We start from the raw sequence: 272,405 nt of genomic DNA, 5'->3' as shown, positions 1-272,405 counted from the left end.
AAAAGTGTGAAGTTGTGAAGTTTGAAAACAGAGAGCAGACTTGAAGAGAAGAGATCAGAACATGTTCACAGGAATGACAGCTGTCTCAAAATAGAACTTCCTGTTTCTCCTGCAGGAAGCAGGGAGCAGGCTGTCGTGCTCATGTCTGGTGCCACAGCATGTTCTCTGCCACATGGAGGGTCAGTAACATGAGCTGCTGCTGACCCTGCTCCCTTGACCTCTGACCTCACAGAAGCCACACTTCCTGCCCGAGTGCTGTGAGCGAGGTTCAGGGCGACCTCAGCCTTGTTTGATGGCATCTTTGCCCTCCCTGAGCGCACGTTTATAATTGATTTAGCAGGTGGCTAATTCCGAGTCGAGCTCCTGGTGCCAGTCAGTTGTTAGCGACCCTGTTAACTCGGGGTGATAATCTCGGGAAAGCTGCAAAATATCACGCTCTGAGAGGGTGAGGGAGGCAACAGGGTTACATCCAGCATGCACAAGCACCTCGAATAGTTCAGCTGTAAAATGGGGGAGGCTATAGGTGTTAATACGACATCTTAAAAATAAGTTTTTGTGCTGACGTTTGTGAACCACTCACTCTCCCACACCAAACCCCATAGAGAAAATCTGCGTTTTAAGCTCACAGGGACACAGGAGCTGCTGCCCCGTGTGGTCACTTAAATACATCTGAAAGAAGGATTTGAAACACAGAGGTCACAAAATAACACATCTGAACATGATTGGAGACAACAGTGAATCAATAACCTCTGTGTGCTGTGATGTAAAATCAATGATTTTCTCTATGGGGTTTGGTGCAGGAGAGTAACTGGTTTAAAAAGTCTCTAAAACTTCAGTTTCTGTTGGGGAAAAAATGTCAGAATTGAAAAAAGTCAGAATTTAGTTTTTTCGAATTATTTTTTTCCTCAGAATTCAGAACAAGGTCAGAATTCTGAGATCAAAGTGAGAATACTGACTTTAATCTTAGAAATGTCAGGATATTGACTTTTAGAATTCTGAATTGTTTTGGTCAGAATTTCGGAAAAAGGTCCGAAATCTGAGGGAAAAGGCTAAATTGAAAAGTTGAGTAAAAAAAGGCGGACATTTTGTGCAAAAAATTGCATAATATTGAAATTAATCTCAGAATTCTGATTTTTTTTCTCTCAGAATTCAGAAATAAGTCAGAATTTTGAGGATTAGACAATCTTTAAAGAATTCTGTGTCTATGTCACTCTTATATGCGAATGACAAAATACAATTATCTGAAACTATTTGACTACTTTTAAACATTTTGAAACATAACAAATCCATATCAAGCTTCTTTAATTCTTTACAAAAACAAATCTCTATTTAAATTGGTTCCTTACGCAACACACACACACACACACACACACACACACACACACACACACACACACACACACACACACACACACACACACACACACACACACACAGGATTAATAACACTTCAAAGAGAGGAAACAGTTCTGTGGCCAACTTCCTGCTTCGGCCCATTTTGGACCATTTGCTGCTCTCTTTCTCTGTGGCCATGTGGAGGTTATTTGGAGGTTATTTGGAGGTTATTTGGTGGCACAGAGGAAATCGTCTGAGGTTCTTATTGATGTAGCAGCTCTTCATCTTATGAACAACAGTACGACGCTCGTCCAGGACTCCTGAACCTGAACCTGAACTCATACTTGATGGAGTTCATTTGTGTTAGAAACAAAAAGAACACAAGAGTGAACAATCTGTACTTGTTTTTTCTGCTAAATATCACTTTCAGTGTTTTGTCTGTGGAAATTCTAAAGTTCATCATATAATTAGGAAATGTAGGAGTTCTTTCAGGCTTTAGTTTTTTTGTTTGTTACGTTTTTGTTGGAGCTAATTGCTACGTGGATTAGATTTAATGTTTTTAAGCTGCTGGAAATGTGTTGTTGTTGTTGTTGTTGTTGTTGTTGTTGTCATGGAGAGAAGAAGGTGAAATCACAACACTGTCTTTTAGTGAGCTTTGACTCTTTCATACAGAGGAGGATTAGGGCCACAGATGATTCTTTTATTTTGGAAACAAAATTTAAGAATGAGAAAGTCTGAATTCTGAGTGGGAAAAGTCAAAATTCTGAGGGAAAAAAGCCACATTTTGGAGGGGAAAAAATATTATTTTTTTCTTTTTTTTATACACTCTCAAACCACCCTCCACCCATCACTCCCCCCACCCCGACTGGATCAAAATAACAATAGTAATAACAATGACAAGAGTAAAAAGTCTGAATTCTAAGGGGGGAAAAGTCAAAAATCGAGGGAAAAAAGTCAAAATTCTAGGGGGAAAAAGTCAGTCCTGAGAAAAAGAATTGAAAAAAGTCTGAAAGTTTAATCTCAAAATTATCAGTATGACTAATGTCTGGCCTTACATCCGTAACTGAACAGGAAGTGACCGAAACATTAAATGTGTCTCAAGGTGAAAGAGTCACATGTTTAAATCAGGAAGTGATTGAGAAAATGTTGTGATACATTGGACACTTAAATCTGGAATAAAACTCTAAAATAAAAAGTGATAGATATTGTTCTGTGTCTGTGTGTGTGTGTGTGTGTGTGTGTGTGTGTGTGTGTGTGTGTGTGTGGCCTCCCCCCTGTTTATTCTGCCCTCTGACCTTTACCCCCTCAATCCACCATGACACTCCTGCCAGTTGTGACGCCTTTTGTTTGGACTTAACATCTGGCTGAGACGCAGCATGTTGTTTTCCTTTTTTAGTGATTGGGGGAAAAAGAAACGAAAAGAAGAAAGAAAGGAAGACGCTGGTGAAGTGTGGTGTTACAACTGTTGACCTTTACAGCTACAGTACATTAAGTTGCGTTAGAGCCCTCTTAAACGACGTTAATTGAACACATTTTGTAATGATTAATGGCGTGGACCCGAAAGCAGACGGAGACGGAGGTGACTATTTCAAAACAATATAAATTTATTTACAAAAGTGTATAACAAAAAGCGACTTCCCAAACGTGGGAAGCGATAGGGGATAGATGGAGGAATAGGAGGAAAATTGTCCTTGCAGCTACTGCGGGGGTGACTCGGCAGGTCGGCGTAACTCCAGAGTGGAAACAACTCACGAACGTGGCACAGGAGATCCCAGGAGAATAGGGAGACCGGAACAGCCAAGGAATTGAAGACCAGCAGGAGACGTGACGACCTGGAGCGGAGACGAACGGGTAAGTAACTTTGTGAGGTAAGTACAGCGAGAGAGCTAGCAGCATGTCTTTACCCATGTAAGTTCGAAAACGATCTGACACCGGTGAGGAGAAATGGCTCCGCCTTTAAGCCCCGCTGATTACACATCTGGTGCAGGTGAGGAGGAGCCGCGCAGGTGCAAGTGATCACCGGTGTCTGGGAACTGGGTCAGCCACGCCCCCTGCAGAGTCAGAGGAGAGGGAAAAAGCAGCAGCCACAAAAACAACACTAATAATAAAATTGAGGAGAAGGTGCAGGTGGAATCGTAACAGTACCTCCCCCTCAAAGAGCGCCTCCTGGCGCTAGGCCAGGCTTATCCGGATGGGACCGATGGAAGTCCCTCAGCAAATCTTTGTCCAGGATGAAATGGCGTGGTACCCAAGATCTCTCCTCCGGGCCGTACCCCTTCCAGTCGACGAGGTACTGGTGACCCCGGCCCCTGCGTCGGCTGTCCAGGATACGCCTGGCTGTGTAGGCCTCCCCCCCGTCGATAAACCTGGGTGGAGGAGGAGGGTTGGAGGGTGGGACCAGGTCCGACTCCTCCACTGGTTTAAGGAGTGAGACGTGGAAGGTCGGGTGGACTCGTAGAGCTCTAGGAAGCTTCAGGCGGGCGGCGGACTTGTTGACCATCCGCTCGATGACGAACGGCCCAATGAACCGAGGCGCCAACTTCCGGGACTCGACCTGTAGGGGAAGGTCTTTAGAGGACAGCCATACCTTTTGTCCCGGGCGATAGTCTGGAGCCGGGATGCGGTGGCGATTGGCCTGCCTCTGGCTCTGGATGGAAGATCGTTGAAGGGATGACCGGACCTGTCTCCACACCGCGTGGCACCGGCGAAGGTAGGTCTGGACAGAAGGAACGGCGACCTCCTCCTCCTGGAAGTCGAAGAGGGGTGGTTGGTAGCCCAGGGTCGCCATGAATGGAGAGATGCCGGTAGATGCGGAGACCAGGGAATTGTGCGCGTATTCCACCCATGGAAGCATGGAACTCCAGGAGGCGGGGTGGCGGGCGGCGACACAACGAAGGGCACTCTCCATGCTCTGGTTGGCCCGTTCTGTTTGGCCGTTAGACTGGGGGTGATAGCCCGACGTGAGGCTGGTGGACGCCCCCAGCGCCAAGCAGAACGCCTTCCAGACCTGGGAGGTGAACTGAGGCCCTCTGTCCGAGACGATGTCCTGCGGGAACCCGTGGAGTCTGAAGACGTGTTCGACCAGTAGGTCCCCCGTCTCGATGGCAGTTGGGAGCTTGGTGAGCGGTATATAGTGGACGGACTTCGAAAACCGGTCCACCACCGTCAGGACCGTGGTGTTTAGGCGAGACGGTGGTAGACCGGTAACGAAGTCCACCGCAATGTGGGACCAGGGACGACGTGGGATGGAGAGTGGCTGCAGGAGGCCAGCTGGAGGGCGGTTCGAGGTCTTCCCTCGGGCACAGACGGGACAGGCTCGGACGAACTCGGCAGTGTCCTGAGGCATGGAGGACCACCAAAATCGCTGGCGGAGGAACCGGAGAGTGCGATTGAGGCCGGGATGACATGTGAGCTTAGAGCCATGCGCCCACTGTAACACCTCCGAACGTGCCGCGCCCGGGACGAAGAGCCGATTGGGAGGACCGTCCCCTGGGTCTGGTTCCTCTCTTTGGGCTAGACGAACCCTCTCCTCCACCGGCCAGGAAGCGGCTCCCACGATGCAAGCTGGGGGAATGATCGGCTCGGGAGACAGAGAAGGTGGATCAGGTGAGAATAGTCGTGATAGTGCGTCCGGTTTAACGTTCCTTGACCCAGGTCGGAAGGTAAGGGTAAAAACAAATCTCCCCAGGAACAGGGCCCAACGTGCCTGCCTGGAGTTGAGACGTTTAGCGTCTCGTAAATAAGATAAGTTTTTATGGTCTGTCCAAACGATAAAAGGAAAAGACGCACCTTCCAACCAGTGCCGCCACTCTTGGAGTGCCAGCACGACCGCCAACAGCTCCCTGTTCCCCACGTCATAGTTCGCCTCGGCCGGAGAAAGGCGTCGGCTGAAGAAAGCGCATGGGTGCAGCTTTTGGTCGGCAGGCGAGCGTTGTGAGAGAACGGCTCCCACTCCAGTGTCGGAGGCGTCGACCTCGACAACAAACTGTAGGGAAGAGTCAGGGTGGGAGAGGATAGGTGCAGATGTGAACAGTACCTTGAGTCTCTGGAAGGAGTTCTCGGCGTCATCGGACCAGCAGAATGGTTGCAGCGGAGAGGTGAGTCGAGTGAGGGGTCCAGCCACCTTGCTGTAGTCCCGGATGAATCGCCGGTAGAAGTTCGCGAAACCCAGGAATCGCTGCAGCTGCTTCCGGTTGGAGGGGGTCGGCCAGTCCCTCACCGCACTGATCTTGGCCGGATCTGGAGACAGCTTACCCTGGTCGATAATGAAGCCTAGGAAAGGAACTGATGAAGCGTGGAAGACGCACTTCTCTGCCTTGGCATACAGTTTGTTCTCCAGCAGTCTTTGCAGCACCATGCGGACATGCTGGACGTGTTCCTGCTCGGACTCCGAGAAGATGAGGATGTCATCCAAATACACGAACAGGAATTTGTCCAGCATGTCACGCAGAATGTCATTGACTAGGTGCTGAAAGACTGCTGGAGCGTTCGTTAATCCAAAAGGCATGACAAGGTATTCAAAATGTCCCATTGGCGTGTTGAAGGCGGTCTTCCATTCATCGCCCTCTCTGATGCGAACCAGATGGTACGCGTTGCGAAGGTCGAGTTTGGAAAATATTTTAGCCTTGCACAGAGGGCTGAAGGCAGCGTCCATAAGCGGCAGCGCGTATTTGTTGTGGACCGTGATCTCATTGAGACCACGATAGTCGATACACGGGCGCAGGGTACCATCTTTCTTCTGAACAAAGAAGAAACCGGCTCCGACAGGGGATGAAGAGGGACGAATGAGACCAGCCAAGGAATTGAAGACCAGCAGGAGACGTGACGACCTGGAGCGGAGACGAACGGGTAAGTAACTTTGTGAGGTAAGTACAGCGAGAGAGCTAGCAGCATGTCTTTACCCATGTAAGTTCGAAAACGATCTGACACCGGTGAGGAGAAATGGCTCCGCCTTTAAGCCCCGCTGATTACACATCTGGTGCAGGTGAGGAGGAGCCGCGCAGGTGCAAGTGATCACCGGTGTCTGGGAACTGGGTCAGCCACGCCCCCTGCAGAGTCAGAGGAGAGGGAAAAAGCAGCAGCCACAAAAACAACACTAATAATAAAATTGAGGAGAAGGTGCAGGTGGAATCGTAACACATTTAACACACATACATCAGACTTAGTGACGTTTACATACACAAAAAATATATTTAATACACTACAGTTTAAACGTTTGGGGTCACCTATACACATTTTTGTGTGTGTTTTCCATTAAAAGTCAGACTTTTATTCATCAAAAAAGCTTAAACTTTGCTTTGGTCAAAGAACAAGCAAAACTGTTTTCAGCTGTGCTAACATTGCACGAGGGTTTTCAAGGGTTTTCTAGTTATCCAATAGCCTTCTAATGCCATTAGCAAACACAATGTACCCTAGCCCATGTACATATTCATTTACCAAATTAACAATGTATAGAGTGCATTTCTGGCTCATTTAATGTTATATTCATTGTAAAAAAAAGTGCCCAAACTTTTGAACGGTAGCATACATCTTTAAACATCACAGGAATTTGACCATTTTGAATTTCAATGCCCATGATAACTCCTCCTACACTCTTAGAAATAAAAGCACCAAGTAGAACCATATACGGTTCTTCGACTTGTCCTCTTAGGAGAAACGTTTTTGTTTTCAGGTGGAGGATAAAGTGGTAGAAGATGAATGAATGAATGAATGGATGGATGGATGGATGGATGGATGGATGGTGGCACACCGTGACACAGGATGTTGCTGTAACTTCACAGAACATTGTCCAGTCTGCATCCAACATCACGTTCGTTCATTCATTCATTTATTCATTCATTGTCTACTGCTTTATCCTCCACATGAGGGTCGTGAAGTTGCTGGAGCCAACCCCAGCTGACACACCAAGAGCATCCACTTAACTCCTCAGGGTTAGGGTTAGGGTTGGGGTTGGGGTTAGGGTTAACTTTTTTTGGACTATGAGAGGAAACTGGAGAACCTGGAGGAAATACAGAAAGGTCCACCCAGGGAAGCTAACTGGCAACCTTCATGTCTGGCAGCCACTTGTGTCACTGGGTTACCCATCACCCATCATATGTCTCTTGGCAACAGGAAGTAAGTTTTTGTGCGACAAACATCATTTGATTACAGTAAAGTTTCAGATCCAACTCAACATATTGCTTTTTAGTGACGCCCTAAATGGTTGTTTTGATCAACATTGAAATCATCTTTGAGTGGGAGAAAAAGTTCCTTCAGCTGCTTCATTGCTGTGCAGATCTGGATGTTGGGCCTCATGTAAACCGTCCAGAACCATGTCCTTGTCCCGTCCGTTATTTCACGAGTCATGGTCGTGTCACGTCCTATCGCATACGGGGGTGCGAGAGCTCGCCTCGTGCTGCTGACAGCCCGAGTCCTATGTATTGTGGAGTCTCATGTGCTATTTCATAGGTCTGTTTGACACCTGGACTGTGGCCAGATCCCAGCAAAGTGTAAAGACCCGCGTCTAATCTACTGACAACTCTTTGGACCACTCGCAACTCCTCTGACTGTTTTTGAGAGTGTTGAAGAAGGAAATAATTCTGGTAAACGGCAAAAAAATGTGGTTAATTTTCTATTTATAAAGATCAATAGTTTTGAAAAAGTTGAGAGAAAAACAGCTCCCTCATTCCACAGAGACACATGCTCTGGGTATTCTCACTTGGCTCAGGGATTCACTGTCTCTGGCTGAACATCTTTCCTGTGGTGAAACAATACCAGACGTCGAGGGAGCTGGCATGTTGCAGTCAGACTCAGAGGTCAGTCATCCAAGAACGATCTCCACATCAACAGGCCAGGCCAACACATTCAGCACTGCTAGGAAAACAAACAGTGGAAAGTAGAGGATTAGTTTGTGTGTGAGGATCAGTGCCTTTCAGCTGGATGGCTGCAGAGGTTTTCGTGTCTTGATGGCCGCTCTGCCTCCTGCAATAATAGTCAACACTGTAAATGTTGTTAGAACAAGGCGGAGAATTAGGACTCTGGTGATACTCCACCCAAATTCAAACATTTGAGAAGTCTAAATCTTGCAGACAAAGGCTTAATCCGGGATTTTTTTGTACTTCTTTGATCCCAAACCACTCCCTCCTTCATTGTGCCTCTTTAAAGGGATTTGTTAAGGGTTTTTAAAGTCTGCTTTTATGAGGCACTGATATATAGTCAGTGCTGACTGTGCTACACTCCCTAATGCTGACATAAATCCATATGCTGATGATATGCAGTTGTTTATTTGTCGTTGTGCAAATCTTATTGTTTTGAGTTTTTAACATCTGAACAAAGCTCATGTTGATTTCAAACAAAAAGACAGTTTCTACCTTCTATTCCATTTGCACCAGGAAAATCCTGATAAGTTTTGGCTACTCCAAAATATCTCCAGTACATGGAACATTACCAAGAACCAGCTTGAGCCTGCACAATCTTTTGCACTTAAAACATGGCTGCAGAAGTTGAATTTTAGCCACTTAGCAAAAGTCTCACCTATTAAAATCCATGCCTACTTAAGTCCCCAATATCCTAAGAACATGTTAACTGCATTATATAACTTTATATATTGCTTTATTGCTGCTGGAAACTGAAGTTTTAAACTGCTTATGCTCCCACACCTAAGCCCATAGAGAAAATCTGTGTTTTTAGCTCGCTGGTACCCAGGAGCTGCAGTTCTACTGCTGCCTTATTTGTTAATTTTGTATCATTTAAATAAATCCAAATGAAGGATTTCAAACACTAAAGTCACACAATAGCACTTTGGAGTAAGTGATGGAGGCAGCAGTGGATCAACAACCGCTGTCTGCTGTAATGTAGAAATCACACATTTTCTCTATGGAGTTTGGTGTGGGAGTGAGTGTGCAGTCAGAAAAACAGAGAAATTGCAGGTAAATTATAACAGGAAAGTCTGTAAGAACATGACCCCTCTGAGATATCAGGCTTTGTTTAGGTTGTTCACTAACTGTGGGATTAAGGCTCAGTCTGCAAACCACGTCTCCATGGCGACCCTGATGCTTTGTGTCGCTCATTAGCAGCCACACAGGAGCCATACATCACCAGGCATCATAAAGACATGTGGAAACCATTTTGATTACACCTGGTGGCTGTGCTGCCGGCGTACAGTCCAGCCTGTCGAGGACGTGGAACCCTCCATAATGACACTAATTAGTGGCACACAGATGATTATGGGAGAATAAGGTTGCGTCTTTGGCAGATTGAGGTGATTTGGGCCTGGACGTGGAGCTAAGCTACGCTATGTGCTCTGTACCAGCTGCTCCACAGACTCCTTGATCGAGTCCTTTGATGTCTGTCTTATTTCCAGTAAGAACTGACTGTGCGGATTCATACTGCGCTAAAGTGTTTTCAAACTTCTGGCAACAATAACAAGGGCAGGAGAAAAGACCCACCACACACTGAACTCTCAGGTTTACTGAAAACATGAAATACAAGATAGATAGATAGATAGATAGATAGATAGATAGATAGATAGATAGATAGATAGATAGATAGATAGATAGATAGATAGATAGATAGATAGATAGATAGATAGCAGAGGTTCAAACTCTAATATTTCCAGGACAACAGGTGATCTACCATTCATTCCAAATAATCCTGGTCCTGCAAGGGTGAAGACAAAAGTCACATCACCTGTTCTGTTGCGGAGGTGTTGAGGACACCTAAGTGGCCCTGTGACAGGAACTATTGTCCCTTCAGCCACGGAAGTCTGGTCGTCCTTTGTGCGTGTCCTTCACCAGGAGACACAGGTCCATGTACAGGATTCAACCTGTAAGAACACGTGTTGGCTCACTCTTACCTTGTGTCACAGTCAGGCTTTTTTTGAAGAGCAAGGTGGTCGGATGTGGTTGTCAGCACGTGCATTGTCCCAGAACACGAGACTAAGTGGACGTTCCCTGTAGGGAGGTGAAGCGTGGCAACGTGGCGCTCGCTTTGCTCGTCTCCTGTTTGTTGTTTCTTTGGCTCCCACGGGCAGAGCTGTCACGTTGATTTAAACTTTAACAGATAATTCGGAGCAGGACTTTGCAAACTCGCATGGCTTTTTGGTATTTAAGACGGCAAGCAAGCATTTTGATCTAATACGAAACGTGTGTTGGAGTGAAATGTGGTTCATACTTTAACTAATGAGGGCTTGCGACTGTTTGGATCAGCCATGTGTTCACCAAACGATGAAGCTGCCAAACCCGGTGCCAAAGAGCCTGCTCTCCGTTTTTGATGAAGACAGTAACTGGTAGAAATCATCTGTGTAGAGATGTGAGTTAAAGGTTAACCTGGTGTTCAAATGAGCATGAAACCACAAGTCATGGATTTAGGCTGCAAATATTTCTCTTTTAAAGGGATAGTCCAGGTTGCTTGAAGTACTGCTGAAACATAGTCAGCGCCGAGTTTGCCATGCACACTGAAAACACTGGAAACATGGAAAAACTTGAGGAAATTAAAAAAAAAATTATTTGATTTTCTGATTCACCAGATTCTAATGTGTCGCTGTATGATTTACTATCAAAGACACAAATTTACCAAAAGAGGCAGCTTATTCCCGCATTCCCTCAAGCTAAAAATACAGATTTTCTCTATGGACTTCGGTGCAAAGAGCAAACAGACAAAACAAGGCAGTTTTAGAGTGAGATAAAGATTTATTTTAAGACATAGCACACACTTTGACTGCTGTGTAACTTCTGTCCCCCAAAACATTGCTAGCATTGTTAGCATATGATGGTGGTTTACAATGTAAATCAGACTTTTCCAAAATCTCAAGTGACACGTCCACGCCCATACTCTAACCGTTCCGAGCCGTCTCGCTTTACTAGCGTAGCCGTTATGTTTCTGACTTCCCTTCAGTCATGACATAACGCGACGATTTAACGGACATTAGATAGATAGATAGATAGATAGATAGATAGATAGATAGATAGATAGATAGATAGATAGATAGATAGATAGATAGATAGATAGATAGATAGAAAAAAACATGAACTATAACTTTAATTGCTGCAAGAGATTCCTTTGAAATTGCAGCAGACAAATTTGTCCAACAAATTTTTTAAAAACTTTTTTTATGATGTTAGTGCCATTGCAAAAACATGTTTGTCGAAAATGGGATTGTGTCCCGCGGGAGACAACTTTATAGTCACTACTTTAAAAAGTTGTGCCTTCACCCCTCTCCCAACAAATGTTTTGCGTTAAAAACATGTGGATGTGGAGTTTCTTCATATCTCTGGTTGCTCTCTCTCTGGATAATGTCGCTGTGAGTCTGGCAGACTGTGAACTCCAGCGTTTTCATGGCTGTCAGTCACAGAGGTGGTCTTTGTTTTTGAGCCCTCAAAGAGAAGCAGAGTCCCCCCCCCCCCCACCCCATGTGGCATCATGAGCCTTAATTGAAATCACATTGTCTACAGCTGTTGGGGGGTCTCAAACGTTGATTGGGCCCGGCTCTGCTGCCGTCCTCCACTCTTTGATCTGACCTCGGCTCTTGCAGGACGTTTTAGTGCCCACTAATCAACAGTTTGTGGACCAGTCCTAGCTTCCCTGAGGGGTGAAGGGAAGAGAGTGAGCAGGAGAAAACAGATTTACAGACAGGAGTCTGGCTCCAGACATGAATAACCTCGGGCTACACTACCATGGCTCACGTCACATGGTCATTAAATCAAGGAGCCTCCATTAAAGTGGACACAGCAGCGTTTTTGACACCAGGATTCTGACACACTGACACCCTTCATGTGACCATTACAGGGACCATTGACCACCACACAAACACACACACACACAGGGGGGGGAGGGGGAGTTTGACCAACCTTGAGGGCGGCGGCGGTGATAAATCCACAAAACTCTCACATTGACGACTCGTCACTGACGAGTTTGACGAGTGGCTTCGCCGTGTCAAAGTATGTCGATCGTGTCGTGATCGCGGGACACGACGGTGAAGGTTGGAACGTGGAAGTTTGTCCAAATATGACAAACAAGAGAGGACATGGGTGGATAGATAGATAGATAGATAGATAGATAGATAGATAGATAGATAGATAGATAGATAGATAGATAGATAGATAGATAGATAACTTGCAGTTATGCTTAAGCTAGCATTTAACAGGTAGAGAGATGATAGATTAAGTCCAACTTTCTTACATTTTAGACAGTTTTACCATGTTTTAATCAACATTAGAGTCACTGAATGTCGATTACGTAGATTTACCAGATAGTTTTGAGTATTCTACCCAATCAACGTTTGCTTACACCAATTAGCCGTTGTAATGGATTTTAAATTATTTGGTTTATTAAAACAGTAACATATTTTAAAAAAGCACCTGTGCCTAGATGTGAGCTGTAGTTTAACCAGTGTTCAAATGAGCATGAAACCACACGTCATGTATTAAAGTTAAAGTTTTCTTTTCTTTGTTGACGTGAGGTTGTCCGAGGGGATCTGACGCAAGGAAAAAAAATGATTTGAATGAATGACTTTAATAAAAGCATCACCTGATAAAATGACAGTCTATGATAGTTTAAGAATGTGTTTGACACTTTATTTGACCATATTTACCACATTTCATAGAGAAAATGTCACAAGGCGTCAAGTCTGTTAGTGTTTTCTTTGTATAAGTCAGTTCTTTGTGTAGTTTATGTTAAAAGTCACATTAAGTACATGTCACTTTTGGTGTTGGGTGTGTCCCCTTTTATTTTGGTAAATGTTCAGGGTTTTCTGTTATACTGACACTTCATCCAGCTTGACACATCTCCCCTAATTTCCTCATGAGCTCCCCCTGGTGATCCTTAGTCAATCACTCACACCTGCCCTTGATTCCCTCGTCCCTATATATTATGTCAGTGCTCATGTCTGAATTACTCCAAGTCTGTATTATTCCTAGTATAGTTAGTCCTAAAGCTAAGCTTTGTTTTTGTTCATCGCAGCATTCCGACAAGTTTTCGACAGCTCGACTCCATCCAGACAAGCGAGACGCATTCTGGAGTCGATCCGGCAGGATCAGAGCACAGTGGCTCATTACGCCATTCGCTTTCGGACAGCTGTGGCGGGATCTGACTGGAACGACGTGGCAGTGAGGGACGCCTTCCGAGAGGGGTTGTTGGAACCAATTAAGGATCTCCTCGGACCCATGGACGTTACTTCCAGCCTGGAGGCTCTCGTCGAGATGGCTACTCGGCTGGATATTTGTCTTCGCGAGCGGAACCGGGAGCGACGTAAGACGACTCCATCACGCTTCCCGTTTACCCGCTCCCCTGTCTTCCCGCGACGAGATTCCATCACGGTACCACCCACCGACTCTTGGCAGCACTAGGCTCTCTCCTACCGAATGACAACGTCGGCAGCAGGAGGGGAGATGTTTTTACTGCGGAGATCGGGGACATCAAAGAGCTTCATGCCCGGTACGCACATCGAAATTTACACACGCACCAGACATACAGTTAAGCTCTTTCCAGTACCTTCTCCTGTCACGGCTGAAGCCCAATTTATACTCCTCCGTAAAGTGCTCTGCGTAGGTTACGCAGAGTCCTCTGCGTCGACGTAGAGCCTGTCGAAGAGCCTCTGCGTCGTCTCCGACTGCACAAAATATTTTTTAAGTGTCCATCACTCCATCAAGGGACAACGGAGACAGCAAGAGCTGCGATTGGTCCTCAGGACAGGCCGAGCGAAGCTGCTCTGTGCCGGCTCACAGTGAGCACTGAGCGTCCACTGCCAAACTATAAATACGTCATATCTTAACACACACAGCACATGTTTAGACTCTAAATGGCCAATTTCTCGCCTCAAATGATCTTAGAACTGCGTTCCGTGACACAGAAAAGTGAGAAACTGCCACTCTTTCAACAACAACAGTCTTTCTCTCTCTTTCTCTCTCGGACGCCATTGCTCACTGTAGCGAGAAGCACAACAACCTTGCGCAGCGACCCCTACTGATCGGGCGGGAAATTGAAGCGCGTATCCGTCACCACGACGCAGAAGTATGAAGGCTCTAAACGGGAGCTAATTGTTTAAGATTACTCATCAGACCGAGCCAGTAACTGTTGAAATAGATGGGCAACACATTGTGTTTCATGTTTATCATTCAACCACTCATGCAGTAGTTCTAGGGCTTCCGTGGTTGATCAAGCACAACCCCACAATCGACTGGCACACAGGAAGGTTAGGAGTTGGGGAAAACATTGCACTAGTTTCACTCAATGTTATAATACGACCGTGCCCCCAACTCTTTCCAAGCTAGGTGTCGCATCTCCCCTTCCACCCCAGTCAGATTTACACCATGTACCGGCTTGTTATCACTACATCAGGGATGTGTTTAGTAAAGAGAAAGCCACAACACTGCTACCACATAGGCCATATGACTGTCCCATTGAATTGCTACCAGGCGCCGCGATTCCCAAGGGAAGGGTTTATGCCCTCTCGGCGCCACAACGCCAGGCTAGGAAGGAGTACATAGACCAGTCGCTTCATTCTGGACGCATTCGGCCATCCTCTTCTCCAGCAGGAGCAGGGTTCTTTTTTGTGGCAAAGAAGGACGTATCACTGCGTCCTTGCATTGACTATAGCCCACTTAACACAATCACGATCAAGAACCGGTACCCATTACCACTTATGTCCACAGCCTTAGAACAGCTATAGGAGGCGCAAATTTTCACAAAATTAGATCTCAGAAATGCGTATCACCTGGTGCGTATAAGAAAAGGTAACGAGTGGAAGACAGGTTTTAATACTCCAACTGGACACAATGAATACCTTGTTATGCCTTTCTGTCTTGCCAATGTTTCAACACATGGTTAATCAGGTACTTCGCGAGTTTTTGAATCAGTTTGTTTTCGTGTACCTTGACAACATTCTGATATTCTCACCAGAACTAGACACTCACATCAGACATGTCCTCAGCGCTTAGCCCAGGACAACAGACTCCACCCCTGCACCTTCATGTCCAGAAGACTAACGCCCGCCGAGTGCAACTATGACGTGGGGGACAAAGAGTTGCTGGCAGTTAAAGAGGCTCTAACTGAGTGGAGACAGTGGCTAGAGGGGGCTCCTGTTCCGTTCCTGGTGTGGACTGACCACAAAAACCTTGAGTATATCCACAAGGCCAAGAGGTTAAATTCTCACCAGGCTCGGTGGTCACTGATTTTTAACCGTTTTGACTTTGGGTTGTTACAGATCCGGGTTGTGGATGCAGGACGCTCTGTCCTGCATCCACAACCCCGAGCCTATGGCCACAGACCCAGCACCTATCCTACCACCTGACCGTGTGGTAGGAGGCGTGTCCTGGCCTATAGAACAATTGGTCAAACACGAAAGTGGTGAGTGCCCTGTACCCAGGGGTGGTCCGCCAAAAAGGCTCTTTGTTCCAGAGACCTTGTGGTCTCGGGTTGTTGACTGGGCACACACCTCGCGGTTGACTTGTCATCCTGGAGCCAAGCTAACCAGCTATGTCGTCCGTCAGAGGTTTTGGTGGCCGTCGCTGGACCGGGACGTTGAAGCGTATGTGGCAGCCTGTCCAGTCTGTGCACGCAATAAGACCTCCAACCGACCCTAGCAGGGATTCCTTCAACCCCTTCCGGTGCCCAGCCGACCATGGAGCGACATATCGCTGGATTTCGTCACCGGCCTGCCTGCTTCCAGGGGCAACACCACAGTTCTCACGCTGGTCGATCGGTTCTCTAAGATGGTCCACTTCGTTCCCTTGACCAAGCTACCATCAGCCAAGGAAACATCGAGGCTGGTACTGGAGCAGGTTGTTCGGCTGCATGGGATTCCCCGGGACGTGGTCTCCGATCGAGGACCACAGTTCACATCCAAGTTCTGGAGGGAATTCTGCAATCTGTTGGGGGCTACTGTCAGCCTCACGTAGGGTTATCACCCCCAGTCCAATGGGCAGAAGGTTTGGTTATCAACCAAGGACCTCCCCCTCCAAGTGCTCTTGAGAAAACTCGCTCCACGGTTCGTAGGTCCATTTCCTGTCACCAAGGTCATTAATCCTGTCTCTCACCGTCTCTGTCTGCCCACGTCGCTCCGGGTTCACCCCACCTTCCACATCAGCAAGGTCAAAGCCGTCCTAGAAAGTCCACTGGTCAGTAGTCCTAATTAGTTAGTCCTAAAGCTAAGCTTTGTTTTTTGTTTGCCTTCTCCAGAAGAAGTGATTTTGTTTTTGCCTTCTCTAGAAGAAGTGATTTTGCGCGTGCAAAAACGTGTGCAAACTGGATTGCACACGCAGATGCGCAGGTGCCACAGTGCGCACACATCACCAAAACCTCACAGGCAGGTTACCCTAATCCTAGCCCTTCCAGTTCCAGGCACATTTAAATGCAATAAATAATCACAAAAATCACTATTTAATGTAACTATCTGAATCAGCTATAGATATATCATCTATATCGATTGTCCCGTCGCCTCTGACGTCAGATCAAAGGCTGTTGGCACGCGTAATGGAAACTCAGCCTGACTGAATGAACACAGATGAAACCAGGGACGGACTGGGACTAAAAAGCCGTTGTGATGATCCGCTTTATTTATTTATTTACTTACTGACAGAAAAGTCACACATCCATTGAAAGTAGACCTATGTGTAATCTTGATAGAAACAGCAGAACTCGCTCCCTGGCAGCTGTCAGTGAGCTGCAGGTGAGTCAGGAGGAGAGCGCAGCACCTTCTTTTCTTTCTTTTTTTACCGCAACATCCATAGTCCATATGTTTCTTTGTTTAATACCTCAGGTAATGATGATTATAATAATAATAATAATATAAAAAGGTTCTATGAACCCGGGGAACAAGGATGTTATATATCCCTCGATCCCAGTTATCTGCTCATCGCAGAACGTCACTTTCTGTTCAGTGGCTTCAAATTTAATTTTGCGCTTCCGTTGAGTCTGCTCTTTCTCCATGTTGACAACTCTTCCCTAGCGCAAAATCCTCATATAAATAGGGCGGTCTTAACCACTTCTGCGCCTGTAGTCAATTGCTGCCGCAATCTTAGTAGTTCACCCGCAAAACGTAATCCAGTAACAGGCGCAGTCTTTCTGCTCGCGCAAGCAATTTAGCGCTCTCTATTTGGAATCTTAGTAAATCAGGCCCTTAGATTATAGTTAGTTAGTTAGAGTTAGAGTTAGTTTTGTGGTTTCCTTCTCGTTGAGAAGTGATTTTGAGTTTTTGCCTGGCCCTTCAAGAGATTTAATAAAGACTCTTGAAACATTCATCGTGCCTTCTGTCTCGTGCACTTGAATCCAAACAGTGTAACCGCATTCCTAACAGAAATCACTGATTTTACAACACAGCACACAGTTGTTGATCCACTGCTGCCTCCATTATGAAGGTTTTTTATGACTTCAGTGTTTAAAATTCTACATGTGGATTTACCAAAGTGACACTGCATAAAACTTGAGTTCACCAGCAGCTCCAGTGTCTCTGTGAGGTAAAAATGCTGATTTTCTCGATGGACTTTGGTGTGAGAGCGTGAATCACTGCACACATCAGTTTTTTTACTCAGAAATGTTGTCTGACGTCAAAATAAAGTGGCAAAATATGTCCATATTGACAGCCCGATTCTCTGCTGAGGTCAGGTCTCGGCTGGAGACTTTGGACCTTCATGCCCTCAGAGAAATGGCAAATGGAGCTTGACCTCCATCTCTGCCTTTTGACTCGGACCTCCCACTCACAGGTTGTCTTTCAAAGGTCACACGTCTGTTTTGGTCAGTGTCTTCTTTATGTCATCTTCTGTCAAAGATTTACACTAACTGACTTGCATTTCACAAAGAACCCTCTGTTTTTAATTTGAAGTGTTGTACCGTGGGCCATAAATAACTCAAATGTTTGATTCAGACACAGAAAACCTTTAAAGACGGTGTTTGCAGATATTGCTACAAGATTACAGCGTGTGATAAAAGATAAACACCGAACAACATCTTCAGATCAGTTTGTCTGTGAGTTATTTTTAACTTCTCTGTCGCTTCTTTATCAGGTGCAGGTTTCAGCGTCACCTCCCAGGACGAAGCGTTAACAACAGGGAGGCTATAAACAGGAAACAGAGAAGTCCTCTCCGGTTTCGCCTCATTATTGCTCCCAGGAAGAGAGACAGAGGTGGGTAACACAAACCAGAACACACACACATACACAGGGACACACAAACAAAGCACAAGTCCTCAGCATCTGTCACGTCTCAGGCTTTGTTTACCTTCCTCCGACACACTAATCCTCAACGTGTCAACACTGAGGGCAGATTTACCTCCAGTGTTACAGTCGGTGCGCTGACACAGCGTTATCTATCAGTCAAATCTCTGTTTATGCAGCACTTTACATACAGATAAAATATAACACATGCACATGCCTCGATAAATCAACGACTAAAACTTTAAGAAGCCCCAGAATCGACTGCACATGAAAGAAAAAGCTGACAAAACTGTAATAAATAGTCTATATCATACTTAAAACACATTGGGAGAAAATAATGAGCAGAATTAAGTTGCAATAACCAGGGTAAACAAAACCATTTGATATATAAATTCACTTTTTAAACAGTCTACTGCCTGCACCAAATCCCATAGAGAAAATTGTTGATTTTACGCAATAGTTCACAGGAGTTGTTGATCCACTGCTGCCTCCATCAGTAACTTTAAATATCTTATTATGTTAATTCGGCTTTTAAAAATCTTTGTTCAGATTTACCTCAGTGACACAAAGTGACCACACGAGGCAGCAGTAGACCAGCAGCTCCTGTATCCCTGTGAGCTAAAATCGCTGCTGTTCTCTATGGGGTTTGGTGTGGGTTTACAAACTTCACGTTTCCTGGCAGAAACATCTCTGACTTGTTCCTGGTGGTGTGTTAAAGGGTGTTTAAGATATTTTCAACATCCAAAACATTGCATGGGAAAATCCCATGGAATAAACAACAGCAGGTTCCATTTGATCGGAATTATTTGACCATGGGAAATAAACAGAGTTTGTCTCTGTTTACCGTGGCACTATCTTGTCTTCAGCTTCTAGCACTTTGTACAAACACACACACACACACACACACACACACACACACACACACACACAGATGAGCGTCGTCAGAGAAAGTGAGAGTCTGAGGCGAGATGGAAAAATCCAGGAGGGGAAAAAGAAAAGATTAGAGAGATTAGAGTATTAGTGTTGACACACTTGACTCGCAGTGTGTGTGTGTGTGTGTGTGTGTGTGTGTGTGTGTGTGTGTGTGTGTGTGTGTGTGTGCAAACATGACACGCTGCACGTGCCAGCGTTCGTGAAGTCGTATCAGTAAATGCTTGAGTTCGGGCATGTACCTGTGAGTCAGCGTGAGCGAGGATGATAACATGGACTCTGATGAAGAGCCTGTAACCGTGGGCCGACGTGAGCAAGCGTCAGTAAACTGTGGGAATGATGACTCATGACTCTTCTGAGTGAGTCTGACTCTTGATGTTATATTTTTCACACAAGGCAGCAGTAGACCAGCAGCTCCTGTGTCCCTGTGAGCTAAAATCACTGATTTTCTCTATGAGGTTTGGTGTGGATTTACAAACTTCCTGTTAAAGGAAGTTTGTAAACTTAGAACTTTAACTTCCTGGTTAAAGTTCTAATTTAGTTTGGGCTTCACGAGTCAGGAAATACTGAGTCTTTTTGGCACACGATCAGCTCCATTTTATCATTAGTGTCAAGACTGTGTGAGAAAACGATTCTCTTCCAAAGAAACACTCTCACACGGATCTTGGAGGAAATCCTCTCTTTTGTTTTGTGCAGGAGGAAATGGCTGGTACTGGACTGTTTTTACGTCTACGTGCCGTTACAAAGAGGTTTTAGAGTTTCTCAAGAAGCAATTAGAGAAGGAGTGGAACTGTAGTCAGGGTCCAAATCCCCTGATGGCATATTAAAACCTGCAGGACACTGTTTCTGTAGTATAAACTTTAGAAACTGAGAAATAATATCAAGTTTGTGTGACATTTATCAAGATTCTGAAAACAAAAATGATCAGTTTGACTGAATAACTGACATTTCTGCCTCATTTTAAAGCTCAGTTTGAGTTTCAGCGACTCGTCTTTCCCATGTTTCCATACTGAAATACATTGAGTTGCTGTCGTATGATTGGCTGATTAGATTTTGTGTTAATAGGCAGTTGGTTCCTGATGTGTGATAGAAGCTTAAAATCGTAGGAAATAACACATATATCTCTTGGTAATACTACAGTAATGGCAGTAAAATAGCTGGAAATTTTAAATTACACACAATATTGCTCATAACCCCCAACATAGCATTCTAAGATGGCTGCCACTAATGTCAATCATAAAAACACAGAATAAAATCTATGTCTGCTTAAGAGTGATATCCTAAGAATACAGCCTATTCTGACAGGAAACTGTCAAGTTTTGTCAGCCGCTAACTCTGCCACACCAAACCCCATAGAGAAAATCAGTGATTTTAGCTCACAGGGACACAGGAGCTGCTGGTCTACTGCTGCCTCGTGTGGTCATTTTGTGCCATTACAGTAAGTATAAGAGGAGGATTTTATCTATAATATATGAAACAATAAATACACTTTCACTGACTTATGACGTCAGCAGTTGATTGATTGATCGTTGATTTTATCTATGGGGTTTGGTGTGAGGGAGAGTGAGTGAGGTTTACGGAACGACACAAACTTCCGTTTATTTCCTTTTCTGACACAATCGATGCAAACAAACGTGTGTCTGTCAAAATCTCAGACGTGGACGATGACATGCTCCTTTGTCTCTCCGTCTAACCCCCCCCCCCCCACGTATGTATGATCGCTGACGTGGAGAAAACTCCACAACCACGCACTTTTATTCCCGCTCTCTTTGTAAAAAAGAAACAATTGTTATTTGTTTCTATCATTTTCCTTTGTTGTTGTTGATGATGAGACTCAGAACAAAGGCTCAGTGTGTGTGTGTGTGTGTGTGTGTGTGTGTGTGTGTGTGTGTGTGTGTGTGTGTGTGTGTGTGTGTGTGTGTGTGTGTGTGTGTGTGTGTGTGTGTGTGTGTGTGTCGTCTTCTCCTATGGGATGTGGTTGAGACAAAAGAAAGGAGTTTAAACACTAAACATCTGGATTAGTCTTTTCAAACGGTCTCTTTTTAACTTTCCTGTGTTGATTTAAACTTTTATTCACGCCTGAACTTCCCCTAATTTGCCTTAAAGCTGCAGTACGTAACATCCAGTGATCGTCGTTGACGTTTTTATTCTGCCTCTGTTTGTTCTCTGTGAGAAAAACTGATGATGCTGCAGACTCTGTGAGGCAAAACTATCAGACCTGATGTGGATGGAGCGTTTCTGTGTATACAGCAGCAGCGCAAGTATGGGCTGAAATATGTGCCACCAGAAACTGAAATTGAATCATTTATATTTGAATTTGAATTGCTAAACTTAAATTATTTCCCTAAAAAAAACTGAATTTGGATCATTTATATTTGAATTTGAATTGCTAAACTTGAATAATTGCATTAAAAAACTGGATTTGAATCACATAATTTGAATTTGTATTGTTTAATTTGAATTATTGCATTGGAAAACTGAATTTGAAATTGAATTTTTCAAATTCAACACATATCTTCAGATATATCAGATTCAGTTCTCAAAATTCAGATTCAGTTCTCAAAATTCAGATTAAAATTACTGTGACAGACATCCGGGTAGTTCAAGGATGATGGAAGAACAATCGAGCGCAGATACAGGATCTGCCGGCTTGGCGTTGATAACAGCTGCCACGAACAGCTTCCTTAACCACTGGCTGTAGCTCTATCCTACCGGTAAGTTTATGTGAGTTTGTTTACTTGACTGGGTTTGTTTATGTGCTACTGGTTAGCAGATTTTAGGCTGAAAAACTCTCATCTCATCTCTCATTGCTAAGTTAACGTTAGCCTACATTTAAGTTACCTTAGCTGAAGCAGCTGGATAGATCGGAGTTTGTCGGCCTCTCATCTGCTAACCAGTAGCACCTAAACAAATCCAGTCAAGTAAACAAAGTAACATAAAGTGAAACTTACCGGTAAGGATAGAGCTACAGCCAGTGGTTAATGAAGCCATTCGTGGCAGCTCTTGTAGGTTGAAATCAAGACGAACACATTATTAATTAATTCTTCTGTTAACCTTTTCCTGCTTTATCTCCTGATGGCACACACATGACAGGCTGTTTTTGCTGAAGAGAATTCGGCTTTATTAGCTGATTGCACAGTAACATTCAACACGCTCACTATCTGCTCCGGTCGCCGTCACTATTCATTCACTGGCACACATGTAAATAAACACCTGACTTCCGCTCACGGGCGAGCTCGCTCGTGCGCCGCGCCTTGGCTGCGCGCACGCACTCATTCACACACTCGCCGTGTCCCAAAGCTGTCTGGGTTACACATTAGTGTTAAGGCACATCCCACAACACGTCTCTTCAATTGGAACAGCAGCATAACTTCAATGTTGTACTGTTTGAATGGCGGGTGGCAGTGCTAAGCTTCATTAAAGGGTCGCGGGGGGTGCTGTGCCAATCTCAGCTGACATTCAAGTTAAAGTGGACTTAGACCGGAAGTTCCTATTAACGCTGTTTTTTTGGTGTGTATCTGCGTCATTACCTTGTTTATGAAGCCCTGAAGTTTCGAAACAAACAGTTTAGCCATTGTTGAGAACGCTGTGTTTTATTGTAATCTCGGGCTCAGCGAGATCTCTGAAAATCCTGTTATAGTTACGTAAACAGCGGTTCTCCTGAACAGCCGATGGTCCTACATCCGGTTGTGTACATTGAACCGCAGAAGAAGAATAACGTCCGTTGTGGAGGTGTTTCACGAGTGTCAGTGTCTTCTGACTCTGGGTCTGACTCCGGGTCAAAGTCATAAAAGGGACTGCGGCAGGGAGTCGTGAAGAAGCTATTTTTAAACATGTTAAAACAATGTTTTGATAATGAGGAGTAGTGCATCCACCGTGCCAGAGGGGGGAGCTGCGCTTCTGAGAGCGGATGTGCTGAATAGTAATGGCCAATCACAAGATCTGTCTTCTGGGGGTGAGAGTTCACTCTGAAACATCGCGGCTGACGAACACCGTCAGAAAAGAGGATTTCAATCGGCTCGTTTACAGCAACTAGGAGGTTTTTGACCATAAAAACAAGTTAAGATATGTAAGTAGACCTCCATAACTAAGATATATGTGCAACAGGACCACTCTATGTGACCTTTAAAATAAATAAAAAATTCATACTATACAGACTTTCAAACTGTCAGGTCAAAACGTTTAGAAAAAAAGTAACACGTCAACAACAAATCTATCGATCACACCAAATATCTAATGACGGAGCCGTCTGAGCCAGCAGATCGTTTCAACAGGGCAGGCCGAGATAACGCTGCTCTGTGCCGGGCACTGCACGCACTGAGCGTCCGCTGAGGCGGAGCTGATCACCTCCTACAAAGTCGCTGCCAAACTATAAATACATCACATCTTAATACACAAACCACATTTTTGAATTCCAAATCACTAATTGCTCGCCTCAAATGATCTTAAAACCGCGTTCTGGGACACAGAAAAATATTAATTTTGGGTTTGTTTTCTCTGCTGCTGTGTTCTGGCGACAAACCAAAGTGATTATCCTGTATCTGCGCTCGATTGTTCTTCCTTCATCCTTGAACTACCCGGATGTCTGTCACAGTAATTTGAATCTGAATTTTGAGAACTGAATTTGAATTGTGAGAACTGAATGCGAAGAGATATGGAGTGTTGAATTTAAAAAAATTAAATTTCAAATTATACTATTCAGATTTAGTTTTTCAATGCAATAGTTCAAATTAAACTATACAAATTCTAATTATGTGATTCAAATTCAGTTTTTTAATTAAATTATTCAAGTTTAGCAATTCAAATTCAAATATAAATGATTCAAATTCAGTTTCTGGTGGCACATATTTCAGCTCATACGCAGGGGTGGGCGGAGACAAGAAGCACAAGGTTGTTTTTCTTTTTTGAGTAGTAGATGTCACTTTTCGTGCACGCTTCTTTGTGTTTTACTTAACTAGCTTGTCATTATTATTGCTACGTACATACGTCTAAAAATCTATAATCTAATCTACAAAGCAAGTTGCATCTGTCTGTCTGTGACAGGCATATCTCGCTGACCGTTAGTCACCCGATGGTGCATCCTTGATTTTCAATTTTGGAGGAATTTGAATTTATCATGCTGCACCAGGCAGCTGGCAGCTGCTCATCAGGAGAAAAAAAAGGATCTTGGAATGACTTGACATTTGCCGTCAAAATTGTCGGCATCGCCCTGAACAAAGATCCATTGAAAATATTTGCAAACCTCTTAAGGAATAATTTCAATGAATTTTTGAAATTCAGGAAATTATCCATTTGCTCTGATGCACTTTGACAGTGAGCTGACTTTCTTCTCAAAAACAAAAAGTATCTCGGAATGACTTGAAATTTACCATCATAATAGCCGGCATTGCCCTGAATTAGGATCAGTCAAAAAAAATTGCAAACCTCTTAAGGAATAATTTTAATGAATTTATGAAATCAGGAAATGGTCCATTTGCCCTGATGCACTTTGACAGTGAGCTGACTTTCTTCTCAAAAACATTAGGCACATTTGCGTTGTGCCTAATGAGGTTGCACAGTGTTTGTATTATTTTAGCCTTTACGTTCCTTATCATGCATTACCATAACTGAAAAATCTTCTTCAGCTCTCACTATAGGAATACATACTTTCTACGGGCACTGCTCTAGTTTAAACTGATGGAGGCAGCAGTGGATCAACAACTGCTGTGAGCTGCGATGTAAAATCGTTGATTTTCTCTATGGACTTTGGTGCACAGAGTTTTAAGCAGAGATTTTATTAAGTTGTCTGTGTCCAAATGAGCTATCATTCAATTCAGGGGTAATTCAAGGACCCAGGTCAGTACAGAGACACCAACAGGGGGCACAGATGTGCGTATCCAGATTGTTGTTTTCCACACGGTCTTGTGTCGTGGATGACGTCTTCATTAGGAATCCATCAGTAGGCAGAGCTGGTTCACAGACCAGTGTTTGTCTCACACTCTGGCTCTCCACCAGACATTGTTAGATAGCTGTGACTGTGATTTGGGCTTCTTCTGCTGCATGTTTTGAGTCTTTTTTTTAGCCTCTTTGGAGTCAGTGTTTCTCAACTCTTTCTTATACTGAGAGATGACAAACCTGGAGTGACGTTACCCCTGAGTTGATCCTGTTCCAGTCGTAAAAACACGGACACAAACTGCTCTTGGGCTAGCCATTGTTAGCCACTGTTAGCTCCATAACAATGCAGTCGGCAGATAAAACTTGTACATCACTATGTGTGCAACTGATTTAATGTAAAACAAACAAGATAGCAGTATAATAACCAGTAAAAGTAGCCGTGGCAGCCATCTTGGAATTGCACCCTCTCCCTGCACCAAACCCCATAGAGAAAATCAACGATTTTAACATCACAGCAGGAGTTGTCGATCCACTGCTGCCTCCATTACGAAGTTCAAATGTCTTATTTTGTCTTCAGCATTAGAAATCTGCGGTTCAGATTAACGTGGGAGAGTGATGCTGGTTCCTGGTAGTGTGTTAAAGGGTCTTTAAGATATTTTGAGTCCAAAACATTGGAAAATCTCATGGAATACAGAGCAGTGGAATTATTTTACCATGGAAAATAAACAGCAAGTTCAAATGTGTGATTTTGTGACTTCTGTGTTTGAAATCCTTCACTCTGGTTGTGTTTAGGCTCTGGGCTAATGCTTAGTTTAGACTAATCCAAATTAATGGAAGTCAATGCAGTGTCCTCAGAAGAAAAGCTGTACAAACCTGTGTGTGTGTGTGGGCCACGTGCTTGTTCAAACCTCAGTGAACATGCATGCAGCAGATGAGCCATGCTCCTGCATGCATGTTTGGCCTTCACTGCCCTGGAGCAGCACACAGAATGTCAAGAGGCTGCGGAGGTTGTGTGAGGTGCATGACTCAGCGTGGACGGTGATGAGACACGACATCGGCCGCTCCTGCAACATCAAACGGAGGCTTTATTTGAATATTGCATTAGAGGGAGTGGAGTGGAGCCGTTTCACTGAACCTGGGCCCAGAGGCTTCTGTGAAGCTCAGACCTAACAACCTGATTCTGGGGCAACAATGAACCGTGAGGGAGCCTCAGTCTGACTGAAGCAGATCATTCTGAAGTTATAATGAGTAAACAACGAGTTCTTTGGTTACTTTTAAATACTTTGTCCCCATTTTTCTTCTGGATTATCAGCTTTATTTTATTTTTTTTCCTTTTTATCAGAATCTGAATTCACTGTAATCTCTGGAAATGTTCTCCCATTTCTTCTTCTGTTACATAAGCTAATGTTTCGTGATTTGCGTTTTTCATTTGTGTTTTGGGATTTGTTTGTGATTTGCGTTTGTTTTTTGATTTGTGTTTTGCGTTTGTGTTTTTCATTTGTGTTTTGTTTGTGATTTACGTTTGTGATTTGCATTTGTGATTTGTGATTTGCGTTTGTGTTTTTCATTTGAGTTTTGTGATTTGCGTTTGTGATTTGTTTGTGATTTGCGTTTATGTTCTTTGATTTGTGTTTTGTGATTTGCATTTTGTGATCTGCATTTTGTGATTTGCACCTCAGGGCCACCGTAGTTACACAAACTGTCCTCATGTCCTCCTTCACAACATCCATGAACCTCCTCTGTGGTCTTCTTATGTCCTCCTGCCTGGGCAGCTCCATCTTCCACATCCTTCTGCCACCTCCAGCTCCACCTCCTCTGAACTAAAATGCATTATTGTCATTAATATTAAGGCTGTTTATTGCGAACATGCCGTCTCCCAGAAGTAACACTCTGCATATTTCATGAGGACCTTCCATTTTTGTTGTGGGTGCAGTGAAAACGGGGGTGAAGATGGAGTTCTGTGGTGGCTTCTCTGCAGCGGTGGCTGATCTTTTTATAGACTCGGCAGTGGCTGTTCTCTCCTCTCATGTGGTTCCTCGTCAGGCTGCAGCAGCAGTGAACTCTGGCGTTGATCCGTGGCTGTGACACAGTGGTAGCGGTTGTTGAGACTTGCAAAAAAAAAACTGGAGAAAAACGGCGGACTGATTAGAGAGGGTGACTGAGCACCTCGACATATTTAGCAAAGTCAAAGTAAATGACGGTTTAAGTGAGAGTAAGAGTGGTTCATTGCCTGCACACAAACCATGATGGGTTTGTGTGCAGGCAATGAACACACTCAGGCAGAAGAATTCTCATGACTGTGGAAATTATAGCTTCTCCACTCGGTCAGTCAACATCACGTGTTTGGCAGGACAAAAAAAAAATCATATTTAAAAAAAAAGTGTAAATATAAGAAAACTAATCTAAATAATAGCTGCAAAGTCCAAAATGAGTTGGAAGTTTCTTGTGACTCAGCAATCCCAACAAATAATTGATAAAACAGGGACACTTGAAATGCTGACTCAGCATTCCCAAAAATACCAATAAAACCAGGAAAACATGAAATGCTGACTTAGCATTCCCAATACATATGGTAAATGGGAATACCAACAATGACTCAGCATTTCCTAAAGAAAAATAATTAAGAAAACTGGACCGCTTGAAATTGCTGACTCAGCAATCCAATGTCCAGCAACTCAGCAACAAATTACAGTGGAACCAGGAAAACGTGAAAAACATTCCCACCAAGAAAACTGGAACATTTAAAATGCTGAGTCAGCATTTCCCCCAAACAAAGAAAACTGGACTGCTTGAAATGTTGACTCAGCATTCACAACGAGTAACAACGAAACCAGGAACTCTTCCATTTCCAAGAAATAATAAACAAATCGCTAAAACACTGTAGTTTGAAATGCTGACTCAGCTGTTTATCACCAGCCAATCAGAAGAAACTTTAATTTTGATCATAAATCCAACCATGTCATGATCATAGTTTCTGCGAGCTGTCTGCTCATACCACCACATTAAAAAAACACTCTGAACTATCCCTTTAGAGCAAGACACAATTCTATCAGTAATCTGTCTTATCCAAACACACACGTTGAACATTACCTTGAAATTTACCTTCTTTAAACTCCGCCCACTGACACACACACACACACACACACACACACACACACACACACACACACACACAGCTGTCAGTGTTTAACCGTGTTGTGACTCAACCTGGAAACATGCTGTAGGTGCAGAGAGACAGACATACAGACAGAGAGAGAGACAGACAGACAGACAGGAGATGTCACAGCATGTTCCTTCACATGGACGCTCTGTAATTCCAACATGTATAATTTACCGGCGAAGAGAAATTTCCTCGTTCATGTATTATTAAACGGAATAACCGGTCATTTGGACTCACTTTTCCTGTACAATTATGTCCGGTTCTGACACTAAATAAAGACACGTGTGTTATAATAATAACGTCCAAACACAGCACATAGTTTATCTCGCTAATAAATATGTGAAGTCTGTCATCTCTCTGACTGTATCTTTACACTATATTCAGTATTTATATACAGTACATTTATTTTTGTATGACGCCCACTTTTATCTACATATAACACAGCTATATGTTAGCTTAAAATTAAATTAATTAAATAAAAGATTGCTAACATCTACAACCACAAGCTAGCTAAACATCTACCTACGGTCTTTCTTCTAAATGCTATCTATCTATCTATCTATCTATCTATCTATCTATCTATCTATCTATCTATCTATCTATCTATCTATCTATCTATCTATCTATCTATCTATCTATCTATCTATCTATCCATTGTATTACACATTACACTATATGATATCTTAAAATTAGCCACAAATTAGCTAAAAAAAAACAAGGTAGCGAACATCTATCTCTCTATCTGTCTGTCTGTCTGTCTGTCTGTCTGTATGTCTGTCTATTTCTCTATCGTATAACACAACTATATGCTAGCTTAAAATTGGCCACAAATTAGCTAAAAACAAGGTCACTAATATCTATCTATCTATCTATCTATCTATCTATCTATCTATCTATCTATCTATCTATCTATCTATCTATCTATCTATCTATCTATCCATTGTATTACACATTACACTATATGATATCTTAAAATTAGCCACAAATTAGCTAAAAAAAAACAAGGTAGCGAACATCTATCTCTCTATCTGTCTGTCTGTCTGTCTGTCTGTATGTCTGTCTATTTCTCTATCGTATAACACAACTATATGCTAGCTTAAAATTGGCCACAAATTAGCTAAAAACAAGGTCACTAATATCTATCTATCTATCTATCTATCTATCTATCTATCTATCTATCTATCTATCTATCTATCTATCTATCTATCTATCTATCTATCTATCTATCTATCTATCTATCTATCTATCTATCTATCTATCGTATAACACAGATATGATATCTTAAAATTAGCCACAAATGAGCTAAAAAATGAGGTTGCGAACATGTATCTGTCTCTCTGTCTGTTTAATTCTTGTTTGCAGCCTGAGGTGATTCTGGCTCCTTCTCATTTATTCCCTTCTTCTAACGTGAAGTCATAACTCTAGCAGATGTTCAACAGCAAACAAAATGTCAGGATTAACAGGGCCCTCTATAGGTGAAACTGGAATAATCTAGTGGAGGTTATATCAAAACAGCACTGACTAAAATAATCCAACAAGAAAATCACCTCTCAATGTCAGATACCTACAGTGGTATGCAAAAGTTTGGGCACCTCTGTAAATGTTCATGATTTTCCTTTATAAATCATTGGTCGTTTGGATAAGAAATATCAGTTAAATATATCATATTAGAGAAAAACACAGTGATATTTGAGAAGTGAAATAAAGTTATATGATTTACTCAAAGTGTGCAAGAATTATTTAAATAAAATTATTTGTTTATATCATATATATATGATATATTTAACTGACATTTCTCATCCAAACAACCAATGATTTATAAAGGAAAATCATGAAAATTTACAGGGGTGCCCAAACTTTTGCATACCACTGTAACTTTAACTCTGAAGGGTTCCCTATATGCTGATGATGATGTCATATTCATATAAAGGTGGACTACAGCACATGTTCACCACCTTGAGATGTTACCTCCCTCACACTCGTCTCTTCTCAGACCTGCCAGATGTGAAGGTGGGCGGAGTCACACCTTTCATGGTCATGAGGAAAGAGTTACGCTTCAGGCCCTAGAGCCAAAAAATATGTTTCTGTCTGCATCACAAATAAGACCAAACACCTGGGAAACATTGACCTGACACCAAAGAGTGACGTCTCAACTGTGTGTGTGTGTGTGTGTGTGTGTGTGTGTGTGTGTGTGTGTGTGTGTGTGTGTGTGTGTGTGTGTGTGTGTGTGTGTGTGTGTGTGTGTGTGTGTGTGTGTGTGTGTGTGTGTGTGTGTTCTTGTACTTGCAGCATACTGAGGACCAGTGAGGGCTTTTAACCAACAAAGTGAGGTCGTTTTTACGGAGTGAGGACATTTTGCCGGTCCTCACTTTGTATTCATTAAAATCACTTCCTTAGCATGTTGCTATAACATGCTATACTGAATTTGTAAAAAAAATCAAATTTCGGACGACATAGTATTGTATGACTTTTTTGTCAAATTTTTTTTTCAATTTTTTTTTCAAATTTTGGACCAAATTTTATTTTATTTTTTCCAATGTTTTTTAAATGTTTTTTTTTTTCAAAAAAAAAGTTCAAATTATTTTTAAATTTTGTTTTTAAATTTTGGAAGACATAGTATAGTATGACTTTTTTTGTCAAATTTTGGACCAAAAATTACAACAAAAAAAAAACATTGAAAAAGTTTTCCAGCCCATTTTGCTCTGGGGCTCCACCTGCAGACATCTTATGGTACTGCAACCACTAGTTCTTTGTAGATATTTGTAATTTTGTTGATTTATAATGTGGAAAAATGCTGGTCCTCACTTTGTCAGCAACACAGTCCTCAGTATGCAGCAAGTACAAGAATGTGTGTGTGTGTGTGTGTGTGTGTGTGTGTGTGTGTGTGTGTGTGTGTGTGTGTGTGTGTGTGTGTGTGTGTGTGTGTGTGTGGGTGTGTGTGGGTGTGTGTGTGGTTTCTGGCATAAACACTGACCTTGTCAGGACCAGGAGGAGTCCTCATGGAGACCAAAACCAAATGAGACAGAACCTGATTTTTGAGGTTAAGATGAGACATTAACAGTTTATGGATTGGCTTCGAGATACGTTTGAATTTTGAATTAAGTTATTCATCTAATAATATCTTTGTGAAGATGTTTTTCTGGTCCTGGAGGGTTTAAGGTTAGAACCAGGTTCAGTTTTAGTTTAAGAAATAGGTTAAAACATTAACTGGTTATGGTTGGTTTAATTTTTAATTAAACCCATCTTTGTGAGGACGTTTTGTCTGCTCCTCACAACTTTAAAGGGCTTTTTGAGGGTAAGAATTGGGTTCAGGTTAGGGTTGGACATTAACTAGCTATATTTGGGTTAGGGTTTAGAGTTAGCTTAGGTTTGGGTTTGAATTTTTAATTAAAACGATCTTTGCGAGGACGTTTTGTCTGCTCCTCACAACTTACACAGGTTTGTTTAGACAGGGTTTTAGGGTTATGGTAGCTGTACAAACGTGTGTGCGTGTGTGTGTGTGTGCGTGTGTGCGTATGCGTGTGTGCGTGTTCTTGCAGCATACTTCACTTTGTTTTTATTGAAATCACTTCCTTAGGTTGTAAACATGCTATACTCTGTTTATAAAGAGATCCTCAATTTGGTACAAAAACCTGTTTTCCAGCCCTGGTGGATGCACACACTCCACCAGCAGCAGACATTTAATAGAACTGCACGCAGTAGTTCTTTGTAGATGTCATTCATTAAGTAGATATTTTGCGTTGATTTATAAAGTGGAAATGCTGGTCGTCAGTACGCAGCAAGTACAAGAATGTGAGTGCGTGCGTGCGTGCGTGCATGAAGGAGAAAAAGTCACTTTTGCTTCTGCCCAAAACTGAAAGTAAGTGAAATGTCAGCACGAGAAGCACAGCAAGTCTAATCTGGAAGATTAAATGAAAACACCTGTACCAGGGATGTACCAGGCACATGAGGTTCACACACACACACACACTTGCACTTGCCTATTTCGTTTGAAGATGAAGTCCATGCGCCGTTCCTTCTTCACAAAGTTGTCGATGACAGAGTTATAAAAGTCTCCTGACTTGGCCTTCAGTTTACAGAGTTTACAGTTGCTCTGTCCTTTTTCTTATACCACTCCTTTTGAAAAGTACGCATCACTTTCAAATGCCAGCCTTAAAAAATGTTAAGCCTGTCTTGAAGAGGCATCATTGCACCTCCCGTCAAATTGTTGAACGTAAAACATCGAGAGGGCGTGACGGTGTGTTGACAATTCACGAAAGCAACGTGAAATGCAGCACAAACAGTACAGTTACGTTCTCTGTAATAGAACTCTATGGCAAACGGCTTGTGCAGCCGCTGCCTGACCAGAAAACAGCGCTGTTGAGTCGCTTTTATTCGACTATGAAATGTGATATGCGGACACATTCAACCCTGTAGTAAAGTTATCTGAAATAAAAAAAATTAAAAATTTCAAAAAATAATCAAACCTTACATGAACTCAACCTCAATTTTTCCCTGACAGCCTAGGGTAGGCACTGCCTATCCTGCCTACCCTGACTGCACGTCACTGTTTGGTACACACACACATATATAGCCTTCCAAAGATGGATCGTCAGAAGAGGGCATTTCAGAATTTTTCAGGTATAATAATAATAATAATGCATTATATTTAAGGCGCCTTTCAAGACACTCAAGGTCGCCGATGCAATACTTGAGCCATTAGTTGTCTCAGCCGCCATTAATTTGTTAAATTTACACCTGTGATTTTCTTACACTGGTCAAAATGGTGCATTGTGATGTAAAATCACTGATTTTCTTGATGGACTTTGGTAACCTCAGCTCTGTCTGACAGTGAACCCTTTGGCACCAAACCCCACAGAGAAAATCAGTGATTTTAAAACACAGCACACAGGAGCAGTTAATCCACTGCCCCCTCCATCACTAAGTTCTTATACTTATTTTGTGACTTCTGTGTTTGAAAACCTCCTTCAGATTCACCCCAATGTCAAAGTCTGACCACACGAGGCAGCAGCGCACGAGCAGCTCCGATGTCCGCGACCAGGTAAAAACGTTGATTTTCTCAATGGACTTCTGTATGGGGAAAGTGAGCAAGTCTACGAACGACAGGTTCCAGGTCAAATATATGTTATTTGTTGTTGAGATAAAGTGGTAAACACATTCTTAACATTTTAAGATCTTTTTGTTAAGTGGCTAAACTCAGCTTTGTCCTCGCGTCCCGCAAACAAAAATAAAGTTTTTCGGTCGATGATAATCACCAGTTTATTATTTCTGAACGAGCACAGACTTGGGTTTTTAAATGTGCTCCACCAAACTGTCAAACCATCACTGCCATTTTTAACCACATTTCCACCGAGTGTCACATATTTGGAGTCATAAAAACTGCAATATAGAGTCACAAATCGTCAACAGCTTTCCGTCAAAAATCCACCCAGAGCGACCGCACTCTGCAGTGGATTTCATTTCTGTGCATACTTGTGTGTTTTCCTTCAATGAAATTGACTGAGTTATACAAATATATGCCAAAAAAGACGTCCACGAATCACACACACATACAAATCTCTGAAGCTTTGGCTTCATCTGCTTCCACGTGTCGTCGAAAACGGAAACATCAACATCAAGGCTGTGACGGTGGAAAAAGGAAGCGTTATTGTTTCTGAGGAAACAACGGGCGCATTCAGACAGGAAGTGGGCGTCGGTCAAAAAAACAACAGGAAATACAGGAGTGTGTGAGGTGGAAACTGACGTTTATGATGATGATGAAGTTTTATTGTGTGAACAGCAGGCAGCTGTGCAGGCAGAGTTTCTAATTCTGTGGGAGAGGGAGCCACCTGCTGGCCAAAGAAGAAGAACAGGGAGAATTTTCATGCTGTTTCATTTTGTTTTTGGAGCGAAAAATAAGAGGAAATCTCATATTAGGGCCTTTTTATCAGAACAAATGTCTATTTTAACTCACAGCTAAACAAAATCAATGAAATAATTAAATGTTCTGTTTAAATAAAAATAAAATTAAAAAAATCACATGTTAGGGCCGTTACAAATGTTGTTTTACACCAGATATTCATCATTTTGAACTAAATTAAAACTTTTGAGAACAATTGAGCCACACAGCCAATTTAATCAATTTTAATTCAAATCCATCCATTATCTACCGCTTTATCCTCCACCAGAGGGTCGCGGGGGGTGCTGTGCCTATCTCAGCTGACATTGGGCGATAGGACAGTTCACCAGTCCATCACAGGGCCACATATAGAGACAAACAACCATTCACTCACACTCTCACACCTACGGTCAATTTAGAGTGATCAATTCACCTAATCCCCATATCGCATGTTTTTGGACTGTGGGAGGAAGCCAGAGAAAAACCCACGCACATAGGGGAGAACATGCAAACTCCTTGCAGAAAGGCCCTTGTTCCGGAGTTGTTCCAAACGGGGCTCGAACCCAGGAACCCGGGTCTTCTTGCTGCAAAGGCAAGAGTGCTAACCACTACACCAACCGTGGGCCCTAATTCAAATCCAAACAAAATAATTTAATGAATTTGTATGTCATCCAGAATTTCAAATACAAATATCATAAAAAACAAAGACAAAGAAAACAAAAATGTGGGGAAAGCAACAAATTAATTAAACACACCATACCATACCATCCTTAATTTGACATATTCTTCTTTTAAAAGATAATAAAATGGTTCAGGTCTGTTTCAGACGACACATGTGCTTCTGTAAGTTTTTTGGGTGAAAAAAAATCAACTTTAAATAATAATATTTGATATTCATGATGTTGCAATGTGAATATTTGTCACAGAATTACAAAATAAAAGCATTTGCATTCATATCAAACCGTGTGTATATATATATACATATATACAGTATATATGTACTGTATATAAAAAGTTTGATGACACTGTTAAAAGCTAAAAATAAGAATTTTCAACTAAATTTTAAATATTTAAGTAGCTGATGTTATTTGTCTGTTACTTTTACTCATGTTTTATGTGTTTTTATGTATTTTTTCGCTCTAATGTGAGTTTTCGCGTCTTATATTTATTATTCTGTGCAGCTCTTTGCTTTTCTAAGTGCTTTAAGTTGAATTGTTTAGGATTAATGACCTGAAGTCATTTAATTTACTTTTAAAATAAACAACAACAGAGATTGAGCAGATCTTTCAGTGCAATTGTCTTTATTATATCATACCAGAAAACAAAACAAAAACTCAACATACAACAAAAGCAAAACCGAAAAAAAGAAGAGGAAATTAATTGACTTAAAGATCAATATATGAAAACACTGAGGAATGTTGAAAAGTCACAATCAGAAAATTCAAGTCACTGAAACCGTCGCGTCGCACAATCACAATCTTTCCATCCCTGATGTTTGACGAAAACACATGCAAACAGAATGTTCTGGAATAATCTCTTCACCGTATAATCCCACGTCTGCTGAACGGGTTAATTGGTGAGGTTATCCTCGGAGAAATCCAGTTATCACTACCTTTTTAATCTCTTAATCCTCCTCACCAATCCTTAATGACAGATTAGATCAAGTTTGTGGAAGAGTCTGTGTTTATGGTTTGTGGGCTCAGCTTCATGTCGTCTTAAAGGGATAGTTGAGGGTTTTTCAGCACTAAGTGCTAATAATCTGCACCTGCCTAAATCTTTCATATCTCAAGAATACATGTTGCCAGTCTTTTCTGACTGGAAACTCAGGTTTGTAAACTTCTCCTTCCCCCTGCACCAAATCCCATAGAGAAAATCAGCGATTTAAGCTCACAGGGAGACAGGGGGCGCTGGCCCTACTTCTGCCTCTGTGGTCGGTTTGAGCCACTCTGGGAAATCCAAACAAAGGATTTTAAACACAGAAGTGACAGAATCCTCCTGTGTGATCAGCGTGTGCTGTGTTGATAAATTTGTTGATTTTCTCTATGGGATTTGGTGCGTAAAACAACGTTGAGTTCTCAATCATAACATCCTGACAGTGAAATAAAGAGTCAAACCTTTTTCTTAAGACACTCTAGACTCAGAGGGATTGTCATTAATGAGGTGAGCCTTTTGTTAAGTGGCTAAAATCTGGGTTTTATGGGTTTCAACCACTTAATGTCAAAAATAAAGGACTCAAACTTGCAGCCCGCAAGCCACATGTGGCTCTTTAAATTGATTTCATGTGGCTTTATAGGTTCATTTTGCATCATAAATATAATAATATAATATAATATATTGTGATATATATAATTTTTAGATATCGCCAATCCAGCTCATGTCATTTAAGTTTGAGACCCTTGAAATAACTGTTTTTCCAAGGCGTAATAACATATTTGATCAGTTATTCTCCTCGTGATGAGGCAGAAGGAGTTATTGTGTTATAAAGTTTTTAAATATGACCCATTTTCACAGATATGTCAATGCTAGGAGTTAAAAAAAGACATATTTGGACCAGGAAAAGAACGTTTTCCCGGGTTTATTGTAACGTCTGTCCTTGTTGTGATGGTGCAAACGTTTCTCCGCTGACCGTGAGCAGCTAGTTGGTCTTGGTCTTCAGATCGGCCAGTTTGCTGGTGACAAAGTTCCACTTGAAGGACGCCTCCTCGCTGCTGCCTCCTCCTCCCAGTGACATGTATTTGGAGAAGCTGTTGTTGCTCCTCCCTCCTCCTCCTCCTCCTTGGCTCTCCTCTCCCACGGTGACCTGCCCGACCTGGTTCTCGTGCTCCGCGGCCTCCGTCACCACCACCTCCTCACACTGACCTGCAGCCGCTGCCTCGTTTGCAGCGGCTTCCCCTTGCTTCTTGGCGGCCCAGTTGGTTGCGAAGCTGTCCCAGAATGCCGAGCGCCTGGCGGGTCGGGGAGGCTCCTCGGGCTTCACTGCGAGTGGACTGCAAATTCAGAGGAAGGAGTCGAGTGACGTCTCAGACTCACAGAATACAATTTACTGTTCTGTATCTGTTAGACAACAAACTCTCTCACACCAAACCCCATAGAGAAAATCGCTGATTTTACGTAGCAGCACACAGGAGTTGTTGATCCGCTGCTGCCTCCATCATGAAGTTGTCTTATTTTAACACTTCAAATTTTGAAATCCTTCATTTTGGTTTACTTCGGTGACCAAAAGTGACCACACGAGGCAGCAGCAGACCAGCAGCTCTTGTTTCCCTGTGAGCTAAAATCAGCGATTTTCTCTATGGGGTTTGGTACATTAGAGTTTCCAGTCAAACACCTAGTCTTAAGAGCTCGCAGATTTAAGTTTAGAGATTTCATAAGGTGACTCTGACTTTATGTCAGTGTCTATAGAAATGAAAAGTAAACTCAAACTTCACAGATTATACAATGTATGGAAATAAGATTTTTTGAGATTAAAACATAGAAAAGAGATTGAGATTTTGGGTGAATTCCAATTCCTTGCTTAACCCTCAATCTTAACCCTCAATCTCAAAAATGTGCACTCCCGCTAGTGCAAGTGCTGTCCCGATTCTCAGAAAAATTAAGTTGAGGGGCAAGTTTAAAGGTGCATTATGTAACACTGTGGCCAAAAACGGTTACTACACTCAAAATCAAAACACTGCGGCAAGTCGTACTCGCCTCCCACTCCACCCCTCCCTTCCAGAGTCAAGGTTGCCAGATCGGTTGACATGTAACTCCGTCAGCAACGAGCGAGGAACGAGCGTTTTATCATAAATGAGTTGCTCTAAGACACACAATTCTGTTCTCTCAGTAAATATCAAGATGTATAATAATGTATGGTAACATTAGCTGTTGACTAGGGATGGATATATCAGATGGAATAACTTTATGCATGATATTTGACAGAACTGTCCTTCATTTTTGCCTCCCCTTTCACAATGTTATATAGCAGGGCTGCCAACTTCTGACAAAACCTTAGAGTGAGACATCGTGGCAAATTAACACCACACAACCAATATATTTATTTATGGTAATATTTTATGCATCACAAGCTTATAAATGCAATACAATAATAAGGTAAATAACAGAATCAATCCTACAACCTTCCCGACGAAAGTCCACCTATTTAACCACTCGGCTAACACTATTATTCTCTCTTTACATGTCAGAAGAAGAATATTAGGTTAGATTAGAAAGAGACTAAAAGACGCATCTCTGTGTCATCTGCACTGCCGCTGCAGCCCGCGCCGAACAGAACCAGCCGCAGCCACTAACAGAACAGAACTGCCGGTGGTCGGTGCTGCGGGGCTTGTGTCTCCGGGCAGAACCCCACCGTACCAAAGCGGCCGGGAGCGGCTGCCATACCCTTCGGTGCGTGGCAGCCCCAAAACCGAGGGTTCATTACACAGAACTCTACAGTCGAGCTATGATGCTAACTTAGTTAGCCACGCTGAACTTACCTGTCTAGGAGAAGAGCCCATTCTGCATCCGTTTTGAAATTCCTCTCAGCTTTAAACTCTCTCCACCGTTCAAAAGCATGTCCTATATAGACCCTCGCTTTGCCGTCAACTTCATCTTGGCGTTTTTGACATTCATAACGAGGTCTTTTAGGTTTCCTTTCATTTCATTTCAATTGTAGCTACTGGCAACCCATGGCTGCTCAACCGCTGAGACTCTGCTGACTGCTATGATTGGTAGACGGCGGTAGATGGCGCGTCATGCCAAAACATAATTTCAAAAAAATTGCCTTTAGGCTGTATCGCCCTCAGTATTGAGATTTTCCGAGACCACCCTTGGGAGCAAGGGCTACCCAGAATGCATTGCATGTTTTCACATAAGAAAGATGACGTCGAAAGCAGCGATACGAGAACGCTACAAATTAAGTACTTTCTGTGTTAATAGAGATATAAAAATTATGAAAACCATTGTATTATCTTAGTTTAGGCCCATATTATGGATTAATGACGTCATTGTTGCGTAACATTTATTTTTATTTTACTATCTAATATCAAACAAGCGATCGTTTGCTATCGTTTACCCTTCAATAAGCCGTGGTGTGTGGTAACTGTCAGCTAGAGTATCATCTTATAACTAACTGACAACCTAAAAACTTGACTGACAAACGGATCGTAATAAATAATCGTGACGTAAATGTGTTCTTCTTCTTCTTTTTTGTGGTTTGACAGACTGGCTTTCACATTATTCTGCCCCCTACAGTCTGATCTGAATCTGCATTTAAGGGGTGTCCCATTTCTAAGTGACAAAATAACCCTCAACACTTGGTTTTGAGGACCAGTTAAGATTAAGGGTTGAGCTTGAGGGTTAAGATTGAGGGTTAAGATAGGAATTGGAATTGGCCCTTTCACTCACTGGTCAGGAACAGGTGGACTCTCCGTCTCCTCCAGAAGCTGGTGTTCATCATCTTTGTTGAAAAGAGTCGACAGTCTGTTCCAGCTTTTGGTCCCAGCTCCTTGCATCTGCACAAGGTCAAAGGTCAATGTCAAACTTTTTGCACAGTTCACTCCCTAGACCAAATCCCATAGAGATAATCAGAGATTTAACGCTTTGTCTCACAGAAGTTGTTGATGCAGTTCTGCCTCCATTTGTACTTCAAACGTGCCATTTTGGCAAATTCTGTGTTTCACGTCCTTTGTTAGGATTTACCAGTGTCACAAACTCACCACACGAGGCAGCAGCAGAGCAACAGCTCTTATGTTCCCGCAAGCTAAAATCACAGATTTTCTCTATGGGGTTTGGTGCAGGAGATTTATTGGTTTACAAACATCAGTTTAGAGCCAAAAAACAAGACTTCAAGACTTTTATTCCATTCTAAAGAGAAACGGGACAAAATGGCTGTTTGAAAGACTGGAAACTGGAGTTTTTATTAACCTTTTATCACCTGCACCAAACTCCATAAAGAAAATCAGTGATTTAACATCAATGCACACAGGAGTTGTTTAATCCACTGCTGCGTCAATGAGAAACTTCACGTGTCTCATTTTGTAAATTTCTGCCATTGAAATACATTTTTTCTGAGTTATTTCAGTGACACAAAGTGACCACACGAGGCAGTGTTGACATAGTTCAAATGTATGATTTTATTAAGAGATTCAAATCAGTTTTATCCCCTTGTGAAACCACTATTTGGCCCAAGTTACTGGTTGCTGGTGCGTCAGGGTCATACTTATTATACTATATACTTATACTCATACTTTCTTGGCCAGTTGGGAGACAGCGGTGGGTCCGTCGTCCTCCTGCACTGGACTGATGTCAATCTCTGGTTCGGTGACCTGCTAAAACAGAAAAAACACATGATAACAAAGAGCAATGACTTCAGTTATTTATAACGTGCCGACAAATGCAAGGTCAAGGTGTTTTTGTACTGACTTATAATCACCGTATACAATCTTCGATTATATCTCACAAATAAGTCTGCTGCTTTACTACAGCGGTGTTACTCAGCCTTTTCCCGACAGGAAGCTAGTTCTCTATGGACTTTGGAACAGGGAGTGAGCCGTTTCAAAACTGTGAATCAAAATTTGGTTCCCAGGCGGGAAATGATTGTTTCACAATGAGATAAAACAAACTTAAAATATCATCGACTTCACTAGGTGTCGATTTTATGATGTGAGCCTTTCAGGAAGCTGCTAAAATCCATGTTTTCTGACACCTGAACTCTGCCTTTTAAACACTTATTTCCACCTCAGTATACACTACCTTTAAAAAGTTCAAAAGAGGTCATTTAGAAATGTCCTTATTTTTTAAGAAAAAGCACTTTTATTTCAAAAAATATATCATTAAATGAATCAGAAATACACTCTATAGCTGCATACGTCTGGTTTTTAATGGAATATGTACATAGGTGTATAGAGGCCCATTTCCAGTGTTCTAATGGTACATTGTGTTTGCTAAACGCGTTAGAAGGCTATTGGATGATTAGAAAACCCTTTAAAACCCTTGTGCAATGATGTTAGCACAGCTGAAAACAGTTTTATTTGGAATAAAAAATGATGAATAAATGTGCGAGTTTTGATGGAAAACACAAAAAAATTGTATAGGTGACCCCAAACTTTTGAACGGTAGTGTATGTTCGATGTCAAGAAGAATCACGGAAATCCAAAAATGCTCAAATAACAGCAATGCTAACCATTGGGACATTTTATCAGCTGTCGGCTGATTCGCTTGAATACACCTCAAGACAACAGCTATCTGTCTCATCTTCCTGTCAGCAGAACACCAACTCATCTGTATGTTCATCTCCCCGTACGAGATCAAGTTTCTCGGTTCCTCTCGTTAGCGATCTGGGTCAACATAACATGGTATATGTTTCAGTGCCGGCACTAACACTGGATTACACTGGGGTATAACTGAAGCAGTGGCAGTGGCAGAAAACCAGCGGTGGCAGACGAGGAAATCCGAAAAATTCAAAATAATCAGCTTGTCGTTTTGGTTGTAGTACCACATTTTAAGCACTGGGTGTCACTGTGAGTCACGCACAATCACATGGAAGCAGGAAGTAAGATAGTTAAAGGAAGTTGGAAGCAAAGGAAGACTTCCCGATCTGTACCACAAACCCAATATGTTCTAGGCTCTTGTGAAAGTGTGGCTAAAATCACTTAGTTCACCCAATAAAATCTACATTAAACCTACGATATCATGAGAATATTTTTGCTTTTCCAACAGGAAGTTGAGCACACCAATCGAGTTCAAATCGACAATTCTGTGAATATACTCAGTCGTCCAGGTCATAGTCTTCTTCTTCTGGAAGTTAGCTGAGGGTGACTGGACTTGCTTGAGTTTGATTGAAGACATTGATCCAGAAGTCCAGTAGCCTACAGCTAACTGCAGAAGAACCTTCACAGACACCACTGCTAACTTTGACTGACTGATTGCTAGATATAGTGTACCATACTTTTAAACACTTAACCTAAACGATCCATTGAACGACCTTATTGTTTTTGCAATGATGGTTCTTTCGACCTAACACTGAATATCATCGGTCAAAGTCGTCCTTAGTTGGCCCAAAATGGAAACACACAAGTAGAGAACCTCATAATCACTCTAGTACGTAGTGTAGGATGTTGTGAGAGGAAGGTTCTAAGCAACAGAACTGCATTTATCCGCATCAGGCCCCAAAATATCTCTGCCAGATCAAACACGTGATACGTCATGAGCGTGTACCTTTCACCTACATATGATGCTGCCGCAGGTTTCCCCGTAAAAAGTAAACTCACAGGAAAAACCAACAAGACCACAATTCCCATGATCCCGCGCTGCTTGGCAACGTCATTAAATGATGACTTTAGACATTCTTGAGATCTTTTCTGTAAACACGGCATCTTCTTACACACAAACCCTGCCAAAACCACTCTCAATGCTAGTGTCGTACATATGCCAGGCCTGTATGTGGCAATGTAACGCTGCTGCCACCTCACTGTGTACTATCTTTTTGTTGCTTTACGACAGAGATGGGCCACAGTGAACACAATAGTGTGTTGGTTTTATACGTAAAAACAACCGTTGTCTATAATGGGAAGATAAAGATAAAAAGCCGATACAAAGCGAATTCTCCTGAACTTGTTCTTGAGAGCCTCAAATTGCCTGCTTTCACGACCATGTTTCAACACTTCTATACTGTATGTACTGCATGAATCACTAAGAGGACACAAAGATGGAATGTACCTCTTCAGCAGTGTCCTCCTCATACTCTGGGTTTATGGTCTTCAGCACTTTGCTCTTGTAAACCTTCCACATGGGATTCATGTTTGCAGAGATGATGCTCAGTGACCAGAAGTGCTGTGAGTGAGTGAATGAGTGAGTGAAGACCTCGCTGTGTCTCTGTGCTCCACCCTCCTCCTCCTCTGAGTCTACTCTTCCAGCTTCAGCACGTCTCAGGAGATGTTTCCATGCATCAAAGTTCTCAGCAGGTCATGGATCAGCTCTGAGGCCTGAGTCTCTCATTGCCTTCGTCCTTCTTCTTCCCCCTCCTCCTCTGTCTCGTCTTCGTCGTCGTCAACGTACTGACAGCTGCTTGAACAGGTAAAGCTGGGAAACAGTGCTGCTCATGCATGCATCCATGCAAGTGTACACACACACACACACACACACACACACACACACACACAGCGTCACTGCAGAAACAGGTGTGGATTTCCTCATTCATATTTTACAGAGGCTCTTTTCCATTGTCAGCCAGCATTGTTGGACTGGCTCCTGTAACACACACACACACACACGTTTGTGCAGCATTTGTATTGAGGACACTTATAGACGTGATGCATTCCCTAACCTAAACCCAATTTTAACCAAAAGTCCTTTTAAGGTCTATCTATAAGCTAGCTAACTATCCATCTACAGGGCTGCCAACTTTTGAGAAAACCTTGGAGTGAGACATCGTGGCATGCAGGGCTAATGTATTGCTGATAAACACCACACCCAATATATTTATTTATAGTAATATTTTATGCATCCCGAGCTTAATTAATGCTTTATACAATATGATTTATGGATTATTAATGCTTAATAGTCATAATTCTTTATACAATAATAATAATATGGTAAATAATATAGATACAATGGGAGCTGGATTCAACCTACGACCTTCCCATCAAAAGTCCAAAAACTTGAACACTAGACTACCTCCATAAGTGTGTCATTACCCAACCTGTACCGGAAACTGTTTGACCGAATTCCTAGAACATTGATGCCCAGACATCTCTCTTGCCGCTCAGTATCGTAACCGAACCGTCTTGGTATTGCGGGTGCGAGCGGTTTCAAACCTTTCAGAGGATGGATGATAGTCGCACCATATGCTTATGCTATCCAGAACCGTTTTAATTGTGATGTGTACTTCAGCGTGAGAAATCGGAGGTGTGGCGTGAGAGCGTGAGGCAGGCCAATGCGTGAGAGTTAGCTATGAGATCATCTATCTATCATCTAGCTAACTATCAGCTAGCTAACTATCCATTTATCTATCTATCTATCTATCTATCTATCTATCTATCTATCTATCTATCTATCTATCTATCTATCTATCAGCTAGCTAACTATCTATCCATCTATCAGCTAGCTAACTATAATCTATCTATCTATCTTACTATCTATCAGCTAGCTAGCTAACATCTATCGGGGCTGTATCTATGTTCCCCGGGTCCTATGTTCCCCGCTTTTTTATGTGACCGGGGAACATAGGACCCTTTCTCTAACCCTATCTATCTATCTATCTATCTATCTATCTATCTATCTATCTATCTATCTATCTATCTATCTATCTATCTATCTATCTATCTATCTATCTATCTATCTATCCATCTGTCAGCTAGCTCACTATCTATCAGCTAGCTAACTATCATCTATCTATCTCGCTTACTATCTATCTATCTATCTATCTATCTATCTATCTATCTATCTATCTATCTATCTATCTATCTATCTATCTATCTATCTATCTATCTATCTATCTATCAGCTATAGCTAACTATATCTATCAGAAAGCTAACTATCTAGCGATCATTAGCTATTTATCTGCTAATAGGTAGTAGCTAGCTAACTATATCTATCAGCAAGTTAACTATCTAGCGATCTTTAGCTATTTATCTGCTAAATAGCTAGTAGCTAGTTAGCTACTTGGCAGTACACAAAGCTTATATCTATGTTATCTATAACCAGCTAGTTAGGGAGCTAATTAGCTAGATAGCAGTTAGCAGAAAGATCTAGCGCGTAAATTATTAGTTAAGTCTGTGGTGTTTCCTCGTTGTCAGAATGTTGAGAACGAGTTCTGTTCCTTGTGTTGGTGGAGGACGCGCTTTGTACGAAAAGTGCTTTATAAATAAAGTCTATTTTGATTGATTGATAGATCAAAAATAAAATCACAGAGCAGAAAGTACTATAGTATGGGGGTAACAACATGAATCACGTATCTGATCTATATTCAATTTTATTCTATGTCTTTATAGTTTGCAGTTTAATTATGTAGACATCAGACCAGATCATTAACAACTATAAGTCGGTCACTTCCTCGCCGTCCTCCCCTCTCCTCTCATTGGTTACTTCAGCTTATCGCTCAAACACCAATCAGATTTCAGCTCCACCGAGGCCTTTTGTCACTGGTCACCTGGCAACCTGAGATTGAGGAGGTGGAGGTGGTGTAGTGTAGATAAAGAGAGAGAGATGTATAAAGCTTTGATGACTGATTGGGTTTCAGCGGCAGCTGCTCACAAACAACTCAGACGACAACGGAAACAGTCTTTCACTTTTCTACAACTGGAACCTCGTCTTTACGTCAACTCGAACAATAGAAACACGACAATTAACCGCTGCACTTGCTGGATATAGATGCAAAGCCAGTGTTTCTAAATTGAAATTCAATGGTTTGGTTCCATGTAAAACTATACAAATAATACAAAAGTCACCTTTTACTCACAAAATCAAATGATCAGACTCAGGCCCATAAAAATACAATAAAAGCAAATTAAAAGTTTAAATTTTTTTTAAAAAAATGCATTAAAAGCTGAGACACAGAGGCTCAGTATAACTCTTTAAGTCTAGGATATCGTAAGAATATGTCGCTTTATATCACAGGTGGACAGCCTTCTCTAACTCTCCCTGCACCAAACCCCATAGAGAAAATCAACTATTTTAACATCACAGCACACAGCAGTTGCTGATCCACTGCTGCCTCCATCACTAATAAGTAACAAGTGTCACTTTGTGAATTCTGTGTTTGAAAATCTTTGTTTGGATTTATCTCAGTGACACAAACTGACCACACGAGGCAGCAGTGGCCTAGTAGCTCCTGTGTCCAGTTGAGCTAAAAACGCTGATTTTCTCTATGGGGTTTGGTGCAGGGAAATTGAGTGGAATAAAAACTCTGGTTTCCAGTTGAATAGTGTTGTTTTACTGTGGGATAAAATGGCCAAAATATGGTAGATTTGAGTGGCCATAGATGTGTATTAGTTATTAATTTTCCAAAATCTGTTTGATATGTAAGTGTTTTTTAAGATATGTAGGTGATTAGAGAAGTGTGTGTCGACTGGGAGTTGATAAATGCTCGGGTGTGTCCTCCTCGGGTCTGAAACGTGAGCCTCTCAGGCTTCAGACCAAACTGGATCCTCTTCAAATAACCACTGACACCCATCACTGTGTGTGTGTCAGTGTGTGTGTGTGTGTGTGTGTGGGGGGGGGGGTGCGCGTGTACATGCGTGTTGTACATAGGACTGCATTCATAATTCACGCCGATCTTATGGATCTTCATTCCTGCTATACTCTGTGTGGTTATTATTAAAAAAGGTAGCGACAGCAGAGACGTAGATCACGTTTCTCTGGTGTGAAATAACGTCTAAACTTGATAGTTGTTGTTGTTGTTTAGTTGTAGTGCTTCATTTCGTCGCACAGAAGCAAACCACACAGTAAATGTCAAATAATGAAGAAGAAACTGCTAAAATGTGAGTTAGACAGCTTTTTCTGATTAGAGAATTAAGTTTGTAAGCTCCCACACCAAACCCCATAGAGAAAATCAGCTCACGGGGTCACAGGAGCTGCTGGTCTCCTGCGCCTTGTATGGTCAGTTTGGTCAGTTTCATGTCACTGCAGTAATTCTGAACAAAGAATTTCTAATGCGGAAGTCACAAAATAACACATTTGAACGTAAATATGGAGGCAGCAGTGGATCGACAGCTCCTGCGTGCTGTGACGTTAAAATCGTAAATTTTCTCTATGGGGTTTGGTGTGGGAGAGTGATCCTTGAATAAAACTTAAATTTCCTGTTGGTAAAGGGCTTTTAAACTCTTTGTTAGATAAAGATATTGTTCCCTTAAGCTGATGTAGATTTTACTCCGTCAGTCTCAAGTTAATATTATAAATTTTAAAAAATCTTCTTATTTTGAAGCAGCCTGTAATTGTTAGCCATGTGGAAGCATTGGTTTATACATAATTGTCAGGTTTGTCTGGTAATTCAGTTTGTTTTTATTCAAATAGACCTTGAGTTTGGCACTGAACTCTACTCACTGTGAGTGTTATTGTTTGAATTATTAGTTTGTTGACCACCAGGGGGAGACAGAGGCAGCACAAGCTCGTGTGCACTTGATTGTACTGAACACTGTGTACAAACATACAGAATCAGAGAGTCACTTCAGCAGATTCAGATTCCCACCGTGACTTCTGATCTGATCTGAAATTATAAAATTTTGCATGTCATAAAAACAGCAACTGATGATCTCTTGAAGTCACTGATATTTTGTGTGGATTTTGGTGCAATAATTCTTTTAAATGTGTGTGAAATTTGTGCCGATCTATAGCTACTCAGAGATCTGCACAAATATCACACAGTATTGCATCAATAGCTGCATCAAGTTCCATCAGTCTTTATTTAGTGTGTGTGTGTGTGTGGGGGGGGGGGGGGGGGTGCATGTGCATGTGTGTGTGTGTCTCTGTGTCTCTGTGTGCCTCTGTTTGTGTCTGTCTATATGTTTCTCTGTGTGTCTCTGTGTGTGTCTGTGTGTCTTGTACATTTAAAAAACTTTATTGTTTTTTAAAGTTTGACACTTTTGTCTTCTCAAACTCTTGACTCTGTCCTCTTCATGTCATGTTTACACACACACACACACACACAGCTCTCCGGTTATTGTCCACCTGCATCACTGGAGTCTTTGTCAGACACAGGTTTAAAGGTCACATAGAGTGGTCCTGTTGCACATAATATATGTTAGTTATGGAGGTCTACTTACAACATTAACTTGTTTTTATGGTCTAAAACCTGCTAGTTGCTGTAAACGAGCTGATATAAATACCCGCTCTCAGAAGCACAGCTCCCCCCTCTGGAGCGGTGGATGCACTGCTCCTCATTATCAAAACATTGTTTTAACAATGTTTAAAAATAGCTTCTTCACGACTCCCCACCGCAGTCCCTTTTATGACTTTGACCCAGAGTCAAACCCAGAGTCAGAAGACAGTCGCTCCTGAAACACCTCCACAACAGACGTTATTCTTCTTCTGCGGTTCAATGTACGCAACCGGATGTGCAGGACGATCGGCTGTTCAGAACCAGTGTTTATGTGTTAACTATTACGGGATTTTCAGAGATCTCGCTGAGCCCGAGATTACAATAAAACACAGCGTTCTCAGCAATGGCTAAACTGTTTGTTCCGAAACTTCAGGGCTTCTTAAACAAGGTAATGACGCAGATACACACTAAAAAACAGAGTTAATTGGAACTTCCGGTCTAGTTCCGCTTTAAAGAGAACTTTAGGTCCTGACCGCAGTGTTGTCTTTGCACACACACACACACGCACGCACACACGCACACACGCGCACACAAAAGGTTGACCTCTGAGTAAATAGTGAAGAATTCCAGCGTCAGACTCATTGCTGGAGACACCAGAGAACTCCCTGACCCTGTGGTCCTCAGTCCTCAGTGCAGGTGTGAACAGTCCAAATCTGTCCTAAAATGTGTCCTCTGGTCCACATGAACACACGCAGAGGTCTCCAAAAGTGTCCAAATTGAACATTTAAATTAGACAGGAAACTGCATTTACATAGTTTTTAACCTACATTTCCAGTCTACATGTAACTGGACCATTATAATATATTACATTATATTACATTACATTACATTATATTACATAACATTACAATACATTGCATTATATTATATTATATTAAATTATATTATAGTATATTACATTACATTACATTATAGTATATTACATTACATTATATGACATAACATTACATTACATTGCATTATATTTTGCATAATACATTGCATTATATTATATTACATTATATTATAATATTATATTATATTATATTATAGTATATTATATTATATTACATTACATTATATTATATATACATTTATATGTATAATATATACATATATAATAAATATAATGTAATATAAGATGAAAAAATTAACAGAAAAAACTTAAGAAACAGATGTGAAGGTTTATATAAAACTGTATAAAAACTTGTAATATAGTCAAATTAGAACAAAACGCACTAAGAAATAATATAATAAATGTTATTAATAAAAATTATAATAGTAATTATAGTTGTTTGATTGTTCTTTTATGGTCCAATAACCTTGTGTTTTCTGTATAATCCTGGGATTATGTAACATCTCAAAAATATCTTCATCTTCATCTCAAATGACACAATCCCAAAAACAATCCTGCTTTCTCTTTCTGCACAGACACAGTCGTGTGCATACTTGACATGCACTTGTGCATGAATTCTAGGGTCAACATGTAAGTGATGAACGTGGTTTATGTGACAGAGCTGCAGAGCTTGTTACACAACTGCTGCTGCTGTTTCTGCTGCTGAAGCCACCCTGGAGCCTCACCCTCAACCTTTGACCTCGAAAATGCTGTGTATATTTAACTGTCAGCTCTTTAACCGACTGGAGAAAGACATAGTTTATCATCTCTCTACTCACCTCCAAGGGTGTTTCTTGGGAATTTGGGTCACCAAATAAAAAATATAATCTACAAGATCTACAACTAACTGTGGGTGTGTTGTGGATTTTGTCAAGGTTGTAAAATACAAATCATTTTCTGAGCTGAAAATGTCAAGTTGATGATGAAATGTTTACCTAAAACACTTAGGCTAAAGGGTGTTGGGGAATAGAGGCCCCTTATTGGAACGTTACACAACACTTTGCCACGTCAGGAATTCACCGAGTCAACAGCCACATGTCTGCAGGGCCTCGTAAAGCATGAGAATAACATGGAAGGATGAGCTCCAGCACTGTCAAACAATGTGAACAGACCCCTGCTTTGTGAATGTAACAAAAACATTAAAGAACAGACTGATGCTAAAGTTAGCCACGTTCTCACCTGTCAGGTAAGCTAGCATGAGGATGTTATGCTTTATTATGACTAAAACACAAACACTAAAAAGCAGACTGAGTCTAAAATTAGCCAAGCTCTTACCTGTCAGGTAAGCTAGCATGAGGATTGTATGCTTTATTATGACTAAAACACAAACATTAAAGAACAGACTGAGGCTAAAGTTAGCCAAACTCTCACCAGGTAAGCTGAGGATTTTATGCTTTATTATTACTAAAACACAAACGTTAAAGAGGCTGAGGCTAAAGTTAGCCAAGCTCTCACCTGTCAGAAAAGCTAGCATGATAATGCTATGCTTTATTATTACTAAAACACAGACATTAAAGAACAGATTGAGGCTAAACTTATTCAAACTCTCACATGTCAAATAAACTAGCATGAGGATTTTATGCTTTATTATGACTAAAACACAAACACTAAAGAACAGACTGAGGCTAAAGTTAGCCAAACTCTCACCTGTCAGGTAAGCTAGCATGAGGATTTTATGCTATTACTAAAACATTAAAGAACAGGCTGAGGCTAAAGTTAGCCAAGCTCTCAGAAAAGCTAGCATGATAATACTATGTTTTATTATTACTAAAACACAGACATTAAAGAACAGGTTGAGGTTAAACTTATTCAAACTCTCATATGTCAAATAAACTAGCATGAGGATTTTATGCTTTATTATTACTAAAACACAAACATTAAAGAACAGACTGAGGCTAAAGTTAGCCAAACAATGTTAACAGACCCATGCTTTGTTGATGCAACACAAACATAGTGAAGCCAATTTTAGCCACATGTATCTTGTATGTATGTATTTTGTTAAAAAAAATGTTATAGACTGAAGCTAAAGTTAGCCATCACTTGACATGTAAGCTAGCATGAGGATGAATGGGGGTCGTACCTATGTTCCCCGGATCCTATGTTCCCCGTTTTCCCAAAAAAGGTCCTATGTTCCCCACTATGTATGTGACAGGGGAACATGGGACCCTTTTTTTGAAAAAGGGTAGGGTTAGGGTTAGGGTTAGGGTTAGAGAAAGGGTCCTATGTTCCCCGGTCACATACAAAGCAGGGAACATAGGACCCGGGGAAGATAGATACGGTCCCGGATGAATGTGAACAGACCACTGCTTTGTTAATGTTACACAAACATTAAAGAACAGACTGAAGCTAAAGTTAGCCCAACTCTCACCTGTGAGGTAAGCTAGCATGGACATTAACCAACTGCACATGTTAAACAACAAACTGTTAGCCAAACTGTCACCTGTGAGGAGCGCTAGCATGATGATTCATGCAACAGACTTGTTTATGAAACACAAGAGTTTAAGTTAAACAACAGACTGAAGCTAATGTTTAGTTATGAAACACAATGTAAAGAACATCTTGGAGCTAAACTTAGCCAAACAATATTCACAGGCCCCTGCTTTGTTGATGTATCACAAACATTAAATAATAGACTGAAGCTTAAGTTAGCCCAACTGTCAGCTGTGAGGTATGCTAGCATGAGCATCGATGTAAATGAACTGTATTTTGTTCATGAAACATATAATTTGAAGAACAGACTGGAGCTAAACTGAGCCAAACTATCACTTATCTGCTAGCTAGCAGCTAAAGTGAGCCAGCATGAGGATAAACGTTAAGCTAACCCCTTCTTTATTAAGAAAACACAAAAGTTAAAGAACAGACCACAAGTTAGTGTTAATTATGGTCTCTTCTCCCTAGCACATCAAGTAACATATATATATATATATATATATATATATATATATATATATATATATATACTGTATAGATAGATAGATAGATAGATAGATAGATAGATAGATAGATAGATAGATAGATAGATAGATAGATAGATAGATAGATTGTCGACTTCTGCGTCATGTTACCATCTATGTAAGATACTGTTTTTTTGTTGCTGTTTTTTTAAAGTAGGTCACTGAGCCTAAAGACAAACCCTTGGACTGTGTATGTTGAGACAGATGTGGGTGAGACTCAAGACAATCATTCAGGTCAGATAATCATTAATCAAGACAATAAAGGACAGTTCAGAAATAAACGTACACACTCTCTCTGCAACTGATTTGTCCAAATAATAAAGTTCTGAGTCTTTTTGACAGAAATAAAACGACAATAATGACAGGATTCAAGATTGTAGTCCCTATTTCCCACCACTCTCTGCCAAAAAATGCACCCATCAAACCCCCCATGTGTGGTGGTAATACAAACATTCCCAGTCTGTGGATTTTAATTTAACAAAAGAAACGGTCTGAGCTCAGAGCAATGAATAAATGCAGGAAGTACCCAGGCGCTCACAAAGAGTAGGATCTACTTTAGTCCAGCTCACCCTGAAATACTAATAAAGTTGTTTTAAAGTGCTCTAGGGTTGATTGACTGCATCCAGACGAGCTGACTGTGTTTGTGGGTGATGTAAATAAGAAGCTGCTGCTGTTTTCTTAGTTTCAGAAAGTTCTACTCACAAGAAACAAGTTTCTTCTTCTTGCACCAAACCCCATAGAGAAAATCTGTGATTTAACACCACAGCACACAGGAGTTGTTGGTGCTCTTCAGCCTCTGTCACTGAGTCAAAATGTGCTAATTTGTGACTTCTATGTTTTATGTTTTTTATTCGGATTCACCTCACTGACACATAGTGACCACATGAGGCAGCAGTAGACCAGCAGCTCCTATGTCCCAGTGAGCTAAAATCGCTGATTTTCTCTATGGGGTTTGGTGTGGGAGAGTGAGAAGTTTGCAAACTTCAGTTTTCAGCCAGAGAAAAAGCTTTTTAATACCAAAATAAAGCATAAAGACATTGTTAAGATATCATAGTCAGAGGTGACAACGTGTCAGTACCTCGTAGACCCTTACGTCAAAAAGAAAACAACGTATCTAGAAAACCATATCTTCGTGTCAGCGTGGTAATGAGGCTAAAAGATAGCAGAGACACTCCAGGACTTGACCTTAATTGTATGTGAACATGTCAGAAAAGTACAATTTATGACGTTCAAAAGTCTCGTTCTCAGAACACTCATAAAAGCAGGCGTCCTTGTGATTCCCTCACTGAAAAAAAACAACTTTATTAAATAGTTTTACTCATGTTCAAAAGGAAATTAGAGCTTTTCCAGGGCACTGAGGAGATAACACGACCTGACGACAGTCGTAAAGTAATAAACCAAGAAAGGAGATAAGCTGCTTTTCAGTAAATCCTAATAATAAAAAAAGACACATGGGGACAAATCAGAGTGGGATTATGATGGCAGAACATGGCATCCTCCATCAGTGACCTGGCAGGAGACACAGGCTGGAAATCTTCATAAGACCTGGAAATCTTCATAAAGCCACACTTTGTTAGCATTTTGAATATTATCTCGTTTGGGCAGGGAGGGTTTTCATGAAACTAATTACACACGAGCAACATAAGGCCCCGGGGCCAGATCCAGCCCTCAAACCAGTTTAATCCAGCCTGCGACGTCCTCATGGGTCGCCTCATGTTGACTTTTGATGACAGAACTGGAGCTAAAATGAGAAACGGCCTCAATAATGAAAGTTGCCTGGGACTGTTTTCATAAGTGTCTGACAGTGATATGCTACGGAGCCCCTAAAGGGACAAGAAAAAAAAAAAAAAAAAAAAACGTTTCAGGTGCTCACCTGATACGATCAGGTGCTCACCCGATACGATCGGGTGCTCACCCGATACTTTCAGGTGCTCACCCGATACTTTCAGGTGCTCACCCGATACTTTCAGGTGCTCACCCGATACTTTCAGGTGCTCACCCGATACGATCGGGTGCTCACCCGATACTTTCAGGTGCTCACCCGATACTTTCAGGTGCTCACCCGATACGATCGGGTGCTCACCCGATACGATCGGGTGCTCACCCGATACTTTCGGGTGCTCACCCGATACTTTAGGGTGCTCACCCGATACTTTCGGGTGCTCACCCGATACTTTCGGGTGCTCACCCGATACGATCAGGTGCTCACCTGATACTGTTAGAGGCTAAGCTAAGCTAACTATGTGTGTACGTGTGTGTGACGTCAGTGAGTGAAACAGGAAGTGTGTGTGCGCCGTGTGGTTGTTAATGTTGGAGAGCCGCAGCGAGAGACTGTCACGCTTCATAATGTTGCTTTGTTATGTTCTCCCCTTTACGAGAGAGACTCATTTTACCCAGAGAGGCTGTGCATCACCCTGCTGTAATGAAATAAAGTGCTGTGTTCAACGCAGATGGAGTCCCGCAGTTGTTGTGTTGTTGCCGAACGAGCTAACCCAAGCTAAGGAGTTAGCAATCCCTTTACTGCGGTTCAGGGAACTGCCGGATTGGCGTTGTTAACAATACTTTCTCGTGCTCATCAGAAAGTAGTTTCATGCGGGCATGATGTCCGTGAGATCATCCACTGCATTCATTTCGGTTTGTGTTTCTGTGTGAAAATGACAGTGTTTCACTCACTGACGTCACACGCACGCACACACATAGTTGGTTAGCTTAGCTTAGCCTCTAACACTATCAGGTGAGCACCTGATCGTATCGGGTGAGCACCCGATCGTATCGGGTGAGCACCCGATCGTATCGGGTGAGCACCCGAAAGTATCGGGTGAGCACCCGAAAGTATCGGGTGAGCACCCGATCGTATCGGGTGAGCACCCGATCGTATCGGGTGAGCACCTGAAAGTATCGGGTGAGCACCTGAAAGTATCGGGTGAGCACCTGAAAGTATCGGGTGAGCACCTGATCGTATCGGGTGAGCACCTGAAAGTATCAGGTGAGCACCTGAAACGTTTTTTTTTTTTTTTTTTTTTCTTGTCCCTTTAGGGGCTCCGTAATATGCAGTATCCTGTGTGTACAAAAATATACTCACAAAGTATAACAAAGTAAAACAAACAATATTTCACTGTGAAACAGGATTGTAAATACCACGGAATGTGGTCGTGATTGAGCTCACGTTTGATCACCGGCTTTCAGCAGATTTTGGAATTTTAAGTACATTTTGGAATTATAAGTATATTTTGGAACTTTAGGTAGATTTTGGAACTTTAAGTAGATTTTGGAATTATAAGGAGATTTTTGGAACTTTAAAGGGACAATATGTAGTATTTATGGGTTTATATAACCCAAAATCCACTTTTTTTATACATATTATGTTCTCCTGCATTGTCTAGTCACTGTATAATAGTTTTTGTTTCATTTTCGTAGTGTTTCAAAAAGTCATGTAAAATAACACGGTCGCGGGCCGCGGTTGCATAGCCACTGTTAGCAGCAAGACGCCATGTTTCTACCGGAGCCTGTAAGGACAAACGCGAGAGAACAAATCAAGCGTCTCTTTACTTGTAGCGGAAGTCCCGCCTCCTCTCTCTCAGCTTCGTCTGCTACGGCCGCGGTAGCTCGCCCTCTCCCTCACCTCACAAACCTCATCTGCTGAAACGGAGAAAGACGACGAGGACGACATTTGACCAGCTGAGGACACCGTAGCGCTCAGGGAAGGGAGGGGGTGAGCAGAGCAGCAGGTCTTTGTTGTAAATTTCAGCCTCTCCTCTAGATGGCACTATAAACTACTTACTTCACCTTTAAGTAGATTTTGGAATTATAAGTAGATTTTGGAAATTTAAGTATATTTTTGGAATTTTAAATAGATTTTTGGAATTTTAAGCAGATTTTGGAATTATAAGTAGAATTTTGGAATTATTAGTAGATTTTGGAACTTTAAGTAGGTTTTGGAATTTTAAGTAGATTTTGGAACTTTAAGTAGGTTTTGGAATTTTAAGTAGATTTTGGAACTTTAAATAGATTTTTAAATTATAAGTACATTTTGGAATTATAAGTAGATTTTTGAATTTTAAGTAGATTTTGGAACTTTAAGTACGTTTTGGAATTATAAGTAGATTTTGGAATTCTAAATAGATTTTTGGAATTATAAGTACATTTTGGAATTATAAGTAGATTTTGGAAATTTAAGTAGATTTTGGAACTTTAAATACGTTTTGGAATTATAAGTAGATTTTGGAATTATAAGTACATTTTGGAATTATAAATAGATTTTGGAATTGTAAGTAGCTTTTGGATCTTGAAGTAGATTTTGGAATTTTAAGTAGATTTTTGGAACTTTAAGTACATTTTGGAATTATAAGTAGAATTTGGAGTTATGAGTAGTATTTCTAAGTCTTTATCTTAACTTTCATCTACAGTTTGACATTGTCGTCTTTGACGTCACGCTCATGACTCTTCAGTGAAGTCACTCTGACCAATCGGTGACCTTCAGTCTGATGATGTCACAGTTTAGTATCGGCTCAGCTGAACCCCGACACATTCTCTAACTTCTACACATATCTGCACAAGGTTCAAATACTGATGAACAGTGTTTGTGTGTGTGTAAGTAAAACACACACACTTGTTTTGCATACTTTGTGTGGACACTCATAGACATCCCCCTTAACATAAACCTAACCCTAAAACCAGGTCTTAAATCTTCAAAACATCTGTTAAAGCTTTGATTTCGTACTTGTCTTGTCCATGTTTTCATGTTCTCCTCTTTGCGAACCAATGAGATGTTGGTTCTCAAACATCAACAAAACAAAATAAAGTGAACCGAGCCTCAACCCCGTCCAAAAACAACCCTCCTGTCATCCAGCGTTCCCCCGCCGTGACCTTATTTTCCACCACGTCGTTTCTGTGGCTCAGATTTTTAGTGACGGTCCAACGTTTGGGCCAATGGAAGCTTTTCTTCTTTTTCTGTGTCGAGACAGAACACTAAAGTGGTCTTTTCTGCCCGGTGATGTGCGACGTTGTTTGAGACATGGAGGACGGCGGGCAGAGGGGGGCGGAGCTTGAGGCGAGGGCGGGAGGGGGGGCACATGGCGCTCAACGAGGTCTGAGTGTCAGTGAGCATCACATCAGAAACTGCCTCAAACCAGTTTGTGCAGGAACAAGTCATTAGTCATACTATATTTGTGTTTGGTTAGTGGAGAATATAAATCTGTTAAAAACATAGAAACCATCGTCTAATTTTAATTATATGTCTTTACAACAACAAGAACAAAAGCACTGCAGCAGAAACACACTAACAACAGATTAAAAACAATTGAAAAATAAGAGTTTTAGGGTGTGAGGATAAAAATTGTTTCATATTCTACATTTTTTGGTTCCAAAATGTAGGATTTTACCCATGTTTTATGTCATTTAAATGTATTTTATGCGAGTTTCTGCCATCTTTTATTTATTCTACACACCACTGTGGTCGTTTTTAGTTAACCCTTAGTGCATCCTTGGTAAATCATGTATTTGGAGTAATACACAACTCCTTAAATGGACTTCTTGGTCTTTACAAAATGTGTTTTTTCGTCTTTTTGTTGTTATGATAGCTTATGTTATTTTGTTATGGTTCTTTTTATATCGCATATTTTTTTCCTTCACAAAAAATTGACAATTTTTGCTTTTTATGTTATTTTTGTTCATAAAAACGTGACATATTTAAAAAATTTATCGAATTTAATCCGATTTTTTGAATACTTTTTGCTCAGGTGTGTTTATATAGTTGGTCAAAATGTAAAAAAAAGAGAATAGTTTAATCAAATTGCCTATAGTTTGTGCTGGAAAAAAGGATATAAAACACTTTTAACGGTAAATGTTCCGTGTTCTCAGTATTGATGTTAAGATATAAAGCTTAATTTCCGTGCTCCACATTTAAATAGCTGTTGATGTAAATCTTATTTAAAAAGGTCATAAATGGTTTAAAAAAAATAAAAACAGACATCCAGAGTCTCATTCCAAAAAAAGAACCTAATTCACAGCTTTATTAAATCATTACGAAACAAAGTTATACATTCTTTCATCAATAAAAACAGGACAGATTTAAAAAAGGTCTCGCACACACATGCTTTGTTCAGTAGAGGTAAATATTTGCATTACTATGTCGTTTCCACACTGCAGGAAGAAGGAGGGGGGTAGGGGTCATAAAGGTCATAAAGGTCGTCTCACACAAACACACACACAAGACTTGATCGATTCATTTTATACAGTTTGAAACTGCAGAAGAAGAAGAAAAGAAAAACCAGGTAGTACTTCTGCGTCCCTTATTCGTCGTAATTGTGCAAATATTGACTGAACCTAACATGGAGAGAATGACAGAGTGAGTACAGCTTATCATGTGTTCACAGAAGGCTTTAAACCCCGTTTACCTCCTGCCAACACTTCACCACTAAAGGTACATCTCATCCGTCACAGTCTGCCGCTACATCTCCAGCTCATGAGCTCCAGTCACATTTTGGCCAGAAAAATTCACTTCATTTCCTGGAGCCCAGAATCAGAGTCGATGTACCTTTGTGGCAACTCGTTGGCAGCCACGGAGTTTTTGTAAAACAGTGTCCGAGTGTAACTGTGGAGGACGCCGCCGCGTCTCACCGCCGCCTTCACGTCTCATTGGCCCGTCCGTTAAACCAGAGTAGTCTCACGCTCAGGGTTCAGGGTTCAGGGCGCAGGCTGCTGTCCCTGGACCTTATCCATCATCTGCTTGGCGCTGTAGTAGGACAAGCTCAGGCCCATGATGGCCAGCATCATGGCGATCTGGTTGACGGCGCGGTCCTGAGGCTGCAGCTGCACCTCGCCGGCCACTTGTCTCTGCAGAGGGGGAGGGGCAAAAGAAGACAAAGACGTTAGAGGTCAGCCATGACAAAAGGATGTTCAGCGCTGAAAAGACAAGATCCACAGTTTTATGTCATGTGACCAGTGAGTGAACTTTTAAGAAGGAAAGAGCGCCTTTTTTCGGTCAGTCGGCATTGGAAACGTGTCATGCGCTAACGTGCATTAACATTAACGCCGTTAACCACCCAGCACTAATAAAGAGGCACTTTCATTTGTTATTTGTGCTATATGCAATTTATTTCTGTGATGCAACAGTTACAACAATTCCATCCAAGCATGGATAAATTGTAGCCCCAAAAATCGGAATTGAATCGTGAGACAGTAAAAGATTCCCACTGCTAGTAGAAAACTGTACACGAAGAACGACTCGGGCTGCAACTAATGACCATAAAGGTACTAAAAAAATTGGGCTGGGCACGTTAACCGTGGTTAATGGCGTCAGCGGTGGTTAACGGCGTCAACGTTGATGAAACGCATGATGCATTTCCATGATGACTGACCAGAAAAGATGCGCATGCCGTCATGTTTACGTGCCACGGTACCGGAATCCAGCCACCGTTTACCAGTTGTAGCTCCGTTAGCTGCATTAGCTCCTTTAGCATCGTTAGCGTGCCTACAGTGGAACTGGAGCGGTTTGTTTTATTAAAGGAAAAGAGCAGCGCTACAAATAACCAGCGTACCCGTGTACTGCGTGTGTGTGCTTCTGTTTTTAAAGGTTAGCGTTACTTTAGAGACTCATTTTAACAATCGGGAATCACGTAAACATGACATCACACGCATTTTTTTTCAGTCAGCCATCATGCAAATGCTACATGTGTTAACATTGATGCCGTTAACATGCCCAGCGCTAATGAAGAGGCACTTTTATTTTTGTTATGTCTGCAATATGCGATATTGCAACAGTTACAATTCCATCCAAGCATGGATAAATCGTAGCCCCAAAAATCGGAATCTAACCGTGAGATCGTAAAAGATTCCCACCACTGGTAGAAAACTTCTGTACACGAACAACGACTCGGGCTGCACCTAATGACCATAAAAGTTCCATAAAGACGTTAAAAAAAAACATGATTTCTTTTGTCAAATGGAGCAAAGAAAGTGTCAAACCCGCTGCGTGACATGTAACCTTCGACCTTCTCCACGCTCGGCTAAGCAGTCCAGTTTCCTTTTGTTCTCAAATTAACGTAAACGTGCGAGAACAAAAGCTTGACGGGACGGCTGAAGCATATAGACGACCGCGGCTAATGAGAGGATTATGATGACATGAGGGGAACAAAGCGGAAAGGGATAATAGCGAAGGATAATAACGATCAGCGATTACAGAACTACACCAAAAACACAACCTTTTCCAAGTCAAGTCTACTTGCGTCTTCTGCACCAAATTCCATTGAGAAAATCAGCATCTTTAAGCTCACACAAACACAGGAGCTGCCCGTCCACTGCTGCCTCGTGTGGTAACTTTGTGTTTCCTGAGGTTAAACTGAACCAAGCGTTTCATACACCAATTTAACAAAACATCACGTCTGAACTTTCTGACAGAGGCAGCGGTGGAGCAACAAATCGAGTCTTAAATCAATGATTTTCTCTATGGGGTTTGGTGCAGGAACATAAACTTTAAGGGTAGATTTTATGGCATTAGAGCAACGCTGAGTTTTAAAGTCGACAAACCTGGAGGAGACGGAAGTATCCAGGTGTGAGTCGGCCCAGTCTGATGATCATTTCTGCTGATGTGGTCGAGTTCTGCGTCGATGAGAGTCCTGCGCACACAGAGAGAACCCAGATTTCAGTTGGAAGTTCTGTAAATCTAAACATCTGGTGCTTTCAAGTACAAAGACTTAAGTTATTGCTCAGATTATTCCTCTCCGTCTTAACTTAAAATGACAGTTCAAGGGCAGGATTCCAGATAAAACCAGGAGGGAACGTCCCTCGCCTGAAGCCATGGCACAAACCTTCACGCAGCATGTGATCGAGTTACAGTACGCAGAAAACACTCGCAACAAGTGACTTCCTGTTCCTACACTGAGAACTCAACATCTGGATTTCATATAGATCTGACACTTTCTGCTCACAATTAACCTCTAAAAACACACAATGCCATGTTTGACCCAGATCTGGAGACTCGTGGTCATGCTGCGTCACAGCCTGATGCAGCACATATACACAACACATTCATTCATGAGTGGACACAAAGTGGACACTTACGATGTTTGGGCCAATTTTCTTTAACAAGAAACGACTTTGGACGTGTATATTTAGAACCTTAACAGTTAATACATTAAACACGTCATCAAAATAAACCAAGTTTGGGATCAACACATCCTTCTTCACTTTGGGAGGCAAAATGGCGGCATTTTTGTGCATTTAGCAGCATTTGTCGCATTTTACGACAACAAAATAAAGGGCTTGTATGAGCCCGAAACCTTACTATTAAATTACCAAATATTTGCCAATCATCTACACTTTTAGCTAAATTTAGAGCCAAACCCCGTGATAACCATGTAACCAAGTGTTCCGTTCAACCTCTTGTATCTTTCCCGAATAATTAAAACAAAAATGTGAATATTTTCTTGTTTCTTTGCTCCATTCAACAAAGAAATCATTCAAAACTGAATCATTCTGGTTTGTGGAGGACATTTTAATGGAACAAAACAACTCATGAAGACAATTATTTGACAGATTAGTTGCAGCCCCAGTGGAAAGATCTCACTCAAACCTTGAATTATGAATGTGAAACTTTAAATTTAATTATAAAAAAAAAACATTTAAACTCATGCAAGGACGGAAAAACTAATTTTAAGGCAAATTCTACGTCCTCGCTTCCTAAAACGAAGAGATTTAAGTGAACGTGTGAATAAGAATAGGGTTTGAAGTGAAGCATGGATGTGCCAACCCTGGTTAAATCCAAAGTTGCTCACTTTGGGTTGTGGGGGGGATTTTGTATCCTCACCTTTCCGAGAAAAAATATACGTCAAAAAGCCCGTCAGTCGAGCAGCGGCAGAAACCCCGACTTTGCGGTCGCAGCTGAAATTCCAAACAGATGCCAAAAAAAGGACGACGAGCTCCAACGACAGAGTGAGCGTCTGCCTGTTTATACAAATGCTCTGATCCAACCAGATCTGCCAGGGACACGCCCACTTTCGCACACACACCAGTGCTGTCATAATGCATTACTCTCAGTGGGCTGGGTTCTTAAGACATGCCCCCTACTTCTAAAAACAAAACCAGAAAAACCCTTTGAGAAACCGTCGAACACGACTTTCTTTCTTCGCTGAATCCACACAAAGTCAACAAGAGTTTAAACTCAAACTCAGAGAGCGTGTGTCGTGATGCTTGGTTACATAATCTCAAACTAGGGCAGGAATTAAATGCCACACATCAGATTAGAAAACATGGACCAACTGGTTTATATTAACATTTCAGTTTTAAATCGCTCCGTTGGCTGATTGCGTTACATAATGCAGTTAATCGCTAACCATTTCCACGAGCGATTGGAGTGTTTTAAATAATTAAAAACAAGTTGTTTTTTTAACTTTTCAAGCTTCTTAAATGCAACCATTTTCTGGTTTTCTTTGATTAAATGTTGAAATTTATGGACAAAAAGAATTTGAGAAGCCCACAATTCTCCAGATGAGGTCATTAGATGATAAACGCAGCAGGCCTTAACCTTAACCAACATAAATTTGTTTTAAATGCCAAATAATGGAAAACACAACAGTTGAACAGGTTATGGTCTAAAAATACTTAGACCATAACCTGTTCAACTGTTGTGTTGTTATCCTTTCAACGAATGGTCGCTTTTCATTCATGGTGCACAACGTTATCGGCAGATACCAGCTTGACAATATAGTTTTGGGTATCGGCAAACACTTAAACATGTTGCTACTTCTACTCCAGCGCCCTCTACAGCTGATTTATTGTTGTAAAATTGATAGAGAAAAAACGACACCTGCTGCAATACGAGTAGAAGAAATGTTCCCCACAAACTAGACCACAGTATATGCATGTACACGTACATAAAACAAAAATTATATATATATAATATATACACACTAACACACGCAAATACATACATACATACATGCATAAATACATATAAGCAAACAGGGTTTAATTCTCTTTATGTATAATAATATTGGAGTTAAAGGGACGCGCAGCGGCAAATATTTGTCTGCTGACTCAGCAGCAGAGCGGCGTGCAGGTGTGGTTCACGACGACATGCTTCGGCACGAGTCCAGCGTGAATCAGCTGCTAGCTATTCAGGTTTGATGTAGAGGTATCACAGAGGCGTTTCCCTTCATTTGTTTAACACAACAACAACACAAACGCCACACAGGTGCAGCGAGAGACTCCAGTGTGGGAAGAAAAGCCAACAGCGTGGCCTTGTGTAGCTTTAATGTCTGAAACTTCGTTCTTTAAAAACAAACCAACAACAAAAGAAGACGTTTTTCCACACACTTTCATCTCCTGTGATTTGAAAATTGTCACTAGCCGTATCTGGATTTTGCTAAAATACGTGATTAATCGTCCAGCCCTTGTTTACATATATTCCTTTTGATGTATATTTTATTTTCTACTTCTAAACATTGATGAGTGTTTGTCAAACCTGGAAATGATGTTTTTAATGATTTCTTTGTTTTATGGAGCAAAGAAACCAGCAAATATTCACATTTAAGAAGCCGAAACAATCAGAAATCTTGTTTTAATCATCAGGTTTTCTGCCTTCTATATTAAGTAAACACTGTGTGTTATGTTTAAAAAGCCTCTAATGTTAATGAGTGTCACTCTGAATGAACATGCGAATGTCAGGGTGTGGAAACATTTATGTTGGGAACACAGTGTTCTTTGATCGCAGCAGCCAATCAGAGGCAGCCGGCTGCTCTGTTGGCCCCGCCCACTTTCTCCTCTCCTCTGCAGCTCATGCAGCAGCAGCAGCTGTAGCAGAGTATTACATCATCCTCATCATCACCGTCTAAGCAGCGGCACAGAGATGTGCTCGTGTCTGGCCATGCTTCAGCTTCATGACTGTTGCTATGGTTACCTCTGTGTCATCAGAGCACAGGAAACACGCTCTAACTGCTAGGGATGCAACGATATTCGGTATTTTACCGAACTTTTCGGTTCAATACCAACGGCAACAACAGTATTTCGATACGTTTCAGTCTGTCAAAATGTATTCAAATACACAATGACGCGTGATTAGATCCACTCATGAGCAGAGACATGAGCGCACTCAGCTGCTCTGCTCATTTTAATCTGTGTGGTTTTATGTTTGCCGTTTCATTTGATCTGATAGTGCAGTATTGTTTAACCTCTTGCCCCCGGTACCGGGGCCAGCGTCAGACGCAGCGACAAAAGCGTCATAAAACCATATCTAACTTTAACAAACACAGACATGCTGCATACCCACAGAAAGGTGAGCAACCTTATAAACCATTCTTATGTTCACGAAACACAGTTAAAACACTGATGGATCAAACAGCAGGAGCGAAAAAAAAACGTTACAGCGCACACATTGAAAAGCGGCACCTGAGCGTCAGCGTGATTATGTAAACAAAAAAAAACACGCGTCAACTGGACAGCGGAGAATCTACAGATTGAAGTGGTACCATTTTTAATCACTCTACGACCAAGATTCATGGATCCAGCCCCAAAATAAGAGCAAAACAACAACTGACTTTCAAGAAATACAAGCAGAAATGTTGTCTTACCTTTGCTGTTTACCAAAACAAGTTATTTCCACCGGAAAACAAAACTGCTTCTCATGAAGAACCACACTTCCCAGCATGCTTTGGGAACAAATCCTGCTGTGATTGATCATTACAGAGCGACATTAGATCGTTCTGATTAAAGAAGGGCGAATGTCCACACAGATGCGTCATATGCATTTATGTCCTTTTGACTCGCGAATGAAGTGACTCACACACATTTGGAGACGGGGTCTGATTCTACCGGTTAAGAGGTTTAAAACGAGCTGTCAATCACCCTAATGGACCAAGGTAAGCCAGAGCTATGGTAACTGAAGACGCTGCAGAGTCACAGAGTTGTTATTATTACAAATGACAAAAAAAAGCTCCTGATTGACTGGCTCCCCTTATGGCGCGGGAAAATAAATCTAAGACGACGTTTGACGAGCGAAACGAGATTTTCTTAAATGTTAATGAGCGTCTCCATCAGATTAAACTGTTAATGGACAATCATCAGGATTATAATCTCCTGTAGGCGAGTCATTCATCATTAAGCCTCTTTCTCACTAAATTAACAAATCTGAGGGACTTTTAAAAAAGACAGGCGATGCCTAAATTGATGAATTTGGTCCATAAAACATCAGAAAGCGTTTTCCACACCTTTAAATTATGTCTCGTTTTGCCTGAACCTGTCATTCATACTTAAATCAATCATAGCACAAATCCCAGGAAAGTGAAGGTCACTCCCCCACACCAAACTCCATAGAGAAAACCATTGATTTAATCCCTCACAGATACAGTAACTGCAGAGCTGACGCTACGTCGTTTGACAAGCTTGTGTCACTTAAGCGAATCAGAACAAAGGATTTCAAACTTTTTTATTTAAAAAAGTCATAAAATAACCCGTTTAAACGGAGTGACGGAGGCAGCAGAGGAGCAACAGCTGCCGTTTGCTGCAAATTAAAAACGATGATTTTCTCTTTGGGGTTTGGTGCAGGGAGAGTGAGACGACATTTATCCCAGTAAATGAGCACTGTATGATTATTTAAGACCACCTAGTGTTAACACTCACTCACACATGAGTGTCAATCTAATCAAGGTGGGGGGGGGGGGTTCAACATGTGACATGCAGACAACAGCCGACTCAGCAAAACAAGGCAGGGCAGGGTCATCATTCCGAGTCCTATACATCTAAATTTACATATACATCTAAAGTTAAATCTAAATTTAACTTCACTACACCTTAAAAGGGAAAAAAGGGCGGTTGGGTGGGTGGTGGGGGGTTAGAGCGTCCCTTAGTATCTATAGAGCCAAAGGACAAAATGTATAGATGTGACAAATGTCAACTCAAGGACAGAACATAAAGTCCAGTCAACAGAAATGTGTCCAGCAACATGTCAACACGAATTTAAAGAAAGCTTCAAATTATCTTTACATTGATTTACAAAGAAGAAGAAAAATAAAACAGTGCATCTATTTAGATCCAAAACATAAAACACTTCAGTAATTTCAATTTTAAAAATGTCATTAAAATTCGAAAAAAACGTGAAGCAAAACACGGTGGCAAAGGAGAAGGAGGTCATTGAGTTCCTCTGTGTGTGTGTGTGTGTGTGTACAGGGAGCCAGGGCACAAAATGTACAGATGGACATGCCATGAACACACCCCCTACTGGCAGTACGTGGTAACTGAACGGGAACAATGCGTTCCTTATCTTCATTTTTTCACCCCCCGCACATGAATACATTATACTTTCACCTTCACGTGCAAAGTAAACAATAAAAAAACGTTTATGATCGAGAAATGTTTACGTTTCAACTTAGTTTATTTCATTTTTGTTTAAATTGTATGTTTTTTTAATTATGCAGTTCTTTATAATGTCTAAAATTTTGATAAACACCAAATAAAAAGAGGAGGGCATGTAAAGAAAAATTTTATAATAATTAACAAATTTGACTGCATTGCTGTAAATGTGCGACGCCAAATCAAAAAAAAACAAACATTAAAATAATTAAATACTAGGACCTGAAAATACATGCAATTATACAAAAACTCATAAACAAATCACAGATTTTCTCTTAAATCTCGAAATGTCAACATGCATACATCGTGTTCTCTGGACTAAACATTAAAAAGAAAAAATGGAATTGTACAATTTTATTTTGAAAAATCAACGAATTAACTCCAAATAAAGAGAAACTGGTTAAAAACGTTATATATATATATATATTTTACATCGAAACTGGGTTTCTGGAGCATTAAAATCAGCAAAACAAATGCACAGTCAGCGTTGAAAAAAACCGAAGGAAAAAAACCCTTCCAATTAATTTCATTTTTTTAATGTTTCACGGTGTAAATGTAAATAAAAACCGTCGCGTTTTCATATAACTGTTCGTTATCACATGGTCAAAGAAAATAACGTGTGATTTTACTTTTAAAAACACGGTTTAAAACAAAGTTTCCATGGTGAATTCACCAGGTTTCACCTCCCCCTCACTCATTCTCCTTCACGACACTTCTTTCTTTACGTTGATTTTTCTTTGCGTTAAAAAAAAGTGCAGAAACTGCGGTTTTTTTCTTACCTGGAGCAACAACAGCTGACCCTGGTTCTGTCCCTGGCTCTGGTTCTGGACCAGGTTTTAGGCCGTCTGTAGTGGTGTGGTGTAGAGTATTATGGTATAGACAGGCAGGGACGTGCTTGTGTCTCTTTATAAGGAGCAGGGCCGGCTGTAGTATGGTATAGGGACAGGGGGGTGGGGCCGCAGCACAAAGCATGTGCATGTGCATGTGAAGCACATAGATGGACCCCACGTCTGCGTGGAATGAGCTCGTCCACGTCCGAGCTGCTGCTGCTGGAACATTTTGTCTTTTTACTCCACACACAAACACAGGGGTTTTTGTTTCACTGTAAAACATGTCAACATATATATATATATATTTATATATATATATATATATATATATGTATATATATATGTGTGTGTATATGTATATATTATATAGGTAAAAAGGCTCCAGGCCTGCGTTTGTGCGTTTAGATTTAAATATACTTCATTTAACAACAGTTTAGTTGTCCTTTTTTAAATTATTTGAACTAAAGGAGCTCATTTCTGAATGAAAATGTAAATTTTTGAATGAACGGGTCAAAAATTTGGTGACATTTTTAATAATAGCTGTGAAAAATCTGTTTAAAGAGCTGAATTTGACGGGTGACGCGTCTTTTAAAAACATGTTAAGTAGCTGGAAAACGTCATATGGACAAAATATTTGCGATGCATTCTGAGCGCCAGAGCTGGGATTTCAAGGAGCCTTTTTCCTATAAAAAGACTTTTTTTAAAAGGCCTTTTTTATACTTAATTCTCTTTTTAGAAGTCAAACAGGCGTAAAAATCAGGAAAATAATGACTGGTTGTAAATATAAATATTTCAAATCTGAAAAAAAAGAGCCGTTCAAAAGACATGACTCGTTCGTGAACACAGCCCTTCGTCGCTGTTGCAGTTTCTAAATTAAAACGTTAACATTTGGAAATTTAGCACAGAATAATAGGTTGAACATGATGTGGAATCTTTAACAATAGCAGTGACAAATCTGTTGTTATAGAGCAGAATTTGACGGATGACACATTTTCTTTTGAAAACATGTTAAATAGATGTAATACGGACTAAATATTTGCGAAGAATTCTGATCGTCAGACCTTGGATTTATGGCTCTTTGAAGGGAGCCGGATCTCGAGGAGCTGTTTGTTGAAAAAGACTCTGCTCGTTTTTATATTTCACAATTTTTTTAGAAGCCAAACTGCCATAAATACTTGTTTTTATCAAGAAAGAAAGAAAGAGCTGTTTAAAAGACTTGACTCGTTCATGAACGTCACAGCTCTTTGTCGCTGTTGCAGTTTCTAAATGAAAATGTTAACGTTTGGAAATTTAGCGCAGAATAATAGGCCAAAAATTAGAATCTTTAACAATAGCTGTGAAAACTCTGTTGTTAAAGAGCTGAATTTGACAGATGACACATTTTATTTTGGAAACATGATATATAGCTGAAAAACGTAATACAAACGAAATATTTGCGGTAAATTCTGAGCGTCAGAGTTGGGATTTTGAGGAGTCTTTTCCTATAAAAAGACTCGGCTCGTTTTTATGTCATTAATTTTTTAGAAGCCAAACAGGCATAAAAACATCTTCTTTTTTTTCAATCAAAAAAATAATGACTGGCTGTAAATATAAGAAAGAAAGAAAGAGCCGTTCAGCAGAATAATAAGCAATTTTTTCATATAATTATGATTTCTTGGAATCGTGACTTTTATCTTGTAATTCTGACTTTTTCTCAAAATTTTGACTTTAACCTCATAATTCTTACTATTTTTCAGAGAATTCAGACTTTAATCTTAGAAATTCTGACTTTTCTTTCCTCTGAATCATGACTTAATCTTGTAATTCCGTATTTTTTCCTTCTGACTTCTTTTCCTCAAAATTCTGACTTTGATCTCAGAATTCTGTTCTGTGTGTTAGTGACATAAATGTACGTATGTGTGTTGATATTAATCCAAAATGACACCAAAAACAAACAAAATGAAATGTAATACATTTAAAACGATAGTTCAGATTAACAAAAAACAAAGGTTCTGCTCACTTTTTTCATTTAACTTTGTCTCTATTGTACAATGTGACGTTAAAACAAGTATTTATTCACTTAAATATGAATGAAATGTAACTTCCTAAACAGTTCACGCTCCCACACCAAAGTCCATAGAGAAAATCAGCGTTTTTAGCACATGGAGACACAGGTGTTGTTGGTCTACTGCTGCCTGATTGATCAAGTTTGTGTTACAGAGGTTAATCCAAACATATCATTTCAAACACAGAATCAAACTTAAATGAGCACATTTGAGGCAGCAGTGGATCAGAATCTCCTCACTCAACTGTTTGCACTCATGTAAAAATCACAGATTTTCTCTATGGACTTTGGTGTGAGAGCGTGAGCTGTTTAGAAAGGTACATTTAATTCATATATAAGTGAATAAATACATTTTTTGTCACATTGTAAAATAGAGACAATGTTAAATGAATAAAGTGAGCAGCAGATGAATCGGTCATGTCTCTTTAAACGTTTCAAAACAAACCTGGTCATATTTGACCCAGTTTCACAGGCTGCACAACCACAACCCCCATCTGAATACAAGCGAGCCATCACTGCGCAGATAGCACCCTCTGGTGGTAGTGCACTGCTATGACACCGAGGGTTTTCTTAAAGGTTTTCACACCACGGGAGAAAAAAAAGTCATAATTCTGAGGTAAAGAGCCCCCGAATTCTGAGAATAAAGTCAGGATTTCATCATGAATGTCAATTAAAACTAACTTCAATCGCTTTAATATCAGAATTCTTACTTTAATCTCATAATTGGGGACTTTTTTTCCCCCTAGGAATCCTCTTTTTTTTTCTTCAATGAGTTTAACTTTCATCTCAAACGGCGGATTTTTCTTCTCAGATTAGTGTGGTCGGATTATAAAACGAATAAAAAAATATGTAACTAAATGAAAAATATCGAGCTAGCCAGGAGTCGAACCTAGAATCTTCTGATCCGTAGTCAGACGCGTTATCCATTGCGCCACTAGCCCCGCTTGTTTGTCGATGTATCGCTGCAACAAATACAAAAATATACCGCCGCTGGTTACGGTTCGAATCCCGTGTTTCCCCGAACTTGTTCTAATCAGCAAAACCACATGTAAATAGATGGTTATGGTATTAAGTAAGCGGTTTTTGCTGTTTCAAAACATTTGAGTATTTATTTAGTTTATCACAATTCATGACTGTCGTGCTAACGCTACCGTAAGTACCATGATATACCTTCGCGGTGACGATTCGAATCCCGTGTCTCCCCGAACTTTGTTGAATTAGGCAAACTGCATGTAAGTAGATGGTTATGGTATTACAGTTTTTCTCCATTGGTTTGACTCATTTCTTGAAACAGAAATTACATTCTCAAAACATGGACAAATCTCCAGATCGGTGCAGGGGATGGTTGTGACATGCAGTGTTTCTTCCCTCATTGCAGCACAATGGAAAATATACACCCTCCATACCCAAAATATGGAGGGTACTCTTACCATAACCCCCCCCCCCAAAAAAGCCAAATGCCAATGCCAAAGGGCCAATGGATTTTGGGGGCACTGACTATTTATATGAGAAGTAAATTTAGTTTTGACACGAGTGAACTGTTTTGGGAGAGATATGAGCTTCTGCAGGTGAACCATGGTGTTGTGCTGAACTGTAAGACTGTTGTGCCAAACGATCTTAGAGTTTTGAGAATGTAATTTCTGTTTCAAGAAATAAGCCAAACCAATGGAGAAAAACTGTAATTAAGCAGTTTTTGCTGTTTGCAAACATTTCAGTATTTATTTATTTAAATTATCACAATTAATGACTGTTAACGTTATATTATAACATGTATACGTTTACCAACTATGTGTGATGTATGTTAACATTAAAATGTTTTGTTTTTCACTTGATGAAGCATCTATCGGGTGCACTTTTTAAGTGATGTTTATGAGGATTTGTGTGCAGTGTATTCCTGAAGTATGTTTTACTCTACACAATACACATATTATCAAAACGATGTTTTTTTACGATGTAGATGTAGAAAGAAAAAAACATTGATCAAATATAGTAGAACATAAATAGGCGTCACAATTTTATCGATTCGATTCATCACAGGTGAGGACATCCCATGTGCAATATAATGCTATTTTACACAAGTGAACTATAAACATATAATATCCCACGCTCAATCTCTGATGTACACTACATTCTATTTAACTTTTTTATACTCTCACTGTTAATGTCTTTTTATATGGTACTTTTTTCTGGTAATGCATACTATTTATTATCCTTATCTTTACTATCTTGCTGCTGTAAGGATGTAAATGTCTCCACTGACGGACGAATAAATGACTCTAATCTAATCTAAAGCAGTATAAACAGCAGCTCCTGTGACTTTGATGCAGATATCATTTATTATGATATTATTTACTTTTTTGTTGAATGGCCAAAATATGTTTCTACTTGTGTCCCCGTTGACAGACATGTTTTCAATGCCCGTGTATTTATTACATAAACGCGGACTTTCACTTGTGTTATGCAGTGTCACGTGGTTAACGAACCAGTTGAAACCAACAGAGACATTTGAATGCCCTCCTTACAGAGGACTTTACGGTAAAAAAAAATGTATGCGGAACCAAAGAATCAAGCTGATTTGTAAGGAAACTAGCATACACCAGTTTTCAAAATAAAAGTGCAACATTGACATTTTAATCGAACTTCAACTTTTCCCAGTCTTGTTCAGAACACATGGAAGCTTTTGTTTTTATAGCAAATTAAATTTGGGATTTTTTTTTTCGATAAAAAATGTCCATGTTATAAAAATGACTGATTTCAACTATGCTAGTAGTCATCTTGTTAAGAAAATGAGTGTTTATTGTTATTATAATTTGAGAATTATTTCAATAAAAAAGGTCAACTTTGGGCTTTTAATTTGACATTTATCCGTACAGTTAAAGTCTGTTTGTGTCTTTGTACCATAGCTCACAATCCAACATTCATTATTTTTAAAGACTGGGCTCACTGTTTTATTTTGAAAACCGGATGCTGATTTCCTTACAAATCAGCTTGGTTGGTGCTTATTTTACCGTAAACCCTTCTGTAAGGGTGCCATTCAAATCCAGCGTCAGGTCGATTCACCACACACGGAGAAACGACCGCAGTACCGAACCGAACAGTATGTCCACCCTATGTGTGCTGAAGACCCGCTGCTTCCTCCGGCACATCGTCCCCGGCCTGCCCGCCGCCATGCACAGGAGCTACAGTCTGGATGTCAACGCTTCTCTGCTCCGTACGCAGGGCTACGTAGACGGCCGCTGGGTCACCGCAGCCTCGGTGTTCCCCGTCGTGGACCCGGCTACCGGGCAGGAGATCGCCCGGGTGACGGACTGTGGAGCCGCTGAGGCCAAGCAGGCGGTGGATGCTGCGTACAAAGCGTTTTACTCCTGGAAGCAGCACTCAGCTAAGGTAGGACACTATACCGTACTCCAGTCATAAAACAGTCGAATCAATACACACATTGCGTGTGTGGTCAGAAAAGCAAAGCCACGACGTAAGTATGTGACACTTTTTAACAAACATGAGACAGACTTTCGTACGGCTGACATACATTCACAAGAAAACACGTAGTTTAAATAAACTATTAGCCCTATTGTTATTTCGACAAGCTAGTTTCACGATACAGACGAGGCTAGCTCCGTCGCTTGCTAAATCCCATTAGGAAAATGGCTAATTTATCATAAATGTTGCATATTCACGCAGAAAAAGTCCCAAAACAACGGAAAACTCATTGATTTCTTATTTGTATATAATCGAACGTATATCCGGCTGAAGCCAAATGCTAAGTATACGGTTAGATTACATTAAATTATGACTTTCTCTTTACGTCCCTAACACCTGCTGCCTCCGCCCATGTTTTGAAGACGAAGTTACATGAACGTAGATTAGTTCAGGTTGTCTCCAAATGTGAGATGTACAACACATTGTCCAAGTTTATTGAGTATTTAATCGTGTCACAAAAATGTGTGGCGGCATTAAAACGACAAAACTGTCAATGGGGATTTGCTCGAAGCGGGTGTATTTTTCCAGAATCTGGACTTTGAACTAAATACTTATTTTGGGAATGTGTAACTAGTGTTGTTGTTGAGGAGTTAACTTTAAAACACCTCCATCACTTATTTCAAATGTGTTTTTTTGTGTGTCTTTTTGCATTACATATTTAATTCAGTTAAAAGCTAAAACAAATATATATATATTCTTGTAGCATTTGCATAAACATGATCATAAACTCAACTTCTTTTTTTTGCCCTGTAGGAGAGGAGCCTCCTGCTGAGGAAGTGGTTCGACCTCATGATTCTGCACAAAGACGACCTGGCCAAACTGATCACGTTTGAGTGTGTGAGTGTCGCATAGATAAAGGGGGACACTTATTATGGTGCACAAACAGTAAACAGCTTTATCAAACGTGTCGTTTTAGTGTTGGTCTAAATCTACACCTGCTTACGTCTACGATACCTTGAGGACATACTGTAAATCACTGCTTTATCTCATCAGTAGACGGCCTTTTTACAACTGGAAACTGGTGTTTATGAATTGCTCCTACTGTCCTGCACCAAAGTCCATAGGTCACACCGGGTCGCTGGTCTACTCTCGTCCTCGTTTCTTCGGTTTGTGTCACCTGAAAAAAGCTGAATGAAGGATGTTGCACACAGAAGTTATAAAATGGCACATTTTAACTTTGTTATGGAGACGACAGTTAATCAACAACTCCTTTGTGCTACGATGTAAAATGGCCGATTATCTCTATGGACTTTGGTGTGAGGGAGCGACCGTTTTTAGGGAGGGACAAAATCTTTAGTTTGGTGTCAGTCATGTTTTCAATCATATCAATGTCTCGTAAACCCTTTATGACCTCGGACACTCTGCGTCCGTTTCTCAGGGCAAACCCATGCGTGAGTCTCTCGGGGAGATCGCATACGCCGCCTCCTTCCTGGAGTGGTTTTCCGAGGAGGCTCGCCGAGTTTACGGCGACATCGTCCCGTCACCTGCCAAGGACAGAAGGATCCTCCTCCTCAAACAGCCAGTGGGCGTCAGCTCCATCATCACACCGGTGAGCAGATATGATATTTTTACGATCTACAATCCTGTTTTACCGTCTTGTTCCAGAGCCTTTTCCAACACTTCGCTGGTCTATTTCTGCCATGTTTGATGAGTTTGTGTCACTGATGTAAACACAAACAAAGAGTTTCTAACACAGAAGTCACAAAATGACACCTTTGAACCTGTTTATGGAGACGGAAGTGGATCGACAGCTCCTGTGTGCTCTGGTGATAAATCGTTAGTTTTCTCTATGGAGAAAAATTCGATATTGGATTAAAAAAGAATAAATAATCATAATATAAATGTTTTTTTGGTTTTTTTTCTACAGTGGAACTTTCCCAGCGCCATGATCACCAGGAAGGTGGGGGCTGCTCTGGCTGCCGGCTGCACGGTGGTGGTCAAACCGGCGGAGGATACGCCGCTGTCGGCGCTTGCCCTCGCCGCGGTCAGTCAAGACCCGATCAATCGATAACCGATCATTTTCACAATCGATTAATTGACTGACTAATCAGTTTTAATCATTTATTTGTTGGATGGAGCAAAGAAACCAGAAAATATTCACATTTAAGAAGCGGAAAACTTAGTAAGTTAGTAACACAGAAAGAATTACAATTATTATCACAACTCCAATTTCCTTCTGTAGCAAGTTAATTTTACATGAAAAGAATTCTCACATATAAGAGAAAATCTCAATATTTCATACTAGTTTTCTTTCTGTGTGTGTGTGTGTAGTTAGCAGAGCAGGCCGGGATCCCAGCAGGGGTCTTTAACGTGGTTCCTTGCTCCAGAGAGAAGATGCAGTCGGTGGGTGAGGTCCTCTGCACCGACCCCCTGGTGTCAAAGATCTCCTTCACCGGCTCCACGGCCACTGGGAAGGTAAAGCCTCTGAGTCCTGGCTCTGTTTCTATTTCTGGCTTTTTGTTGGTGGTGTTTTTATGAAAGTGATGAGAGTTACGGCGTTCCTTGAAAGCTTCTCATAGCTGTTCCAGTCAGTTGAGTTTGTTTCCAGTTATCCTTTCCTGCACTTTGGCCTCTGCCAAATTAAACGTTTGTCTTTATTCTAAGTGATACAAAGTGATTTGTTTCCTCGCAGATTCTGTTAAAAATGGCCGCCGACACCGTGAAGAAGGCATCCCTGGAGCTGGGCGGCCACGCCCCTTTCATCGTGTTCGACAGCGCCGATGTCGACAAGGCGGTGGGCGGAGCCATGGCGTCCAAGTTCAGGAACTCTGGACAGGTAACGGATACAGTCCTGAAGTTCCACAGCAACTTCAAATATATATATATATTCATGGTCCTTGAACGTTTTTGAAAACCACCCTAAATAGACATGGGTTATTGTAGGTTTTTGAATTTGGAAAAAAAATATTCATGACCCTTGAAAGTTTTTGAAAACCACCCTAAATAGACATGGGTCATAGCCTAGAAATCTAGACGCCCCTAGTGGCAGCAAATGTAATTTGGCTGACGGGGCAGCCTAGCTACGCTCCATTGAGCTTAGGAGCTGAGAAATCGAGAAACGGACGGCCCAATCACATCACGGTAGGTGGGCTTAACGTTATGACGACCATAACAGCTTAGGTTAACGATGTTGCTGCCGGCAAAACTAGTTGGAAACATGTCTGTAATGAAAACCAGGCTATTGTATACTGTCACATGATATTACAATATATGTAACAATACAGCTACGGTCTCTTTTATCTGCACAACCTTCTGCTGCGGAGGCTTCCACGTCCTTTTTGTCCTCCACCCATTTCCAGTACACCGGCAAGTCACGCTCTAGTCTCGACAAAACGGTGAGACACCGCTGACAAAGTCGTTTCGACTTTGCCGGTGTGTCACCCATCGCCACTCCAACATGTTGTAATCTCTCGGCAACAGTTTATTTTTCCTTCTGTCTTTGAAAGATGTTTGTTGAATGTGCAATGACGCCCGAAATCCTCAAATTCCTTTCACAAAAACGGCAACAGTCGTTGATCTGATGATTTGATTACGGCATGTCTTCACCAAACTTCACAACAGCACATAAACACAGAGCACTCCCACACCTCATTTTTCCGTCACTCTGACTTCGTCACCTCCTTCGTTGCTCTGATTGGTTGTAGCGCTATCCTATTGCGTGGAGAGGGAATTTGAAAGACAAGCGTTTATCCCACCCCTCCGATTGCCCCCTGCCTATGGAGAGTTCCCAGACCCTACATCTTGATGTGGGTCTGGCTCGTCAGGCTACATGGGTCATTGAAAGTTTTTGAATTTAGAAAAAAAAATATTCATGACCCTTGAAAGTTTTTGAAAACCACCCTAAATAGACATGAGTCATTGAAAGTTTTTGAATTTAGAAAACAGCACATGCATGGTCCTTGAAAGTTTTTAAAAACCACCCTAAACAGATATAGGTCATTGAAAGTTTTTGAATTTGACAAAAAAGCATTCATGGTCCTAATTCACTGAATTGTATAAACCAGTATGTGTTATTTTCTGTCTCCTCTTCCTCTTTCTCGTAGACATGTGTGTGTTCAAACCGGTTTCTGGTCCAGACCGGTATCTACGACCGCTTCGTGGAGAAACTGGGTCGAGCGATGGACGCAGAGCTGCGCCTGGGTCACGGCTCTGACCCCAACACCACCCAGGGTCCGCTCATCAACACCAGAGCTGCAGAGAAGGTAGAGAAAGAAGAAGGTGGCTCCTCACTGTGACCGAAGATCTTTGTAGATGGTGAGACTCTCTTGTCCCTCAGGTAGTCCACCAGATTTCAGATGCTGTATCCCAGGGAGCGAAGGTGTTGAGGGGAGGGAAGCGTCTGGACGGGTCCTTCATGGAGCCCACTCTGCTGACCGACGTCTCCACAGACATGCTCTGCACCAAGGAGGAGACGTTCGGTCCACTGCTGCCCGTCATCAGGTCTGAACTCTTTAGAAATGTGTGCTTCCCAGGGGTGCTTGAAAACCTGGAAAGTTTGTGAATTTGGAAAAAAAAAATTCAAGGTCCTTGAACGTTTTTGAACACTGCCCTAAATAGACATGGGTGATTAACGTTTGTGAATTTAAAAGAAAAAAAATTAAAGGCCCTTGAATGTTTCTGAAAACTGCCCAAAATTGACATGGGTCATTAAAGATGATCTCTTATGAGTTAATGGAACCGATTGATTTGTTCTTAGATCTGTTTTTAAGTATATTTGAAGATGAAAACATGTTTCTGATGAACGTGTCGTTTTTGTTTTGCAGGTTTAACACCGAGGAAGAGGCCCTGTCCATCGCCAACGCGTCAAATGTCGGACTAGCAGGTGAGCGCTCCTGTTTTACAGGGTGATATGAATCACTGTGATCCTGAAGAGGAGACATGTCTCAGCATCATTTTGGAACATTTTGATATTTGTTTGAACTTGACTGAAGGTTCAAACTTGAAACCTTTGAAAGAAAAAAACAATATTCTGCTACCATGTTGGATTGCCTGAAGTCATTCCCACATGGTCCTGCAGAGGGCACTCTGAGCATAACCTGGCCTTAGATCCATTTAGAATGCCCACGTTTGTACTGACCATTATTTCCATCCAGCATGGGTCATTGAAAGCTTTTGAATTTGAAAAAAAAAAAAGTTTCAAGGCCCTTGGAAGTTTTTGAAAACTGCCTGAAATAGACACAGGCCATTGAAAGTTTTTGAATGTGAAAAAAGTTTCAAGGTCCTTGCAAGTTTTTGATTTTTTTTCCAAGGACCTTGAAAGTTTTTGAATTTGAAAGCTTTTGAAAACTGCCCTAAATTACCATGGATCATTGAAAGTTTTGAATTTGGAAAGAAAAAGTAGATTCAAGAACCTTGAAAGTTATTGAAAATCACCCTTAACCTCTTCTTCACGGTTGCCCCCGGGATCGGGGGCAGCGTCAGATGCAGCGACAAAAGCGTAATTAAACCATATCTAACTTTAACAAACACAGACATGCTGCATACCCACAGAAAGGTCAGAAACTCAACTTAGTAGTTCATATAAATCATTCTTATGTTCACGAAACACAGTTAATACACCGATTGATCAAACAGCAGGAGCGGAAAAAAACCGTCACATCGCACACATTGAAAAGCGGCACCGTGTGTCGGCTGGACAGCAGAGAATCTACAGATTCCAACGGTACCATTTTTAATCACTCTACGACCAAGATTCACAGATCCAGCCCCAAAATAAGAGCAAAACAACAACTGACTTTCAAGAAATACAAGCAGAAATGTCGTCTTACCTTTGCTGTTTATCAAAACAAGTTATTTCCACCGGAACAAAACCACTTCTAATGAAGAACTACACTTTCCAGCATGCTTTGGGAACAAATCCCGGTCTAATTGATCATTACAGAGCGACATTAGATCGTTCTGATTAGAGAAGGGCGAATGTCCGCCCAAATGTGCCATATGCATTTATGTCCTTTTGACTCGCTAATGAAGTGATTGACGTGCATTTGGAGACCGGGGTCTGATTCTACCGGTTTAGAGGTTTAAAACGAACTGTCAATCACCCTAATGGACCAACGTAATCCAGAGCGATGGTGCTGCGTAACTGAAGACGCTACAGAGTCACAGAGTTGTTATTACGCACCGCACAGGGAGCATCGATTTAAGGCGAGTTATTATAACTTTTTTTTTTTTCAAAACAAGTTCTTTTTAGATCTGTAGTGACATGTAAATAAAATAAAATTGGTTTTTAATAATTTGGTACCTAAGAAATCTCAAATGGCACAGATGGTGCCAAACTGTGCCAAAAGAGAGAACGCCTAGACATCTCTTTACTAAAACCGCTGTAATTTCACTCTGCTTTATTTCAGCAGCATCAGACTGCACAGCTCATGTCCACGTGTTGTTACGTGACCTCCATGTGTTTTTAAGCTCCTACTGCATATTTTAAAGGTGATATTTGCTTTAAAATGCAATATTTTTTTAGGCGAGAGAAAAAAATCCTTCAGTTATTCTGTGTTCCATGTACATTTACTCTGACACAGTGGCATCTACATTGAAACTTACACCTCTGGTGTAATCTCACAAGTGTTATCTTTATTTTGATACCAAGATAGTCCACATAGAGCTTGTAACTGCATAGGTTTACTCTCTTTAGTTTTGGCATGTCATTTTCGAGCAGGGACTCCAAAAAGAGGGTCAGGGAAGAAGAATTTCAATACTTTCAAGAATTTTCTGTTTCAATAATAGATGGGTTATTGAACATTTTTCTGAATTTGGAAAAAAAATAAGTTTCAGGGAAGTTTTTGAATTGTATTTTTATTTTTTCCAGGCCGTTGAAAGTTTCAGTTTCTTGAGTCCCGTCCTTGTTGTGACACGTTTCTCTTCTCCTCAGGTTACTTGTTCTCCCAGGACGTGGCTCAGATGTGGCGGGTGGCCGAGGCTCTGGAAGTGGGTCTGGTTGGCGTCAACGAGGGCCTCCTCTCCACCCCAGAGGCCACGTTCGGTGGTGTCAAACAGTCCGGCTTGGGCCGCGAGGGCTCAAAGTACGGCATCGAAGAGTACCTGGAAGTCAAGTACATGTGCTTTGGAGGTCTGACGCCCTGAGCCCCCCCCCCACCGTCCTACAGGAAGCACTCCAGAGGTTTGACTTGAAGACTATGTTGGTTATTAAAGTCCATGTAAAGGAAATACAGAGATTCTCCTCTTTACGCACAATATACAGTATGTTAGAAAATAGACTGAGAGCGTGTTCTCTGCTCTGTTTTTGGCTCGATGACACAGTGGAGCCAGAGTTCATCATAACTCCGCCTCCTCCTCAAACGCTCTAATGATTTTAAAACCCTGCAGCTGCCTGAGACGTCTTTATCCTGAAAATCTTAACCTCGATGCAAACACTCACAGAAAATGTGATTCTCTGTCGATGATCGTCAGAAAACTAATCAGGGTCTTTATTTTTTCTTTTTTGTTTACTTTTGATGACTTGATGAAAAAAGGTTTTCAAAAACGTTTGAAAAGTAGTTTGTGAATTTGAAAAAAAAAAAAATTCCAGGAGTATCAGGTAACCCTAATAGTCCATGTTAATCTGTCATAAAACACCTTTCCAGCAGACGAGACAAAAAAAGATTGAATTCATTCAAACGTTTATTTACACACAGAAACGTGTTTGAGAGCAAATATACAGTTTAGTACAATAATCCCCACATTTAAAATAAAGTAAAAATAATCTGTGACAAGAAAGGTCATAAAATGGCTAGCCAAGCATGCTAAACAGATTAGCCGTAGCATCAAAGTTGCGACGAGAAGCAAACATGAGAAATGTGAACGTGATGCTAATTTTCTTCTGTAAATCTGCCCTTTAAGAAAAAATTGAAATAATTTTTTAAATGATAAACATAAATAAATAAATTATAGTGACATGGTAAAGATGATAAAAATAAATTACACCCTGAACTAAATTTTACTATGATTCATAGCAGGTAAATCATTTAAATATTTGTGTTTATGTTGAAAAACATTGTCACAAAAGCAAATCAATTGAGAGTTTGAACATATCAGCACATAATCTTATTACTTTAACTTGGAAAAAAATGTCCTGTTGTCGTGTAGAATGATGTTAATCCTAATCCTAAGCAGGTTTTTGTTAAATGTTAAAAGCACAGGAAAGCGTGAAGTATTAAAGTGCCATATAACTCATGTTTATGTCTTTAATGGATTAAAAATTCAGGGTTTTCTTGACCTCAAAACAATGGAATTTTAAAGACCTTGCTGCTAGAATATTGTAACATGTTGTACAGCTAGACCTTGATTTTTATGTGTGTAATCAGTCTTAATTGTAAATGACTTTGTTTTTGTGGCTAAAAGTTCTTATTTTTGTTTCTCTAATGTTAATATTATACACCCTCCAAGTGACTTTTGTATTAAAATTAAAATAATCCTTATTTCCCCCAATAAAAACCATCAAACTTACTTTCTTAGCGTCAAATCTTTGCTTGAATCCACATTTTAAATGAGTATGATTTTGTTGTACGATTGTTCAACTGTTCGACTGTTTTTATTTGACTTTGTTATTTTTGGAGTTAAGATATATTTTCTTTTGACTTGGCTAACATTTTCCACCTAGCTCCCCCGTCATTGTGCTACTCTAGGCTAAAAAACAATAACACTTTGGTGTTGCTGTGTTTTAAAAAATTATTTCTTTTAGCGGAGATGCTCTTAGCTTTGTGAATTCAGGGAAACTTAAATCTCACGTTAATTTTGACAGTTCGGCTGATGATGTAACTGCCATAGAGTGGAACTTGTGTTTTTGACGGTGGATGTTGGCACTAGCATTGTAAAGGCGTGAGTAATGCTAACCTTGCTAACGGCAGCAAGGTTACTTTTTTTCCATTTTACTTTTTTTTTTTACTTCTTCACACAAGATAAATCAAACTAGTTTGAACTCTACAACTAAAATTCTCAACATTTTATTTCATTTCATTTGAACAGATGAGGAACGGGACATTTTATTTTCCTGGGCCTCTTCTGGCTGTGGAGATAATTATTTCCCAGAATGCCTTTGTTGTGGTTTGCTCTCCTGACTCCTGTTCAGACACTGCTTTATTGTTACTGTCGCTGAAACAGGAGAATTAAGTTCTTCAGTCTTTGAGAAGCCTCATCTTTTTTTTGCAAACATCTCAGAAAGATTGTCTCTGAGTCATCCGAAGGCATTTCCATTGCGACTAGCCTGAGCGCTGAGTCGGCTCTTGCTGCGGGCGGGTCGTTCCCGGCTGAAGATGGCGTCCTGGTCGCTGTCCAGCTCCGACTCTGACATCATCAGGCTGGAGTTGTGCTCTGTGCTCCGGTGTTTGATACCTGCACAACCATCAAGACTACAGTCAGACCTCCACAACATGTCATGCTTCAAAATCATGGAAATGTTGGTAAAGCAATTCATCAAAATTGTAAAAATGTCTCTAATCATGAGTCAAAAATCATAAAAAATATCGGTAAAGAAATGCGTCAAAATCCTAAAAGTGTTTGTAAAGAAAATGCGTCAAAATTGTTAAATGTCTACAGTCATTAGTTCATTTTTTTTTTTACAAATTTTCGTAAATATTTCGTGAAAAAAAAGAAGAAGAAAAAGTCAATTTTTTTTTCTCCAAAATTTGACAAAAACGTCATACTATACTGTGTCGTCCAAAATCAGAGAATTGTTTTGGAAAAAAAAATTTGGCCCAAAATTTGACAACGTCATACTGCACTAATTCATCCAAAATTTTGGAATGTTTTTGAAAAAAAAAACTGGCCCAAAATTTGACAAAAACATCAAACTTTACTATGTTGTCCAAAATTTGAGATTTAAAAAAAAATAATAATTTGGCCCAAAATTTGACAAAAACATCAAACTTTACTTTTATGTAACTTTTGCGGCCTCTTGTCCAGGACTCTCTTGAAAAAGAGGTTCTTAATCTCAATGGGACCTTCCTGGTTGAATAAAGGTTAAATAAAAAATAAAATAAAATACTATGTGGTCCAAAATTTGAGATTTAAAATAATAATAATAATTTGGTCCAAAATTTGACAACGTCATACTGTACTAATTCATCCAAAATGTTGGAATGTTTTTGAGAAAAAACATTTGGCCCAAAATTTGACAAAAACATCAAACTTTACTATGTGGTCCAAAATTTAAGAATTTTTTTGAAAAAAAATGTTGGTCCAAAATTTGACAAAAACGTCATACTATACTGTGGTCCAAAATTTGAAAAAAATAAAAATAAAAAAATAAATAAAAAATTGGTCCAAAATTTGACAAAAACGGCATACTAATGTGTATAATAATGTGTCAAAATCTTTAGAAATGTCTGTAGTCATGAGTCATTCGTATTCAAACATTTGTATATTCAATATTGTAAAAATGTTGCTCTGTTCTAAACTTTCCAAACAGCTGAAGTGAACTGTTCTGGGATATCGTACACTGTCGACCTGTTGCACTTTGACCTCTGGCCTTCCTGTTTTTAATGTTGTGACTCACTGAACTTGGGCCGGAGCTCCACCCTCTCCTGCTCGTCCATGTTGTCCAGGATGGTGTATTTGGTTTTCTTCCTCACCTTCGTCTGTTTCCTGAGTTCACGCACAGAAGCAGGGGTCAGAGGTCAAGAGGTTAAGATACAGGTACAGATGTTCCAGCAGCAAACTGAATGTTAACACGTGAAAAAAAATGAATTTCTACGTTTTTCAACACATGAAACATAAATATTTGTTCACAAAACAATAGGAAACCATATTGGAATACATAGGAAAGAGTGACATCACTTCCTGCAGCAGCAGATGAGCGTCCAGCTGACGGTCAAGATGAAGACCATGAGCAGGAAACTGGTCAGGATGACGTACAGCATCCTCCACTCTGACCACGGAAAACAAGAAAACAACCGTGAGCAAAAACACTCTGAAAACTCAAGTTTGTTTAGCGCTCACTCTCCCACACCAAACCCCATGGAGAAAATCTGTGATTTTAGCTCACAGGGAAACAGGAGCTGCTGGTCTAATGCTGCCTCGTGTGGTCACTTTGTGTCACTGAGGGATCTCCGAGCAAAGTTCTCCATGGGGTTTGGTGTGGGATGTGGTATGTTTAGTTACCGCAGTTGCTCTCTCCGTCGCCAAGGTAACGACGAACCAGATTCTCCGTCCAGAATGGGTCACAGGTGCACGTCTTTGTGATGGGATCACACTGACCACGCCCAGAGCAGCTCAGCAAACACACTGAAGGATCATGGGAAAAAAAACACAGGATTAAAGTTCAAAATCTCTGTAAATGTACATTTTAAACTTCAAATATAATTTAAAACTACTAAGCAGTTACAAATATGTATGTGTATTTTTGTGTTGTATCTGCATCGTCATGGCAACTGAGCCACAGAAATATTGATCTGTAGATGCTGTTAAAACCCCTAAAATCTTAAAATTTAATCCATTTTTATTTTTAAAAAAAGGGAAAAATTACAACTATTTCTAATTAACTATAGAATTTTGAAAACAGTGTGGAGAGAATCGGTGACGAGAGGACACAGGACTGTCATCCTGACCTTTGACCTCGGCGTTTGACTCACACACAGTGTCCACCCTCAGGACTCTGAACAGCAGGAAGTCGCTCTTCTCTCCGAGCAGCTGGTTCCTCAGCCGATGAACCACAGTGGAGCCAGAGGGCGGCGCCGGCGAGCCATGCACGGAAAACCGCAACACGGTGCTGTGCACATGCGCACACACAGACACACAGAAAACATTGCGGATAAACATGAGACATAATCTCAGATTCTTCATGATGTTCAAACTCTGAAATATCTCTCATTAAAACAATCAATAAACCTGTCCTCCAGTCACCAATCTTTTAGTTAGTAACCATTCAAAAATTCATTAAAATTGTTCCTTAAGAGGTTTGCGAATATTTTCAATAGGTCGTTGTTCAGGGTGATGCTGACTCATATTATAGAAAATGTCAAGTCATTCCAAGACAGTCAGTAATCTAGTATTTCAATTAGTGAACAGTCAGTAAACTAGTATTCAAGTTCGTTAACAGTCAGTAAACCAGTGTTTCAGTCAGTTACCTGAGGTGGGAGTGTCCCTGCAGAGCTCGGACGTGGACATCTGTGTTGAGGACATGCAGCAGAGCAGCCAGCTGTCGGACGACCGTGTCTCTCTGAGACAAACTGACCTGAGACACTGGCACCAGCATCTCTAGCTCCACTTCCTGGCCACCGCCCGGTTCTACAGAGACACAGGAGGGACATGTCCATGTCTGCATGAGGACAACACACACACACGGGGTTCTTGTCCTACCAGGCTGGACCTCCACTGTTGCCGTGGCGATGCTGGATCGTCCTTGGGCGTCAGTCACTCTCAGCTGGAACAGATAAGTTCCCTCCACCAGATTAGCGAGGAACAGAGTGGACTGAGTGTCTGAGGTGTAGAGGACGTCCTGTGAGGAGACAGCAACACCATCATCTAATCCAACATGAGCCCAAATAATCTCATCTGATATTCCAACAAATCTAATCTATTTGTAAAATTAGATTGGTTTTTGTTTTTAGATATTTTATTAGATTAGATCATATCTAATCTGATCTGATTTCACCTGTATATAAAATATAATCTGTAATCCTAATCAGAAATCTAGTACTGTAATTTATCAAATTTTAAATATTAATCTCGTGTAAATTCTAATCCTGATTAAATATAATCTGTCAGATATAACGTATTTCTTCTCCCAATCTGATCTATTTCTAACCAGTGGCGTAGGCAAAATAATATTTTGGGTGGGCCAGTGCAAAAGTGGGTGGGCCATCTTTGCCCAAAAAAGGAATTAGAACTTAAAAATGACAACTATAGACAAACTGGAAAAACAATGACTATTTTACTTTGTAATATAATGCAAAGGCAATGGTGGCAGAATACTGCCTATAACACAAGTTCTAACATTAGAGCTATATAAAGGCTTGTATACAATACAACAGTGTAAATAAAAAAATTAATTTGCGTATTGGCGCTATTGCACGACAAAATTAATCATTATATTGCACTAAGTGCCAGTAAACCCAAACAGCAGAAAAGTTGTTAACGTACAGTATAACATAGGCCTACATCAGACAGAATTCAGTTTGGCACCATCTGTGCCATTTGAGATTTCTTAGGTACCAAATTATTAAAGCCCATTTAATTTTATTTATATGTCACTACAGGTCTAAAAAGAACTTGTTTTGAAAAAAAAAGGAAAAAAGTATGATAACTCGCTGTAAATCGATGCTCCCTGTGCGGTGCGTATTAACAACTCTGCGACTCTGCAGCGTCTTCAGTTCTGAGCGCCATAGCTCTGGCTTACCTTGGTCAATTTAGGTGATTGACAGCTCGTTTTAAAACTCTAAACCAGTAGAATCAGAACCCGGTCTCCAAATGCGTGTGAATCACTTCATTAGCAAATCAAAGGGATATAAATGCATATGACGCATTTGTGTGGACATTCGCCTTTCTCTAATCAGAACGATCTAATGTCGCTCTGTAATGATCCATCAGACCGGGATTTGTTCCCGATGCTCTCCAATTGATTGTTGATTTTGGAAAGTGTAGTTCTTCATTAGAAGTGGTTTTGTTCCGGTGGAAATAACTTGTTTTGATAAACAGCAAAGGTAAGACGATATTTCTGCTTGTATTTCTTGAAAGTCAGTTGTTGTTTTGCTCTTATTTTGGGGCTGGATCCGTGAATCTTGGTCATAGAGTGATAAAAATGGTACCGTTGCAATCTGTAGATTCTCCGCTGTCCAGTCGACACATGTGTTTTTATTTGTTTACATAATCACGCTGACGCTCCGGTGCCGCTTTTCAATGTGTGCGCTGTAACGTTTTTTTCGCTCCTGCTGGTTTGATCCATCTGTGTTTTAACTGTATTTCGTGAACATAAGAATGGTTTATATGAGCTTTTAGCTGAGTTTCTGACCTTTCTGTGGGTATGCAGCATGTCTGTGTTTATTAAAATTAGATATGGTTTTATGACGTTTTTTGTCGAAGCGTCATTCTTCTGCAGGGATAAATCCGCAGGTAAACCCGGCGCATTACACTGACCGGGAGAGAGCAACCGTGCCGGGGAACAAACGTCCAGGGCCGGGCTAACCTTCTTGTGGGCTAATGACTCTGAAATGTATTTCCTTTACATGCATGTTTTAATTTTTTTTCTACAAACAAAATACCTTTTTATCATACTTGGCTGGGTGGGCCAGTGAGTAAACTGGGCGGACCAGTGCCGCCCAGGCCCATTGCTGGCTACGCGCATGTTTCTAACCCTGTCTAAACCTAATATGCTCTATTTGTAATTTTGGATCAAATCTGATTTCATCTAATATGATCCAATCTCATCTATCTATCCTGCAGTATGACTGCTCTTTTTCTAATCCTAATCTGATCTAAACAATTCAGCGAACCAGTCAGTTAACAAGGTTTAATAGAATTGAAACTAATCTAATGTAATCTGACCTAATATAATCTGTCAATCCTGCGGTATGTCAACTCTATTTCTAATCCTAATCCGATCTGATTTACTACAAATCATTCAGTAAACTACTTGAAACTAATCTAATCTAGCGCAATGTGATCTAATATAATCTATTAGCCTTTAAATATGTCCGTTCTATTTCTAATCCTAGTCCAATCAGATCTGATATAATCTGAACCCTTCAGTAATCCAGACAGTTAACCAAATTTAACAGAGTATGATCTAATCTCATGTTATCTGACCCCTGCAGCTGGACTCTGGCTGTCTCTGACCCACTGGTACTGGACTCTGGTCTGGTCGCCGTCGGTGACGGAGCCTCGCAGGACGATGGCGCTGTCGGGCAGGGTCAGCGTGTGGCTGCCGCTGGCGTGAGCAACAGGAGGACGAGTCACAGCTGCACGAGACAAACCACCAGGATTAAGGTTCTGCTCTTTGGGATTACACGCGTACGACACTTTAATCCCAGCCTTTCCTACCTTCCTGCACTTTCACAGTCAGCAAGGCGCTGTCCGACGCCCCCTCCTGGTCAGACACGGTCAGTCTGAAGGTATAGCGCCCCACCTGAAGACCCGTTGCCGTAGCTACTGCCTGGTCCACGCCGTCCATCTTTAATCCAGGAGGCCCGCTTTAAAAACATCGCAGATTAGTTTTTAATCCCTGTCAGAGAAAACTTCACTTTACTGCGCTCGTCTCACCTGACCACGTCCCAGAGGAAGCTGACTACGCCGTGGTCGTCGCTGCTTCCTCTGCCGTCGAGCAACATGCTGCTCAGTGGGAGGAGCAACTTCCTGTCGGGACCCACGACTGCACTGGGGGCGTGGTTTAAAGCCCTGCCCTCTGACACTGAAAAAAACAGGGATTAAAAGTTTAATAAAAATAAAAAGACATGAACACTCATCGTTGTTGTTGTTTAAAACTCACCAGCAGGGACAGACGGTGGGGCTGTCGCTGCTGCGTCACTGCTGAGAGACGACGAGGAGACGGGGGCGGGGTCAGAGGTCATGGTTTGGGCTGGGGGGCGTGGCTTGGTGGGTGGAGCTGTGGCTGCTGACAGAAGCGTTGTTGTCGTCACGTCTGAGGACGAAGAGTTACAGAGACTGAGATTATCTGTGTGTGTCTGTGTCTCTGTCTGTGTGTGTTTGTGTGTGTGCGTCTGTGTCTGTCTGTCTGTGCGTGTGTGTCTGTGTGTCTCTATGTGTGTGTGTGTGTCTCTGTGTGTGTGTGTGCACGCGTGTGTGTCTCTGTGTGTGTGTCTGTGTGTGTGTGTGTGTCTGTCTGTGTGTGTGTGTGTGTGTCTGTCTGTGTGTGTGTCTGTCTGTGTGTGCGTGCATGCATGTGTGTGTGTGTGTACCCGTTGTAGCTTCAGGGTAAACTGTAGCCTCCATGTTATCTGTAGGTTGTCCAGTAGAGAGTGACATCATCACTGATGGACCTGCAGGTGAAGTATTAAATATGCGATTTTTGGATCATTTAAATCAAGTGAAGAAACTCTTTTAATTTCCTGACGACAGGAAACTGAACGTTATGTCACTTTGTTAATGTTCAACTCACCTGCACCAAACCCCATAGAGAAAAAGATTAATTTTACATCAAGGCTCACAGGGGGATGTTGATCCACTGCTGTATATATAATATGTTTAAATGTAGTTTTGTGATTTCATTTGAAAATCCAGCAGCGCCTGTGTCCCTGTGAGCTAAAATCACTGCTGATTTTCTCTATGGGGTTTGGAGTGAGAGAGCATGGGGTTAAGCTTCCTGTAAGAAAAGGCTGATTTACAATGAGATAAAGTTAAAACAATGTTGATTTCTTTGTCAGAATAATAATAAATAAAACAACAAACAAACAAATGCTGTCCATTGTAATCGTCTGTGTTTGTCTCACATACAAACAAACATGGTTTGTACCTGAACGTGGGGTCAAGCTGCTGCTGCTGGGCTGAGGAGGCGTGGCCAGTGTCGGAGCCACAGTCCTTATATGGTCGTGATGGGCGGAGTCAGTGGCTGACTGTGTCAGTGACGTAGAAACAGAGCTGCTCTGTGTTTGGTTCTGAACGTGGAACAGAGAAACATACATACAGTCCTAGTGATTTATTTATTTTCTTTGTCATTCCAGGACATTGTGATTTATAATAATTTTGTTTAAGACTCTTATTTTTCACTTCAGCACGTTAACTTGAAAAATAAGTATTTATAGTTTTTAGTTAGGGAAAATGTTTTTATTAAATTACAAAATATTTTTTGGTAATAAAGTAATTTTTCTTTTTTGTAAGTATTAGTTTTACTTTTTAAAAACGTTAGTAATATTTAATTAATTGTAACATTATAATATTATTACATTAGATAAAAGACCTTTTTGTTACATCACAACATGTTATATTACTTTTAATCACGAAAATATTAGTAATATTGTATCGTTAATTACAATATTTTCGTATTTAAGTTTTTGGTTAGTTGGTTAAAGTTGGTGTCATAATATTACAATATTTTGTAACCACATTTGAACAGTTTTTATTTAATGAAAATCAATATTTGCAAAACATTAGTAACATTTTACAATATTTTGTATTTTGTTTTGTGCATAATTTTTTAAAAAGTCAGAAACAATTCTATGATTTTGTAAGTATTATTTTGGTAACATTTCAACATTTTATCACAGTTTTGGGGAATGTAAATAAGTTATTTTTTAAAAATGTTTATTGTAATATTCAATATTTTGCTTTTTATATCATAATATCTTCAGTCTTAAGGTCAGTAACATGTATTTGTAACATTTTGTGACAGATTTGTGACATGTTTTTAATTTGTTTTCATATTTTCCCACATTTTCATAAAGTTATCTTAATAATGATTAGGGCTGTCAAAATTAACGCTTTTAACGCAGGATGATTAATTTGTGGAATTAAAGCGTTCATTTTTTTTAACGCATTAACGCACTTTCATCGCACTACGGGTAGACGTGCAGTTTATGAACAGGCAAGGCGGCGGGCAACTGCTTGGGGCTCCCGACACTCAGAGCCTGAATGCATCAGTGAGCAGCTGCATCCCCGTCCCCCTTAAACAACAAGGGTTGATTTGCAATGACATCTCAGTAGGAAACCTCCCTAAAGGGGCCCCACGTCTCCTCACGTTAACCTGTGTGAAGCTGAAGAAAATGAAGAGGAGTTATCAATCAGGTAGTTAGAAGAGGAAGAAAAAAAGAGGATGAAGAAAAAAAGAAAGAAAGACACACAGTTGTAAGTGGCGCTACTGGCGCAGAAAATGATATAATCATAACATTAACAGTCACTGTCTAACTAACGGGGACACAGACAGCAGCTAACATTAGCATCAGAATGCTAGCTGACGCTAACGCTAACTAGTAGAAGCAGTGCTTCAAAGTGCTGATGAGGAATTTCCTGCTGTGGGTTTAGTAAGAAAACTATTTAACTTCTATACTTTATATTTTGTTTATAATGTGAGTTATTTACAGTGCAATGTATAGTTTTTTTAAAAGTTATTTACAGCATTTTATTTTTTCTATTTATTTCTATTGTCTTATAATGTGGGTTTTTTACAATGTAATGTTTATTTTTTACTAAGTTTGTATAGGTTTTTACAAGTTATTTACAGTATTTTATTGTTCTTTACATTTATATTTTCACATACTTTATTTATCTCTCCGTTCCTACAACAATATAAAGAGAAAATTAGAATTTTTTTGGCATATTTACGAATGGTAATTAGTCGTGATTAATCCACAGCTACCCTGTGATTAATCTGATTAAAATTTTTAATCTTTTGACAGCCCTAATAATGAAATGATTTAAGTTTTAATAAATGCTCACTCACAGTTTTCTCAGCAGTCGTTCTCTCGTCGTCAGCTGATGTTCTATTCTCCTCAGACGAGGCTTGGATCTGGGCCACGCCCCTATCTGGACCATCAACTACCTCTGATTGGTTGTTTCTGTCCGTCACAGACGGCTGATCGGTCGTCGCGTCTGCCGCTGATCCACCGTGTGGCTGCTGCTCCTGGCTGCCGTCAGAATATCCCAGTATCCCTGGGTCAAAGTCGCCCGGCTGCGGTCCGTCAAAGAGAGCGAGGTCCTTCAGATCTTCCAGGTCGCCCGGCGCCTCGGGCGACAGTGCCCCCCAGCGGCCGCCGTACGGCTCGCCTCGCACCAGAGACTGAAGCAGCAGCTTCTGCGGGGACGCCCGCCGCAGGAAGGCCATAAACGAGTCGGCGCCCGGTCGCTGCCGGGGCTGGCAGTTCTCCCTCTGCTGGCAGCTCAGGATATAGCAGTGGCCCTCAAACAGCCAGGCCAGATCGTAGCCCGGCAGGTCACAGCACGCCGCCACGCACTGCGGCAGCGTGGACACGCCGGGGATCCGCAGGATCCCGCTGCTCTCCACCGCCGGGGACACCACCACCTCGGAGAAGGTCGCTCCCTGCCAGCACGGGGACGCCACTGAAGCTGCAACAATAAGGAGCGATTCTGGATTTGTGGGTTGACTTTATTTTGATATTAAATAACATTTTCTGACAGGAAAGTAAAGTCAAGTTCTTATTAATTGACAATAATATTGAACTGAATTTGTACCTTCTTCACTGTGCAGCAGCAGCAGGAAGAGGATGGTTTTCTTCCACATAGTCTGTCAAGTGTCTGCAGCCTGAAACAAACAAAGAAAAACAACCCACTAATTATTACTTATATTATTAGAAGTACCAAATGTATTAAATATTCATATTAAAAACATACCCAGTGTTATTTAAGAGAAGAACACTCAGGGAAAACATCCACAAAAAGAAATATTTTACATGAACCAAAGTAAATGTAACGTACATTTGTAAAAACACAAATTTTCTCCATTATTATTATTATTTTATGTTAATTATGTTTTTGTTCTATGTTCTATAGCTTAACGTCAGTGAACTCTGGATAGTTTCAGCACCACGCTGCCGGACAGCGCCACCGCGGCAGCCCCGCCCGGCTGCAGGGAACACCGGCGGCTCTTTATGGGAAAATAAACGCACCTCCATCCATGCGGCACAGAAATTATTTATTCATAGCTCAGTGACACAGTTTAATCAGATTAACTCGAAAATACGACACAACTGTCGCTGCAGCCGGAGTACGTCAGTTCAGCTCGTTACAAAACATCACTCCGAATTCCACTGAGAAATTAGTCAATTTTAGGTTTCGCCGCTTATAAATCAAAATATGCGACGGTTCATGTTTTAATCCGGGTAATTCCCGTATTAGTACGGAGCACTTTCAACTTCGGCATAAACGGATCACACTAAAAAGAACGTCTTATCGTGAAATTTGGATGTTTTCAGTCGGGGTTTGCCTCTGGTAACAGTGAGCAGTGCGGTCTGGTGGGTGACTTAAATTGCTGCATTTCTTAACGGAGTTTGGCAGGAGAGACGCAAGCTAACAACAGCACGCGCCACGGTGACTCTGTCATCCCGGAAATAAAGACACTCTTTTTGGTTATGTTTGTGTTGAAGATAAATCTAAATAAACACGTCACAAACTACGTTACGATAAACGACACGTTAAAAACGCTTATATTTAACTCACCTGCTCGCGCTCGTCGGTCCCAGGTTGGCCCGGTCCCGGTCCTGGTCCAGTTCCGGTCAACGGGTCACATTCTGGGCTCCGGGTGGGCGGGGCTTCAGGGTGTTATTGGTTTTCACGCTCATGAGGAATTTATGTGGCGAAATCACGACGTGTGTGATTTCAGCGGAAATTACATACCTAACATCCGGTCGCAACTTTCAAAATAAAGCAATAATAATCATATTTTAAAAATTAATTATTACATATACATGTAGATAAATCAAACAGTCATTGAATCAAGCTAAATTTAATTCATCCAAATATTAAAGGGAAAGTTCGGGAGTTTCTTGAAGGAAAAATATTTTTATTGAAATATACAATTTATATATTAAATATTTACCAAATAGAATCTCTCGCCTGATTAATCTATACATATTTGCAATCTTTTCCAACAGACTTAAGACTTAAGTTATTTTTAACTTAACCCTTTTTTGCGTGGAGTGTTTTTGCTGTTTTCACTTACGGCCCAGATTAGATTATTATTTTTATTTTCTTTTTAAATAGCAAATGCTTTTATTTTGAAGGCAAGATTACCTCGATTCCAAAATCCTATTTTGAAGATGCTGTGTCTTTTTCAGCCTGGGCCTGATGACATTATTTTTTCTCTCAAAGAAAACAAAGCACTTCTGGCTCATCACCATCTTTTATTTTTGTGTTTTCTTACAAAAACAAAAATCCTCCAAACAAAACAAAACAAAACCATTTACACGGCCATTTATAAATTACAACAGCAAAACACAATTATTTAGCTTAAATACAGGCCTCTGCTCTGCACCAACCGTCGCCATTCAAACAATAAAACATCCTCGTCCATTTCCCTTACAGTCGGCTTCAGTCCTCAGCGTTAACATTTTTTTATTTATTTATTTTGGAAGTGTGGTTGTTGTAGGAGGCACTGACGCAAACTCAGCACCTGTTTTGTTGGCAACCGGCAACAGACACAGACGCTAGCTCCATCCCACGGAAAAGGAAAAAATAGATTTTTAGTCACTTAACAGACACTTATTTCAGCTTGCTTTAAGTCCACAGCATTTTAAGAAAATGTTCACTGCTTAATTTCGCTTTCTCCAATGGAAACTCTACCCTCACTCTCCCACACCAAAGTCCATGGAGAAAATCAGTGATTTTAGCTCACAAAGACACAGCAGCTGCTGGTCCACTGCTGCCTCGTGTGGTGAAGTTGTGTCACTGGAAAAACAAATTACTAAAAACAAAAAGGATTTCAAACACTGAAGTGGAAAAAGTGACACGTTTGAACGTAAAGATGGAGGCAGCAGTGGATCAGGAACTCCTGTGTGCTGTGACGTTAAATTGCTTCTTTTCTCTGTGGGGTTTGGTGCAAACTTCAGTTTTTTCATGGACAATGGTGTTTAACAGTCATTTAAGAGGCAAATATAGACGTAAACTTTCTTTTTAACTGTGAACAAGCGTCCGTGTCACAAAAAACCTGAATGTTCCCTTTAACACAGATTTTCTGTGACGCTTTGACTGCAGTGAAACCAAAACTGTTCAAAATAAAACGTCTTCAGTCCATGTCGAAACTTTGATGTTGAGCAGGAATCGCCGCTGCCCTCTTTTGGGCTCGAGCCCCGCCTCCATCTGACACCTGCGGCTCATTTATGTCGTAAAGAATAATTAATAATCCGATCAATGACGTTGAAAGTGTGGTTCAAACACGAAGTGACTTGAAGTTTGAAAATAATCTCCCTTTTAACAATCGTGTTTTGCTAATTCAATTAGTAAGTTGTAAACAGGATCACACATTACGTTTCAGGGACGATAAATTCAGAAAATATTCTAAATTTCTGTTTTTTACGTAACGTATGATTTTATTTTCAATATTTCTTCAAATTTAATTGTTGGGTAGTTTTGTGAGGTTAGCCCCGCCCCCTTTACCAGAGGTGTTCACGATGTGACGACGTAGGGGAGGACAGGTTAACAGGAAGTTTGCAGACAGCAGCTTTAATCAGCAGAAATCATCATTTTCTAAAAAAAAAACTTACTTCAACAAATTTTGAAGTAAACGCAAAAACGTACGACTGAAAATGTAAACATCGCATACAAAGTCAGAAATTGCGCTGAAATTTATCATCAGGAGTGAGTTTCTCCTAACATCAGAAATGTTAGAAAGTTTGCAATTTGTTGGGAAGTCAAGTGAGCAAACGTTGAGAATGAAACGATTTGTGATTGCGGTGTTTTCGAGCATCTACATTTGTGTGAAATTATCTTCCTCAAAATTTGAGGAATCGTATTTACATTTTATTTTCCTCTCCGATCTTTTCCTCAAGCGTCATTGTCCCTTTAAATCACGGCAGGAGATAAAATAATAATAAAAAAAACAATGCGATAAAAACTTTATATAACCACGATGCTGTTTTCTGCGATAATTGTCAAGCTGTCGCACAAACTCTGCGTTAATCGAGTCCATAAATAATATTTATCTACATTTTTTTTTTTGCTGTACAGACTTTACACGAGGAGACAGAACGGCAGCCGACGCAACAACAACGCGATGAAGGGTTTTTAAATTTAAGCCCCTCCCCCCTCGAGATATCAAGAATCCTAATCTGGCTCAGAACCACGCGACCAGGAAGTGTTGATGAAGGGAAACGGCGAAAAAGAAACAATGAGCACTTCCTCCATTTGATGTGTAAAGAAATCAGAAATTTTTGAAACTCGGAACTGGAGCCTTAAAGCGACACACGTGAACTGGAACACTCATACATTTTCTTTGTATTTATCACAAAGAATCTGAGAATTTAAAAAGACCAAATTTTACATAAAAACCCGACGGAACCCGAAAAATATCTGTGGTTTTTGTTTTCATTAGTTTCCTGCTTTGACAGGACGGTGGCGCCGTCAGTGTCCAGAAACATCTCAGGAAGTTTGAAACATTCCACTTCCTGTTTGATGAGTTCTTGGACGCTGGTCTGTGGCCTCACCTCACCGTCGTCACGGTAATCCTTCAAAATAAGAGAGTCTTCAGAGGATTTTCAAGCTCCCACAGAAACTTTCAATGGTTTTTTTATCGTCCAATTGCATTTTTTTTTTTAACAACACCAACACAACCGAGCGGATCCAACATGCACGAACATCTGCGAACATCTGCACTTTCCTACGTTGCCGACGCTCTCCTCCTTCTGCCGCTTCAATCGTCAAAGAGCAGGAGCACAGGAGAGAAAAGGAGGGAGCGCAGTCCTGCGACATCCACCAGGGGGCAGCAGAGAGGCAGAGAACACAAGCAGGCGAGGGCAGCGTGGGGGGGATCCCCCAGCATTGGGCGGGGGGAAGGTCGTCAGCACTCGAGTGGCGGGTGGAAGCTGCGTCTGCAGTCGACAGCTTTGGGGCTCGGAGGCTGTGCTCGCTTCTTCCGCAGCTCTTCGCGGCCGAGCGTGCTGCTGAGGCGCGAGTACGCCGCCTTGTACTTCTTATCGAACGCAGCTGCGGAGAAAGATGGAGTGGTTTTTACGGAGCATTTTCTAATAATCCACGTGAGTGTTTGAGTCTTACCGACGTGATCTTTGCCCATCGCAGCCAGCGTGAGGAAGAGGAACTCTCTGTACAAACTCCTGCAAAACACAAACAACAAACTTTATTGTGTGTCCTAATCTATAATCTATACTCTATAATCTATATGAACGTTCACACCTCTGTATTCGAGGCGACCCCGGCTGTTTGTCCAGCGTGTCCAGGAAGAGCGTGACGGCCTTGTGCACCTCGTTCATACCGACCCAGCGCAGCACCTCCTCCAGGAAGGACAACGTGAACGGGTGGTTGTGTCTCCGCCAGCTGTAGATTCTCATCGGCACGCCACCTGGTGGACGAAGCAACGATGGACAAGATAAATTAAACTAAACTAGGACTGCACACTGTCATGACTGAGCCCTTGTGACCCAGTCAAGCAAGTTCCCTGACCTCACTTTTGAATCCGCAAAACCTTTCGAACAACTTTTCGCCTTTGATGTGTCACTCATTTATCAAAATTAGGCAAAATTCCAAATGGCCGACTTCCTGTTGAGTTGAGGTCATGGTTACGGTCGACTTTTTTGTTCGTCTTGGTCGATAACATCTTCCCACCAAGTTTTGGGAAATTCGATGGAACTGAATGTACGCCAAAGTCATAGGGCACTTCCTGTTTCGTGGCGAATGGTCAAAATTCACCAAAAAGGGTTGCCGTGGCAACGCTGGTTTGAATCCGCAAAACCTTGTACAAACTGGCACACACAGACAAGTTTTCTCATTTATGCAGGGTCCAAAATTAAATTGTCGACTTCCTGTCCAGTTGAGGCCATGGTTACAGTCGACTTTTTTATTCGTCTTGGTCTGTAACATCTTCCTACCAGGTTTTCGGGAAATTCGGTGGAACTCAATTTTATTTTTGTGAAGTGTATTTTCTACCATTTTTGTGCCAGAAAACACAAATTAATTGGGGAAAATATCAACAGAACAGTCAGTGCTGACCCCACTTTAGTTTAATTTGAAATTTGACAAAATAATATCAGCTGTGTGCGAGCGTCTTGTCTTACTGTGGATCCTCCAGAGGACGTAGAGAGGAGGCCACTGGTCAGTGTCGGGAGACAGAGTGTCCCACAGCAGCCTCACCCTCACCGCTGAGCTCTCCGACTGTGAAAGGTTACCAAAAAAAAAACATGTTATTAAAAACACAAGCCATACAAAATGTAACATTCCAAAAAACGGCTTAGTTTTCTTGTCACCTGGGTGAAGTGGCTGACGAGCGGCGAGGCTCGGACCAGTTGCAGCAGGTTACTGGGGAGGCCGAGGCGCTGGAAGTACCACACCAGGTTCCAGAAGATGATGGAGTGGCTGTCGAGGAACTGGGGCTGAGCCAGCACCGCCTCGCCCTCGTTCTCCAGGAGACTCTCCAGCTCCTTCCTCACCACCAGGGGGCTCAGGTATGCCACCGTCACCTGAGGAGCTCCTCCCACTGAGGAGCCCTGAGAGAGGAGGAGGAAGAGTGATTGAGATTCTTCTGACCTGAATCCCATCAGTGTGATTTGATTCAGCCAATCAGGGTGGTTACCGTGGTGGTCCTGCTGTTCTCGGAGTAGCTGCTGGTCTCAGAGCTGGAGTCCTCGCTCACGCCGTTACACTGTCGCAGTGACGCCTCCTGAACACTGGGGGGCCTCGTCGCGTTCTCCACGTCGTCCTCCGCGTTCCAGTTATTCCGCTCTGCACTGCAGACAAACAGGAAGTGTTTTTACCGACACAGATCTAAGGATGTGTGTGTGTGTGTGTGTGTGTGTGTGTGTGTGTGTGTGTGTGTGTGTGTGGAGGGGGGGTGTGGCCAACGTCTCCGTACCTGCTGACCGGCCCAAGGTCACAGACCTCGGCGTTCAGGAAGGGCACGAAGGAGGCGCCGCAGAACGGACACGACGAGTTCAGGTTAGAGTCATCCGACGTCCAGCCGGACATGATCTCCTCGTCATAGACCAACGAGTTACAGCTGCGACACAGAGAGCAGCTGGACATCAACACCTGCACACACAGGGAGGGAGGAGTCAAAGAGAGAGAGGGAGGAGTCAGAGAGAGAGAGCAGCTGGACATAAACACCGGCACACACAGGGAGGGAGGAGTCAGAGAGAGAGAGCAGCTCGACATCAACACCTGCACACACAGGGAGGGAGGAGTCAGACAGGGAGGGAGGAGTCAGAGGAGAACACCTCAACACACAGGGAGGGAGGAGTCAGAGAGAGAACACCTGGACACACAGGGCGGGAGGAGCCAGTATACCTCGAGTCCTGCCACCTCCTGATTAGTGTCCCAGGACCTGCGCAGAGGAAACGCTGCAGTGGGCGTGTCCGTCAGGTCGAGGTCACTTCCTACAGACAATGAACTCTGAGAGGAGACAAAATAAAACATGGTTATTATAAAAACACACAACATTTCTGTCTTATAATGAAAAGCCTTTGTGATGAGATGAAACAAACCTCTGACGTGGCGTTGACCAGTCGATCTTTGGCCTTCAGCAGAGTTTCAGCCACCTGAGCTTTCCTCGACGGTCTCTGCTCAGACACTCTTCGTCCGACACCTCCGCCTCCTCCTCCTCCTCCTCCTCCTCCTCCTCCCGGCCGCCGGTCGTCCACACTGGCGGCTCGTCGCACCGACACTCGGTGTCTGGTCGGAGTGAGGAGCTGCTGCAGTTTCCCGGCCAAACCTCTGCTCGGGGAAGACACGTTGTTGTAGTTCTCATCTACAACCTTGTTTCTTCCGACCGTGTCGCGCACGCCCGCAGGTCTGAAGGTCAAACGGCCACATCAGTATTACCATCTTTAACTCCATTCAATATAAACATGTGATTTTACAGATGGGATCATCCCCTGGGGGCCGCTGAAGAGCTGAGTGAAAGGAGAGGCGAACCCGATTTGTTCACTCACTCGTTCATTCTCTCATTCACTCACTCGTTCATTCGCTCATTCACTCAATCACTTTAATTCACTCGTTCATTCACTCACTCACTTGTTCATTCACTCGCTTGTTCGTTCATTCACTCACTCGCTCGTTCGCTCACTCGTTCACTCACTCACTCACTCGTTTATTCACTCACTCATTCTTTCACTCAATCACTAGTTCGTTCACTCGCTCATTCACTCACTCACGCATTCATTCAGTCATTCATTCACTCGTTCATTTGCTCATTCACTCAATCACTTTAATTCACTCACTCACTTGTTCATTCACTCGCTTGTTCGTTCATTCACTCACTCGTTCGTTCACTCAATCACTCGCTCGTTCACTCACTCACGCATTTATTCAGTCATTCATTCACTCTCTCGTTCATTCATTCACTCACTCATTCATTCACTCATTCCCTCACAGAGGGACTGAGTTTAAAAGATGATGAAAAGATGATTGAAAGCAGCAGTGGATCGACCCCCGTGTGCCTTGTGGTTAAATCACTACTTTTCTCTATGGACTTTGGTGTAGGAGAGTGAGTGGTTCATTAAATAAAATGCTGTCTAACAGTGAAGATAAAGCAGTAGTATATATTCTTGTATATTCTTCAGACATGATCGCCTTGATTCTCTTACCTCCCGTCTCTCTCTGCAGGCTGACAGCTGCAGTCCGGCTCCGAGCCCATCGACTCTGCGCACTCTTTGTAAAAGTTGGAGAGGCAAACCTGACTCCGCTTCACCAGGACACCACCAACAGGAGGCGCTGAAGGCGTTGCAGATGCGTCTCTGGGACCCAGTGGGGGCTTACGAGAGGCGGCGGCGGCTTCCCCGCAGCTATCTGGGCCAGTGTTACGAAGCATCGTCTTCTTAAAGAGTTTAACCTCTGGAAAACACGGAAACTGGAGTTCATTCACCCGCACAAAACCCCATTGAGAAAACCAGAGATTTTAACATAATGGTAAACGGGAGTTGTTGAGTCACTGCTGCCTTCATCAGTCAGTTCAAATGTATGGGTTTTATCACTTCAGTGTTTTAATTTTAAATTAATCTCAGTGACACAAATTTAGAAAAAAAGGCAAATAGACCAACAGTGCCTGTGTCCATGCAAGCTTAAAATGACCATTTTCTCTATGGACTTTGGTGCAGGTGACTGAGAACGCTCACAAACTCCACTTTCCCGTTAAAAAAGGCTGTCTAACAGTGACTAAAAGCAGTAAACACATTCTTAAGATGTTGTCATATATTTAATGAGGTGTTAATTCTTTGATTACGGTGACTGTGTGAAAGTGGACGAATGTCTCACTGTCAGATGATGTCGTTTTCATGCTGTTCAGACTGTTGCTCTTCACCAGTGGACCGGTCAGAGACTCGTGACTGGAGCTTTCAGACAGACCACTCCAACTGGACTGACGAATCAGAGTGGACTGGGGGTGGAGCCTCTGGTCAGGTTCCGTCATCGCTTCTGCAATAAAAAACAAACAAACAAACATTTATAACACTGATTTATATTGAAATGTGAATCAAAGCACTGTTACCATGACAACCAAGCAGGAGCAGACTTGGATTAAACTGACCTCCTCGAGACCCCACCGAACCGCTCTTCTTGCGTCTGATTGGCCGTCTGAACTGGGCCACGGCAAGCAGGACGTTCCTCAGCTTGGCCCAGCGGAGACGGCCGCCCTGATTGGTCGAGGGCCACTTGCTCTCCAGCACCGCCTGAGGACAGAGGACAGACGACGTCAGATGGAACCGGCAAATGCGTTAGTGTGTTCGTGTGTGTGCGAGTGTGACCTTGTTGTAGTAGCCGTAGGTGATGGTGTTGGGTGTGATTCCCGCCTTCTTCATCTCCAGCAGGACTCTAACGGCGAGGACCGGCTGCCCGTACTGACCACACAGCTGCATCAGGATCCGGTAACACACCTGGAACGAGCATGCGCGCACACACACACACACACACACACACACACACACACACACACACACACACACACACACACACACACACACACACACACACACACACACACATTCTGATATTAAAGTCACAACTCTGACTTTTTTTTCAATTCTCTAATTTTACGTTTACACGCAGTCACTCGTTCATTCATTCATTCACTCACTCGTTCATTCATTCATTCACTCACTCGTTCATTCATTCATTCACCCACTCGTTCACTCATTCATTCACTCACTCACTCACTCATTCATTCATTCATTCATTCATTCATTCACTCACTCACTCACTCACTCACTCACTCACTCACTACTTTGACCCCAGACTCAGAGACTCACCTCGTCGGGCAGCACCACCTTCCTGTTCTCCATGTGCTTGAGGACGTCGTAGGCCGTGTGCAGGGCTCGGACCTTGGTGCTCTCGGCGCGGACAAACGTGGGCAGGTAGATGAACCAGAGGCCATAACAGTGACCCAGCAGACACTTGGACCACATGTCAGGGACGGCCGCGTACTTCTGTGCTCGCTTCTGCGCCAACTTGATCTCCTGGTGAGTGGAAACCATCAGAGATGGATCAGACTTTTAAAGATTTTTATTTATAAAAGAAATAACATTTGTGTCAGTTTTTTGTTTTACTGATGATTTTTCAGTTTCATGTCTTTTGTTAACGTTTAAACCCTGAAAAACAAACCCATGCTTAAAGTCTACGACGTGTAAATATTTGATAATGTGTGTAAAATTATTGATGACAAGTCATAAAAATGATATGATGCCGTCAGACTGTTCACGAGCCTCTTCCTCCTCCTCCTTCTCTCTTCTTTCAGGGAAAACTGGGTCACGCTGTGAAACCCCCTTCACTCAAATGTCATGTTTTTCATCTCCTTGTACCTGTTTGGTGCGTCGAGGGGCGGGGCTACTGGGGGCGCTGCCTTTGGCCGGGGCGCGGAGCTGGTCCTGAGGCTGGTCAAAGAGCTCCGGCCTCAGAGTGGGGAACGTCTCATAGCTAATAGACACATGAGGACAACGTCAAATCAGTGTGGGACACGGACACAATCAAGCTTTTTGTTTCATTTCCTGTTTCCTGTCGTACCTGTAGAGGGCGGGACACTCTGAGCCGTCAGCTTCCTGCGGCTCCTCCGGTGGCATGATGAAGACGGTGTGTTCTCCACTGTGAGTCTCATCCAAATCGATCAACCTCACCTCCTCTGGCTTCTCCACGTCCACCTGGAAACACAAACACGTCAACTCTAGCGAACGCCGCGGGAAAAGTCGACACGACCCCTTCAGTACCCCCGTGTCACATGTTTAACCTCGATCTAACCTTTTGGACGCATTCGTCGAAGAACTCGAGGCAGGCGTGTCGGTCGCTGACGAAGGAGCACTCCTCGATGAACTGAGTGAACATCTGGGTCCTCGTTAGCTGGTTGTAAAACTTCTGCTGCGTCCGATCGCGAGATTTCAGGAAACCTGAAGCAGGAGGAAATTCCACGTATCATTCGTTTTTCAAAATAAAACGGAAGTGACCTTTACTAGAACGCTACCAGAGGGTCTGCAAAACAAACCAAAGAAGAAGAAGTATGGCCAGACTGGAGGATTTACTCGATCAAAAGTGGCAAATCTACGAGAAAATAAAGTCCCAGATTTACGAGATTAAAAGTGGCAAATCTAAAAGAAAATAAAGTCGCAGATTTACGCGATTAAAAGCGACAAATCTACGAGTAATTAAAGTCGCAGATTTACGAGATTAAAAGTGGCAAATATATGAGAAAATAAAGTCACAGATTTACGATATTAAAAGTGACAAATACACGAGAAAATAAAGTTCCAGATTTACGATATTAAAAGTGACAAATATACGAAAAAATGAGATTTCTCCCATTGTTTATGTATTTTAAACATATGGACCGTATCAGTCGTCATCCGTTTTTTCATTTTGATTTAGTAAACAAATATTGAGAAAACAAGTCATTTTTTTTCTTTCTTGGTTTTATTTTGAAAAACGAATGAACGATGATTGAGCAGGAATCTTCAGAAATGAGCTGAAAGAACTGAAGAAGCCTCCAATAACAAATAAATAAGACCGTACTGTGCTGTCTGTCAAGTCTGTGAGCGCTCACCCTGCAGGTTGAAGAGAGAACTGCAGTCGGTCGTGGTGTCCGACGGCGCCTGAGTGATGGGCAGCAGGAAGGAGCGGTATCCTCGCAGCAGGCAGCTCATGAAGCGCAGAAAGCCCTCCTGGATCTCCAGCTCCAGCTGCTTCTGACGCCTGTAGATCTGGTCGTAGTCGGTGAGCAGGAACTCCAGCGTCGCCTCCTCCTGGCCGGGTGTGCAAACTGCACAAAAGCAGCAGCATTGAAGCTTTAGTCAAACACTGAGAAGAAGAAAGACAAAAAGACAAAAACATGACTCACTCTTCTCCAGGGTCTTATGGAGGCTGGTGAGAGTGTTGAACAGGACCTTGCCGTGCCTCCTGGGCAACGATCGCCATGACAACGGCTTCTTTTCATCAGACCTGAGACGAGAGGCAGAAGGAAAGATGAGGAAGAGAAACTAACGATTACTTCCGCAATTGATTAATTGTTTGGTCCATAAAATTTCAGAAAACGTTGATCAGTGGAAATGACGATGTCCTCGTATGTCTTGAAGATTGAATGATTCAGTTTTAATGATTTTATTTGTTATGTGGAGCAAAGAAAATTAATGAAATTAACATTTAAGAAGCTAAAACAAGGTTTTCATCACTACACTCATTTCAGAGTATTTCCCCCCCCCCACAGAATAAATTAAGTGGCAGCTAAAAGCTACTTTTTCTTGTGTTCTGGACGCTGACGGACAGCAGGGGGCACCCACAGCTCAGTCAGCCACCCCTTAAAGAACATGTACAAGAAAGCGGTTGCAATTCCTTGACTGATGGACTCACTGGAAGATGGTGTTGGTGTCCAGGTCGACGCACACCACGTCTGCAGGGGGGTCGTACAGGTCGAAGTAGCTGGAGTGGACGCCAACGACGAAGGGCATTGGCGCCAGCAGCACGTCGGCCATCTGCAGCGGACACAGAGGGATGTAGGGACAGAGCCAGCGCAGCGGGAAACTCATCTGGAGACGACAACACGGACATTAAGTCAAGAGGACAGAGGTGTGTGTGTGTGAGTTGGGGGGTGGGGGGGGTTCTCTTACAGAGATGAGCGCCTCGCTGACAGATGTGAGGACGTCGGGTCGCAGCGAGTGCAGCAGCAGTTTGTGTTCGGTGAGGACGGCGAGCAACAGCGTGCAGGCATTTTCTGGACCGAGGTTCTGGAGTAGCTTCAGGTAGCTTGCACCGCTGTCACACACACACAAATTAAAAATGAAGTGTGTGTTGCCCTTGAGCTAAAAATGTTGACATTCTTCACAGACTTTGGTTCAGGAGAGTGAGCGCTGCAACTGCAGTTCCAACTTGGAAGTTGGAACAGCGACATTAATAATAATATAATAAGTCGAAAATATATTCTTAAAATGTCATACACTACTGTTCAGAAGTTTGGGGTCACTTAGAAATAAATGTCCTTATTTTTTAAGGCAATTTTGCTGGTTCTTTGTCAAAAGCAAAATTATTTTTTTGATTAAAATCATTATTTCTAATCTTATCAATGTCGACTTAATTTTCTATTCATTTTGCAACTCTTATGATGAATAAAACTTTAAATAGAAAACAGTCTCTGTGTCAGCTCAATACATAACTATCCCTATCTGATGAAGATTTCTACAAAATAACTGATGATGTGGAGGAGAACGATGAAGATTCCCTGACAGGAAACTGACCTGAGTGGCAGTGGAGAGGAAACCGGCTGACACAGCAGAAGGTTGTCATACGGAGACAGCTGGAAGACAAGTGTGGACACACACACACACACACACACACACACACGCACACGCACACACACCCCCACACACCCACACACACACACACGCACGCACGCACGCACGCACACACACACACACACACACAATCAAAATACTTCTGAATAAAATAATTGAATTAACGTCATAATGAAAAAGACAAATTAATGAATGAATAATGAAAAAGTTAAAACACAGAACAAAGTGTGTTCCCCTGCACCAAACAAAGATCATCCACCTGTAACTCAGATTATCATCAGTGAATTAGAAAAACAGATCGGAATAATCTAAACTACTGATTGGATGCGATCGGTAAATGGGTCGATTCTGTTACCCAGTTCAGTCAGGAGCCAGAGCAACGCCTGAAAAGATTCAAGTCAAAATAAACCTATTACTTTACATTATTAATAATAATAGAAGACTGTATATCATCTGTGCATCTGTGCATCACTGCTGAAGCTCTTTGTGACATCACTTAAAGTGGAGTCCCTCAAGGCTCCGTCCTTGGCCCTCTTACATTCTATTTTCATCCATCCATTATCTACCGAGGGTAGAGGTTCGCAGGGGGTACTGTGCCTATCTCAGCTGACATTGGGCATAGGTACAGCCTGGATAGTTCGCAGGGCCACATATAGAGACAAATAACCATTCACTCACACTCTCACACCTACGGTCAATTTAGAGTGACCAATTCACCTAATCCCCATATCGCATGTTTTTGGACTGTGGGAGGAAGCCTGAAGCCTGAGAACCCGGAGAAAACCCACGCACGCACTGGGAGAACATGCAAACTCCTTGCAGAAAGGCCCTTGTTCCGAAGTTGTCCCAAACGGGGCTCGAACCCAGGGGTCTTCTTGCTGCAAAGGCGAGTGTGCTAACCACTACACCAACCGTGGGCCCCCACATTCTATTTTATAATTTCTTATTTAATATATTAATTATTATTATTATTACTATATATATTTAAAAAACACAGTACACATCTTACTTTACATTATTGATAACAGAAAACTGTATATCATCTGTGCATCACTGCTGAAGCTCTTTATGTGCCATCAATTTAAAGAGTCCCTCAAGGCTCCGTCCTTGGCCCGCTTTCATTCTATTTCATAATGAAATTGACGACTTTGCCCTGTCATCGTGCTACTACGCAGTGATTGGCTGCACCTGATTGACCTTTAAGTTGATATAAGCCAAAGTAAAAATAATATTCTTTGTTGAAAAAGTACTGCGATGTATGGTTTCAAATAGAGAGAGAGATTGTAAGCTTCAGAGGTCGTTTGGTTTGTGAAATTACCATAATATTTTCGATACTTCTTTTCACAGCAGATATTATTCTTTGATCAAAACAAGAAAATACTTAAAAATAATAGTAGACAGCATAAATGAGATAGCAGCCTCAGCAGCCTACTAATTTAGTAATTTGCCAATATAGTTCTTAATGACAGTTAATGTTATTATTTTGACCTAAAAGGGTCCGAGTTTGGGTTTGTACCTGAACAAGGATGCGAGGACGCTGGGGAGAAGGAAACGGGACGTTGTGCATGAAGCTGGATATGTGTCTGCAAAGAAAATAAAGAGAGAGACAATATCACTCAAATTAAGTGAAATTTCATCAAAAACCAACAACAACTGTAAAATACTCATCGTGCACTGACTTCTCCAATGGCAGGACATGAGGTCCGGAGATGGAGTATCTGTAGATGAAGGTGAGAAACTTCTGGAAGACGTTGAAGAAGGGCCAGTGCGACAGCACGCAGATGCTCTTCTTCACCTGCAGGCTGCGGCTGGTGATGGGCCGCCGGTCCACCACGCTGAGCAGACCCAGCCTCACACTCTGACGCTCCGACAGCAGCTCCCTCTGGAAGGACTCGTAGAACTGGATGGCGGCGCCGTAAACCTTGTCCCCGGAGGCGGACGTGAGGACGAAGGTGGAGAAGACGGGCAGCTGGTACTTTGTGTTCAGAGGCCAGCTCTCCACAGTGACGCCCATCGGCAAACAGAAGACTGGAACTGACTCTGGCAGAGGGAAGGCCTCCAGGTCGTCCTCTGGGTAACGGCTGATCAGACCTGCAACACACGCACACACAGTGCAGGTGATGGATCAAGTCTCTAACCCAACTACAGGGTTAGGGTTAGGGTCCCTTGGTTCGGTTCGTTAGCGTAGGTGTGAATGTAATCTCGGTACTTTGGTGCGCACCAAATCAACTGGTCTGAGACCTGCCTGAAGGGGTGGTCTCGGACCACTTTAACCACTCTACTTTGGTACGGTTCCTCTGGTGTGAAAGCAACCAAACCAAATGGGACGAAATGGACTAGTTTAATGCATTATGGATATGAGATGAGATACGGGATAACTTTGGATTTCATTGTAACATTTTTCTGACTGGTGCGGACCAAAGCAATCGAACTATAGGCATGAAAGCGCCCTTAAACTAAACTTGGAAGCATTTTCTGGAGGTTTTTTTCTGAAACGTGTTCAACAACAGTAAAACAAGTGGCAGCCACAATGAAACGACGTGAGGACAGATACTCACTGGCTTCGTAGACCAGCGCGTTGGCTTTGGCCACAGCTCTCTTGTAGCACAGGTACAGGCCTGGACCCCACTGGACACACAAAAAAACAAACACACAACAACCATGACAAAACTGAACTGCTGAATCAGATATATTTTTTCTCCCTAGTTCCCACCCGGGGGCTGTACCATGCCGGTGTTGAGGTTCTTGTCGACGCGTGAAAAAGTGTGTGGCGCCACCTCCCCCTTGCTGGGCAGCAGCAGGGCGATGTCGGTGACGCCCAGCGTGTGGAGGCCCTGCGAGTCCAGAGCCCGGCGATACGTCAGGAAGACGCGGTGAGCGGTCGGGCCGCCGCCGGCGCTCAGGCTAGCCGAGCGGCTGTAGGGGGTTGTCTCAATGACGTACCAGCCCTGCTTCAGCTGCTCCTTCCCTTCATACAGAACCCTGCATTTGTGTTTGATACAAAAGAGCAAATGATAAACAACAATTTAAAACAATAAACAATGGGGGGAAAAATAGGAAAACAAAGCTTGCTGTGTCACTGATATTGGCACCCTTTGCTGTAAATCAGTATGGAAACACATTATGACTGACCTGTGATAAATCACAAATGAGAATCACCTGTGTTGCCTGTGGCCATGTGACATGAATTAGCCAATGACTTCTGTGTGTTTTAAAAAGCCACCTGTTATTCTCTGTTCCTTTGTCACAATGGTGAAGACAAAGGAGCTGTCTGAGGACATCAGAAGGGCTATTATTAGCAAAAACAAGACCTCCAAAGGGTATAAGGCCATCTCCAAAGACCTTGGTGTCCCTGTTTCAACAGTGCGTAATGTTATTAAGAAGTTTGCCGGGTTTGGGTGAAGGCCAAGGAAGACACCATTGCTGAGCAAAAGACATAAAAAGGAATGACTGATCTTTGCCAAAGAGTACCTGGACAAACCGCAATCCTTCTGGGAAAATGTTATGTGGACAGATGAAACAAAAATAGAGCTTTTTGGCAATGCACACCGACAGTTTGTTTACAGACAGCACAATGAAGCCTACAAGGAAAAGAACACCCCACCAACAGTTAAGCATGTCCACCATGCTTAACTGTTGGTAGGGATCCATAATGCTGTGGGGCTGCTTTGCTGCATCTGGTACTGGAGACCTTGACCGTATTACAGGAATCATGAAAGCAGAGAATTATCGAGCAATTTTAGTGCGAAATGTTCTACCCAGTGTAAGAAAACTTGGTTTGAGTCGAAGATCATGGGTCCTCCAGCAAGACAAAGTGTCGCTACATTTCCATTTTGGTGTTGTATATGTATATATACATATACATATGTATATATACATATAACAAAAATACATATGTACACAATTTGTATAGCTTGTATTTGTATGAGCACACGTTGGTGCTATAGGTTAACTGAATATTTTATGAAATCTGACATTATAAAAAAATAATAATGCAATTTTTTTTCTGCTAATCTTTCACATATACCAGGCTGCAATAATCCAAACAAAAAAAAATCCAGTTTGCATGAATTGCATTGAAAATAATATTTTTTTTGTGTTTTTTAGATCTTAAAGCGGACCTAGAGTGGTCCTGTTGCACATATAATATACTAACATATTATGTTAGTTATGGAGGTCTACTTACATACATTAACTTGTTTTTATGGTCAAAAACCTCCTAGTTGCTGTAAACAAGCCGATAGAATTCCTCTTTTCTGACAGTGTTTCTCAGCCGGCGAGATTTGAGACTCAACTCTCTCACCCAGAAGACATAGTCTTGTGATTGGCCAGAATATTCAGCACACCTGCTCTCAGAAGCACAGCTCCCCCCTCTGGAACGGTGGATGCACTGCTACTCATTATCAAAACATTGTTTTAACAATGTTTAAAAATAGCTTCGTCACGACTCCCAGCCGCAGTCCCTTTTATGACTTTGACCCAGAGTCGGAAGACACTGTCGCTCGTGAAACACCTCCACAACGGACGTTATTCTTCTTCTGCGATTCAATGTACGCAACCGGATGTGCCCGGACTAGTGCCCGGACCAGGATGATCTGCTGCTCCGGAGAACTGGTGTTTACGTAACCGGACCAGGTTTTTTCAGAGATCTCGCTGAGCCCGAGATTACAATAAAATACAGCGTTCTCAGCAGTGGCTGAAATGTTTGTTTCAAACCTTCAGGGCTTCTTAAACAAGGTAAGGACACAGATACACACTAAAAAACAGCGTTAATTGGAACTTCCGGTCTAGGTCCGCTTTAAAAATAAGGTGCATCATGACTTAACCTGGCAATTTAAGGGTTAAAAATAAAAAATATATATTAATATTTGATATGGATGGAAAGAAGAGATGTTGGTCTAAAACCTTAAAAAAAAATTAAAATACAGATGTATACTATTTTTATAGCTGTGTACTTTATGAGCACCATTTGGTGTGCTAGGTGTAATAACGTAACTTTTTTAAAAGCGCATCTTAGGGTTAAGTGGGTGGGACAAAAACTAATATTAGTAGGCCTTCATGAAGTCCGAAATGCGGGCAGTGTGGTGAGAAACAGTTAAATGGCGGGCGACGAGAGCGATATTGTGGCTAGCTTGACTGAATCGCCTTTTCAAGGCGGCCTTTCTCAGAAAAAAAAATTTGACCAACTCTTGAGCTGGAATTAAAAGAAAAGGTCAAGAAAGTGGAAAGGCATTTCAAGAGTGAAAATTATCAGCGATATCCATGGATGACGGGCTGTAAGAAAACAAACAGGCTGTACTGCTGGAGTTGTTTACTTTATACAGCTGACAAGTCATCCAGCTGGGTCAGCAGCAGACTGAATTGACAGTCATGTACAACATGGCAAACTTTGAGGCAAGGAGCCCATCAGACATGCTGCATTTTCTGACACTTAAAGAGCTGACTGAGCGCATGCTGCAGCTGTATCACCTCACCTGCCTGGTGCTGACCATCCTTGTGTCCACCTCCTTCGTGGAGCAGTCTTTCTCGGCTCTAAAGCGCATCAAGACGCATGCCAGAAACAGTACTGGGAAGGATCGCCTGGGAGCTTTGGCACATGTCCATAGAGAAAGGACTTCTTTTGGAGTTCAAGTCAAAGGACAAGCTTTACGACGCTGTCATTGCCCACTTCACAAAGAAAGACCGACGAATGGACGTTTTCATGTAAGGTAAACCTTTGTTGTAAGCCTCCTATTTCAAGGGATTCATTCGGGTGAAGTGGACATTCAGTAAGTTGTATTTATTGCAGAGGTTGTCTGTGAAATGTGCAAATTGCCTTTTTAATTCAGTATGTAAACCTATCAAAGTTATCAGAAGTGTGTGGTTGAATTTATGTTTTTAGAGGGTTTTTATTACCCTCATGCCCTCTTCCATGGGAAAGGAAAAGAAGAGTGGAATCATAAATTAAAACTGTGACTTTTATTTGGCAATTCATTGCAAAAAAATAATATGTGTATTGCCAGCTTTGTGTAACTTTTGGCATATTGGGTATTTGAAATTGTATTGAGGATGCTCATTAATTTATTTGTCAATGTATGTCTGGCGCTGTTCATGGTGACGAAATGAGCGTTGATGTCAGCAGCGTCACGGGGTGACCTCGTTTTATATTTTCAGATTCTGGTATGTTTATTTAATTTCAACTAAATGGTCTCCAGTTTCTTGTTGCGGAGAATGTTATTGATGTTATGGTCTATGTGTTTACTTCCTTACCATCATTTATTAAAGGATTGCAGTTGTTAAACGCTTTCAATTCATCGTACTGTTCCTTTTTTTCCGCGATGATTTTATGTTTTTGACAATGATGGCTGAGGTGGAGGCCCAGCTGTAATGCTCACGGTTCGCCACTGGTATATACGTATATACATGTGTATATACATATATATATATATATACACGTGTGTAGGGACCTAAGCCGTATGGCCGTGATCTATTGTTCTTTGTCTAAGGCCTGTATGCAGACAAAAGCCTGATTTGAGTTGAACAAATCCTACACCCCTCCATCCAACCTGGTATTGGCGTACAGTAAGAGGAAATGTGTGGGAGTTAGATTATGTTGCTGTGTTTGTTAACTTTTCTTTGTGTTGAACGTGTTGGATTGCGCACCCACACGCTCGCATTTGTGTTATTTTCAACTAAGTGTTTTCTTTGTTTACATTTTGTGTTCGTTACTGTGGTTTTACTGTCTAATGCGGAGCACACCGCTGCATCGCTGGGTCTCCCCCCGCTGTGATCGAGCAGACAGATCACGTGGTGAGATAATGGCTGTATAAACGTTACGACTCACAGACTGACCTGGCTTCGCCTGTGTGATTTACACTGCCATCAACTTACATTACACGCGATCCTGTTTTTCATTCAGAGAACACGCTGGGCTTGAACCACACTCTGTGTCTGCACGCAAATCAATTGTGTACACTCACTCATTCACTCACTCTCTCTCTTTCATTCATGAATTAGAGGTCTCACAGATGCTATCTTGAGTCGAACATGTGCCCCTACAGCCATGTTGTCACGTGTTCGGTCTAAGATCTGTGGCCCACTGTTAATGTGATTTTGGCGCCATCTTCGGTGGAGGCATGCGTTTACAGTCACAGCTGCTGCGCATGCCCCCCACCACTTTGGTTCCAGGGGTGGGAGTGGCCACCAACCACTAGTGATGTGACGTTCTGTATCGAGGCTTCGAAGCGTGTGCCGAGTAGGGGAGGGGCGATGCGCGTATCGAGGCTTGCTTCATTTAGGGAGGAGCTGAAAATGATGACGTCCGAAGCTTCGCTGCCCGGCTGTACCACGTGACTGCGTCGGGAAGTGGTTCGGATTTTGCCGCGAGTTGTGACAGCGATATAAACCCCTCAGGCTCCACTCATAATTTGGGTGTTGGGTGTGACAGTTTAGATAGTTTACAGGGTTTACTTTACTCAGATCTGCGCGGATTACCTGCACTTCATCGCGACTGTACTCCATCCTCATCATAAAGAGAGACCGTTTGGAGACGCAGAAGCGCAGGAGAGGGAGAAGAGAACAGTGCAGGGGCGGTGCGCAGAAATAAAAGGGCAGTTTGTCTGCACCAGATGAGGCAGATGAGGGGGCACTACGACTTTTTTTTATTTATTATTATAATAATAATAATAATAATAATGCATTATATTTCATTACACTCAAGGTCGCCTTGTTGATTTATTTTACTTTTAAATGTAACCATTGCATGGCTTGGTTTAAGATTCACTGGCTGACTACTTAGTATTGAAGTGAAAAAATGTATATTATATATTTAATAGAGTGTGTCTTGTTAATAAATGTCTTACAATAATGCGGTGGCCTATCCAAACCCTGAGTTTGGATAGAGTTTGGATAGTTAGAGAATATAATAATAGTATGTAACATATTAATTTTCCATACTGCCAGTATATATATACACTCACAGTATACTGCCATCACTACAAAAAACATGTTTTGCATACTTCTTTATTTTGCTGACAGTTTTATTCACAGGCTTTCAGCAAAATGCCACACACTTCAAATTCATGCCAACTGATATTTTTGCGTCCAGTAGATGGCCTACTAGAGCAAATGAAGCTTCAAGAAGCTTTGCACTGGAGTGAACCAATTGGATGAAAGGCTTCAATGCTTCATGAAGCTTCATCTGCCCATCACTACCAACCACGTCACTCCCTTCTCTTATCTTTCTTATCTCCTACTGTTTCACTTACTAACTAACACACACAGACACACACAGACACACACAGACACACACAGACACACACACATCCAGATCCACTGGTGTTTATGTTAATAGCTTGTGTGATTTTAGCTTTAGCAAGTAAGATTTATTGAGTCAAATTACTAAATCATCATTATGCCTTAATGTTCATTGACTTAGATCATTCAATTAGCCTTGGATATTTAATGTTGGTGAATCAAATTGTTTAATTGATTAATAAATTGTTACTTTTATTCACTTAAAGCAGCCATTCTCAACCTTGGGGTCCTGACCCCAATTGGGGTCGCGAGATGATTTCTGAGGGTCACCATGATGGTGGCATCTAAAATGTACAAATTATCATGCAAAATGATTTAAAGTGTGTAATATCTTTACATTCAAAACTAATAAACATTCTATAAGTGTCATGGATAACCTTAGAGCTTTGAATAGCATTATATAGTGACATTCCTTGCAGTTGTGCCACCTGATTAACGGTTGTGCCACCTGACAATTGCAACTAAACTCAAATTAACACCTTCTGTTTGGATGCAAGCATTATTTTCTACCCTTGATATGAAGTTCACACAGAACACTTTAAAAAAAAAAAAAAAAATTCTAGTTTTACATTGGTTGGACCACCTGACATGGAAAGTCTACCAACCTACATATAGTTGAAAGTAGTTCTTTTTTATCAGTATTTGACAGAGATCTACAAACCTTTTAACTTAGTCCCAAGGGTCTCTGGAGTTCCTCTGGCTGATGCAACATTCAGTTTACAGCTATTGTCTTTTGACTTCAAAATAAAGTCCAATGTTTATGGTTGCACCACCCTGATATTTAGGAAATGTAAATTGCTGGACTATTGATATTAGGGAAAAAACATTATTCAAAAGACTTGGACAAAAACATAAAATAATGCCCGAGTATTTTATTTTGAATTTATCATTATTAAAATAACATTTTTAATAGTTTTCTTAAGTCTGCTCACTTGCTCGGACAGCTGCATCACCTCATATCTTAGGGGTTTGAGAAGCCAAAACATAAAATAATATAATTATTTTAATTTACTGAAAACTGTATTAAAATGAATAGGTTTTATAGAATAAAGTGATAGATGTAATGAAAAGATTACATTATGGTTTTTTTTTTGGTTTTTTTAAATGATGGACTTGGACACAAAAATACGCATGTCATGTCATTGACCCAAATATGTATACTTATATACGTATACGTATATACGTATACTAGGGTGCATCAAATTTGAATGGGAAATTTTAATTCCAAAATATCAATTTGGCTGGCATTGCATTTTGTTCCAATTAACATAAAAATTACTTTTTGCAAAGTTTTGAGGAATTCCATTGATATTTAGGTGTGCCACCTAACACATGAACTTTATTCGATTATAATCTTTATGTGTATACGTATATCGGCTTTTCACGATCATAAAAATATTAAAATCGAAGAAAATCGATTAATGCGCTGCACGGCGTGGCGTGTATGTAAATTCCTATGCTAGAAAAACACCTTGAATGCACCAGTGTTACGTGCAGATTGAGCTAGCAAGTGACATGTGTGTATCAATAATATTAATTTGATGGACGTCGAGCAAAAGGAAATTGTTTGCAAAGTTTCTCGCGCTGTCGTGTCTGCTCCACAAGGCAACACGACCAACTTATTTAATCATAAAGTGGTCTATGACCAGGCGCCACCGCAACACAGTCCTCTATTAAGAACGCAATGCCGTCCCATTTTTATACATATACATACATACATATAAATATAAACATATACACATACATAAATATAAACATAAATAATAACATTTTAGCCACATATATATATATATATGTGTGTATATATATGTGGCTAAAAATCTACCCCTTTAACCTCAGAATCAGTGCTGTGGTCGACAGTTTTAAGAGAAACCTGACACAAAGTATCGGCTCCTTGTCAGACTTTACTCGCACAGTGCCTCGTCAGCTGCACCTCAGACTACAAATGACAGAATAAAGGTGTATGTGAGGATTGAGCTCTTTATGCTCAAACACAAGTGTAATCCAGTATAATTAAACAAGTAAACAACAGAGCAGAGTTGGAGGGGAAGCTCTCCAGAGACCATGACACGACACTGCCCACATCTGCCCAACACTTACATAATCCCCTCTATTACATAAACGTTGGCTTTGTAGGCATCGCATCAAGTCAACACACACACACACACACACACACAGGACCATGGTTTCTGTACCACAGTGTCAGCACTGTCTCCATGATGCTCTCTGTTCCTGAAGTGAAAACAGCAGAACAATAACTCTTAAAGAGAATTTAAAATTAATCATCAGAGTCAGTGAAAACACAGCTGCCGGCAGGGGACACAAGGAACAGCAGATTTTAGCCACTTCAAAAGCTCAACTAATAAAATCTACACCTGCTTTAGTTAAAGTCTTAAGTGTCTTAAGAGCTTAAGTACCTTAAGAATATGTTCACTGCTTTATCTTGCCCTCAGACAGAATTTCCTTACATGGGAACTGAAGTCTGCTTTGCCTTGTGAATGGTTTACTCCCCCACACCCCCACACCTTAGGGAAAAGCGGTGATTTTAAGTCACAGCACACCAGAGGTTTGCTGATCCACTGCTGCCTCCATCAGTATGTTCAAATATCTTGTTTAGTGACTTCTGTGTTTGAAATCCTTCCTTTGGATTTACCTGAATGACACAAACTACACATCTACCACAGGAGGCAGCAGAAATGCCAACTGTGTCCCTAAAAACACTAAAAACACAGATTTTATCTATGGGGTTTGGTGCAGGAGAGTTGTTGGTGATATATATGTATATGTATATGTATATGTATGTGTATATGTATACGTATACGTATGTATATACATACATACATACGCATATATATACATACATACATACATACATACATACATACATACGTATATATATATATATATATATACATACATACATAAGTACGTATGTATATATATATATATACATACGTACGTCAAACATCATACATATATACATACATATACATAAACATACACGTATATATACATGTAAGTCTATACATATATACACGTACGTCTATACATATATACATATATACACGTACGTCTATACATATATACATATATACACGTACGTCTATACATATATACATATATACACGTACGTCTATACATATATACATATATACACGTACGTCTATACATATATACATATATACACGTACGTCTATACATATATACATGTACGTATATACATATATACACGTATGTTTATATGTATATATATCAGGCTTTTAGCTAGGATTTTTTTAGAGGGTGCGATCGAGTACAGTCGTGATGAAATACAGGGGATCAAAGTAGATCTTAGTAAAACGTGTTGACAGATTCTCAAGAGAGCACTTTTTATTGTTTTCACTCAGTGGTTTCATTCTTTCTGTAGAAGACGCTTTAGCACTGTAATTAAGGGAATAACAGATGCATCAGATGAGCCGTCTCTTTCTTTCTTTCTTTTCCAAACTGATCTTGGACAGACTCTTAGCGGGTATAGACAGGCGCTTGTGGCAGCAAAAACTACGGCCAGCGCGCGCCTGTCTATGACATACAGACATGTATATGGAATACTCCATATATATATATATATATATATATATATATATATATACACTCACCCCAGGTCCAGAATGGGTGGTTTGTCTCTCCCTCTGTGGTAGCACAGGTACAGGTGAGGGTTGTTGATGAGGCCGGCACTCAGCTCGGCAGAGTGTCCGCCCAGCGTCTTCTCGATGCACGTGAAGCCCTCGGGCACTTCCTCGCCGAGGCCCTTGGCTATGACCACTAGGTCCGTGACTGGCTCGGCCGCCCGGCCCGACGAACACGATGAGGACGGGGACGAAGAGGACGAGGAGGAGGCTTTTCCTTCTTCATCCAGGGGCCTCCACTGGCCCGCGGGGTCCAGACCGGCCACTACAAAGTAGTCCACCAGCTGGGGACATTTCTCCTCTGTCATGCCGCCTGTCTGCCCTCCACTACAGAGAGAGAGAGAATTCATTATTTAAAGGCCACAAGTCAGATCAACTTTCTACTTCCTAGATGCATCCAAAGACACAATGAGAGACGTGTCCATTGGAGCTGCAACTAATGATTATTTGGAGCTAAGAAAGTAAGAAAATCATCACATTTAAGAAGCTGAAACAATCAGAAAGCTTCAAAATTAATGACTATTCATTTAGTAATCGATTAATAACAGTTTCAGCTCTAGTTCCCATCATCTGAAAGATAACCAGATCATAAATGATGTTACACGAGAGTGAATTCTCCCGATCGACACGTCGCAAATAGTTTTTTAATAAAACACACCACGTTGTATCGTCTTACACCGCTGTAACATTGTGTCCTGTAAGCAGAATATTTGATTTCCTTCCCTCTCTGTAAACCAGAGATATTTCATCCTGTGTGTGTGTGTGTGTGAAAGTGAAAATTGTTCTTTAAAAAAAAGGGATATAATGAGGAAGCGGTATGACCATCAGTGAGTTAAAGGTCAGCCAGCAAACAGGAAGGAGGCTGCCTGCTTCCTGTTCATCGATGACTTCCTCGTGACAGCAGCAGCAGCATCATTAGCTCGCCGTCATTCTACGTTTAACCACACACACAAATGGACGCCGAACCAACGCCACCAGTCCACCCCCCCCCCTCACAACACCAAACCCCAAGGAGAAAATCATAAATTTTGCATCACAGCACAGTCATCGTCGATCCACTGCTGCCTCCGATAGCAAGTTCAAATGTTACTCTGTGGCTTTTGTTGTTTGAAAATGTTCCACACAGATTTACTTAATTGACACAAACTTACCACACAAGGCAGCAGTCAACCAGCAGCTCCTGTGTCCCCCTGTGAGCTTAAATCGCTGGTTTTCTATATGGGGTTTGGTGTGGTCTTACAAACGTCATTTTGAAGTGGACGTGAACGTCACGTTACTCACACACACACACACAGATGCTCTCCATCACCAAAAGGTTTAGAAGAGGTGGTGAAAAGTCAGAGGCGGGGCTTACTGATGATGCAGCCAAGGTCAGGTGACAGGAAACGCTGCAGTGAAGCACAGGTTTGTTTTCCCCTCTCTTTCTTTCTTTTCAGTTGTCCGTTATATTTTACTGTCAGAGTGGAGTGAAGCTACCGTTTCTATGGAAACACTAAGTGGGAGTAAAGTGAAAAGCTCACGTTAGACGCAGAGAGAGTCGACTGTGGGACGACGACTACAACGACAGTTTAGCTGAAACAGATGATTTCCACACTCACTCACTCACTTCCCTTTTTAGATGTGCAACAATGGAAACACACACGCACACACTGGAAAGCCCAGAGAGATGTACCACATTTCCTCACTGACAGGGGTCACCTCAGTTAAACAGCTGCTCGCTGACCTTTATTTTGATACATTTATTCATCCACGTTGTCACAGATCACGTGTCGCGGTGACTGTGTGGTTAAAAAACCCATGTACAGTATGTTTAATAAACAGTGACTCATTTAAATATCGAAAAAATGGTGTTTATAGCATTTATTGCTATGTTTTACTGTACAATCCCTGCTATAAGTGACTTTACTTAAACAATAAAATATTATTATCAACGCAACAGCCTTAAAACTAGGCAAAGTCAACACAGATACTGTTGCTCAGCCTTTAGTCAGCAGCAGCTTCAGCTTGAAGCTGAAGCACAGAAACGGATAATTTTTTATGAATCTGTCCAGTCAGGACTTCGGCAAAGTGGAAGTGAGACGCCTGAAAAAAGGGGAAGTCGTTCTCCGCTTCATCACGTTATTAGTTATTAATAATAATTGGCCGCAGCGGCTGCTGCGACCCGAGTCTGTTGTGTGCAGTCAGCTGTGGTTCCTGTAGAGGCCAATTCTGTCACTGTGTGTCAGAAGAAGCACAAACTTCTCTTTTTTCCCATCTCTCTACCTGTTTCTATATATATTGTGGGAAATAGATAGTTTTTCTATTCCCGTGGGGGGTTTAGTGTAAGGCTTTCTGATGTTGTTAAAGATAACAATTAACCAAAAGTCAAGCTGTGAACAAATAATGGATTGTAAAAGCAGGGGTCGGCATGAGGGGCACAGGATGACATGTGTGGGTCATAAAGAAAGTGGGTTGTCTTGTTGTAACTTGCTTTGATGTGACTGTATATATGTTTGAGCTCTCTGAAGCAACTTCAGAGAACATTTAGACCAGCTTCGGTGACAGATTCTCTCCTTCATGCATGAAGTAAAGACACGATTTAACCAACACCGATGACTCTAATGAAATTTCTTTCACAATATATATATAATAATAATAATAATAATATTATATGTATTTATTTATTAATTAAATAACATTACATTTACCTAAACAATCAGAATTTTGGTTTGGAATGATATCACCTCACTAAGACGCTGTCCTCGTCTCTCGTACCTTGAGACTTGAGGTCTATTTTTATTTTTAAAGCTGCCACAGGAAGTGCCACACACACACACACACACACACACACACACACACACACACACACACACACACACACACACACACACACACACACACACACACACACACACACACACACACACACACACACACACACACACACACACACACACACACACACACACACACACACACACACACACACACACACACACACACACACACACACACACACAGCTGGTACTGATGGACCACAGAGGCTCTTTGTCTCTGGGGAGAGGGTCACAGCATCTCACGCGCCACCGATCATCAACCCACAACACGCTCAGTGTAGCACCGCAATCAACGCTGCTTTTAATTATCGATCAATCTGTCAATTATGTCACTGTTGAGGAAAATGACAAGCGATTTAACAAGCTCTAAATCACCGAAACACTAAAAACTCTATTCAAAATAGATAATTTAGTTGTTAATCATAAATTGATCTAGAAATCAAGATTTGTGTCACTTTGTAAAAGTGCTCGCTCGCCTGCACCAAACCCCATAGAGAAAATCATTGATTTAACGTCACAGCACACAGGAGGTTTTAATCCACCGCTGCCTTTATCGGTGACGTCTGTGTTTGATTCTTAAATGTGGATTCACCTACATGACATACATTTGTTAAAAGAGGTCACAGTAGACGAGCAGCTCTTGTGTTCCAGCCGTCTAGTCGTTGATTTTTCCCATGGGATTTGGCGTGGGGAAACGAGAGGTTTATAAGATCAACATAAACTTCAGTTTCCATCTCTGCTTCTTGAAACATTGACACGGGTGAATTCCTGGAAACTGCAGGTAATGAGATGAGCCTCAACAACATCCTTCCCCCCCTGCCAAGGGCTTTTTTTTTGGTTTCCCCTCGCCACCGCATGTGTCACAAACAAACACACAAACGCAGCGGGTTCTCGCTTCTTTCAAAAAACAAAAGGAAGCTAAGACCCAGTCCTCTCGACTTCCTGAATCCAGATCCAGGTTTTTCCTCTGCTCCCACCATCAAAAAAACAACGTTAAAGCACCTGAAAACACTCATCACGTGACCATTCAGGTGTAAACAGGAAGTGTCAGCATCCACAGGTTTGTCCACACTAAAACTGAATCTGGCCATTTTCAAAATAAAACCACACTTTCTGGTCGTTCACACAATAACATCACGCTGCCATTTTCTAAATAAAAGTCTCAGTCTCTGCTGTTCATCAACAGTGAAAAGCTGACCTCAGAGTTTTCAAAATAAAAGTCTCAGTTTAAGTTGATCCACAGTAAAACACAACCCTTCAGGTTTCAAAATAAAACTCTCAGTTTAAGTTTATCCACACTAAAACACAACCCTGCAGGTTTCAAAATAAAAGTCTCAGTTTAAGTTGATCCACAGTAAAACACAACCATGCAGGTTTCAAAATAAAAGTATCAGTTTAAGTTGATCCACACTAAAACACAACCATGCAGGATCCACAATAATAATAACAAAAAAGCACCTGCAGATTTATGGTCCATGTGTTGTGGACTCAGGCAGTGGCAGGACGCCCCGTGGGGGCCTCGGCACAGCTTGTGTCAGAACTGCTAACGCCAGGTTTGGCTATTTAAAGCTTTTTAAAAACACAGACACACATACGACACCAGCGGGTGTTTGGTGAGTCTCACTGCTGCTGAACTCCAGGGATTCAAACGTCCACCAACAGCTCAGTGAGCGGTCAGCGATCATGACTCAGGTCCAGGACCGGGTTTTAAATGTCTCAAAGCATCTAAATTTAGAACGTCCACCAACAGCAGCAGCAGCATCAGGGACGAGGACACCCAACACGAGAGGACGTCCAACCAGAATTAGGTCACATCACGGACGAGATGATGCCACCTTTGTGACACAAACGACGACCGCACGAATAAACAAACACAAACAATCAAACAAACCCACTTCAAGCTGCTGACAGAGAAATAAAGTGAAATATTTTTTTTTTTTAACTGACATTGATGTCTTATTATTGTCTTATTGGCTAATGGCTCTTAATTTGTCCAGAATCAAGTGCGAACAAATGTATAATAACCACACAGTCATTGATTTTTCGGAATAGGATTAGAGTCACATGGGATTTTTTTTTTTGGGGGGGGGGGGGGGGGGTGGAAGTATCAGAATTCTAGGGGAGAAAAAGAAGAATTCTCATAGATTAAACTTTACTAAAACTAATCCTCTTCCGTGCAGTATTCCTTATAAAGTAAAATACATGTTTTTATCGTACATTTTGCTGTAGTAGCTATTTTTTAATCCGCATTTTTTAATGTTAGCTTTCATTTTAATCATTACTTTTACAAGATAAATACACATATTTATGTAATCTTTTATTTTAGTAGTTATTTTTATAATATAAATACATATTTTTATGTTATATTTCATTTTATTTGTTATTTTTACAAGATAAATACACATTTTTATGTAATCTTTCATTTTGGTAGTTGTTTTTATAAGATAAATAAACATGCTGTTATCTTTTAATTTAACGTTATTTTTATCATATAAATACACATTTTTATGTTATCTTTCATTTAAGTGGTTATTTTTATAATATACATAGACATATAGTATGTTATCTTTCACTTTATTAATTATTCTTAGCCATAAAAGGTCGCCTAACGATCTCGTGATCGTACATGACTTTTCATTAAATGATATTTTCACTGGACTGAGATTACTAAACTGATCAGTGACTCAAATGTTTAAAAGGGTGCGTCCATGTCCTCAGAGACTCATGAACTATGAGGAGGAGGAGGAAACCCCAGTAAACTGCAGGCCTATGCGACCGCATCCAGACGCTTACGCAATCAATACGAAAACAGAGAGCGAAGCTGGAGTTTACGGGGACAGTGAACGCAGCACGGCAGCAGCAGGAATGCAGAGCGGCGAGTCTGCAGCAGAGATCTCACTTATGATGATAAAGAGTTTACTTTCTAAGAATGTCGGAGAAAACACTGATCTGCATACACTGCCTCTCACCCAGTGTATGCTGGGACACGCCGCAGCCACCTCCCACTTATACCCAGAGACAAGTGGTGGTGGAGGAGAAAAAGCACTTAACTGTGTCCAAAATCTGCGAGAAGTTTTGTGAAAAAGTCGGTAAAAACAGATTTTAGCCAATTTAAAGCTGCAGTACGTAACTTTTTGAAAACATTGAAGTTGTTATTATTCTGCCCCTAAATCTTCGTTAACAGAAAGGATAAAGCGTTATTTGTTTGCTGCGTCTGAAAAACAGGCAAAACTATCAGCCCTCTCACTGAGGGAGCATTTGTGTGTATACAGCAGCAGAGCAGGAGTGGACAGGGACAAGAAGTGGGTTTTTTTGAGCAGCGAATTTAGTTTAGTCAACTTTTGGTAAAATCTTCTTTGTAAAAAAAAAAAAAAAAAACTTATCGGAAATCGTAAATGTTTTACGTTGATTTAAGTTTTGATTAGCAAACAATGTTTCATTCCAAAAGACTAGCATCATTACAGCGTAGCAGCAAACAATGGCTTCAGTTTTTATGCAACCAAGTAAAGTTTATTTATATAACACTTTTCACCAATAAAAAGGTTCTGTATGATCATAATAAAATACTACCTTAATAATAACAATAATGTATGTAAGTTTATCTGAAATATATTACATTTTCTGCTTGAAATTTTTTGTTAGCTCTCTGCACCGAATCCACAGCCACAGGTTCACGTCTGAAACATGCGTCACGTGACCATTCAGGTGTAAACAGGAAGTGTCCGCGACATCCCTTTACACAAGTTTTATTTTCAGGTCTGTCCAAAACGAGCTAAAACTCCTAAAAAAAATGAAGCCTCAGTTTCTGGTTTTGTCTACACTGAAACGTCACGCTGCAGTTTTCAAAATAAAAGTCTCAGTTTCTGGTTTTGTCTACACTGAAAAGTCACGCTGCAGTTTTCAAAATAAAAGTCTCAGTTTCTGGTTTTGTCTACACTGAAACGTCACGCTGCAGTTTTTAAAATAAAAGTCTCAGTTTTCTATTCATCCGCAGAGTAAACAAAACCCCTGTTTATTCACAGTAAAACATAAGACAAGCGTTTTGAAAATAAGTTTCTCAAATTGTGACCACATGGACCCCCACTTCTTCTTCTCTGTTTTCAGTCAAATTAACTCCTGCCCTGTTAGCGCTCGTCTCACTTAACTAGCTCACTGTTGCCGTTGCCTCCGGGCGACACAAGATCTAAACACTGATATACTGACAAACACAGAGACGGAGGGGCTGATAGACTTAATCAACACTGGGTGAACTCGTTTGGATGCAAAACCGACACTTGTTTACATTTAAACGTTGCGTCCAAGCTCGCATTTCACTTCACTTTCGACCACAAAACGACGACGAGAGAGCACTGATGAACATTTACCTCATCAATGATGCATAATCTCAGCCACCCCACACAAGGGATGCACATTTAATCTGAAATATTAATTTTATTAGCCATTCGTCCGCCCTTGAGTAAATCTGCAGCAACGACTTAACAAAAACGGTCTATACCAAACCCCATAGAGAAAATTGTAGATTCTACACCACAGGCGCTGTTGGTCCACCCCTGCCTCCGTCAGTCAATGCTAAATGTCTTATTTTGTGATTTCTGCATTCACAATTCTTCATTCTGAATCAACAAAGTGACAAACGTACAAAACAAACCAGCATTAAGACCAGGAGCTTCTACGTCTGCTTGTGATAAAAACGCTGATTTTCTCTATGGACTTGATGGACTTGGGGAGGGAGAGCAGACTGATTACACATTTCACTCTCTGGTCAGAAAATTATTATTTAACGGTGAGATAAAGCAGCAAAAATTATGATTAAAGACGTCACAGAGTCAAGCAGGTGCAGGAGTACGTCTGCTGAGTGCTGAGGATTTATCACGTGATTTCTGGTAATAAGAGGAAATTTGGACTCTGCAGAGACACGTCCTGACGCTGTTTCCTCAGCCTGACGTCACCCTCTGTGTGTGTGTGTGTGTGTGTATGTGTGTGTGTGGTGTGTGTGTGTGTGTGTGTGTGTGTGTGTGTGTGTGTGTGTGTGTGTGTGTGTGTGTGTGTGTGTGTGTGTGTGTGTGTCAACAGGTCTAACACCTGAGAAAAGGACCAATCAGACGAGCCGGCAGCTGAATGTGAATGAAGTCACGTGACTTTCAGGAAAACCCTGTAATCAAACACTTTCTGTAGGTGAGCCGGGACCTTACAAATATAGAAATGCGTACACACAGTTCTGTGTAACACACACACAGTGTGGAGTGTGAAGATAAGAGTGTTTATGAAGCCTTAAAGGTACAGTTCACATCATTATGTCCAACACAAACAACAACAGAACCATGACTCTAAACGCTGTAATACATATGCCGGGCCTGTACGTGGCGCTGTGACACCAAAGTCCAGAGAGACATTTGGACAAAAATTGTCTTTATTTCTTTTTTTTTTTAAATTTCCCCCACAAAAAAACTATGAATTTTCACAACAAAGTGTCTTCCTTTAAATCTGAAACAGACAGCAGGACGGAAAGACTGTCTTACTGTGGACATAGAGACAGCAGGACAGACATGTTTTACTGTGGACAATGGACAACAGGACGGACAGACTGTCTTACTGTGGACATAGAGACAGCAGGACGAACAGACTGTCTTACTGTGGCCATAGAGACAGCAGGACAGACAAGTCTTACTGTGGACATAGAGAAAGCAGGACAGACATGTCTTACTGCGGACATAGAGAAAGCAGGACAGACATGTCTTACTGTGGAAATGGGACAGCAGGACGGACAGACTGTCTTACTGTGGACATAGAGACAGCAGGATGGACAGACCTGTCTTACTGTGGACATAGAGACAGCAGGACGGACAGACTATCTTACTGTGGACATAGAGACAGCAGGACGGACAGACTATCTTACTGTGGACATAGAGACAGCAGGACGGACAGACTGTCTTACTGTGGACATAGAGACAGCAGGACAGACATGTCTTACTGTGGACATAGAGACAGCAGGACAGACATGTCTTACTGTGGACATAGAGACAGCAGTTGAGAGACAGACTGTCTTACCGTGGACAGACAGACGAGCAGCTGCTGTTGGGAGATTTAGACCTCCGGACACCTTCCAGCGACAGCAGGTTCCATTATCGGACACGCGTTTACTCCTTCTCCCCGCAGCGCCACTCGCGGCCTCGATGATTTTTTTTATATATATATATATAATACAAAAAATACAAAAACAAACAACGACAACAAAAAACGTCTCGTGCGTGTCCCTCTGTCGAAGCGTCCACGCGACGTGTCCTCCTCGCGTCTACTGCGTCAGTGTGGTCGCGTGACAGACAGTGGAGGTTGCCCACCGCGCTAAATCAAGAGTCGGGGGAGACGGGTTCCATTATCGGACCGTGCGCTATACCTGATGCCGATGTTACTTACGGTTTTTATGCGCGCATTTATTTTGACACACAACGGGTTTTTTATCAGTAACAACAGCGCAACAAAGTGATTTGATCCGTATTTAGGTTATAACTCATGCTGGATGTGCAGTGCACCTCCTCCTCCGTGTGTCGTGCTCCCCTCAGCGAGCACTGACGCTCGGAGATGTCGGCGAGAAAAACGAACGAAGCGGGCGGAGGCGTGTCCGATAATGGGCGCTCCAGTGGTTCCCGTTAAACGGTCCGTCTGTTGTTGCTAACGCTCCCCGGTGTTAGCTAGCTAACCGGGAGTAGGTGAGGACGGGGGGTGCGGCGCGGCTGACAGACGTGTCCGTACCGGGACACAGACAAACGGTGTCGGTGTGAGCAGGTGAGTCGTTACCTTGTCGTGACTGCTGCTCTTTCCCGCTGAACACTGCGACGACCATGTTTAGGTCATTCTGTCACATGTGACGTCCATGTTTGCTCCGCGGAGCCGCAGCCTGCCCAGTGTCAAGTGACGAGCGACAACAGCGGCCACTTCCGCCTTGGACCTTCAAGATAAAAGCCCCACCGCGGAGGAAGTCCGGAAGAGAGATTTTTTCTTTTATCTGTGTTGGAGCTAGGAACGTTACGTTACGTTATTCTGTTAAAAACGTGAGTTGTGACATTTTGCATTTTATTTTATTACATGTAAGTAGGGCTGCGCGATACATTTTCTCAACTTTTCCTATTTCAAATTTTTCTTTTTACGAAAGCGCATTGCATTCATTTGGAAAAATAAAATAATTATTATTTTCTGAGTCTTTAATTTTTTGAGTAATTATTTTCTCTTTTTCGGGGTCATTCTTTTTCTGTTTTTCTGAGTAATTTTTTTTAGCTTATAGCTAATCTGTAGTTTATTCAGTTTTCAGTATATATGTTAGCGCATTGCATTCGCTTGAAAAAACAACAACATTTGGTTTGTTTTTCAGATTATTTTTGTTTTCTGGATTAAGTTTCTTTCTGAATTATCGAGAATTCTCGCAAGAACCTCCAAATGCTCTCTAAACCAACTATGGAAAAAAATTACTCAGAAAAACAGAAATAATTACTCAACAAACCAATTTTTTTTTCAGGTGAATGCAATGCGCTTCCGTAATTTTTTTTAAATACTGCCAGTACATATGTACTGAAAACTGAATAAACTACAGATAAGCTATATAAGAGCTAATAAGCCAATATAAGAACAAACACATGCACTTATTTACATTCTTCCATTTTTAGAGGCAGTGAAGTGTAAACATTGTATTAACATAATAAATCAAAATAACATGTCAACATTTAAAAAAAAAAAAACTTTCATTAAGCACCTGAAATCCAACTTTTTTAATTACGATAGAAGCTTATAGCGACAAAACGTCCACGCTAGATGGTATGCTTTTATTTTGATACTATTACACCTCATTTCCTGGAGTGATTGTGTTGAGTGCAGCTGCAGCTGTCACAGAGAAACGGACTCATTACCATTTTGTGGGGGTTTAAACTGCTGAGGGATGATGCCTGGTGATGATAATAATGATGTTTTAACTCATAGTGTGAGGTTCTATCTCATCTTTATTCACTTTCATTTTGCCTTTTTTCCAAGTGGAAACTGAAGTTTTCCCTCTTTCTCACTCCCCCCCACACTAAACTCCATAGAGAAAATCATGATTTTTAGCTTGAGTGGACACATAAGTGCTGGTCTACGGCTGCTTAATTTTGACGTAAAATCTGCGATTTTCTCAATGGAATTCAGTTAATGGGAGGAAAAGTGACACAAAACTTCAGTTTCTTGTTGGTAAACAAATTAAAACAAACAAAGTGCTGCAGTTCCAGGTTTCACTTGTTTATTTTCTGGAAAATAATGTGAAGATACAGTTTCTTTAAAAATGTCTCCTGAGAGATTCGTATGTACAACGCTCTACGTTCCCTCAACGCTGTTTGACAAGGTTCAAAATAAAAACATTACAAAGCAAGAGACCGCAGGGGGCGCTACAAACAAACAAACAAAATAAAACAATAAAATTAATAATGTGAGAGCAATTAATATTATACATCAATACAAAATATGAAAAAAAATGAAATATGGCCTTTAACTGATCCCTAAACGGCACACACACACTCATACCACCTCGCTGGTCAACAGCTCCCCCTACTGGCAGAGTCTGGGAACTCACAATAGGTTTATTGCATAACAACGGCAAGATGACACGCACGCACACGCACGCACACACACACGCGCACACACGATGAAAAAGTGAATTCTGGGATGAATTTTCATTAATACGTTTCTTCTCGGTGACAGGTTTTCAAATAAAAAGACATCAAAAAATCAAATAAAGTAAATTAAAGACGGGACATCGGCTCATTTTGAATGAAGCGACTCGTTAAAGGTCTGTTACGCGACTTTGTGACTCACACGCGTCAGTGAAAACAAAGATTTGCAGCCAAAGTGAAGCAGTTCTTTTGTTTTGCTTCTTTTTCCGACCGAGTGACAACAAACGAACGCGACACAACAACTGAAAACGTTTCCTCTGACTTCGACATCACTTCCTGAGAACCTGCGCCTGCAGTGGCTTCAACTGACCTGCGGGGGCCGCCACTGCTACCGTCTTGACCACACCTTCTCAAACACTCTGACGCTCTGACCTTCAATTATTATTTTTTTAAAACTGTAATCCTGAGTTTCTGCTCGGTAACGTTTTTACAATTTACAGGAAGTGACATCACTGACAGCTGCAGGACATTTTCGTTACGTTAAAAAAATAAAATCTGAAAAACTATATTATTTTTTTTTTATATATTGGGGGTGAAGTTTTAACTTTGATTAAATAATTTAATGTTATTTATTTATCTGTAATCTTTAATTTTGCTTCATCTCTTTTTTAATTTTTTAAATAAATAAATGTTAGCATCATTTCTGAATCTAAATGTTTCCTGTTTTTTTTTCGTACTAATAAATGAGAAATATTTCAAATATTTCTTTATATTTTCTTCATAAAACTTAAGGATACATTTCCGCAGCAGCTTCAAACATCCGAGGCAGAAATAAAGTCTCAGTAACGCGTTTTTCACTTTTCTAATAAAACAAAATAAAGCATCTTTCTCAGGCTAAATCCTCTCTACTCTGTTATTAATATTTTTTTTTTTTTTAAATCGCACCCCTATTGCTTCAGTGACGACCACAGAGCACCTAAAACGTCGTGACTCGGGATGGGACAAAAATTACGATTTTATCGTAGATCGTGACACAGTTACTTTGATTGTGGTTCATTTCAATTTTCTGGGGATAAAACAAAGACTTTTGCGATTCATTTAGAAGAGCCACTAGGGGGAGCAACCTGCATCTTTCCAATTTTTTCCATAGAAAAAAAAGCAAAATTTATCGTAAAACTATCGCAACGATACAGTGGACCGATATTATTCTGGACAGGATAATCACAATTTTTTGCTAACATTTAAACGTTAGATCATCCGTTTTTATTTATTACTTCGTATTAGTGAACATTTGAAAGATTACCAAAACTATAATTTAACTTTTACCGTTATCGCGAGAATATCGTGAATCGCCGTTACTCTGTCCCCTGTCTAGCTGCAACTTTTACAATCCGCCGTGAACAAGAAGCTGTTGAAACTTTTTTTTTGCTTCCTGTTTACGAACACGTGAAATCTAAAATGGTACGGCGCTGAAATGCTAACCTGGACGCAGACCCCGTTTTTGACATTGGATGGAGCCTAATCCAGGCTGCTGGATTGTCGTTTATATGGATACAGATATAAGACGACGGATTACTGTGGATTTAAAAAAAATAAAAAATAAAAAAAAATCTTCCATTTCAGATTTGTAGAAAATTTGTTTGATTAAACATTCATCAACGACTTGAGTCAAGATTCTCAGGCCGGGACCCAGACTTGGACTCGGACTACAGGGACTTTGACTCAGGCTAAGAACTCAGACTGGGACCAGGGACCAGCTGGAGAACTGGTCTAAACGGGGACTTGGACTTGACCCTCTTGCGGTTTGCATCTAATTTAACTTAGACCTCTCAGTGAGTCGTTTTCTCCACGTTTCCATGGTTACAATCATGCGACACAACTTCCCCGCCTGCTCACCACTTTTTCTTTGCATTTTATGTCAACATTTGCATATTTTTGTCTTTGTAAAGTTGCGTAGTTTGATGCCGTCGCTCAGTCAAAAACACATTTGTTTTTTAAAACTTAAAAATAAAAATTAAACTTAAATCCGCGGCTGAGCTGTGATTGGTTGAAGACGACCGTGTTTGTGAGTCATAAACAACTTTTTTTTTTCAGTAACGTTTTTTTTTCTGCTTGTTTTACGTTAAAAAAAGGAAAAAAGACGCCCGATGTGATCACAGTGTTGTTTTTAAAGCTGCTCTGATGACATCGTGTCACGTGACATCTTTTCTAAGTCGGGTCTGATTTGTGAGGACAAAAAAAAATATCGCAGATTCTTCCAGGCCACTGTTGTGTGTGTCATCACACACACACACACACACACACACATATATATACATATTTATCTTAAATATATAAATCTATATTCTATAATCATGGCTGACTTCCTGTCAAAGTGGCGGTTAAAGCAGAGGACGCCGCAGCGTCGGCCTTTCTCACATAAAATGGCAGTTGGGTCGGGGGGGGGGGAGTTGAAGTCGTCCAAACCAATCTTCTTTCCCGTGTAACGCGACGGCCAACATGGCCGCCGGGGGGTGGAGCGACGTAAACACACACACACACACACACACAGAGTTTAGTTCCTGACAAAAGTCCATGTCAGTCTTTTGCATTTTTTTGTTTGTTTTTTTACGCGTGAGTGCATTTCCGTTAACATGACTCGACTCATACAAGCTAATGCCGACAAAAAGAACGAGAGAAAGAGAAGCGACCTTTTTTTCAAGCATTTGCTAGAGCGTTTTTTTCAGTTTAAGTGCCTTCGATGGATAAGCTCCGCCTCCATCAGTAAAATCCGCCGCTGAAACCTTGGCGTCCGTTTCTCCAGAGACTTCGTCAGCAAAACAAAGAGAAAGATTCGTCGGGGGGGGGGGGGTCACTTTAACCGGTCGGTTCGGAAAGAGTCCTCCACGGCCGGGTCAGCGAGCATCAGGTCACCTTCAAGCATATCCAGAGCGAGGTGGTCCATCCTGAGCGGGTCATCCAGCGAGAAGGGGTCCATCTCGAAGCCCGGGACGTGGGACAGAGCGCTGGCGATCTCTTTGGACAGGCCGGGCGGTGAGTCTCCTGCAGCGACAGTCAAAAGTTACAAACAAACGCCACCAGAGACTTGGACTGGGACTGTGTTCAAACGGGACGTGACGCAAATGTGTTGCCCGACAAATTTGCCTTGTTTCAGGTCGATCATCACCGCAGGACTGCATGAAACTGCCGGGAATTTGTAAAGTAGTTGTTTTCAGTGTAAATGAATTGTTAGAATCAGTTCATTAAAACTATTGGTTCAGTTCTTCCGCCTGACGTCAGTCACTGCACTGAAATACAGCGGCAGGGTTTGTGATGCTAGCAGTGCCGTCGCTAAATACACCAGGCTCCTCTGTCAAATACGGAGATTTTAGACACTTCCCCTGGTAATTGTTGGAGATTAACTTTTAACGATTAAGTTAAAACGCTAACGCACGTTAGTGCATGACGCGTTTCTATGACGACTGAACGGAAAAAGACGAGCGTGACATCATGTTGACGTGACTCCAGATTGTTAAAATGAGCCACAGGCACCGGAGTCCAGGTGGCGTTTACCAGTTAGCGGCGTTAGCTCCTTTAGCGGCAGTTAGCGTGCTTACAGGTGAACTGGAACGGTCTGTTTATTAATGAAAAGAGCAGCGTTGCAAATAGCCAGCGTACATGTGTACTGCGCATCTTTTTCTGCTCAGTCGTAAACGCGGCATGCGTTAACGTGCGCTAACGTGAGTTAACGTCATTTATCGCCACTAATCGCTGTTAACCACAGTTAACACATTTATGTGCCCAACACTACTTTTTAACCGATCTACAGTGCGCCATTGTTCACCAAACGTTGAGTTTCTCTGAATGACGTCACGTATTTGCTAGCGTTCCAGACTCCGCAAACCGCATTCCGAGCTGTACAACACTTTATCTCTTGAAAAAAAAAAAGTTTCACAACAACATACGGAGACGTACACAGTGCGGCGAGTTCCGCCATTAGCTTCGGGAGCTAGTTAACGTTTGGAGTTAACGGTGAAAATGAAATGCCTGTGATTGGTTGAAGACGAGGTGTTTCCGAGTCATCAACTTTTGTTTTTCAGTCCCAATTTTTTTTTGCTTGTTTAACATAAAAAAAAAAATAAAAAATATGTGCAACTGGTAAAAAGAAACGTAGAAGAAAGACAAATCGCGTTGGGTGTGCACAGAGTACAGGATATGGAGGAGGAAGACAGCGCCGTCACTGACCTGTGAGGATGATGTTGGGGACGTTGTGTCGTCCGTCGCCGCTATAGTTCTGGTTCTGGTTTTGGTTGTTGAGGAGCTGCTGGTCGCCGTGGCCCTGCAGGCCCATGGTGCCCTGGGTGTTGGAGGGGAAGTGGCTCTTGTCGGCATTGCCGCAGCTCATGCCGCCGTGGTTCAGAGACAAACCATCGCCCTGGTTCTCTGCTGTGAACTGGGGAATGAGACAAGGACAGGAATGTTCAAAACTGGACTGAACCCAACAAAAGCTTTTCCTTTCTCTGACATTTTTTTAAAAAGTCAGAAAGAAATGTCTTCATCCACATGAAAGCGCTGTAGTACATATGCCAGGCCTGTGCGTGGCACTGCAACACTGCTACACCATAACCACAGAGAAGACATTCAGTATAGAGTGAAAAAGTGATCTTTTTGGGTCAGTGAATTAACGTCTTCTTCACGGTTGCCCCCGGGACCGGGGGCAGCGTCAGACGCAGCGACAAAAGCGTCATAAAACCATATCTAACTTGAACAAACACAGACATGCTGCTCACCCACAGAAAGGTCAGAAACTCAGCTAAAAGCTCATATAAATCATTTTTATGTTCACGGAACACAGTTAAAACACCGATTGATCAAACAGCAGGAGCGGAAAAAAACCGTCACAGCGCACATTGAAAAGCGGCACCGGAGAGTCAGCGTGATTATGTAAACAAGAAAAACATGTGTCGGCTGGACAGCGGAGAATCTACAGATTCCAACGATACCATTTTTATCACTCTACGACCAAGATTCACGGATCCAGCCCCAAAATAAGAGCAAAACAACAACTGACTTCCAAGAAATACAACCAGAAATGTTGTCTTACCTTTGCTGTTTATCAACAAGTTATTTCCACCGTCCATCATTATATCATTTCCATCATTACAGAGAGACATTAGATCGTTCTGATTAGAGAAGTGCGAATGTCCGCCCAAATGCGCCATATGCATTTATGTCCTTTTGACTCGCTAATGAAGTGATTCACACGCATTTGGAGACCGGGGTCTGATTCTACCGGTTTAGAGGTTTATAACAAGCTGTCTATCATCCTAATTGACCAAGGTAAGCCAGAGCTATGGCGCTGCGTAACTGAAGACGCCGCCTAGCCACAGAGTTGTTATTACGCACCGGAAGGAAGCATCGATTTACATCGAATTATCATACTTTGCCGTTTGTTAAAACGAGTTATTTCCACAAAAAAATACTTCTAATGAAGAACTACACTTCCCAGCATGCTTTGGGAAAAAATCCCGGTCTAATTGATCTTTACAGAGCGAAATTAGATTGTTCTGATTAGAGAAAGGCGAATGTCCGCACAAATGCGTCATATGCATTTATGTCCTTTTGACTCGCTAATGAAGTGATTCACACGCATTTGGAGACTGAGGGTCTGATTCTACCGGTTTAGAGGTTTAAAACGAGCTGTCAATCACCCTAATTGACCAAGGTAAGCCAGAGCTATGGTGCTGCGTAACTGAAGATGCTGCAGAGTCACAGAGTTGTTATTACGCACCACACAGGGAGCATCGATTTACGGCGAGTTATTATACTTTTTTTTTTTTTTTTTCAAAACAAGTTCTTTTTAGATCTGTAGTGACATGTAAATAAAATTAAATGGGTTTTTGATAATTTGGTACCTAAGAAATCTCAAATGGCACAGATGGTGCCAAGCTGTGCCGAAAGAGAGAACGCCAAGACATCTCTTTAATAAAACCTCTGTAATTTCACTCTGCTTCATTTCAGCAGCATCAGACTTTGCACAGCTCATGTCCACACGTTGTTACATGACCTCCATGTGTTTTTAAGCTCCTACTGCATATTTTAAAGGTGATATTTGCTTTAAAATGCAATATCTTTTAGGCGAGAGAAAAAAATCCTTCAGTTATGCTGTGTTCCATGTACATTTACTCTGACACAGTGACATCTACAGTGAAACTTACACCTCTGGTAGAATCTCACAAGTGTTATCTTCATTTTGATACCAAGATAATCCACATAGAGCTTGTAACTGCAGAGGTTTACTCTATTTAGTTTGGGCATGTCATTTTTCGAGCAGGGACTCCAAAAAGAGGGTCAGGGAAGAAGTGGTTAATGTAAGATTTAATAACAATATTTTGGAACACTGTGAACAGATTTGAACATAAATAACTAAATAACCAAAGATTTCTCTCTTTTCTGTAACAAAATAATACTGTTGAAAAATACAAAGTAAATGATCAATGAGACTGGGATTTGTCCCCAAGCATGCTGGGAAGTGTAGTTCTTCATGAGAAGCAGTTTTGTTCCAGTGAAAATAACTTGATTTGATAAACAGCAAAGGTAAGACAACATTTCCGCTTGTATTTCTTGAAAGTCAGTTGTTGTTTTGCTCTTATTTTGGGGCTGGATCCGTGAATCGTGTTTGTCGAGTGATAAAAATGGTACCGTTAGAATCTGTGAATTCTCCGCTGTTTACATAATCACGCTGGCGCTCCGGTGCCGCTTTTCAATGCGTGCGCTGTAACAGGTTTTTTCCGCTCCTGCGGGTTTGATCCATTGGTGTTTTAACTGTGTTTGGTGAACATAAGAATTGTTTATATGAGCTTTTAGCTGAGTTTCTGACCTTTCTGTGGGTATGCAGCATGTCTGAGGTTTGTTAAAGTTAGACATGGTTTTATGACGCTTTTGTCGCTGTGTCTGACGCTGCCCCCGGTAGCGGGGACATCAGTAAAGAAGAGATTAACGCGATTAAAAAACATAACGCGTTAATGATGACTGTAATTAATTAATCACAATTAACGCGATAATTTGACACCCCTAAAAAAAATACGTTTGGTAGCACTAACAGCTCATATCATGTGGCTGACTGGAAAAATAACTGGGAGTTAGAAAGGGCGTTTCGCGATTCTGTTTTTCTCACGCCACGAGACAGGTTCGTGGCTCTGAGTATCGAGATTTCGATTTCGATACGCATATCGTTACAGCCCTAACACATACACATACATATATGTATATATAAACATAAGTGTCGCTGTTACCTGCTGGTTGTTGGATTTACTGGAGAGCTGCAGACTCAGGTACGGCTCGTCGAGCAGAGAGCTGAACAAGGCATCCTGGAGGGAAATAAAAAGAAAAGAAGAGAGTTTTTCTATTTGAGCAAGAAGGAAGCAGCAAATAAACAAAATATATTAAAACAAGATATCTGATTGTTTTAGCTTCTTAAATGTGAATAATTTCTTTGTTTCTTTGCTCCACATAACAAAGAAATTATTAAAACTGAATCATTTTGGTTTGTGAACAAAACAAGACATTCAAGAACATTGTCATTTTCAGGTTTGACAAACACTGATCAAAGTTTTCTGCCATTTTCTGATAATTTAATCGAGAAAATAATTGTTAGTTGCAGCTCTAATTTCTAATAATGATATCACCAAAAGTTTCACAACACAGGACATTTGTTGAGTGCCATTATACACAATATGTATATGAAGTCAAAAGTATGAACTGTCCCTTTAACGTCTAATTCAATCCCCCACAGTGACGTCTACAAACCAAATGTCTTATCTCTGGCTCCGAGTGACTTTATTGACTTATTTGTTTATTCTCCGACTTCCAGAATCAGGAAAGGGAATTTAAAAAAGTAAATTAGCTCATAAAAAAAAGAAGTGGCAGCCTCGGGGACTTCACGTCAATGGAGCTCCTCGAGGAAACGGGAAAAGACAAACATCGGGAGTAAAAAAAAACACGGCGACAACGTGGGCGGTTAAATAAATGGACGGATTATTTGCTTCTGTTACACAACAGAGTGACAACGCTGAGCATGACCAGATTAATAATAATGATTCAATCACACAAATCTAATAAGACGACGAGTGCAAACAAACAGGCTGAAGGGTTTTTCAGTCAATAAAGGCTGTTTTTCCTCCTTCACAAGGTTTGTAATCTTTCCAGCTTTGAAACATTTGCGTTATCCGATCCGAGTCCTTTCAAATTGAAGGTTTATTTTAACGTTTCTGAGAAAGAAACACACATTTTAGACGCTAAACAAAAGATGCACATCATGAAATCTACACCTGCTTTTAAGTCTACGACGATATCTTAAGAACAACGATGCCTTCTGGTTTCTTATCATTAGACAGCATAGTTTGTAAACAAGCACCAAACCCCATAGAGAAAATCTGTGTTTCTATTTCATCCTTACTGACCGCCAGAGGCGGTGCTTTAGCACTGAATGTCTATATCTCACGCATGAGCAGGTCGAGTGTTTATACCAACAAAGTCACCCATGACCCCTGATGATGCCGGCTAGCCTATATCTTCCGGTGACATCAGAGGATCTGTTCCTTTTCATCTTCTCGCTTTCGCAGGTAGACACATGTCAGCAAAATTCTAGCTGAACTAAAAGCGTCCATTGCCGCTCCGTCGCTGGTAGCCTTGTGACAATCTGTCGGAGCTGCAAGCTGCTTGACTTCCAAGCTGCGACGAGCGGAGACGGGAGGTTCGTCGCGGTTCGCAGTGAACAACCCGAAATAGAAGTTGGATCAGCCAACGCTACAACTGGCTGAGTATACCAGGCGTCTTTCGCCTCCTTTGAGAATATGTCTTCGCTGTAAAATTAAGTCGGTGAAGGCGTTGTGCTCGCTCTCTCCCGACATTTCTGTGTTTAGTTACGGGCGCTAGCGGTTAGCATTGCCTGCTCGACCTAGCGTCTGTGTAATCGTACCCGTTTTTGTTGCGGTCATATGTTGGTGAAGAAAGTGTACTCGCTCCCTCTCCCCACATCTGTACTTCTCCTATATCTGTGAGTAATTGTACAACTTGTACCGTTTTTTTATCTGTACTTTTCCATGTTATGAAGACAGCGTGTGCGCTCTCTCTCGACATTGGCGTCTCTAGCTAGCGGTCAGCATTGCTTTAATCGCTTCACCGCCGGTTGTACCCACCTTCGGTTGTACTTTTATATGTCGGTGAAGCCAGCGTACTCGCTCCCTCTCCCGACATCTGTACCTCTGCCATACCTGCAGAGGCTTGACACAGAGTCTGTGTAATTGCTACACAATTGGTTGTACCCGCCTTTCGTTGTAGTTGTATGTTGGTGAAGCCAGTGTACTCGCTCCCTCTCCCGACATCCATACTTATGCTGTATCTATGAGTAACAGTACAACTTGTACTGCCTCTCTCCTTTTTACTGTCATGTGTAGGTGCAGACAGCGTGTGCACTCTCTCTTCGACATTTGTGTTTTTAATTACAGGCACTAGTGTCAGCACTGCTGCTTAATCTAGCGTCTGCGCAATCTGTACATTATACATGTCAGTGAAGCCAGTGTACTCGCTCCCTCTCCTGACATCTGTACTACTGTTATCTGTGAGTAACTGTACAGTGAGTACCGTTTCTCGCTTTGTTTTTTCTTTTCATGTGTTGCTAAAGACAGCGTGTGCGCTCTCTCTCCCGACATTTGGGTTGTTGCGCTAGCGGTCAACATTGCTTGCTTGACCTAGCGTCTGCGTAATTGATACACCGCAGTTTGTACCCACCTCCAGTTGTAGCTTCATATGTCGGTGAAGCCAGCGTACTCGTTCCCTTTCCTGACATCTGTATTTCTGCTATATCCGTAGAGGCTTGACCTAGAGTCTGTGTAATCGGTACACAGCTGGTTGTACCCGGCCCACCTCTCGTTGTGGTTGTATGTTTGTGAAGCCAGTGTACTCGCTCCCTCTTCCAAATTTGTACTTCTGCTGTATCTATGAGTAACTGTACGATGTGTACTGTCTCTCTTTTTTACTCTCCTGTGTCGGTGAAGACAGCGTGTGCGCTCTCTCTCCCGACATTTGTGTTTTTAGTTACAAGCGCTAGTGTCAGCACTGCTTGCTTGACCTTGCGTCTGCGTAATCGGTACATTATACATATGTCGGTGAAGCCAGCGTATTCGCTCCCTCTCCTGACATCTGTACTACAGTTATCTGTGAGTAACTTTACAGTGAGTACCGCTTTTGCTTTGGGTTTTACTGTGTTGATGATGATGATACACCGTTGGCTGTACTCTTCATTCTAGTCCCCTGTAGTTAGCAGACGTGTTCCACTAAGGCTAACTGTATTTGATACCTGTTTGTGAAGGCAGTGTGTTTTCTCCCTTTCCCATCCCAGGTGTATTCTACTACCTCTAGTAACAGCCACATCTTGAGCTGTGTTGCTAGACGGGGATAGTTTGTATTCGGCGCAGCAAGCCGACCTTTTGCTGGTGAAGGCAGTGCTCTCGCTCCCACTCCCAGCATAGGCGGGTGCTGTTGCCCTCCAGTTAGCAGAAGTGTGAAGAGCCCACTAAGGCTAACTGTATTTGTCTGTGCGACACCTGTAAGTGAAGGCAATGCGCTTGCTCCCTCTCCCATCACAGGTGTATGCTACACCTGCTCGGTGGTGACAGTCTGTATTTGGCGCAGCAAGCTGACCTTTGCTGGTGAAGGCAGTGCTCTCCCTCCCGCTCCCAGCATAGGAGGATGCTATTGCCCTCATAGTTAGTGTGAAGAACCACTAATCCTAACTGTATTTGGCTGTGCGACACCTGTTGGTGAAGGCAGTGCTCTCGCTCCCTCTCCCAGCATCTGTTGTTTTTTCCACTCTACAGGCGCCGACTGTCACCATGCTTGGTGACCACTCCTGCACGACCTGTATGGCCTCTCTGCAGCCAGAGGATGGTCATGATAGGTGTCCTCCATGCCTTGGCCTCGAACACTTGAGGTAGGGGTTTTCGGAGGTTTCCGTGCATGAACTGCAGCTTCATGCCCCGGGCAGTACGGGTTGCCGGACTGGCTGAGGTTAAACACCTGCTGGGTCATGTTCCGGAAACGGACCAGTTGACCCCAGGCCAGCGACTGCCTCCAGCACAGCCTAACGGGGGCTGTGTCGGGCTGCAGAGGCTGTGGGCCCCCCCTCCGGGAAGAGGGTCGAGGAGTCTAAACTGGCCTCCAGGGTGGACCAGCTGACTGAGGAGTTAAACTAGATGAAGACCCTCTTCATAGCCGTCCAGTTCTGGGACCGGTGCAGTGGACGCGTTTTTTTCCGCTTCCCCGCTGCCACGTTCGAACCGGAGGAAGAGGTGCTCTCCGTGGCGGCATCAGCCACCGAGTTCACCAACTATGGGGCCAATGTGGTTCCCCAAGATGCTGCCTCGCACACCTCTGGGGTGAGCTCCCGCTCCCCCACTGTTTAGACTCGCCGCCAGTGGCTAGATCAGGTGAGAGTCTGGGGCTGATTATCGGCTTCTTTTTTCCAGCAGCAGCTCAGCTACTGGGCTGCTTTCACCACAGGCCCTTAGGTGATTCCACCTTAACCTCACGGGTACAAATTTCAGTTCCAACACCCCCAACCTACAGCCTGGTCAAGATGACCATTATACGCGACCCGGCAGAAAAAAACCCTGTCACCAGGGGGTTCTACTCAACTTACTTTCTCGTGGAAAAGAAAGACGATGGACTCCGCCCTATCACTCAACTTGAGGGGACTCAACAGGTTCCTGAAGGTCACGAAGTTCCACATGCTCAGTACTGCAGTGGTTCTGCGTACTGGCTTTTACAGGGGAATGGTTTACCTCAATGGACCTGAAGGACGCGTACTCTCACGTCCCCATAGCACCAGGCATTTTCTGCAGCTTGCTCTCAGGGCCGCCATTATCAGTCCTGGGTGCTCACTGCTCTCGTTCGGCCTCTTCCCTTCACCACTGGTGTTTACCAGGTGTGTGGCAACAGCCCTCTCACCCCTGCAGTCGCGGGGCATGAAGATTCCCAGAGTGATTTTCACAATGAGCTGCCTGGTTCCCTCTCAGAGTACACTTTTCTAGGGGGGTGACTCTGGATGCCGTTGCCATGATGGCCTGTCGATCACCTCGGCGTGTGGACGACATCCTCAGCCTCCTTCTCCTCTTCAGAAGGGCCGCTGCTTGCGCTACGCCCAGTATATGCGCCTCTTAAGCAAGCTAACAGCTGCTGCCACTGTGGCTCCCTTAGGTCCGCTGTCAATACACCCCATTCAGAGGTGGCCGAACAGTTTTCCACTTGTATGCCAAGTGGCACCAGCACAGGAAGCTTAAGGCATCACAACGCTGCCTCCTCGGCCTGCTCTGGCCCCACGGAGGGTGAGATTGTTTCTTCTTCAGGGCATGCCCATGGGCTCCATTACATCCCTTCGGGAGACTGTCACATGGATGTATCCCTCACAGCTACGGGCAGTGCACATGGCACTGCAGCTTTTTCTTCAGTTCCTTCAGTAGAGGCATGTGCTAGTACGGTCAGACAATGTCTCAACTGTCTCTCTGACATAATTGTACACACTCTGATGTAGAGGTGGTATTTAATATCTGGGATGTTTTCGGCAGGGCAGAGGTGGATCTCTTTGCCACAGAGGAGTCGACCCATTGCCCCCCTCTGGTTCTCCTTGACAGAGAAGGCCAGCCCTTCTCAGCCGCGAAGATGCTCTCGCCCACGATCGCCCAGAGGCTCTTATCTATGCCTTCCCACAGAGCCGCTGATTCCTCACTACAGAGGGTCCTCCAGCAGGGCCACAACCTGCTACTGGTGGCCCCCTCGTCTGGCCAGGGATGACATGTTTTTCTCTGCTGCACAGGCTCTGCTGCGGCTCATCGCGGCGTCTCCCAGACAGGTTGGATCTCCTGTCTCAGTTAGGGGGCCAGGTCTGGCATCCTGACCCTCATTGCCTCCAGCTCTGGGTCAGCCACTGCAGGGCACGACCTCCGGGCAGTGATTAGACACAGCCCAATGTACCACACTGAAAACTATGGCGTTTTCTACCCAAATGCAGTATGTGAACAGGTGTAAACTGTCTCTGCCTGGTGTTCCGACAGGGGCGAGGACCCCGTCTACTATACAACTACAACAATTCTGTAGTTCCTACAGCCACTCCCGAATGGCGGACAGGAGGGCTTATGTGGCTGTCTTTTCCTCTCGACACACTCAAGTCGAGTTGAGGAGCTACATGCTCTCTCTGTGAGGGACTCATGTCTGAGGTCGAACTCAGACTCAGATGGCTCAGGGGTCACTCTGTGGCCGAATACGGGCTTTTCTTCCTCAGGTTCTGTCATCGTCAAACCTTAATCCTGGCACAGTTTATCCTCCCAGCAGGGGAGGAAAGGTCAGGACGGCTGTGCCCTGTCCTGGCCTTAAGAGTCTATATAACTTCGACCGCGAGCTTGAGACGGTCAGAACAGCTGTTTCTCTACTACGGCGTCCTAATAAAGGCCGTGCTCCCTCCAAAAAGCGACTCTCACACAGAATTATGGACGTCATCACTCAGGTGTACACAAACGGTGGTTATCCCCTACCATCCTGGGGATGTGCCACTCTACTAGGGCTGTCGCTACATCATGGGCGGCTCTGCGTGGCGTGCCCCTGGTGGGCATCACCAGCTACCTTCTCCAGATTCTATAGGGTGAATGTGGCCACCCCCACCCACCGCCTCTACCCTTTACTCTGAGGTACTGGCATTCCTCGTGACTTTGTTGTTATGGGTCATCCAGTGCTAAAGCACTGCCTCTGGCGGTCAGTAAGGATGAAATAGAACGAAAGTTACGTATGTAACTACGGTTCTATGAATCCTGGATGACCGCCAGAGCGTTCTGTCACTCAGAATCCTCGTGGTTTCGCGAGAAGATTCTGCAGGAACAGATCCTCTGATGTCACCGGAAGATATAGGCTAGCCGGCGTCATCAGGGGTCATAGGTGACTTTGTTGGTATAAACACTCAACCTGCGCATGCGCGAGATGGAGACATTCAGTGCTAAAGCACCGCCTCTGGCGGTCATCCAGGATTCATAGAACCATAGTTACATACGTAACTTTCGTTTTAGCTCACAGGAAAACAGGAGCTGCAGGCCCGCTGCTGCCTCGTGTGGTGAGTCACGGCTTCTTAACAAATTCATTTGAACAATAAAGTCACACGTTTAAACTGAGTAACAGAGGCAGCAGTGGATCAACACCTCCTGTGTGCAGTGAAAATCACTGGTTTTCTCTATGGGCTTTGGTGTAGCAGAGTGAGCGGTTTACAAACGTCAGTTTCCTGTTGGAAAAGTCTGTCTAACAGTGAGATAAAGACGTGAACACGTTCTGAAGACATTGTAGATTGTCATACATTGAACTTTGTGTCACAAATTTCTTACTCTCCCACAACAAACCCCATAGAGAAAATCACTGATTTTAGCTTGCAGGGACGCAGGCACTGCTGGACTACTGCTGCCGCGTGTGGTCACTTTGTGTCACTGCGGTCAATCTGAGTGAAGATTTTTTTACTAAAATAAGACATTTGAACTAAGTGATGGAGGCAGTAGTGGATCAACAACTCCTGTGAACTCCTGTGTGCTGTGACTTTAAAATCACTGATTTTTTCTATGGGGTTTGGTGTGGGAGAGTGAGCGTGTTTTAAAAAGTGACATAAACTTTATTTCCCTGTTGGAAAAAGCCGTCTATCAGTGAAGTATGAAGTTTCTAACCAGCTTTGCGTCGTTGATGGAGATTTTACTCACGTTGTAGAGGTCGGTGGCGAGGCTGTGGCTGATCTGCTGGAGCTGCGGGAGGCCGCCGACTCTCTGCTGATAATGATGCTGCTGCTGCTGCTGCTGTTCCACCTGCTGCTGCTCTGCTTCCTGTTTGACGTGACACTGTGACGACATTGAGGAGCTCTGGACACACTGGTCCAGTGCGTTCTCGTTCTTGATCAACGGCGTGTTCGTCATGTTCATCTGCTGAGTCATCTGCTTCTGTTAAACGAGACCATAATCGTGGTGTAAAGTGAAGACAGAAATCTACATATTAAATGAGTGTTTTCCCTAATCTAAAAAGGATAGTGGTTGTGTGAGGACAATAAATGGGAAATAAGATAAAAACTCTCCCACACCAAACCCCATAGAGAAAATCAGTGATTTTAAAACCACAGCTCAGTCGTTGTTGATCCACTGTCGCCTCCATCACTAACTTCTGTGTTATTTTGTGACTTAACGTGTTTGAGATTCTTCATTCAGGTTCATTTAAGTGACACAAAATAACCAAACAAGGCTGCAGAAGAGCAACTTGTGAGCCAATACGAGCTAAAAATTAGAAAATAATTTTCTCCATGGACTTTGGTGCGGCAGCGTGAGCAATTTACTTTTTAACTTCCAATTTTAAAAGTTGGAAACGATGAAGAAAAAGACGCAAAGGCCTCGATTTCATTAGCTGAGTCTTTTGTTTACGTGGCTAAAATCTGTTTTTCTGTTACAGGGTAATCCTGTGGATTATTCGTACCGTTCCAAAGTGCTGCTGCATGTGCTGGTTGCGCAGGTTCTGCAGGTGGAGCTGCTGCATGGACTGTAGCTGCTGCTGCTGATGCTGCTGATGCTGCTGATGCTGCTGATGCTGCTGCTGATGCTGCTGATGCTGCTGCTGATGCTGCTGCTGATGCTGCTGCTGATGCTGCTGCTGATGCTGCTGATGGGCGTTGGGTCGCGTCTGTTGCTGCTGCTGGAGGCGGTGCAGCTGCTGCTGGTGGTGGTGCTGAGCCAGCGCAGGAGGCTGCTGGCCGGGCTGCGAGCCAGGCAGACTGGGGAGAGGCTGGTGCGAGCCTGGCTGGTGCTGGTGGGACTGACTGAGCGGGTACGGAGGAAGCCTCTGGTCCAGAGGCAGTTTGCTGGTGTCCAGGGGGACGCCCTGCGGAGACACGGGGGGGGGGGGGGAATGTGAGGGGAAAACATCATTGACATTTCAGATTGTTTAGCTCCTGTGAAAAAAGAAACATCTAAAAAGCTCTGACATCTTTTTTTTAATAAAACAACTTAGATCAGCCAATTTATTGTATCCTCTGCACAAATCTCATGAGATGTTCACAGTCAAGTCTCACAGGAGCATGAGCTGCGAAGTCCGCAGAATTGTCACCTGAGACATGGAAGCTAAAAAAAAACTGTCAAACAGCTTTTACCAACTGGAAACAGTTGGTAAACGCTGCTCACTCTCCTGCACCAAAGTCCAAAGAGAAAATCTGTGATTTTAGCTCACGGGGGGCAAAGGAGATACTGGTCCACCGCTGCCTCGTGTGTAACATAGTATGTTATCCAACAGGGTACATGCAGGAATCCTGAAGTTCATTTCAATACCTTTTTAAGACTTTTTCAAGACCTTCTCAAGATATTTTAAGACCATTTCGCAACATATTTAACTTAGAAAACAGTTTTAATTTGCAGTTAAATCTATTAGGGATGGGACTTTTTTGTCGACAAATTGATCGACAATCGACACGTGCGCACCTCGAGTAAAAAAAGTCAAAGTGTCACAAACACGTAAAGTTCACAACCACGGAGGTTGAGGAAGCTGTGCACGAAAAGGTGATCCTGCAGGGAGCCTGCTTTCCAGGCTATGCGCATCCAAGCGTGTGTGTGTGTGCGTGCAGTGCGAACGAGGTTGCGCTTAAGTTTAGGACAGGGGTGGGGGACATGACACAAGCGCTACACAAATGAAGACGGCATCTCACCCAGTCAGGATCACTGTACTTCACTCTGGTGGACACCTAACGAGTGCAGGTTCAAAAACCTGAGCCGTCTGGCGAGTGGCGACACACGCGTTCCAGCGGAGAGTCCGCTTTTTTTTGCCCCTCGTATTTATTACCGCTGTTCTGATGGTCAATAATGGACATTACAGCCATGTTTTTAAGCCTAAAATGAAGTAGTACAGTGTAGAATAGTTTAAACCCCCGCATTGCTGCTGTTACTGCTGCTGTAAAACAAAAAAAAAGTAGACAAAAAATTTGACACGTGGACTTCGACAATCGACTCTAAAAATGTGTGAAATTCCCATCCCTAAAATCTATAGAGTACAACCATACAAAGTGATAGTGATGGAAAGAATCTATCCATAAAGCAAGTTGCGTCTGTGTGTCTCTGTCTGTCCGCCTGTGACAGGCATATCTCGCTGACCGTTTGTCAGATTGCCCTAAGACTTTGGATATAGGTTGAGCATGACCCGATGGTGTGCATCCTTGAACCTGTTTCCAAAGGTAAGCTAGCGAGGCTACGATTAGCATTAGTGTAGGGCTAACATAATACAAACAATGGGGAACCTCATTAGGCACAAAGAAAATGTTTTCATTTTCAATTGGCATTAGCGTAGCTAGATGTTGTGACTGTCAGCCACGCTGATGGATCATGAAAATATGAAAATTATCCATTTGCCCTGATGCACTTTGACAGTGAACCAAAAAAAAAAAAGTAGCTCTGAATGACTTGAAATTTTCCATCATAATAGTCGGCATGGCCCCGAACAAGGATCCGTTGAAAGTATTTGCAAACCTCTTAAGGAATAATTTTAATGAATTTTATATATAATATACGTTATTATTATTATTAGACTCTTTATTTTTTTTTTATTTTGTGAGACCAATATTATAGTTTTTACAATGCTTATGTCCACTCAGATAACGTGGGTTAGGTACTTCCACTGCTCACAATTGGATTATTATTTTTTTTTTTTTAAAGAAACAAAATAAAGAAATTCCAATGAAAATATATTTGAGAACTTTGAACAAATTGGGAAAGATAGATGTATATAAAAGAGCAAATTAAGAAATGCCTACCAGGGAGTTTTTGAAATAAAATAAACAATACAAACTAGTCCTTATAGTCCAAATAAAAGATTGAAAAATAAAGCATAAAAACAGCATCACAGGGTCATCCATTCAGTCCTCCTGTCTGTTCAAAACTAACATATCTTATGGTGTGTGTGTGTGTGTGTGTGTGTGTGTGTGTGTGTGTGTGTGTGTGTGTGTGTGTGTGTGTGTGTGTGTGTGTGTGTGTTACCTGTGTGATGGAGGACAGGGTGGGGGAGATAGTGGGGGAGAACTGTTTGGAGTGATGCCTCCTCGACTCCCCTCCCATGGGCAGGATGAGCGGCGACAGCTGGGCTCGTCTCCGTGGCGACGTGCTGAGCGAGGTCTGGCCCTGGCCACTGAGCAGCGGCGAGTAGGAGGAGGAAGAGGAGGAGCACGAGCCGGAGCCTCCCACGCCGCCCCCTCCTCCTCCGCCGCCGTAGCTGGGGTTACCGCTGGACACCGACTGGAGGGAGGAGTTGCTGAGGGAGGAGTGCAGCGACTGGCTGCTGAGGGAGGACGGCAGAGAGGGGGAGGAGCTTAGGGACGACTGCAGCGAGGGGTTGCTGAGTGACGAGTGCAGGGAGGCGGAGCTCAGAGAGTTGGAAAAGGAGTGGCTGCTGAGGGACGACTGGATGTTGGGGTTGCTTAGCGACGACTGCAGGGAGGGGTTACTGAGCGTGGTCTGAAGAGATGCCAAGAGACCTGAGGACAGAAGAGAAAACAACGTCCATGTTTATCCAGAGTGACCAGAGTCAGTTGTAATGATGGGACCGGGAACACTCAGCTTAAAGATATTTTTTCCACTCCTATAATCGACACTGTGCAAAATAAAACATTCAATGTGCCTCAGTCCGGTTTTCCCCTGGTGGTTCACACAGTCAGATAAACATGACACACTGATCTACATCCAGGTAGGCAGAGCTGTGGTGTGAACAGTCACCTCACACACGGCTGCACTTTCCTGCAGCACATCCACTCCAATGAGAAAATAAATCAAATTAAAGAGAAATCCACTCCCTTCTTGTGTTTTTGTCTGTGGTTAAACTTTGAAGCTGTGCTCTAAGGGGCCGTACATCCCCCTCTGTTTCACTTTGTCTTTCTTTCTCAACCACAAAACTTCCTTCCGCTATGCTCCACATTAGTCACTGAGCTGAGGCGGATTGACAACAACTGAGCAGATGCTGAAGCGCCACCTGTTGGCGAATGAATGAATGTCTGTTAGTGAAGCGCAAACAAACTGACCAGAACATTTAAGCTACTTTCATGACCAAGTTTTAAGTTTCAAATGATAAATGTTTACAGTCGCACACAGAGCAAGTTCCCATTGTGTCCACAAGGGGGCAACTGAAACAACAACTTTCTGAGACCAACAACCTCGACTCAAACAACCAATTTACTAGACATCCATCCAAACCAGCTATCAACCAACTATCCATCCAACCAGCAAACCAATATTACTCAACCCAATCATCTAACTCACCAACCAGCCAACCCACCAAATAGCCATCATCCAACCAACTTACTAAACATCCATCCAACCCAGCAATCGTCCATCCGTCCCACAAAACAAACTTTCCAACCTGCAAAACATCATCAAAGCAACCAACCAATTTACCAAACAGCCATCCAACCCAGCAATCATCCATCCATCCCACAAAACAACCATTCAACCAACCTACCAAACATCAATCATCTAACTCACCAACCAGCCATTCCAGCAAATATCCATCATCCAACCAACTTACCAAACATCCATCCAACCCAGCAATCATCCATCCATCCCACAAAACAACCATTCAACCAACCTACCAAATATCATCAAAGCAACCAACCAATTTACCAAACAGCCATCCAACCCACCTACCGAACACCACCTAACCAACCAAAGAACCACAATCCACCATTTAACTCATCAACCATCCAACCCACCAAAAATACATCAATCCATCCAACCCATTTATTCCACCAAACATCCATCGAACCAAACCCAGTAATCTTCCATCCAACATACCAACCATCTAACCGACCTTCCTAACATCACCCAACCACCTAACCAACCAAAAAAAAACTCAATCCAATATCTAACTCACCAACCATCCAACCTGGCAATCATCCATCATCATCCCACCAAACATCCATTCGTCCAACTCACCAACCATTGATCCATCCAACTTACCAAACAGACATCCTTCCATCATCCCACTCACCAAGTATCCATCTACCAAACATCCATCCAACCAGCCTACTAAACATCCAACCCACCAAACATCCATTAACTCACCAAATATCCACCTAAACAACCAACCCAACACAACTCATCCATCCATCTATCCATCCTGCACAGACCTTGTGAATGGTGATGGTAGTTGCTGTTGCCTCCTGGTACGTTGGCTGCGTTGATACCCAGCTGGGTAAGGGTGGAGGCCAGGTTACCTGTGCTGCTTCCGCCGCTCAGAGAGGAGGATCCTAGGTAACCGGGCTCGTCCTGGTCCAGCGGAGTGGGCAGTGGGGAGGGAAAATGGAGGCTGGACAGGTCGGGCAGCGAGCCACCGGTGTTGAGAGCCGAGGGGACACCGTGAGTCGGAATGGACAGCTGCTCCGGGGACGTGAAGATACTGAGGGAAGCAGAAGAATCAAAGCAAGAGTCAGGTGACCCTAATGACACCGTGGTGACTTGGGATGCACCGATTTTTTCTGATTTTTCAATAAGTTTGACCTGCCGATACCGATTTTAGCCGATTCCGATTTCAATTTTTTTAAAATTGCTCAAAAATTATATTCTAATATTCCCTCTAAAAAAACACAGAAATTCGAATATATTATCATAGTATTTGCATCGCGCATCTGGTGTGCGTGGGCTTTCAATCAGCCAGACTGTCAGGTGATGACATCATGATGTCAATAACAGGACAAACTAAACTAATACAACGAGACATAACTACCTGTAGATGTAGTTTATTTAAGTTTAAACATATTTCACAACATATTACCTACTCGCTCTCTCTCTCTCTCTTCCGCCCCGTGCCCCTCTCTCTCTCTGCGCACACAGGTTTAAATGACAAACAAACAAATGCTGAGTGCTGATCAAAAGTTTTGTGCAAGTGATTTAAGGTCCCGACTCTTGTCCCAAATATGACAGGCTTCATTCAGTGATTGAAACAAATATATAAACATTAATGAAACGTTTACATGCAGAGCGCAAAGCAGACAGCAGCCTTGCGGGTGCGCGGATGTTGTGTAATCAAATACACCGGCATGGCGGTATATTAAAAATTCATATCATAACGGAAAGAAAAACGTATTCGGTGTGAACCGGTATACCGCCCAGCCCTACACTCTACTACGTGTGCGTGTAGCCGCGTGCACGTGTGTTGCTGATGCTGCGCGATGCGGGTGCATTTGATCGGCTTATTAAAATCGGAATATTTCTGACTAACCGGCTGGTCGCCAATTGCGGCCGATCACGTGAAAATCGGCCGGTTCCGGTCACTGGCCGATTAATCGGTGCATCCCTAGTGGTGACCCTAATGACACCTGACATTGGGACAGGGGATGAATGCGCCTGCGCTATTTAACTCTTAACTCCAAATTTAACTCAAGTAAGTCCAGTTGCTAACATATAACTCCTGAAGATGACTATGACCTAGATGACTGAGAACCTTCATGGACAATCGAGACCACAAGGTTTAGATCTTCCTGGAATGCGATGGAAGTAGGCCTGTCACGATAACAAATTTTGCTGGACGATAAATTGTCTCAGAAATTATTGCGATAATCGATAATATTGTTGTTCTGATATCATTTTCATCTAATACAATGATAATAGTATAATAATGCAGGTACACCTTTTCAAAGAGAAATAAACTTTTATTTTTAAAGAATATTTAACACTAGAACACATTAGATTAACAAACAAGCAAAAGCAATAAATAAAATGGGTTAGCTGCACTCTGCTGTGGTAGGCTACGCCAGGAGTCCCGCCTCCACACACACCATGCGACTGACAAGTGACTGACATGAGGGTTCACTCATCGTTACTCTGGCTTTACACGGCAACGCTCCTGGGTGAAACCGACACAATATTTTATCAGATGTGCCTTTCGTTTAGACGGCGACTGCGTTTTTGGGGCTTAAAAACGCAAAAAAAATGAACCCACCCTCCAGAGTGGAAATCTTAAAAACGCTCCGCTGTCAACCCTTTATACGGGAACGCGACAGCGCTGCTCACACTGACACGATGCTGAAGTTGGGACCACATTCGCCCCAGGTTCAGTGTCAGCGTGAGCAGCGCTGGCGCGTTCCCGTCTAAAGGGTTGACAGCGGAGCGTTTTTAAGATTTCCACTCTGGAGGGTGGGTGATACGGATCCAGGAGTCATTTCAGCAATTACGCCGACTGTGGGCGACTCAGCGCTACTAGAAAGAAGTAGAAGGAAGTTTCAGCGCATGCGCGCACTCCTGGTGTTGTTGTATGGCAGTGCTTCACAGCGCCACCTAGCCACCTGGCATGCATACTACATCAAATTTCACACACTTTAGGACCCGAGAGAGAGAGGGAGAGAGAGAGAGACGGGGAAAACAAAAAAGCATGCAAATGGCATTTATCGCTGCCAGAAAAATTATCGAGCGAATTTTAATTATCGTGCGATAAATTGATTTATTGAATATCGCGACAGGCCTAGATGGAAGTGAACAATTTCAGGAAGTAGTCAAAGCTCTTTCTAATAACAACAGGACTAGAAAGTCTTGGACTTACTTGATGCCTGGGACTTCACAGGACTTTGGCCGGGACGTCAACAGAGGCAACTGCAATAAAAAACAAATAAACACACATAAAACGACAAAAAAAGTTTTGGCTTTATGAATCTTTTACTATAAATAATCAGTAAAACATTTCAACGTGGTTTTTATGGCTTCACCTTCTTGTTGTCCCAGGGTTTGAGCAGTTTCCCTTCATCCAACATGTTCTCTTCAATCGGAGGAACCGGGTAAGGAAACACTAAACACACAAATAAGGAAGAATCCACAGGTTGAGGTCAGATACAGTTAAAAACGGTCATTTTGGCAACAGTGAGATCGCAATGTCAGCAAGATTAAACGGCCCAACTAATTAATCCATCTATTAATTCTCATTCAAGAGAGATGAGTGATGCATTCATGTTTTTCCCCACCCCTAACGTACAGGGATCAGTGTTTTTGGAAAGAAATCTCACTTACTTCTTCTGCCTTCTCCATCACTCTGACCTGCAGAGACAGAGACACAGTCAATTTATGCTTCGTTTCCCTAAGTTTACATGCACATTAAAAGTCCGATATGGTTTTGGTTTGGTTTTGATGTTGATGTCGAGCTTGTCTAAGTCAGACTAACATACCTGGATAATGCGATTCATAATCCGATTACTCCTGCATGTATACGCTTAGTCGGACTTGGCCGGTCTTTGGCCCGAAAGTATTTTTGCCGGGAACTGTACGCCTAATTCAATATTCAATTCTAGGGCTGCCAAATAAAAAACAACTTGCTCTTGATGTTTGTTGCTCCTCTTTCCTTAAACCAAGCGTCACAAATGATGCAATGCTACTCGTGACGACACTTGTCTGTAGTAGCACGGGTGTAGCTTAGCCTCAGCAAACGCCGGTGAAGGTGTTGATTGTGAGCACCGCGTCCGTGATTCCTCACCTGTGCGTCTGGTGCTCTGGGGGGTGAGGGTGTGGCCTCCCGTGATAAAGGGGTCTCCTGTGGGAGGGTTCATTACGCTGGTGTGGAGGGCTGAGTCGGAGTTGGTTCTGAGGGTGGACACACACACAGTGTTAAAGGACAGGCACACACACAGAGAACACACTTCACAAATATATACATAGAGAGAGAGAGGTTCCAAAACACAATGTTAGGGATTCACAGATATCCGATATGCCGATATATTGGGAGCGCTTGGGCTGATAACCGCGACCTGCAGAGAGAATTTAATCTCCTACGACATTAAAAATTGACATTTCATTTGTCACACTGAGATAAAATAAACAAACATCATTTGCCAATATCCGGTGATACAGTTCAGCCGATCAGCCGATACCGATATTGGGCTAATACTAATATAATATATACATATACTTACATACACATACATACTCACATATATACATATATATATATATATATTAGGGCTGGGCACTAGGTTAACGCCCGTTAACGGGCGACACGTTTACATGACGACTGACTGGAAAAAGACGTGTGACGTCAAGTTTACGTGCCGTGACACCGGAGTCCAGTCACCGTTTACCGGTTAGCTGCATTAGCTCGTTTAGCGCTACCTACAGTCAAACTGTAGCGGTCTGTTTATTACAGAAAAAGAGCAGCAGAAACTCCTCAAAATCACTGCCTTCAGAAATCTCTCCGCTGTCAAAGTCCTCTATGTTTGTGAGAAGTAATTTCAAAACAATGTCGCGAGGAACCCTTAAACCTGCGAAAATTGACGTATCCGCTTTACCGGTGTCTATCGGCTCGGGGCCCCTAGCAGTTGCCCGCCGCCTTGCCTGTTCATAAACTGCACGTCTACACAGCGGAATGAAAGTGAGAGAGTGCGTTAACGCGTTAATTCCACAATTTAATCATCCTGCGTTAACTCGTTAATTTTGACAGCCCTAATATATACACATACACATATATAGATTATTGTCTGTCAGATATCCGATCCAGTGATTTTGATCAGTAGCAGATACCCGAGTATCATCCCTCGAAGAAAAAAGAAGTGGAAGATACTAAAAGAGGCGAGAAACGAAGACCAAAGAAAGGGAGCCGTAGAATCCAGAATCGAGATTTGATTATTCTCATTTTCAACCACACGTCTTTACTGTGCCTCCAGTGGGAGAAAGGAAGGAAGCAGGGAAGGAAGGAACGAAGGAAGAGCAAGGAGGAATGAGGATGAAGAGGATTCACCTGTTGAGTGCAGTGGTGGGGAGATGAAACAACTGGCTTTTATCCCCAGGGAAGTTTCCGGACCAATTCCTTGTTTGTGATCGACAAGAACAAAAGGTTATTTTCCTCCACCAGAGTAGGAACATGGAGGGGGGAAAGACGAGGCAGGGCGTCGGAAAACAACGAGAAGAAGAAGAGCAAGAGCTTGGAAATCAAACGCAAAGCCAAGGAAGGAAGTAGGAAGATGGAGACGGTGAGCGAAGGACAGAGGAAGACTTCTCTCTCCATTCATACGCAGAGCTTTAAAATGATTTAAAGAAGTAACATTTCATCTAATACATTTAATAGAAGGATTATGTCAAATAAATAGAGATTATTAATCGATTACTATAGATTATTTCTTTGCTCCAAATAAAACAAATTCATTAAAGCTGAATAATTGAAGTTTGACATATTTAAGAAGATCAGCCTTTTGAGGTTTGGGGAAAATAAATTGACATTTTCTGACATTTTATGGCACAAATTAATAAATTTTATCTGATCGATAATGAAAATAATCCTTAGTTGCACATTTTGTTAATAGAATTCAATAAAACTATTGTTTCTGCTCCAAAAGGTTTCAACTACTTGCCGACATATATAACCAGCCACATGGTGGTGCTATTTCACACATTCTCTTTAATACGTTGCACAAACTGCCATGGAGGCGGTCCTCAATCAATGTTATGATTTATAAAGTGAGGATAAGTCAATAAAAATAATGATAGTAACAGTGTTATTAAATGTTGTTCTCAAGCCTGAAAATTAATAAATAAATAAATGTCGAACATGAATAAATATCTCCCTCTCTCTTAAGGTGCAGTTGTTGTTTTGTTAGAAGGAAGAAACCAGGAAGAACGCAGACAGGTAGGCGATTAAAGAAATGACTGGAACGCTGCAGGAAACGGAAAAACAAAAAAGGCGACAAGAGAAAGCCGAAAAAAGAAAAAGATTCCCAGAAGGAGGAAGGACTGAAAAGGAAAAAAAGTGATGGCTCTTCAAAACAGAAATCAGGTTTGAAGAGGCGTGGAACTAAAAGTCGACTCAAGTTTCCTGTTAGTGGTGCACAGGTTAGCTTCTGTGCTGCTGTACGCGACTGTCAAGCTGCAGCATCAGTACATTAAGACCTCTGTGAAGCCCCAGTGTCGCCGCATGGGATCGTGATTGTTCAGCAAACTCTCAGGCTGCTGCTAAAGCTGCTGCTAAAGCTGCTGCTAATGTGGCTGCTGCTGAGGATTCTATGAGTCGTGGAATCTTTCTAGAGTTTTAAACGGTTTGTTGTCAAGTTCTCTGTACTGTAACTGTAACTGTAAAGATGATGTATGTTTAATGTTTATTTTAAAATGTCTTTGAGTTTTGTTCTGGCCAAATATAAACTGAGACTTTTATTTTGAAAAACGCAGGGCTGAGTTTTAGCATTTAGCAACAGAACCGCTGAATCTAATTTAGACAACTATAAACTTGTCTTTTAGTGTGGATGAACTGAAAATACAGACTTTTATTTTGAAAACTCCAGGGTCTAGTTTTAGTGAGGATGAATAGAAACTTAAGATATTTATTTTGAAGGTTGCATTTTGTGTGAACAAACAGAAAACTGTATGGGTTTTAGTGTGGACGAACAGAAACTCACGACTCTTATTTAGAAAACTAGTCATAGATGAAATGAAACGGAGACTTTTATTTTGAAACTCCAGGACTGTGTTTTACATTGAAAACTGTGCATCTTTAGTTTGGACAAATGGAGACTGAGGGCATTTATTTCAAATATATTTTAAGCGTAGTTCACACTACGTGATTTCTCTGCCTAATAATCCACTCACCGACTCACCGTTTTCAAAGTCCCAGCGAGCTAACTGCGGTAGTTTACCTCGAAGAAAATTCAAAAACCACTGTTTTCAGAGAAGCTGAGCATTTCAAAGCAGAAAATACTGCTCATTCTCTTTTATTTCCACCAAATTTCTGTAAACTGAACACTTTTTCACAGCTTTACAGGGACTTAAAAGTTAACATGATAAACTTTTCTGCTAACAAACACACTGACGACACTCGTGTCGTGTTTATTTTTTTGTTTTTTATCACCTTCTAAACCACCCGGGGCTCCACGGAGGCTTCACAGAGGTCTTGGCAAGCAAATAACAAAACAAGTGTCCCTGAAGACAGCCATGTCTCCATGGAGACAGAGACGGGGGGGAAGGGTGGGAGGTGGGTAGAGACACATTACCTTCTCCAGCTGGGGTCGGGGGGCGGGGACAAGTAGGCGGAGTTATACGGCGAGCTGTCCACCTGAGGAGACGAGTGGTTAAGGAAACTACAACAACCTCAAGAGAAACTGTGGCTTCATGTCTGATCAAAAACTTCCTCTATTTCTCTTTCATTGGAAAACAATATTTATTTATTTTCTTTTTCAGTTTCGACCACCTGTAAAAGATTCACACTCAAAACTGTTTCCACTTCCACATTTTCACACTTTCTCCCGTACTGACTGTGTGTGTTCAGCGTGACTTGAACCTCCTGGCCTGTGATAGATTTCTCTTCCTTTTAAAACGTCAAAAGCAAAGCTTCTCTCACTCTGGGAACCTTTAATGATTTGCGAGCTTGCTTCCGTTTCCACCGCATTTCACAAAGCATGTCATTCATTTAGCGCAGACTCAAGAACAACAAAACCGCGGCAGAAGTGAAACCGCTTGAACAAAGGACTATTCCGCTAACACATGCTACTCGTCCGTCATTTCTTGAATCCATGAGCTGTACCGCTCATTCTTGAAGCGGTGAAGGAAGAGCTGGAGTCACCGATATTTAGCATTTCGTTTTGAATTTCATAGCCGTTAACATGCCGCCTTTGTTGCAGAAAAAGACAGCTACTTTGACATTTTTGTGAGCTGTTACTAGCATAAACGCCATTTTTTGTCTCACTATGGCAACCCGAAGTTTGTGTGGTTCTCACTCTTCCGCACCAAACTCCAGAGAGAAAATTATAAATTTCTAGTGCTAACAGCGGTTAACGTTAGCGCATGACGCGTTTCCATGACGACTGACCGGAAAAGGACGCGCATGACGTCATGTTTACGTGTTGCGGCACCAGAGTCCAGGCACCGTTTACCAGAACTAGAGCTACTGCGTATGTGTGCCTCTGTTTTTAAAGTTTAGCGTTACTTTAGAGACTAATTTTAACAATCGGGAGTCGCGCAAACATGACGCCACGTGCTTCTTTTTCCGGTCAGTCGTCATGGAAACGCGTCATGCGCTAATGTGCGCTAACCAGTAGAGTTGCCACGATACCAAAATGAGTAACCACGGTACGATACCAGACAAAGTGTCACGGTTCCGGGTAGTATCACGATACCACAGCCTTTTTTTATTATTATTATTTGCGGGTGCGGCTCTTAATTTGAAAAGACCCGCAGCCGCGGCTGGAGTTCAACAGAGTCAACAGAAATATTTCAACAGAAATATGCTAATAATTCTTATATGTTCATACTCAAAAGGGACGGAGCAACCTTAGCTTAGCGTTTTCAAATGATATGTCATGTTTGTAGTAGAGCTGTAAAAAGCAAACTGTTGCTTGCAAAGTTTGCATTCCACTTTTTTACTGTCATCTACTTTTGAAAAATGCTGCCACACTGATGATGTCTTTGACATGGACGTGACAGCAGGACTGACTGTAGCCTCAAATGAAAAGCTCAAAATTCACGTCTAATTAATGGCAACGCTAATCTGTCGCTCATGAGCCACGGAGCGACAACAACCCACTGGGTTGGACTAAACCAAAATAGTGGAAAACAAGGGGGGTGTTCTCTGAAGACAGGCGGTTACCTGTGAAGCATGGGTGCTCTAAAACACCCCTATTAGCATGTGGTACTTTCCTCCTAATGAAATTCACCATAAAAAATAAAATAAATAAATTTAGTCGACCAATCACAATTTTGGTCGAGCCACAGCGTGTCGACCAATTAGTCGACCAGTCGACTTTGACTTTACAGCCCTATTAATTACTTATAATGTTGTTTTGTGCATGATAAACATAATACTGGTGAAGTAAGAATTAGAATCTTGGGTCAACAAGAGTACATGAACAAAAGCATATCAGCAATAAAAAAACAAATAAATTAAAGTTAAGCCCAATTTATACTCCTGCATAAAGTGCTCTGCGTAGGTTACGCAGAGCCTGTTGCAGCGCCTCCGAGTCGTCTCCGACTGCACAAAATATTTTTTAAGTGTCCGTCACTCCGTCAAGGGACAACGGAGACGGCAAGAGCTGCGATTGGTCCTCAGGACAGGCCGAGCGAAGCTGCTCTGTGCCGGCTCACAGTGCACGTCCAAAGAGGCGGAGCTGATCACCGCCGACAACGTCGCTGCCAAACTATAAATACGTCATATCTTAATACACAAACCACATGTTTAGACTCTAAATGGCCATTTTCTCGCTTCCAATTATCTTAAAACTGCGTTACGTGACACAGAAAAGTGAGAAACGGCCACTGTTTCAACAACAACAGTCTTTCTCTCTTGCTCTCTCGGACGCCATTGCACACTGTAGCCAAAAGCACAATAACCTTGCGCAACGACCCCTATTGATCGTGCGGGAAATTGCAGCGCGTATCCGTCCACGACGCAGAAGTATGAAAGCTCGAGGGATCTCCGTTGTTTCGCAGTCGGATAACGCATTACGCAGTCGGAGAAGTATAATGTGGCCTTTAGAATGTATATGATTGAAATTAAATAATCATTCAGTTTCCTTTGCACATTAATTTATGTTTAACTAAAATAAATAATCAACTTAGGATAACAAATCCACTGTCTTTAAAAAAAAATCTGACAATTTGACAATAAGCTTCTTCTCCAACATAATAAACCATAGTACAAAAGTACAGAATACTATAAACAGGAACTAATTCCCTGTGAAAACTATATTTTTATGCATTTTCTATCTGCTTTATACTTTGACATCCTTTAATTCTTCATTCCTCAGCCTGTACACGGAGCCTATAGCCTAATATTAGCCAATGAGAAAATAAACAGGGGCATACAGTGTATACGAACCTGGTATTCAACACTGCAGGTTTTTTATGAGGCTGGAGGTTTTCCCTCCTTTGGCTCCTATAACTTGGTAGCAGCGCCTGCACAGTGGACGGCCGCCGTCTATTTCTTTACCGTCTGTGCCTTGTTTAAAGCCAAAATAGTTCCAACTGTGACTTTTGGAGTTTGGTTTTTTTAAGCAAAGTTAGCGGAGCCACTGACGACGACGACGACGCGGCAGACTCGCCGCTCAGGCCCGGTGCTTCTGCCATGGTGAGTGTGTTGTCTCGTGTTTGTGATTGTAAACCGTGCACGTGTCTGAATGAGACAGAACTTTAGCTTGTTGTTTGTTTTGAAGTGAATTACTATCGAAGCGGAGCTGTCTTCATGGAGTTCATTCTTGCCGGCAGAAACACTCAGCTAACAGACGGGCGGACCCAGTGTGCGGAAACAGCCTATCATATCCCCGGACGTCATCAGTAACAGGCAAACAGCCAATCATTCAGCAGCTGTGTGGTTCGGTTGCAGTAGCTGCAATGTGGGTTTGTTTACAAGGGATTAGCATGCAGTGAGAAGTCGGGAGGCCGGGAGGAGAGTAGTCGCAGCTTCTATGTAGCGGAAACTGGCACCGGTATATTGTGTAGAATTTCTAGTACCGTAGGAACCGTTACCAATTGGCACCGCCGTATAACGTGTGGTAACGTGCAACTCTACTAACCAGTGAGCTAAAAACAGCGATTTTCTCTATGGACTTCTCTAAAAACCTAGACTATCCCGAAAACACAAACTGAACAATTTGTACATGTACCACTAATGCGTGTTTTCCTTTAAGAGATCGATTAGCATTGATTCGGCACCAGCTGCTGCCGCAGCGGCCTGTGAGCGAGCTGACGGCAGATTGATGAGAGGGGATGTTGGGAACAAAAAGCACGCTTGTGTGTCTGCGCTGACCTCGGAACAGATCATAAAACTAGCGCCAACACAAAGACATAAAGCAAACCTGACATGCCATAAAGTCATATCTGTGTGTGTGTGTTTGTGTGTGTGTGTGTGGGTGCGTGTGTGTGCATGTACGAGTTTCCCGTTCCACAGCAGCGCATTGTCGAGGTGATTTAAACGCAGCAGGCGGGGGAACTCACAGGACCTGAGGCTGCCTGTCGATGTTATGTCACGTTAGACGAGGAGGCTGCTGCAATATGACTTTACGCTCGTACACAAATCTCATGTAAGGACTTCAACCAGCAAGTGTTAAAACATGAAAAACTGGCAGAAGTTACGGTTGTCAAATGGAAGGATACTTGTCGGTTGCGGTACGGTCGGACTGGAGAGATGAAACGACGTTCTCTCTGGACTCGCTCCACCAGGCCGTGATGTCGTGTTGACCGGTTGGACTCCAGGGTGGAAGGGAAGGAGCCCTGAAACACATAGAGGGAGAGATCTCAGATAAATTTGTTAGCTCCGTTAGCTCATTTCCCACCATTAGCGCGCCTACAGTATACAAATAACTAGCATACCTGTGTACTGCGTATGTGAGCCAGAAAAAGACGCGCGTAACATCATGTTTACGTGACTTGTGACTGTAGGCGCGCTAAAGGAGCTAACACAACTAACTGGTAAACGGGGCCTGGACTCCGGCACGTAAACATGACGTCACGCGCCTCTTTTTATGGTCAATCACCATGGAAAACGCTAACGATAACGCCGTTATCTGCCGTTAACGTGCCCAGCACTAGTTTACGAGCACTTGGACGAAGTGCGAGGGACCCATTGTTATCCTTCACATTATTATTGTATCCGTAGCTTTGCAGTCATCGAGGAGGTTAACTTGCATAAAAACTCTTGAAATTTGTCACAGAGGTCAGGTCAGCGAAAAATGCGATAGTGGCATCGGGCACGAAACCGTTCATAGCCTCACGGCTCTATAGCGCCCCCAGAAGTCAGGTCATGGTCAGACATAAGTGATCAGACCGGGACAAAATTTGGTGAGTTTGTCACGCTTACTCCAAAGTTTCTTGAGGAATTATTGGGAAATTTTTGGATTTTTTTCTTTCGTGTCTAAGTCACACATAGTTGTTCCGATTTTAACCAAACTTGGTAAACTTGTTGTTCTTATGATTCCAAACACATTGTTGGGCTTACTACAAACTTTCTTGAGGAATTTTTGGGACATTTCTGAGTGAAAGTGGCCAAAATTGTGTTAAATGCAAAATTTTTGATTTTTTCTATCCTTTCTAAGTTCATAGTTGTTCCGATTTTAACCAAACTCCATACACTTGTTCTTCGCATGATTCCAAACACTTCCAATGTACATCCATTTGCCCCACCCACCCAGAAGTCTGCCATTTCGGAAAAACAAAAAACACATTTGAACGAACTCGACTTAGCACGTTTGAGCTAGCCGCGCCAAACTCAGTGCATGTTCTCGACAAGTTAATGATTAAAAGCTATAAAATGATTTTTCTCTACGTCAAAAAGCGTGGCCTCCAACAAATTTAACTGGCAGGAAAACGACTTTAACATAAACCGAGCTACATGATATTTCTCACAGTCATCGGATATGTCGCGTGGGGTCGATCATGACTGCGTGCAGTCCTAGTTGTTTCACTTATCTAACTTATTCATATCTACTCAGAAAACATCAAAAAGATCTAAATGTGGCTACACATTTTTAATGTTCACTGATCAAAGCTGTCCCTGTTTTAAATCAATAAACCAGATTTGTCAGAAATCAGGTGCCGTGACAGTCGGTTTGTTTGCACTTCTTTCGTTTGTCGCGTCCATGACGTTGCGCGTGAAACCTTCCTTCTTGGAAAGTCAGAACCTGGAAGCATTCACAGGAAAAAGGCACTGCTGCGGCTTTAGCCTCTCGCATTCCTTTGCTCAGCGCAACTAAAAACATCCTGCTACCTGCGGCCAAATTAATTTAATCTGTCTGACACCAGAGACACGGAAGCAGGGAGGAGGAGGAGGAGCAGGAGGTGGAAGAATTTCATCTCTGCAGAGCTGCACTGTCCTCTGAACAAGATCAATTTCAACACCTCATTATCTTTCTTTATGATTTCTTTGTTTTCTGGGGCAAAGAAACCAGAAAATGTTCACATTTAAGAAGCTGAGAAATCAACAGAAACTTGCCTTAGACTATAAAAATGTAATGAATCGATTATCAAAATAGTTTTAGTGATTCATTTAGTAATTACTGAATTGTTACAGCCTGAGATTTTGCTTCTTAAATGTGAATATTTTCTAGTTTCTTTGCTCCATAACAAAGAAAATAATTAAAAGTGCATCATCTTCGATTTGTGGACAAAAGCATCATCATTTCCAGGTTTGAGAAAAACTGACGAACATTTTTCAACATTTTCTAGACCAAAAAAGTAGATTTTGGAAAGCAGATCATACAGTGTACTGTTTTAAACCTGATTTCAGAGATCCAGACTTGCTTCGTGCATTGGTTGCATTTTAGTGTGCACTCCAATATTTTTATGTAAATGATAGTAAACAAGAGTAAAGTGTAGGTAAATGTTTGTCCTCATTAGAAGCACAAACACAGTGTGTGTACACACATGCACAGTGAGATTATCGCTTCACTGGTTGGATCGACGGGGAAGATCCGGTCTGTTTTGTAACAGAGTGACATTTAAACGCACAATAAATTCATCATAAATTACTGGAAATGCAGATTTAATCAATTGCTCCTCACTAACTCGTTTGAAAATATGACGAGAATGTGCCGACACAGCTTAAGATGCAAAAGTGCGTTCGCCCGTGATGGTGTCCACTTTTATCGGTCTTTGTAATTTTCTTTAGTGAAACAACGATCGTGGAATTTTTGTTTCCCAGCATCACGTTGTCATTTGCGCTCACTTTACTCGCTCATTGTTCTGCATGGAATCTAACTTCAATGGCGGAGAGTGAGAAAACTGTGTCTCCACGTCTGTTAAATCGTATGAGACTAGGGAGGAAAACAGAAAAGATTTGGGAGACCTCTCATCAGGGTCTTACAAAATCTCTGTTCTTCAATTGTGTTACGAATTAAATCGTCACCTGAAAGTCCTGCGGGCTCCTGCCAATCTGGTTGACGTTGGGTAACGAGCCACCATAATACGGACCCTGACTCCTGGCGAGACGGAGCTTCTGAGCCTGGAGCTGAGAAGACAAAGACAGAGGAAGTTGAAAGTACTTATAGTTCCAAAATCTACTTATAGTTCCAAAAATCTACTTATAGTTCCAAAAATCTACTTATAGTTCCAAAACTACTTAAATCTACTTATAGTTCCAAAACCCACACAAAGTTCCAAAATCTACTTATAGTTCCAAAATCTACTTAAAGTTCCAAAATCTACTTAAATCTACTTATAGTTTCAAAATCTACTATAGTTCCAAAATCTACTTATAATTCCAAAATCCACTTTAATCTACTTAAAGTTCCAAAATCTACTTAAAGTTCCAAAATCCACTTTAATCTACTTAAAGTTCCAAAATCTACTTAAATCTACTTATAGTTTCAAAATATACTATAGTTCCAAAATCTACTTAAATCTACTTATAGTTTCAAAATATACTATAGTTCCAAAATCCACTTTAATCTACTTGAAGTTCCAAAATCTACTTATAGTTCCAAAACTACTTAAAACTACTTATAGTTTCAAAATCTACTTATACTTCCAAAATCCACTTTAATCTACTTTAAGTTCCAAAAATCTACTTAAATCTACTATAGTTCCAAAACTACTTAAATCTACTTATAGTTTCAAAATCTACTTTAAAGTACCAAAATCTACTTAAATCTACTAATAGTTCCAAAACTTCTTAAATCTACTTATAGTTTCAAAATCTACTTTAAAGTTTCAATATCTTCTTAAATCTACTAATAGTTCCAAAATCTACTTATAGTTCCAAAACTACTTAAATCTACTTATAGTTTCAAAATCTACTTTAAAGTTTCAATATCTTCTTAAATCTACTAATAGTTCCAAAATCTACTTATAGTTCCAAAACTACTTAAATCTACTTTTAGTTTCAAAATCTACTTAGAGTACCAAAATCTACTTATAGTTTAAAAATCTACTTATAGTTTAAAAATCTACTTGTATTTCCAAAATCTACTTATAGTTCCAAAAATCTACTTAAATCTACTATAGTTCCAAAACTAAAATCTACTTATAGTTTCAAAATATACTTTAAAGTACCAACATCTACTTAAATCTACTTATAGTTCCAAAACTACTTAAATCTACTTATAGTTCCAAAACCCACACAAAGTTCCAAAATCTACTTATAGTTCCAAAATCTACTTAAAGTTCCAAAATCTACTTAAATCTACTTATAGTTTCAAAATCTACTATAGTTCCAAAATCTACTTATAATTCCAAAATCCACTTTAATCTACTTAAAGTTCCAAAATCTACTTAAAGTTCCAAAATCTACTATAGTTCCAAAATCCACTTTAATCTACTTAAAGTTCCAAAATCTACTTAAATCTACTTATAGTTTCAAAATATACTATAGTTCCAAAATCTACTTAAATCTACTTATAGTTTCAAAATATACTATAGTTCCAAAATCCACTTTAATCTACTTGAAGTTCCAAAATCTACTTATAGTTCCAAAACTACTTAAAACTACTTATAGTTTCAAAATCTACTTATACTTCCAAAATCCACTTTAATCTACTTTAAGTTCCAAAAATCTACTTAAATCTACTATAGTTCCAAAACTACTTAAATCTACTTATAGTTTCAAAATCTACTTTAAAGTACCAAAATCTACTTAAATCTACTAATAGTTCCAACACTTCTTAAATCTACTTATAGTTTCAAAATCTACTTTAAAGTTTCAATATCTTCTTAAATCTACTAATAGTTCCAAAATCTACTTATAGTTCCAAAACTACTTAAATCTACTTTTAGTTTCAAAATCTACTTAGAGTACCAAAATCTACTTATAGTTTAAAAATCTACTTGTATTTCCAAAATCTACTTATAGTTCCAAAAATCTACTTAAATCTACTATAGTTCCAAAACTAAAATCTACTTATAGTTTCAAAATATACTTTAAAGTACCAACATCTACTTAAATCTACTTATAGTTCCAAAACAACTTAAATCTACTTATAGTTCCAAAACTTCTTAAATCTACTTTAAAGTTTCAAAATATACTTAAATCTACTTTTAGTTTCAAAATCTACTTTAAGTTCCAAAATCTACTCATAGTTTAAAAATCTACTTGTATTTCCAAAATCTACTTGTAGTTCCAAAATCTACTTATAGTTCCAAAATCTACTTATAGTTCCAAAAATCTACTTAAATCTACTATAGTTCCAAAACTACTTAAATCTACTTATAGTTTCAAAATCTACTTTAAAGTACCAACATCTACTTAAATCTACTTATAGTTCCAAAATCTACTTAAAGTTCCAAAATCTACTTAAATCTACTTATAGATCCAAAACAACTTAAATCTACTTATAGTTCCAAAACAACTTAAATCTACTTATAGTTTCAAAATCTACTTAAATCTACTTATAGTTCCAAAATCTACTTAAATTTACTTATAGTTTCAAAATCTACTTATAGTTCCATAACTTCTTAAATCTACTTATAGCTTCAAAATCTACTTTAAAGTTCCAAAATCTACTTTAAAGTTCCAAAATCTACTTAAATCTACTTCTAGTTCCAAAATCTACTTCTAGTTCAAAAAATCTACTTAAATCTACTTATAGGTTCAAAATCTACTTATATTTCCAAAATCTACTTAAAGTTCCAAAATCTACTTAAATCTACTTACAGTTTCAAAATCTACTTAAATTTACTTATAGTTTCAAAATCTACTTATAGTTTCAAAATCTACTTATAGTTCCAAAACTTCTTTAATCTACTTATAGTTTCAAAATATACTTTAAAGTTCCAAAATCTACTTAAATCTACTTCTAGTTCCAAAATCTACTTAAAGTTCAAAAAATCTACTTAAATCTACTTATAGGTTCAAAATCTACTTATATTTCCAATATCTACTTAAAGTTCCAAAATCTACTTAAATCTGGTTATAGTTTCAAAATGTACTTAAAGTTCCAAAATCTACTTAAATCTACTCAGGGTTTCCCCCAGTGCATTATAAGCCTGCTTAGCGTTGCTTGTTTATTTATTTTAAATAGATTTTTTCTATACATCACAGATTTTTCTATAGTGGGGAACAAGGGCGCATGCTCCCCCATGTAATCAGCGCAGCGCACGCTTGTCCAGGTGCCGATTTAAACCCAAGCCACACTATCAAGTGCGTCATTATTACGGTTACATCGTTCTTGTCAATTAAGATATTATATTTAGGGATGCAACGACAATTCGGCGGTCGAAACACAGTGAGTACATGGTGGAAGAGCACCTGTTAAACGCTGGAAAGTCTCTGCGCAAAAGCGAAACTTGGCTGCGTGCGGCACAGATTATGAACACTCCTGACATTCACTTCATATCAGAGAACATTCTCTCCCTGAGCAGTTAACTAAAGACATCAGCTCATCTGATGCATCTGTTATTCCCTAAATTGCAGCGTTAAAGTGTCTTCTTTCACAAAGATTAAGAACACGGAGTGAAAACAATGAAAAGTGCGCTCTGCTCTTCAGAGTCTGTCACCAAGTTTCCATCCTCGTCATAAAGATCGTTATTTTTATGTGGGGATAAAACACGTAGATAAATTATCCAGTCTACTTTAGATATGAAATGACCGCTTGGAGACGCAGAAGCGCAGGAGCGACGAACGGCACAGGAGAGGGAGAAGAGAACAGTGCAGGGGCGGTGCGCAGAAATATAAAAGGGCCATTTGTCTGCATCAGATGAGGCAGATGAGAGGGCACCACTTTATTTATGTTGATTTATTTTACTTTTAAATGTAACCATTGCATGGCTTGCTTTAAGATTCACTGGCCGATTACTGAATTAATATTTAACTTAAGTGAAAAAAAATTATATTATTTATTTAATTTCAAGAGTGTCTTTTTGTAAGACTCTATAGTTGGTGTTTAAGTATTGTTAATAAATGGCTTACAATAACACATAATAGTCATAATTAAAAAATTCCTTATTTAAGAGATGTCTGGACGTCTCACTTTTGGCACAGCTTGGCACCATCTGAATCAGATGTAGCCGACCTGAGAGAACATAAGACATCATTAATTAAATGTTATTCATGTAGGCCAGGGGTCACCAACCTTTTTGAGACAGAGAGCTACCTGAAGGGTAAAGAATAATATGGAGGGCTACCACATTAACATTTTTTTTATTTGTTTACCATTTAAATTATTAATATTATGCATTAAACTGCATACACATTCATTCCAGTGCCTACTCCTAACGATTACCAGTTTTTATAAACAATATCAAAGATATTTTACTGAGCGATCATACGGATACATGCAAGTGAGGTGAAGTGAAGTGAGCCCGCGGGCACCGTATTGGCTGCCTGCGGGCTACCAGGTGCCCGCGGGCACCACGTTGGTGACCCCTGATGTAGGCTATCATAAGAATATTATGTAGTGCAGTGGAAGTTTAATAGACAGTTTTGCTCTAATAAATGAATATATATTTTCTCTTTTTTAATTCTCACTCTTTCTTTTTGTCTCTCTTTTTCTAAATCCTCATTACAGATGGATGGATCCAAGAAGCGAGTGAAAAGTACAGTATGGCAGTATTTTACAAAGCCAACCCCAGGAAGGGCAGTGTGTAATACCTGCAAATACATTAATGATTATGTGATTATTTTAATTATGTGTTCATGTTATTTTACAAAAAGTTTAGGCCATTTACTGAGTGTAAACAAACAGTATACTGTATTCATTTTAATCCCAGGTGTGTTTCTCTAAATTTTGACACCAAAATGTTAATTTTTACTGCAAATAAATATCTACATATCGGCTATCGGTTTCGCTTGGTTTTTAATAATCGGTATCGGCCCTGAAAAATCCATATCGGTCGATCCCTAGTTTAAATCACCAGAAGAAGCCAGCGCATTCATCAGGTCGCTGGACGCGTAAGGGAAAAAAGATACGCAACACTGATGTAGTGAATCACAATTAATATTGACAGGTATTACTGTTTCTATTCATATGGACGCGTTTCACGTCTTTATGGCCTGTGTCTTGTTCTCTTTTTTCTTTTCACTCTTCAGTGGTTCTCACTTTAATTTGGATTTTTCTGGAAGTTGTGTTCTTGCGAGTGTTTTTGTGCCTTTTCTGTGTTTTTTTGTTCTTCCTTTTTTTGTTTTTTTTCTTTTCTCTTCTTTTTATGGGGGTCCACATTCAGTCATTCATTTCTATGTTTAAGAATCTGTGCCATTTGAGATTTCTTAGGTACCAAATTATTAAAAAAACATTTAATTGTATTTATATGTCACTACAGGTCTAAAAAGAACTTGCTTTGATAAAAAAAAAAAAAAAAAAAAGTATGATAACTCGATGTAAATCGATGCTTCCTGGTCGGTGCGTAATAACAACTCTGGACTTCCGAGGACGCGCCTCTCTGAGCTCCTGCAACAACTTTAACAAAAACATTTTTAGGCACACTTTTGTATCGTTTTTCGGTGTGTGTTTTCCCCACCACCATATTTTCTACTCAACGCCGACCTCTTACAGAACAAAATGCCTCCTCCAAAAGCTAAACCACCTATACAACCACTGCGGCCTACTCATTACAAACATCCAGTCTGATGTTTGCGCTCTTAAGGGTACCGTTGGTGAAATGGAAACATCGCTTTCCTCCTGCACTGACGACATCACTACCTTACAAGCGAAAGTGGAGCATCTGTCAACAGAACTGATAAGATTGGACAATAAATGTGAGGATTTGGAGGCTAGATCTCGGCGCAATAACATACGGTTAGTGGGAATTCCAGAGGACTTTTCCACCTCTTCTACTGCTACAGCTATTTCATCTCTACTCAAGGGGGCACTGAAGCTCGAGAAGGAGCCTCTCGTGGACCGTGCTCATCGCACTTTCCAGCCGAAGCCGAAACCCGGGGAGCGCCCCCGCCCCATAGTCGCTCGTCTACACTATCATATGGACTGTGTGGACATTATACGCCGAGCCAGGGCTCAGCAACGGATCAAGATTGGTGACATGAGTTTCTCTATCTTCCCCGACCACACTCCGGGTTACACACAACGGTGCAGAGAAGGAGTTTAAATTAGGGATTGACCAATTATCGGTCTGGTCGGTCGCCGATAATATCGGCGGATATTCGGCATTTTTGCGATAATCGGCATCGGCCATTTATTTCACCGATAACCGATATATTTAATTAATGTATTTTAAAACGCGCTCTGTTGGCACAATAATAATAGGAGACCCTTACGGTTATCAAAACTTTGTGGGAATAATTTATCTCCTAACGTGTCTCACCCCGTGGGGCGGCTCCCGGTTTATCAATAAACACCCGCGGTGATTATAGACTATAAGTTTAACAGCACACGCTAAAGTGTCCTTGTTTGTTTTCAGTCGACTCCCCCTCAGCGCTCTCTTTTTTCAATCAATAAATTAACCGTAGCGTCTACAACTCACGTGTGTAAAGTAGACTTTATTGTTAATGTTTTAATTTCCAATTGCCAAGTGCCTTATTCTTATTTATGTAATATGACATACAGTTCTAAGCACAAGAGTGTACATTTAATGTTCTGTGATTCCGAATATGACTTAATTTCTCCAAATATATAAATAAATATAATAATAAATAAGAAACTGTGAAACACTCTGGTAAGCACTGAAAGTTGTGTCTTTATTTACTCATTATGCTCTTTTATGTAAAATTTTACATAAATAACTATTAAATCTATGACATGAATGTAGTGAGCTAAGGTTCAGGCCACCCTCTTTATTGGTTTGCTCTTAATCAGGCTGAATCAGATGTAGCCGACCTGAGAGAACATAAGACATCATTAATTAAATGTTATTCATGTAGGCCAGGGGTCACCAACCTTTTTGAGACAGAGAGCTACCTGAAGGGTAAAGAATAATATGGAGGGCTACCACATTAAAAATTTTTTTATTTGTTTACCATTTAAATTATTAATATTATGCATTAAACTGCATACACATTCATTCCAGTGCTTACTCCTAACGATTACCAGTTTTTATAAACAATATCAAAGATATTTTACTGAGCGATCATACGGATACATGCAAGTGAGGTGAAGTGAAGTGAGCTACCAGGTGCCCGCGGGCACCACGTTGGTGACCCCTGATGTAGGCTATCATAAGAATATTATGTAGTGCAGTGGAAGTTTAATAGACAGTTTTGCTCTAATAAATGAATATATATTTTCTCTTTTTTAATTCTCACTCTTTCTTTTTGTCTCTCTTTTTCTAAATCCTCATTACAGATGGATGGATCCAAGAAGCGAGTGAAAAGTACAGTATGGCAGTATTTTACAAAGCCAACCCCAGGAAGGGCAGTGTGTAATACCTGCAAATACATTAATGATTATGTGATTATTTTAATTATGTGTTCATGTTATTTTACAAAAAGTTTAGGCCATTTACTGAGTGTAAACAAACAGTATACTGTATTCATTTTAATCCCAGGTGTGTTTCTCTAAATTTTGACACCAAAATGTTAATTTTTACTGCAAATAAATATCTACATATCGGCTATCGGTTTCGCTTGATTTTTAATAATCGGTATCGGCCCTGAAAAATCCATATCGGTCGATCCCTAGTTTAAATCACCAGAAGAAGCCAGCGCATTCATCAGGTCGCTGGACGCGTAAGGGAAAAAAGATACGCAACACTGATGTAGTGAATCACAATTAATATTGACAGGTATTACTGTTTCTATTCATATGGACGCGTTTCACGTCTTTACGGCCTGTGTCTTGTTCTCTTTTTTCTTTTCACTCTTCAGTGGTTCTCACTTTAATTTGGATTTTTCTGGAAGTTGTGTTCTTGTGAGTGTTTTTGTGCCTTTTCTGTGTTTTTTTGTTTTTTTTCTCTTCCTTTTTTTGTTTTTTTTCTTTTCTCTTCTTTTTATGGGGGTCCACATTCAGTCATTCATTTCTATGTTTAAGAACTTTATAAACGGCCTCAAATCCTAATGCTTCTGATATCCCACATATTGGGTCTTCTGTGAGATTTTTGAGCTGGAATATTAGAGGCATTGGGAGTCCAATTAAGAGATCTAGAATTTTTGCGCATTTGAAGCGTCTTAAAGCTGATCTAGTGTTTCTACAGGAAACCCACATGCGCACCAAAGATCAGGTCAGACTTAATTTGTCCTTGGGTTTCTGAGGTATTTCACTCAAATTTCAATTCTAAAGCCAGGAGGGTTGCTATTTTAATTGGTAAGTCAATTCAGTTTTCAGCTTCTAAGGTTATATCAGACAAAAATTGCAGATACTTAATTGTTACAGGTACACTATTCCATGTTCCCATCGTATTAGTTAACATATATGCCCCAAATTTCGATGATCCGCATTTTATGAATAAGCTTTTTGAATGTCTTCCCTCATTGAATAACAATCTCCTTATAATTGGTGGGGACATGAATTGTGTAATCGATCCCAATTTAGATCGCTCTAACCCGCGAACACTGACCCCATCATTAATGTCGAGGTCTCTTTCTGATGTCTAAAAATGGTTGCATTGATCCATGGAGGTTTTACAACCCTCACACCAAGGAATATTCCTTCTTTTCACAGATGCATCAGTCATTCTCTCAGATTGATTATTACTTTATTGATTCTAAACTAATTTCTAAAGAACTTACTGTTAATTACCACCCTATTGTTATTTCTGACCATGCCCCTCTTTCTTTAGACATTCAGTTTTCCGCACAACCCCGGTACCCAACACCTTGGAGGTTCAATACATTACTTCTTTCAGACGGTAAGTTTAATAAATTCATTGCAGCTAAAATTGAAGATTTTATTACTATAAATAAAAATGACACGGACCCAGTCTCATGCTCACTGCTCTGGGAATCGTTAAAAGCTTACCTTCGGGGACAAATAATCTCATACTCTGCCCATTTGAACAAGTCCTGTAAAGCCAAATTGCAAGAACTCTCTATTAATATCACTAAATTAGACCAACAACTTGCTATTTGCTTCTCTCCCAGTTTAGCTAAACAACATGTTGAGCTACAGACTGAATTTGATTTGATCACCACTAATGATGCAGAGCGACTTCTCTTACGATCACGTGCCACATATTGTGAACATGGTGACAAAGCAACCCGGCTTCTGGCTCATCAGCTACGTCGCCAGGCAGCCTCACGTATGATTCCCCAGGTAAAAGATTCTTCAGGCACATTGCATAGAGATCCCACCACCATTAATTCTGTTTTTCAATCATTCTATTCCTCTTTATATAAATCTGAGTCTCCACCCGACACTACTGAAATGAATTAATTCCTAGACAGCCTCAATTTCCCAGTGATTAACCCAGACTCTGCTAAAGAACTTGACTCACCATTAACGGTAAAATAAATTATTCTCGCTATGAGAAACATGCAAAATAATAAAGCTCCTGGCCCGGACGGATTCCCAGTTGAGTTTTTAAAAAAATTTCAGGATAAACTGTCCCCATTATTGCATGCTGTATATAGGGAATCACTACTACATGGCACTCTCCCTCCCACTTTAAGACAAGCCATTCGAAGACATTCGAGAAAAAGCGTTCGACAGGGTTGAATGGGACTATTTATTCACTGTACTGAAGAAATTTGGGCTGGGAAATTTATTTCGTGGATACGTCTCCTCTATACATCTCCACAAGCTATTATTTCCACCAATAATATCCAGTCCAGTTTTTTCACTCTTGCCCGTGGCACCAGGCAGGGGTGTCCTTTATCTCCCCTATTGTTTGCACTAGCTATAGAGCCCTTGTCAATCTTTCTGAAGTCCTCTTCCATTTTTACTGGGATTTCACGATTGGGCACAGAATTTAAGTTATCATTGTATGCCGATGATTTATTGCTGTATGTCTCAGATCCTGTCCTTTCCATCCCAACAATCGTATCTACTTTTCAGAGATTTGGATCATTCTCAGGCTACAAAGTAAATATATCTAAAAGTGAATGCTACCCTGTGAATGCTTCAGCATCACTGCTCAAACAGTCTGACATCCCTTTTAAATTTAGCCCGTCTGGTTTTAGGTATCTAGGGATCAATGTAACCAGAACGCTGAACTCTCTTTTTTCTGCCTTTAATGTCCAAAATTAAATCTGACCTCCAAAGATGGGGAAGCTTACCTCTATCGTTAATTGGAAGAATTAATGCAGTCAAAATGAACATTTTGCCCAAATTTCTATTTTTGTTCCAATGTCTCCCACTTTTCCTCCCAAAGTAGTTCTTTAAAACAATTGATCAAAAATATTTCTCACTTCCTTTGGTGTGGGAAGGCACCCAGGATCCGCAAGTCCACACTTCAGAGATGTAAATTCAATGGTGGATTGTCACTTCCAAATTTAAATTTTATTATTGGGAAGCACATATCCACAAGATTTCATTTTGGTTCAAATCAGTTGATCTGCCATGGTGTGATTAAGAGGCGCAGTCATGTGTTTCATCCTCCCTAACTGCTTTACTTACCTCTACTATTCCATCCAACCTCTCTGGCTTTACAAATAACCAAGTTGTTCGCTCCACACTTAAAATTTGGTATCAATTTAGGAGGCACCTTAAATTTAAATCAACATCTACCTTAGCTCCTTTATTGAGGAATCATTTTTGCATGGCATAATAAGGGCCTGAAATGTTTTAAAGACCTTTACAAGGATGGTATTTTTCGCAGCTTTGCAGATCTCTCAGGAGAATTTAATCTCCCACCCTCTCATCTCTTTCGTTACTTTCAAATTAGACACTGCGCTAACGCTTTGTTTCCAGTTTTTCCCTCATTATCACCTGGTCTACAGTGGGAGGAGCTTCTAAGCCACAACCCACTTCAGAAGTCACTCATCTCTAAAGTTTATAATGAAATCCTGTCTTTTGATTGCTCACCAGTTACCAAAGTCAAGGTTGCTTGGGAACAAGAGCTCGGTCTACACCTGGAAGATGACTGGTGGGACACTGCTCTTAAGAAAATTGACACTAGCTCAGCCTGCGCTCGTCTCACACTTATACAGTTTAAAGTATTGTTTAGAGTCCATTATTCCAAAACTCGACTGTCACAAATCTATCCCAGTATCTCTGACAATTGCAACAAATGCCATGCTTCATCTTGCAATTTAGCTCATATGTTTTACTCCTGTTCGTTACTTTCTCGCTTTTGGCAGAATTATTTTGATACCATGTCAAAAATACTCTCATTGACCATAAAAGTCTCCCCTCATGTCGCCATATTCGGGCTCCCGGAAGACCACAACCGGTTTACCTCTAACCAATTACATATTTTAGCTTTTACTTCCTTACTGGCGAGACGCCATCTTCTTCTTCATTGGAAGTCAACTAAAGCGCCTTCTATCACTCAGTGGCTCAATGATACCATGTCTTTTCTAAAGCTGGAGAAGATCAGATATTCAGTGAAAGGTAACTCTGATAAAAAGTGGCTTCCCTTTTTAACATTCTTTCACTCTCTTCAGTCTATGCCTCTTCATTGATGGACCCCCACCTCCTCTCTTTCTTTTTATCATTATTATTATTTATGTGTCTGTTTATTTATTTATTCTTTTATGTATTTTCCTTTTCTTCTCCTGTCTTTTGGGTTCCCTTGTATTTTTGTTTACACTCTGTAGCTTAAACACATTATTCAGTTTTTACATACAAGAATCCTCAATTACCTTTTTTTATTTTATTTTTTTTTCTATTATTATTTGCACATTGTTTGTCGCCTGATCATGTTCCTATTGGGCCACATATATAAAATAAGAAAACATCCTAGGCGGCAGACCGTATGATGCACAGTATTTGTATTGTATCGTTATGTTTACATTTCCAATTATGATGTGGATGTGATGAGATACTCAATGTAATTATAACATTGGTTTCTGTGCTTATGTGCCTTACCTCCTAATAAAAATATTTTTTTAAAAACTCTGTGGCTCTTCGGCGTCTTCAGTTACGCAGCGCCATAGCTCTGGCTTACCTTGGTCAATTAGGGTGATTGACAGCTCGTTTTAAACCTCTAAACCGGTAGAATCAGGCCCTGGTCTCCAAATGCATTTGAGTCACTTCATTAGCGAGTCAAAAGGACATAAATGCATATGACGCATTTGTGCGGACATTTGCCCTTCTCTAATCAGAACAATCTAATGTCGCTCTGTAATGATCAATCAGACCGGGATTTGTCCCCAAAGCATGCTGGAAAGTGTAGTTCTTCATTAGAAGTGGTTTTGTTCCGGTGGAAAATAACTTGTTTTGATAAACAGCAAAGGTAAGACAACATTTCTGCTTGTATTTCTTGAAAGTCAGTTGTTGTTTTGCTCTTATTTTGGGGCTGGATCCGTGAATCTTGGTCGTAGTGTGATAAAAATGGTACCGTTGGAATCTGTAGATTCTCCGCTGTCCAGACGTCTTTTTTGTTTACATAATCACGCTGATGCTCCGGTGCCGCTTTTCAATGAGTGCGCTGTGACGTTTTTTTTCCGCTCCTGCTGTTTGATCCATCTGTGTTTTAACTGTGTTAATGAGCTTTTAGCTGAGTCTCTGACCTTTCTGTGGGTATGCAGCATGTCTGTGTTTGTTAAAGTTAGATATGGTTTTATGACGCTTTTGTCGCTGCGTCTGACGCTGCCCCCGATCCTGGGGACAACCGTGAAGAAGCGGTTAAATCTACTTATAGTTCCAAAATCTACTTAAATCTACTTAAAGTTCCAAACTCTACAGACTTTTCCAACAGGAAACTGGTCTGTGTCACTTCCTAATCCACTCACTCTCCCACGCCAAAGCCCATAGAGAAAATCAGCGATTTAACGTCACAGCACACAGCAGTCGTTGATGCCTCCATCACTGATTTCAAACGTGTTATTTTCTGACTTCAGTGTTTGAAATCCTTTGTTCTGTTTACTCTCAGCGACACAAAGTGACCACACGAGGCAGCATAAGACGAGCAGCTGCTGTAACCCCCCCCCGTCACTGATTTTCTCTATGGGCTTTGGTGTGAGGAGGGTGACACTTTCTTTTGGGCTCAGCGAGCACAAAGCTTTGACTTCTCTACTGTGACCTCTGACTTATCACATCACATGAACCATGCGTGGAATCGTGTCCCCGTATAATGAAGCTGCTGTGATTTGTTTTGAAGAAGCTAGCCATGAAGCAGATTCACGGGTAAGAAGAAAAATAAAATAAAACGCTGAATCTTGCAAGCCTATAAATACAGATCTATATTATTGCACACACACACGCACGCACGCACGCACGCACGTGTTGTTTTCTGACCGTACCACGCGCCACAACATGGGGTTAAGTATCTTTTCTCAAGTCATAGACCAGCAGAGACAGAAATTGAACTCATAACAGCCACCATGGCTCAATCCTGACTACTTACTTTATAAATACCTTTACTTACATTTTATCAGAAAGTGCCTTAAGTGATACCAGCGGCGTCAGACGCAGGGACAAAAGCGTCATAAAACCATATCCAACTTTAATAAACACAGACATGCTGCATACCCGCAGAAAGGTCAGAAACTCAGCTAAAAGCTCATATAAACCATTCTTATGTTCACGAAACACAGTTAAAACAATGATGGATCAAACAGCAGGAGCGGAAAAAAACAGTCACAGCGCAGTCACATTGAAAAGCGGCACCGGCGTGATTATGTAAACAAAAAATGTGTCGACTGGACAGCGGAGAATCTACAAATTCCAGCGGTAACATTTTTATCACTCTACGACCAAGATTTACGGATCCAGCCCCAAAATAAGAGCAAAACAACAACTGACTTTCAAGAAATACAAGCAGAAATGTCGTCTTACCTTTGCTGTTTATCAAAACAAGTTATTTTCACCGGAACAAAACCACTTCTAATGAAGAACTACACTTTCCAGCATGCTTTGGAAACAAATCCCAGTCTGATTAATCATTACAGAGCGACATTAGATCGTTCTGATTAGAGAGAGGAGAATGTCCGCCCAAATGCGTCATATGCATTTATGTCCCTTTGACTCGCTAATGAAGTGATTCACATGCATTTGGAGACCGGGTTCTGATTCTACCGGTTTAGAGTTTTAAAACGAGCTGTCAATCACATTAATTGACCAAGGTAAGCCAGAGCTATGGTGCTGCGTAACTGAAGACGCTACAGAGCCACAGAGTTGTTATTACGCACCACACAGGAAGCATCGATTTACGAGTTATCATACTTTACACATACATACATTTTTTTTCAAAACAAGTTCTTTTTAGATCTGTAGTGACATATAAATAAAATTAAATGGGTTTTTAATAATTTGGTACCTAAGAAATCTCAAATGGCACAGATGGTGCCAAGCTGTGCCAAAACTGAGAACGCTCAGACATCTCTTTAATAAAACCTCTGTAATTTCACTCTGCTTCATTTCAGCAGCATCAGACTTTGCACAGCTCATGTCCACACGTTGTTACATGACCTCCATGTGTTTTTAAGCTCCGACTGCATATTTTAAAGGTGATTTTTAAAATGCAATATTTTTTTAGGCGAGAGAAAAAAATCCTTCAGTTATGCTGTGTTCCATGTACATTTACTCTGACACAGTGGCATCTACAGTGAAACTTACACCTCTGGTGGAATCTCACAAGTGTTATCTTCATTTTGATACCAAGATAATCCACATAGAGCTTGTAACTGCAGAGGTTTACTCTTTTTAGTTTGGGCATGTCATTTTCGAGGAGGGACACTCGAAAAAGAGGGTCAGGGAAGAAGTGGTTAAGTAATATTTAGGGCTGTCAAAATTAACGCGTTAACGCAGGATGATTAATATGTGGAATAAACGCGTTAATTTTTTTAACGCACTTTCATCGCGCTACGGGTAGACGTGCAGTTTATGAACGGGCAAGGCGGCGGGCAACTGCTTGGGGCTCCCGACACTCAGAGCCTGAATGCATCAGTGACCAGCCGCATCCCTGTGTCCCTTAAACAACAAGGGTTGATTTGCGATGACATCTCAGTAGGAAACCTCCCTAAAGGGGCCCCACGTCTCCTCACGTTAACCTGTGTGAAGCTGAAGGAAAATGAAGAGGAGTTATCAATCAGGTAGTTTGAAGAGGAAGAAAAAAAGAGGATGAAGAAAAAAAGAAAGAAAGACACACAGTTGTAAGTGGCGCTGCTGGCGCAGATTATGATACAATTATAACATTAACAGTCACTGTCTAACTAACGGGGACACAGACAGCAGCTAACATTAGTGTCAGAATGCTAGCTGACGCTAACGCTAACTAGTAGAAGCAGTGCTTCAAAGTGCTGATGAGGAATTTCCTGCTGTGGGTTTAGTAAGAAAACTATTAAACTTCTATACTTTATATTTTGTTTATAATGTGAGTTATTTACAGTGCAATGTATAGTTTTTTTTTAAAGTTATTTACAGCATTTTATTTTTTCTATTTATTTATATTGTCTTATAATGTGTTTTTTTTTTTACAATGTAATGTTTATTTTTTACTAAGTTTGTATAGGTTTTTACAAGTTATTTACAGTATTTTATTGTTCTTTACATTTATATTTTCACATACTTTATTAATCTCTCCGTTCCTACAACAATATAAAGAGAAAATTCGAATGGCAATTAATCGTGATTAATCGTGATTAATCCACAGCTACCCTGTGATTAATCTGATTAAAAATGTTAATCTTTTCACAGCCCTAGTAATATTATAAAAAGTTATTTTAGTGATACTTCAGTTCAGTAAATGTCGTAAACTTTAAGGCTTTTACTTCAGTAATATTATCAAAAAGTGACTTTAACTTCTACCAAAGTCATATCCTGGTCACAAACGTGTACTTTTAATCTACTAAAGTATCAACTTAAAGGTACTTTATATACGACTGCCTAGTATCGCTGTACGATTGTCTTGCAAGATATTGATTATGACAGAACCGTTGCATCGTGATATTATTGGTATCGTGAGCTATCCTGTGATTCGTGCAGTTTCTCAGAAATGAGGTTCTGCGAGGACTACAGTTCCTGACAAGGTCAATGTTTACAGACAAAAAAGGTCCTAAAGAGGCACCAAGTATAAAAACACACAGTGTGTGTGTGTGTGTGTGTGGTCCAATCAGCTAATAGCATCAGGGTGTGTGTGTGGCTGGTGGCAGTGGCTCAATGATGAAGCTGTTCAGTATTGATAGGCTGTTCCATCCCCCACTGCTTCACACGCACATGCGCGCGCACACACACAAGTGTATTAAAAATGACATCACACAATCACAGATGCACTAAATTCTAAACTAACGATAAAACTGCACCTTAACGATGTGCGGAGCCGAATTATTACGGAAATTGCAGCTGCAACTAGCGATTATTCTTATTATCAATCAATCTTGATTAATCACTTAGTTCACATTTATGAATTGGTCCACAAAACCCAAAAAAAATTCTGCTTTTAATTATTTATTTGTGTCACAGAGCAAAGAAAGCAGAAAATATTCACATTTAAGAAGCCGCAAAATTGGCGATTGATTTAGTAATCCATTAATTAACCTCAAAGTGACAGTTTTCAGAAACCAGGACAAATTCACGTTTGAAAAAGCCATAATCTCTGGCTTTCAGCTCCTTAAATGTGAAAATTTTCTTGTTTCTTTGCTCCAGAAAACAAATAAAAAGCATAACTAAAGCACTCTGCTTTGTGGACAAAGAAAACGTCATTATTTATTAAATTATTAAATCATTATACCATTAGATTAGCGATCGGTTCATTGCTGCAGTCGTATGTATTTAAAATTTAAACACACACATGGGCAGATTCAAGTTACAAAAAGACCTCAATGTTAATTATTACATTTAACTTCATCTGTTCTTACTGCTCACTTACTCTTTAACATGTTCAAAAACACTAATTTCTTTTTCCCGACAGTCAATGTTTTCCCAAACTAACTGGCAGTGATTTTAAGGGTGTGGAAAAAACACATGTAATATTATTATATTATAAATATAATGCTTTTAACTCCCTTCAGTCACTCACAATAGTGTTGTGTCGGTCATGAGTGATTCGTTCGAAAGTACGAATCATTCGAGTGAACGAACTGACTGGGATCACTTCATGAACTGATTCGTTCCTTTCTTAGTTCAGTTGAGCTCAGCAGTGAGCGTGGCGGCCGGGAGTGGAACTGCCGGTGTTCTGTGAATCACTCGTGAAGTCGTTCGCCGGCGCCATCACTCACTTGTGAATCTTCGGTAAACGAAGCCAGCCAGCCGTGCTGCTGTGATTCGTTCGTGCTGTCAGTCACTGACTCACTCATGATTCGCAAACGAACTGACACACAGAGAGCTGGTGAACTGTGGCTGCGGACGTGAATCTCATTTGCGATGTCACTTAATGACCCGTGGCGCGAACGAACTGCACTGGGCTCATGCTAAGCACTGAACGATTCGGTGAACAAATAATTTTAATGAACGGATTCTAGTGATAAAGTACACTCAAATGAACTGCCGATCCCATCACTAACTCACAGGCTGTTTGTTAAAAATATACAGAATGAAGGCATGAACTAATTAACAATTAGTGGACTATTTTGACAATCTATTCAAGGGTTTATGGGTTTTTTTAAACAAACTTTCTGAGCCTTATATGTGAATATGTTCTGGTTTCTTTGCTCCATGTTACTAATAAATCATGAAAAGTGAATAATAATTTTGCTTAGTGGACGAAAGAAGACATTTGACAACATAATCATTTCATTTTCTTGACGAGACAACTAATCGATTCATGATAAAATGATTGACAGTAATAATCGATGACGAAAATATTCATAAATGCAACCTTTGGATTACAGCTGTAAATTATGTGATGCTAAAGTGGAGTTAAGATTTGATATTAGGATTAAAATCGACAGATGTACACACACAAAAAAAATATTATAAAAACATAAACTATTTTAATGTTGTTGCTTTTTACGCATTTTAAAAATGAAAAATTCATCTGTTGAGTGGATTCTTGACGGCAAAGTACCCACCTTGTTTGGTGAAGTTTGACAGTTAGCTAGGCTCGATGAGGCTGAGGCGTCCACACTTTTAAAAGTTGACTGTCGTGAAATAGAACGCATCTGCGTGACTTAACTGGCAGCCGAATTCACCGGGAAAACGCTACGAGTCGATACGTGTATCGGTTAAAGCCGTTTGTGCCAGTTTGCGTGCAATAATACTCTTCGTCGCGCTGAAGTGTCCGATTTTTGAACGCACTTACGCGGGACGCTCTCTCCCCGCGGAGGCAGCGTTGTGACAGCGACGTAACATAGTAAACAAGCCAAGTTAGCCGTGGTAGCTAACGCTCGCTAACGACGCTAACGGCGTATCGGAAACGGACAACAAGAGGCGAGAAGTTTTTCCGCGGACACTGACACAGCCCGAGGACAACTGCTCCTCACAAGTTAGCTAAAAAACGGACAGAACAAAGGCAGAGCGCCACGTCCGGGGCGGCACGCAACGTTATCTCGGAGTCTGACATGCCCGGGCAAGGCCTCTCTTCCTCCGGGCAGCTCTCCTCCTCCTGCCTCCGTCTCAGACTCACCCTGGTCGAGGTGATGTCCATCATCACCTCCTGGAAGGCGGCGGTCTCTTCGGCCTGCCGCTGGGTGTGCAGCGCTATCTTCTCGCTGAACTTTCGGGGGTTGGAAGCCCCGGACCCGGTGCCCGAGGTGGGTCCGGGTCCCGGTCCACAGCCGCCTGAACCCGTCGCAGACATCTTCACAGAGCGGACGGGACGACTTGACGTAGTGGAATGATTTTCACCAAAGAGGGGGCTAGTACGCGACGAGGTCTCACTCTGTCGCTTATTCCGGTCGCCCAAACGTCAAAACAGTGTGCGCCGAAATGTCACTTTCAAAATGACTCAATCATCTTAGTCAAGATTAGAAGCTTAAATAAATAGAGACGATCGTTTTTATATAATCTATTTATTATATTATCTATTTATTTTTGCATAAGGAGCTATCATTTATGTAGTAAAAGCACTACAACGAACAGAAAACCCCAGCAGCAACAAAGAAAATATATAATTACATCCAAAGCTTTATATATCAATGATTATAAGTGTAAACATTATAATAAATTAATTACATCAAATCAAATTGAATAAATCCATATTGACATTTTCACAGTTTTAAAATGGCCCTGACATGACTATTATTTCTCACTATTAGAATCTGCTCCAGGCAGCGTAACAAAAAATAATAATAAAAAGATATTAATTTCAGGTGTGTTTGTCAGGTCGCCATGGCAACAGCGTCTCACCTGCACAAGGTTGCCTGAGGTCGAACGAGAACAGGAGGAAAGGGGCGTGAACAAACTCCCCTTTTTAGCCTTTTACTTTGGTCTCTGAAACAAAGGGTTGGAGTGAGTCATCCTGTCGAACGCGCGCAAACTTTGATGTGTGGGAGCAAGTGGCGAAGCGCCCTCTGGCGGCAGAAGCCGGCTGCTGCACCCCACTAGTGAGCCGCTGCGAGCAACTTCCGGTTGTCGTGCTTCGTTCAGTTTCACTTGATTCGTACAGTTCTTTTAAAAAAAATTTTTTTTTACAACTTTTAAAATAAATAATTTTACGTTACGTAAGAAATCCTACGTGGGGACACAACGTCTTGTGTTGATAACTGATTGTTGACTGTTGGAAAATGTGCCTTCCCGTGGCTGGAGAGATGATATCCTGCCCTCTGGTGGTTCATTTCAGTCATTGCACGAATGTTTTATATTTTTTAATTTGAGAAGTGTAAAAGATATTTCGGGATACACACATAACATGAAACTACCTTGAACACAAATTAATTTAATTAATCAAATTGACAGTTCTTTCTAGAAAAAACACCAACGTTTTTTCTGGACATTTTCGTTAAATTAACAGAGCATTCTACTTTTTAAAAATCTGATTTACAAACGCGTTTCTTTTGCTTTCTTTAATTATTTGGGGACACAGAGCGTTTCCAAAAACTATAGAATTCCTATTTTTCTTTATTTATATTTAACCTGTCTGGTCACTAACTGGTCGACAAAATTGACTGCCAATTTCAACAATTTTTATATTAAAACATTTGGCTGAATTTGGTCATTATTGGTCTAATTTGATTGTGAATCCTATTTTTTAGTGTCATAGTGTGTGATTGGCAGAATATGGTCTAAACGACTGTGTTGTATTTGAATTGTTTTTGTTGTCGTTTTTTGATGACAATATATCCATCCATCCATCCATCCATTATTTACCGCTTTATCCTCAACCAGAGGGTGCGGGGGATGCTGTGCCTATCTCAGCTGACATTGGGCGATGGTCGGGGTACACCCTGGACAGTTCGCCAGTCCATCGCAGGGCCACATATAGAGACAAACAACCATTCACTCTATGACAATATATATATATATATATATATATATGTATATATATTTAAAATTAAATATGCATATATTGCAAATAAAACAGGTGCCGTTTGTCTTGAGTAGTCAGTGGATCACGACATTGAAAATACCAAAAAAGTTGTCGTTTTTTTTAAGAAAATTGGATATTAAAACAAAGTAAAAAAAGTTATATAAAACACAAAAAAGTAAAAAAAAATAAACAATTCAGTTAAAAACAAAAAAAAAGGAAAACCTCAGTCGTTGTACGATATCAAAACAATTTGCTGTTTAATTCAGTCTTTCATGTTGTTTCACAAAAACAAATATTATATTTCACACATTCAGCTCTTGTGTCCTTTGGTGACAGAATTACAAAAATACACTTTTATCAGTGAACGTCATTTAAAAACCACACGTTAACGTCATTACACGCACAAAAATGATGATTTCATAAAGAACATTGTCCGCACTCCTTTGGCATCATTGAATCCATTTCAAATCGATGACATTAAATGAATCAAAAGTCACCGTAAATATATATATATATATATATATATATATATCAGGGGTCACCAACCTTTTTGAGACAGAGAGCTACCTTAAGGGTAAAGAATAATATGGAGGGCTACCACATTAACATTTTTTTTTATTTGTTTACCATTTAAATGATTAATATTATGCATTAAACTGCATACACATTCATTCCAGTGCTTACTCCTAACGATTACCAGTTTTTATAAACAATATCAAAGAAATTTTACTGAGCAATCATACGGATACATGCAAGTGAGGTGAAGTGAAGTGAGCCCGCGGGCACCGTATTGGCTGCCCGCGGGCTACCAGGTGCCCGCGGGCACCACGTTGGTGACCCCTGATATATATATATATATATATATATATATATATATATATATATATATATATATATATATATATATATATATATATATATACATACACACATATATATATACATACACATATATATATACATACACATATATATATATATACATACATATATATATATACATATATACACATATATATATATATACACATATATATATATATACACATATATATATATATATATATATACATACACATATATATACATACACATATATATATGTACACATACATACATATACACATATATATACATACACACATATATACATATACACATATATATATACACATATATATACATATATATACACATATATATACATATATATATACACATATATATATACATACACACATATATACATATATATACATAAACACATATATATACACACACATATATACATATATTTCCCTTTAAAAAATAAAAATATTAACGCTGAAATTCAGTTTTTTTTTGGTTACACTTTGGTTTAGTTTCCAAAAATAAATCTTTTGATCCAATTATTATCTCATCACGACCGAAATAGAAATGATAATTAGCTAAATCCAGACCCATTAATTTGCTGGACTGACAAGGACAGCGATTTTCTGCTCTGTCAGCGAAAAATAATTTGAAACCTTCAAGTTTGCGCACGGTAGGAAGACTCAGAATTGTGATCGTCACGCTGACAACTAGCCCCAAGCTAATGCCGCGTTCCATTTACAGTTCACCACATTCAAGTTGATAAGTCGGAAACGCAAATGTACAGTATCCCAGGCTAGCCATTGTTAGCTATTGTTAGCAATACCAGTCGGTAACAGCGCTCTGCGGGGTTATTTTGCGCACACAAACAGCTTAGCAACATGTCTACGGATAAAAATGAAACGGTGCCCCATGTATGACGGATTTACTGTGAAACAATACGACACAAGTGCTGCAAACGATAAAAGAAGCAGTGTTTGCGCGGTGGCAGCCATCTTGAAATCCAGGATTCCAAGACATGGTAAATTTAGACCTCGGACTACAAATGGAATGCACCGTAAACCTGAAACTGCCAAACACAAACCAGCTAAAAGGGGGCCATATTACCACCTAGTGTGGTGGAGGCAATTCAATACATTTGAGGGTAACTGTGAGTGGAAATGTACTACGTACGCATGTTGGCTAAGCTCCGCCCACATTAGGGGATCCAGCATTCCACGTTACTGAAGTTTACGAGGATAGAGAAAAAACATTTACGACACCGGTCACATTACCGTCCAACATGGCGGCCGCCCGAGAGCAGCCGTCTTTTCGGTTCGGCCGTTGCTTCCATTTTTAAGCTCCCCGGGCAAAAGCCGTTAGACACCATTACTGGCACGTTGGGGCGTCCAGGTCTTTTTTACCAAATTTGACTAAACCGTTTGGCTTTTCCGTTCTTTTATTTGACGTACATTTCTGGTCACATGATGATGGTGTTCCACTTCTCCCTTTACAGCCTGTGCTGAGAGAATCATTTACAAGATTTTTGGATCTCATTTTTGATATGCAATCCGGTATCGGATTGATAATGAATATCGTATTTGGCTCATCCCCATACGATACGTGGCAATGTAACACAAAGTGGGATTGACCAATGTGTTTGTTAATGTGACCGGAGACTCAAAAAACATTTTTATTATTTCTTAACTGTCAACAAAATGACATTTTGGTTTTTGTATCTCGGTCTCATGAAGCAGACTGAGGTTTGTTGCCTTGTTCCTATAAAAACAGTTGCATCAGGGAGACAAGACTGTGGTCAAATCCGCAAACTCTTGCCAATTCTCTGTGTTGCCATGTTTACAGTTTGATGAAGAGCACAGCGGTCACTACAGCGAAGCCCAGCAGCAGCATGGCCACCTTGGGTATGCGGTGTCTGGGCGAGCTGAGCTCGTGCGGCAGGATCTCCATGAAGGTGATGTAGATGAAGGTTCCTGTGGCCAGTCCCTCCAGTGTGGAGCGAGCCAGCTGGTGCTGAGGGTGCGCTCTGGTGTCGGTGAGGCCGATGCCCAGGCCGATGCCCAGAGGCGACATGACGGCAAACAGCAGAAGGCAGCCGGCCACCACAGACCGCCTCAGTCGGCTCTGGGACAGCTTCAAGGCCAGGCTGAAGGAGATGATGCTCTTGTGGATTACCAGCGCCAGGCAGATCTCCAGAACCTCTTTCCCCTCCTCCTGCAGCCCCACCGCCAGTCCCTCGAACACGGAGTGCAGCGAGAGCGAGAAGACCAGGATGAAGGCGCGCAGGGCGGACTGAGAGCTGAAGTCCACGTGGAAGTGACCACCTTCGCTGTCCTCGGATCCTCGGTGATGGTGATGGTTTCGCTCGATTGCCTGGACGCTAGAGTCAACCAGCAGAGACCGACGCTCCTCCATGTGTGACGATGACTGGTCCTTGAAGGCCAGGATGATCTGCTCCAGGACCAGGACCAGGAAGAAGCCCATGGCCACGATGAACTCCGGCAGAGGGAACTGGAGCTGTGAAAGGAAAGAGGAGCTCACATTAAATATGCAGTGTGTAACTTTGAGTGATTATTACCTCCATCAAGGAGGTTGTGATAGGATCAAATCCAAATGAGAGGGTGTTACAACTGGCCTGAGATTCTCATATTATTCACATATATTAGTCATGCTTAAAATTCACACTACAGTGCACCTTTTAAGCAGCCTTTTTGAGATATAAACATCTGATCTGCTGCCAGTCGACGCAGGATGTCAAACAACTGACGAGTGGAAAACAGAGGATGTGGAGAGGATTCACCTCAGAGATAAAGATGAAACATCCGTTCACACGGTGTTCAGCTTTAAAAGTTTAAAGTTTTTAAAAATCCAGATCCAGTCGTTTCAGACCACATTCAGATGGTCTGGGTCAAGAACCTGAGGCTGAAGGAACTGGACTTTAGGGGATTTCCCCGTTATGTTACACCATGTACCTTTTTAAAACACCATTATTATCAGGGGCCTGGTAAAAATGTGTTGTTGTTATTACAATTATCTCCTTTCAAAATGTGTGAAATGAGTCCTGGGGTAGATCTGATAAGGTATGGTATGGTCAGAGCTGGTCTAATCTTGTCTGGCCTGGTCTTGCCTGATTCAGTCTGGTTCGCTCTAGAGTGGTCTGGAAGGGTCTGATCTGGTTTTGTCTGGTTTGGTCTGGCCTAATCATGTCTAATTGGGCCTGATCTCATCTGGTCTGGTCAAATCTGATTTGTGTTTAGTCAGTCTGGTCTGGTCCGGTTGAAACTTGTTTGCTCTGGTCTGGTTGGGCCTAATCTCATCTATTTGGACTTGAGCTCATCTGGTCTAGTTCGCTCTGGTCTGGTTTGGCCTGGCCTAAACAGGTCTGGTTGAATCTGGTCTAATCTGGTTAGAGCTGGTCTTACTGTGATCCCTGCGTTGTTGAAGGCCTTGTCGATGGCCTGCAGGTAGTCCGGCAGCAGGTCCAGGAGGCAAGTGGCAAAGAAAACTCCGCCAGCAAAACAGCTGATCAGACTGAGCAGTCGACGTCGCAGATCTGCGACAAACGGCACAAGAATTAAAGCAGAGGAACGAAAGATCAAGACCTTATTGGTCAAACGTTCATCTTATCCGCTGACTCACCTGGGTCCACGCTGCAGCGTCCCGACCCCCGGACGATGCAGAGAGGGGCGAACCCGAACAGCAGCGTGACGGACAGCAGCACCGCCAGTGCTCCCAGTTTGACCTCCAGGGTGGGGACATTGGCAGGGTCGACCCGCAGTGCCGCAGTCTCCTTCCCAGGGGACAGAAGGACAGAGGAAGCCATCTTTGATTGGGGTTTCTCTGCACCCGCTCTATTCGTCAGGCCGTGGGTGGAGCAAGTCTCAAAGTCCTGCCATCGAGTCTGTCAGACTGAGAAAAATTACAATAATGTAGGTAAGAAAGGAATGTAGGTAGGGAAGGTTGGTAATTCGGTGGGAAGGTTAATCGGTAAGTAGTTAAGAACGGTACGGAAGGAAAGGAGGGAGGTAGGTGGGTAGTAAAGGATGGTATGTGGGAAAGGAAGGTTGGTAGGTAGGACGAGTTGGTGGATCAGGATGGTAATTAGGTGGGTAGGTTAATAGGTAAGTAGATAAGAACAGTAGGTAGATAAGGAAGGCAGGGAGGTAGGTAGATAAGGACAGTCGAAAGGCAGTGACGTGCGGTCAGGGTAGGCAGGCAGGCAGTGCCTACCCTAGGCTGTCAGGGAACATTTGAGGTTGAGTTAAGGTTTGATTATTTTTTTTAAATTTTGTATTTTTTAATTTCAGATAACTTTGAATGTGTCCGTATTTGGTGATTTTCATAGTCTAATAAAAGAGACTCAACAGCGCTGTTTTCTGGTCAGGCAGCGGCTGCCCAGGCCGTTTGCCATAGCGTTCTATTACAGAGCAAAGGCACAGACCTCTTCAGCCTTTCTGTCTCATCGGTGTGAATGGGACCGTTTCCCGTATAGTTAAAATGTACGTCAAAAAAGCACAATGCTACGCCGCCTATTGACGTTACTGTACCATGTTTGTGCTGCATTTACGATCACGTTGCTTTCGTGAATTGTCAACACACCGTCACGCCCTCTCGCTGTTTTACGTCCAGCAATTTGACGGGAGGTGTAATGATGGCTCTACAAGAGAGGCTTAAACATTTCTTAAGGCTGGCATTTGATGAAAAACGGAAGATTTTATCAGAGGGAGACCCACGCCTGAGCTACCGGACCTTCTCCAAAGGAAGGGACAGAAAATGATACATACTTTTCTCTTTAACACGCAACGCACACACACACGGTTTAAGTTTCTGTTATAGAACAATACTACAATCTTGATATTCTCAGATTGCATGGTGCACTGTCTGCAACGTATGAAATACTAATTTAGTGTGTACGTCTTGGGTCTGTGACTGCTTGCCTACCCTACCCTAGAACTGACCGCACGTCACTGTAGGATGGTGGGTTAGTAGGTAGGTAGTTAAGAACGGTAGGAAGGCAGGTAAGGAAGACAGGTAGGTCAGTTGGTAGGTAGGTAGGTAGGTAAGGAGTGTTCTTTAGGTCGGTAGGTAGGAAGGGAAGATACGTGGAAAAGGAAGTTCAGTAGGTAGGGCGAGTAGGTAGATAAGGATGGTAATTAGGTGGGTAGGTTAATCGGTAAGTAGTTAAGAACGGTAGATAGGTCCCTTCCCTGAGCACTACGGTATCCTCAGCCGGTCAAATGTCGTCCTCGTCGTCTTTCTCCGTGGTGCGGGCGTACGGTCAGGTACTGTGTTCCTTTATCCGCTGTAAAATATGTGTGCTCCTCCATTCTAAACGCGTAAAAAGATCCGCTCTCAGGCTCGTCTCGGCACTCGATTTGTTCTCTCTGGTTTGTCTATACAGGCTCCGGTAGAAACATGGCGTCGTGGCAATGCAACCGCGGCCATGTTATTTTACATGACTTTTTGAAACACTACGAAAATGAAACAAAAAATATTATACAGCGACTAGACCAGGGGTCACCAACGTGGTGCCCGCGGGCACCTGGTAGCCCGCAGGCAGCCAATACGGTGCCCGCGGGCTCACTTCACTTCACCTCACTTGCATGTAGCCATATGATGGCTCAGTAAAATATCTTTGATATTGTTTATAAAAACTGATAATCGTTAGGAGTAAGCACTGGAATGAATGTGTATGCAGTTGAATGCATAATATTAATCATTTAAATGGTAAACAAAAAAAAAATGTTAATGTGGTAGCCCTCCATATTATTTTTTACCCTTAAGGTAGCTCTCATCTCAAAAAGGTTGGTGACCCCTGGACTAGACAATGCAGGAGCACATAATATGTATACAAAAGTGGATTTTGGGTTATATAAACCCATAAATACTACTCAGTGTCCCCTTAAAGGTTATACTTGTATCAGTTCCAGAGATACCTGTGAACAATCCACTGTCTCTGCTTCAAAGCAGTGTGTCTCAGCACATTTAAGCTCTCTCTGATCTCTGTTGTATTTCCTATGTTTCAAAATAAAAGTCACAGCCAGCTTTAATGCTTTAAGTGCAATAATTTGAGAACTACTATGTATTCGATAGTATAATTTTGTTCTGCATCGCATCGTATCGTATCGTATCACCGCATTGTGTTAAAATTAAATTGTACTGTATCGTAATAGGTGGGAGAATCATATCGTATCGCTGGTAAATTTCATGAATCGTTAATGTATCGAATCGTTGGCAGTGTATGGAGATTGCATATCGTATTGCTTCGATGATGAAGATTCCCAACCCTACTAGATAAGGATGGTAATTAGGTGGGTAGGTTAATTGGTAAGTAGTTAAGAAGGTCGGTAGGCAGGAACAACAGGTAGATAAGGTAGCTGGGTAGGTTAGTATTTAGGTAGTGAAGAACAGTAAGTATGGAAGGCAGGGAGGTGAGTAGATAGGTAAGGTGGGTAGGTAGGAAAGGAAGGTGGGTACAAACAACAAAAATACACAAATATACAAATTGAAGTCCTCTAAATTTAAAGAGAACTTCAAATGTATCACGAGAATTAGCAACATGTGATTTATTCACAGTAACCAGTTTGATCATGTCATCCTGTTTTATCTGCGTCAATAAAGTTCATTTTCTCATAAACAGAGAAAATAAAGCTCAGGGAACAGAGTTCAGTTCCATCACACTGTCAATCATGTGCATTTTATAGGTCCATGAAAAACACTGACTACATCATATTCTGCTTTTAAAAAAAAAACAGACGTGAGAAAAAGACCAAATAAACCCAAGTCTATGATATGCTGCAGCTGTGTTTGCTCCTTTATCTTAATGCTAGATTACCCTTCCGTACCTGGAAAGTTCGCTCTCCCGCACCAAACTCCATAGAGAAAACCAACAAATGTAATATCACAGCACACAGGAGTCGTTGATCCACTGCTGCTTCCGTCAGTAAATGCAAAGTATTACTTTGTCAATTCGGCGTTTGAAATCCTTGGTTCAGGTTTACCACAGTGGCGTAAACTGACCACACGAGGCAGCAGCAGCCCCTGTGTCCCAGTGAGCTAAAAACAGTGCTTTTCTCTATGGACTTTGGTAGCGAGGGGATTACAAAGAAAACTTTACTTCCCTAAGTCAGCGTACGACAAACAACCAAGCTAAAGCGTCATATTATGTTTGTAAGTGAATTGTAAAGTTATTGTTAACAGTATTTTACACTTGTATTATCGTTGTCTGTTAATATTTTACTCGTTGAACCTTCAGTCAGACTCTGTCAACAACAACAACAGGCTGCGTACGAACTTTACTTTGAGAGTCATCGGATCGTCAAACAAACCTTTCCTACCTTCAGGTGATCACATTAAAAGTCCAGAATCCTGCTCTGTGTAAAGGAATAACACGGTTCCTTTCTTCTCGCTGACTTTCCACACTTTAGTCCGGGAAGCGCCTGGTGACTCAGTTCCCATCAGCTGATCCCACGTCAAGCTGTTAAAGCAGAGGCACGGCAGCACGGCACACTTCCTGTTTGTAAAATAAAAGCTTCAATTTATTATATATATTTGTGAATATTTAGTATTTGCTTTTCTCTCCCTTTTGCTTTTATTCTTTAAAGATTATTCTTTCTTTTTCCTTGTCTTTATTATTTTCTAGTTTTTTGTAATCTTTATTATTTACGCCTTTATTCTTTTGATGTTTTCTTGATTTTTCTGTCTTTTACTTTTTCCTTGTCTTTGTTCTTTTTGTTCCTATCTTTGTTTTTATTCAAACTGCACGACATTTCGTCAACATATACTCTACACCAGGGGTCACCAACGTGGTGCCCGCGGGCACCTGGTAGCCCGCAGGCAGCCAATACGGTGCCCGCGGGCTCACTTCACTTCACCTCACTTGCATGTATCCGTATGATCGCTCAGTAAAATATCTTTGATATTGTTTATAAAACCCGATAATCGTTAGGAGTAAGCACTGGAATGAATGTGTATGCAGTTAAATGCATAATATTAATCATTTAAATGGTAAACAAAAAAAAAAAAATGTTAATGTGGTAGCCCTCCATATTATTTTTTACCCTTAAGGTAGCTCTCTGTCTCAAAAAGGTTGGTGACCCCTGCTCTACACTCTACATTAACGTATTGAAACGCAGCTGTTAAAATATAACATTAAAGTGTTTTGTATTTGACAAAAACATTTGCTTTTGTTTTGAAGGCTGAAATGCTCGTGTTCCGGTCCTGTTGGGTCTACCTTGATGACGCTGCTGTGAAGAGGAGGAGGAGGAGGAGGAGGAGCAGCTCCTCCAGGAATCCTGGAACAGTTGATTTTGTCCTTCACTCTTCATCATTGATTAATCTCAAAGTGTCAGAGATTATTATAATCCCACAAACCATTTTAAATTCTGTCAATGATGTCAATGATGATCTTTAATGGGATTAAAGGTGAAATTCAACACAAAATGAAAGTTTAAATCACTTTAAATCATCCCAGAAATCTTAAAGGTTTTTCGTGTTTACATTTTAAAATATTAAGATTAAAATTAAAATGATATTATCAAATATTAAAATATCGACACAGACATATACTCAGTGTTTCCCTAACGTCTTTAATTTTTATTTTTTCCACAAAGTGCTGATGGTGCGACACGTGAAATCATAAACGGTGAACCTTCATCTAAATTCATTCAAATAAACACATAATCTCTCTGGTGTCGCATGACTAACGCAGATTAATCAGCGGTCGAGCAAAGGTTGTGGGTTCGATTCGATTCGCAGTCAATGTGCAGATGTGTTCTTGGGAAAAACACGTAATCTCACGTTGCTCCTGTGAGACGCACATAGATATTGCATTCGTGACCCTTTTTTTTTAAACCATATTTCACATGATTTCAAATAAAAGCGTTTGATATGGAACAAGTTGACAAAAATAATAATAAAAAAACATTTATGATGCAAAGTCAGTTTATAAAGACCAACTAACACATTCAAGCAGTCGCGAGTTTGAGCCTCTGTCTACAGGTCAATATGACCCATGACCTCGGAAATTCCGACTTCCAACTCTATAAAAAAGTGTCCTCACGAGTCCAGAAAGACCAACATGTGTGTGTGTGTGTGTCGCAGTGACGGAATTGGAGCAGCGTCTGTTGTCGCCATGGTAACCGAGGACTCCGCTGCTGCTCACCTGTATCCACTGAAAACGCAATAAAAACGAACGCATTTCACCTTCAGCAGAAAAGTAACGACGCAACGATGTCGACTTTGTCCCGGAAGTCGTGAATTTAACAAGGAAATAGGCGTCTTTTCTGCTGCTGGATGCTGGAGGAAGAGTTAGAGTAAGAGACACGACGTTTGTCCTTTATTTTATTTTTATTTTTGGGTTAAAGTCAGTTCAGCTGCATTTTAATAACCTCTGAACATAAATAATAGTAGTTAACATCCGGGTTATTGGGATATGTTTTATCTTTTAAATTAATGAAAGTGCCACATAGGAGGAAATTAAATTTTAATGTAGGTAAATAAAGGCACGGAAAGGCCGTTTAGTTTATTCATTTTAAAACTGTTTTTATATACAGAAGCATTTACAAATTCAATATATAGACACATAAATAAATAATTAATAAAAAAAAAAGAGGTAAAATAAGAAAATAAAAATAAAAATATTTTTAAAATAAAGTAATTAATACATTTTAATTAATACATTTTTAAATAAAGTTTTAAAAAGATGCAACAAATAAATAAAAGTAGAAAAACTGCAATATATGGTGAAAAATATTCAATATAACAATTTTTTTAATTGATGTTATAATACATTACGTAAAATATCTCAAATAAATGTTATACATTGGTCTACATTTAAAAATATATGAAAATGAAATACATTATTGGTAATCTGTACTGACTGTATTCAGTTATTATTATTATTACACACATATTAAAGCAGATTATATACAATCTATATATAATCTATATAGCAGATTTATTGCTTTTTTTTTCTTACAGCACCACACAGTGCACAACCCGCATAGGTGCATCACACATGCAAAAATAGAAATACATTAAATACAATAAATTGTACTTATTGAGTGAGTGTTTTTGACGTACAGTGATCGAGTCTTTGACGACAACAATAAAAATGTACACTTTCTCTTTTTTCTAGCATTTAGCAGATAGATAGACAGACTTTTAGCTGACTTATTCTTATCTTTAAGCTAGAATTTAGCAGATAAATAGATAGACTCTTAGCGGGGTCGTACCTATGTTTTCCTGGGTCCTATTTTCCCCGTTTTTCCCAAAAAAGGTCCTATGTTCCCCACTTTGTATGTGACAGGGGAACATGGGACCCTTTTTTTGAAAAAGGGTAGGGTTAGGGTTACGGTTAGAGAAAGGGTCCTATGTTCCCCATTCACATACAAAGCGGGGAACATAGGACCCGGGGAACATAGGTACGGTCCCGAATTTAGCAGATAAATAGATAGACAGACTTTTAGCTAACATATTCTTATATTTAAGCTAGCATTTAGCTGATTAATATACAGACAGCCTTTTAGCTAACTTGTGGTTATCTTTAAGCTAGAATTTAGCAGATAAATAAATAAGATTTTATTATTAACTTCTTCATCTCTGTAAGTTGAACCCCAGGTGACTCATGGCAACAAAGGGGAACGTGGAAAATGTCCAACTCCGTCAGAAAAGCCAAACAGGGAGAGAAGTCGCCTCTGAAGTCCACGGGAACCCAGAGCAAGTAAGCCAAGTCGTCTCCTCTTTAAAGGTTATATATGTAAGACACAAAATCACCAGCCATACTTGTTGATGACGCGCTAGCTCATGTCGAGGCCAGACAAGGATTGTGGATAGTGATACCAACTACAGGTTGGGGGAGGTTCTCATCCATACGGAGCTCCCGAAGGAAACAGAGAAACAACTCACCAAGGTGTTTCCGGCTCTTGATGGTACCCTAAAACCGCACGCGATGGCGGTTTCTTCTCTGCAGACATTGCATCTGATATTAGCCATGGTTAACGGCAAAAACTGCGGTCTTCTCCTACGTCCAAAACATGCCAATCCTACGGCGCGATAGATTCAAATTGTGTAGTGAGATGCACAAATTTGCAATTGGTGTGAACATCATATAACAGTGAAAGTGGCGTTGGCAGCCATCTTGGGTTCCCATGCCGAGGTTGCGCCACTTCGCTTTAGAGATCCCTTTAGAGATCCCACTTCGCCATCGGGTGGCGGTACAAGTCTGGACGCAGGGAATAGGACGGATTCCTACCAAAGAAGAAGAGAATGATGCTACAGCTCCCTCAGACGTGTCTGGTTCAAGCGGCTCACAGCTGAAATGTTAGGGGAGTTGGGGTGTCAGCCGATTTGTGGGTCTCCAGGTCGAGGCTCGGATGACTATCCTTGGCGGTTTCTTCTTCTGTTGTAGCCTGTGTGTTGATGACACAATTTGTGTTCACGCGCACTGTGCAATAAATAAAATGGGCCATGTACAGCTCCTTGTTTCCGTGTTCTGGAAACAATGCTCTACCTCTCTATGTTTTGAATTGGATCTTCAGGAGTTAGCTTGTGAAGATCCAATGATCTTGGTGACTGAGAACCGTCAAGGACTCATTTTGAATCGGGATTGCAGTAACCGGTTTAAACACAAATGTATCGTTGTACATATTTTACATGTATCCCCTTTAAAGCACCACAATTTTAATGTTGACTTTCTTGTTCTTCATTCCAGGGCTATTCATCATCTCAGGAGGCTTCAGTCCCTGCTCACCAAAACCAGCCCCAGACAAGAGGTGAATAGCACAGTCTCGACATTTTGATAACAATACAAACATAATTAAGAAGTATATGCAATGGTATTTTTTCTTTGCAGGAGGCAGCGCTGAGTCACAGCAAAGCTTGCAGCAGTGGAATCGGCAGATCACAAGGTCTGCATCTTCAGAGAGACGCCATGAGACAACAGAGGGAGCGGGACAACAGCAGTGAATCCTCTGAACTGGAAAAATTCAGGTTCACTTCCCAATACCTATTTATACTTATGTATACTGTATGTTTAGAGAACACTGATTTTAAGTTTACTAGATCTATGTTCAATAGAACAATATATAGTAAGGCCACACGGCGGAATAGTGGGCTAGCACTGTTGCCTCAGAGTAAGAATTTCACCAGTTCTGGGAGTTCTCCGGTTCTGTTTTCTGTAACGTCCACTTACCAGGACGTAGGACGTAGCAACAGGAGGGAATCAGTCGTGATTTGGGTCGACTCAACGTTCATTATGACGGCGACTCTTGCTGTCATTTTAATAATCAGAAACCACTCGTACCCAACAACATTCATTTTCAGCACGACATACAGAGACCAGAGATGCTTCAGTGGTCACCCGCTGCATAAACACTTCTCTGACATCCTTGTGTCGTTGGTCAAGAACCGACTCTGCAGGTAAAGCAGATATCGTTTGTCTGCGCCACCGTGAAACACAAGATGACGATGACTGACTGACTTATTTGTTCTGTAGCGACTGGATTTGCCGGGCTGAGCCTGAATCAGTCCTTAGAGTTCTCATCTGCCTGAGATTATTGATCAGAGATCCTCAACATCAGGTAGGACTGCATCAGCCCTTTAACTTCTCTTAAAGGGATAGTTCGGAATTTTGGACATAAGACCTATTTTCCAACTCAGCCAGTGTGATGGAGAAGTTTTCAAGAAATTTCATTCAGTTCTTCTAGTTGCTGAGTTCGCTGGTGCTAAGCGCAAGTCAATGGTACCTGCTAGCATGGCATTAGAAACACTCATACCAACTCCACAGTGCACCTGAGGCAAATCAATTGTAACGGCAGACTATCGATGTACATATCTGTGTTGATAGAATGTTTGAAATAAAACCAACCTTGCAATTTGAAGGATTTATGTCTCAGCAGCAGCAGCGTGTCATACTTCCGGCAGCGCGGACTGATTCCGCTGCTGCTGAGAAAGTAGTCCCTCAAAAATTCATGCGATGCAAGGTTAGTTTTTTTTCAAATATTATTCTATCAACACATATGTACATCGATAGTCTGCTGTTACATTATTGATTTGCCTCGGATGCACTGTAGAGTCGGTATGAGTGTTTCTAATGCCATGCTAACTTGTACCATTGACTTGCGCTAGCCATAGCACCAGGGAACTCGGGAACTAGAAGAACTGAATTAAATGTCTTGCAAACGTCTCCAGACGTCTCCATCACACCGGCGGATTTGGAAAATAGGTCTTATGTCCAAAATTCCGAACCATCACTTTAATGCGATCAATCGACAGACTTTTAGCTAACTTGTAGATAGCAGATAGATAGATAGACTTTTAGCTTACTTGTTATCTTTAAGCTAGAATTTAGCAGATAGATAGACAGACTTAGCTAATTTGTGGCTATCTTTAAGCTAGCATTTAGCAGATAGATAGACCGACTTTTAGCTAACTTGTTATCTTTAAGCTAGAATTTAGCAGATAGATAGACCGACTTTTAGCTAACTTGTCGCTATCTTTAAGCTAGAATTTAGCAGATAAGTAGACACACAGACCTTTAGCTAATATTTGTGGTTATCTTTAAGCAGCATACAACAACCAAGGACATATAATTCATAGAATATTAATGTAACTGTTTCCACTTTCAGAAAATCCTCCATCAGCTGCAGGGCATCACTTCACTCTCCAGGGTAAAGTCTCCATAGCTTACATTTGTGCGATGTCTCCACGTGTCTCACTCGTCCTCTTTCTTTCCTCCTGAAGTACATGGAGTCCGTCACCGCCGTGTATTTGTCCAGTGGCGACCAGGCGTTTGCTGCACAGAGGCTGGTCATGCTCACCTGTGAGTGATGTCACAGTAAACACATGCTGCTAAACACATAAACCACTATTGACCTTGCCCTCCTCATTGTGGCTAACTCTGCAGACATGGTCCAGAAGCTGTCGGTCGCAGAGGGTCAAAGGGCACGAGTCGTCGAGAGCGGCGCTCACAAGGTGAGTGATTAGTCGTCATAATTTATATTTTAGATTCTAATTTGATCATATAATTATTTTTTTGTTAGACATTTTCATTTTCGCAGAGCTGCTGCACTTTCATGTCCACAATTAAAAGGTTATCCGTTGTTTTTATGTGTGGAGTATTTTTTTAATAAGACATTTTTACAAATTAAGAATTTGTCTTCATACTTTGTGAAATTGTACTCCTTGTATTTTCTGTATTGTATTTTATATCCTAATGCAGTACTATTTTGTAGTATTATGTGAGATCAGTAAAATCGAATTTAATCTGATCCTATATCATCGATACTAATCTAATCCATACTAATCCTTATTATCTATTCTTACCAAAACTAATCTAACCTAAACTAATTGAATTTTATCAAAACTAATCTACTAAAAATTTACCTAATCTAAATAAAAGTAATGTAATCTAATCTCAACTAATACACTATTGAAACTAGCCTTATCTATTCAAATCAAAACTACTCTAATCTGAACCAGTCTTCTCTAATTTTATCTAATCTAAACCAATATAATGTATTCCAATCTAATCAAAACTAATTTAATCTAATTCAATCTGATCAAAATTAATTTAGTCTAATCTAATCAAATCCAAAATAATCTAATTTAATCCAAACCAATATAATGTGAACTAATCAAATGGTAACTAATGTAATCTAATCTCATATTCCACATCTAAATTTGCTCTCCTCATACCTCAGATTATAACTCAGTGTTGTGTCCATAGACTCTGGTGAAGCTTCTCTCCACAGATGACAGCAGTGTTCTGCTGGGAGCTCTGCTCTCTCTCACCACTCTGGCCCAGAAGTAAACACAAACACATCATTATTATTATTATGTTATTATGTTATTATTGAACTGCATTAAAAACAGATTAGATTTAATCTGGTGTGAAACACATTGTTGTTCTACAGCCCTGACTGTAAGGAGGAGATCGGGGAGCCACCGATCGTGGAGAGGCTACTCGTGATCCTGCAGGAATATGACATGCTGTCAAAGAGGTTACAACGCTGTTTCTTTAAGTCTGTGCTTCATGTAAAAAAAACAGAGCCAAAAAAATCTATGAAAAGGAACAACTAGACTTGATAAATGAATAACGTTTATGAAAACTGTTCTGTCCGTAAAGAACATTCCAGATTCTGTTATCACTCAGACTTAGTTAGTTAATTAGCTGGTGGCCAGAGGTGCGGGGGGCCGTCTGGTGGTCTGTGGGGTTTGGTGGCCCTATGTCTGCTGTCCCCTGGCGGCTGTGGGTTTGTCCTGTGGGGATCGGGGGGGGGGGGAGTTGTGGGGTGGTCGCCGCCTTGGCGTTGGGGGCCTTTGGGGGCTGGGAGGTGGTGGGCTGTGGGCTTGGGCCTGGACTATCTTCGCACCGTGGGTGGGGGTAGGGGGCTCTGGGTCGCTGCACGCTGTGGCCCGCAGGGTCCCGTGGGATGGGGTTGGCCCCTGGCGGGGGGGGGTGGTTTCTCCTTAGGGCCTGCGCGCCGGGGGGGTGGGGTGGTGTGCGCTGCGATACCCTTGCTGCACCCGGGGGCGGGCTTGTGCGTCCTCTGTCCCTTGGGGGACGTGGGGGGGGCGTACGGGTGACCGGCTTGCTATGGGGGTCCTCGGAGGCGGAGGCGGCGTGGGGCGTGGGCCTGGACTGGGCTGTCCCTGGGCGATGGGTGGGGTCAGGGGACTGGGGGGCGCAGTCGTGGGCGGCATCGTGGTGGTCTGGGTGGGGGCCCCGCCTCATCTGGGGGGGCTGTGCCCATCGGTAGCCTACCCCCTGGTCGGGTGGGGGGTGGATCTGCCCCTCCGCTCTGGTGATGGTCGTGGGGCGCTGTGGTATGTCCCTGACCTGGACGGACCCCCCTCCTAGGGCGGGGACGTGGGCGGGGTCGGGGCACATGGCTCTGCCAGTCGGGAAGCTGGCATCCAGCGGGAGGGTTGCTCTTGCCCACCTCAATATCCCTCCAGGATGCATACACCTCCCCACATACATTTAGGGCACTGGGGGGAGGAATGGCGGGACAGAGGGGAGTTGGAACCACCACATGGTGGGACCACTCTCCACGACCTGCCGCTCTACCCCCAAATTTTATCGCACCATAGACAACAGGGTCTGGTGGGGGAGGGAGCACGTTGATGTCCACTGTCAGCCAGCAGTGGGGCGTCCGTGCCATGCCTTCCCCCTCCATTTTAATTTTACACTAGTTTACAACATACCTCATATTCCATACCCCATATCACACACACATGCACACACACACTCACCACCAAGTCATCCCTGGAGGACGGGGGCTGGGGATTGGGCATGAGTACTCTCCCGGTTACCTGACCCCTGCTCACTCCTCGGTCTGGTTGGGGGCTGGCTGTTTGGGTGGGGGACGGCTGCGGCGGCTTGGGGGTGTCGCTGGATGTGGGGGGGCCGGGTCGCCTACGCTCGGCTGGGGGGGACTGGGGGGCATTGCTGCTGTCCATCACGGCGCACCTCCCGGGGGGTGCAGTGGTGGGCGGGCACCTCCCGGAAGGTGCGGTGGTGGGCGGCTGACTGCTTACCCGGCGGGGGATGGCGATGGGCAGCGGCACTCTTGGATGTTTGGTGGGGACCCTGGCTGGGGCGCCGCGGGGTCGGGCATGGCGGCTCCTCGGACCTCTGCCCCCGCCTATGCTTGGGAGCTCTGCCCTGGACTGGCTTGGGGGGGTCTTTAGGGATCCCCTGGCTTGGGGTCCTGTGTGAGCCTCTACCTGCCCCTCCTGGGGATGGGGGACGTGCCATCGGTCTCTGATGTGTGGTGGGGGTGGTTGTGGCGGGCTCTGCCCCGCTTTCCCGGTGGGCGGCCTGGGGGGTGGGCCGGCCCCGCCCTGGGACACTAGTGGGCTCTGGGTGCGGGAGGCCTGGACCTCCTCGATCTACCTGGGTGTGGGGTGGCTGGGCCTCTGTCCGTAGCTTTGCCGCCGTCTGCCCTCGGGGGCTGACCCTGCGTGGGGGGACTTCCGCCCCACACCCCTTCGGCTGGTCTCCTGTGGGGTGGATGCGCGGCCACTCTGGGGGGCGGTGGCCGCGGGCTCCTCCTGCCCTGCACGGCCGCTGGAGGCCCCGGGCATCGGGGTCCTTGCTGGCTCGCTGCTGGGGGTTGGTCGGACAATGGCTCGGTCCCCCACTCAGATTCCAACCACATCTAATGACAACACCTGCACATTTACACACGTGCGCGCTTATGCTTTCTCACACACACACACGCACCCCACCACACTATAAGATTAAACTGAACTGATATAGCTGTTGCAAACCTGGATAACCTCTCTTGATATGGTCGTTAACGAGTACTAGAAACCATACCTGTTATACAAATTAATATTATGTTCTGTGAAGTATGTTCAGTATTCATTTGTTGTCGTTCATGTTCTGTCTTGTGAAGCATGTTCTATCTATTTTGTAGTACCTTAATTGTTTAGTGTTGTTAATGCTTTGTTCTGTGAAGTATGTTCTGCTTTGTATTACCTTAATTGTTTAGTGCTGCGTATGTTCTGTGAAGTATGTTCTGTCTGTTTTGTATAACCTTAATTGTTTAGTGTTGCGTATGTTCTGTGAAGTATGTTCTGTCTGTTTTGTATAACCTTAATTGTTTGTTGTTGTTTATGTTCTGTGAAGTATGTTCTGTCTGCACTGTACTACACTGTCACTGTTAATGTTGTCTGTGCATCTCTCGCATCTCTCTCTCTCTCTCTTCCTCCACCCCCCCCCCCCCCTTTTCCCTTCCCCCGTCTGTCCACTCCCCGTCCCCCTGTCTGGTCCGGTTACCACAATCATAAATAAGAATAAATAAGAATAAAAACACTGCAGGCCAAGTATCAGAGACTTGCCCTGCACACAGCAAATCTGCTTAACACCACAGGGCACGTAGTCAACCATACTACATGTCCCAGGTACTGGGCAGGACAGGTTAAAAAAAAAAAAAAATTAGCTGGTAACTCAGTTCGATAGCTGCGAGTGAAGGGGTAACACTACCAATTTCTGCCACTGCCAACGGCTCCAATGATGCTAGGAAGTTAGAATCGCTTTTAAGAGGTCTAGAGTTCAGCATCTGGGATGTGTCACTGGCAGGAATGGCATACTAGTAATCGCTTTAACATAAAAATGTTTGGTTTGCGTAGTCGGAATAGAACTTGATGCATGGAGTGAGAGGCAGAGTTGTTGCATTCTGCCGTTTCATCATTAGATGTCACTAATTCTGACACACTGCTCCCGCAAGGACAAATTGACATGAATAGCATCAATACGATAAACGATAAGTAAGCTGCACCATTATCCGTATCAATATACGTCAGCCATCCTTACATGATGATAACTCCACCTGCAGGATTAGTGCGGAGTTGCTGAGGCTCCTGTCCCCGGTGCAGCAGGTGAGGGACCAGGTGAGGGAGCTGGAGGGACTTCCTGTTCTGCTGAGCCTCCTGCACGGTCAGCACCTCAAGCTCCTGTGGAGCCTCACCTGGGTCCTGGTCCAGCTCTGCGAGGATCCAGCCACCAGGATGGAGATCCGGAGCTGGGGAGGGGTGCAGCAGCTGCTGCGGCTGCTCAACAGGTCTGTGACACGTTGGGGCTGGAGTTCAACTGAAGCTTCCACGAAAAGTTTCAGAAGTGATTTATACTGCTCAAAAAAATGCAGCATGAAGCCAACCATCATGTCCATGTGGGCCATCCATCCATCTTCTACCACTTTGTCCTCCACATGAAGGTTGCTGTTGCTAACATAAGGCGAAAGGCGGGGTCACACCCTGGACAGGTAACCAATCCATCGCAGGGCCCTCTCACACCACGTGGGCCCCCCTGTATTTGGGCTGAAAATTTGGCAGATTTGTCCATGGTTTTCAAGGTAGCCCCACCTGTGTTTTCCCGTATGGGCTTCCCATGTGTGGTTTTTGGTACTGAAACCATATGGGACCTGCATTTGGCAACTTAAAGCCCATGTCCCGGTAGCCTGGAAAGGGTACTAAGTGGATAGTGGGCAAACACGAGTGGGGCCACCATGGAAACCACAAACAAGCCCACTTGGGACTCATATTGTAAGCCCTAATGTCCAACATGGACATTCTGACTAGTGGAGCACACATTTTCAATAGTGGACAATCACTTGATCATGATTAAATTACAATTGTAAAGTTGCATGGAAGGTCCACATGTATTTTTAGCTGAAGAAGTCACTTCTGAAACTTTTTATTGGGACAGCTACAGCTACAGCTACAGCTGTTGTTTCTTTTAAATCTTACCATCAACTCTTACAGTGACAGACACTACGTCTGTGACCATTCGTTAATCGAGGCGCTCTCCAGTGCTAATGCAGCCGGTCGCATCCAGAGAGAGCACATCAGAGACGAGCTCAGCCCACAGGAGGAAGTGGACAACGCCGAGGCCCTTCAGTCAGGTCTGACCAGTATAAGACACAAGAGTCTTTAAAAAATAGATTGTTGTACAGTTATAATACAAGGACTAAAGGTTTGTTGTGTTTTCGATCATGTAACGAGAACGACAAGAAATATCAGGCAAGAGATTCTAATCTGATGCTTATTTTCCTGAAGATAATGAGAGAAGATAAGATAGTCCCGTCTTTGTTCCGTTTAAATTCATTGCTGTGTTAAAACAATGAAGTCATAATAATCCTATCTAATCCCCCGTTTTCCAGCCTGTTGTACAGCGTTGACTGAGCTGAGTCTGGATGACACGTCTGCTCACCACATTGTGCAGGTAAAGGAATCGTATACCCTTATGTCAACATTAACCACATAATATACTGTATATGTAAAAAAAACACTGCCTGATTCATTTTGTGCTGTACTTTCTCAGGAAAATGGGATCTTCATTATAGCAAAGTTGATTTTACCAAAAAGCTGTGGAGCAAAGGCCACGTCTTTGCAGGTATACATGTTCTGTACACAGCACACACGTAAAATTACATTATAATGCAAATGAACGTGCTTTTACTTACATAGAATCTCGTCATTGCAAATCTGTTGACAGCGCTACGCATTCCGGACCCTTCGATTTCTCTTCAGTGTGGAAAGAAATAGGCATCTGTTTAAAAGGTGATGTTCCACGAAAGAAAGCAGTAATTTGGTGAGGATGTCGCACATAAATCCTTTTAACATGAGCTTCTGTTGATCGTTTGCAGGCTCTTTCCCACAGATCTCTTTGAGATGTTCATCGACGTTGGCCATTATGTGCGGGACCTCGCTGCCTATGAGGGACTGCAAACCAAAGTTTCACTCTGCACTGTAAGAAAGCAGCCACTACGCTAGGTCATCCATTTCTCCAGGTGGTTTTGGAGCCTCAAGATAAATAAAAGATAGTCCAGAATGCGGCGGCGGGCCTGGTCTTCAATCAGCCTAAAAGGGAACATCACCCCTCTGCTCATTAAGCTCCACTGGCTACCCTTAGCCACCCGTACCAAACTCAATCACTGATGCTAGCTTACAAAGTGCTTCATGGGTCTGCTCCCAACTACTTGAATGCTCTCCTAAAGGCTTATGTTACCCCTCGACTACTCCGGTCAAGGATTTTTCGTCTGCCAGTGACAATCCAGACTCTTTTCATGTGTCGTTCCACGCTGGTGGACTCTGGACATACTGAGTGCAACCAGAACAGGGGCGTCCCCATCTATCTTCAAGAAGCTCTTGAAGACCCAGATCTTATCTTCTATCCTAGCACTAACCTTTTACCCCCTCATTCTGCTATTTCATCCTCTGTCAGTCCACTTTTCCTATCTAGAGTTCCTTCCAAGAATTCTTCTATGAAGCTTTTTCCTCTTTTATAAGTCGCATTGGATAAAAGCGCCTGCTAAATGCTCAAATGTAAATGTCGGTGTTGCAGTGCTCGGACGCCCTTGGTATAGAACAACTGCCGGTCTGCGGGCCAGTTTAGGCTGCTCTGTCTCTAGGGGTCGCCACAGCAGATGATCCACATATTTGAATTGGCAGAGATTTTTGCACTTCCTGACACAACCCTCCCATTTACCCGGGCTTGGGACCTTGGGGACTTTGCTCAGGGGTTCCTGAGGCCCTTGACCTGGCAACCTTTTGGTCACAATCCAAGTTCCCATTGGTGGATTGATTATCTTTGTGTTTGTTTTCAGGAAGAGGAACTGGACAGTCTGAGAGAGAGCATCGAGGCTGTGGACCAGAACCGACCTCCACTCAGAGTCATCAACGGTTACTCCGTGCTGGACCATCTGGGCACCGGGGCATTTGGAAGCGTCTTCAAGGTGCAAGAAACCATCATTTTTGGGGGGATTATTTTTTAGTTTGAATGACATTTATTCATTCATTCATTCATTCATTCATTCAAGCAGGTCATACATAAAAGGCATATTTTTACTCGTGAACAGGTCAGAAAACAGAGTGGTCAGAACCTCCTGGCCCTGAAGGAGGTGAACCTGCACAACCCGGCCTTCGGCAAAGACAAGAAGTCCAGAGACAGTAACGTGGAGAAGATCATCTCTGAGCTGACGATCATCAAAGAACAGGTGTACAAGATATTGTATTTCACTTTAAAAATCAACAATCTAATTTATGCTATAAATCTTATTTATTATTTTTTCATTTAAATTAAAAACAGAATAAATACTTTGCTGCTCTGCATTTCTGAATGAATTAAATCATTTTGGCTCTGTATTTCAATAAAAGGCTATTTCTTTAAGAATGGTTTCTACTCTTTTTAGGAATATTTTTTTTCTGCTTAATTTTTTTAATTGACTTGTTATTTTTTTCATTAAAAAACATTTCTATTCTGTCTTTTTTTGAATAGTACTTCATAAATTAAGTTTTAATTATAATTAACATTCTGGATTTGTTTATATTTTTGTGTGAAGACAGTCCACCTCCTTACTTACACACATATTGAGACATAAGACCATATTTACAATGTCGTTTATTCTTTATCTTCTCTTTGTTCTTCCTCCCTATAGATGAATCACCCAAACGTTGTTAAATATTACAAGACATTTCTGGAAGGTGAGGACTATGACTTTCACTTGGCTGCAGGGTTGCCAGGTCTGCTTTACAGAACCAGCTCAAAGTCAGCACAAAGTCAGCACCCAAAAAATAAAAGCCCAACACAAGAACACCGGACTATCGGCAAATGTCCAAACATTACAACACTTAAGTATAGATAAACTGCAGACCTGGCAACCCGGTTTGTCCCTCAAACCGTAAATGACCGACTGATAACTGACGATGTGGCTTTAAGGCGACAGGCTGTACGTCGTGATGGAGCTGATCGAGGGAGTTCCACTAGCCGAATACTTCAACTCTCTGAAGGAGAAACGGCAGCGACTCACCGAAGACAGAATATGGAACATATTCATACAAGTAAGTAACCACCAACAATGCTAGCCACTTCACCACCGTGTGGCCCTGGTTTAGTGCGACCTGGAATTTTGACCTTTTACTCCAAAAACAAGGAAGCACCATGTAACTTTGTCATACATTGACCAATTTGCTCAAAGCCTCACACGTGACACAATAAACTGACAGGAGTCGGCCATTTTGAATTTTGGCGCCATTTCACCACAAATGAAGTAACCCTGTAACTTTGCTGTACATTGACCCAAACATAGAATCACACGCGAGACATAAGATCGGGCCAGAAAACATCAGCACATGTTAAAATTAGTTGAGGGAATAGCGCCACCTGCTGGCAGGGTGGCAGCTGTGAGGGCCAACACAGGGAACAGCATTCCTGATTTTCCACCAGAAGAAGCTCACATATCACTGTTTGAGAACAATGGATCTATGTCATTGGCGACCACCCCCTATAGAAAAAACCCTAACATTGCTTTGGACGAGTGTCATCAGCTGGTTTTGACCAGAGCTTCTCCGCTAACTCTCCGTCAGATGTGCCTGGCTCTACGGTATCTGCACAAGGAGAAGAGAATTGTCCACCGCGACCTCACACCCAACAACATCATGCTAGGGGAGAAGGACAAAGTCACCATCAGTGAGTGCGCTGTTCGTCTCATGAATGAATTTGCGAAGGTCGCGTAAATTTTACGACCTTTTCCTTTCTTTCTCCCCCCTCCCCCCTCTGCGTGAAGCCGACTTCGGCCTGGCCAAGCAGAAGCAGGAGAGCAGCAAGCTGACGTCAGTGGTCGGCACCATCCTTTACTCCTGGTGAGGGACAATCAAGAGTCATGTGAGCCACTGACACTGGTGTTGTTGTAGGTTATATGGTTTGGTTTGGTGGGTTTTTCTTTACCAAAATAAAGTCGACCATCAGCTGCAACCTGTTTTCATCCCAACGAGAGTCCTGTGTGAAACGCTGGCTGCGACACGTCAACAAATTGCCAATGAAATAATTCAATATCCTCATCATCAGTGTCTCTAAAATGGCTACCTACGCTATTCGTCTCCTCTAAATTATACTACAACTTTGGCAGTTGTTTCTCATTCAGAATATTAGCTAATGTCACGACAGACTTGACTGGTTGTAGCAGATTGTCTGCCTTACATTGGTAGGAGAAAATTGATCTGAATTATTTTAGTAATGCAAAAACAATAAACACCAGAAAAAAACAACTTATTAACATATCGCAGGAGCTTGAAATTTGTTCCAGAGATTGTTTGGAGGGGTCAAAGTTAATCAGGGCTGGCTTTTATAACGTAGGGGGTGTGGCTATCTGATGATGCAGGGTAGTGGGTGGAGTCATGTGCTGTTAAAATGATGATTTGGATTTTGTGCATGAACAGTGCTTGTGTTCCGTGTCAGTCCTGAGGTGGTGAAGAACGAGCCTTACGGAGAGAAGGCGGACGTTTGGGCTTTGGGCTGTGTCCTCTACCAGTTGGCCACGCTACAGCCTCCGTTCTACAGCAGCAACATGCTGTCGCTGGCCAGCAAGGCAACTCACACACACACACACACACACACACACACACACACACACACACACGCCAAATTTATATTTAATAACGTACTCACTAATCCTGTCATCAGTTAATCAATCTTTTCCCCTCCTTCTGCGTCGCCAGATCGTTGAGGCCGTTTATGAACCGATTGAAGAAGGCGTTTATTCAGAGAGAGTTACTGACATGATCAGATGGTGAGACTTTTATTTTGAAATATTGGATATCATTTATGATGATTTGGATAACTTCACTGTGATTAAGAGGTTCGTACTGTGATTAAGAATTTCTTAATGTGACTACGAACTTCTTACTGTCGTTAAGAACTTCACACTGGTTAAGAAATTTACATCATGATTAAGAACTTCGTACAGTGTTAAGAACTTTGTACTGTCGTGAAGAATGACCATGACTCTTCATGACTCGTCACGACTCACCATGACTCTTCATGACTCGTCAGGTGTTTGAGTCCAGACGCACAGCAGAGGCCGGACGTTGTGGCCGTCAGCTCCAGGATCTGTGACCTCATGATGAGGCAGATGGACAGCCTCTGCACTTCCCAGAATGCACTGGAAAGGAGAGCCGAGAGAGACAGGAAACGGGCGCAGAAGTACTTCCTGGAGCGTGGGAGGAACTGCTGCAACTCACAACTGTCGCAGCAGGTAACGAGACAAAGAAAGTATCCTGTAAGTTTTGTCTTAATACTTTCTTAATTAGATTGCTGCTTTGTTTTCAGGAAACGCCCTTCACGACAAATGAATATCCGACTCCACATTCCTCCGCGGCGTGCGGATTAAACCACGCAGAGCAAGTCACCTGTGCAGGTGAATTTTTAAGCTCACGCTGCTGAGGTTTTAAGACAAACTGCATCATATCCCATATTGTTGTACCGTGTGTTTGTGTTTGGAAGACGCCTCGGACGATGATGGCGAACCTCCTGAAACTAAGAACAACGCCACGGCCTGTGTAGGAAAAGACAATGGTATGTTTTACGTTCACTGAGAGAAGATTCATTTTCTTAGATTCAATAATCCAATGTATTTAATATTTTTTGTGTGTTGTTGTTTTTTTTTTGCCTGAAAGGACGGAAGTCCAGTATCTGTGTTACACCTGATAAAGTTCTATCAAGGTAAGTGAGGAAGACGTATAAGATTTAGTGCTGGGCACGTTAACGGCAGTTAAAGATGTTAACGCACATTAACCGCATGACAAGTTTCCATGACGACTGAAAAAGAGCAGTGCTACTAATAACCAGCATCCCTGTGTACTGCATATGTGTGCCTCTGTTTTTAAAGTTTAGCGTTACTTTAGAGACTAATTTTAACAAATCAGGAGTGACGTAAACATGACATCACACGTGTCTTTTTCAGATCAGTTGTCATGGAAACGCGTCATGTCCAGCACTAATAAGATTTTTACGATTTTACTGCCGTCGTGTTAATGTTTTGCCACCAGAAATTCCCGGAACGTCACCTTCATTTCCTCTTGTGAACATAATTGACAAAATATTGCATTTAGCTAATGCTGCTTTATCTCGACATTTGACGTAATGAAGTTTGTAAACCACTCACTCTGCCACACAAAGTTCATAGAGAAAACATAGCATTTTTTAACTCACGGGAACACAGGAGCTGCTGCCTCGTGTGGTCAGTTTGTGTCACTGCATAAATCCAAATGATAGGGATTTCAAACACCAAAGTCGGCAGATGCCATGCTGATCTGGCTACGGGTCATACTGGCGTCCGGGGTGCGGCGCTCACTGGTGGCTTCCCCCTCCAGGGGAGCGGGAGCGGACCTGACCCTGCCGCGCCGGTGGTGCCCGTGGAGAGCTGCGACGTCGCCCCGGTCTGAGCAGGCTGGCCTCTGCTGGGCTGGGGGGCTGGGTGGGCGGGGATACACGGCTCTGCTAGTCAGGAAGCTAGCAACCGGCCTGGGTGGTCAACCTTGCCTGCCCTCCATGCTCCCCCACCAGATCTGGTATATCACTCTCACACACACAACTAGGGCATTGGGGGAGATACGGGAAGACCATTGGGTGGGTTGGGGGCGGGCCCACCAAGTAGTGGGTCTATCCCCAATCTTCCCCTCCGGGGGTCTCCGCTCTCCCCCAATATTTTATGGCATATTAGACACTAGGGCTAGGGGGTGGGCTGGGGCATATCGACAACCCCGCTGTCAGCAAGCAGCGGGGTGTTGTCGCCTCATCCTCCCCCCAAATTCTTAATGCATACTAGATACCAACATCCCCCATACACACATCCCACAGCACACATACATACACACCACATCCTGGTGGGGGGGATGGGGGATGGGTGTGGGGGACCTCCCGGGTACCTGCGTCCCGCCCGCCTCCCGGCTGGGCTGGGGTAGGCAGTTTGGGCTGGGGGGCTGCTGTGGGGCTCCCGGGCACTGGTGGCTGCGGCGGGTAGTTGGGTCGGCTGTCGGTCTGTTGGGGGGAGCCCCAGGGGACCTGGCCGTGGCTTGCCATGACTCCTGGGAAGGGTGATGGTTGGCGGCGAGCTGGTCGCTCGGTTGGGGCTGACTTTGGGCGCCCTGCCCTGGGTGGACGGTGGGTCCCTGTGCTGGGTGGGCGTGGGGTCCGCCGTGACAGATCTTTCGGCCTCTGACCCATGCCTGTGCGGGGGGGCTTGCCCTGGGCGGATCCGGGACCTTGCTGTCTCCTGCTCCTTGGGGACCCCCGGCTGGGATCCCTACGTGAGCCTCTGCCTGCTCCCCTCTGGGGGGGAAGTCGTGTGGTTGGCTCCGGGGTAGGTCTGGGGGAGGCTCTGCTGTCCCTGGTGGTGGGCTGGGCTGCCCTGGGGGCCTGGATGGGCCCCGGGTGCGGGGACCTGAGGCCTCAGGGCCTGCCTCGACGTGTGGTGGGCTAGTCTGTGCCTGTGGTGCTGTCGCCTCCTGCCCCCTCGGGGCGGGCTCCCGGCTCCGGCTCTGCGGCTCCCTGCCCTGGTCTTGTGCGAGGTGGACTTGCAGCTGGCCCTGGGTCGGGCGGCTGCGGGTCTCTCCTGGCCCGGGGGGCCGGTGGACGCTCCATGTGCCTGGGTTACTGCCGATCTTCTTCCGGGGGGCTGGGGGGCGGCAACGCGGTTTTTACCACGGATTCCCGACCACACCAAGTGACAACCTCTGCACATACATATACATGGATGCGCGAATGCACAGACATACAGATACACACACAGACAAACTCTGGTTCATGATAGAACCAATATAAACTGATACAGCCGTTATAAACAAGATCACCCTTTCTATTTGTGGTTGTTAACAAATTCTAATGGTACTGTAATACAAATGCATATCAGTGTTATTAATGTTGTAATGTTATCATTATTGCCTTAGTGTGTTATGCTACTAATTTCTATCTAGTGTCTCTCTCTCCCTCCCTCCCTCCCTCTTTCTTTCTCTCCCTCTTTCTCCCCATCTCTCTCACACCTCCCTTGTCTGTCTACCCACCCTCACCCCCACCCCCCTGTCCGGCCCGGTCCTCCCACACAACCTAATAAATATATAAATCAATAAAAAAAAAATACATAAATAGCAGGACGGGCATAACAGCTCCGTAATTACTCGCCCTGCAAACAGCAAAATCTGTTCAACATCAACAGACATGCAGTCAACCATAGTGCATGCCCAAGGTACTGGACAGGACAGGTTAAAAAAAAAAACACGAAAGTCACAATACAACACATTTAACTTCTTAAAGCGGGCCTAGACCAGAAGTTCCATTGTGGAGGTGTTTCACGAGCGACAGTGTCTTCTGACTCTGGGTCAAAGTCATAAAAGGGACTGCGGCGGGGAGTCATGACGAAACTATTTTTAAACATCGTTTAGCTCTCCCTTCTGGAGCGGTGGATGCACTGCTCCTGATTATCAAAACATTGTTTTAACAATGTTTAAAAATAGCTTCTTCACGACTCCCTGCCGCAGTCCCTTTTATGACTTTGACCCAGAGTCAGAAGACACTGTCGCTCGTGAAACACCTCCACAATGGAACTTCTGGTCTAGGCCCGCTTTAAGAAGTTAAATGTGTTGTATTGTGACTTTCGTGTTTTTTTTTAACCTGTCCTGTCCAGTACCTTGGGCATGCACTATGGTTGACTGCATGTCTGTTGGTGTTGAACAGATTTTGACACACACACACACACCAATAACTGCTGGAAAGTTCCACACACTCTCTCTCCCTCTCTCTCTATGCGTGCATATTAATTAGCCATGTGTATTCTCCGTGATCGTCAGCTGATTGGCCGAAAAAACAACAAAAGCTCTGGAAAGTGAGATCGCCACACCTAGGAGCGATTCACAGCGATAAAACAACCTTAATTCAAATACAAAGTTCATGGTTTTAAGACCCACAATACTGTGATTTGAAGCATGTAGTGGCTTCTTCCAAATTCAAGTTGAACAATTTTGAAAAAACGAAAATCCCTCATTTTTTCATGTTTTACTCGTTTTGCACTGGGCCGACTTGGTCCGTGGCGGGTCACATATATGTCCAACAGGACCACTATATGTGAGCTTTAATGCTGTTGTTTAGTTTGTATCTGCGTCATTACCTTGTTTACGAATCCCTGAATTTTAGAAACAAACAGAACGCTGTGTTTTATTGTAATCTTGGGCTCAGCGAGATCTCTGAAAAAACCTGGTCCGGTTACGTAAACAGCGGTTCTCCTGAACAGCAGATCCTCCTGCTCCGGGCACTAGTCCGGGCACATCCGGTTGCGTACATTGTACCTCAGAAGAAGAATAACGTCCGTTGTGGAGGTGTTTCACAAGCGACAGTGTCTTCTGACTCTGGGTCAAAGTCATAAAAGGGACTGCGGCGGGGAGTCGTGACGAAGCTATTTTTAAACACTGTTAAAACAATGTTTTGATAATGAGTGCTGATTATGTCACTTCCGGGTATTGGCCAATCACAAGACAGTTGGGAAGGCTCTACGCTGGCTGGCCAATCACAACACACTCTGCCTTCTGGGTGTGAGATTTATGTCTGAAATATCGGGGCTCAGGACAGCATTAGAAAAGAGGGATTTCTATCGGCTGGTTTACAGCAACTAGGTACAGAAGCGTATTGCATTCACTTGAAAAAAAAAACAAAAAAACGCCGGTTTTTCTCAGTAATTAATTTTCAGTTTGATTTTTTTTTATATTTTTCTGACTAATATTTTTTCCCTGTTTTTCTGAGTAATCTTTTTTCTGTTTTTCTGAGTAATTTTACTTCTGTTTTTCGTGCAAATTTTTCCATGCTTCTCATGAAGAACTACACTTCCCAGCATGCTTTGGGGACAAATCCCAGTCTGATTGATCATTTACTTTGTATTTTTCAACAGTATTATTTTGTTACAGAAAAGACAGACATCTTTGGTTATTTATTCATTTATGTTCACAGTGTTCCAAAATATCTGTTATTAAATGTTACATTAAGTTTATATAAACATTTTATTTATAAATAAAATGTTTTTTAAATTTAAAAAAATTGTGGAATGTATCGAACCGTGGGTCAAAAATCGTGATACAAATCGAATCGTGAGTTTGTGTATCGTTACAGCCCTACTACCCACAGCATCCAGACACAAACTAACGTTATTATTTTCTTCTTCCACTTTCTGACTTCTCTCAGCAGCGATGATGCTGCAGCACGGACGAAACAAAGACCAGGTATCTTTTCAACTCAATGCAAAAGCCTTTACGTGTCTTGACGATGAGTACAAACATGACACATGCGAGAAAAACTTTGTGAAACGTTTGAAAACTTCTCTCAGCGTCGGCGGGGATCTGCGTGTCGCAGAAGAAGCTGCGACAGATCGATGACCCGAGCCAGAGGCTCCTCGTGCAGCTGCACAAAATCATCTCCATCTCTCAGGTGTAGTAGTGACACAAAGTCTACGTCAAACTTTACATCAGAGAGAAAAGTCCTCGTGACTCTGCGATCTCATCACACTTCATCATCATCATCTCCAGCTTCCACCAGCTCCACATCACAACGTCAAACGGCGGCTCATTGAAAGATTCAAAAAGTCTCTGTTCCAGTACAGAAGCGACCCCTGCAGCCTGAAAGTGGAGCTCAGCAAGGTTCGTACCGACAACTTATTCAACCCATTCACTGAGTACAAACGAGACGACTGACTCACCCGTGTTTTCACAGCTGCTCCATTCGTCTCCAGAGCTGATGGAATTGGGCTCGACCAGTCCAGAGTGGTGGCCACTGGTCCACCGCGTCACAGGAGAGTCCGTCACTGCTGAGAGCACAGGTAAGAGTTTGAACCCAACACTGACAATGACCTCCAACATTCATCTGATCTTGTTCTGATTCACTGACAGATGACGGGAATCTCAAAGAGGGAATCACCTACCAGCAGATGCAGGTCATTCTTTTTATTTTTATTATTGAATTTGGACATTTAACACAGTGTTAGTCAACAACAAGGCTCGATACTGAATTCTCAAAACCAGGGCAGATAATGGGGCTCTAAAGATGAAGCCTCTGGTGCTACAATGAGCCCCTAAAGCCAAATAACACTGGTTATGTTATTAATTTTTCTTTAAACAAATATTTTTTAGCTGACTTTTCTTTATTCGTTCAACCTGATGAAATATAACAGTTGAAGTTTAAGTAACCGGTGAGACACTGAACAACACCATAGCACTCCAGTGCAATCATACACAGCATTTTCAATGAAATGAATGAATAAAGTAAATAATTAACATGAAAGGACATTTATTAAGTTTCGGAGAACTAAAATTCGCAAAAAGTAAATCGACCAATGCTTGCTCTATCTCTCATACAACTAAAAAAATATGTCCTGTTTCTCCAAAGGGCATCATAGAAGAGCTGCTGGAGGAAAACAGCTACTATGAAGCCACAAACACAAGGTGACCTGAGGTTAAAATTATATATATACATATGTATATATACAAACGTTATAACATTTGCATTTTTGTTTGTTTTTCATAGAGTTGCCGAGCAGAGAAACGACCGTCGACCGTACACATCCTCATGAGTCACAGAAGCCTCTACTATATTGTCAATAATATTTAATTTCATTACATCATTGTGATATATTATTATTGTTGTTAAGGTTGTAATTAAAAAAAATCAATTGGAAAAAAATAATCTGTACATTTAGGCAGCCAAAAATGTATATAAAGCTCATTTTAATAGCTAGCTAACTATTCAAGTTTAATAGTTAGCTAGCTATTAAAATGAGCTTTAAATGTACATTTTTGGTTGCCTATACCTTTACCATAAATAGATAAGAAAAGAGAGCGAGCTAGATAGCTGATCACTACAAAGATGGCAAGCTAGCTAGCTTGATAGAGCTACCCTGCTGAAAAAACCAGCCTGACCAATCTAAGCTGGGATGGTTTGCTGGTTTAGATGGGTTTTGGACACTTTAGCTGGTTAAACTGGTCACAGTGGTCTAGCTGGTCACCATTGCTGCTTAAGCTGGTCAGAGTTTGGTCATGCAAAGCATATGTTATGCAATAAACACTTAAACAATACTGGAATCTTGGAAAACATTTATTATTGAATTGATTGATTATCGAAGATGAAATTGCCTTAAAGCAGACATCAATGGCCTGAATCATGCTCCAAAGCCTCTCCGGCAACAATAGTAATAGCCTGAGATGGATGGTGATTGTCATTCCCCAGTGTCAGGACATAGGTGTAGGGTCTGGATCTGGCCTCATGAAGATACTCCACCATGTTTGTTCCAGGCTAAAAAAAAAAGAAACGAAGAAAGAATGCAAGAGAGCAAATGTGAGTGAGTAAGAACCAAATGTCTATCAACTATAGTAGAATTAAAACTAGACATTGTGAGGACCATTTTCATGGTGCCCACAAGAACAATGAGTCTTTGTTAGGATTACTATTTGGAAAAGATTCAGTGCATTTATAATTCAAAAAGTTGAACTTTAATAGTCTACCTTTCACTGCACATAACAAAATATTCCAAACTTTTTTTGTTTGTCTTAATGGTTATGGCATATAGCTCACATTATAGAAAACAATTAAATAAAGGATTCAGACCTGAACTGACCTAAGAAGCCACAAATTAATTGAGGGTCTATCATTACAATAAACATGTTCTGAAAATGTGTGCAGCCCACCTATGGAAAAAAAAAAAAAGGAAATTATATTTAATAAGAATTTATACAAAAAAGGAATGCAGTCAACTCCATAACTATCCAAATTATCACTATGAGTAGTGCAGAATTGATATGCTGTGGATGGGGGAAAAAATTGTATTTCTTACCTTTAAATATTACTATAAGCTCTGCCAGTTGCCACTCTGTCAGAGTGTTGGTGACAATGCGCGATTGATCTGAAACAAACGCAAAAAGAAATTGTTTGCTCCATAAGATGACAGAAAACCTGATCAGTGTTTGTCAAACCTGGAAATGACGATGCTCTAAAATGTCTTGTTTTTTTCCCCAAACCTTAACAATTCAGTTTTAATGATTTATTTGTTATGTGGAGCAAAGAAACAAAGCAAATAGCCACATTTAAGAAGCTAAAACAATCAGAAATCTTGTTTTAATAATGAAAAAAACTTCAAACCGATTCATCGATTATCAAAATAGTTGACGATTAATTTAGCAATAGATTGTTTCAGCTCTATATTAACTATTCAGATATCACCATGCCAAAAGCAATGCATTCAAGCACCAGAATGTAATCCAATGTGAAGATAACAAGCTTGTTTGTGGGTGAAAGAAACCAATCCTCCCTCTCGCCCTATACATATATATATATATATATATATATATATATATATATATATATATATATATAAAAATGTATGTTATATACACATACATACATACATAATATACAGCCTTCCCAATATATATATATATATACACATACACATATATATATATATATACACATGTATACATATATGTGTATATATATATATATACACATATATATATATGTGTATATATATATATATATGTAATATACACATACATAAATAATTTACAGCCTTCCCATAACTGCGCTTAGTCTGCCATCAACGCCGAAACATACCCCCTTACACCCCCCCCCCGCCCCGACGGAATCCCACTCCGAACTCACCTCAAAACTGTATGTGTGTGCGTGTGTCTGTGCGTGTGTGTACGTATGTGTTTGTGTGTGCGTGTGTCTGTGCGCGTGTGTGTACGAATGTGTATGTGTGTGTGCGTGTGTCTGTGTACGTGTAGGTGATAAATTGCATACATAAATAATAAAGTAAATTGAGTTAACGCTACATGACTTCGGGATATTTAGCCCGCGACGAGAGAGACGTTCCGGTGGAGACGATAGCTTGTGAGCTTCCATGCTAGCGGCTAAATGGCTAGCTACGTTGTTATCCAAACCAACCCACCAGCCTCGACAATATAAATATACTACTTTAATAGAAAACGCAACACAAAGTGTGAATTATATACCGTATGTAGTGTGCACAGACCTTTTGTTCCCGTTTTCCTTCGCCGGTACAGTTCCCCGGTGGTGGCTCGCGCTTCGCGGTCTTCAGAACCTGGCGAGGTGTGTGTTGCGTCATCTTCTGTCGACGTGATGACGTGTGACGTTCGACGCACAGACAACGTTGATGGATTTTGACCCAATCAAGTTTTGAAGTATTTTGGCACATAAAGTACATGTGCCAAAATAATGATATTTTTTTCTCTTTGACCACACCGATCACTTTTTAGAGTATTGGTGTGTCATTGATATATAAACTGTGAAACAAAATATAAGGAAATATTTTTCATTGCTCTTCATGGTTTGAATGGATCACAGGTATTAGGACAGTCCATGTAAATCCTCTAAAAACAATAGTTCATGAATTCATTTTCTCAACCTGCCTTTGCCTCTTCATGGGAAAGAGGGACTATTATTGTTTTGATATATTTTTGTAGAGCAAACACGATAGACCTGTTGTAGGTTTTAGCCATAACTTTTAATCTACTAACCAGCACTGCCTTGTGGCTTCCCTATTACACACACATACACACACACATATATATACATATATATACACATATATATGTATATATATACACACACACACATATATATATATATATACACACATATACATATACATATATATACATGCATATATATATATTTATATATCAGGATGTATTATTTATACATATCATGACAATTATGAGCCATGCTTGCCCAGTCCAGCCTGGTCAGTCTAAGAGGCTGGCCATCCAACCAGCTTGCCCGGATGGTAAATCCGGGTTTTGCTGGTCTGTCCAGCTGACAAGCTAGACAGACCAGCTGACTCCAGCCTACCAGCCGGGCTTTGCTGGTCAGGCAGGTTGACACCAGCTTAGCCTGACTGGGTGACCAGCCATACCAGCTGGCCAGCGACTGACACACCAGCCTGGCCAGCTTGTCCAGCTTGGTAAACCAACTAAACCAGCCTAAGACCAGCTATGACCAGCTAAGACCAGCTAAAACCAGCTAAAACCATCAACCATCCTAAGCTGGTCTAAGCTGTTTTTTTCAGCAGGGAACAAACATATGACAAGATAGTGACGTCAAATTATTTATTAAGTGTAAAGGAAAGTGCAGAATTGGATCTTTAGATGTGTTGCTAAAGGCATCTTAGAATACTTTCTTACACAAAACAGTCCGATTGTCTACCTGAAGTTTAACCTGCAGTTAAACCCTTAGCAGAGCAATACAAACATCAAAAATGTTAGCAAACAAGCTAACGAACGTAGCTTCAAATGACTGCTGTCCGCTGCTACGAACCATAAACAGCTAACAGTTATTTTATTTTGCACTATTTTATTGTTTTTAATTACTTTTATTTGTTTCCTCTTTATTTATGTATTTCTTGTAAAGCACTTTGGATCACCGAAAGGATTGTATAAATAAAGTACATTTACATTTACATTTACATATGAAAGCGTTAACTCCGTGGCACTGGTCAAACTACGTGTACTTATCCGTTTGTGCTGGGACCGATTAAACGAGCACAATCCTCCGTATTTTTATGTGCAAGCACGTTAGTGCATTGGAGGGTATGTTTTTCGAAAAAAAAGTTTTTAATATGAGAGTCAATGGGAGAATTTTTGGGCGATTCTTCACGTCAGTCAAATCGCCCCAGAAGAGGCGGAACCATAAAACGTGACTTGAATCTGACGATACTGATTGGACAATGACAGATAATATGTCTAGAACACTGATAATAACTACCTTTGCTGGCAGAGATGACTGAAAGGAATATTAGTACTAAGGATCTTGGAATTGCTGAGGAAAAACATTCTCTTTCTCCTCCTAGTTGGGAGGGCGTTGCCCAAATCGTCCCTATACACCGGCCGCCCCTGACAGACACTAAAAATAAACAAAAACACTCGTAATACTAAACATCTCTTACCTCCCTGTGATGTTTCAGAGCAGGTTTGACGTGGATGTTGCAGCAGACGCTACATCGAAGAAGAAATTGTCTTTTTATTGCATTCAAAAATATTCCATATTATGACTTATGCCATTTTGACGATCCACAGGTGTTAATGATCAAATAGCTGTGATGAGCAACACCTGTTGTTAAAACATGACAAAATGGCTGCCATCATAAACACAAATCAAGATACAGTGGGCAATAACAACAACAACAACATCCTGCAGCATCAGAGAGAAAATCACCAGAAAACAAGACTTTAATGAACAAAACACAAGACAACGTGATTAAAAATGTGAGCTGTTGAGTTCTATCGTTCATGAAACATAACATGTATGTACATATGGAATACATATACATAAAAAACAAACATTTAAAAATCCCACTGTTTTGAAGCACAGCAATTTACATTTAACAAAATGTACATATTTAATTCACAAAATGTTGGTAGGGTTACAATATATATATATAGAATTATTCCTTTTTTCACAGAAAACATTAACAGAGTATTCACTGAAGTATTTTATTCATTCTAAATCTACATTCTGTTGGATTAAAGGTCATACAACTTTGTGTGAGAGAGTTTATTGTCTTGAGCTGACACAAACTTAACGATTAACAGCTGCAATGCTGCATTATCAGTAAGAATGAGTCCAATTTTATGCTGTTTATGATTAAGAAATTCACATTGTATTGTATGTAAAAATAATAATAATCTGAACTATCAGCAACTATGAAAGCAACAAAAATGTGGTTGCATTAGGTAAACTCAAAGAAAACTATGAAATATTACTTTAAACTGCTGCGAGTTCATGAAGAAATCAAAAAAGACTTAGAAACAATCAAAAATCAGCATTCATCGCTGATATTTTGGAGGGAAATTTCAAAAACACTGCACACGGAGTTTGGTTTAGTGGTTCAAGGCTCTGGTTCAATGCTACTTGTGGCTGCAGAGGGCGCTGTTGCGCAAAAAACAACAACAACCCAAAACACTTAGGGCCTGATTTACTAAGATTCCAAATAGAGAGCGCTTAATTGCTTGCGCGAGCAGAAAGACTGTTACTGGATTACGTTTTGCGGGTGAACTACTAAGATTGCGGCCGCAATTCACTACAGGCGCAGAAGTGGTTAAGACCACCCTATTTAAATGAGGATTTTGCGCTAGTGAAGAGTTGTCCACACGGAGAAAGAGCAGACTCAACTGAAGCGCAAAATTAAATTTGAAGCCACTGAACAGAAAGTGACGTTCTGCGATGAACAGATAACTGGGATCGAGGGATATGACGTCCTTGTTCCCCGGGTCCATAGAACCTTTTTATATTATTATTATTTTAATCCTGCGTCAGTATTTTGGACAGCTCCATCATTACCTGACGTATCAAACAAAGAAAACTATGGATTATGGATGTTGCCGTGAAAAAAAGAAAAAAAAAAAGAAGGTGCTGCGCTCTCCTCCTGACTCACCTGCAGCTCACTGACAGCTGCCAGGGAGCGAGTTCTGCTGTTTCTATCAAGATTACACATAGGTCTACTTTCAATGGATGTGTGACTTTTTTGTCAATAAGTAAATAAATAAATAAAGCGGATCATCACAACGGCTTTTTAGTCCCAGTCCGTCCCTGGTTTCATCTGTGTTCATTCAGTCAGGCTGAGTTTCCATTACGCGTGCCAACAGCCTTTGATCTGACGTCAGAGGCGACGGGACAATCGATATAGATGATATATCTATAGCTGATTCAGATAGTTACATTAAATAGTGATTGTTGTGATTATTTATTGCATTTAAATGTGCCTGGAACTGGAAGGGTTAGGGTTAGGGTAACCTGCCTGTGAGGTTTTGGTGATGTGTGCGCACTGTGGCACCTGCGCTTCCCGTTAAGGTAAAGCAGGGTTCCCCGTTCCTCCGGTCTTAACTGGGGAACATAGGTACGACCCCTCCTTGAACCACAAACTGCAGACCAAGGTAAGCCCATACCAGTACAAACACGCATTTCTCCTATGGATATCTATATTTAATTTATTCAGATATACCAAATAAGAAATTAATGTGCGTCATCTGTGAACGCGTACTTGAACATGCTCTGGAAAAGCGTAATATCCTGATTTACAAATATAATATAACTATAAATAACCGCAGCCATGTGTGCGCACCGCTGTGCTAAGACCTGCCTTTCAAAACTGAGGTCAACCCAGCCAACACGTCGTGAACGACGGTAACAACGTCTCAGAACTGGTTTCAAAATTAAAGCATCCGTCGAGTACATAGCGAAAGACCGTCAACGGAAATTTACGGACGTTGTGATATGTATTTTCAAAATAAAAGCTCAAATAAGTGACAATTGTAAGCTGTTGGGATATGTACTTTCAAAATAAAAGCTCAAATAATATTAATAATAATAATACAAAAAATAATGATTTTGGATTTAATTTAAAAGGAAACGCCCTGTTATAACAGACTAATTCCACTTCAGGGTGATAGTACATGACCCCGTAGTGTGACCCAGTAAGTATCAAGACATTCTGATGTATAGTTTCAGATAAAAGCCCGTCAAAGTGTCGAATATGACACAAGTTAATTATGATTTTGGATTCAAATTGAAAGGAAACGCCCTGTTATCAAATAATAATTCCAATTCAGGGAAATAGTACATGACCTGGTTGTGTGACCCATTAAGTTTAAAGACATTCTGATGAACAGTTTCAGAATAAAAGCCCGTCAAACTGTCGAATATGACACAAATTACACATGATTTTGGATTCAATTTAAAAGGAAACGCCCTGTTATCACAGATTATTCCACTCCAGGGTGATAGTACATGACCCCATAGTGTGACCCACTAAGTTTAAAGACATTCTGATGTGTAGTTTCAGAATAAAAGCCCGTCAAACTGTTGAATATGACACAAATTACACATGATTTTGGATTCAATTTAAAAGGAAACGCCCTGTTATCACAGACTAATTCCACTTCAGGGTGATAGTACATGACCTGGTTGTGCGACCCATTAAGTTTAAAGACATTCTGATGCATAGTTTCAGAATGAAAGCCCGTAAAACTGCTGAATATGACACAAATTATACATGATTTTGGATTCAATTTAGATAGATAACGCCCTGTTATCAAAGAATAATTCCACTACAGGATTATAGTACATGACCCCGTACTGGAACGAGTACTGGAAAGTGCTCCAACCGGGGACTCCATAGTTCTGTTGGGAGACTTCAACGCCCACGTGGACAATGACAGTGTGACCTGGATGGGCGTTATTGGGAGGAATGGCCTCCCCGATCTGAACCCGAGTGGTGTTTTGTTATTGGACTTCTGTGCTAGTCACAGTTTGTCCATAACAAACACCATGTTTGAGCATAAGGGTGTCCATCAGTGCACGTGGCACCAGGACACCCTAGGCCGGAGGTCAATGATCGACTTTGTGGTAGTGTCATCTGGCCTCCGACCGCATGTCTTGGACACTCGGGTAAAGAGAGGGGCTGAGCTGTCAACCGATTACCACCTGATGGTGAGTTAGATCCGCTGGCAGTGGAGGAAGCTGGACAGACTCGGCAGACCAAATCGGGTCTGCTGGGAACACCTGGCAGAATCACCTGGCAGGGAGGTCTTCAACTCCCACCTCCAGGAGAGCTTTGACCAGATCCCGAGGGAAGCTGGAGATATTGAGTCAGAGTGGACCATGTTCTCCACTTCCATTGTGGACGTGGCGGTTCGAAGCTGTGGCCGTAAGGTCTCCGGTGCCTGCCGCGGCGGCAATCTCCGAACCCAGTGGTGGACGCCGAAAGTAAGGGATGCTGTCAAACTGAAGAAGGAGTCCTATCGAGCCTGGTTGGTTCGAGGGACTCCTGAGCTGACAGATACCGACAGGCCAAGTGGACGGCGGCCCGAGCAGTCGCAGAAGCAAAAACTGGGAAAAGTTCGGGGAGGCCATGGAGGAGGACTACCGAGTGGCCTCAAAGAAATTCTGGCAAACCGTCCGGCGCCTCAGGAGGGGGAATCAGTACTCCACCAACACTGTTTACAGTGGAGGTGGGGAGCTGTTGACCTCGACTGGGGACATTGTCGGGCGGTGGAAGGAATAATTTGAGGATCTCCTCAATCCCACTGTCACGCCTTCCCTAGAGGAAGCAGAGGCTGGGGACTCAGAGGTCGACTCATTCATTACCCAAGCCGAAATCACTGAGGTAGTTAGGAAGCTGCCCAGTGGCAAGGCACCGGGAGTGGATGAGATCTGGTCTGAGACTGGCAGACCGGGGTGGTGCTCAGAGTAGAGCCGCTGCTCCTCCATATCGAAAGGAGCCAGCTGAGGTGGCTCGGGCATCTGTATCGGATGCTCCCTGGACGTGTGTTCCGGGGATGTCCCACCGGGAGGAGACCCAGAGGAAGGAAGGACACGCTGGAGTGACTACGTCGCTCGGCTGGCCTGGGAACGCCTTGGGGTCGCCCCGGAAGAGCTGGAGGAAGTGTCCTGCAAGAGGGAGGTCTGGGCGTCCCTTCTCAGACTGCTGCCCCCGCTACCCGGCCCCAGATAAGCGGTAGAAGATGGATGGATGGACCCCGTAGTGTGACCCAGTAAGTTTAAAGATATTCTGATGTATAGTTTCAGAATAAAAGCCCATTAAATACGACACAAATTACAACTCCTGGTGGGGTGAAATGGTTTCTGCAAAGATGGGGCTGGACTGTAGAGTAATGGAGCTCAGGTGAGCCCGAACTTTGTCTTAGTCATCAAAATTATGATTCCTATACTCGCAAGACCGTATTATTGTCCTACACAAAACAAATGAAAATCAAAAAAGGAATAACTACTAATGATTTTAATCCAGTGATAGAATTTTGTAATTGCTTTTAAAGGACTGCAAAATATAAGTATTTATAATTTCATGTCACTACAAGAATTCTTATTAATACATAGAACATGTTGTACATCAGAAGTCTTTACATGGAGACGGTTTAAAAAATAAACATGTATCAGAATGTCTTGATACTAACTGTGACACACTTTAGGGTTCTATACTATAACCCTGAAGTGGAATTAGTCTGTGATAACTGGGTGTTTCCTCTTAAATTGGATCCAAAATCATATGTAATTTGTGTAATATTCGACAGTTAGACGGGCTTTTATTCTGAAACTATACATCAGAATGTCTTTAAACTTAATGGGTCACACCACGGGGTCATGTATTATCACCCTGAAGTGGAATTAGTCTGTGATAACAGGGCGTTTCCTTTTAAATTGAATCCAAAATCATGTGTAATTTGTGTCATATTCGACAGTTTGATGGGCTTTTATTCTGAAAGTATACATCAGAATGTCTTTAAACTTAATGGGTCACACAACCAGGCCATGTACTATCACCCTGAAATGGAATTAGTCTGTGATAACAGGGAGTATTCCAATAAAAAAAAGTAATGGCTTAAGCTTACAATTGTCAATTATATGAGCTTTTATTTTGAAAGTACATTTCTCAACCTCCGTACATTTCCGTTGCTAGTATTTGCTTTAGATTACAGTCTTTCGCTATGTACCCGAGGGATGCTTTTATTTTGAAACCAGTTCTGAGATGTTGTTACCGTAAACCTGCTATAATCACCCACAGCAAAAAACTAGGTTGGCTGGCTTGACTGTCGTTCACGATGTGTTGGCTGGCTTGACTGCAGTCTTTCAAACGTGCTAAATATAGACGCAAAAATAAGCAGCGCAATCAGTTTCAGGTTTGATAAATGACTTTGCACGTGCTAAAATAACATATTTACATTTTCTCCTCCCATCACACGCAGAATAGCGTGTAAACGCCCCATATTGTATATGCATTGAGGCAAAAACGCTAAATGGGTTGCGAGTGCTATTTTACCTGTCTGAGGAACACACTCCTTGTTGCGCCCCTGTTAGTAGATCAGCATCAACGCTAATCTGCGTGTGCAATCCAGTTTGCACACGTTTTTGCACACGCAAAGCTTTAGTAAATCAGGCCCATAGTGTTGCATTAAAATAATGATTACTGCATCATTGTCTCTGAGCACAGACTGACATTAATAACCATTTGAACTGCATCTGCACTTCAGGAACTCCTGTGGTTAATGAAGTGTAAGCAGACAGTGTGTGTGTGTGTGTGTGTGTGTGTGTGTGTGTGTGTGTGTGTGTGTGTGTGTGTGTGTGCGTGTGTGTGTGTACGTGTGTGCGTATGTGTGTTCGCGTAGGCTCTGCTCAACGTTAAGGCCACATTATACTTCTCCGACTGTGTATGCGTTATCCGACTGCGTCACCACGGAGACGCCTCGAGCCTCTATACTTCTACAGAGTATTCTGACGGACACGCGCTGCAATTTCCCGCCCGATCAGTAGGCGTCGCTGTCGCCGTTTCTCACTTTTCTGTGTTACGGAACGCAGTTTTAAGATAATTTGAGGCGAGAAATTGGCCATTTAGAGTCTAAACATGTGCTGTGTGTGTTAAGATATGACGTATTTATAGTTTGGCAGCAGCGTTATCGGCGGTGATCAGCTCCGCCTCTGTGGACGCTCGGTGCGCACTGTGAGCCGGCACAGAGCTGCTTAGCTCGGTCTGTCCTGAGGACCAATCGCAGCTCTTGCCGTCTCCGTTGTCCCTTGATGTGACGGACACTTAAAAAATATTTAGTGCAGTCGGAGATGACGCAGAGGCTCTACGACAGGCTCTACGTCAACGCAGAGTCTCTGCGTAACCTACGCAGAGCACTTTACGCAGAAGTATAAATTGGGCTTTACTTGTGCTGTTTCTCCAGGTTCTGCAGATCCTCCAGCATCTCCTCGATCAAAGGAGGCATGGAGCCCGGGATCTCCATCTTTAGCGTCACCACCCTCTCTGCACCTTTGGAAATAAATGAAACCAACATTTTTTTTAACACTCCTGTCCAGAAAATACAGTTTAAAACAACACACAGTAGATTCGTTCATGCTAGGCTCACACTATGATACTGACACAGTCTCCATCTACGTAACTACATCCAATCTGGAGCCTTTATAAAAACTGTTTGTTTTTGGTCGCCTCAGAAATATTTGGTGCTTTATGGTGGCTGCCATGTTTCTACATAAGTCCAAATGGACAAACAAGCCAGAACTTGCATTTCACTTCGGGTTCTGAAATGGACCCTTTACGGCACAAATGAAGAAGAACAACATACTTTTTCCTCCATTTGTTATAATCTGCATTCTCACCATTAGATGTCACTAATATTTCAACTGGTCAAAAAAACCCAGTTTAATCTGCTTTTCCACCAATTGAAATGTGTTTATTTAGAATTGAATCCCAAATCAAAGTCTAACCCTACCCTAAGGTTAATTTAGAGTGTACAATTTGCCTAATTCTCAAATCTGCATGATTTTGGACGGTGGGAGGAACCCGGTCCTCTTGCTGCAAAGGCAGGAGTGCTCCTTTAGGGACCAAGTTCCCTTACCACCAGAGACGAGGCAGATGGCGCTGAGAAGCCCGCTCTCCGTGTCGTCCATCTCCAGCGGCAGCAGCTGCCCGGCAAACGTGAAAACCTGGTCCATCAGTGGTCCGAATCCAGCGTTGTGGATCTGAGTGCGGGTCAGGGTCAACCCGTCGGAGAAGGTCACTGTGTCCTGGTCTGGGGTGTAGCGATTGGAAATCCTCAGGATCTGGAAGAGAATTTAGACTCGGTCATCTACTCGTGATCCTGCCTGTCCTGGCATTAATGTGTCGTTCCAGTCATAGACTCACAGAAACCTGTGTTTTAGGACGGACTCACCAGGATGTCCAGGCAGGCGGCCTTGAGCAGAGTGATCTGGTTAGCGACGGTCAGACCGGTGAAACCCAGCACTCGCTTGGCAAACTCCACCACCTTGATGATGCACTTGGTAACGAGCTCGCTGAATTTATCCCACAGTCCGAGGTCCAGCTGGATCCTGTGGTCTGCGCTGGAGTTCTGTTCACAGAGGAACGTGAGGACGAGCAGAGTCCAGAGAGTTTAAAAGACCACTGCAAGTTTAACTTTAAACTGAAACTAAATCATTCGACAAAGCAACCTCAGTTTGGAGTTTGGCTTTTACAATTTCTGGTTCTCTTCAGTTCCTAGAACCTTTCCCAAATGTTACTCACTACTCACAACCTTCATTCAACCTTTGGAGAACGTTCAGAGCTGGTTGAAACCTTCTCAGAGCACCAAATGGGAACGTTGTGCGGAGACCACGGTGCAACTACAGGAGAAACGTTCTCGAAATGTTTTGTTTTTGGTTCAAACTAACCTGAGGAGAAACATGGTCTAAGGTTCTTTTAAGGTTTTGTGTTGTTTCATTAAACCAGCAGAGGTCAGTTTGGTGATGTCTAACTTCAGTCTGAGCTTTCGTGTTTGGGTCAAGCCAATTTTCCCCAATAATACTAATAATAATAATAATAATAATAAAAAGATCAATTCCTGTGACCAGTTTGCGAGTTCTGACCAAGTTCCTGGGAAATTCAGACTTTGCATCGTTTGTATCCTGGAGCCGTCTCTGTACAATGGTGTTACTCATAATCCACTGAGCTCTGCCGATGCTCGCAAAACCACAGGCTTGTGACGTTAGGAACACTGGTGTATTTTTGGAACGGACACGCCCTGATGCGTGATTATAGATCATTCTTCTCATGAAGGTTTTTTTCTCTCTGATTGAGATGACTGCACAATTATTTCACTGGACTTTTATTTCAACACCACCCAAAAATGATCTTCCCGAGTCATGTGATTCTATAATCTCATACATTTCTGTTACATTTTCACATCACTGTATTTATATAAAGTGCTTAGCAAATGTATTAGACCACCTATTTATAACTAAAGAAAACATTTATTTGGTAAATAAACTGAATTCACCTTTTTAGATGCACATTTGATCCAGAAATTAAACAAAATACAACATTCAACCATTAAAACTCATTTTTTTTTACATCTTAATCAAGAAAACAATAATGTGCAATTACACAAACAACACATTTATTCCATAAATATATATTTTCTATGTTTTTATCCGTGTAAATGTATGTTTTTAACATGCTGTGAGTGTGAACTGTTCTGATCTTTTAGAAAGGCACAAGGGCAGAACCTGAAATGTCAACCATTACTAATAAAGCTTTCTAAATCCAGTTTGTCTATAGGAACGTAATTCAAATATTTATGGATTTAAGTTTGTGTTTTAATGGCGGATCAGATCTGTGAGATTCTTCTTCTTTAAAATAATATAATAATCTTTTTTTTTTTTTTTAAAGGGTCGATAATGAAACATCCTGGAAACATCACACACAACAAGCAGGAAACAAACTATTTGAATAATGTATACAGTAGAACAGATGATATCTTGAGCAAATAGATCTGTCTCTCTCTGTGTTTTTATTTAAATTTCTGTTTTGCCTGCCGCGCTGACATTTTTGCATTTGAGCACTGTTGCAAAAAGCCGAGCCTCTGTGATCAAAGTGCTCATCATTTGAATGCGAAGCTTATATCAAAACAATATTTTGCCAACTACATTCAGAATTCAAATAGGTCGTGTTTGTTTCCTGATCCTTATGATACACAAATGTCCTATTTTAACACATAAGGAACTGGAAAGTTTTATTCATTTTTTATTATAATAATGATAATAATAATAATAATTATTATTATCATTATTATATTACTGTTATATGTATTGTACAATGACATTGCAGGTGCTGTTCATTTGTGCTTTTCAAAACATGTAATTAATTTTTGTATAAAGTGTGTGTGTGTACATATATATATATATATATATATATATATATATTTTTTTTAATCTTTATTCGTGGATCATCTAGTTATCCGTGAGTTTTCAAATGTTTTACAAAAAAAGTTTTAGAGGTTGAATTTTATGCTTGATTCATTTCCAGCTCAAATAGTTTAAGTTGATTTATTTCAGGACAGTGTGCACGAACAATAATCATTTAAATAAAATGAAAAGTTGGGTGCACCAGATTTAGCAGAAAGTAGAAGTAGATGTTGGAATTTTAAAGAGATTTTGGAGGTTGAAGTAGATTTTGGAATAATAATTAGATTTTGGAGGTTTAAGTAGATTTTGGCATTATAATTAGATTTCAGTACAATTTGGAACTTTAAGTAGTTGATTTTGGAACTATAAGTAGAATTTGGAGTTATAAGTAGGATTTTTTAAGTCTTTTTAACTTAAATCTACAGTTGGACACTGTTGGCTTGGATTCTTGTCAGACATCGCACTCATGACTCTTCAGTGATGACAATCTCTGACCAATCAATAGACTTGTAGTCAAGGCCAAGTTCTCTTTCCGCTTGGCTCTGGACTCCACATGTGGGACTCATAAAGGATAATCTTATCTAATCTTAACTCACATACAGTACATTCTTTTCCATTCGCACTTGTGTGGCCTCGTTGACTCACTATGGTGTATTTTCCCAGCTGACAGAGGGAGGGGAAGGTCTCTCTGTGAGCCCGGTCGATCTTCTCCACTGTCAGTCCAAGCTCCTCCGTCAGCTCCTACGTCTCCACCATCGCCATCGCCACTGCCACCGTCTTCCCCTTTCTCCTGTTCCTGTCGTTTCTCACCACTGACAACAGAGCAAAAATATTTAATAACTGATATTAAATGTCAGTGAGATTGTGGGGTGATTTTAATATTTCTGTATCTATATATATATACATATATATATACACACATATACATATATATATACACATAAATACACACACACACATATATATATACAGACATATATATATGTGTATACATATGTATACAAAATGCACTATTCCAAAATATCGTGCACAACAGTGTTTCAAGTGACATTTTCTATGTTGTAAAGAACTAAAAATTGTCATGGAATGGAATTTGCAGCATTAGGTCATATAAATTAAATCAAACGTTATTTTAATCAAAAACATCTGAACAGGCCAAGTTACAGGTTAACATAGGACCCCTTCATTGATATCACCTTCACAATTCTAACATCCATTGAAGTAGTGAGTTTTTGGAGGGTTTCTGCTTTAATGCCTTTGCAGGATGTCAGAATAACCTCCCAGAGCTGCTGCTTGGACCCAAACTGCCTTCCCACTATCATAGATCTTTTGCTTGATGATGCTCCAAAGGTTCTCAATAGGGTTGAGGTCAGGGGAAGATGGGGCCAGACCATGGGTTTCTCTCCTTTTATGCCCATAGCAGCCAACGACCCAGAGGTATTCTTTGCAGCATGAGATGGTGCATTGTCCTGCATAAAGATGATTTTGCTACGGAAGGCACGGTTCTTTTTTTACCACAGAAGAAAGTGGTCAGTTAGAAACTCCACATACTTTGCAGAGGTAATTTTCACACGGTCAGGAACCCTGAAGGGGCCAACCAGCTCTCTCCCCATGATTCCAGCCCAAAACATGACTCCGCTACCTCCTTACTGACGTCTCAGCCTTGTTCGGACATGGTGGCCATTCATCAACCATCCAGTACTAGGGTTGCACGGCACTCATCCGTAAACAAAATTGTTTGAGAATTAGTAATTCCTGAGCCCACTGCAACCATTTCTGCTTGTGAGCATGGTTTATAGGGTGGCCGAATAGTAGGTTTATGGACACTTGCAAACTTCTTAAAGATCCGACACCTTGAAGTTTGTGGGACTCCAGAGGAACCAGCACCTTCAAATATGTGTTTCCTGCTTTGCAATGGCATTCTCTTAATCCTATGAATTTGTCTGGCAGAAACTTTCCTTATTATGCCTTTGTCTGCACGAACCCGCCTGTACTCTGAATCAGCGACACATTTCTTCACAGTATGATGATCACGCTTAAGTTTTCGGGATATATCCAATGTTTTCATACCTTGTCCAAGGTAGTGCACAATTTCACACTTTTCAGCAGCAGAGAGATCCTTTTTCTTTCCCATATTACTTGAAACCTGCTGCATGCTTAATAATGTGGAACATCCTGCTTAACCTCTTCTTCACGGTTGCCTCCGCTACCGGGGGCAGCATCAGACGCAGCAACAAAAGCGTCATAAAACCATATCTAACTTTAACAAACACAGACATGCTGCATACCCACAGAAAGGTCAGAAACTCAGCTGAAATCTCAGATAAACCATTCTTATGTTCACGAAACACAGTTTCTGTAGTCGACTGGACAGCGGAGAACCCACAGATTCCAGCGGTACCATTTTTATCACTCGACAACCAAGATTCACGGATCCAGCCTCAAAATAAAAGCAATCAACTGACTTTCAAGAAATACAGGCAGAAATGTTGTCTTACCTTTGTCGTTTATCAAAACAGGTTATTTCCACCGGAACAAAACCACAGAACTACACTTCCCAACATGCTTTTGGAACAAATCCCGGTCTGATTGATCATTACAGAGCAACATTAGATTGTTCTGATTAGAGAAGGGCGAATGTCCACACAAATGCGTCATATGCATTTATGTCCTTTTGACTCGCTAATGAAGTGATTCACATGCATTTGGAGATCGGGGTCTGATTCTACCGGTTTAGAGGTTTAAAACGAGCTGTCAATCACCCTAATTGACCAAGGTAAGCCAGAGCTATGGCGCTGCGTAACTGAAGACGCTGCAGAGTCACAGAGTTGTTACTACGCACCGCATAGGGAGCATCGATTTACAGTATTATTCTACTTTTTTTTTCTTCAAAAACAAGTTATTTTTAGACCTGTAGTGACATATAAATAAAATTAAATGGGTTTTTAATAATTTGGTACCTAAGAAATTTCAAAAGGCCAAACTGTGCCAAAAGAGAGAACGCCTAGACATCTCTTTGCTAAAACCTCTGTAATTTCACTCTGCTTCATTTCAGCAGAATTCAACATTGCTCAGCTCATGTCCACATGACCTCCATGTGTTTTTAAACTCCTACTAAATAAGGTGATATTTGCTTTAAAATGCAATTTTCTTTTTGGCGAGAGAAAAAAATCCTTCAGTTATGCTGTGTTCCATGTACATTTACTCTGACACAGTGGCATCTACAGTGAAACTTACACCTCTGGTGGAATCTCACAAGTGTTATCTTTATTTTGATACCAAGATAATCCACATAGACCTTGTAACTGCAGAGATTCACTCTATTTAGTTTGGGCATGTCATTTTCGAGCAGGGACTCCAAAAAGAGGGCCAGGGAAGAAGTGGTTAAGTAGTTTTCCTTTGCTTGGGCTCACCTGGCAAACTAATTATCACAGGTGTCTGAGATTGATTTCACTGATCCAAAGAGCCCTGAGACACAATACCATCCATGAGTTTAATTGAAAAACAAAAAAATAAATGTTTAAGAAACTTAAATCCAATTTGCATAATAATTTGGAACACGATGTATATGGGTTACACATTACACATACATTTTCATTCAAGGTTTAAGGGTGCCAGTAAATCTGAGGATAACAGGAGGATGAGTTCATCTACAGGGCCGGATATTAATGCTGGCCGGCCAGTTATGGCCCACGGACCACCAGTGCTAGAGGGGGGAGGTGGGGATCACGTGAAGCCGACTGCCTTGGGCAAACCTGGGGTCCGTTTTACAAAGCAGGTTCAACAAACTCTGAGTCTAACCCTGAACTCTGAGTTGATCTACTCTGAGAAAGGAAACTCAGAGTTTTCCGTTTCAGAACAGCTGATTTGAGTTAGTTTGTTCAACTCGGAGTAGTTTCACCTCGAGTTAAGCGCGTGCACCACAAGTATAAAAAGACAGCATGAATGGAGCCCCGTTTCAACGAGTCATCATGACAACGGGGAAGCAGAGGGTGACGTTCTTCACCCACTGGAGTTGGAAATATTAATGCATGAGTTTGAGCAAGTTTTTAGAAGGAAGTGTAACAGCAGCAAAAGAGAGGGAGACGACGTCGGAGAGAACTCTGCTGCTGATGAGGAAGTTTAAATGTCGTCCTTTGCACAATCACAATAATATTACAGGGGGAAACTGCTTGAGTTGTAGATAATTAATTTATTTATTTAGGTTTAATCCCGCGGGGGAGAAGCGCAGTTGGCAGCAGTTTAAGATGAAACATAAAAACATTGTTCAAACAGGTAAAACCTCGGTATAATCTCATGGGATTAACCTCATTTTGATCATGTTTTACATAAAGTAAATATGAAGTGGCTGTTTGACTGTACAGTTATCACCAACATAATGATGTTTTCACACATAAATGACTTACATTATTATTATTATCACATTATTTATATCACGTTCAAGTGATCTGCATCTATGACGTTGTATAAAAGTAAAAAAAATAATTTAAAAAACCGCAGCGCAACACACAGTTTCTGCTGTGATGTGAGAGCGTGACTCCGGTTATTAATGTTGAAATGTAAGGACGGATTAGGTTGTGAATGTAAATGATGAACTGTGACGTGAAACAGTTCCGCTCAAAAAGAAAAGTGTCTGGAAATGTAAGAACATCTATGAGGTCTGATAATCATCTCCTGACGAATATTTAATTCTCTGCACAGTAATGCTGCACCTTCATCCACGGGATCACTGTCAAAAGGACATGGTTGTGAAAATAGTCTCCACCTAATATAACTTCTAATGTAGACGCAGAACAGACGCAGAACTATACTACGCTAAAACTCTGCTGACTGAATGAATGAGGAAATCAAATATCGTGTGTGTCTGAAAGAGGGCGGAGACAGAGAGAAACTCAAGGTTTGCGGAGAAAAACCTGGTCCCGACCAGGTTAGTTTCAAAGAGCATGTTACCATGGTAACTGACCGAGAGCTTAAGTTACCTCTCTCTGTGAAACAGGCTAGTGTTACTCCTCTTTCTCTGGTTTGACTAACCTCCCTTTGTGAAACGGAAAACTCAGAGTTTCCCTCATTTCAGGGTTAACAGACTCAGAGTTTTCACTAAACCTGCTTTGTGAAACGGACCCCAGGTTATCTTGTTCACAAATGCTTCTGTAACATTACAGCGTGTGCTCCACTGACTCGGTTCAGGCAGCTGTAACGCACGTCAGGGAAGCTCAGGATTACGCAACGCAACAATCTCTGACTTCCTCGTTCTAAACCCCCCTCCCTCTCCCCCCTTCTCTCTGAATGCCCCAATTCACGTCCACATTGTGTAAACGCTCCAACTCAACTCATATTACACACTGACCAAAGCAGTTACATAGCATCCGTCCGCCCGCTACATGTGCTGTGCTGCGTTTATGTAACGTGTTTGAGCAGCAATAATGAGAACATGTGTTTGGGTGGATCCGTCTCTGTCGCCCTATCACTGCCAACGGCCGCCACTGTGTTACACCCCCTCAATGATCTAGGTCACGGCACTTGTGGCTGTTTGTTCCCACTGGTACGGTCGGCACAATGGAGTGCAAACGCAAGCATCTAGGGGTTCAGGGGGGAATAAACTCAAAAAAAAAAAAAAAGCTGCAAAAGGTGTAGCAGTAAAGTGCGGAGTAAATGGGACATTTCAGGCATTAAGAGAGCAGTAAATGAGTGCTCTATTTCTCTATTTAGTCCATAGTTATAATTTTCTTTTAACATTTATCCCAGGGGTGTAGGGTTGGGGTACTGTTCATCATTTCTGGATCTGGAATTCGGTACTGGTACAAAACGGTACCTAATTTCGCTACTTTTAAAATATTTTTCAGTATTATGACAGAGTTTCAGTCTCTTATTTAGAAGATTTCAGAACAGTAAATAAATAAATGTAAATAAATGTTAGAAATAACTATAGATCAGTTAAAAAGACTTGAAAATACTGAAAACATGGGTTAAACTCCAACATTCAGCAAAAATTCCAAAATTTACTTAAAATTCCAAATTTTACTTAAAATTCCAAATTTTACTTAAAATTCCAAAATCGACTTAAACTTCAAAATTCTATAATTCCAAAATCTACTTCCACTAGATATAATTTAGAAATGAGATCGTGCAATTTTTTTCACGAATTACTGCACGGCTCTAACGTGTGCAAATGTACAAATCTACAAAACTAGAAAATAAAACCAAATAACTTAAGCCCAACACTATTTAGATATCTAAATATCTCAACCCCCTCCACTAACCCTAACCCTAACCCTAAGGGGTGGAATTGCGATTCATCCTAACTCTCCCTGGCCATCCCCACAGCGAAGCACAGTACTTACAGCGGTTCCTGGTGATCTTGTTGATGACGCAGTTCCTGTCGCGGTGGCAGGTGTACACCGTGTCCTTCTGCACGCTGTGGCGGAAGAAGCCCTGCAGAGTCAAAGCAAGATGAGCTTCAGCACCAGAGAAGTGGAAATAACGGCACCTCAGGACACTCTCTCTGTATTTAAAGTTAGACTTAAAACTTTCCTCTTTGATAAAGCTTATAGTTAGAGCTGGCTCAGGGAAATCCGGACCAAAGTCAAGAAAATCAAATGAATATATATAACATGTTCACTTACAGATATTCTGTTAATTATCTACTGTTACCTTGCAGCCTTCACAGGCACTGACGCCATAGTGGTAACCAGAAGACTTGTCCTGACACACCGAGCGTGTGCGGGGAGGCGGAGGTGGCAAGTTGGGGCTGGTGAACAGGTCGTCCAAACTGGAGCTGGAGCTCTGGCTGCCCACTGCTGCAAACACAAACAGGACAGCACTGCGTTCACTTCCAAATTTATTTGAACGCTGTAAACAAAGTATTCCGTATTCCTACACTGAACCAGTTAACGCCTTAGTAACTTAGTTAACATCAAATTAAAAGGACCTTTCAAGGACTTTCCAGGACTAATTCCCTTAAACTTCAAAGATTGAATGTGCTGACACAGCTTATGATGGTAGAAACAACTCGTAAGAGCGTCTTCGTCCATGGCGTCCACTTTAATTGATTCGCAGCATGCTCTGCATCAGGCGTCCTCACGTCATTTGAAGAACTGCACAGTTCCTGGCCGACTCAGGAACATTAAAATGGGTTAGATTTTTCCTTGTTCTCACTCCATCATGTCTGACCGCAAGCAATTTCTCCCAGCTACTGTGCTACACGCGTGTATGTTTTGGTTGCGTTTACCCACAATGCCCTGCGTTGTAGTACACTTCCGGCATTTTGTCCACTTGAAGCAAACCGGGAGCTACATTTTTAGGCGGACCAGAGTTCGCTTCTTTGGTGCACATCAGAGTTCCCCAAACAAACCTTCACTTTCAAAGCAAACGAACTAGGGTTTGATTTAGAAGGAACTGCCTGGAATGCAGCCTTAGTCTGATCTGGTGTATGATCACAGGCCTTTTTTTCGATTGTGTTAAAATCAGCCTCCAAAACATCGCCAGATGCCAAGATTTAAAGGCTCTTCCTGCAGAATTACTTGACCACCTCCATTTTTTTCTAGCCAAATGCGAACCCATCTAGCTTCATCCTCCACATCATGAAGTGCGGGATGCTGTGCCAATCTCAGCTGACATAGGACGATAGTCGAGGTCAAAGAGCCATAAATGGAACACTTCCCTCGTTAACTGTAACCCATATGTAACTCAAACACAAAGGTGGGAGGTGGTTGTGGAGAGGCTGCCCCAGGGCCCAATTTAGGTGCTGTCATGTGATGTTTGTCGACTGTTTTAACCAACAAAGAGGTTTAAGGCTGGAGGAGAATTCTCAAGATGAGGAGATAAGGAGGAGGATACCGGACAAAGAGGAAGTGTGATTTGGTGAAGAAGCCGTGCCCACTTTGTTGTGCATGAGCTTCTTTAAAATACTCGTAGTGAAAATGTGCTTAGTTTTCATCTTTGTAAATTATTTTCATAAATAAGTCTTTGGGGTTCATATGAAGTGAGTGTATTTATTTCTCTGCCGGAAAGTTTGAAAGGTTTTATTTGAGACGCAATACTTTATTATGACCTTTTTTGAATCTTGCACCCAGCAAATAAAACTAAGCATTTACAAAGAAAAACACAGAACAAACTAACAACCCCACTCTAAAAAACAATTAACACTAGCTCATTTAAAAAAAATAAAAATAAAAAAGTTTTATTGGACAGTTTGTTGGGCCATCTTCTTGAATTTCTTTTTGGACAGTAGTTTGTTGCACAGTTTTATTGGACGCATGACTTGCAGTCTGCACAAATGACTAAGGCTGCATCGGTGAACCAAGTATTTATCAATGACTAAATCTAATCTCCAACAAATTGGAAAAACAAGTGGTTTGAGCTTATAAAGAAAATGAAAGACAACTTCTGCGTTATCAGCATCTTAAAGTTTTCTTGAATGGTTTGTTGAACAGTTTTATTGAAAATTATTTTTTGGATAGTTTTCTTGAATGGTTTTCACTATATATTTCACCAAACCTCAACTCCACCTACCTGTGTAAATCTAATCTTGAATAGTGCTAATGGCTGACTAAAGTAGCTCAAGTATTTTTATTGTTAATGTTATTATTATTCATTTTTATCAAGTCATTAAAACCTACTTATTTGAATAGTGTGCTGCTACAGTTGAGGATCGTGTCAGTTTGAGACTGGGGATGAATACAGAACATGAGAACTGATTGTTAGCTGCTGCCTGTTGAAAACGACTAAACGAAAGACATCTACTTTGAAGAATGGACAAAAGAATAGGAGAAAAGATGTGTACTGGAAATAAATAAATACAAGAGCACAGCATCAGCAGTCCCCACTTACACTGTGAGCACAGGTGCTCCTGCCAGTCCCACTCGAGGAGCTTGGGGAAGAAGGTTACCAGATCCTGGTCGTGGTCCTGAAACACGCAGACGGGACTGGATGAGCTGTAAAAGTCCAGGACTTCCGAAGCACGGAATCTCCATGTGGTCAAACATGATGATGATGATGATTGTACCGCATAAACACAACTATGTTTCCCAGAGACGGTGATAAACAGTTTGCATGTCGACTTCCTCCAGATCAGGATTCTGCTTTGCATCACAAAGTTTATTCCACGTCTTCTTCTTCTTGTCTCCTCGGATGTCTCAACTCACTCTGCTTCACATTTGTGACGTCACAGGGAGCGATGGGTGTTGTTGCCCAATGTATGCAGCTGAACTCTCCGTGAACCTCCTCCACTGATGCTGCCGACCTCCACATGACTGATGATATAAAGTGATTAAGTCACAAATGTAAGAAGGTGCCTGATTGTTCAGGGCCTTGTATGTAAGTAGAAGTATTTTAAAATCGATTCTACTTTTCACTGGGAGCCAGTGAAGAGAAGCCAGGACAGGAGTTATATGGTCACGTCGTCTGGTTCGAGTCAGTATCCGTGCTGCTGCGTTCTGGACCAGTTGAAGGCTTCTCAGGGACTTACTAGGACATCCTGACAGTAAGGAGTTACAGTAATCCAGCCTAGAGGTTATAAAGGCGTGGATAAGTTTCTCAGAGTCTTGTCGCGATATAATATTTCTAATTGTCTTGATGTTGCGAAGGTGGAAGAAGGCTGTTCTACATATATGCTTAATATGTTCATCCAGTGATAAATCCTGGTCAAACAGGACTCCTAGGTTCCTTACTGTAGTGCAAGGGACTGAAGTGTTACTGCCTAGGTTTAGAGCTCCAAGTGCTGCTCTTATATCTTTTGGCCCAAGGACCATGACCTCAGTTTTTTCTGTGTTAAGCATCAGAAAGTTCCGAGTCATCCACGTCTGTATGTCTATGAGACAATCCTGGAGTTTAATAGATGGGTTTGGGTCGTCCGGTCGTGCAGATACATATAGCTGAGTGTCATCTGCATAACAATGAAAATCTATGTTGTGTTTCCTGATAATGTTGCCTAATGGCAGCATGTACAGGGTAAAAAGAATAGGTCCAAGCACAGAACCCTGAGGAACTCCGTAGTTAACCTTAGTGAATATGGAGGATTCCTCGTTTACACTAACAAACTGAAATCTGTCCGATAAATAGGACTTGAACCAGACAAGTGCCGATCCTCTAATCCCAACGTCTTGTTCTAGTCTATGTAGCAGGATCTCATGATCTATAGTATCAAATGCTGCACTGAGATCCAACAGAACCAGTATAGAAGCCAGTCCTTTTTCAGAGGCCATAAGAATATCATCTTTTACTCTAAGTAGTGCAGTCTCTGTACTGTGGTGGGTTCTAAACCCAGACTGGAACTTTTCAAATACATTATTGCTACACAGGTGATCACACAACTGTGTGGCTGCAGTTTTTCTAAAATCTTTGAAATAAAAGGAAGGTTTGAGATCGGTCTATAGTTACTCAGAATGCTACTGTCGAGAGAAGGCTTTTTAAGTAATGGCTTAATTACTGCCATCTTAAAGGCCTTTGGGACACAGCCGCTCAGTAAAGACATATTTATTTGATCTAGTAAAATATTTCCAACTTGTGGTAGAGCCTCTCTAAGGAGTCTAGCTGGTATAGGGTCCAACTGACATGTAGTTAGTTTAGAGGAGGAGACCAGTGAGGTCAGCTCCCGGAGGCTTATAGGAATAAAATGATTCAGTACATGTAAAGCTGGAGCCGCAATTAAGTCTAGGCTCGCTGTACTAAACTGGTTGGTAATTCTATCTCTGATCGTTTCTATCTTATCGTTAAAAAATGTTATAAAGTCATTACTACTCAGCGATCGAGGGATCGATGGATTCGTTGTATCATGGCTCTCCGTCAGCCTGGCTACAGTGCTGAAAAGGAACCTGGGGTTGCTCTTATTTTTCTCTATTAACTCTGAGTAATAAGAAGTTCTTGCATGTCTAAGAGCTTTTTTATATATATCAAAACTGTTCTTCCACAAGACAAAGTGACTGTCATTATGTGTGGAACGCCACGTTCTTTCTAACTTCCGTGTACTGAGCTTTAACGCTCGAGTTTGGGCTGTGTACCATGGGGCAGACTTGTCCCGGGTGATAACCTTTCTCTTAAGAGGAGCAACAGTGTTTAGAACTGTTTGCAAGGTTAAATTTGTGTTATCCACTATTCCATTAAGTTCCGTGGGAGTGATGTTTCTATAGTCTTCCTCTGTGATAAAACATGACGTGAATTTTTCAACTGAACTGTCGGATAAACAGCGACTGTAATAATGCTGCTGTTTAGGATCAGTAACATTAGTAAGTACAACCTCAAATGAGATCAGACAATGGTCCGATATCAAAGGATTCTCATCAAATACTACCAAGTTATGTATGTCAATACCATACGTCAAGATAAGGTCAAGTGTGTGTCCATGACGATGTGTTGGTTTGTTAACCTGCTGCTTGAAGCCAATTGATTCAAGCAAAGCTTTAAAAGACGAGCCAAGACTATTATTGGCTACGTCCACATGAATATTAAAATCACCTACTATGATGATTTTATCTGAACAGAGAACTAAATCAGATAAAAAATCTGCAAAATCACTTAAAAAGTCGGAGTAGGAGTTCGGTGGTCGGTATACAACGATAAGCTGGAGTCTGTTATTCTGTTTAATACTTGAGTCTAACAGACTTAGAGTAAGGTGCTCAAATGATTCATAAGTACACGTGGGTCGAGAGGTGAGCGAAAGTATACAGTCAAATATAGCTGCGACCCCTCCACCTCTGCCATTTCCTCTAGGGGTATGAACATTGGTGTGGGAAGGAGGCGTTGCTTCGTTTATAGATACATAATCATTCACTTGAAGCCATGTTTCTGTTAAGCAGAGCAAGTCAAAATCCTGTTCGTGTATCAGTTCATTCACAAGCAACGCTTTTGAGCGGAGAGAACGAATATTTAACAAACCACACTTAAAACTGTTCGTTCTCGGCTCGGAGAATGTCCTCGTGTTTATTCTAACGAGGTTACTATGAATGACTCCTCTCCTGTTTCTCCGTGACTGTCTAATGTAATGTATGTACACGGAAGTTAGAAAGAACGTGGCGTTCCACACATAATGACAGTCACTATGTCTTGTGGAAGAACAGTTTTGATATATATAAAAAAGCTCTTAGACATGCAAGAACTTCTTATTACTCAGAGTTAATAGAGAAAAATAAGAGCAACCCCAGGTTCCTTTTCCTGAATTCTGGGGAACTGAAGACGACATAAGAGTCACAAACTTTGTCTGTGTGACAGTTCTTACCTCCATGCGGCGGATGTCTATAGATAGTACTGTGGTGAAGAAGAACATCTGCAGGAAGAAGTCAGACACCAGGTCCACAACAGCAAACAAACAGAACTCCTGCACAGGAAAAAGCAGCGGCGGTGTCAGACCATTGCACACTGATGTTATGAGTAGAGCACACAATGCAGATATTTCTTTTTGTATTCTTGTCTTTTCTGTGTTATTTTTAAGACTGTCAGTATGTGTTTTCATTTTGTCTCTTTGGTTTTCTTTCCATTCTTTGTGTTCAGTTACCTGGATGGCTGGCACCAGCGTGAAATATCCAATCAGGATGATGCAAAGTTCAGTGGCCATGTTCTTCATGATAAACCAGCTTTCATTACTAAGGCCTGGAGAATAGACGGAACATTTGAAAACACACAATTGTCAGGAAAAGAGCAGGATAATTATCTGGCGTGGAGCAGAACAGACACACTCACTCACCCTGAGCAATGCGGAGTTTGACCTCGAGGTCGACCGGTGTGGAGACCACGGACTTTGTGAGCACCAGGACATTCTCCAGGCCGATCACCACCACCAGGTAAGGAAAGATCTCCCTGCAGACAGAGACAAGGGGAAACAGCTGCAGCCTCAAAACTGAAACGAACAAAAGTAGAAGCCATTTCTGAATTGTATAGATTGACAGAAGCTAGGCAAATTTCCTATCATATCTGCCTGGTTTTAACCCATTGACGCAGGGAAAGCATTGCCCCATTTCTAACATTAGAGCCGGGAGCGCGGCTGCTTAATTCTACCATAGATGCCAGGAAAGCGGATACGTCAATTTTCGGGGGGTATAAGGGTTTCCCGTGACATTGTTTTGAAATCTCACCGAGCAAACATGGAGGGACTTTGACAGCAAAGAGATTTCGGAAGGCAGTGATTTTGAGGAGTTTCTCGGCTTCAATGACATCATTGCTGATGACTTTGAACACGCTGAACCAATCGACCGGGATTTATGGTTAAGACATAATTGTTTGATAACGACGATGAGTTTGAAGGTTTTGAAAGTGACGGAAGATGGAGAATTACCAATTACCACGTAATCGACGGTGTGTTTTCACCCGCACACCAGGGGTGAAAATGGATTTACCTGCAGATGTCACACCACTGTAAGAACTATCACCGTCACATGTGAAGCAGACTGTTAGTCATTACATGCTGTTCTTGTTCTTCACAGTCCATCAGGACTAAATCAAGGCACTGACACAAGTTGATTTTACTTTCTTTTCTAATTTTTTTTAAATTGAAAATGGTTATTTACTTTAAAAGAAAGTGTGCCTTCCTGAAATCACCGACAGGTTTGATGGGCATTTTTTCCAGGCGTTTCAGGCCTTAATGGGTTAATACTTAAGCTAGGGTGTGAAAAAACTAGACTACAAATGATCATGCATACACAGGAGGGTCAATTAGTGACAGAAAATAATGCTAGCCAGTCACTAAATGAAATCTTTGGAATAATGTAGTTCCTTTGTGCTGTAAATCTAATAATCAATAAAAACACAAAAAATGTAAAAGGTGTCAGTTTCTCTACCACAAGTATACAATACAACCACATTGACCCTAATAACCTTCACTCAGGTGCAACAATCTGTTTTTAATTAGCTGGAAATTGTTATTGATAATTATCAATATTGACTGATACTTATCATGATAACCTTATTGATCATATGACTTGGTTTAAGGTTTCAAAACTGTGCCAGAGTGCATGATAAACACTCCAAATACAAAGTCATATTGACAGCAAACAGGTGAGTTATGTGACACAAGGCCAAAGTAATTATTTTGAAAACAAGTTTTATTTTCCTTCCAGAGCAAAAAAAAAAAAGAAGCAGGTTCAGGGTGATTCCGAGTATCTGGCAGTCACCTGCAGGGAATGTTCCTCTGATGAAATGTGGCCAGATAAGTTAAGAGAGCGGAGATAAGCTCATGCTATAGATATAACTGTATAACTGGGTCACAGAGGCGATCAGCTCTGAGCATGACATGAGACGCACCCAGTAACGTAACTCACGGCAAATACACACCACCGCTGTGTGGATGGGAGGTTTGCATTTTGCCTTTGTTAGACCTTTGAATGTGTGTGTGTTTATGCAAACAGCCAAAGCACGGCCCATGCCAGTTTTTGCGTAGATCTCGGTCAGTGGTTGGACAACGCTGTGCCGTTATCACGCCACAACGTCTGCTTTTTAATGATCCTCAAGCGATTGGACAACTATTAAATGTCAGCATCCCTATATCCCTGCCCCCTAAATGTAGCTCCACCCACTTGCATTCTTCCCCATCCACACTAAAAACATGACTTCTTGCCAAGTTGTTGTAAACATTAACAGATATTCATTTAGGGTAAATGGAGAAGGAATGGGAAGTCAATGAGTTGTAACGGAGGTACGTTTGTGTGAGAGTGTGTGTTGTATCTAGGTGGACTTTTCCTTGTCTTTCTGAGAAAAAGATAACAAGACATTGATGAAAGAGTAACAAGCTGTCAGCGGCTGGAATTATTAACAGGATCCATTTTTTGAAATGAAGCTAAATTATCTAATAACTTAAAAAATTTAAATAAAATGTCGAGCAACTCCTTAGCATTTATCCTTTTGTAAATAAAGCAGCAGGAGGCAGAATCTATTATTTTATTGCCTTTTCTGTACAACCATTTCCTTTTTTTAAGTTGCTTTGCAGGGTAGGCTGGCTCCGGTGAAGCTAACAGACGCACACACATTAGTTTGGATGCTTTGTTGTCATGACTCTCTGCTCAGGAGGAAGGTTTAGTTTGTTTGTGCGAAAACCTGGTGATCTTCCAAACAAAATTAGTTTTCAGAATGTGAAACTTGTTCCTACCCTCCATTGAGTGTCGGTGTCAGGCCAAACAGCGTGCACAGTCCCACAGACATGAGCAGCGAGCTGAGGACTGTGACCACAGCGGCCAGAGCCAGACCCCACTTAGACTTCACCATGTCAATCTTACCTGCAAGAACAAAGAGAGCCGTGTTAAAGGCATGATAACGTAACGATACCATTGTCCTAAAATGTCGAAAAATAGTGAAAATTATTCAGTTTTTATGGATTTCTTTGTTACATGGAGCAAAGGAACTAGAACATATTCATACAATAGTTGAGAAGCAGAAAAAAACTCTCACAATAGTTGCAGATTCAAGTTAAATATGCTTCATTCTTCATTTCGTGCTAACCATCAGAAATCCTCCAAGGTTCCAAGAATGTTTTGCATTAACAGATTATTTAGAGAACAAAAATGTCTATCAAGACGCCAAATGAGGAAAAAACTAATCAGCTTGAGTGTGAATATTCATTTTTGTGCCCCTGTGCAGTGTGTGATTGTTTCCAGAACTAATGTTTGTACTGGCAAACTGCTGCAGTGTCAGCTGGGTGCATTCCTGCAGAAGTTCAGTGTTCCCGTGCGAGGATTATCCAGGCACCAGGCAGAGCAGCCTTAGCTCAAACTATGACAAACTATGTTTTGTAAACTGTGGGCTATATAAATAAAGATTGATTGATTGATTGATTAGCTCACAAACAAGAATGTAGACCATTAAAAAGGTGCAAAGGGCAGGTATATAGATTTATCCCCCCCCCCCAAAACTGTTTGTGTGTACAAGGAAAGAGCAGTGGACTAACGTGTGGAGAAGTAGATGTAGGCAAAAAGGATGATGTATGTGGTGACGAGAGGGATGAGCTCGGCGACGCCAATCTCCTCCTTGAAGTGGACGTGAACCATGTGGTCGTCTCTCAGGCTGCAGTTGGTCGAAGGGTGGAGCTGCTTCAGACGAGCCCGCAGGCTGCCCAGGAACCTGAATACACACACACACACACCTCTAGATTATCACCAGATACAGAGCAGGAAGTGGAACAGACTATCTGTACCCTGTAATACTCAGTATTGGTATCAGTCCAATACTGGTAAAAATCACTTGATGGGATTTAAACTTAACAATTTTTCCGTCTTTGGAAGATTTACACCTTTTCCTTAATAAACATAAGGAATTGATTCCAGTATCAGAATGCCCATTAAAAAAAAGAGCAGACTAGAATTAAGAAAGTGCATTAAACACAAAAACAGTCTTAACTTGCATTCTTACTCTCACATTACATTGTTAACTATCAAATGCATTTCCTCTTTGGCTGCAAATGTGACTCACGTTGCATCATAGCTGGACAACACCAAAGTGATGGTGTACGTCACCACCCGCTTCTTGTTGTAATGACTGACCCCTGTGTACTTTCCAGGAACACCAAACAGCAGATCTGTAAGACATGTGCATGAAAAACACACATAAAATCAATCATTCTCATGAGCACAGACCCACATACTGAAGCACGACAGTGTACAACAATTATTGGACAGTTTTTGCTCATCGCTGTATGCCAATTTAATTCAAAATAACAAAAAATTATTGGTGGTAACTTCACTTATTTGTAACCTGATTAACAGTATAGGTCTGAGTTAACATAACAACCAGTAACATGTGTCACAATTATTTATCTATCATCTATGTATTTGTTTGCACCTTTGTGTTGAAATACACTCATGTCTGCCCTTTTATAATTCATACTGGGTGCCCCTGTGGAGTTCCCCACCACCACCTCCCCCGTCATCTACGTTACAGCTAGGTTTTATTTTACAGCTTTCCCATGGCAGTGTGACTGGCCTTACATCAGCTCAGTGTGAACAAGAGTATCAGTCTGACTGTATCTGGCAGCCAAAGCTGTGCCTGACTCCAGCACCACAGTAATCTTCCCACCTCTAAATCATTTGAGCTGGAGGATGAGGAGGAATGCTGAGCTGGCTCTGGGGTGATTTGTTTCACTGTGTCAGTGGGTAAAGTTTTGGTAGAATTCAATAAGTTTCCATGGAATTAATATACTTGTTCTCTGTCAATATAAAAGCCTCTTAGTTAACGCCAATCACCCACTCACTGGCTCCTTACAATTATGAACTGTTGAGTCGACTCTAATGTGCCAGCCATTATTTGAATAAAAACACCATTATAATGACTGAACAAAAATGACAAAAATTCACACTCAAGAAGCCAAAAATAGTTGGCAATTAATTAATTTCACATAAATGTGTCACTTATCACCTATTGTCATGCACAGTCGTCACAACCCCCGCTCCATATATCCCAAAGTAATGTCCGTTTACCCGTTGTTACTGAGTTTCACCGTAATGCATAGAGTGACCACGATGTTGGCTTCTCGCGATCATAAAAACATTAAAATCGTAGAAAAACGATTAATGCTCTATAAATATATCCACTGGACACACAAGTCTTCTGAGGCTAAAAGTTTGTGTAAAACACTGTGCGCTGCTGTGCAGCCACTCTTCCTCCCTCGCCTGCACTCTCGTATTTCACAGGGACAAGAGGGAGCTACAACGCTTTCATGTTGCAATTAAAGTGTGTAAAGTGAACCACATATTTTTTTTTTGTAAATATGTTTAATGGTTTTCATTTTTCAGTACAAAAACAAAAACAACACAACGATTCCGGGGATAATCCCCACAAAGGATAGACAAAAACAAACAAAAACAAAACAAAACCATGGCTCACAGATACAATCATCCTTATAAGACAATAGCTCAGGTATTACAAAAATACAAGATAAACGGGCATCAATCAAGTTCCATTCTACACAAACCCTCTGGTGAAGATAGCCGAAATATCCAATCCTATATAAGACACGAAAGGCTCCTTTGTTCTATGAAATACATCATCTTTAGAACGTAGCATGCATGTCAAATAGTCAAGTGAAACATATTCAAGTATGACCTTATGCCATTGTGTTTTTGATGGAGCCAGCATTTCAGCTTGGTAATAGTTTTATGCGAGAAGAGAATTGGGATCATTTGAATTGGGCATAATAACCGTGGGAGAATGTTCATTTTCAATAAAGCAATACGACCTAACCAGGATATCGGAAGAACGTTCCACCAAATCCAGTCTAATGCGGTCAAACGGGAGTAAAATTTGAATTGTACATTTGATCAAAAGCTGGTGTTATATATTCCCAAATACACAAATCCCACAGGAGACCACTTAAAAGGAAAAGGAAGTGGGACATCAGGTTTTTGGTTCAGGCTACCAAGAGGCATTGCTTCAGACTTATTAAAGTTAATTCTGTATCCTGAAAAGACACTAAACTTGTCGATTACTTCAATAAGGGCCAGAGTGGATGTCTCAGGTCTGGTCAGAAATATCAAAACGTCATCAGCATAAAGTGTAATCTTGTATTGTTTATCTGCTAAGGCTAACCCATGTATGTCAGGGTTTGTCCTAATTGCCTCAGCCAGAGGTTTCGATGGCTAGCGCAAACAAAAGAGGCGAAGAGCCTGCCTTGTACCCCTTTGTGTTTGAAAGTTGGAAGATCGTAAGCCATTAGTAAGAACTGCAGTCAGAGGATTGTTATATAGAAGCTTAATCCATCTAATAAAGTTTTCGCCTAAACCAAATTTATACAGGGTGTGGAACAAATAAGGCCATTCGACGCCATCGAACGCCTTCTCCGCATCGAGTGAGATAACCAAACCTTCAAGTGATCGCTGATGGAAAAACTGTATAATATTCATTAACCTGCGCATATTGTTGCACGAGTTGCGACCTGTAATAAAGCGAGTTTGGTCATCCTTGATAAGCAAAGGAAGTAAATTCTCTAGCCGCGTAGCGAGAATCTTTGAGAGGAACTTTTAAATCCACGTTTAATAATTAGATTGGCCGATAAGAGAATTATTAAACATGTTAAGCAAAGGATCTCCTAAAATATTTTGGAACTCTTTGTAAAACTCGCTACTGAGACTATCTGGGCCAGCTGCTTTTCCAGATTGCATGCCTTTAACAGCACAAAATATCTCTTCCTTAGATATAGCAGCACTAAGTGCAAATTTCTGATCGTCTAGGTAGATTTAGTGAAGAAATAAAACTGTCCATTAACTCTGGAGCATCAGCTTGTAACTCTGATTTATACAATGTTTCATAAAAGTTATGAAATGTGTTATTTATAATAACAAATGATTGGTTACCGTGACAGTCTATAATTGAAGAAATAGTCTGAGAATCAGCTTTTTTCTTTGTTAGATAGGCCAAGTATTTACCTGCTTTATCACCATGTTCATACATTTTTTGTTTAGCAAATCTAATTTTGCACTCAGCATGTTTTGAAAAGAGTCTAATGAAGAGCGGACTGCTGAAATTTCTTTAAGCTTCTTCGTGGATGGATTTTTAACATAGTCTTTCTCAACAAGTTTAAATTTAGATTCTAGAATCTGCCTTTGCTCATCCTGCCTTCGTCTTTTGCTGGACGTGTAAGATATGATAAGACCTCTTGAAAAGGCTTTGGATGTTTCCCATAGCAATGATGGGTCATCTGTTGAAGGTGAGTTAATAGCCATAAATGATTTAAATTAATCTGTAAAATAAGATATGACCTTATGATCTTTCAAAATTTAGGGCTTGAATCTCCAGTGTCTTGTCTGAGTGAAGCCCAATTTATACTTCTGCGTAAAGTGCTCTGCGTAGCTACGCAGAGTCCTCTGCGTCGACGCAGAACCTGTTGTAGAGCCTCTGCGTCGTCTCCGGGTGCACGGAATATTTTTTAAGTGTCCGTCACTCCGTCAAGGGACTACGGAGACGGCAAGAGCTGCGATTGGTCCTCAGGACAGGCCGAGCTAAGCTGCTCTGTGCCGGCTCTCAGTGCGCTCCGGGCGTCCTGACAGAGGCGGAGCTGATCCCCGCCGATAACGCCGCTGCCGAACTATAAATACGTCATATCTTAACACACACAGCACATGTTTAGACTCTAAATGTCCAATTTCTCGCCTCAAATTATCTTAAAACTGCGTTCCGTGACACAGAAAAGTGAGAAACGGCCACTTTTTCAACAACAACAGTCTTTCTCTCTCTTTCTTTCTCGGACGCCATTGCTCACTGTAGCCAGAAGCACAACAACCTTGCGCAGCGACCCCTACTGATCGGGCGGGAAATTGCAGCGAGTGTCCGTCACCACGACGCAGAAGTATAAATGCTCGAGGCGTCTCCGTGGTGACGCAGACGGATAACGCATACGCAGTCGGAGAAGTATAATGTGGCCTTAAGAGGATTCTTAAGGCCAAATTGGACAAATAAAGCAGCATGGTCTGATACAATAATATATGGAGCTATTGACAATTGATCGTAATAACATTTTGGGGGTAAAGAAATAATCTATCCTTGTATAGCAGTGATAAACTTTTGAAAAATAAGAATACTCCTTATCCACAGGGTGCTGAGCCCTCCAAACATCTATAAAATCCAAATCTTCACAAAGAGCATTAATAACCTTTGCCTGAGGAGAAAGAGACTGTTTGTTTAAGGGGAATTTGTCCATAATAGGGATCAGACAATTTAGAAAATGCAGTTGTTAGAAAATTACTTGGATGACCTGGGGGAAAATAGATATTCATTAGAGCAATGTCCTCTCCATATAAACGCCCTTTCACAATTACGTAACGTCCGCCAGGATCTTTAATACAATTGACAAGTGTAAATGGTAAGTCTTTTTTAAATAAAATAGCCACACCTCTGCTCCTTGATGTAAATGAGGAGAAAAACACCTGTCCAAACCCTTCTTGTTGTAATTGTATATGTTCCCCATCATTTAAGTGAGTCTCCTGTAATAGTGCAATCTGAACCCCTTCTCTTTTGTGGTAATTCAAGTGAACCACATTAAAGACACATTAAAGTTAGTTAACGTTGGATTCTGTCCATCACCTGTAAAATGTTCTCTCCCTCTGCTTTTCCCTGACAGATATTCATCATCTTTAACGTTTATGAACACAGCCATTGAAGACATCGGTGGCCTGGGGTCCGTTTCACAAAGCAGGTTCAACAAACTCTGAGTCTAACCCTGAACTCTGAGTTGATCTACTCTGAGAAAGGAAACTGAGTTTTCGGTTCCACAACAGCTGATTTGAGTTAGTTTGTTCAACTCGGAGTAGTTTCACCTGGAGTTAAGCGCGTGCACCACAAGTATAAAAAGACAGCATGAATGGAGCCCCGTTTCAACGAGTCACCATGACAACAGGGAAGCGGAGGGTGACGTTCTTCACCCACTGGAGTTGGAAATATTAAAGCGCTCATACGGTGAGTTTGAGCATGTTTTTAGAAGGAAGTGTAACAGCAGCAAAAGAGAGAGACGGCGTCTCTGCTGCTGATGAGGAAGTTTAAATGTCGTCCTTTGCACAATCACAATAATATTACAGGAGGAAACTGCTTGAGTTGTAGACAATTAATTTATTTATTTAGGTTTAATCCCGCGAGGGTGAAGCGCAATTGGCAGCAGTTTAAGATGAAACATAAAAACATTGTTCAAACAGGTAAAACCTCTGTATAATCTCATGGGATTAACCTCATTTTGATGTTTAAGTAAATATGAAGTGGCTGTTTGACTGTACAGTTGTTTTATCCCCAACATAATGACGTTTTCACACATTAATGACTTCTCATTCTTCATATCACGTTCAAGTGATCTGCATCTATGACGTTGTATAAAAGAAAAATGTGTACATTTGTAAATACATTTTAAAAAAACGCAGCGCAACACACAGTTTCTGCTGTGATGTGAGAGCGTGACTCCGGTTGTTAATGTTGAAATGTAAGGACGGATTAGGTTGTGAATGTAAATGATGAACTGTGACGTGAAACTGTACAGCTCAAAAAGAAAAGTGTGGAAATGTAAGAACATCTATGAGGTCTGATAATCATCTCCTGACGAATATTTAATTCTCTGCACAGTAATGCTGCACCTTCATCCACGGGATCACTGTCAAAAGGACATGGTTGTGAAAATAGTCTCCACCTAATATAACTTCTAATGTAGACGCAGAACTATATTACGCCCAAACTGACTGAATGAATGAGGAAATCAAATACCGTGTGTGTCTGAAAGAGGGCGGAGACAGAGAGAAACTCAAGGTTTGTTGAGAAAAACCATTAGGTTCATAGAGCATGTTACCATGGTAACTGACCGAGAGCTTAAGTTACCTCTGTCTGTGAAACAGGCTAGAGTTACTCCTCTTTCTCTGGTTTGACTAACCTCCCTTTGTGAAACGGAAAACTCAGAGTTTCCCTCATTTCATGGTTAACAGACTCAGAGTTTTCACTAAACCTGCTTTGTGAAACGGACCCCTGATGTATATAATACCTTGTCTGATATGTGTCTATAGATGCAGTCAGTGTGACTTCCTGCCAAAAATGGTGTTGATTCTATTTGCTGCATGACATCAGGTTCTCGAGCTCGGCAGCTGAACCCTGTTTGCCTGTGTGTTGCCGGTGGTTCGTTGACAGTCCAAAAATGGGAGTTTCTTCTTTTCCACGTTGTGCATTAATAAAACAGACTACACGCTTTGCATATGTAAATAGTCCAGGGCTTTATAACAGCCCGTCTGGAGTTCAGATTTTAACGTTTTAAAATCCTTCAACAGCTGGATGTCAAACTTGTGTATTGTGAGTCTTTGTTCATGAAAAATGACAGAACTACAGGGGAAATAGAAAGCAAAGGAATGCATGAACTCATACTCATGTTGGAAATAGAGATGGATTAAAAATATGTATATTCAGTTTATATTTTCTTACAGCTAAAACAAAATCCTTATTTGCTAAATATTTACTAAGTCAAGTCATTGGAAAAGTGATGGTTTTTACAGAAGCAACATTTTTACATTTTTCTTTAAGAAGTCATGAAGAAATCTTTTAATTTCGCTCTTGTTACAGATTGAGCATTTAAGTATTTGTCGTATTATTAAACAATCAACAAAATGACAAACCCAACACTTTTGTTTTCTCCTATTTTCTACTAATTGAATGAAACAATGTAAGATTTCCTGTGTTGTAAAGAAAATGCTTATTATAATCTGTATTAGTGAGTACGACACCTTTACTGCAGTAATCCATCCACCTGCCAAGTGAGACAAATCAGATTATTACACAGATGAGCCTGAATATTATTGACCCTTTTCCTCTTGTTTGCAGTCAAATCAGAGATGGGTTATTCTGTGATGTTGACTCTGCTCTTTTTTGGTGAGTTCAAGTGTTTACATGCACTGTGATGTAAAAGAATGTTGAAAATAATTTCTTTAAAATGAAAGACACAGAAGTGCAGGGGACACAGATGTGTGAAAGATTTGACTGAATGCAAATAGTGAAATGAAGAGGCTCGTACATCTTTGTTTCTATGTCTGTAAGGTACAGTGTGTAACTTCCAGGAGGATTAGTACGTTGCTAAACTATACATGTTTGTATAACCCTATAATGACTTCAAAATAAAATTTTTACCTTAAGGCCTTTTGACACCGGACAAAGACGGAGTCCTCTGTCATTGTGTTATTTCTACAGTGTTACCATTAGATGTCAGTCATTCTTACACACTGGACCCTTAAAAGTGCTGTTTTTAACTCTGTTATTTGTGTATCTATTAAATCATGAAACACTAAAGATACATCCTATCATCAAATCTCAGGATGGAGCCCCAGCTCCTGCTTTAATGCTCCCCCACGTACGTACTACTACATAAACCAGCCCATGAACTGGTACCAGGCTCAGAACTATTGCAGAGAGCATTACACAGACCTGGCAACCTTTGACAGCTACGATGATATAAGCATGCTACGACCTACATTTTCCATTTCTCATGCATGGATCGGACTGAATGATGACCCCAAATCCTGGAAGGAAAACCTTGGAAATTAGTCCAACTCCTGGAGATGGTCAGAGACTGGTCAAACAGGCAAAACTACTTTTAAGGCTTGGTTTAGCCCTGGAGAGCCCACGTTTGGGAATGCACAGTAAGCCTGTGTAGTCATGAATCCTGATGGAACTTGGGCAGACAAGAACTGCATCACTGAATACCCTTTTGTTTGTTACACAGGTAAGAAGACATTTGAGGTTACATCAGCTCTGTTTAGGTTTATTTTTAGGAGGAAGTGCTTGTATAAATAAATGGTCTATCACTCTCAGTGAAAACATGGCTGCCAGAGGGGACACAAAGGGAAAAAAATGATCTTAGTTGTTCAGTTTACAATCATAAAAAGTCAGTCTAATGGTGAAATAAAGCTACAAACACATTCATAAGAATAATATCTGAATATTAGAATAAGCTCTGCTCTTTTTTGGTGAGTTCAAGTGTTTACATGCACTGTAATGTAAAAGAATGTTGAAAATAATTTCTTTATAATGAAAGAAACAGAGTTATGACTAAATGCAAATAGTGAAATGAAGAGGCTTGTACATCTTTGTTTCTGTCTCACATTAGAAGAATTAAAGATTCAATTCTTATTTTATTTCATTGATGACATTATGATGAATTGTACATGTATGTATTTATATAAACATTAAAGTGGCTGCTTGGCTTAAAGGGATACTTCACCGATTTGAATGTGGCTTTGTATTGCTAGAATAGCAGTAGTATTTTTTAGAAAATGTGCTTCCCTCCCTCAGTTTTTCCCTGACTTGTAAAAAAATCAGTTTTCCCTTATCCAAATGTGCCCTACTGTGAGTCAAGTGATGCGTTTTGCATCACAGTAGGGCAAATTTTGAAAATGGAAAACAGATTTTTTTACAACTCAGTGAAAAACTGAGGGAGGGAAGCACATTTTCTAAGAAATACTACTGCTATTCTAGCAATACAAAGCCACATTCAAATCGGTGAAGTATCCCTTTAAGGTAAGATGTTAGACACTTTTAAAGCTTCTAGTGTGTAACTTCCAGGAGGATTAGGTGATTAGGTGACGATGCTAAACTATATATGTTTGTATAACTGTATAATGACTTCAAAATAAAAATTTAGCCTTAACCACTTCTTCCCTGACCCTCTTTTTGGAGTCCCTGCTCAAAAATGGCATGCCCAAACTAAATAGAGTAAATCTCTGCAGTTACAAGCTCTATGTGAATTATCTTGATATCAAAATACAGATAACACTTTTGAGATTCCACCAGAGGTGTAAGTTTCACTGTAGATGCCACTTAGTCAGAGTAAATGTACATGGAACACAGCATAACAGGATTTTTTTCTCTCGCCTAAGAACATATTGCATTTTAAAGTAAATATCACCTTTAAAATCTGCAGTAGGAGCTTATAAACACATGGGGGTCATATAACAACATGTGGACATGAGCTGTGCAAAGTCTGATGCTGATGAAATGAAGCAGAGTGAAATTACAGAGGTTTTAGTAAAGAGATGTCTGGGCGTTCTCTCATTTGGCACAGTTTGGCACCATCTGTGCCATTTGAGATTTCTTAGGTACCAAATTATTAAAAACCCATTTCATTTTATTTATATGTCACTACAGGTCTAAAAAGAACTTGTTTTGAAAAAAAGAAAAAGTATGATAACTAGCTGTAAATCGATGCTTCCTGTGCAGTGCGTAATAACAACTCTGTGACTCTGCAGCGTCTTCAGTTACGCAGCGTCATAGCTCTGGCTTACCTTGGTCAATTATGGTGATTGACAGCTCGTTTTAAACCTCTAAACCGGTAGAATCAGACCTCGGTCTCCAAATGCGTGTGAGGGTTAGGGTTAGGGCCCTTCTATAATCAGAACGATCTAACTCTAACGCTCTGTAATGATCAATCAGACCAGGATTTGTTCCCAAAGCATGCTGTAAAGTGTAGTTCTTCATTAGAAGTGGTTTTGTTCTGGTGGAAATAACTTGTTTTGATAAACAGCAAAGGTAAGACAACATTTCTGCTTGTATTTCTTGAAAGTCAGTTGTTGTTTAGCTATTATTTTGGGGCTGGAGCCATGAATATTGGTTGTCGAGTGATAAAAATGGTACCGCTGGAATCTGTGGGTTCTCCACTGTCCAGTCGACCTATTTTTTTTTTGTTTACATAATCACGCTGACGCTCCGGTGCCACTTTTCAATGAGTGCGCTGTAACATTTTTTTTCGCTCCTGCTGGTTTGATCCGTCGGTGAAACTTGTGCTTCGTGAACATAAGAATAGTTTATATGAGCTTTTAGCTGAGTTTCTGACCTTTCTGTGGGTATGCAGCATTTCTGTGTTTGTTAAAGTTAGATATGGTTTTATGATGATTGTTGCTTTTGTTGCTGCGTCTGACGCTGCCCCCGGACCGGGGACCGAAAAGAAGAGGTTAGGGCCTTTGGACACCGGACAAAGACAGAGTCCTCCATTTTGTTATTTCTGCAGTGTTACAATTAGATGTCAGTCATTCTTATACACTGGACCTTTAAAATTGTTGTTTTTAACTCAGTTATTTGTGTAACTATTAAATCATGAAACACTAAAGACACATTCTAGGGCTGGACGATTATGGCAAAAATAATAATCACGATTATTTTGATTGATATTGAAATCACAATTAATAAACAAGATTATTCATTGATTTCAAAACTTGAGTAATTATTGAACCACCAAAACTCAACTTTAAATATAACTTAAAAGAACAGCCAGAAATACATTAGTAACACGTAAACAAGTAAAATAATAATAATAATAATAGTAAATTACAATAATGATGGCAATAAAAACAATAAATAAAAATAAATAACCAATCTACTTGCACTGCTGCACAACTTGCAAAAATGTTAAATATGCAAAAAACACTAATAACACAAAATCAAAACGAAATACTCTACTTTTCTAAAAAACAAAACAGTGCTGTACCTCAAATGATTTTAAAACTGCATTCCGGGACACAGAAAAATATTGATTTCAGGTTTATATTAGTATTTTATCCTGCTGTGTTCCGCCGAAATGCATTCTGGGATACATGGCTTTCCCAAATACCCTCAAGTCACCACCCGATGCGTACTTGGTAAAAAGGGCAGAGCGAGAACACTTCCAGCCTGGAAGTTCCAGGTATGAGAACCGTTCTCAATGCTCGCGTTCTTGAGAATTGAAACAGAATTTGGACTGAGGCTGATGACTTGACGAAGTTCGCACAAGTATGGATATTGAGAAACGGCCAAAGACTGTTTTTGCTGTTGCAGCAGGTGAATAACATTGAAACAGTGGCCATTTCTCACCTGAAATAAATATTTTTTCTGCCCCGGAACGCTGTTTTAAGATAATTTGAGGCGAGAAATTAACCAATTATAGTCTAAAAATGTGTGTAGTAAGATAGGACGTATTTATAGTTTGCCAGCAACGTTGTTGGCGGTGATCAGCTCTGCCTCTGTGGACCCTGGGTGCGCACAGTGTGCACACATAATTTTACAATAAAGGTTTCTATTTTTTATTGTTTGAACTGAATCCTGTTTGCCTGTGTGTTGCCGGTGTTTTGTTGACAGTCCAAAATGGGAGTTTCTTCTTTCCACATTCCACAACAGGCTACACGCTTTGCATATGTAAATAGTCCAGGGCTTTATAACAGCCCGTTTGGAGTTCAGATTTCAACATTTTAAAATCCTTCAACAGCTGGATGTCAAACTTGTGAGTATTGTGAGTCTTTGTTCATGAGTTAATGAAAAATGACAGAACTACAGGGGAAATAGAAAGCAAAGAAATGCATGAACTCTTACTCATGTAGGAAATGAAGATGGATTAAATATATTCAGTTTATATTTTCTTACAGCTAAAACAAAATCCTTATTTGCTAAATATTTACTAAGTCAAGTCATTGGAAAAGTGATGGTTTTTACAGAACATTTTTAAATTTTTCTTTAAGAAGTCATGAAGAGATCTTTTAATTTCGTTCTTGTTACAGATTGAGCATTTAGGTATTTGTCGTATTATTAAACAATCAACAAAATGACAAACCCAACACTTTTGTTTTCTGCTATTTTCTACTAATTGAATAAAACAATGTAAGATTTCCTGTGTTGTAAAGAAAATGCTTATTATAATCTGTATTAGTGAGTACGACACCTTTACTGCAGTAATCCATTCACCTGCCAAGTGAGACAAATCAGATTATTACACAGATGAGCCTGAATATTATTGACCCTTTTCCTCTTGTTTGCAGTCAAATCAGAGATGGGTTATTCTGTGATGTTGACTCTGCTCTTTTTTGGTGAGTTCAAGTGTTTACATGCACTGTGATGTAAAAGAATGTTGAAAATAATTTCTTTAAAATGAAAGACACAGAAGTGCAGGGGACACAGATGTGTGGAAGTTTTGACTGAATGCAAATAGTGAAATGAAGAGGCTCGTACATCTTTGTTTCTATGTCTGTGTTACACCTTTAAGAATGAGAGGAGGCTCTCTCTTGGTATAGCACATTTATTTCCTGTAGGAAATATGAAAACAGTTCAGGTCAGGAGTAGGGCTGAACGATTATGGAAAATAATCTAATTGCGATTTTTCGTGCCAATATTGCGATTGCGATGCGATTATTTTTTTAAGGTCTTAATCTTCTGTATTATTAAACAAAGACAAGCAATACATCATAAGTATGGCCAATACTATATTACATAAAAAATAAACTGTTCTTTCCTGGAAGACAGACCTCTGTTATGATGACATGAGGTGATGCATGAATAGATGATTTTTATTTAACTACTTCAATCACAATAGCATATTTGGAACTTACAAACATCTGAACATAAAGTGCTGAGAAGGAACCCTGGTGTTAAAATGAAAGTCAATCACAAGTCACACAAAGTGCAGATTGCAGATATATATATATATATATATATATCTGCAATCTGCAATCTGCAATCTGCACTTTATATATATATATACATATACACACACATATTTATAAAAATATGTGGCTTTACCACACTCAGTTTTTCGACATCTGTGAACTGCTAGACAGTCATTAAATATTATAATAATAATAATAATAATAATAATAATGATAATAAATAAATAAAACATACACACAACCCGTTTTGAAGTGCGTTCATATGGCGTAACTAGGGATGGGAATTTTCAGACATTTTGAGAGTCGATTGTCGAGGTTCAAAAAAAAAAAGCGGAGCAGAAAGTTTTCTCTCCGCTGGCACAGGTGTGTCTCACAGGTGTGTCTCCAGACGGCTCAGGTTTTTGAACCTGCGCTTGTTGTGTCCACCAGAGTGCAGGATGAGATGCCGTCTTTAATCGTGTAGACCGCTTATTGTTGTGTCCACCCCCGTTCTTAACATTAACGCAAGCTCGTTCGCACTACACACGCGGGACTTATCTCACTCATTAAAAACACATTAATCAGGATACCTTATATTATAGACAATCAAGACAGTAGTTTACTCATGTTTTCAGGCTTTAGCTTCACTCAGTTCAAAATTTAAAGGGGGGGCAAGTAATTAAAACACACACAGTGCCACATCTGTAAGGTACAGTGTGTAACTTCCAGGAGGATTAGTACCTTGCTAAACTATACATGTTTGTATAACCCTATAATGACTTCAAAATAAAAATTTTACCTTAAGGCCTTTAGACACCGGACAAAGACGGAGTCCTCTGTCATTGTGTTATTTCTGCAGTGTTACCATTAGATGTCAGTCATTCTTACACACTGGACCCTTAAAAGTGCTGTTTTTAACTCTGTTATTTGTGTAACTATTAAATCATGAAACACTAAAGATACATCCTATCATCAAATCTCAGGATGGAGCCCCAGCTCCTGCTTTAATGCTCCCCCACGTACGTACTACTACATAAACCAGCCCATGAACTGGTACCAGGCTCAGAACTACTGCAGAGAGCATTACACAGACCTGGCAACCTTTGACAGCTACGATGATATAAGCATGCTACGACCTACATTTTCCATTTCTCATGCATGGATCGGACTGAATGATGACCCCAAATCCTGGAAGGAAAACCTTGGAAATGAGTCCAACTCCTGGAGATGGTCAGAGACTGGTCAAACAGGCAAAACTACTTTTAAGGCTTGGTCGAGCGGAAAGCCCTCGTTTTGGAATGCACAGCAAACCTGTGTAGTCATGAATCCTGTTGGAAATTGGACAGACAAGATCTGCATCATTGAATTCCCTTTTGTTTGTTACACAGGTAAGAAGACATTTGAGGTTACATCAGCTCTGTTTAGGTTTATTTTTAGGAGGAAGTGCTTGTATAAATAAATGGTCACTCAGTGAAAACATGGCTGCCAGTGGGGACACAAAGGGAAAAAATTTATCTTAGTTGTTCAGTTTCCAATCAGAAAAAGTCGGTCTAATAAATATAGCAACAAACACATTCATAAGAATAATATCTGAATATTAGAATAATATAGTCAAATAAATTGTAATAATTGTTGCCTTTTTGCACAGAAAAGCTAATAAAAATATAAAGACACTGACTTCTCTTCTGTCCATTGCAGTTACAAACCAAAGTGAGAAAGTCTATCATTTCATCACGACTAAGAAATCATGGAATTCTTCTCAGGAATACTGCAGACACAACTACACAGACCTTGCTCTGATTGAGAACGCTGAAGAAAACGCTTTGGTCTTTTCAAAAATTGGTGGTCAAAGATCTTGGATCGGTCTGTACAGAGTGCCATGGACATGGTCTGACAAGTCTCACAGTTCCTTCAAGAACTGGGCTGACAATGAACCACAAAACACCAACTACAACCAACACTGTGTGGCCGAAAATTCGTATCATAAGTGGGCTGACGAACCTTGTTCCCGCTTGAACCCTTTCATTTGTCATCAAGGTGATAGTTCAATGAGAAAAATAAGTGATTGGTTTTGATTCAGTTCACTTTTACAGTAGATGAGTGACGTGCATGTTTTTTTTTGTACTTTTCAGTAACAAGATTGACGACCACAGTGGGGATGCAGATTATGACTGATGCAGATATGACAGATCCAGCTGTTATTGAACAGTTTCTCCAGCAGGTAACATCCCACAGTGTTCTCGAATAGCTTACGTCAGACTGCGTCTCAATCTCGTGGCCGCCATGTTGTGTCTATACAAAAGCTGCTGGATGTTGCTTCTCTGTCGCCATTGTGTTACGCTGAAAAACACATTTGTGATGGAACAAAACCAAATTCTGCGCTCTATGTCACAGCGAGACACGACATGACGGCAAATGACCAAAGTTATTAGTGAGGAGGAAGCATCTAAGAGCACTGGGCCACGCTCTGGATTCACTTCCAAAGAAATCTGGCTCTATATATAATTAATATATTTGATAACAACGATAAAGCGGTAGATAATGGATGGATGAATATTATATATTATGTCCTCTTCTGTCCTCTCTGCATCTTGTCCTTCTTAACCTCCACCACTGGTGGCGCTCATGTGTTGCATATTAGACCTTTCACTAGCGACAACAAGCTTGCACATTTCTTTATTTCTCCACAGATCCATGAAAGGCTGACAAACCTGGGATGGACTGACTTCAAGCTTCGGTGGAAGAATCTATCCTCAAACCAAACCAAGAAGACCTGAGTGGACCATCTTTATTTGATCTCCTAAGCAGTCGAGAAAACATTGAACTGCTTCCCAGTGATTTTGCTGTGTTGTTTATCGAGTAGTTAAGCTAATAGAAGACGATAACAGAGAATAATGTTGTTATGTGTGCTGTGATGTTTCCTCAGTATCTTCTGAAACTTGTGTCCTCAGACTAAATAAAACATATGTATCATCTCCAACATAGAAGCATTGAACTGCTGAATGACTGGGTTTCTGGACCAGTAGAATTGACTTCTCAAATATATGTGTATATACAATAAAAAGAAATATATATAATATATATGCCGGCCACTGATTGGTCAGAGAGTGTCATCACAGGAAGAGCCATGAGCCGTGAACAATCACCATTACTTACTGGTACTTTGAAAATGACTGCTCTGCTCTTTTTCGGTTCGCCGTTCTCCTTCACGTGCATTTATAGATGTTCATTGATAACGCACAACTTTTTCACAAATATCGCATTTTTACGTATGTCAAGCAGAGAAGCAGAGCGAGCGCAGGAACGACTGAGAGAGGAGGTATTCTTGATTAGACGGTCCGAAGTATTGAAAATCACACTCGCATCGATCCGATACTGATACTGCCTTCGGTGTAGATCGATATTCGGATCGATCCGTCATACCCTGAAGTACAACTTTCATTAAAAAAGAACTAATTGATTATTAATCGATTAGTAAATTAATCGCCAACTATTCTGATAATCGATTCATCGGTTAGAACAAGATTTCTGATTGCTTTAGCTTCTTAAATGTGAATATTTTCTTTTTTTCTTTGCTCCACATAACAAAGAAATCATTGAAACTGAATCATTTTGGTTTGTGGACAAAAGAAGACATTCGAGAACATCTTCATCTCCAGGTTTGACAAACACTGATTTATGGACCAAACTCAAGTAAATAATCATTAGTTGCAGCTCTAAACAATTTGCATAAGCAATCAATACTTAAAGAGTAAATACACCCCTAAACCACTTTTTTCAGGTTAAAACTAGTGTATATGGTTATCTCATAATACTTTTCAGTGAAACAGGTCCAACTCTTGGTAGTTTTGTGTAAAGTATTTGAATTACGTATTTTGTGTTAAAATGGGTGTATGTAAAGCCTTCTCTGGCTTAAAGGGATAGTTCGGAATTTTGAACATAAGACCTATTTTCCAACTCAGCCGGTGTGATGGAGACGTCTGGAGACGTTTTCAAGAAATTTCATTCAGTTCTTCTAGTTGCCGAGTTCGCTGATGCTATGGCTAGCGCAAGTCAATGATACAAGTTAGCATGGCATTAAAAACACTCATTGCGACTCCACAGTGCACCTGAGGCAAATCGATTGTAAAGGCAGACTATCGATGTACATATCTGTGTTTATAGAATAATATTTGAAACAAAACTAACGTTGCATCGCATGAATTTCTGAGGGAATACTTTCTCAGCACTATACTTCCAGCAGCGGAATCAGTCCGCCGCTGCTGGAAGTATGACGCGCTGCTGCTGCTGCTGAGACATAAATCCTTCAAATTGCAAGGTTGGTTTTATTTCAAACATTCTATCAACACAGATATGTACATCGATAGTCTGCCGTTACAGTTGATTTGCCTCGGGTGCACTGTGTAGTCGGAATGAGTGTTTTTAATGCCATGCTAACTTGTATCATTGACTTGCGCTAGCCATAGCATCAGCGAAATCTGCAACTAGAAGAACTGAATTAAATTTCTTGAAAACGTCTCCAGATGTCTCCATTTGTTATACGCTGACAAGAAGGTTTTAAATCCAGTATGTAAGAAACTCACTGCTGATTGACCTTTGCATAAATAAATAACCAAAAGCTGCAATCATATGGAGTCCACAGTGTTTATTGCCAGAAGAAGCGCGTCCGGCATGTAGCTTTTAAAAGTTCCTTCACTTAGCCTCTCGGCGACGCAATAGTTTATTGATAGTCGCCTAACATTGTCAGAAAATGGAGACAAGTTAAACTGCACCGGAGTCGCGTGCTTGGAACGCGGAGCAAATGGAATTTGAATGAGTGATCGCACACGCAGACGCTTCACAGTGCATCAGCCTGCAACATCGCATGGTGATCAGTGGTATGTGACCTGTTTCTGCTGTTACGTTGGTCTGTTGGAAACAGTTTGAAATGGTTGCTACTGAATGGAAGTGGACGTGTTTCCTGGATGTGTTCGCTGATGCTGATGAAGAGGAGTTTTGACGCAGTGTTTGGATTGATGCGTCCGGTCAGTGTGTGTTTGCTGCACAGCGCTGGATTGATTGATTGATGAAACAATTAATCCATGCGATCCTTGTGGCTGTTCATATTGCTGGCTTTACATTGGAATCTCACTGTGATTGTTATTTTGTGCAAGAAAATGAGTGCTACAAATGCTGGTTCAACTGTTGGCAAACCTGAAGAGAAAAGAAAAGTAAATCTCACTGAAAAGGCCACAATGAATAAAATTGAATAAATTCAAAGGGAGCGTAAAAAGAAAGTGGATGAAATAAAACGCCTGATTGTGTCTCTGAAAGAATTTATGAAGGATGGAAAAAATGTTTCACTGGTCAAATCTCAACCAAATGTTTTATTGCAACTGTCTGATGATGCTACTGCCTTGCATGAATCTCTGATGCCGTTAATTCCTACTGATGAAAACAAAATCTATGGTTTTCAAAGGTCAATAAACTCAAATATGGATGCATTAAGGATGTCGAAGCGTGGTTTAAAATACTCAACATAACTCAAAGTGAACCTTTGTTGGAATCTCACATGGCTGGAAGGCCACAGCAGCAGGAGGCCTCATCGGTGGAAAAGGACACACAGGAGAGTGTGGATAATTCAGAACAACCTCAAATTCACCAAAATCCTCAAAATTATGAAATAGCACCATGTGACAGCATTTCAAATCAAGGCAGTGCAATATATAGTGCCAAGTCTATTGTTTAATCTAATGCATCTGTACGTCTCAGAGCTGAGGCTGAAATGGCTGCCTTGCTGGCTCAGCAAAAGTTGCTCAAGAAAAAACATGCTCTTGAAAAACAGGAAGAGCAAATCAGGAAACAAAAGGGATATCTCAAACTTGAAGCACAGATAGCCACTTTCATGGCAAAATTAGCTGTGTTGAGGACCTCTGGATCAAGTGTAAGGAGCGCCTCTTCCAAGAAACTGGATGGCATGGAGTCTTACTTTTAAAAGAGACTTAATATCCACACTTTTGTACCACATGAAGATGCAAAGGATGGAGGAGGACCACCGCTTGTAGTGAAAACTTTTAATCCATATTGTGGAGGTGCCAGATCAAAGCAATCTGAAGGGGCCAATTATTTACATCATGGGCTTGCAGTGCCATCAAAATCACAGAGCACAGCTCCTGAGAATGTAGCATCTCCAGTGTCTGCACATCCAGTTTTTCATCTTAAAAATGCAAATTCATCTTCTTGTAGAAACATCAGCAGTGGACAAAACATGATGTCCATAATGGAAAAACTAAATTAAATAACATCAATGCTGGTGCAGCAGCAAGGTCTAGCATCGCTACCAAAAAGGGATATTCAGATTTTTGATGGCAATCCACTGCAATATCATGCATTTATACAGTCTTTTGAACAAATAATAGGACAAAAGGCCACCAATGCAATGGACTGCCTGCACTACTTGGAGCAATACACCAGGGGGCAACCACAGCAGTTAATCAGAAGCTGTCAACATGACTGATGGAAATGGATATGCTACAGCAAAGGCTTTACTACAAGAACATTTTGGAAATGATCATAAATAATGATCAATAAAATATTATCATGGCCATCAATTAAATCAGAAAACATGCTCACTGTGATTAAGAAGCTAAGATAAGATAAGATAAGATAAGATAAGATAGTCCTTTATTCATCCTGCAGTGGGGAAATTTCCAGTGTTACAGCAGCAAGACAATAAAGATAAGGATAATAAATAATAAACATGCATTACCAAAAAGAAATAGAATATATAAAGTACAATATATAAAGATATTAACACTGACTATAAAAATAGGTTTGAAAATAGAATGTAGAATGTACATTATAACCAGTCTGCAGAATATACACAGTATGCACATGGTATTTACAGTGTAAGGAAACAAGGTTGAGCTATTAAATAAGGATATTAAATAAGGATATGGATATTGTACTGATGAGGAAAACTACAGAATAAAAAATTTGACAGCATGAAAAATGACAATATATTGCACTTAAAAAATTAAAAAAGTATATTACAGCAAGGAAAAATGAACAGTATATTGCGAGTGGAGAGTGTGTGTGGGGTGTGTGTGTGTGGGGTGTGTGTGTGTGTGTGTGTGTGTGTGTGTGTGTGTGTGTGTGTGTGTGTGTGTGTGTGTGTGTGTGTGTGTGGTCTACTTAGAGCAGTACTTGTTGTACAGTCTAACAGCTGCAGGGAGGAACGACCTGCGATAACGCTCCTTCAGACATTTTGGATGTTTGAGTCTGAGACTGAAGGAGCTGCCCAGTGCTGCGATGGTGTTCTGCAGGGGGTGGGAGAGATTGTCCATCAGAGATGATAGCTTGGTAGCCATTCTCTCTCCCACCACCTCCACTGGTTCCAGGGAAGCTGTCTCTCAGCTTGCCATACAAGCTGAGAGACAAGTGGCGTACGTCAGCTTGTGACATACAGGAAAGGTGTCATCGTAGAGCTATGTTTGTTGATATTGTAACCTTCATCGAACGCCAAGTGAGGATTGCTATGGACCCTGTATTCGGAGACATACAGGATGCTCCAGCACTGGTGGTAGTCAAGGAGAACAGCAGAGCAAAATCCATGTCTCGTTTAAAGGTTGGAGGAAGCAGTTTTGCCACCACTGTTACAACAGTTAAAAAAGGAGCTCCACCAGCCAACAGGAAGGATGGATATGAAGCCTGTCTGTATTGTAAAAACCGTGGACATACACTGGAGTCGTGTACTCTATTGGAGAGGAAAGCTCACAGCGAAAAGATGGATTTTCTGAAAAACTAATGGAGTTTGCTTTGGCTGCTTGTGCACTGGGCACGTCAGCAGGGATTGCAAGAAACGTCTGTTTTTTGCATTATATGTGGCTTACGGCACCCCAGTATGTTGCACATCCATCGAAAGGAAAACGATAAGAAGAAAGAAAAGGACAAGAGCATCTCCGTAAAGGCAGCAGGCAGCAGTATGGTTGAAGTGCAAACTAGTGGTCTCACTGGGGCCAGCGACCAGGATTGTAAACTTGCCATCGTACCGTAAAAATCAAGTAAAAATCAAGTAAAGGCCAAAGGTCTGTTGAAACATATGCCTTTCTGGATCCCGGTAGCACTGCATCCTTCTGCACAGTGGGTCTGATGGATAAGCTGGGTCTCCCTGGGAGGAAAACAAGGATTCTGCTAAGCACGATAGGACAAGAGAAAGTAGTTGACAGTCATGTTGCATCTTATTTGGAAGTTGCTGGATTGGACAGTGATGTTTATTGTGGAATACCAAAGTTATTTGTGCAAGATAAGATGCCTGTTGACAAAAGTAATATCCCACAGCAGCAAGACTTGGAAAAATGGCCTCACTTGAAACATGTTTGCTTGCCGGAAATTGATGCAGATGTGGAGATCCTGATAGGCATAAACGTCCCAAGCGCTTTGGAGCCCCTGGAGGTTATTAGGAGCACTAATGGAGGGCCGTATGCTGTCAAGACAGTGCTCGGTTGGACAGTGAATGGACCACTTGGTGGATGTGGTGACGGTGGGTGTCAGCCAGCAGTCACAGTTAACAGAATTTCAGCTATGACACTCGACGAGCTCTGGAACAAGCAGTTTAAGACAGACTTCCCAGAGAACAACCAAGATGAACTGATGGGGATGTCAAAGGAGGATTGCAGGTTCCTGGAAATGGCTGAAAGTTCTGTGAAACTGGTTAATGGTCATTATAGTATTGCTTTGCCTCTTAAAGATTAAAATATCAGCATGCCTAACAACCGCATAATTGCAGAGCATACTTAACTTGAAGAGGAGGTTTACAAAGGAACAATCATTTCACAAGGATTACATTGCATTCATGAATAATATCATAGCAAGTGGATTTGCAGAGAGAGTGTCAGACAAAGATTTGGAGCGCACCGATGGCAAGGTTTGGTATATCCCGCATAATGGGGTTTACCATCCTCGGAAGAAGAAGATTCGTGTTGTTTTTGATTGTGCAGCATCATTTAAAGGTTCCTCACTTAACGCTCATCTTCTACAAGGACCAGACCTCACAAGCACATTGATTGGTGTCTTAACCAGGTTCAGAAAGGAGGCTGTTGTTCTGATGTCTGACATAGAGGCTATGTTTCATCAGGTCTGAGTGCCAGAGGAAGATGCAGATTTGCTACGTTTTCTATGGTGGCCCAAAGGAGACTTCAGCCAGTGTGTGGTGGAATACAGGATGGTTGTCCATCTGTTTGGGGCTACATCTTCCCCAAGCTGTGTTAATTTTGCTCTCCGGAGGTGCGCCGAAGATAACAAAGAGCTTTTCAGTCAGCAGGTGATTGAAACTATCATGCACAGCTTTTATGTTGATGACCTCCTTGCCTCAGTGACTTCAGAACAGGAAGCTGTATGCCTGTACAACGACTTAAGACAGCTATGTTCTCAAGGAGGTTTCAATCTAACCAAGTGGACTAGTAACAGCCGCTCCGTGCTGGCAGCAATACCAGAGGAGGACAGAGCAAAAGAGGTTAAGGATCTGGACTTCGATCAGGATATTTTACCAGTGGAGAGAGCGCTGGGAGTGAAATGGTGTGCACAGTCCGACACATTTGGATTCAGTATAAATTTCCCAGATAAGCCGTTGACCCGTAGAGGAATTCTTTCAGCTGTTAGCTCATTCTATGATCCTCTCGGAATCCTGTCTCCTGTGATTTTTACAGCTAAAAGGATCCTGCAGGACTTGTGTCGCAAAGGGCTGGGATGGGACGACACTTAGCCGGTGTGTGCTGCTGAGGAATGGACAGGCTGGATGAAAGAGCTGCAAGCATTGGATGACTTCAGCGTCAGTAGATGTCTGAAACCTCCCAACTTTGGAGAAAAAGCCACCGCCCAGTTACATCATTTTGCAGATGCAAGCGAAGAGGATAGGGTACTGTCACCTACCTACTGTTGCATAATCACCAAGGTCTTGCACACAGTGCCTTCATAATGGGAAAAATCCAGGGTTGCACCTCTAAAGCCTGTGACAATCCCACGTATGGAGCTGACAGCAGCTGTGGTGGCGGCTCGTATGGACAAGCTGTGGAGAAGGGAGCTGAGGATTAAGCTGCAAGACTCTGTTTTCTGGTCAGACAGTACCTCTGTTCTGAAATATATCAAAAATTAAACTACAAGATTCCGTGTCTTTGTAGCTAACAGAGTCACAGAGATCCTCAAGACGTCCGCTACATCTCAATGGAGGTATGTACCCACTAAAAACAATCCAGCGGATCTTGCTTCCAGAGGTGTGAGAGTGCAATCTTTTCTAAAGAATGAAACGTGTTCTCCTGCAACAAAAGGAAACCTGGCCTGCTGATCCAGATGATTTGGGAGGGCTTTTGTCTGGAGACTCAGAGGTAAAGGTGTCTGCTATTGTTTCTGTGGAACAAGAGAAAGGAAATGCTGTGACATGTTTGATAAACCACAGCTCGTCCTGGAAACGTCTCTTAAGAGTGATGGCCTGGATCCTAAGGCTTAAGTCCTTGTTATTGGACATCAGGAAAAGGAAGGTGGTGAATGCACATTCTCCTGTATCAAATGCAAAGCATCATGAGGACGCTAAGCTGTGGCATGGTCATCTCTCATTGGAAGAAATCAAAACCAGTGAATTGGAAATAATTAAATTCTGTCAGAAGCAAAAATACACTGAAGAGTTTTCTTGCCTCCAAAGGGGAGAGAGTGGGAGAAGAAACAGTCACATATACAAGCTCAATCCAATACTGGATGATGGTGTTTTGAGAGTCGGAGGTCGGCTTAGTAAGGCAGCCATGCCTGAAGAGTCTAAACACCCAGCCATAATAGCTAAAGATCTTCATATTTCAGATCTCATCATACGCCATATTCATCAAGAGGTTGGCCACGCTGGTAGGAACCATGTGTTGTCAAGGTTACGTCAGCGTTTTTGGATTCCCTCTGCCAGCGTTGCCATAAGAGGGATCCTGTCTAGATGTGTTGTCTGTCGCAGGTTGCATGGAGCTGTTGGTCAACAACAAATGGCCGATCTGCCTGTTGACAGGATTTCACCGGATGAGCCTCCCTTCGGTTATGTGGGAGTAGATTATTTTGGGCCCTTTGACATTAAGCGTGGCAGGAGTCTTATTAAGAGATATGGAGTCATTTTTACTTGTTTGGTGATAAGAGCTGTGCACATTGAAGTTGCTTCATCCTTGGACACAGATTCGTTTATCAATGCGTTACGACGTTTCATTGCAAGAAGAGGACAGGTTAAGGAGCTCCGCTCAGACAATGGCACAAACTTTATTGGTGCAGAGTGTGAATTGAAAAGAGCAATTGAAGGATGGAACCTGGAGCAGATCAACAGCACACTGTCATTGAAAGGAATCAAATGGATCTTTAACCCTCCTACAGGATCACATCATGGTGGAGCATAGGAAAGGCTAATTCATTCCATCAGAGGGGTTCTTAATTCCATTTTAAGAGCACAAAGTTTGGACGAGGTGGGTCTCCAAACAGTCCTCTGTGAAGTTGAGTCAATTCTCAATGGCAGACCTCTTACAAAGGAGTCTACAGATCTGCATGATTTAGAAGCATTAACACCGAACCATCTTCTGCTTCTCAAAACCAAGCCCTGTTTACCACCTGGTCTATTTCACAAGGAGGACAGCTATGCACATCGCAGATGGAAGCAAGTCCAATACATTTCTGATTTATTCTGGAAAAGGTGGACTAAAGAGTATTGTCCAGATTTTTACCGGCTGCTTCTTACAGCTCAATAAACTACCCTCTGGAAAGGGCGACCAGAACAAGTATGGCGGACAACTCGAGTGTCTTTAAGAGGTTTTATTCTAAACACAACTCAATACACTACTTAATAGGTTGTAAACCGGCAAAGCATACAGGTTCTGATGATCAGTTACAGATGAAAACACACAAATAAGGGGTTGGTTATACATAAGAAGTGCCTTGGATGTTAAGGCTTTGATTGCGATTGCTTTGATGACGATCTCACTCTGATTCCGTACAGAATGCGCTGAATAACTGCTAGAAAGTTCTACACCTCCCACTTGGCTTCCTGGTTCTTGAACCCAAGTAAGCCACAACAACGGTTCAAACAGTTATAGAGATTATAGATTACAATTAATTCATCAATGATAATAATTAAGACTTAAGCAGATGTAACATTTACCTAAAGTACATAAAGTCACGTCCTTAAACAGGAACGCGCCACCTACATCAACGCATTACACATTTCACACGATGTGCGTAATTAAAGGTTTGCTCCCTAAACAAAGTACATTGATTTCATGTCAATCAGTCCAGAATGAATAAGTGTCCTCACGGTATCCTGGGGAGGGGGGGGGGGGGTCTTGATCCTTAACCGAAACACCCCACGGACAGCAGGAGGGGGGGTCTTGATCCACAACCGAAACACTCCACTGATTGGTGGAGGGGTAGGTCGGGTATTCTGCAGCGATGGTTTACTCCTGCTCCTCCACTGGTAGTAGGACTACCGGCGGCCTGACATCCCTGTGGAGGATGGCGAAGGGGCAACTTCCCACCCCCTGGCCTCTCTCGCAATGCCCGCCAGAGACTGGACAACTTTGGCAAGTTCTTACTTTCGAGTCTCGTACCACGCCTTTTGCTTCAGGATATACTTCTACGACTCGATCTAGCCTGAATTGGCCCCTCAATGCGTTCTGGTCGGCCAACCACACCAAGCCTCCAATTGCCATTTCTAGTAAGTGTATGCCACTTCCGCCGGGCGAAAAGGCTCGGGCCCTCCGGCTGGCTCCACCATTTCCAGAACTCATTGACTTCAATTTGAATTGCTCTCAGTCTCAAGACGGGGTAGGTTGGATATTTAGATCCTTGAGTGTCCCCGCTGGGCCCAACACGACCTAGCAGAAGCGTGCTGGGAGTGATAACTCCTACCGACTCATCTCGTACCTGGGCCCTGGCACCGATAGGCCTCTTGTTAGGTAGACTGGCTGCTATGTAGGGAAGGGCTTGGAACTCTGGCGCTGTCAGGTTGCCTTCCTCACCAATGTTACTCTGTGCTCTTTTGAGCGTGCGGACTGCTGCTTCAGCTGCTCCGTTCCGGTGTAGAGGGTCTGCTGGGTGAGACACCCAAGTCCAATCGGTCCCTGTGGCTGCTGCCTTTGCCTGGATCTGGTCCTTATCGACATTATTTAGAAACCTATAAAGTTCCTTCAGCACTGGCCTGACGCCTACAAAATTCCCTTGATCTAACCAAAGCTTCCTTGGGTGGCCCCTGAGAGTTGCAAAGTGCTGGTACGTCTTCAAGGACCCTTCTGTTGACGAGTCTTCTACGATGTCAGTGTGAAATGCTTTTGATGCCGTACAGCTGAACACTACACCCAACACTACACCCAACACTTTCATCTTCTTCTTTCTCAGTCTAACAGTGTCTCTGATAGCGTAGGGCCCGAAGAGGTTAAGTGCCATTAACTCAAAGGGTGAGGCAACGCCCTCATGGTTAATTGAGGCGTTGTTGGGGGCCAAGGGCACTCCGGGGGGCATGCCGGGCTCTCCCTGGCTGAAACTCTGGACTCTGCCGTAGCACCACAGCAATCCTGAAGCCTCGTCCTTGCTGACAACGAGCCAGTTAAGCGTTGTTACAAGTAATGGAACTCCCTGTTGAGTGGCCAGGCACAGGTCTAGGAATTCAACTTTGAGTTCTTTCACTGTCAGTGTTGCCTCCCACTTTGCTGGAATAGGGGCTCTCAGTGTATGAGCCAACCACTTCTCCGCTAGTGGGGGTCCATCTGGAAACATCACGTGGTGGATGATTCTAACCCTGAACCACCTGCCTCTATCCCAGGGGTTGTTCCGCCCGGCAATCTGGCTCAGTAGGACACAACGAGGTCTCCGGAGTCCTGGTGTCTCTATTTCCACTTCTTCTTCAGTGGGGTCAATTCCAGTTCCCCTCTTCTCCCCTCTCTTAGAGGAGTTAATAGGGGCCATCATTAAGGGAAACAATCCTCCTTGCACAAGGTTGTTGTTTTCTCCCCTTAGTTGATTGGATGGCACCAGAGTCTGGGTTGGTTTTGTCTTGTCCTTCCTCCCACTTTGACCTAACTGGACCCAGGGTTTAAGGTAAAAAACCCCTCCTTTCAGGGTCTTTTGCACTGCTTTCAGGATCTCATCTCGGTGCTGTAGGTTGTTGTGGGAGGCGTTTTCCTCTATTACTCCCTTTTCCTCTTTGATGTCAGTGAACTGGGGAAACTTTGCGGTCTCGCTCATAGCTGCCTGTGCGATGTATACAGTGGGCTTGTCTCCCATGTTCACTTTCACTGCAGTGTGGTCCTCAATCTCATCAGATGGCGAGTCTCTCCACAAGAATTGATGCATGTAGACTTCTTGTTCTTCCAGCCACATTGAATTGTGCATCTTGGAGATGTCACCCTCCCTGAATCTGAGGAGAACCGCTCTAATGGGGTTGAGGGCATCTGGGTATTTCTCAGCAGAAGCCACCATCTCGTCAGCGGCCCTCTCTGCATCTGAACCTGGGTCTTTCTCAGTAGAGGCCATCATCCCGTCAGTGGCCTTCTCAGCATCTGAGCATGGAGGTCTTACATGTCCCAGGGGATTATCATCATCGACGTCCAGGGTGGGTTTAGACGATTCGGTCCCCATCTCTGGCCCGGAATTCTCATCCACCTCTGGCTTGGCGTCATCTTCAGTCTCTGCCTTAACGTCTAGTTCAGGCTCTGTCTTGACCCCAGGCTCCGGTTCTGGTTCTACCTTGGCTTCTGGTTTTGGCTTTGGTTCAGGCCCTGCCCTAGGGTCAGTCGCAGTTTCACACGCTGGCTCAGTTTCAGCCTTTGCAGCTTTGCACGCTGGTTCAGTCTCAGCCTCGGCCTGAGCAAAGCTGTCCTCACTCGGTGCGGGCTACATCTTTTTCTGACTCGTGCCCTTCCACCGATGTCGTTGCTGCGGCTTCTGTTGCTGCCTTTGCTGTCGTTCGGACTTCCTCACTGCCCTTTTCTCTCGTCTTCCCTGTGGAGTGTTCTTCGACTTTGATAGCCGCCGCCCTCACCGCCCTGCTTGTTGTCACTTTTTGTAAGT

The 272,405-nt window shown here is 41.6% G+C and overlaps 8 protein-coding genes and 1 pseudogene across 13 annotated transcripts; 2 read left to right on the top strand and 7 right to left on the bottom strand.

The window, feature by feature from the left end:
• Nucleotides 1-36,937: 36,937 nt before the first annotated feature.
• On the bottom strand, nt 36,938-43,077 carry LOC310924506 (uncharacterized protein C1orf232; the record flags this gene model as incomplete). The annotated part of the gene is made up of 4 exons (XM_083886266.1): nt 36,938-37,289; nt 39,685-39,791; nt 40,527-40,604; nt 42,997-43,077. 4 exons carry the CDS (start codon nt 43,075-43,077, stop codon nt 36,938-36,940), a joined length of 618 nt encoding a protein of 205 aa, XP_083742392.1.
• Nucleotides 43,078-58,606: 15,529 nt separating this feature from the next.
• LOC310931752 (putative transmembrane protein ZNF593OS) lies at nt 58,607-60,499 on the bottom strand (the record flags this gene model as incomplete). Its single annotated transcript, XM_083894982.1, has 2 exons — nt 58,607-58,756; nt 60,449-60,499. 2 exons carry the CDS (start codon nt 60,497-60,499, stop codon nt 58,607-58,609), a joined length of 201 nt encoding a protein of 66 aa, XP_083751108.1.
• An 11,703-nt stretch (nt 60,500-72,202) lies between these two features.
• Nucleotides 72,203-80,993, top strand: aldh5a1 (aldehyde dehydrogenase 5 family, member A1 (succinate-semialdehyde dehydrogenase)). The gene is made up of 10 exons (XM_083899291.1): nt 72,203-72,526; nt 73,373-73,456; nt 73,998-74,168; nt 74,487-74,603; nt 74,891-75,034; nt 75,252-75,395; nt 76,663-76,821; nt 76,896-77,059; nt 77,383-77,441; nt 79,491-80,993. Exons 1-10 carry the CDS (start codon nt 72,239-72,241, stop codon nt 79,700-79,702), a joined length of 1,542 nt encoding a protein of 513 aa, XP_083755417.1. The 5' UTR covers nt 72,203-72,238; the 3' UTR covers nt 79,703-80,993.
• A 798-nt stretch (nt 80,994-81,791) lies between these two features.
• On the bottom strand, nt 81,792-91,747 carry kiaa0319 (KIAA0319; the record flags this gene model as incomplete). Its single annotated transcript, XM_083894869.1, has 14 exons — nt 91,694-91,747; nt 90,945-91,567; nt 89,022-89,163; nt 88,038-88,190; nt 87,812-87,959; nt 87,593-87,741; nt 87,359-87,510; nt 84,914-85,052; nt 84,682-84,841; nt 84,187-84,323; nt 83,717-83,839; nt 83,393-83,483; nt 83,112-83,200; nt 81,792-81,949 (listed from the first exon to the last, which is right to left on the bottom strand). Exons 1-14 carry the CDS (start codon nt 91,740-91,742, stop codon nt 81,792-81,794), a joined length of 2,313 nt encoding a protein of 770 aa, XP_083750995.1. The 5' UTR covers nt 91,743-91,747.
• A 1,593-nt stretch (nt 91,748-93,340) lies between these two features.
• Nucleotides 93,341-126,615, bottom strand: dennd4b (DENN/MADD domain containing 4B). 4 transcript variants are annotated; one of them, XM_083899522.1, is made up of 27 exons: nt 126,512-126,615; nt 116,871-117,227; nt 107,667-107,922; nt 107,499-107,568; nt 106,620-107,031; nt 106,457-106,523; nt 104,884-104,942; nt 104,260-104,404; nt 104,003-104,178; nt 103,494-103,594; nt 103,200-103,415; nt 102,404-102,549; nt 102,173-102,306; nt 101,971-102,085; nt 101,422-101,628; nt 100,921-101,049; nt 100,704-100,845; nt 100,433-100,591; nt 99,766-100,012; nt 98,665-98,971; nt 98,468-98,572; nt 98,037-98,212; nt 97,758-97,911; nt 97,432-97,671; nt 97,243-97,339; nt 96,365-96,530; nt 93,341-96,285 (listed from the first exon to the last, which is right to left on the bottom strand). In XM_083899522.1, the coding sequence occupies exons 2-27, from the start codon at nt 117,206-117,208 to the stop codon at nt 96,012-96,014; spliced, it is 4,638 nt and encodes a 1,545-aa protein (XP_083755648.1). In that variant the 5' UTR covers nt 117,209-117,227; nt 126,512-126,615; the 3' UTR covers nt 93,341-96,011. The 4 variants fall into 4 exon arrangements, with proteins under 4 accessions (XP_083755648.1, XP_083755650.1, XP_083755647.1 ...); XM_083899524.1 differs by lacking the exon at nt 126,512-126,615 and having other exon boundaries at nt 93,341-96,157; nt 96,227-96,285; nt 116,871-117,857; XM_083899521.1 differs by lacking the exon at nt 126,512-126,615 and having other exon boundaries at nt 116,871-117,857.
• A 4,333-nt stretch (nt 126,616-130,948) lies between these two features.
• Nucleotides 130,949-180,962, bottom strand: LOC310933660 (CREB-regulated transcription coactivator 2; the record flags this gene model as incomplete). Its single annotated transcript, XM_083897195.1, has 16 exons — nt 130,949-131,388; nt 132,571-132,778; nt 135,621-135,695; nt 143,112-143,345; nt 143,869-144,270; nt 146,409-146,902; nt 148,547-148,815; nt 150,955-151,004; nt 151,118-151,197; nt 151,416-151,442; nt 151,876-151,982; nt 153,133-153,201; nt 155,372-155,433; nt 159,465-159,581; nt 162,211-162,312; nt 180,789-180,962. The coding sequence occupies 16 exons, from the start codon at nt 180,960-180,962 to the stop codon at nt 131,198-131,200; spliced, it is 2,661 nt and encodes an 886-aa protein (XP_083753321.1). The 3' UTR covers nt 130,949-131,197.
• A 2,970-nt stretch (nt 180,963-183,932) lies between these two features.
• On the bottom strand, nt 183,933-190,947 carry LOC310924907 (zinc transporter ZIP1-like). 2 transcript variants are annotated; one of them, XM_083886766.1, is made up of 4 exons: nt 190,814-190,947; nt 187,116-187,385; nt 186,899-187,029; nt 183,933-185,993 (listed from the first exon to the last, which is right to left on the bottom strand). In XM_083886766.1, exons 2-4 carry the CDS (start codon nt 187,297-187,299, stop codon nt 185,316-185,318), a joined length of 993 nt encoding a protein of 330 aa, XP_083742892.1. In that variant the 5' UTR covers nt 187,300-187,385; nt 190,814-190,947; the 3' UTR covers nt 183,933-185,315. The 2 variants fall into 2 exon arrangements, with proteins under 2 accessions (XP_083742892.1, XP_083742893.1); XM_083886767.1 differs by having other exon boundaries at nt 190,805-190,925.
• A 922-nt stretch (nt 190,948-191,869) lies between these two features.
• Nucleotides 191,870-214,369, top strand: nek10 (NIMA-related kinase 10; the record flags this gene model as incomplete). The annotated part of the gene is made up of 34 exons (XM_083894751.1): nt 191,870-191,900; nt 194,097-194,199; nt 195,190-195,250; nt 195,331-195,467; nt 195,801-195,896; nt 195,973-196,057; nt 197,105-197,146; nt 197,220-197,298; nt 197,383-197,450; nt 198,205-198,284; nt 198,392-198,478; nt 201,824-202,048; nt 202,749-202,888; nt 203,147-203,208; nt 203,308-203,379; nt 203,482-203,546; nt 203,633-203,735; nt 204,593-204,721; nt 204,845-204,982; nt 205,424-205,469; nt 205,705-205,826; nt 206,352-206,454; nt 206,552-206,627; nt 207,223-207,352; nt 207,483-207,553; nt 207,817-208,018; nt 208,093-208,180; nt 208,267-208,338; nt 213,131-213,231; nt 213,330-213,440; nt 213,514-213,619; nt 213,690-213,733; nt 214,186-214,241; nt 214,324-214,369. 34 exons carry the CDS (start codon nt 191,870-191,872, stop codon nt 214,367-214,369), a joined length of 3,177 nt encoding a protein of 1,058 aa, XP_083750877.1.
• An 11,164-nt stretch (nt 214,370-225,533) lies between these two features.
• LOC310931468 (retinoic acid receptor alpha-A-like) lies at nt 225,534-245,392 on the bottom strand (annotated as a pseudogene). Its single transcript has 15 exons — nt 245,350-245,392; nt 244,936-245,041; nt 244,415-244,587; nt 243,620-243,746; nt 241,226-241,338; nt 241,037-241,131; nt 240,761-240,859; nt 237,791-237,800; nt 237,379-237,498; nt 235,201-235,346; nt 234,853-234,981; nt 229,195-229,361; nt 226,542-226,718; nt 226,227-226,431; nt 225,534-225,640 (listed from the first exon to the last, which is right to left on the bottom strand). The product of its transcript is annotated as a retinoic acid receptor alpha-A-like (transcript).
• Nucleotides 245,393-272,405: the final 27,013 nt, after the last annotated feature.

The sequence above is a fragment of the Microchirus variegatus genome (genome assembly GCF_963457635.1).
Source record: "Microchirus variegatus genome assembly, chromosome: 1".
In the NCBI taxonomy this organism is placed as follows: Eukaryota; Metazoa; Chordata; class Actinopteri; order Pleuronectiformes; family Soleidae; genus Microchirus; species Microchirus variegatus.
Note: the sequence above shows the minus strand (reverse complement) of the source record. Positions and strands in the feature narration are given on the sequence as shown.

Excerpts from the sequence above, each read along its gene's own strand:
- aldh5a1 (XM_083899291.1), top strand. The coding sequence starts at position 72,239 with ATGTCCACCCTATGTGTGCTGAAGACCCGCTGCTTCCTCCGGCACATC. Across the intron at positions 75,035-75,251 it reads GCTCCACGGCCACTGGGAAG|ATTCTGTTAAAAATGGCCGC; the intron begins GTAAAGCCTCTG and ends GTTTCCTCGCAG. Across the intron at positions 77,442-79,490 it reads GTCAAATGTCGGACTAGCAG|GTTACTTGTTCTCCCAGGAC; the intron begins GTGAGCGCTCCT and ends TCTTCTCCTCAG.
- dennd4b (XM_083899521.1), bottom strand. The coding sequence starts at position 117,250 with ATGAATTCTCTCTCTCTCTGTAGTGGAGGGCAGACAGGCGGCATGACA. Across the intron at positions 103,416-103,493 it reads CCATAAGACCCTGGAGAAGA|TTTGCACACCCGGCCAGGAG; the intron begins GTGAGTCATGTT and ends GCTTTTGTGCAG. Across the intron at positions 96,531-97,242 it reads CGTCCTCTGGAGGATCCACA|GTGGCGTGCCGATGAGAATC; the intron begins GTAAGACAAGAC and ends TTCGTCCACCAG.
- LOC310924907 (XM_083886766.1), bottom strand. The coding sequence starts at position 187,299 with ATGGCTTCCTCTGTCCTTCTGTCCCCTGGGAAGGAGACTGCGGCACTG. Across the intron at positions 187,030-187,115 it reads ACGCTGCAGCGTGGACCCAG|ATCTGCGACGTCGACTGCTC; the intron begins GTGAGTCAGCGG and ends CGTTTGTCGCAG. Across the intron at positions 185,994-186,898 it reads TCAACAACGCAGGGATCACA|CTCCAGTTCCCTCTGCCGGA; the intron begins GTAAGACCAGCT and ends TTCCTTTCACAG.